The sequence below is a fragment of the Megachile rotundata genome, chromosome 2 (assembly GCF_050947335.1).
Source record: "Megachile rotundata isolate GNS110a chromosome 2, iyMegRotu1, whole genome shotgun sequence".
Taxonomy (NCBI): domain Eukaryota; kingdom Metazoa; phylum Arthropoda; class Insecta; order Hymenoptera; family Megachilidae; genus Megachile; species Megachile rotundata.
In genome coordinates this window covers 6,525,562-6,759,936 of record NC_134984.1, presented here as the reverse complement: position 1 = coordinate 6,759,936, position 234,375 = coordinate 6,525,562, and the positions used below count along the sequence as shown (strand labels likewise).

At 37.8% G+C, this 234,375-nt stretch overlaps 5 protein-coding genes and 2 long non-coding RNA genes across 19 annotated transcripts; 2 read left to right on the top strand and 5 right to left on the bottom strand.

The window, feature by feature from the left end:
• Positions 1–6,354: 6,354 nt before the first annotated feature.
• LOC143266616 (uncharacterized) lies at positions 6,355–9,379 on the bottom strand. Its single transcript, XR_013041561.1, has 3 exons — positions 9,087–9,379; positions 8,754–8,844; positions 6,355–7,201 (listed from the first exon to the last, which is right to left on the bottom strand). It is a non-coding gene; the product is annotated as an uncharacterized LOC143266616 (long non-coding RNA).
• A 12,722-nt stretch (positions 9,380–22,101) lies between these two features.
• On the bottom strand, positions 22,102–51,194 carry LOC143264018 (uncharacterized). 2 transcript variants are annotated; one of them, XM_076529171.1, is made up of 4 exons: positions 51,100–51,194; positions 24,369–24,418; positions 23,906–24,258; positions 22,102–22,270 (listed from the first exon to the last, which is right to left on the bottom strand). In XM_076529171.1, the coding sequence occupies exons 2-4, from the start codon at positions 24,388–24,390 to the stop codon at positions 22,106–22,108; spliced, it is 540 nt and encodes a 179-aa protein (XP_076385286.1). In that variant the 5' UTR covers positions 24,391–24,418; positions 51,100–51,194; the 3' UTR covers positions 22,102–22,105. The 2 variants fall into 2 exon arrangements, with proteins under 2 accessions (XP_076385286.1, XP_076385285.1); XM_076529170.1 differs by lacking the exon at positions 51,100–51,194 and adding an exon at positions 24,528–25,310.
• LOC105663393 (uncharacterized) lies at positions 45,674–164,872 on the top strand. Of its 10 annotated transcripts, none has more exons than XR_013037356.1 (8): positions 107,500–109,840; positions 109,928–110,166; positions 110,263–110,731; positions 110,787–110,884; positions 111,046–111,301; positions 161,444–161,592; positions 161,672–162,923; positions 163,748–163,865. XR_013037356.1 is itself a non-coding variant. In XM_076529168.1 (6 exons), the coding sequence occupies exon 6, from the start codon at positions 163,775–163,777 to the stop codon at positions 164,669–164,671; it is 897 nt and encodes a 298-aa protein (XP_076385283.1). In that variant the 5' UTR covers positions 107,500–109,840; positions 109,928–110,166; positions 110,245–110,731; positions 110,787–110,884; positions 111,046–111,301; positions 163,748–163,774; the 3' UTR covers positions 164,672–164,872. The 10 variants fall into 10 exon arrangements, 3 of the variants coding, with proteins under 3 accessions (XP_076385282.1, XP_076385283.1, XP_012147362.1); XR_013037355.1 differs by having other exon boundaries at positions 110,245–110,731; positions 161,666–162,923; XR_013037357.1 differs by having other exon boundaries at positions 110,245–110,731; positions 110,963–111,301.
• LOC143264017 (uncharacterized) lies at positions 131,534–134,371 on the bottom strand. Its single transcript, XM_076529169.1, has 2 exons — positions 132,369–134,371; positions 131,534–132,194 (listed from the first exon to the last, which is right to left on the bottom strand). The coding sequence occupies exons 1-2, from the start codon at positions 132,825–132,827 to the stop codon at positions 131,772–131,774; spliced, it is 882 nt and encodes a 293-aa protein (XP_076385284.1). The 5' UTR covers positions 132,828–134,371; the 3' UTR covers positions 131,534–131,771.
• On the bottom strand, positions 138,842–139,987 carry LOC143266607 (uncharacterized). Its single transcript, XM_076542023.1, has 2 exons — positions 139,660–139,987; positions 138,842–139,036 (listed from the first exon to the last, which is right to left on the bottom strand). The coding sequence occupies exons 1-2, from the start codon at positions 139,984–139,986 to the stop codon at positions 138,842–138,844; spliced, it is 522 nt and encodes a 173-aa protein (XP_076398138.1). The 5' UTR covers position 139,987.
• A 586-nt stretch (positions 164,873–165,458) lies between the features above and the next one.
• Positions 165,459–171,363, top strand: LOC105663394 (uncharacterized). Of its 3 annotated transcripts, none has more exons than XR_013040561.1 (3): positions 165,459–166,556; positions 169,511–170,831; positions 170,890–171,363. It is a non-coding gene; the product is annotated as an uncharacterized LOC105663394 (long non-coding RNA). The 3 variants fall into 3 exon arrangements; XR_013040559.1 differs by having other exon boundaries at positions 166,120–166,244; positions 166,319–170,831; XR_001096887.2 differs by lacking the exon at positions 165,459–166,556 and having other exon boundaries at positions 166,725–170,235; positions 170,640–170,831.
• Positions 171,364–211,765: 40,402 nt separating this feature from the next.
• On the bottom strand, positions 211,766–212,599 carry LOC105664119 (uncharacterized). Its single transcript, XM_012297300.2, has one exon. The coding sequence runs from the start codon at positions 212,597–212,599 to the stop codon at positions 211,766–211,768; it is 834 nt and encodes a 277-aa protein (XP_012152690.2).
• Between the last annotated feature and the right edge of the window lie 21,776 nt (positions 212,600–234,375).

The window sequence follows — 234,375 nt, the reverse complement described above, 5'->3', positions numbered from 1 at the left end:
TTGTTGTATGTTGTATATTTTATATATAGTTATGTACTTGGACATTTAAGAGAGAATTTGTATATATACTTATGGGCCAGCTGTGGCCCCACGTCTTTTGTAATTTTTTAATAAAAAAAAAAAAAAATAATAATAAATTGGTTGTACCCTCTATTTCTTTCTAGGAAGCTTCAAACACAAGAATTCGACTACCACCTGGCAAGGCTGCTAGCACCTTTTACTGGCATAGTGTAGAAAGCCCCTTATGCTAAATAGGTATCCCATAACTAGTATAAGAACCGAAAAGGGGTGGTAGATAGGACGATTATGAACAACTTTTTCTTTGCTTAAATAATATTTGGAGCTTCATTTTCGAGGTAACTAAAAACTGACCAATGACAGTGTGTATACCGGGCGCGCGACAGTGAGAACAACTTCGAGTGTGACGGCCGATCAAGTCGTGAGCAAGTTTGTCGTCGTGAACAAGTGTATCGATACTGCGTCGGTATAGCATCGGTATAGTAGAAAGTTGTTAGATGAAAACTAATTAAATAATAAATGCGAAAATTTGAATTATTGTTGAGTTATCATCCATTCATGAATAAGAAATAATGAAATTAGTTCTATATGTTTAGTTAATATTATATTCATTAAGCAAAAAAATACAAACTAATGAATTCTTCATCAATCAAAACTAAATCAATTAAAATTTTTCCGAGATGTACAGTTACTCACTTTAATATTCGGAAACTATAGTACTTTTAAATAAAATGTTTTATATCTTCCTCAATTATTAAACTATTTATTTGCAATTTTTTTACCATGTTAACTCATTTATTATAGACAACAGAAACATAAAAAATTATTTTGTTATTGCAACATATCATTACGTAATGAAGGATAAACAAAACGATGTCTATTTTACACATTACAAAAATATTCGGACACTACAAAAATCTACATTATGCACATACATTTTACCTAAGATTAAACAAAAATTCAGTATTTTGTTGGATATCCCTAACGATGAATAACTTGTCTTATACGTTTAGCCATGTTTGAAATGGTTTTCTCTAAATATTCACTAGTAATATTGTTCCGTTCTTCTTGTAGTCGAATTTTTAATTCATTTTTTGAGTGTATTGCAGTTTTCCTAATTCTTCGTTCTACTTCGTTCCACAAATTCTTGATGGGGTTAAGGTCTGGAGACTGGGGAGGTGGATGCAGCACTTTTGGACAATTATATAATAAGTACTCCTGCACAATTCGCGATTTGTGTTTAGGGTCATTGTCTTGATAAAACTTAAAACGATTGCGGATTCCCATTTTCTCAGCGCTTTTTAATAAATTGTTCTTCAGAATCTCTAAATATTTATTTTTATCTAGGATTTCGTCAATAAACACTAATTCACCAACTCCAACACTTGATATGCAGCCCCACACTATCACACTCCCTGCCCCGTGCTTTACAGTTGGTCTTAGATTTTTTGGTTTCCATTCTTCATTGATTTTTCTCCACACTATACCCCTTCCATCTGAACCAAACACATTATATTTACTCTCATCAGCAAAAATTACGTCTCGCCACCATTCTTTTTCCTTTGATAGATATTCTTTTGCATAGTTTTATCGCTTCTTTCTGTTTGTCTTATTTACGTATAGCTTTCTTCGTGCAACTCGGCCATTGTAACCACTTTCTTTAAGTGCCCGTCGAATAGTTTGTGGGTTTGCACTTTTTCCAGTTTCCTGGTATAATTCCGACGTTAATTGCGATGCATTTAATCATGGATTATCCTTAATTTTCCTTACAATAATTCTTCTATCTCTGGAATCGAGAAGGCGTGGACGTCATTTTTGAGATTTCAATTCAATCCGATCTTCTTTTTTATATCGTGTAACAATATCTGCTACAGTACTTTTCTTCATATCCAATAAATTTGTTATTTGACGATAGCTTTTGCCTTTTTCGTAATTAAATATCACGAGCTGCCGTTTATCGAAACTTGTGTTTCTTCTTCTTCGTGGCATTTTGAATATTTAATGTCTATTGCTCAATTTCTTTAGCTAAACTGACTTAGACTAACGTAGGGCGGTAACGCCACTGTTATGTTTACATTTTAGGCGTATACCACGGATTAGATCGCTTCTTAGAAATAATCGTTTATTGTGTCTGAATATTTTTGTAACGCGTAGGCATCGCACAGTGGCGAAAAACGGCGTAAACGTGTACAAAAGTCAAAAAATGAAAATCGCAATTCTTGAAATCCGTTTAATGGAATTAGTTTATAAGGAATCTGTGCATACTGTTTTCACAGTTTTAATGACTTTATTACTACCATTTCGAAGATACGAGCCTCCAAAGTTGAACATTTTTTAAAGTCAATTTTTCCGGGTAAAGTTTAACATAATGCTGTTCATTATTTTTTAAATATTATGTTCATCCACTATTATCGGCTGTTTATATGATACTTTAACATTATAATTATGTAAGTTGCACAACAAAATGTTTATTATTAACACTAATATGGAAAAACATATAAACCATAGTCACATTTAATGTTTGTGTAAGGTAAAAGTTGTGATCTTCACCTCGGTTCACCTACCAAATAGGCTTAAATGAAAGTTGGAAGCTTCCTGAACAAGGATCTATAACAATATCTTGCGGTAATTTGCGGTCTTATGAGTTATTCCCATTTTTGTCCATATGCGCACCCTATTAACGCGCGCGACAACAGCAGTTCCGGACGTTTCACAGTTAACAAAGTTTAACATAATACTACTTAATTATTATTTAACTTTTATTGGCATTTTTTATGGTACTTTAGTATAATAATTATGTAGGTTGCACATCAAAAGGTTTATTTTTAACACTGATACAAACTGAAAAAGGAGATATAAACCATAAACGTACTTAATGTTTATGTAAGGGAAAAGTTGTGAATTCCACCTCGGTTCACCTAACAAATAGGCTTAAATGAAAGCTTCCCGAACAAGAATCTGTAACGATATCTTGCGGTAATTTGCGGTTTTCTGAGTTATTCACATTTATGTTCACGCGCGCGCCCTATTATCATACGTGACAACAGCGGTTTCGAACGTTTTTCAAATATGTCGTCGCTGACCGTTGCAAAAAGTCTTGTTTTGTAGGTGAGATTTCAATATCGACACCCATATATATATATTACATATTAGATATTTAAACGTTATTAACAAATTTAAAAAATAAAAATTTATTTGCAATTTCTGATAATAAAACATGAATTTTCTAATGAAAAAAATATTATTATGATAGTTCAAACATTCAAGTTTAAAATGCAAAAAGATTTAATTAATTTCGATAAATAGTTTTCGAGATAAAAATTTATACGTACTAGTTAACTAACCGTATTAGTTAACTAACAAATCAAAATTCGATTTTTAACACAAAAAATTAATTTGTAACACTAATATAATCATTTTATCTAAAAACATTTAAATAATTTATCTCAGAATCGAAGATATTAGTTTTGTCCACATTTTCGCCGTTTTTCGCCACTGTGCATCGTTTGGTTTATCCATCAATATGTAATAACATGTGGCAGTTACAAAATAATTTTTTATGTTTCTGTTGTCTGTAATAAATAAGTTAATATGGTAAAAAAATAGGGAAAAAATATTTTAACAATTGAGGAAGATATAAAGCATTAAACATAAATTATTATAGTGTCCGAATATTAAAGTGAGTAACTGTATTTCCGAGACGTTACAAGAAAATTGAAAGAATTTCTAGTCCTGGATAGCAATCTGTAGGCGCGCTTCAGATATGTAGTTAAATTTAAGATAATGTCAATCCCTTTATATCTGTACATAGAGTCAGCTTGCTATTAATTTTATAACTTAAAATATCTTTTTATAACAAAATCGTTATTTTATTAATAGTTAGTTAAGAATGAGGCGTTATTGCGAAAGCATTAAGAATATTTCATTGAACTTTTCCATCAGTTAATTAATTTGTAATTAGAATTCAAAGTTTAATACTTACGAATTTAAAAAGTTAATGTTAGGAATAACGGATAAAACAAATGAACTGCGCTCTGCGTGTCCGAACACGCATTTCGATCCTTTGTTCGTTAGTTACAGTTATGTGTTCGTCCATGAAACACTGCGTAATCTTTGTCAAGCCACATACATGCTAAAGTATTTTTCCGTTCATCTCAGCACGCCGGTTTATTTTCTGAACCTAATTCTAACAGTTAATTTGACGAATTTAAATTATAAAAGGAAGATAAATTTTGTAAATAAAATTGTTAATTAAAATATACGCCCCAGATGAAGAAAAAGCAATTTTTTGAATAATTGGTGAGTGTCAATAAAACATATATACCTTATTGTACGGAAACTTAATTATTATGTTCCGATAGTTCCGTGCTTGACTGTTACATGGTACTAGCAATGCTGTTTTGAGACAATGCAAACAAAAATTAGAAATTTTAAAATGTGTCTGAGAATATAACTTCTAAAATACTTTCAATTTTTTAAATTAATTATTTCACAATGAATTACTGTTTTTATATGTTTCTTTTACGTACAATATTCTCCCCGTAAGCATGAGAAAGATCTTTACAATCAGTCAAGCATAAAACGCGATCGGTCAAATCGGCAAGGATCGAAAATCGATGAAACAAACTAGCAATGTTATCATTCCATGCCAAATCGATTACACTGTACAACAGCCAACTGATTTCGTAACGGCTACTATGAGATTCTTATAGATTTTTGCGAGCTGAATACGAATCTGAAATCCGTTTTTCGCTAGGACGTACAGTTTTGGAGAAAATTAATTTAAAAAAAAAATTGCATATTTTCAACTTTGGAAATTTGTTGTGCTTTTACCGTAGCAGCTATTCAGTGGCTTTTTACACGAGAAGAATCTGTGAATTATCCTGAATAAAACTATATAAATTGTTATTACATTGTAAATATTTAAATACGTTTGAATGATAATCAAAGTAAGAAAGACACCAAAAACGCATCAATTTTTTCTGATATTTTTAAATTTATTTAAGAAACTATGGGTCTAGGCCAGGGGTCGGCAACCTTTTTTGGCCGCGGGTCAAAATCAACCAAAACGCGAGTATTAAAGAGACGTTTGGGTCAGAGATATTTTCGTATTAAAACAGCATTCGCCACGCTTCCAGAACATTCGGGATCCTTCTCGATGTTTCTCGATGCACCATGCGACGGACACGCACACTCATACACACACACACATACAAAGCGCACAACAAATTACTGCTTACAATCTTATACTTTATTTTCGGAACTAAAGTGGGTCACTTGAAATTACCAAATGGGTCACTCGGTGATCCACGGGTCATAGGTTGCCGACTCCTGGTCTAGGCGAAAATCTAACCATCGCACATGACAGAGCAGACATTTCTGCAGAAGAAGGCATCAAGCGAAATTACAAAATCACCTTTGCTTTCTTTTTATAAAAAAAATAGTTCAGCAAAACACGCGCCGCTGTCAGTGATACTCAATGTTGGCGCGGCGCGGCAGCCGGCCCTGCCTATTGTCTTGGAGTAACGAAATAATTATTTCGCGACACCCGCGCCGCGCCAACATTGAGTACCACTGTCAGCGGTGCGTGTTTTGCTGAACTATTTTTTTTATAAAAAGAAAGCAAAGGCGATTTTGTAACTTTGCTTGATGCTTTCTTCTGCAGAAATGTCTACTCTGTCATATGCGATCGTTAGATTTTCGCCTAGACCCATAGTTTTTTAAATAAAATGAAAAATATCAGAAAAAATTGGTGCGTTTTTGGTGTCTTTCTTACTTTGATCATCATTTAAACGTATTTAAATATTTACAATGTAATAACAATTTATATAGTTTTATTCAGGATAATTCACAGATTCTTCTCTTGTAAAAAGCCACTGAATAGCTGCTACGGTAAAAGCACAACAAATTTCCAAAGTTGAAAATTTGCAATTTTTCTTAAAACTAATTTTCTCCAAAACTGTACGTCCTAGAGAAAAACGGATTTCAGATTCGTATTCAGCTCGCAAAAATCTATAAGAATTTCGTAGTAGCCGTTACGAAATCCAAAAAAAGTCAAAATTTGTTGTACAGTGTTATTTTTGAACCTTGTTGTGTGCTGAGAATCGTTGCCAACTTATTTCTGTATGAACATAAAAGAAGCGAAACATAATGTAAAAGCGGCTCCATTTAGCGACAAAATGTGTAACTTGTAAACGCGCAAAATTTAGATTGTAAAATGTTCAGTTGAAGAAGAACACAGGGTGTATTTGATAAATTGTAAATTGAAATCATAGACAACTTGTAAATACTCTTATCTAATAAGTGAAGGATGATAAGGCAGCCAATTAATGACTATTTAATTATAAATATTAGTTTAATTGGAGGAAATGAAACAAATTATAAAACAAATTCATAATTATCCTTGATTTTCAATTAGAAATCTGTTTTCGTCATGTAATTCAATTCAATTTTCAGAGCTAGAAAGTAACGCACGTATTCTTCACTTACAAAAGCCAAATATTAAAACTCGTTTTGTTAATTCAGTTTCATTATATTAGTTTAAAAGTTAATCCTTGTTAAAGTTTATTAAAGAAGTTCAAAAATTTGATTTAGTTGTTTAATTTATTTAATTTATTTCAAAATATTAATTAGTTTATTTATTTTTCCTTTTTGTTGTTTGATTAAGCCGCCAAATTAAACCAAGCGCCCATAGCGCTACTTGAGAATTGGATCTCGCCAACAAAATCCCTAAATTCAACGTGAAGAATCGCAACAAATTTTGGTGACAGCAGTGGGATTGTCAGACGGAAAGCAAAGAACGAGAATCATCATCGGACAAAGAACGAGAATCATCATCGGACAAAGAACGGGGATCATCATTGAGTAAAGGACCAGGATCATCATCGCAGAGGACCGGAGACCCAGGATCGTCATCGGGGCACCATCATTTTGAAGTGGAGCTGGACGAGGTGGACGAGTGACCTAGGCATCCGGATTGCTGAATCCAATGTACTTTGCACGCGTGGAGGAAGCAGATTGTGGATCGTCATCTTTGTAAATATTTTTTTTGTGCGATGCTCAGGCGATTGCGTGTTCCTTCTCCTAGGTTTTCCGCACGGTTTTCCTAGGAGCTTGGGTGAATACCAAGGGGTGTGGTGGCAGCGTCCGTGCAAAAGAATATTTGGACCATCAGACGCATCGCCTGAACGAATAGAGTTACGTAAATTAGAATAAGTAATATATTTAAATAAGGAATAGTTTTAAAATACAAAATGCCACCTTATAGAAAACAATTTAGTCGTAAAATTAAGAAAATGCGAAAATTCTCATTGCGAATAGGTAGGGGGTTCGAAGTTCAGGATGTACCTGAAGTAACCCAAGTACCAGTAGTACAGGAACTGAATATCGAGCAGACACATTCGAACACAAATTTCTGATTAAATTGTACCTCAGCACCAGCAACTTCCTCCTTGATAGAAAATTCAGCAATTTTAAATGACGAAAATTTCAGTAATAGTACTCAAAAAACGAATAATACCCAAGTTAGTAGTAATGAATCCAATCTAAACAATTCCTATTTAACATTAAATTTGGCCGTGGACTTGGTTCCGAAGTTTGATGGGCAGACTGCGTATACTATATTTAAATTTGCAAAGTAATGCCGTTTAGCAAACTCGTTAATCGAACCAAGCGAACAAGAAAAGTTTTTTTTGCATTGGTTAGGAACAAAATTGGAGGTTTAGCGGAGCAGATCATTAATAACAGAACTGAACTAAATAATATGGACGAACTAATCGAAATTTTAAAGTCTACATTGATAAAGAGATACGATTTGGATTCATTTGATGAACTGAAATTAATGCAGCAGGGGAAAGAGGAAATCGTGGACATATTTGGACCAAAAATCGCTAATAAATTTAACTTAGGAATTGAGGCAATTAAAGGAAATTATAATTCGGAGCAGAAAACGGGAATAATCACATTGTTAAATCAAACAGCAATTAATGGGTTTGTAAGGGGTTTACAGAATCAACTGATTAGTTTAATCATATCAAAAGATCAAACGGGAAATTTAGAGAATATAATTCCAAAAGCGGCTAAATTGGAGAAAGTGGTAAACAAGTTTATTAGGAACAATTAATAACTTTTTATTTCAGATTCATTTGCCAACAGATAATTCAAGTTCAACAAATTCAATATTTCATATTACTAATACAATAGATGAATTGCCTGTAAAAATTAAACAATATTGGTTTCCATAAATTCACAAAGCGGAGGTTCCAAAACAAGTAGATTCTCTTCTTAAGAATGGAATAATTAAGGAATCAGTTTTGTCTTACAATTAACCTGTTTGGGTAGTTCTTAAAAGACTGATTCTTCGGGAAAACTTCGGTGGAAGATGGTAATTGATTATAGGAAATTAAATGAAAAACTATCAGTGATGCATACCCACTTCCAAACATTACGGCAATCCTAGATCAGTTAGATGGTGCAAAATATTTCAGCATACTAGATTTAGCTTCTGGTTTTCATCAAATTCCAATTTATCTATATAGTAATGTTCAGAAAGGTTCAAATCAAAGATTCTGTCGCGCAACGGTAGCGCATCTGACTCTAGATCAGAAGGTTGCGTGTTCAGATCAAAGGAATGTTAAGCAATTTTTAGGTTTGATAGAATGCTGTGGATGTCTAGTTTAGAATATGGCCAAAATAGCAAAATCTCTTACCCAACTACTTAAGAAGGATGTACATACCATTCAATTGGGGAGAAAGGAACAAAATGCCTGCAGGGTCAAATAGGTCAAGACCTTCCAGTTGCGTTTGCATCATGAACACTAAATTCATCTGAAATCCATTATTCAACGATTGAGAAGGAAGTATTAGCGATCATATTATCAGTTCACTTTCTCAGACCACCACGATTTAAATTCCATCGAAATCTTTAGTTGATGAAAATTTAAAAGTAAATTCTTTCGAAAACTTTAGTTGATTAAAATTTAAAAGCAAATTCCTTTGAAAACTTTAATTGTTAGAAATTTAAAAATGCGTACATGTGAATAAATTTAAATTAATCCCAAAGGTCTTACCTTCTTTTAATTGAGGGGGAAGGTGAGTGTGCTGGGATTCGTTGCCAACTTAATTCTGTATGAACATAGAAGAAGCGAAACATAATGTAAAAGCGGCTCCATTTAGCGACAAAATGTGTAACTTGTAAACGCACAAAATTTAGATTGTAATGTAAGAAGACGGCGAAGAATGAATAGAAAACGGAACTGAAAATATAATAATTTAATGTTCAAAAATACAACCGTAATTCCTCAAATCTTAATAACGAATGAATAATTATTTATAACAACGGTCCTCGCAACCAGCTGAAGCGATTATCATATTCGCGCTCGCTCCAAAAACAAATGTATCAATGTCCAATCGATGTACAAAATCGATATACAATCATGCTCACGCATTGCATTCGTTGTGCAGTGTCGGGAATGAAGGGTGCGCAATCATGTTAATACAAAGAAATGTTTACAGTAAAAGGTTCAGTTGGAGAAGAACACAGGGTGTATTTGATAAATTGTAAATTGAAATCATAGACAACTTGTAAGTACTCTTATCTAATAAGTGAAGGATGATAAGGCAGCCAATTAATGACTATTTAATTATAAATATTAGTTTAATTGGAGGAAATTAAACAAATTCATAATTATCCTTGATTTTCAATTAGAAATCTGTTTTCGTCATGCAATTCAATTCAATTCTCAGAGCTAGAAAGTAACGCACGTATTAGTAGAACCAAATATTAAAATTCGTTTCGTTAATTCAGTTTCATTATATTAGTTTAAAAGTTAATCCTTGTTAAAGTTTATTAAAGAAGTTCAAAAGTTTGATTTAGTTGTTTAGTTTATTTAATTCATTTCAAAATATCAATTAGTTTATTTATTTTTCCTTTTTGTTGCTTGATTAAATCGCGAAATTAAACCAAGCGCCCATAGCGCTACTTGAGAATTGGACCTCGCCAACAAAATCCCTAAATTTAACGTGAAGAATTGCAACAACCTCACCATCTGCGATTTTCCTCTAATCAAAATATGTTGTAATCATATTCTCTGAAATTTCCCCTTTAAAATGAGCCCTTTAGAACCAAAGAGTAGGAATACAACAAAAAGCGACACTAGACAAAGAAACCTACTTCCTACAGAGAGACAGAGGATACAACCAATTTAAGTGCTCAAATCAAATGAATCGGTGGTGCGTATATGCACAATGTACAAGTATGACGGTCGAAAAAGAATAGTTTAAAGCTGCACATTCACCAATAATTTATTTATTTGTATTAAATATTTTGTCACATTTTTGTAACACATTCATCTGTAATTGCTTGTGATATATAGTTTTTCTTTTTCTTATAAGTTATTTATAATAATCATTTCCGTATTACATACTCTTCAAATATATTTTGTAGAGTAATCACTTTCATATATTTTTTTCTTTTTCAACTTTTCGCTGTAAAGTTGCTGTAAAGTAATGCCGTAAAATTGATAAAAAATACCTCAAAAGACAATAGTGGTAATATACAGAAAATTTATTACAAATATATTCCAAATTATTAAAGATTAACATGAAAGTAGATTTGTTTGATTTCAATTTCCCGCTCGTTTGTACAATCAATTTAATGAGACACCGTTTTCGAGAGATCAAAGGTGCCAATAGAGAGTGTCGCCTCCGGTTTACTCTATGTTCAGAACGATGGAGCCCCTAAAATTGACGTTACTATCGACTAATAAAGAATGCGGTGTATCTCCGTTTCAAGTGGGCAAGCTGTACGCTCTGAAGTGATATGAATGTGATCCATTTGTTCGGTCATGGTTTGAAAATATTAAAATCATGAAAGTTGTTAGGTTACAGAAAATATGTCTGTCAGGGCAGCTGCGCAATATAAAAGCAAAAGGAATTATATTAATTCAACTCATAAATTTAGCGATTTCGATGTTTCTGCAGAAAGATAATATTTCGCAACAACTCATGGCAGGGGATAGTATTGGACAGTATTAGAGCATTAAAAGACTTACAATGCACACAGCCTACAAAGACTGTTAAAAAATCAAAACCCTTAAAGATTTATTTGAATGGGCAGAATCATCTTTTTTAAACGTAACATTTAATTATGTAACATACAATGAATACATTAAACATTCTGATTATTTACAACCTCATTTTTTAACAATGTTATCAGTAACAGGCACTCGAAGTTTGAGCAATTTTGCACCATTATTAAATGAACAAATGCTATGTAAGACTTGCCCGTATGATAATGATACATCTGTGTTTAGTCTAATGAAATAGTTATCATTATATTTTTTGCCACAATTCTTAAGTTCACCCCACACAATTCTCACGGTTTCCATCGAACAATGACGCCTTTTTAAGGCGAATATAAACAATGAATGTAAATACTAACATCTGTAAATGAAGTTATGATTAAAAAATGTGTCAATGGTAAAGAATGGATAATAATATACTTTTCAAGGTAGGACCAGGATTATTATACGTATACGAAGTCTTGTCGTATTACTTTGTGCCCTGTGGTATAAAGCGACCGATTACACTGTCCAACAGCCAATTGGCGTTTCTATTTTCATTCAGTGTTTCTTATACCCTTTTTCGCGCTGATTACGAACCTGCAATCCGTTTTTCTCGAGCACGTACAGCTTTTGAGAAATTTGAGTTTGAAAAAAAAAACATTTTTAAAATTTGAACCAATTTTGTGAGGTAACTATAAAAGATACTAAGATACTGTTTACATCAAAAAATTCTATAGACTTTCCCAAATACAACGATACCTGCGTTTTATGCATTCTGAATGTTTAAACATGTTTAAATGGCCATTGAACGCCGAGAGACATGGATTTTGCACCAATTTTTGCATATATTTTTCAATTTATCTTAAAAAGTAAGGGTCTAGTGGAAAATTGAACTATACCACACGATAGAGCAGATTTTCACCTTTAAAATGCACCCCTAGAAAGTTGCAACGTCGTTTTTTTTACGATGCCAAAAAGCAAAATAGCAACGCACGACACGAGACGAGGCCAGTGGTGCTCTGCATCAGAGCGGCCATTCCGTATCGCGCCTATATTAATGTGATTACGCTCTGGCGTGGAGCACCACGGCCTTTGTTTCGTCTCGCGCGTTGCTATTTTGCTTTTTGGCATCGTAAAAAAAACGACGTTGCAACTTTCTAGGGGTGCATTTTAAAGGTGAAAATCTGCTCTATCGTGTGGTATAGTTCAATTTTCCGCAGATTCGTAATCAGCGCGAAAAAGGCTATACGAATCACTGGACAAAATTGGAAACGTCGAAAAAAAGTCAAAATTTGTTGGACAGTGTTATAATTGCGGAGGGCACGACTCACCTACCTGAAACGGAGGAACACCGCGTCCTTTTCCAATCGATAGTGACGTCAATTTTCGGAGCTTCGTCGTTTTGTGGGGCTCATTTTGAAATGTAAATTTCAACGAATATGACCATATTTTTTTTAACTTAAACGCTTTACGTCCCTCATTGAGAAAGACGCAAAAAAGGGATTTGTTAAAATTTGTCAATATTATAAAACAAACTGACGAAGTCGAAAAAATATTTTATAATCTTCTAATCCTTTAGGAGTAAAATAACAAAAATGTAGCTAAGTCGGATGAGTAGTTTCTAAGAAAAAAATTCGTAAGTGAAACCTATTTTCCCCAAGATGGGTGAAAATTGCAAATCTCCAAGGCTTGTTATCTCTTAACAACTTCGAGATCGGCAAAATGATGACTTAAATCCCCCCTAATTTCATATAGACTACAAAATATTTTGATTGGAGCAAAATCGCAGATAGTAAGGTCCAAAAGTGATAGATTTCGCGTGGAATAACCCAATAAAGAGATTTAAATTTTCTTATTTCATATTATTTTTTCAAGAAACTTCTATTATTGCATTTGTCGCGTTTTTCTGGCTGAAATGGCACCAAACAAGATATAATTATGATCGTAATTACTTATTTAGCACACCATGAAAGTTTCGGACTTTTATACTTATGGTAGACTTTATATTTACGGCAGAGATACAAATTCCTCCTAATGGCTTGCTATACAGGTAATTTTAATTGTAATTATATCGTGTTTGTTGACATTTTAATTAGAAAAACGAGACGAGTATGATGATAAAAGTTTCATTGACGAAAAACCAGAAACAAAGAACTTTGATTTCCGTTTGCTATTCCTGTCTACGTTTGACAGAGTGGAAAGAATGTAGCACCTCTTCTATACATGCGAAACTGCAGACCTGAAGTATCCACACATATGGAGATAATACTGAATTAAATTGTCGCAGTATTTCCGTCATGAGTGTAAATCTCAATATAAAATTCAATCATAAAAAAATGTTAGTTTACGTTCTCATCTAGTTCTTAGAATCGCTTTTTTGAAATTTAAAGTGCACAATAAAATAGCACAGGAAGCCTGATTTGCATTTTTATGTACGTTAAATTGAATGATATCTACATATTTACAGCTGTATATTAGTATTACAAGACGATTAATGAAACATATACCTGCATACAGAATATAAAAAATCTTTCAGTGCAATACTGAATTTATCATAATGTAATAAAAAAAGTGACAGACAGTTACGATTAAAAGTATGTATGTATTTTACTATAACCAATATTATCCTTATAATGATTTTTGTTCTATTAAAAATTTGTGCAATTTCTGCTGGTATTTAGATAATAGCTTCAAACTAATTACATATTTCACTAGCTTATTACTTTTTTTACCATTTATGTACTTATAATATATAATACAAATTTCAACCAAATAACGTAAAATGTATACCACATAATTTCTTATGCAAAAATAAATGGAAAATATAGACTAGATTTTTTATTCCCGGCTTAGTGTTGAAATAAATCGTTTGAAACTTTACTACAGTCCTCTATTGTTATGACATTTATAACTATACGAATATTTTCTATGCGACGATTTTTTACATTCAATTGTTCTTATTGTATATTTTTGTTAATCCTGAAGAAAATAAAATTTAGTTTTCACAAAATCTTTTCTACAAACACCCAAGAATATTTATTCATCATGTTTTCCCCTTAAGATTTGTAACTGACGTTTACACACAAAATTTTATTGAAAATTGGTCGCTCTACGAATACTTTCCACACCGACTGTATGTATTATACTTCACTACGCTTCGGCATAAAAGTCAGAAGTTTTCTAAGTGACAATTATAATTACTGGATAAAACGTGGAGGATGATTGGTTGGCTATCACGGTCCTCAAATATTACATTTATCTTTTATTTATGAAACTAAATTAATGAAAAAATATACAGTAAAGGTATCCAAAGTCAAAACCAATTAGTATAACCAATTAAATGCTAAACATCCGACAATGGACTATTTTGCAAAAGAAAAAGTACGACTTGTAGCGTGCGGTCACTGCGAGTCTCTTTGTCTCGGCTGTGGATTTTTCCACGCGTATCCGTTACCCATTACACGATGCTCTTTTGGCTAGTATATTTCCAAAAACGATTACGCCAGAGGTGATGTGCAATTGTCTCGTAGGGGTACGCATGGCGACAGGCGTGGACCCCGATGCATTCATTCGGCGTCTTGAGCGAACGTTCGCGTTATTACACGGCTAATTCTTATAAATAAATTATTATTTGTTCATAATTTCCAGAGACTTATTTCATCCTCACCTAAACCTAAAAACTCATCTGATTGGACATTTTTCTTGTGTTTTTCTTTGAAATCAATAGTATTTACGTGCTGTCTATGCATCGTTTACAATCACAATATATGTTTAAAACGCTCCACGGAAAATAACGCTATCGTAATATGAAAGGAATGGAGCGGTTCTTGAAATGTGATGTTCTCGAAAATTAGCCGGAATTCAAAAATTCCACATTTTTCCCTTATTTTCTCATAAAGAATTAAAATTTAAATTTGAATTGAAGAATTGAGATTCGACAACATTGATTGCTGTCTCTTTGGGAAAGCGCGAGTAAATATTATGCACATATTATTTTTTTTTAAGTTTTAGGTTCTCTAACAAATAGAATTTTATTCAATTCTCTCATGAAATAGAATTATATTAAACTTACTACAGTACTGATTCGTAACAAGCAACAGTTTTGTGATTCGTAACAAGCAAATTTCTATCCCCTCTTCTTTGTTTGAAGTCGGCCGCTGAGTGAGAGATCCGAGAAAGAGTGAGAGGTCCGCGAAACCGAAGAAGTCATAAATTTTCACGGTCGACCGAACAGTTTAGTGGAAAGAGGACAGAACATATATATTGTTTTCTCACTCTGATGCATAGCGATTCTGTCGTTCATTCATTTAATTCTACATTGATTCGTAATAAGCCACTCGCTCGGATCTGGCCAGTTGCTTGTTACGAATCCGGTACATTATATTGTTTTCTCATTCTGATACATAGCGATTCTGTCGTAATATGACATTTTTTTTTAAATCTAATGGTTGACAGTGAACAATAATTTGAGGTACATTTTTATCTATAATTCTAATTAATTTTTTTAACAAAAATAAAAAAAAGTTGAAGGGAAAATTATGTAAGTATAATACACTATATACAATATATAATACTATATGAACTATGTACAATGAAATGGTCATAAAACTAGCTGCTCGTTCAACCATAATTTTTTCCGAATTGCTTTATTGTCGCAGTAATGGCGATGACCTACTATTTTTTGACATCAATATTTCTTAAACTGCTATGTAGGTATATGTTTATATTCACATAATTGTAAAAAGATAAGGCAAAGTGTGACAAATTAGGAATTGCAACGTATTCGATTCATCTGATTCTACATCGATTCGAAATAAGCCACTGGCTTGGGTTTGGGCAGTTGCTTGTTACGAATCCGGTATATTTTTCCATTCATGAAATTTTACTACTATTAAAAAGGGAAAGCATGCTATGTTCTGTCCTTGTCTAAAGAATAACATCGCCGCGCGACCGATTACTTTATAGTATACCGCTACACCCAACCCCCTGTTTTTTCTACGCCGTCACCGTCCTCGCGCTCGGGAACAAATTGAAAATTTGTTAATATATATCTCCAAAAATATTGATTTTAGAGAAAAAAGTATTAAACAAAAAATAAAGCTCTTAAAAAAGCTCTATAAAAGGATGTTACATATATTTTTTTCGTAGAGTTATACTTTTTGCTGTTATGACTCAATTTAACTTTTTACAGGTATATGTATGCAAAATAGTCTACAATTGTATTTAGATTAAATCTGGGCTTCGATTTAGTATACATATATATAGTGGGATAGTTTGGAAGATAAGGATCACAAATATGGTCATTTCAAATGTCTTTTAAGGGGGTGGAGATATAGGGGTTGAAAGTTGCGATGAACTTGAATTTCACTTGAACGTACGAGTATACATCCGCGGTTGTGTGTCCGTCCGCAAGTGACTATCGCATTTCTGCTATTTTTGACCATATAACGACTACGTTTAAAACCAAAATTAATTAATATTAAGAATTTGGACATTTTCTGCATGGTATAAACTATCACAATATATACAAGTGTATTAAAACTATGTATTTTAGTGAATTATAGGGTTATAATTTATAAATTGCAGGTTTATGACGTGAAAAAGGTAAAGCATCGTATTCCTCATTATATGCTATAAATGTACCAGTCGTCTAATTATTAAATCCTTTTAACCATAGGATTAAAAATACAAAGCAGGTAAAGAACCATTTTCATCACCCTATGTCGTAAACGTAAGTCCTGCTTTAACACGTTCCGTGCCGGACCGTTTTTTCAAGACTTTCCGTTCAGGCCGCGTGGGGTGCATACGCCCCACGCTTTAGACTTGTGTTTTTTTGATTTGGCATATACTTTACTATGATTAAAATAGTGCAAAAATCATAATCATCAAGGGAAGGATATACATTTTAAGATGCATATTACACCAAAGCAATAAATTTATTTTTCTAGGAATTAGTTTAACAAATACCTGACTAAACATTACTCTATTAAGCGGCTTGCCCGGCCTGAACGGAAAGTTCAGCGTGGGGCGCATACGCACGGAACGTGTTAAGAATGGTGCCGACGGTGAAGAAAACGATTGTTCTCAATAAATTGAAAGTAAGTGAAAAAGAAACTCATTTAGTACCCCTTATAATTTCTTTAGACAGAAATGACGATTATACCTCGTCTTGTGGCCCATTTTTTTCATGCAACATACTGATTCTCAATATGGGAATCCATTGAATCAAAAGATACATGCTATTAAATTTTTGTAGTTTTTGAGCGGTGTATATCTTCAATAATGTAACTAGATGTACTTTATTATTCAATAAAACACATATTATATTTGAATCACGTCCATTAAACATTTCAAAATGTCGCTAGGTCGCAATATATTGCTAGATTTATTTATTAAATTTCATTAAAAAGTCATATTCTTTTAATTGAAAAGTCATAATCTAACTCAAATTGAAAGTAAATTATATTTGCCTAGGAATGCGTTATTGTGATTAACAGTCTTATAGAATATGTACATCACATTCTGCATTGAATCCTGTGTAATTTTTTAAATAATCGTCTTCTTTTGTAACGAGTGAATGTTTGAATGAGTGCGAGATGCATGCCGAATGAGTAAGAACAAATGGGATAAAGCGACAGGTGAAAAATGAGAAAAATTGTGTGGTAATATTAAAAATATAACTCAAGATGTTAAATATAAACTTTATTAGATTTTATAATTCGACTCGATTCATGCTATTTAGCATCGTTTGCTGGACTGAGAGTTCGCAACGTCGGACGCGGTCGGAAATCGCTTCGCGAACCAGAACTCGATGACACCAGCCGATTCGGCGGTCTTATTTCAAAATTTAATTGCTACAATTGGTTGTATGAAGAATGGGAGTCAAATAAAGGAATATTATATTTATAAAGAGATTGCGACACTTTGCTGACACGATTGTATTTTCTTTTACTTTTCGAATTAATGGTTAAATCGAAATTGTAAAATTTTGATCTAAATGGTCGATCTTTAAACATATATAAAAATATTAACTAGTTAAAAATTTGTCTAAATTGTTAGTAGGAAGTTTTGTAAGGTAAGTACTGAGAAATCTTCTCACCAGAAGTGGTTTCTTCACTCTGTACTCAATTCCTTCAGAAACAATATTTCTATTCATTTATCCTACTCGGCGACCGGATGTTTGCCTTTGCCAATGCCTCGTGTTCCAGCAGCAAACAGTCCAGCGACATCCGATTGCCATATGACTTCAAGTCACTGGCCATCGTTGACCTCTTCAATTGCCTGCTCACAATCAACCTTTTCTCTAGATCTCACAAGCTGCATCCCTGTCATAAATCGTTCGAAAGCACAATAGTGACTAATTGTCTTCGACAACTCTTAAAAATTCATTGACGCGAACAAACTGCTTTATGAAATTTTACTGCGACTGACCTGATCGATATTTATTCCATTACAGCTTGTATTTTTTTGGATTTAAATAAGTTATGTACCTGAACAACGATTGGACTACCAAACTTCGAAACGGGTCCTAATAAATTCCGTTACACAAAATTGTTGTACTAGTTCGTCTATATTTATCGAGCAATATTTCAAATAATTTTTAAACTCGCTAAAAGGTATGAGAGAAAAGGACAGTCAGTAATTTCGTTCAAAATATTTATTTATATTAGAACTTATAACTATCATACTGACATGATTCGGTCATAAGTTGGTTCTTTTTCTTTTACAAATTGTGGTACTTTGCAAAATTTCCGTATGCTGGGCACTAAAGCATATACCTGCCGTCAGTAAATATTTCACATATACAGTTAATAATTTCGGAAAATTTAGAACACCTTCCGTGTTTCATCACACAAGTAGATTGCATTTTCAATTGATTATATTACATTTCAGGTATCTATAAAAGTGAAAAATATATCATTCATTGTATCTGTATGTATACACATATATTTATGTACATCAGTGTACTAAAATTATGTAGAATATATCATGGTGTATATATGTATGTATACACGGATATGCATATAATATATAAACACATTATATAGTCACGTGTATGCTAGTATAAATATTAGGTCGAGTCACAAGTAACTTCCGTATTTTTTATCAGACATTTATTTCGTTCTCATTAAACAACAAAATTATATTATTTTATTATATATTCACCACTATTTTCTATAACCTTCTCCCATTTTCCTGGTAGTTTATCAATTTCTTCCTTGTAAAATGTGGTTGGTTTGGACTGGAAGAAGCTTTCAACAGCCTGCCTGACTTGCTCTTCAGAATTGAAGGTTTTTCCATTTAAAAAATTTTGTAAGGAACAGAAAAGGTGGTAGTCTGTCGGGGCAAGATCTGAGGAGTAAGGTGGATGTGGTAAAACAAACCATCCAAGCTCAAGAATTTTTTCTTGAGTCACCCTTGCTGTATGCGGTCGCGCGTTGTCGCGTAAAAGAATGACATTTCTGCGATTGACGAGTGCAGGGCGCTTTTCTAGGAGTTTCTCTTGCACTCTTTGCAATTGCTGAATGTATTTATCCGCAGTAATCGTTAAATTTGATTTCAACAACTCGTGGTGACTTATACCTTCATAATCTCACCATACACACAATAAAATCTATATAGCTGCATCGGAAGTTACTTATGACTCGACCTAATACATAGAAGCAATGCGTATGCGCATATAACATTCATGTATAATGGATGATTTATTTTATATTGTTACTGATATTAGAAATGTAATGTAATTAGTACAAAAATATGACTTAATTATATGAAGAAAAATGGAAAGTGATCTAAATTTTTCAAAATTAATTATACACGAATAATATATGGCAGAACTTGGAGTATGTAGTCCAAATTATAGAACTTCCTGTATGTAAAAAAATCGTATAGCTTTCTAATTTAAATTGTATTTTTATCTCCAAAATGATAAGGAAACGCAATATCTGTAGCTTAGTAAATACTCAATTTATTATTAATAAAAGATCCTAATAATGTAACAAGAATAACTAGATTAAAAATTCGAAAATCTTCGAAGATGTACATTTAAACGTAAATGTTACGGAGCAGACTGCCTTGATTTTCCAGTTTTCGTCTTTTAATGGCTTTTTATTAACAAAGAATAATACTAGAAATACAAAAAGAGACCAAGAGTAGAAAGTGGGAAATGGTAATACAACAGAAAATAGAATATTCTAGAATATTCCATTAACGATTAAGCGTCTAGAAATTCACTAGATTGAATGGTGTGAAGTTCGTCGAATGTTCTCTGTCTATTTACTGTGTTTTTGGTTAGGAGAGACAATGACGATAAATATGATGTTACGAAAAAACACGCATTACGCGAGCCAAAACGACTCTGCGAAGAAGTAATATTTCAACATGATTTCATTTGCTCTCAGAGGTTTAATCTAGGTCGGTCTCAGGGCCGATTTTGGAAAAATGGAACGTGAAAAATTTTCTTCTATGAGAAATGTTAGTTTTCAGTTCATAAAATTGTTTTGGACAAAATTGCAAAATCGGCCCGCGGACCGACCTAGATTAAACTTCTGACAATAGTATGCAAAAGAAATCATGTCGAAATATTACTTCTTCGCAGAGGCGTTTTGTCAAGCGTAATTCAATACATCCGAACCGTTTGAATAACAATATGGCCGCTGGGATATCGCGCTGCTTGGTGCTGACTGGGTTCAGGCCTGGCTATACATACATACATATGGCACCCCAGAGGGTACCGGTAGAAGGGCCTACCATTAAAAAACATTTTGCATCAAATCGATAGCAATCGTATCATGATATTCTCTTTTTAAATACATCGTGTGCAAACACAAAATATTAATTCCAGAAATAATATATAATAAATTAGTTATGTTTTATATTTTTTTAACAATTTTCCTGATCTTTTCTATGATATATCATTATTTCTTTTTAAACGAATAGGAAATTATAACGAACAATTAATGAAATTAACATACTAATAAGTTAACGAAGTGACACCATAAAAATAATAGTAAAAAATAAAGAACAATCTTTATGGAGCGCCAATCTATTTTATTAATTCACTTCTCTATCGATTATTGCGAAGTGGGCACGTTTAAAATATTATGCTTCTTTATTTTATTTTTTCATGGCAATACAACACATAAACAGTCATAATCTCCCTCAACTATTTCGATTTTTATTTTCATAATATGTAGTTAATATCTTACGTGATATAGGATCTCTATAACATGTATTCAATATTATTGTACTTGTATACTATTAATTGCAGATATTTTGTATCTTGTGAATATGGAAATGTACAACAATTATTTAAAAACACTGCATTTATTTCAATATTATTACAAAAGAAAAAAAAATGAAAAACGTAACATGGAGAAAACCAAGTCCAGCGGGCTTGAACCTGCGACAACGCAGATGCATAGATTAAAGATTACGATGCACTACTCCTAACCTACTAGCCAAATTTTTATTTGGTAAAGTGTCTTAGGTTTCGCCACATAACAGACTACGACGTAAAATTAATTAATAAATGAATTTTGCTACTTTAACTAATATATCATTTTTATTAATTCTGAATCTATTTAACATTACTTAATATTACTTAAATTCCGGTTAGGTTAGCTGTTGTACACCCGGAGAATAAAAATACTCGAAATTGAACAAATCTTCCTCTTATTATCAAAATTAAGTTTAACAAACCAAAATTGAACAGAAAACCACTCTTAACAGTAAATAAATGAATTAAATAAAGATAAGACGTATTAAAGATTAACGGAATGCTCTGTACGAATGCCAAGCTGCAACAGCGCGACAAAGGATCGAGGAGGTGCGGTATTCGTACATGAAAGGCACGCCTTATTTGTTTTTTTCCTGACGTAATTTCTAGAAGAAATAAGAGGCTATTTTTATGAATTTCGTACAAGTATCTGACATAGCCTATATTTTTCTATTTATTTTCTACTTATTTCTATCGACTTAATTCTAAGGAACGGTACACGTGCAAATAATGTAGACGTAATTATTTATATGAATTTATTAACAATTACATATTTTGTGTGGATATCGCCCACTATGGGGATGTCCTGTCCCCGGCCCCTACGCTGCCGGCGACTAGGGGGTGGCGGCGGCACCGGGTTCATCGCCCGCCGCAACGCGGCCGCCAGTTGCCTCCGTTGCCGCCGGTTCATCTGCAATAAGATAAAAATAATGAAGTGTAAAAATATTTTCGGGTCTGGAGTTTTACATTTATACAATAGGTAACACGTCACTCAATAAGTCCCCGGTCTGACACATATATGGCGATACTTGTGACAGACCCACGTTATTTTCGAATAATACTGACCTTCAAACAGTACGTGTCAAAATTTCAGGGTATCCTAACCAATAGTTTAGAAGTTACAGTCATTTTAGTACCCCCAGTTTCGTAATTTTGAAGACAATGCATAGAAAGGAATTTCGTGTGTTGATTAAACACTGTTTTTTAATCGGAAAAAATACTGTTGAAGCCAAAAAGTGACTTCATAAGCATTATAGGGACTCTGCACCAGGGAAATCAACTATCATTGACTGGTATGCTCAATTTAAACGCGGTCATACAAGCGCCGATGATGCTGAACGCTCTGGTTGCCCAAAATCAGCAGTCGTTCCGGAAAACATAAAAAATGTCCACAAAATAGTTTTAAAGGGCCGTAAACTTAAGTTGTGTGAGATAGCTGATGCCTTGAAGATATCAGAAGGTAGTGTCTTCACAATTTCGCATGAAAATTTGGGCATGTGCAAATTGCTTTCAAAGTGGGTGCCGCGTTTGCTGTTTCACGAAGGCAATGCGCCGTGTCACAAGTCGATGAACACGATGGTTCAATTGAATGAATTACGTTTTTATTTGTTTCCCCACACACCGTACTCCCCAGATTTGGACCCCAGCGACTCCTGGCTCTTTGCAGATATGAAAAAAATGCTCCAGGGAAAGAAATTTGGCTCAAATGAAGAAGTGATTGCGGAAACTGAAGCTTATTTTGGGGGCAAAGACAAATCGTTTAATATAAAGAGAATTGAAAAATTAGAGGTGCGTTGGAATCAATGTATCACACTGGAAGGAATGTATATTGATGATTAAAGTGGAATTTCTAAAAAAAAATTTGTTTTTCTTAATTAGACCGGAGACTTATTGAGTGACGTGTTACTACATGCTTTGTAATGAGCCGAACGTAGAAAAGGATAGCAACACAAAAACAAAGAGCGACTGAAGTTCGGAAAACATGAAAGACTCGTGCGTGATCTGTTTTTTAAGTTCAAAAATGAAGATTGTTTGTTTTTGGTTTTTCGTGAGTGAAACTGTTACAATCGTATTCATTTCGTTTTCCTGGTTAAAATGACACCAAGCATAATATGTCTACGACAATAATTACTTGTGTAGTAAACCATACAATTTTCGGATTTTCACAATTACGGCAAACTGTACATTTACTGCAGAGGTACGAATTCATTCTAACTTGACTTGCTACACAAATAATTATTCTTAATTATATCATGTTTGGTATCATTTTAATTAGAAGAACAAGACGAATGCGATGATTGACGTTTCATTCACGAAAAAACAAAAATAAGGAATTTTGATTTCTGAATTCAAAAAGCAAAACACGCACGAGTCTTTCTTGTATGCCGACCGATTCAATATTCTATCTGTCATTCTTTTCCATTTGCTGTTCTATTTCACGTTAAAAACTAATCACCCGAAACACAAGTAATTGTGATTGTAGTTATATCGTATTTGGTGTCATTTTTATGGGAAAAACGCGACGAGGAATTGTTATTCAACTTACGGTAGCAAGGGCAGCTGTTGTTTGTGCTTCCGGGGGCGGGGGCGGGGGTGGCAGTGCTGGTCGCTGCGTTGGTGGCAACTGCGGCACCGGCGGTGATGACGGCCTCGCCGGGGGCAGCTGCGGTAGTGGCAACTTCGCTGGGGGTAGTGGCAGCCTCGCTGGGGGCAGTGGCAGCCCCGCCGGGGGCAGTGGCAGCCCCGCCGGGGGCAGTGGCGGCCCCGCCGGAAGCGGCGGTTGTCCGTTGAGCTCTGCAGCTGGCGGCGGCGGCGGCATTGCCCACCACGGCCACATCGGCCACCACGCGACCTGATGCCACCATGCCGGTGGTGACCTTCCTATTTCTTCAGTGTCGTCTGCATGAAAAATACAATATAAATCTCACAAAATTATCGTCCAATCTACGCAACATAACTGTTGCGTAGCTTTTGGCCTCCTACAAATATATGCAAAAGAATGTTCTTACCATTTCCACAGAGTGGTTCCATTCTTTTTTTTTTTTTATTCTGTTCTTTTCTGGAAAAAGAGAAGGAGATTATTTTATTAATACGCAATGAAAAATACCGTGATAAAAATTAAATGAAATAAGTGGAAGAATAAATAGAAATGTCGGAGATGTACTTACCGTTAGGATGCTTTACGCAGAAATGATTTCTGTTTCGTGTCCCCACCCGGAAAATAAGCGACACGCGAAGAAATCATCCCCACCACCAAGAATAAAGGGAGGGAGCTTAAAAAGAGAGGGAAAGACCCATCGACATACGATAAACATTCGGGACACTACGCATGAAAGTGTAAAACTTTCCTGTTATTGACTTTTTTTACATATAACTTTCACAAACATATTTGTAACATTGTTCTGATTAAAATGGGACTAAACACGGTGTAATTTGAGTTATATTTACTGGTAATATCTTATTATAGTAAAGTCATCGATGTACGCTCAACATTTGAAATGACAAATAAATATGTGCCGAATTACGCCGTGTTTGGTCTCATTTTAATTTGAAAAATATCACAAATATATTGGCGAAAGTTTTATTTAAGAAAAATCAAAAATAAAAAAATTTCATTCTTCCATTAGGATTGTCCATCCGAGATGTTATTGTTTCTTTGTGCTTGGTGTCCTTCACTCGCTGTCCTTTTCTACGTTCGGCAAAACATCAATCAATGTAGGATCTGTACGATGTATGCAACACTTGACACCCAACAGATGTGTAGATATCGAGTATTTACAGTATACAACTTTTTTATTTTTTGTTTGTTTGTATTGTTTACTTTCGCTCATTGCTTTCGATCATGAGCTATTTCTTTCCGTGGCAACGTCAGTTTGTTACAGGCGAAGCTATCGGAAACATCGCGAGCCTTTAACAAACTGTTCACTTGTATTAACAATATAATATATCGTTTATTTTATTTATTTTTTTATTTTTTTTCCATTCAGTTTATATAGAGTCATTCCACGGCAAATCGATCACTTTTGGAAGTCACCATCTCCGATTTTGCTCTAATCGAAATATGTTGTAGTCCATGTGAAATTAGGGGGGGGGGGGGGGGGGGGGTTTAAATCATCATTTTGCCGGTTTCGAATTTGTTAATGAATGACAGGTCGTCAAAGTTTGCAATTTTTGCCCATTTTATCGAAAATGGGGTCCACTTGGGAATTTTTTTCTCAGAAACTACTGAACCGATTTAGCTAAATTTTTTTTTCGTTTTATTCGTAAAGGTTTGGGCTATTTTAAAATATTTTTTTAACTTTGTCAATTTGTTATAAAATGTTGAAAAATTTAAACAAATTCTTTTTTTGCGTTTTTCTCAATGAGGGGCGTAAAGGGTTAAAATTAAAAAAAAATATGGTCATATTCTTTGAAGCTTCCCCTTTAAAATGAGCCCTTCAGAACGATGGAGCCTCGAAAATTGACGTCTCTACAAGCTGGAAACGGACGCGGGGTACCCCCATTTCACATAGGCCAAGGGTCGGCAACCTTTTTCGGATGGCGGGCCATTTTCAAAATAAAATTTTTTATGCGGGCCGCACATTCAAATGTAACTTAAATAGTGCTTTTATATCATATGCGAGTATAAATAAATTAAAAATAACATGTATTTCTCATTACCTATTGTAGTGAAACGTCATACGGTTGTCAATATGAACGTGTTTACGTGCAAAATACACATATGAACATATAGTAGCAAACTGGCGAAATGAAAGAATGCTACACTTGTTAAGCGAACCGTCGTATTCGTTGGGGAGTGGGGACTAAACTTGCGCAGTAAAATAGGTTTCCCAATATGCTTCTGTTAGCGCGCATTTTTGTCGCCGGCCACATTTCGTCACACTCACGCTCTAAATTTGTTGATTTTTCCTAAAATTATATTAGTGCTTTGGCGGGCCGCACAAAAAGTTGCAAAGGGCCGCAGGTTGCCGACCCCTGACATAGGCGAATCGCGCGTTCAGCTATTATGATCGGTTGTTTTATATCACTGGCCTCAAAACTATACAAGAAGACTTCGTACGCGATTAAATGACTCTGTTGGTACCTTGAAAAGTCTATTGGTAATATGTTAAACTTAATTCTGAAGTAATATCATTGTGATCTGTTTGTTCGGTCATCAGTTTGAAAATGTTAAAATCGTAAAAGTTTTTGGATGAAAAGATCGTACCGCGGTGGCGGTTACGATTCTCCATCCGGGGCGGCTATTATCATGGGTTATCACACGAGAAAAGTTGTATTTGTGAGCGTGCGAAACAAATATTGTTGTATTTGCGCACGCGCTAGTAAATTAAATGTTACGGTCCGCGAACACGAATGTTACAAAAACTAGGGAACTAATCAGAGTTCCACCAGTATGGAAAGTGACATCATCCTCGAAGGCTTTCGTTGCAACTTAGAAATGCACGGGTTAATATATTACAAATATATTGGCGATGGCGACAGCAATGTACTTAAAAAATTAAGAGATTTCCCACCTTACCAAAATGTTGTTGTGCAGAGGATTGAATGCATCAATCATCTTTTCCGCAACCTTTGTAAAAAAATAGAAGAAATTAGTAAGAGTGGTTTATTGTCAATTTGAGCTTAGTTGGCCTAATGCCGCTCCGCCGCACAGTGGGCCAGAACGACGAATTAGCTGTTCACGGCCAATTGTAGCGTTATTTCAAGACTTGAAACTAAAGTATAGCGGCCGCTGCATCGTTCCAGCATTTAAAACAAGTATTATTATTACATTTAATCACACCGGATTATTTTCTTGCCGAAAAAATTAAAAATGAAACAAAAATAAGTGTTATATTTCAAAAAGTTAGTGAATATACTACACTCTCATTGCGGACGTTCGGTTTATAAGCATAATTTCTATTAACATAAACATAAGTTTAACATGAAAACAATTTTTATAAATAGAAATAGATACATTTTTCACTAGGTTTTTACAATATATTAATTTATTAATCTAAAATTTATTTATTATTATTTATGTATCATCGTCATCGTCTTGTGGGTCTTCTTGTAACATTAATTTTTCTATTTCATCCTTGAAAATATTAAAACGCGAACGTATATAATAAAGTCTGAAAAAGGTCCATCAATGTTTCTAATTGAGAAAATTTTCGTGCGTGGTCTCTTCTAATATTTCAGAAATCTTTGTTTCGTGCCTCCATTGCTTCTTCAGAAAACATTCCAATGGGCAAACCAGCACTTTGTATTGTATCTGCACCATGCAATAATATTTTGTGCAAACTTAATGACATATAAAACCAGTCGTACTCTGCTACATATAAGTTAAATGTTGCCATTGCATATTCTTGAAATAAAATCGAATTAATTAATTAATATACTTACAGAATATATAATAAAATATACTAATGTCTATTCGACTAAATTCACAATATGTACCTACGTGTTGCTGAAGCGTGTGTCACGCGACGCTTCAAACAATAATAACTTTTGCGGTGGGACGAGGGGGAACAGGATTCCTTCTGGATTAAAATAAGGAAATCCTGCTGAAAATTTTGCATTATGATAGAGCACGCAACTCTTTGAACTTTTAAAGATATCCCTTGCTAAAAATGAACAACTATGAAAATAATCTTTAGTTCATTGAGAATTATTTTGTAAATAAACTACAGATAATAATTTGTCATGGCATGTGCATTCTCAATATAAACATATGCTGTTTATTAAAGAAAAAAAAATTTTGCAAAAATGTTTAATACTTTTGTCAGGGCATCAATATGAAAAAGAGTAAGTTTTTCGGTGAAAAATAGCATTCATAAAAGTCTGATCTTTGAATGCTTGTTATGACTACAACTTTTAATGAATTTCATTAATTTCATCGGTTTTGAATTCGACAGGTATTTAGTAAGCAATATATGTTCGTTTCATATCGATCTAGGAAAATCAAATTTTTGACAAATGAACAGCTAATTCGTCGCTCTGGCCCATTGTGCACCGCGCTTGAGCTTGATAGATTATGATCGGCAGGTGTTCGAGATCATAGACCCACCACTGCACAAGAGTCGGAGCCCAGTCCAACTAACGAGGTCGGAAGACATCACCTGACTCCATTGCCTGCTGTAAGGAATTTACTCTAGGTTCCGTTACTGCTATTGGGCTATAAAGCACCCAACAGACTGGAGGCAACCCCGACTGGAGGGAACCCCTAGTAAGAGTGGTGGTCAAAGTTTCTTAAAATTAAGAAAACTTGTTGCGCAAAGCATTAAAGCCTTTCATAGAAATATTACAAAAGCTACAACGTTTTGCAGCAACAGCGATGCAACTTGGGAAAGTAAAATTGCTGGTTTAATCAAAGATTTAAGTAATATTCCTAGTCACATTTTTGGGGAACATAAAGATTGTTCCTCCCTTCCATACTTTTCCGATGAAGAAATAAAAGAAGGCGAGGAAAATCTTGTTCCCCAATTACAAATGGCAGGATTCTATGTAAAAATAGAATATTCAATGAAACGCATCGTTGATAACGCAGAAAGCGTGTTATACAATTATACCAGCAATTCTGTAGAAAATTGCAATTCTGTTATTGCTGAAATGATCGGTGGCAAGCGCATTAATTTTACTGCAAGAGATTCTTACCAAACACGTGTAAAAGCATCACTACTCTAATTTATCACTACTCAGTACACGCTGAGTACTGCTTGCTGTACGATTGGTAAAGTGCCTCCAATGCGAACAATAGACCTGGAAAAAATAAAAATAAGGCAGCGCGCAAAATATGCTCAGCGTGTTAAGAAAACGTTAGAATTGGGTGTACCTGTTCGTGGATCAAAATATGCGGCCAAAGCGTTTAGAGCCGATAAAGATTATGGCCCAAACGCGGAACGGCCGGATATTAATGATAACATCTACAAACAGTTGAAATCCAATTTGTATTAAACGCTATTGAATCAACAACGTAATACAGACGTGTTAAAATATGTAACGCGGGGTCAGCATGCAAACCGGCAGTGACATTATACACGTCGAACGCTGTTGACTGCATCCAATTTTTCCAGTTTGTTGCAGAAGGGATACCACGTCGTGCAAAAATCTTATAAAAAATATTCTTTACCCTCCCCAATTAACGAGTCTTGCAATTAAGTGGGGTAACGAAAAAGAGATTTTAGCACGACAAAAATTGGAGGAGATTTTGGGAATAAAAATCAATGAGTGCGGATTATTCATTGATTCTGAATTCCCATATTTTGGCGCGTCGCCTGATGGCATTGTTGGAGAGGATACAAACGTCGAAATTAAATGCCCTTATACAGCGCGGCAAATGTCTCCAACCGATGCAATAGTAAATAAAGTCGGACAAATTTATCGAATTTTTAATAAAAACGATGACACCCGCATGAATGAATAGCACGGGTATTATTATCAAATTCAAGGGCAACTGCATATTACGCAACGAAAATATTGTATCTTTGCGATATGGATGCTCTTCGGAATCAAGCACACAATTGTTGAGCGTGATGTCACATTTTGGCAAAATGTTATCACCGCTCAAACCATTCTATGAGGAGTGCTTGATTCCCGAACTAATTGATAGCAGAGCGGCAAGAAACATGCCAATTCGGGAGCCACAATTCTGTCTTAATGTACAGCAAGCGACTAAAAAAAGGAAATTGAACGAATAAGCGCGATAACTTGCATCTCAATTATATTGCGCTGGTTCGATAAATTTTCGAGTCGCTTGGGAAGAGGTGGTGGGCAAATTCTGCTTATTACTAGAATATTTTTGTAACATTGATTTAATCATTTTTTTACGATCATATTTTTTCTTGTATTTGTGATTAATAGTAATTACTCCTTAAAATTATTAATACATGAAGGAAATGCATTGTAATAAAGATCGCAGTTTGAACTGGCTTAATGATCGCGATATAAAAATATGACAAAACATAAAGGTACGTATAACAATATACAATACATAGGTACGTATAGCAATATACAGTACAAAGCATTTCTTACACTGCATGTTATATTTTCTTACTCCATTTTTTATAGTGCATGTTATATTTTCTTACTGCATTTTTTATACTGCGTGCTATATTTTTAGTAGTAGATGTTAAACCTTAATTTCTGTAGTAACAAAACATACAATGTTTTGAATTCTGTAAACTTAAAACGCTCTTATAAATTAAAATAATATTGTACTAATGCATCTATGCAATCAGCGTAATAGGTTTTATTTTTACAGATATTTAAAGAAATATACGGCTCCAATCAGTACATCTAAGAGAGCCATTATAACAGCTGCTTTGAAAAGAAGCAAAAGAGAAAGTGGACGAGGAAAGAGCGAGAGAATGAGACAGAAGAATGCGAATCGGTAGGCAAGGAAAACGCGGTGGGTGGATTACATTTAAAACGTTGAAAGGAACAATGTAAAAATTATCGATAATTGTAACATCAGTTTGTATTATGTTAAATTCCAAATTCTTTCTCTACTAAAATGTACAACATAATTAGTACAATTTTGAATGAATGTTTGAAAATCTATAATATTCTGTGGTAATATATTGTATAACTCGTTTCGATAAAATATAGCGCATACTTGATACCGAAATAAAGCGTGACTTTATAAATGTATATTACATACAACAAAATGTATTGTGATCGTCTCTTTTTGTGACTTCGTATTTCCTTGTAAAATATAAACGTAGATACTCAAACATAAAAGACAGACCGTTAGAAAACTCTAAAGAAAAAAATGTTCAGTTGGACACGTGTGCTTTGACAATGTACTTTCTCCTTATTAAAGTTTTTCGTTAACCCGAAGATTGAAGCGTTGCTTTTAAAAAGGCCAGGCCATGTGGTAAAACTTTGTCATCCGACTGATCCTTGACTAGAAGTGTCGTTTGGCGAAATAAACACAGTTCAACGTCTATATGGATTTTATTTCTTATATCTGACCTTCGAATATTTTTCTCTTGCAGGAATAGCATTAAAGTAATCACATAAATTATTTTTATAAGTACATAATATTTTTTATCACTACATCTAGTGATGTAGTACATATCGACGTTAATAAATATTTAGAGTTATTGCAATGATTACAAACAGTACATTTTATTAATAGTCTTTTTATTATGCATATGCTTTATTTATAAATTTATTTTTCTCCCATCTATTTTTCATATAACTAATTATTTCGTTTCTCAACGCGCAGCGGTGACGCGCTAAATGCTTATATTTCATGCGATACGGTATCTTCTTCGAACCAGTTTAGCATATATGATTTCAGACTAAATAACAAACAAATTATTCATAAATACTGCGCCAAACGTCCATCGCAGCCAAATTTATAATCAGTTGTACGTGAAAGAATAACTAATTTTCTGATAAAACAAACTAACAACTATTAACGATTATTAACAATATATTCCTTTATTTCCTTAAAATTACAACAAAAAATTACATGTGCATACATCCCCATATAAAAAATTTTTTAAAATCGATGCTGCGGGCGCCCGCCAGTCTTGCTACGGCACCATTGTTTCGCCGTAGCATGCCAGAAAACGAATTTTGCCTCGTTCCGTGAAAAGAAAGACGTTGGAGCGACAAGGATCTATCTATCCTTGTCTAGAGCTTCCCAGTTCGCCACCAGAGGCCCCCTGTCTCGATCTTGCGTTTCTTACAATTAGAAATAAATGTCTTTATTTTTTCAATTCGTTAATGTTTTCTTGAGTTTTGCCTTCATGTTCGGACCCTAACATACTACAATGCCTTGATGACGATGATTGTCGAGTGATAAGTGGTTATCACACAAGTCTCGGTGGTTTATTAAGTGAATTGATATTCACGAGAGATCCGTATCAAGATTGAATGAATTGTCTAAAAAGGAAGACCTGCGAGCATTGGAAGTGAAGTGGAGCCGTGGAAATGTCTACCGCAGAGGACTTATCAGAATCAGTCCGTAATTTACTAAAAACGCTATGGTTGTAAGTATTAATGATGGATGCAGATGACATTGCATCCATCTCGGCATTGGGGCATACTGCAAGGCTGTTGAATGATTGAGCATGAGCGCATCTGCCTGCCGGGTTGACATAGACTTTGTAGACACTGTACACCACAGGGGGTGCACAATTTAGGATACGGGAAATAAACTTCTTTAAGGAAGAATACACTGATGTTAGATGAATAGCGTGCGTTCTGGTTTGTTTCTTGGTTGACAATAGTTTAGAAATCCGAGTTGTGAAGACGTTCTTGAGAAATCATAAAATATCTATTCAATGTTAGGGGAATGATGCGTAGTTTGGAACTGGTGTTTAGCTTTCTTTAAAAGGACTGTTTCCTTTCTAAAGCGTTTCAGCTTGTTGTAAAGAAGTTTTCACAAACCCATGAGCGACCTTTCTGTTGTCTGGCAAATAACCATTTCGTACGGCTTAAGAAAGTTCTGACTGAATGATCATAAACACTGAGTTGGTATTATTTCCAGTTACGAGAGTCGTGCAACTCGAAACAATTAATGCTACACAATTTAAAAATGGTGAAGTTATTTTAAATTTATTAAATAATGGAGAACTCAAATTAATCTTATTTCTTATTCTTGTTTTTCTACTCATACGCGATAATATAATACTGACTAGTCATTAAATGCGTGTTAAAACATTGGCACAATTTCATGCGGAACCGAATTATTATATTTATTGTATTAAATTCAGCATGTTTTATATGCTATATATTTATTTCAATAACAACTATGCAAATACATAATTCTGCTTGTTCTTAAACTCGTCAGAATATTAACTAAAACAAAAACTTTATATTATACCTTCAATCATATTTTCATCTTATAAACGATTGCACATAAAATATTGTTAGCATTACCACGTTGATTTTAATTATTAAACAGTAAAAATAATTAAATAAAACTCATATTAAATATTTGGAACAATACTAATTTATAATCAGTACACGCCATGTTTATTGTTTATGTAGGTTCTTATTAATTTATCTGAAAATAGAAATTCTGCCAGTCGAATAAGCGTATTTAATTACAACTTTACATTGTATAAATATATAAGATATTATAATTATCTTAACTGCCTCTTTAATTGTTTGACGACGCAGCTGTTTACCTTATTCGGGAAACTCAGGCCGTAATGGGCAATTCTTGCCACATTTCTTACTCTTCGGATTTACCGTGCCGACCGTAGATCCGCGGCTATCGGTTTCAGCAAGCAGACTCAAAATGCTGAAAATCAGTAAATTTCTAATCGTTATATCTCGAAAACTAATAAAAATCAGGTAAATACATTAAACCTTAATGAATTTGTCTTGAAAAGCACTACCCTCTGATCGGAAAAAATATATAGTTCCGTTTAAAAAACGAAACTTCGCCATCATATCTTTTATATTAATAACATTAAACAAATTTTGTTTACGCCAAAACATAGAGCCCTTTTTACCATGAAATTTTCGTAACACTTTTTCGTGACATCAATAGTTCATGAAATGTCGCGCTGTCACACTTAGGCATGGACACCCTGTATGGGTACAATATTCTGCAATTTTACGAAAACTTTTTGCAACATCAAAAATTTGACAATATTTGATGACATAATAGTGACGTAGGTTATGTCGATTATAAAATTTCAGTTCAATGGAAATGACTAAATGGATATTTTACTAATATTTTGAATACAAAATATTTTATTAGTTAGAACGAACAATTTGAAAATTTCTAATGGCTAAAATAACTTCATGACGTATCAATATCCATTAAAATTGACCATACATAGACTACCATTAGTGTTCTTAGTACATATAAAATTGTCGATTGTTAGATAAATAATTTATTTGCGCGCTACACGGTGCAAACGATTAGGTTTACTTTGAAATCTTAAATTTTTCAGCTATCGAAATGGAAAGTTTTAATGCCATACCCCTCATATTTAGCTGTGAATGAAGTACTGAAAATTTTATTCAAGTGTTCAGTGTATACAGTAAAGTCTCGAACATAGGCGAAGAAATTATCCCCACTATTGTGCTCTTAAAGACGCAATAAACTTCATTCCCCGAGAAAAGCAACGTGATTAGCTTAAACTTTTATCTTTGATTTTGTTTCAAAAAAATTGTACCAATAGAATATTTCACATATTCCTGGATAAAATGAGATCGAACATGATATAATTTGAGCTATATTCATTAACTTAATTAATTGTAAAAAATCAGGAAAGAATTCTTGTGACCAGGAAAGCGCCCTCATAAAACGGACATGATCTGCTTTGGCTGTTCACATTTATGCAAACCTTAAATTTCCTAACATAATGATAATGAATTTCGCACACAGAGAAGGATAGCGAATGAAAAAGAAGATAATGCTGCTAGTGTAGCAATTGGACAAAAATTAAAAGCCTATTGCATTGTTTACAATAAAAATGCGTTACTAAGCTCTTTATTTTTAGTTCTTCTTATTCAACTTTTACTAACATATTCATGACGTTTTTGTGACTATTATGGCATTAAAATTCGCGTCAAGCGCGAATTGGCACGTGTGAGTGAGTATGATTGAATGTACGAATCTGGAAGCGTAATAGATTGAATACTTTGAAACTAATATAAGATTTAACTAAATTTCCGGTTTTAATTTCTCGTTTTTTCCACTATTGATGTGATTGGCAAGCATGCGTGCGAAGAGCGAAGGCGAATAAGTAGCAAAGATACAGAAAATGGACGAAGCAATGAGTGAATCGTGAGTGTAAACGTTAGAATGTGCGGTACAATGAGAGCGTGTGGAAGAATAATAAAGAATTTAAAGAAATTATACACCTATCTGATATTTCTACACTGCTCGATACATATTTATTCATTTAAGTGTTTATTCGTTTGTACCGTGCTACAAACTGCAATTTTAGGTCTTTTCTCTAGGAATTTTAAGGGTAGACTGGCGAGACACCCTAAATTTGCTGTACAGATTTGAATGGCAGTCTGACGACAAAAACCTGTCATCATTAATATCGATCCTCATGAAATTGACAAAAAACTATATTTTGGTATTGTTTTCGATCATTTTTGACACATAGAATCAACTGGAAGCACGATAAAAGTTCTATAACTCATTGTTGACAACAATACTTCATCATAATTGGTGTCTGTCGTCATCAAATTATGTTTGGTATTGTTTCTGATAGTTTCAGACACGTTTAATCGTTTGGAACGACTTTAAAATCAGTACATATTATTCTTGTTCTATTCTAATATTTCCAGCAGATGTTCGCACTCGAATGGTTGCAGATTTGAATGTTGATAAAGGAAGAGGAGAATTGACAATATTCAATACGAGTAGACTGTACTTTAATATATCGGAACGCGTGTCTATTAATGGATTGTCCGTTCTTAATACAAAAAGTAATGTATCCGACGATCGGAACATAACTTGGCAGTGACTCTCAATGCTTGCTGAGAGTCTTCTGTCTTTGCAACGAAGCCCGAAAAAACCAATGTCTGTAAGCTTTCCTTCTAAGTCTTCTAGTAGTTTTAAAAAAGTTGTAAAAATAGCTTCGAGGTTGAAAACTTTCTTTACTTTCCTACATACTAGCAACGGTGACCTTAACGGTTTGCGAATTTCAATTCTTGCCATATGTTTTATAACACCACTGACCTACGTTTCAAATTCAAACCTTGGATCAAGTGTCTGACCAACGGTCGTGTCATAAACTTGACCTCTCTAATGTATTCTTAACAGTAGGAACTCTAAAATTTAGAGTCTAAATTTTTCATATTCTTTATTTTTTGATATTTTATACCATAAAATATCAAAATAAAATCAATATAAATCAATATAAAATAACATAAATTTATTGAGAAAGTTATATAAATTGTATATCATAGACCCCGAAAAGAAATTAAATACAGATGAATCACATCCTGTATTAAAATCAAAGGAAGAACAACGCTCAATAACAGGCGAAATAATCAAAATTCAATTAATTACCCAAAATAATTAATTAAACTCAAAAAGTGATCAGGAATTTCTTAAAAGGTCTTGAAAAGTAGAGAAAAAAGAAGAGTTATAAACGACGGTAAAATTGAATACCTCGAGAAAAATGAGCAATCATACAGCAGCTTTAAATTCAGAACTGACTGCATGGCAAACCGCAGAAAATGTTGCATTAACAACTAATGTTAAAAGTATTTATCGTGTTTTAAAAAAGTAAGAACACCTATGTATCAGAACAATTCAATTTTTATGACGCTGAAAACGCACAATTTATATCGATTATCGTATAACAAACGTATTATAATTTAGTCCGATAGCGAGTGATAGACAAAGTAATTTGACGATTTACGATATCAAATCAAGCATCAGTATTACAATCAAGTAACGAAATATTTGATCAAGCAACGAAAGTTTTTGCACAATGTCAAAATATGAAGTCCGCAACGACAAATACGAAGTAAACGCGCAATGGCAAAATATAAAGTATAGTCCGTAATCACAAATACGAAGTAAATCCCGTAGTGACAAATTATAAAGTGAAGTCCGGGCCCCGGTGCCCTCGCTTATTTTACATGTTTCACTCCCTTACGACGTCTCTTAGCAACCACCCGATTTCTTCGAAATCTGCCACGTGCCCTCCGTTAACCTTGGCTTCGCGGTCATCCCTCTGCGACCGAACCACCGAACCTCGCGATGCCGCTCGCCCTTTGCGGCCGAACCGCCGGGCCGCGCGCCGATACCGATGTCGCGCCGGCACTTGCCGGTACCCGCCATCAAACGGAGCGGTCCGCACCTTTGTACGCGTTTCTGGAAAATTACGCATCAGGAGACGTCGCCGAGGAGTGTCTTTCTTTTCTGCCGAAGTGCGCACCAGGGTTCGCCGCCATTTCGCGGTGGATCAAATACTTATTACAGTGGATATTCTATATACGCAAATCTTTCGGGTCTGAGGTTTTGCGTATATCGTACAAGTCCTACATTGATTGATGTTTTGCCGAACGTAGAAAAGGATAGAAGAGAAAAATATCACGGTCACTGTTTGCGTATATCGTAAAGGTGCTACATTTCAATCGGAGACCGAACGTAAACAAACAGTGACCTACTAGAAGGACACTCCTAATGCAAGAATAAAACATTTTTATTTTCGATTTTTTTTTTAAATTTGTCCATCATATTTGTAACATTTTTCTCATTAAAATAAGACCAAACACGACATACTTCGGGACATATTTACTTGTAATTTCAAATGTTACGCGTACATCGATGATTTTACTCTAATAAGATATTGTAAGTAAATATAACTCAAATTACGTCGTGTTTGGTCTCATTTTAGTCAGAAAAATGTCACGAAAGTGATGAAGAAAGTTGTTTAAAAAATGGATGAAAAATAAAAAAGTTAGCATTGCTTAAGCATTGCAAACAATTGAACAGACTTTTGATCTTTGCCGACTGCCACGACCGCAGTGTCTCTTTCTTCTTCACTCGCGATCCTCCTCTGCGTTAAAAACTTTTATCGTCAATTAAACCAGTAAATATAGTTCAAATTATATCGTGTTTGGTCCCATTTTAATCGGAAAAATGTCAAGAATTAATTGGTAAAAGTTTGATAACGAAAAAGTCAAAAATAAAAACGTTTTATATTTGCATTGGTATTGTCTCAGGAATACACTAAGCCCCGGATCACGTTACATTTCCCGGCGAGCGAACCTCGGGCGTCTTAACATTGAAATAGCGTCGATAACATTGAAATGTTATCCCCCCAGTGGTGGGGATAACATTTTTGCTTATATCGGAAAGGACATTTTTGCGTATATAGAATGAACACTGTAATTGGCGTTTTACTTGGAATTTCAGAGCATGTGCCACGTGCCACTTTTGCCACGTACCATTTGCCACGTGCACCACGCACGTGTACATTTCTTAGAAAAATTAATTATTTATCGTCTTCGAGTGCGACCGATCCCGCAGACAGCTAGCCGGAGCGCGGGGCAAGCAAGCTCGCCCCCGCCCGGGTTCTCACCTCTCCCGAGCGGAGTGGTCCTTGGTGTTTTGGTAAATACCACCACTCCCGGGCGGATTGGTTACCCGCGGTGCTATGATAGTGTTTTTCATACTGAAACACTCATGGTGTTCGACGAATACGGTCACAAGTTTCCCCGTGCACGTAGGGCTTCGGGGCATGGAAACTCGCCCCCGAAAATCCCACTAAGTTCGTTAAATCTTCTGCATACTTTTAAATTCTCATTTTGTGCTCTGAAATGCCTCGTTCGACTAGTTCTATCTGTAACAACCTAATATGAAAGAAATTGCGACGAAAAGCTTAAAAGGAACAGCACTATAATTTCGAAAAGAGTATGTACGAATGAATAAAAAATGGCACACGATCATATTTATTATTGAGACATAATTTAATTTACACGAATTTGATAGCTTTCGCTATTATTACAATTGATTAATATTTTATTAATTGTATTATTATTTAATATTTTCGCTGTTATTACAATTTGAATTACAATTAATTATTATTTATAGAAATATGAAATGTATATATAATGTTGTAGTGAGTGAATGTTTAAATGAGTACTAGTTGCGCGCCGAATGAATGAGAATGAACAGGATCGAGCGACAGGTGAAAGATACGAAAAATTCGTTGCATGTAAAGTGAAAGAATGTTCGTGCGTGTTAATAAGTATGAGCACAAGGAAAAGTCGAGTGTTAGTTGAGCGGCGCACAGTGGCGAAAAACGGCGAAAATGTGGACAAAACTAATATCTTCGATTCTGAGATAAATTATTCAAATGTCTTTCGATAAGGTGATTATATTAGTGTTATAAATTAATTTTTTGTGTTAAAAATCGAATTTTTATTTTTTAGTTAACTAATACGGTTAGTTAACTAATACGTATGAATTTTTATCTCGGAAACTATTTATCGAAATTAATTAAATCTTTCTGCATTTTAATCTTGAATGTTTGAACTATCATAATAATATTTTTTTCATTAACAAATTCATTCTTTAATATAAAAAATTGTAAATAAAATTGTATTTTTTAAATTGTTGAATAAACTTTAAATATCTAATATGTAATATATATATGGATGAGGATATTGAAATCTTACCTACAAAACAATACCTTTTGCAAAGGTCAGCAACGACATATTTGAAAAACATCTGAAACCGCTGTTGTCGCACATGATACTAAGGCGCGCAAGTGAACAAAAATGTGAATAACTTAGAAGACCGCAAATTACCACAAGATATCGTTACAGATCCTTGTTCGGGAAGCTTCCAGCTTTCATTTAAGCCTATAGGTAGGTGAACCGAGGTGAAGATCACAACTTTTTCCTTCCATAAACATTAAGTATGTTTATGGTTTATATCTCTTTCCATCTCAGTGTTAAAAATAAACATTTTGTTGTGCAATTTGCATTATTATAATACTAAAGTATTATATAAAAAGCCGATAGTGAATAAACATAATATTTAAAAAATGATGAACAGCATTAAGTTAATCTTTACCCGGAGGAAATTGATTTTAAAAAATGTCCAACTTTGGTGGCTCATATCTTCGAAACGATAATAATAAAATCATTAAAACTGTGAGAACAGTATGCACAGATTCCTTATAAACTAGTTCCACTAAATGGATTTCAAGAATTGCGATTTTCATTTTTTGGCTTTTGTCCACGTTTTCGCCGTTTTTCGCCACTGTGCGGCGTCGGATGGAAGAACATAACGTTTACAAAGAGATTTCGACAATATGAAATAGTATGAATTAAGAATATTAAGTTGCATAATAGTATTGGATACGTACATGCAAAGACAGTGATAACACTCGACTTTGTGACGACAATTCCAAACTTTATTTAACACCACGGTTCAAATTGTACTGTAGTATAATATTTAATAATTAGAACGATTAATGAGATTTATTGACAAAATATAATTGGCTATAATTAATTAAACGCAACACAAAATGGAACTTCACGGATTAACAAATTTCTCACGTCTTTATCACACAATCTCTCGTGAAGCAATGCCTCTCAGTTTCTTCTCAAAACATTCAATCGCACCAAAAAGACAATCTTCTAGCAACCTTCATTACACGCAAACTTCAATCATACCATACGCAAGCTTCATTCATATTATGCACCCATGTCAAACACACACATACCATACAATTACAAAGTACACACACACACATACCACACACCACAGTACTTAACCGTAACGAACTCGCTCTCATCATTATACACCCAGACACATTCTCTCTCAAAATCATTTTCTCTTTTCCTAGACCCAATCGCTCTAACTCTTAATCAATCTTTCAATGATACACGTGTGTTTCTCAGACATTCCTCAAACTTCGAATCGAACTGATCATCTTAATAAACGACCATCTCTCACAAACGCTTCGCAGCAATCACTTGGATCCATTCACGCCATCAAGTTATTTACCTTTTTTTATTCTCACTCGCATTCTTAGTCTTAAACTAAATATAAACATAGTAGAGATGTGGCGACCGTTTATCGACGCCACAATAATAACATGAAAAAGAAATGTATCAACATTTAACAATTATATTAGAAAGGTATTTAAATATTAGCGGTATTCGGTAATCGACGAACATTATAAAAAGACAGTATGTTTGGCGGAAAATAGAAATGTTGTATTGAAGATACTACGTTTAATACGATTCACTATTACTGTATACAAACTAACTAAATCATTTTGGAATTCGCCATTTAAAACAACAGGCTTCAGAGATCAAGTCGCTCAAATAAATTATACGCATACAGCAGGCCCCGAGAGCTTGAAAGTTGATATACAGCTTTTGAGAAAGTCAAAGTCTTCTTTTTCTTTATAATGGGACAAATGCATAAGGAAAGAATTTCTATTGTTCCAGAAGCTTACCTATTCTATCTAAGTTGATTTAGTCTTCAAGTAATTCTGTCTGAATTAAATCGAAGATTAATCTGCTCATTCGATGCCTGATACATGCGTATTTATCCGAAGAATAAATACTTTTTAAATTTCACTTTTTAAATTGCTTTTTGTTTTTAAAGTCTACTTATATATACAAAAAGCAACATACGTTTTTTATAAAAATGCGCTGCATGTTGCTACTATAAAATGCATTGAGGGCAGTAATCGATAGTAAACGTAAATTTTTGCCTGATTTTGTATCCTACCCGTGTATTCGTATATATCCCTGCGACTGTTTGAAGACATAAGGATATATATTAGGGGTATATGCAATGTATAAGTAACGGTTGAATAATAAGAATGTGGATATCAAAAAATAAACTATTTAATAAGAAAACTCTTATGTGGTAGGTTACTAGTGAGATGATAAAGGTGAATTGTTACGTGTTATGACACGAGGAAAGGTATTATTTCTTCTAGCACTGAAGTATTGTAAAACTATTTTATGACTCACTTCCACTTGAATTTTTAAAATTACTGACTTCGCCTTATTTCGAGTATTCGAAACATGGTTTGTGCGAAGTAAGAGCTGTCAGTGAAGGTGGAAGCCATGAGAGTAGGAATTTAACTACGTGATGGAACTTCCGCGACACATGGGTCGCGATACCTGACAGGGTTTATGGGCCTCGGACCCGGTTTTAAAGCTCTTTAGAAACTTATATTCATAACAATTACAATTAACCAGACAGACTGAGGACAGACTCAAAAAAATACAAATTACAGGATTAAGAAATAAACTAACTTTCAAAAGCGACTTTCTTGAATTCCTCATGATAAACATGCTGGCAATTTGCATTTCAGGTGTTGTCCCTTTTGTAAGTACCTGGCCACTCATTAAAAACAAGGATATTACTAAGAATAGGTAGTCCTAATAAAAATGGCAAATAAGGGACTACGACTTTGAAATAAATGAAGGTAAATGTTAAGTTTAGGGTAAGCAACTTCGATGACCTTGACCTTGACTTACGTGTTTTAGCTGTCACTCGTTTTTTATTAAAAAATTATTAATAGAGATGTATTATTACTATTACACTACAATCTGTGTATACGTACACTCAATGTGACCTTGACGTTCGCACTATTTATGAAAATTATACTCCTGTGAATTCCTTAAAAAGTTGTGCTACCTCTCATTCTTTATTCATAAGTTATTAGCATATCAAAATTACCGGAGATGTCAGAGGTCTCTACCTGAGTATGTATATGGTATCCGATATTTTTCTGATATATAATACGAATATTATAATAGCTCAAACATTTCTAACTCTTTGAAATATCGGACTACAATATATTCAATATATTCAATATATTAATACATTGGTATTTTAAAATAATTATTTTCGCATTTTAGGACAAGGAAGATACTGCACCTCCATCCCGAAATTATACAGTCTAACCCATCCTAATTTGTATTTAAGATAGGTCACACTACCCAGCAATTAGATTTTATTATTTCGGGTTTGCGTTGCAAGGATACTGGATACAATCCCCTCCCTGGACATACCTCAAAATCAACGAAGCCAGTGCTTGAAATAATAGCGTACTCGACAACCTACCGGGTACTAATACTCACAGAAATCAAAACAAAACAGTAGGTTAGGGATTGCTATAACTGTTTGTATACGATAAGGCGTCCAATATATAACAGTACATCACATAGCTTTATATTTGTCGGTTACACCGTTTCAAAATTTTCTGTATTTCCAACATACATTTACATGAATTCGTCACTATGACATATAATTATAATTCCTCATAAATTTTTTTGTATGAGAAGGAAGTGGTTCGTAGCAAAATAGTAAGTCCAAGCTGTCGCAATGATTTAACATTAGCCAATGCTTTTGAAAACAGTTTATTATCTATATTTTGTTGCTGCAACCACCACGTCATAACTGTTTAATAAACGAATTAGAAATAAATAATAGAGATGTAGTCGATTGGACACAATTTTGTCAAGACGTAACATATAATATATAGTTAATATTTCACGCTACTTACTTATTTTTGCTTTGAAGTAATATTGTACATGTTTCTGCTAAAGTAAGAAAAAAGTGTAGTTACTTTAACAATGGGTAACGACTAAGCAAGATGTAATAGGTGGATCGGACAAAATTATTGAAATAGATGTGGCGGAAATAGGCAAAATAAAATATTTCAAAGAGCGTGTAATACAAGGACAATGAGTTTGCGGTGTTACTGAACGAGGTGGTAAAGTTTTTATTTTGCCTGTGCTAAATCGGAATATTGGAACACATCCATAATTCGAAAATACGTTGCCGCCGGTTCAATTACTCTTACCGACAAATGGCGTATATAGTACAATGCCTTGCGTAATAAAAATTATATACATCGAACAGTAAACCATTCGGATATAGTAGATTCTCAAACTGACGTTCACACACAAAATGTAGAAAGATTCAGGAGGGGTGTAAGAACAAATAATCCTTACTATGGAACTCGTGAATATCCTTATATAAATTACCTCGCAGAATATTTATCTAAAAGAATTTTTGTCGAGAAAAATTTTTAACACACGCATTGTGAGTTTCTTTACAGTAAGAGGTTCCACATATCCATTAGATTATTGTAATACTGATTAAATTTTTATTGTACATATTCATCAACTGTTTTTTATATTATACCATAGTAATCGTCTGTTCATTATCAATCTATTGTATGGCCTTTATATGCTAATAAGTTTTTAATAAAGAACAAGCAACGGCTAAAACCTCTTAGATGTTACTCATGAGGGTGATCTTGACAACAAACGTCAAGGCTCACATAAAACGTAAGGTTTACTTAAGGGGTAACACCTCTCTAGAACCCGAAAAAGAGGCCTAACTTTGACAATTTATTTTGGAAGAACGACAAACGGAAAAGAATTTGTTTCCAGAGGGTTTATTTAACACATATTGAACTACAAAAAAATATTTTTTTATTGTCATTTTCGTACAAAATGGTGGCGACAGAGCTCATCGTCGGAAACACATTTTGCAAAAACACCGCCACGGAAGGACGGATTTCTCGTTATGTATGAGTCGTGGGATAAAAAATCAAAAGAATTTATAATCTATATACAATTAGCTTTGGAAGTACGTAGGGGTTTTTTGATTAATCAATTTTTGTGGAAGTTATGCGTTTTTTAAGGAATGAATCGATTTTTTGCATGAAAAATGAGCACTAAATTGTTTATAAAAAAAAAGTTTACATTCAATCAAAAAACGGCTACGTACTTCCAAAGACAATATTGTTGTGCAGCTAATGTAAAAATTTCAATTCGATCCATGCAATAGTCACCGAGAAATCCGTCCTCCCAGTATGAAGAAACTGGTTTCGAGAAAAACGCATTTGAAGTTTTATGAACATTTTAATCCTCAAATTCTCTATTCACCGCTAATCTGCAATGCGTGTATCATACATTTAGCTATCCTGATCAGTGTTTGCTACCTTCTACAGCTTTCTGGGTGCTTCTGTTTGTTTTGTAGGTAATAAGTAAACTTATTATTTTAAATGATAATAATAATATGAAAGCGATGAATTGCAGCATACTGCGCGAGTACTCAGTGCGCGCTCTGAGGCGCTGCGGCAAAATTAATAATTGAACCATTTAAAATTTGTTTTCTACTATAAATCAACGGCATTCCGTTCTTAAGACCCTAAAGTATCGTTTTAGCAAAAAAAATTGTCTTTTTGAAAATCCTAGAGTGGTGTTACCTCTCAAACTGCACTGAAAATACAGAAATTTAAAAACATGCTATTTAATTAGGCCGTTCTTCGGAGAACTAAATGTTGATATTCATCACTGTAACGTGAGTGTACTGAAATCGATATAGAAAGCGATGTATTGATAAAGCGTAGGACCCCTCGAACACGCGGATCAAGGTTATATTTGTAGTCCATTCATTTCAGAAGGCACCGAAATAAAGAATTAGACAAAATACATTTTACTTTGGTGCTCTTCAATAAAGCTCATTTACCAAAAAAACGCAATATGATTTGGATCGAAAATAAATTGTTTTCTCTTATTTTAATTAGAAGAATGTCAAAAATCTATTGACATAGATTTCATAGTAAACAAATGAAAATTAAAACATTTACGCTTGCACTGGTATTGTCTCAAGGATATAACCCAACCCAAATCTTGAAGATCTTAACCCCCTAATGGTGGAGACAACTTTTTTGTTAATATCACGTAGTTCACTTCCGTTTATATCGAGATTTTACTGTAAAGGGAAATATAGAGTTAGTTATCCCCTTGTTCCGGGGTGTACTTACGTTGGCGAGGAACCGAGAACACTTGTAAGAAGGAGGAAAGAGTGGGGAAACTAGTGCGAGCTGCGACTCTTCGTCAGTTGTCCTATACATATCAGTTAGTACGCGTCGTGGTTTCGTCATGTTCTTTTCGTGTCTACAAACAGTGCGCGTTAACGGTAGTGAACGATGATTTGTAAAAGTAAATACAAGTTTATCGTGTGTCGATAGAAATATTTAACGATAATTACCTATAATATTAAATGTTACCGAAAAAAAAAAATATTACTTATTCTCGTGACTGTGTGACCATTAAATTTTTTCGATATGTATTTCATGATGCTGCATAACTCCGAATGGTGTTAGATCGTACCGAATTGGTGAGTCTTAAAAATATGTTGTTACTTTTTTCGCTGTAAAAATAACACTTGTTTAAATTTATTTGCATTTTTATTTTATTTTGTCACTATTTGATGCGTATTTTAAATGCTTCCGTATTTCGTATATACTGTTAATGTGGTTTTTATTTATCCCTCGTGAAAATTAATTTCGAACTTTTGACTATGCTTAGAATGGCAAAAAATTATGCAAAGTTTTAGCTCAATTGAATCTTCAAAAAATATAACAAGTTCGCGAAGATTGAAATAATTATTTAAAATCATACCAAGCTGATTTTGTTAAAATACCCGTTTAATTATTAATTAAGCCAAAAATGTAGGAATTGTAGAATTTTGTGAGAAACGTCTTTCATACTTTATCCATATTTTTTCCAATACCGAACTGTGTTTGAAATTGATTAAAAAAAAAAAAAAAAAATTTAAACTACTTTCACATAGACAAAATCTTATTTTTAAACTTCAAATATGTTTCGAACATTCTTCATTTACAAGAACTAGAAACTTACACGTTTTAATCTTTAAGAACTACTTTTTTAAATAAAACTTTATTGAACAGTCGGAAAAATACAGAATTTATTCAAACGGAAATCGACATATGTGTAACGACTCTGGAACCTAGATTCAGATAGTTACTAGCGCTAGTAAGGTAAAGAGCGGCTTTTACCAACTGAACGACTCGTTTTGGAAAATAACTAAATCTAAAGATTGTGGGATTCGTGTGGTGTGCGGTTAAGGAGTGAAATTCACAGGTCAATATCTTTCAACAATAAGGTTTATTCAATAAAATAACGAAGATGATGAATTTAACGAATAACAAGTAACAAATAACAACAAAATAAGAAAAGTATACTGGTTTGATCAAAAGAAACTAAATAGACTGATATAATATTGATAACAATAGAACTTGGTAAATTAAACAATATGTAATAGATAATTGTGAATCTAACTAAGTCTGATTCTCACTAGTTAATACTTTATATTATTTCGTACCTAAGTCTGACTTCGGATAAAGCTAACTTCACTTTTATATAATTACTGAATTTGATATTCTATATTATTTAATTCTTGTTCGAACGCTATCGCAATGACAAAGTTTATATTGATTAATACGTTTGTAGTTTATATAATGAATATTCTTTACGGAATTATTAATATGTAATATTAGCGCGTGATAGTCTACCGCAGCGAGGAACACGACCTAAGTGTGATTCTCTAAGTGTACCTAAATACGCTTTCGCAAAGTTAGACAGATTAACGATTTTATCTATTATCTAACGCGGTGTAGTCGACTACTGAGATTACGCTAATGACAGAACAATATTCTTGTACTAATTCAAGTTCAAAGTTTGTTTGAATCTAAATGAATTAATTACTCGGAACAGTTACTCTTTTAATTTGACTCGACAACTAATTGTTCATGACCCTTTGTGTCAAAACGAACACTGACAGCCAAAACCAGATCGCTTAATTGGGGAGCCTGCGTTAGCTAGCTACTAGAACGACCCAACGATACAGGAAAAGGGTGAACAGTATAAGTTCAACAGGGTAGCAAATCAATTGATTCTAATATAAAATCGTAATTGCTGAACTGCCACCCAAAAGACACGGGCTTCAGAGACCAAACCGCTCAAATGGGGAGCCTGCGTTAGCTAGCTACGAAACGACCCAGAGCGAGCTCCGAGAATTTGATGGCGCGTTAGCAATCCGATGTAAAATCAAATATGAGTAGCTGAGAGCTATCCTTTCGATATCTTAGCCTTTCTTGGCGCCAAGTATAGCACTCTCCTAGCGGAGTTTCAGATACGAGACCATTTGAATGGGGAGCCTGCGTTAGCTAGCTACTAGAACGACCCACGACCAAGTATCCAAATGGCGTATACCCGCTTTACCAGTCAAGTATTAAGAATCGTTGCGGCTCTTCACAGCGAAAACTGTTCCGGTTATACTTATCTGAAGACTTCTAGCTGGCTCGACTTCGAAAACTGTTCTGCGATTTTGGCGAGCTCCGCTCGGTCTTTTATACTCGCCAGCCTGGCTAATTCTCGGAAAACCCCCATAACGTCGAAATATATAATTGTCGTATAAATTCGCAATTAGACATTAATTGTGCAAACGAACGATTTAATTACATTATTAATATTGCATTCTACATAATGGTTTATATTCCTGTCATAAAAATAGTAATTTAATAGTGTTTTAATGAAAATTGCATTTTCTATCTCTTTCTATGTACTACGCACGACTTCTATACGGATCGGAGCTAAATGTATAAGCATACGATGCTTCTAGAACATTCCATTGAACAACATTATAATTTACAATATATACTGCAATAAATTAACGTTTGACTTTAATTCTGGATAACATAATATTAGTACGCTATATATATATTGACTGATTTGTTTAGCTAATGGTTTTTGATAATTAATAATATCGAAATTTAGGTATTACTGTTGAGGCTTTCGGGTGTAAGCCGTGTCCTAAAGGAAGCGAGTTCCCAACGTTTCGCCAGCATTGCAGCTAGCTTCATCAGGGGTTACACTGATACTGGTGCGACTGGTGTTATGTCGCACCTTATATTGCGGTGCGATGCTCACGTTCCGGATCGTTGACTGTTCTGGTTGATTGCTTGCGTCCAATCAGAAAGTGGGACTTTTTTGATTGTGCACACAATTAAAAAACTGGGAAGAGCGTGTGCCAGATTGGGTTAATGTGATATCCTGTTTCCCGGTTGATGTTGTTCGGGTGTTTCCGTATTTCTATTGCTTCCCTGTGCTTTCGGGGAAGATAGGCTGATGTTTTTGCCAATACTTCGGTTTTTTCAAACAGGATTTTGTGCCCAGTTGTAATCTGGTGTTCCACCACGGCTGATTGAATGTAGCCCAACCAGACGCAACGCTCATGTTCCTTGAGTCTGGTGTTCACGCTCCTCCCAGTTTCGCCGATGTATACTTGACCGCATGAGCATGGGATTTTGTATACCCCTGGTGTAGACAGCTGCGGCTGCGGGTCCTTGGGGGAGGTGAGGAGTTGTCCTATTTTGGTATGAGTTGTGAAAACAGTCCTAATGTTGTGTTTCCTGAGGATTCTGCCTATGCGGTCGGTCGTACCTTGAATGTATGGCAGGAAGGTAGTGGCGTGTTCTTTGTCGTGTGTGTCTGTCGTGTGGTTGTGTGTCGGTTTTGTTGTGTGGTTGGTCAGTCGGTCTATGGTGCGATTAATTTTGTGTTTGGAGTAACCGTTTTGTTGTAGCGTAGAACTGATGTGTTCCAGTTCATTGGCCAGGTTCTCTTGTTCGCTAATGCAGGTTGCTCTGTGGATGAGAGATGTGATTACGGAATTCTTTTGGGAAGGGTGGTGGTGGGATGTAGCATGTTGGTATCGGTTGGTATGTGTAGGTTTCCTGTATGACGCCGGGCCGTGAAAGCCTCAAGTCTCTTTTAATATCGAAATTGTAAAATGTATTTCTATCCTTCTCTAAGTAACGCTAGAATTCCAGGAAATTCGGGGCGAGCTTCGCGGCACGTAAACACATAGCATTGCAGAATTTTCCATACAAAACTATACATTTATTACAATGGCTATAAAATAATACATTAATTTTGTTTTTAAATATATTAACTTAGCTTTTGATTGATTTAATGAAAAATATTACTCCTTTTAAATTAGAAACATAAAATAATTATTAAAATTAAAAATATAAATACATTGGTTACCGACCGTCGAAATTAAATACATAAGTTCGATATATGTCGGTAATAGTTTAATACTGTCGGTTGCTTCACGGTATTTCGCGGCTAGCTCGGTAACGGCCCGCGACCCCGCTTCGCTCGCGAATTCTCGATCGGCCCCTCTCGACCGTGCCCGCGACGATGACCGCCGCGGCGCCTCCGCGGATTCGCGAGCGCGTAGCACTTCGGCGCCCGATCCGAACCCGTTCGATATCGCTTTATTTTATTTGATAATTGGGCGCCAGACGCTTCTCAGCGTCGCGATAAAGAACTTAGACGCGAAACGAGACTCTATAGCGGGAAGATGGGGAAATCGTTTATGTCGATCTCGGAAAACGCGGAAGATTCGAATCGGCGGCGGAACGGCTCGGTAGCTCAGTATCCGAACGCAATGGTAGAGTGGCGGGATTCTTTAAGGGTAAAGGAGCTAGACGCGGAGGCGGACGAGAGTACGTGATTCGGGATACTTCGCGAGAAACCTCAAGTTAGCGGTATTTGTTAACAGCGGTGTTTTATTTAATATCTAAGTAACCTAGGCGTACAGTGTGATCCAGTATCGGAATTTGATTTAACCGTAACGTTCTCGGCGGAAGGCCGAGATACGATCTCCGCGAGATTTTAACCACGGAAACGAAATATGCAAGTTCCTAAGCGGAATACAATCTTTGATATTTCCTCGATTCCCGGAACGGTACGCGACGCAACTAATTTAACGGAAACGCAACGCAAATACTTAACCAAACGCGACGCAATTATTCTAACGGAACGCAACGCGGCGAAACGCGACGAGACGCGACGGGACGCGACGAGACGCGACGTAACGCAATTATACTAAACGCAACGGAATCTAACGCACTTAGTTTTATACGAGACGCGATTTAATTCTACACGCGGAACGATTCTGTATCGGCGACCGTCTAGAGAGAGAAAGCGAGAAGTTACGCGACAAACACGAAATGTCCGGTACGACAAACATGCACTTTACGTTCTACTCCCGTACCAAGAGTTCGCGAAATCGAGACGTGGGAGGGTACAATATTGTCAAAGGCCTACTCGAGACGATACTTTAATTGTAGCTTACGCTGTACCATTCCCCGGTACAGGTTCGGTGATCCGGCCGAGTGGCGATTCGAGAGATCGAGAAGCGATCTCTCGACGACACGAAAAAGTCCGGACGTCGGGATCCGCGACCGTCCCGGACAGGGGCCCCCGGGTTTCTTTACCCTTCTAACTTAAGCTAATTTCCCTACGATACAAAGCCACTCCGGTCACACTTTGCACAACCTGCCCGTGAATGGCAAGCCAGGTGGTCTACAACCCACGATATGACGATCTCGATTTCGCGCTCTCTACAAATATATAGCGGTAATTGAGGGGGCTTACCAAGGTGTCCAAACACGTGGCGGCCGCTCGGGATGCGGGAAGTGGGTTTTTTCCTCACGGAACGCTATTGAACTTTTGTCGAAAAAACTAAGGCAAATGCCGAATACAGAATAAGGATCCGCGAGCCCTTGCGCCGGTATTAGGACACCTCGTAGCCTACCCCCACCCTCTGCCGGAGTTTCCGAATTCTGTCGAAATCTTCTTCGGCAGGGCTTCTTCCGTCTCCGCAGCCTCTCTTCTTCTATCGTAGGGCCGGAGCGGCGAAGCGGCAGGGAATCGGCACTTTCCTTCGGCGTACATCGGTATCGCGCTGGGTTCTCTCCTCTTACTCCGCTGCCTCTCTTCGTCAATCGGTGGATCCGAGCGGGGCAGCGGCAGAGCAACGGCGTTTTCCCTCGACGTACGTCGCTCCTTCGTTGACCGTGACGTCATTCTCCGGCGGTACATATGAAATAGTATAGCGGCAGAATTTGTTCTTACGATAGTATACGCGCTTCGTTCTCTCTCTAGACGGTATTTGACTGCGACCTATGACCCGTCCGGTCTCCCGAGGAGGATCCTTGTGACGGGTATAAAATACCACGTGACAAGGTAACGGTCCTAATATGTCTAATGAAACTTTATCGAATGCGTCCAATGGGGTGTCTGTAATAACCATTGGCTCTTTATTTTTAACGCGTACCAACTTATTCCTTTGGCAGTCAATACAAGTTTTAATAAAATCAGCTATGTTCTTTTTCATATTTTTCCAGTAGTAATTGTCTCTGACACGGTGGTAAGTCTTCCTAATTCCTTTATGTCCCCCAGTAGGTGTAGTATGATTTTCCTGGATAATGGAAATTCTCTCTTCGAATGACGGAGTCTTAATGTCTCCAGTACAAATTGTGATTCGAATAGGTATGTCAGCAAAGATTATGTATATTAATTTTCTAAGGTACTTATCATTCGGTCGGAACATTCGGTAAACTATAAAATTAGTTCGGTAAACTAATTTTATGTTTCTTAAGGAGCAACGCAAGTTTCCTAAGAATTTGTGGTAATTCCTTTTTTGATGTGACTGTTATGCCAAACAACCATTGTTTCCTTAATTTAATTTGGATTATTTCTTCCGTTATTCTTGATTTTCTTACTTTACTAACAGTAAGTTCTCCACCTTCCTTTTTGATTTTAATAGGAGTTACTGGACCGGATTTGTTTAATATTTCAGGTTTATAAGGAGGAGTTTCTTCTTTTGAGGATTCTGGAGAGGAAGAGTCGGCGTTAATTTTAGGAGGATCTTTAAATAGGTGTTTGGGAATTATGGCATCTTCATCTACCTCTTCTATTTCATCCCCAATTACTACAGGATCGTTTTTCCTTAAAATAAGTGGTGGCGGAGTTTTTACTTTAAATTCTGAGGGTGGTGGATGTATTTCTGCTTGTACTTCCATTTTAAAATCTTCATTTCCTTTTTAGCTAGTCATTTCCTCGTCCGAATCGTCTGTATCATAGTAGTTTGACTCGTCGGAGGTTTCTTCTTGTTTCATTTTTCTTCGTTTATTTGGTAATCGATCAGCACTCGTGTCTTCTAATGGACGCGTAGGGTATTGGTGAAACTTCTTTTTCTTCTTAACTTCTCGCGAACTGGTCGTTGATTCCCGTGGTCGGGTTTCATATTGATGCCATTCTTTCCTTCTTTTGATTTCTTTGGAGCTAGACGTAGCTGAATCTCGCGGACGAGTTTTATATTGATGCCACTGTTTCTTCTTTTTGATTTCCCTTTTAATATCAGTGCTTGTAGTTGATGATCGAGGCCTTTTGGAATTGACTGGTAGTACTTTTGTCTGAACGGGATTACGGGATAGTGCGTCGGTATTAGCGTTCAAACTTCCAGCTTTGTACTTGATTTCATAATCGTACTCGCTTAGTTTTATTCGCCATCGTAGTAACCTCGATGTTGGATCGGCGACACTGTTCAACCAGACCAAAGGTTTGTGGTCCGTGATAAGGAAGAATTTCCTTCCGTAGACGTATGGGCGGAAATGGTGTACTGCATAGACTATGGCAAGTAATTCTCGCTCCGTAGTCGAGTACCGTGTTTCAGCAGGGTTAAGAACTCTTGAAGCATATGCGATAGGCTGGTTCTTTCCAATTTCACCCTGGCTGGGGATAGCTCCAATTGCTATGCCTGACGCATCTGTGGTAATGTTAAATGGTTTGTTGAAATCCGGATGCGTTAGGATTGGCTCTTTACACAAGCTTTCCCTAAGGATGGTAAAGGCTTCTTGTTGGAGATGTGTCCATTCAAACTTCCGCTCCTTCTTTGTCAGGTCCGACAGTGGTTTAGCTAACTTCGAAAAATCCTTAATAAATCTTCTATAGTACCCGCAGAGTCCTAGGAACTGCCGTACGTTTTTTTATTGTTTCCGGCACTGGAAATTTTTCTACTGCCTCTATTTTCTTGGGGTCTAGTTTTACTCCGTTTTCATCGATGATATGGCCCAAGTACGTCACTTCTTTCTTCAGGAACTCACACTTGTCAGGCTGCAGGCTTAGGTTGGCATCTCTTAGTCTCTCCATTAATTTGTGGAACTTGATTTCGTGTTCCCTAAGTGAACTGGCGTAAATTACAATATCGTCTAGGTATACGAATATTTCTATTCCTTGAAGTCCGGATAGTACATTGTCCATTAGTCGTTGAAATGTGGCCGGTACGTTCTTCAGTCCGAACGGCATTCTATTGAATTCGTAATGGCCATAGGGGGTTGAAAATGCAGTTTTACTTTTATCGTCAGGATGCATAGGAATTTGGTGAAATCCTGATTTTAAATCAAAAATTGAAAAATATTTGGCACTTCCTAATTGGTCCAAGATGTCGGTGATGTTAGGAAGAGCATATGCATCACCAATTGTTTTTTCGTTTAATTTTCTAAAGTCGATTACCAATCTCCATTTCTTTTTACCTTGCGAATCTTCTTTTTTAGGTACAATCCACAGAGGTGAATTGTAAGGTGATGTTGACTGTTCTATTATACCCTTTTGGAGGAGATCATCGATTTGCCTATTAATCTCTTCTTTATGGTACTGTGGATATCTGTACTGTTTAACATTAATTGGTACGTCATCGGTAGTAATGATCCGGTGGTGTACTTTATTTGTTGCTGCTAAATCTTCCCCGGGCAAGTTAAATCTATCTGCATGTTTCCTAATTAGATTTTCAACACTAGATTTTTCTTCAGAATTCAGATGGTCTAAACGTAATAGGTTAAATAATTTTTGTACCCTAGGTGCATCTGGTGTAGGTAAATTTTCGATGGGTGATTCTTCAAATGGTTGTAATTCTACTTCTGGCATAGGAATTTTAATTTCTTCAGAGGAAACATTAATTGCGTAAATAAATGCTACTCCGTTTCTATTAGTGACAATAGCGTTACCGAGATGTAAATTTGAATTTATATTTAATTTAGGAATGTATCCAGTGCTGACATGAGTATTTAAGACTTTAATTGGAATCACGTCTCTTTCTCTCGGTTTTATATGAATAATCGGATCTTCGAATGGTATTGTGAAGTCCTTAGTAATTACAATAGATTTCGAGTAATTAATAACTGCTTCAGTGTTTTGGAAAAATTCATTCCCGAGAATTCCATCTTGTTCTATTGGCAAATTTTCAGCAATGTGTAATATTGTCTCGTGGTTAAATATCTTCATTTTGACGTATCCTGTTGTAGAAATTTTCCCTTTAGTAATACCACTTAATTGCAAACAGACATCTGTATGAATTTGAGTAGGGTGTGATAATGACGATTCTTTAATTAAATTTAAATCAGATCCCGTATCGATCATAAGTAAGGCTGACCCGTTTTGAAAAATTCTATTTTTGACTGTGATGCTAGGAGGTTTTTTAATAACTTTAATAGGTATTATGAAATTTGTTTTACTACGCACCTGCTCAGTCTTTTTATCCTGATATGCTTTTTTCCTGCATTGTTCTACCGTATGCCCAATATTTTTGCAAAATGAGCAAGTAGGAGGAGGAGGCTTAGCTTCTGGAGGCCTTCTAAGAATACTTTGGCTAGCTATCTGGACTGTTTGGACTTGGGGCTGTATGCTGTGGCCCTGGTTGTCCTTGGTTAGTTTCCGTCCATGGTCTTCTCGGTTGATTTACATTTCGACAGTCCTGCGTTCTATGCCCTAACCTTTGGCAGTGTTGATAGAATTTTTGCTGCCATTGTATCCTAGCCGTCTGCTGAGACCCTGGTATATAATTCGGACGCCTATAACTACTAGCGCGAGAGTAATCTTCTGCCATTTTTAAGCGAACTTGATTTTCCCTAAATTCTGCTTCGGCGAGAATCGTTGCGCTAATCGCGTCGTCTAAGAATATATATTCATGACTTCGTAGCCTATCATAAATCTCTGGCCTTAGACCTGTTAGAAATGCCCTAACTGCGTTTGTCTCGGCGGTTTTGTTATATTGCGGCGCTAACTGCGGTTGCTCTATTTCATTACAATTTTTCATTTGCAGTAAAAGACTCGAAACACGACTACTATAGTCTACTACTGCTTCATTCGGCATTTGTGCCACTTTAGAGAGATCGCCATATAATTGATATGAAGTATATAGCGGTGCAAAGCGTGATTTTAGGACAGTAAGTAATTCGTCAATAGTATTATAATCGCCACTGGAAATGACCCTAGACGCTTGCCCGAATAATTTATTCTTAATTAGCTGAACTAAACCGTACTCGGCGTGAGGTGAAATAATACTTTTTGCATTTAGACAATTTTTCGTGAATTGATTCAAAGGAATATTATGACCGTCGAATGCAGGTACAATATCTGCGGCATCCCGTATACTAATCTGAGGAACGGGGAGAGTAGTGCTCTCTGACTGAATTCCTAAACTTCCTTCCTGAGCTTCTAATTCGTTATCCATTTTGAGTAACAAAATCTAATTTACTATAATTAATTATTATATGTATTATTTATTATATATATATATTTTTTTTTCCTTTTATATTTTTCTCTCTATGTATATACTTTTCAAGTGCCTATTCTTTATTTTAGATATGAATGATCTTGACCTCCGCAGAGAAAAGTTCTCTTACCACACAGGAGATCAGTGACACGTATCTGCAGCTACGTTCAATGACCTATTCCTGAACTATCCCACCGCTGTCACCAAAAAAAAATTATTTTTTTCTCTATTTAAAACGTGTAACGACTCTGGAACCTAGATTCAGATAGTTACTAGCGCTAGTAAGGTAAAGAGCGGCTTTTACCAACTGAACGACTCGTTTTGGAAAATAACTAAATGTAAAGATTGTGGGATTCGTGTGGTGTGCGGTTAAGGAGTGAAATCCACAGGTCAATATCTTTCAACAATAAGGTTTATTCAATAAAACGATAAGAAATGAAACTAACAAATAACAATAACAACAAATAAAGAAAAGTATATAGATTATAAATGATTAATTAGAATAGAGAAACTAAATAGATCTTGATATAATGATAATAATAGAAATAATAGAATTTAACAAATATGTTGTGGCGGTTTCACTCCCACGCTCATCGCCACTAGACGGCGCATAGGATCGAGACCTAGACTTTCTCGCTAGTACTCAAAGAGCTTTCCTATTCATGTATATAGTTCCTGTCCATTCCTTCCTTACATCCCCGCGTCTAAGGCAAGGGCCTGCTAGAACGCCTTACTGATGAGTCCACTAGCGGGCCCCGGATGAAACGTTCTCCCTCTCCTTTCCTTTTCCTAGCTCCCTATTATAACTAGACGAACCGCCAAAATGTAATAGATAATCTTGATTTTACGATATAAAACTCGCTGGTTAATAATTTATATTGGACTGTATCTAATTCTGATCTCTGATAAAGTTAACTTCGCTTTTATACGTATTCGATTCTCGTGTTCGAAGTTATCGCAATGACAAAATTTATCTCTATTTGTACGATTGATTTGTATAAATGTTCTTTGACGATATTAATTAATATTAGCGCTTTATAATCTACCGCTGCGAGGAATTTGACCTAAGTGAGATTCTCGAAACGCACCTAAATACGCTTTCGCAAAAATTAGACAGATTTATCTACTATCTAACGCGGTGTAATCGATTACGGAAATGACGCTAAGTGAGAACAGTATTCTTTTATTAATTCAAATGACCAAAATTTACCTGAATCTGAGGAACTACTCTTCGGAACAATTACTCTTATGATTTGACTCGACAACTAAATGGTTCATGACCCTTTTAGCCAAAACGAATACTGACATCCGAAACGCTTAACATGTTGAGTGCCACGCGCTTTTGTAAGGAAATCCCAGTCAGGCCACGCACGCTGCCTAGAAGCGCGCTGGTATCGTGGTACAGCAATGCTTTTTATGCTTACCATGTTTTAATAAAATCCATTAATAATAGAATCCCGTATTAAATAAAAATTAAGTGGACTTTAAATAAATTTTAGGTAACAACTTAAAACAATGTAAATTTTTTAGTTTATGTCATATTTTACACTGTCAGTCACCGGTGACTGACGCGGCCTGAACGGAAAATTCAGTGTCAGTCACCAATGACTGACGTGGCACTCAACGTGTTAATTGGGGAGCTCTGCGTTAGCCAGCTACTAAAACGACCCACGACCAAGTACAAATGGCGTATACTCGCTTGACCAATCAAGTATCAAGATTCGTTGCGGCTCTTGACAGCGAAAATTGTTCTGAGTTCTTATTCTTATCAGAGAAAGTTGTGACTAGCTCGACTTCGAAAACTGTTCTGCTTTTAGACGGGTTTCGCTCGCCCTTTTATACTCGCAGGTTCGACGAATTCCTGGAATTTCTGTGACGTCAGAATATCTAAATGTTCATATAACTTCGTTATTATACATTAATTATAAAATCGAACGGTTTAATTATGATTTAAATGTCGCTCTTTAATTTCTGGCTAACAATTTGATATTAAAATAGTAGTATAACGGTGTTTTAGCGAAAAATACATTTTCTGTCCTTTTCTAATTAACTGCGCACGAATTCTACGAGAGTCGAATCTATTCCGATTTACAGCTTTTTAATTGAAGAAAATAATTGTGGTTCCGGGTATGAGTAGTTTAATACTGGTTGATTTTACGTATATAAATTGATTTAGCTAATTAATTAATTTAATGTTTGATAATGCCGTAAATAGAAATAGTATCGCTTTCTTTTTCTAGGATCAGCGCTTATCTCAAGGATTTCGGGCGAGTATCGCGGCACGTAGGCACATCATAGCGTAACAGAAATTTCTTATATGTACAAACTATTTATTAGAAAAATAAAATAAAATAATACATAATCTTGTTTTAATCGTTCTAACTTAATGTTCAATTATTTTTATGGAAGATATTACCTACTCTAAATCAAAATCATAAGTTAATTAATATAAATGAAAATATGTATATATATTGATTACCGACTGTCGAATTTGGTAGATCGATAATCGATACGTGACCCATCGTCGGTAATTTTGGCAATCACTGTCGGTAATTAACTATTCTAACCGGTGGGTACAAGATTGTCGCGACGTTGAAGGGAGCCAAAAAACTTCTCCAGGGACGCTACACCTTCCCCCTCATCGAAGTCTCTTGTCCTCAAGAGACTTTTTGTTGGTGGCTCGCTCAGTGGTGCATTTTTGGCACTTGCAGAATTCCGTGTTGTTCCGGGGTGACACTGCGCCTCGTCCAAATAACCACAGGATTTTCCAATTTTCACGTCGCGGGTCTCCGCGGTTGATGCTTTTGTATGTCTCGTATGGTGGGTTGGGTGTGTCAATTTTGACTATTTTCCATTCGTTGGTGGATTTTTTCTGATCGAATCGAATCTCAATTACGTATATGCGGAATATGTGTATGCGTAATTATTTTACCTGGCCTAGATTTTTCTGTATCTTTGACTTTAGATTTCTTGTCACGGCTTTCCTTCCTGCTCGGCGTGTCATGTTGCTTGTAATGTGCTTCGTTGTCTATTACTATGGGATTTATTGTGGCGTGATCAATCATGGCGCGATTAATTATGGCGTCGCTGATTGTCGCGATTACGTAACGGCGTGTGCTAATTACGGCGTAATTTAGAATTTATTATTATTTTTACTCGTTTTGCTTTCATAACTTAGCCTTATGGGTGGTGTTAGTTATTTAGCAGAAAAAAAGTGTTCAGTCATAACTTTATTTAATATGCACATATATGTATATATTTAATCAGTAGATTTTTATATTCAGAACTGGTGGAATCGGACATCTTCTAATTCTATTACGGGGTAGTTCCCGTCCGAGTTCAGGAGGACCCCTGTGTGGAATGCCTCCTCTTCGACGCTATCCATTTGTAAAATGCGATTTCGGCAGGTGGTACAGGCCATCGCGGGCAGCATGACAGAAAACCTCTGCTTACAACGCATACATCGGGCCTTCCGTGTTGCTGAGTCGTATTTTATGAAATGGTGGTTTCCTATATGCGAATATATGTACGAACATATTTTATTCTAGATATCATTATTAGGATATAATGAATATTTTTCTTTTTATGCTTTTCTGCGCTCCACCATTCCTTCTTGGCATCAGGGTGCGCAGTGCTTACGCAATTCCCGCACAATCGTCCCACGCTCTGGTTAAACTTGTAGGAGAAGGCGATTCTCCTATCTTTCATGCAGATCGCTGATTGCAGGTGGTTGTCTGCTGGAGTTTCCATTTTTCCACAGGTTTTGATTAATCTCTTCACTTTCTTTTTGTGACTGTTCCTTCGGATGGCACACTTACTAATGACTCCTTGTTCGTACGGCTACGCCCTTACGCACGTATTCATCTTTCTGTCGATTTCCAATTATTCAGTTGTAAATAGGCCCGCTTAACTCGATCCTTATGTACGATTCTCCTTTTGTTCCTACGGTCTATTTGTAACTCTACGTTATTGTCCCCTACGATACGTGTAATCTTGTAAGGGCCTGAGTATTCCTTCTTAAGTTTATTCTTCCGTGCCGGATTAAGGAGGAATACGTCCTCGCCTGTCTCATAATGAATCGGTCGGATCTTCTTGTCATAGTAATGTTTCTGTCGGTGTTTCGCCTGTTCGAGATTGTTTCGTGCAGTTTTCCGGAAATTGTTTTGTGATAAGATCGTCGACGTAGTCCGGATAAGTGCATATTGCATCTTCTGTTGGAAAATTCGGCGGTTGTTCTGCTTTCCTACCGAATACTAACTCGTGAGGAGTAAATCTTGTACCTTCGTGGAGACTGGTGTTGTAGAAAAACATCGCTTGCGGTAGCCATTCATCCCATTGTTTTTCTACTGTGAGAAAGTGTTTTAGATATTCTATTAATACTTGGTGGCTTCTTTCTAGGGATCCATTTGACTGCGGATGGAAAGACGACGTTCTGTATGCCCGTATGTGGAATATTTTAGCTAACTTCTTCATTAAAGCGCTCATGAAACATGCCCCTTGGTCAGTTAAAATCGCCTTTGGAGAGCCAAATGTGCAAATAAAGTGCTCAGTGAATGCTTTCGCTACGTCTTCTGCGGTCATTGAGGCGATTGGTGCTGCTACTGAATATTTAGTTAAATTATCTTGGATGGTCAATATATAGCTGTATCCTCTTGAGGTTAATGGTAAGGGTCCTAATATATCCATCGAGATTTTATCGAATGCATCTAGGGGAGTATCCGTAATTACCATGGGTTCTTTATTTTTTACACGAACTAATTTGTTTCTCTGACAGTCTATACAGGTTCTTACAAAATCGACTATCTCTCTCTTCATATTCTTCCAATAATAATTCTCTGACGCGATGGTAAGTTTTTCGTATTCCTTTATGCCCCCCGGTGGGTGTTATATAATTTTCTTGAATTATAGGGATTCTTTCCCCGAACAATGGAGTCTTAATATCCCCGGTGCAAATGGTGATACGTATAGGCATGTCAGCAAAAGTTAAGTGTATTAATTTTTTAAGATTTTTGTTATCTGGTAAGCTAAGGTCACTAATTTTATTTTTTCGGAGGAGTAACGCGAATTTCTTAAGGGTCTGAGGTAATTCCTTTTTTGATATGATGGTTACGCCGAATATCCATTGCTTCTTCAATTTAAATTGAGTTATTTCCTTTTCAGGTGCTGGTTTGATTTTCTTCCTCTTGGTGAATAACTCCGACTCGGAATCAAGAGGAATTCCTTGGGAGTCCCAAAATACTGCTATTGGTCCTTTTCTTGTCCAGAGATGATCTTTCATTTCGATTACAGAGCTTGTTACTTCTTCTGTTATCCTTGGTTTTCGCACTTTACTTACTATAAGTTTCTCGTTTTATTTTAATGGGAGTTATTGGACCCGATTTATTTAACTTTTTAGGCTCGTAAGGAGGTTCTTCTTCCTCTTCTCTCTCGGATTCTGAAGATGGAGGTGCAGCATTAATTTTCGGTGGATCTCTAAATAGATGTTTGGGAATTATTGTTTCTTCACTGAATTCTTCTATTTCATCTCCGATTACCAGAGGGTCGTTTTTCCTTAATACTAGTGGCGGTGGAGTTTTCGCCTTGAATGCGCAGGGTGGTTGATGAATTTGTGCTTGAACTTGCATTTGGTGTTCTTTATTTCTTCCGTAGTTAATAACTTCTTCATTTTCCCTCTCGTTAATGGTATCTTCTTCGGAACCGTCTGTATCGTAATAGTTCGATTCGTCGGAGCTTATTTCTTCTTCTTTTATCCCTTTCCTGCGTTTATGAGGAAGTGCGTCTGAATTTTTATCTTCCAATGGACGAGTAGGGTATTGATGATACCTCTTAGGCCTTTTGATTTCCCTTGAACTAGTTGCAGTCGATTCCCGTGGTCGGGTTTTGTACTGATGCCACTCCTTTTACTTTTTGATTTCTCGCGGACTGGATGTAGCTGACTCCCGTGGTCGAGTGTTGTATTAGTGGACCCCTTTTTTCCTTTTAATTTCCTTGGAACTGGATGTAGCTGATTCTCTTGGTCGAGTATTGTATTGATGAACTTCTTTTTTCCTTTTGATTTCTTTAGAACTGGACGTTGCTGATTCTCGCGGTCGAGTTTTATATTGGTGAAATTCCTTCTTCTTTTTTATTTCCCTTTGGGTGTCTGTACTTGTAGCTGATGGGCGAGACCTTTTCGCGTTAACCGGTAGCACTTTCGTTGGAACGGGGTTACGGGATAATGCGTCCGTATTGGTGTTCAGGCTTCCGGCTTTATATTTAATCTCGTAGTCATACTCACTTAACTTGATTCGCCAGCGCAGCAACCTCGATGTCGGGTCTGCGACGCTGTTTAGGGACGTTATAAATGTGTCCAAATTGCGTTGCGTTTGCTATCATTTTAATAAAAAAATGACATCAAAATAACGCCGGAGAAAGTTGTATAAAAAATATTTTAATTAAAAATAAAAATGTTCACAATGAGTTAGTATTGTAAACAGTTGAAGAGGGTTTCGATCTTTGCCGATTGCCGCAATCGCAGCGTCTCTTTCTTTTTAACTCACTATTCTTCTCTGCGTTCAAAACTCACTTTTGTCAATTAAACTAATAAGTATAATCCAAATTGTATTGTGTTTAGTCTCATTTTAATCGGAAAATATATTAAAAATCTATTGGTAAAAAATTTATAACAAGAAAAAAGAAAATATAAAAGTTTTACTCCTGCGTTGATATTGTCTCGCGGATTTATTTCAGCTCGGCTCGTGTTACATTTCTCGCGAAAAAAGTTTATAACGTTTCAAGCGATTCCCCCCTCCCCCAGTGATGGAGATAATTTTTTTTGTTTATATCGTATAGATCAACCTCGCTTATATCGAGGAGTTGCTTAGCAACGTCTGTGGCACCCGATATAACGTTTTATGCTCCGCCATGTTGTCGAAACCGTTGACGATTTTTCGGTTTCGCCAACGGTCGTCGTAACCATTAGCAACCAAGTATCGGTGGTGGTGGATTGGTGTGAACAAATAAAAGACGCTGTCGCACTCGGCAACGGCACAGTGTATTGCCGACAGTATAAGTGAGTGATTGTCTTATTTCTTTATTAATTTACTTTCCAAAAAGAGGTGGTTCTTCAAACGGATTGGCATCCCTTGTAAGTTAATATATTTAATTCCTTTATTTTATTAACTTAATTTCGATCGCGTTTATGTGCATATGTTATACAATAAGTTACAAAAATGTCTGTATACACGGACGTTATGAATGTTTAAGTTTTCACATATTTGTTTCAAATTATGAATACACATAATACAATACATAATTTTGAAATAATTTTTATGCTATAAAAGTTAATAATTTTATTGCAAATATCATTAATTGCTATTCCATCGGGCATCTCTTTTGTTTTGTTAGATTTGCTGATCTTTCTGGTCTTGATTATATATGTTTATAAAAATATGTTGCATCAACATCATTCCATTCTTTTATGGTTCCATATATATTTTTTTTTTAATGTATTTTATTGAAAATTGTATGTTATTTCATTTTATTATGAAATTTACCTTCACACCATCGGATTCGGTTAACTGACAACGAAATTGCATATATACATATATGCAGAAGTTATGGATAATTATACAACAATCATTCTTTAGTAACTTATGATTTGTATTTGTGGTTGCAGTTAGATAGTACTTATACTGTAAATGCCTAATTCTTGCCTAATACTTTAAAAATTAATTTTCGGTACATCTAAATACACCATATTTTTCAACACCATAGTAATTAATGTAATCACATTTTTTGAAGTTGCCGCCATTGCTTCAGTTTAGCAATAAGAGAGAACTGCATGTATATTTTTTTCCACTATAGTACTACGTTTAATGTATTCTTGTTTATTAAACTTCACAAACACGTTTTACGCTCTATTGACCGTTTCAATGTCTTCACACTAACCAGAGGACACTGTGACCTGTGGAACATCGATTTCACTCTTTTTTTACCATTTGTGAATTTCGTACATCGAAAGTAATAGTTTTGAATCACAGTATATTCTAATTTGGTCGAAAATTACTGGATTTGTTAAACCGAAAGCTAAGGTTGAGACGCATATTATTTTTTATTTGTTCTTCTTTTCTTTTCATTTTCTTAACTTTTTTTTTATTGGAACGGATTAAAAAATGAGTGTCCTGAAATTTTAATGAAATATATTAAATACACGAAATGTGTGTATTTGCTTAAATTTCGTATGAAATCAAAGAAAATTTTGTTGCATTTCATTATTTTTAAAAAATTTAAAACAGAAGCAAGGAGGTATTAGTATTTAATTTTTATTCTTGATATAATTACTATTTTTAAACAATTAGATATAAATGGTGCTAGTTTTTAACATTAATTACTTTCTCTTCTTTGAAAGTTGCCTAGTATGGAAATTATTATTAAGAAATTATTTCTTTTGATTCACTTTACGATTGTAGGTAGTATAATTGCAGTTGGTGGTCTCAAAATGGCATGGTTCACTTTAAGAATAAGTGATGTAGGAAATGGAAAGACTAAAACTGCGTTTTAATAAGTACAAAACATAATTTCACCATTTTCTTTATTTTAAATTTCTTCTTTATTTGATTAAACTTTACCTTGGGGCATTCGAAATTGTTAATCTTTTATTTTTTATTTTTATTTTATTTTTTTATTTGTTTTCTTTCTTCATTTAATAGCTTAGTATATAAAAATACAAGTTTTAATGTTAGGAATACAGCAATTAAATTATGTGTATGTAAAGCATTTTTACCTTTGTTAACCTGCTATGTTCACGAGCGTTAAAGTGATTTTATAATGTTGATCATTTATAACAATAAAATAAAGAAATAAATGAATAAATAAAACCAACGGAAAAATAGGTTTTACCATTCTAGTGTCATTCTTTACCTGGCCAACGAAGCATGGATAAAAGCACTCAAATTGACATACTATGTCTAACTTTTTTTAACCACTGTATTCCTGACGTAAAATCTTACATTCTGTATTCTAGATATATAAATTTAAAAATCCATATGTTTATTTGCGTACTTCGTCGGAACTCTTGGAATTGATATTCATGCAACTCTTATTTAATTTAATTTGTTTTTTAACTCGAATCTAATGGAGCATGATTCGGTTAACTTTAAATAGTTTTGTGATGTTAGAATATTGGGGTATTTAGGTAGTTGGACATACGGAAATTCACATGTAGTTATAGTGAATATTGTATATACGCAAATATTTCAGGTCTGGGGTTTTGCGTATATCGTACAGGTCCTACATTGATTGATGTTTTGCCGAACGTAGAAAAGGACAGAAGAGAAAAATAATACGGTCGCCGTTTGCGTATATCGTAAAGGTGCTACATTTCGAGCGAAGGAGACCGAACGTAAACAAACAGTGACCTACTAGAAGGACACTCCTAATGCAAGAATAAAACATTTTTATTTTCGAATTTTTTTTTGAAATTTGTCCATCATATTTGTAACATTCTTCTCATTAAAATGAGATCAAACACGACATACTTCGGGACATATTTACTTGTAATTTCAAATGTTACGCGTACATCGATGATTTTACTCTAATAAGATATTGTAAATAAATATAACTCAAATTACGTCGTGTTTGGTCTCATTTTAGTCAGAAAAAAGTCACGAATATGATGAAGAAAGTTGTTTAAAAAATGGATGAAAAATAAAAAAGTTAGCATTGCTTAAGCATTGCAAACAATTGAACAGACTTTTGATCTTTGCCGACTGCCACGACCGCAGTGTCTCTTTCTTCTTCACTCGCGATCCTCCTCTGCGTTAGAAACTTTTATCGTCAATTAAACCAGTAAATATAGTCCAAATTATATCGTGTTTGGTCCCATTTTAATCGGAAAAATGTCAAGAATTAATTGGTAAAAGTTTGATAACGAAAAAGTCAAAAATAAAAACGTTTTATATTTGCATTGGTTTGTCTCAGGGATACACTAAGCCCCGGATCACGTTACATTTCCCGGCGAGCGAACCTCTGGCATCTCGAGGGGTCTTCCTCCGAGTGATGGGGATAACATTTTTGCTTATATCGTAAAGAACATTTTTGCGTATATAGAATGAACACTGTAATATCTCTTGCACGTATGTAATTGTTACCGACGGGTTAAAATCAAATTTTTAAATAAAATTCCGAAAATCTCAAAAAATTTTAAACTTGAAATTAGTGATTTTATTTTGCAATAGAAGTCTTTTATTTTAAGAACTAATGTCGACAAAATTTTGCAAATTTACGAATCAAATTCTTTGTTCATTGTTATTATTAGTTTTCCTTATTTCGATTATTTTAAATCATGAAAGAAGTGTAAAGTTTGAAAACTTTAATCTTCCTTGTGTTTCGAGAGATTTTGATGTTCTAGGCGTTTCGAGAAACCTATTTCTAATACATGTATTTGATGTCTCCACGCCTTCTTTTGTTTCCGCTGGTCGGTAATGGCTACATTTAGGACAAGGAGGGAATAAGATTTCAACAAAATTGGGATCGGCACGCCAATGTTTCTTTCAATTGTTTGTTCTTTTATTTTCTTCTTATTTTTCAAGTTCGGCTACGACCCTTTGATTGCGACGCGCGACTTACATCGTGTTTGCCTTATAATAAATGTTTCCTTTTCTAATAACAATAGGAGTAATGCTAACGCTAATTAGATAGTATTTTTTCGCTGCATACTGTTGGAATATTGGGTGGTTACTTATTTAAATACAATAAAAGTGGAGTATTTTCAAAACAAATGAATTTATTTAAGCGATTCGGAAGGACCTCTTTGTAATTCAAGGATGAACTAAAAATGAAAAGGTTTTCTTAAAATAGTAAAACTGGGTCCCACTTCTTGAAAAAATATAACATTCTGAGTCTGTCACGTATTTGCTCAATTGTCCTTAGATATAAAAACGGCCTAGTACCCATTGATTGTGGAGATAGAGTTAAGGATTTTCTTTATTGCAGACTTAGTGTCTCTCAATGCATATACTTAATTTTGCTCATTAATTAAAATGATAATTGAACACATATTATAGTGAACAACAGGAGTATGGCATTTTTTTAAGTGATAACTTTAAATAACAGTGTTAATTCTAGTTTTCCATTGATACATTTATTTTAATTTTAATCGACGTCTTGATTTGAAATGTTTAGTTTTTTGAGAACTAAATAATATTCGAACCCGCAAATTTGCAGCCCTATGTAAGGTAATAAAGAAAGAAGCATTTATAAATAATTTTGAAGTTATAGTAAAAAGTTCATTTCATGTCGTTAAGAGTTATATTAATGTAACAATTGTTGGTTGTTTTTCTACTGATATCTACTCCTTGAACTAAATTATTAGGCATTCTTTTGTTTTGAATTCTTTTGTTTTGAATTCTTTTCCAACCGCCTTGATGGTCTCTTTGACCTATGTAGCGTAAATGCGTATGTACAGTGAGTAACAATAGTAGACGAATACTGGCAGTTCGCAGCAAAAAGTCGTTGTGTGGAAGGAGATATTTAATTTTATTTAAAATACACGAAAAGAATCTATATATTTATGTTGACAAAACCTTAATTAATTATTAATTTTCATAAAGAAGGTAAGACTTCTCGATACAGGACGAACGTGTGTTCTTAAAGGAAGCAAACGCGAGTTGTATTGTGCGATATCTTTCTAATGTTTCTTATTTTGTGGTGTTGCATATAATTCCACAATTTTTAATTTTAGCGTTTATAGAATGTCTTGATAGTTCTAATATTCACTGTTGGGGCAATATCGCTCTTGACGAAAATCGCGTAGAGTTGGATATTGTACCCGAGGAAATAAAAACGATAGTTTTTTGCCGGACTTCCGATGGAACAGTAAACTTATATTTTAAACAAAAAGGAACTGTACATTGGTCAAAATATTAAATATAATCGCACGACACACACACAAATCAAATGTCTTTTAACGTAATTAACTAACTTATTAAATACCAAAAGAAAAGGTGCCGAAGCAGTACGTTTTACTGTTCGTGGTCGTGAGAATATCTTAACCCTTAACGAACGAATGCCGCCATACTCGCGACATTGTAAATATTCTAAAAAAATCGAATGCCGCCATACACGCGGCATGACGTGATAACGCCGGGAGGAAGGCGGGAAACACGTAATTATTGCGATACTTGTAGTAAAAAACCTGGTATTCACATTGGGGACTGTTGGGAGAAGTACCACACACAAAAAAAATATAAGTAATTTTGTGTAAATATATCATTAAACTATAAAAAGTAAATTTATAAATGTATACAAATCTATACATTACATACACGCATCTATTTGTTTATTTCAATTCCTATTATTTTTCTGAAATTTTCACTTTAGTGATCTTTTGTATGGACATATCTGTTCATATACTACCTATTATTCCGGTAAGTTTTTATAAAATCCAATAAAGCGATATTAATTATGCACCTTCTCTCGCTCTGGAAATGAAACACTTAATTTCTTAAAAATCCGTCGACCTACTGGTCATAGTTTTAGAAAAATGCGCTCGTTCGTTAAGGGTTAATAGAGAAAAATAGAAAGAACGTTTCGTTTGCCGAAGTTGCTGGTAACAATTCGATACGATAAGTAAGTTAACCGTCGCGGAACAAAACATATGTATATCGTTGGAGGCTACCTCCGCCCCCCCGCGTCACCCTCGCCAAGAGGCTCAGCAGTCGCGCGAGTTGACGAGCGAGCGAGACAGAACGCTCGTTTGAAAACATTTCAACCGTTGCACAGTGGCGAAAAACGGCGAAAACGTGGACAAAACTAATATCTTCGATTCTGAGATAAATTATTTAAATGTTTTTAGATACAATGATTATATTAGTGTTACAAATTAATTTTTTGTGTTAAAAATCGAATTTTGATTTGTTAGTTAACTAATACGGTTAGTTAACTAGTACGTATGAATTTTTATCTCGAAAACTATTTATCGAAATTAATTAAATCTTTTTGCATTTTAAACTTGAATGTTTGAACTATCATAATAATATTTTTTTCATTAGCAAATTCATTTTTTATTATCAGAAATTGCAAATCAATTTTTAGTTTTTAAATTTTTTAATAATGTTTAAATATCTAATATGTAATATATATATATATATGGATGTGGATATTGAAATTTCACCTACAAAACAAGACTTTTTGCAACGGTCAGCGACGACATATTTGAAAAACGTTCGAAACCGCTGTTGTCACGTATGGTAATAGGGCGCGTGCGTGAACATAAATGTGAATAACTCATAAAACCGCAAATTACCGCAAGATATTGTTATAGATCCTTATTCGGGAAGCTTCCAGCTTTCATTTAAGCCTATTTGGTAGGTGAACCGAGGTGAAGATCACAACTTTTACCTTACACAAACATTAAATATGACTATGGTTTATATGTTTTTCCATATCAGTGTTAATAATAAACATTTTGTTGTGCAACTTACATAATCATAATGTTAAAGTATCATATAAACAGCCGATAATAGTGGATGAACATAATATTTAAAAAATAATGAACAGCATTATGTTAAACTTTACCCGGAAAAATTGACTTTAAAAAATGTTCAACTTTGGAGGCTCATATCTTCAAAATGGTAGTAATAAATTCATTAAAACTGTGAAAACAGTATGCACAGATTCCTTATAAACTAATTCCATTAAACGGATTTCAAGAATTGCGATTTTCATTTTTTGACTTTTGTCCACGTTTTCGCCGTTTTTCGCCACTGTGCGTTGTTCGAACATTCACTGATATTTCTGTATTGATTTTATTACATTTATTTTAGTGCTTTTCTTTGTCCTTGTTATTTCTTTCATATCTTATTTAGAGGCGAGGAGTAAACATCCTGCCTAATTAGAAATTCAACGAACTGCGTTGTCGAGGATAGTCCTTCTAACGTAAGCATGCTAACAAGGAAACATATCGAACCGCGACACATCGATTTTAATGAAACTTATGTGAAAAATAGTTCTCAACAAAATATTTGACACGTATTTTTTTTTATCGGCAATCGTTCACATGGAAGGGGTGAAAATAGCCCTCGAAGTTGGGGGTTGAAACCATGTTTTTGGGAATATCTCCGGAACGAAAGAAGATAATTGAATTCTTTTTTTTGTAAATTGTTCGTCTTTAGATAGAACGTCTTTAGTAAGAACGCAACGAAAAGAGAATACTTATTCATTTTTAAATTCTAAAGTTCAATTGTGTGTTATATTACGGTAGTACCTGCTTCTCATATCCCAATAGTCCTCTTTTTTTTTATGATGTCTGTTTTATTCCTCCATCAAACTTTTTATTTTTGACGAACATTTTATTAAGTGTGAAAATAACAAAAATGAAACTACTAATCCTTCTTATATAAGAAAATCAGGAAAATGAGCGGAATAGGTGAAATTACGAATTATATAATACACAATTTTACCAACGAATGGCTTGTTTATTCCTGTGACTTGTTGCCACGTTCAGTCAGCACAAGAATGCCTCCTAGGAAAAACCTTGGCCGTGAGGACACCAACGTCACCATGGCCCTTAAAAGTATTCATTTATACTCTAGCCTTATAAACTTTCCCTTGCAATCCGGACAGCTCTCTGACAAAGCGCACATGGCCTACTCACGTCCGATGCATCTAACTAAACTCTAAATTTCTAACACTTATATTGCACGTTGTCAAATTTTAAGCAAAGAAAAATAATGGAAATTCATTAAATTTTAAGGTGTATTTGAAATGGTTAGGAAAGTTATACTACCTGATATTTCTAGTTTAAAGGCTCAAATGAACATCTGTATTTTTTTAAAACTGAACTGAAAGTAAAATGCGTTCAAGTAATCAGAGAAAATCTAGCGCGAAAAATGCAACGGGTTTATTTTTCGGATGTATAGAACTATAGACAGTGAAGGGGCTCATTGATTTCATGGTGTCGTGAACATTTTTCATTCAGTTACTTATAAAGTGTTTCTCATTTTGATTTATTTGTACATCTAAATCTAGTACATTATTTTTTAAATAATTTTTGGTGTATATAGTTCTATAAAAAAACTAAATCAATAGAGATATTTTTCTAAAACATAATCCTATTTTTAGGTATTGTGATGAAAATTGAGAAAAACATATTTACATACATATTTTGTTCCAAACATATATTAGCTTTGTTGTAACATGCTTAATTATTCAGTAACTTGAATAATGACCGCTACTGAAAGAAATGAAAAATTACATTGTGATATAAATTTAATATTTATTTATAGGCTTTAATAGTTTTAACTGATAAAATTCGTTTAGACATAATTGCAACTAAACTTGTGCAGTTTTTCAGAAAAAGACTGCCACTATTTTCTTATAATTAATCATTAATAATATACAATGTTCTGCGTTATTTTCAACATTGCCTGTAGATTTTCAATAGGATTCTGATCTGGACTTTGAATTAATTTTTGTAGAATCAAAATTGTTGCGATTTCCCTAACTTGTACTTTTCACGTATATTTTGTATATTACTATTATGTTAAAAAGTATTACTTCTATTAAGGGGGGAGACCAGTATGACGCAACCTAAAACGGGCCTATCTTTAAAAGATCGTCAGAGTTTTGTCGCTTAAGAAAAATCAAATCTTTTGATGAGTTTGGTTAAAATGGACCTTTATTTAAATATTTAAAAAAAAAATCAGTACAAATAAGGACGGTATAGTTAAAAACAAAAAAAGATAGATTGTCTACACTTTTAGATAGATTGTACAGATCAAACGAGTCGTCAGAAATGCATAAAATAAAATTATAAATAAAGGAAATCGATGCTGTTTTCGGCCTAACCTCCGACCTGATTTGATTATTCAACCCAATAGCATATAAAAATTATCAAAGTAGCAAACCACGTAATTACGTAAATTTTTCCAACATTTTATTTTTTTTCATCCAAAATTAGATTTGTTTTCTGGGATGTTTTAGGTTAGGCCGATAGCCATTGATTTGAAATACTACCACAAAAAATGTCAAGGTGATCTGTGAACCTCCGTTTAGGCTGTAGGCTGGTTGCAAGGTCCAAAAATGGTGTTCCGAGAAAAACGAGGTTAAAGTTATATGTGCATACGCGGGATAGTGCTATGTGCGATACGGAAACAGGTCTAGCGACGAGAGTTTTTCGAATTTTTAACCCATTTGCATCATCGCTCTACCTAAGCTGCCGCGTCGAAACATCAGCGACGTTCAACTGACGATTGACTCGTATCACCGCGCGTGGGCGTCATGATCGTATGTGCAGTAACGGGAATTTATATTATTAATGGAGTTTATTAACGATGTACTGTTTAAAACGATTGATACACAGTAAAGGGTTCCAAAGAATATTTGGCAACTGGTTAAAAAAAGCAATCGTAGGTTCGCGGATTATTCCGCGCTCGGTGATAGAAGACAGCCGTGGCGCGCGGATTATTCCGCGCTTGGTGATAGAAGACAGTCGCTGCGCGCGGATTATTCCGCGCTTTGATGCAAATGGGTTAAACCCAGTTTTCGGCATTATACGTAGGAAAGAAGGGAGAATTTTTTAAGATGATAAAAAAAAATCGATTTTTTTAAGGTGTCATACTGGTCTCCCCCCTTAAAGTCCTAATACTGTATGTTTTTTTTTTTTGTATCAAAGTTTTCAGGGTAGAACTTTTTTGTAAATAAGTTAGTCAATTTTTCCATTGATACGACTTTATGTTTCTATAAAATATAATATCACACGCTTACAACAAAAATAACCTAACGCAAGAAGCACAATTTCCGAATTATTGCTATAAGAATGTTGCAATAACACTTACAATTAGTGAATTATGAAAATTTTATCTTTATCTCTGTTCATTTACTGGTAAGGGGTAGTTATTGCGTTCTTGATTTATATAATACTGCTGTATCGTATACACGCGTCTTACGATAATAATAATAATTTTATTAGTTGTGGTAATAACTGAAATTAAAATTTACGTACATATACAATATATGTGCATACATGTGTAACAACCCTGGAACCTAAGTTCAGCTAGTTACAAGCCGCTAAAAGGTAAAGAGCGGCTTTTACCTCTGAACGACTCGATTCTACAAATTAAGATTGTGGGATTCGTGTGGTGCGCGGTTAAGGATTGAAGTCCAAAGATCAATATCTTTCAACAATTAAATTTATTCAATAAGAAATTAAACTATCATCTACAATAACAACAAAATAAGAGAAATACATAAATTATAAAAGATTAATAAAGAACTAAATAAATCTCGATAATGATAATAGTAGAAATTATACATAAGACAGATAATGGTAGAAATAATAGAAATTGACAAATTAAACAATATGTGATAGATAACGATATGGGACTCGCTGGTTAATACTTTGTATCTGAATCGGGCCTCTGATATTCGTAATATTAAATTTGATATTCAATTTTCGTGTTTGACGCTATTGTTTATAGCATTGAATCCTATCTAAGTATAATTCGGTTTCTAGACGCAAATATATATATATATATATATATATATGAAAATTTTATAAAGTTAATAATGCTAAACGCTCTGTAATCTACCGCCGCGAGGAATTCAACCTAGGTTGAATTCTCTAAACGCACCTAAATACGTTTCGCAAAAATTAGACAGATTACTATCTAATGCGGTGTAGTCGACTACGGAAAACGCCAAAGTGAGAACTTTTTGCATTTGAGGCAGCGTATTTTTCCCAGGGCGTGATCTCTATTTATGTAAAAGTGCGATCCTGTGCGCAATGGTTTATTTGTTAATTATTTATTGAGTTATTTAATTAAAATTGAAATGAAACCTTGATCCTTGCCTGCGTTCCACCACTGCTTCTTCGCTTCAGGCTGGGCAAATGCTATACAGGGAAGGCACAACTTCCCCAAAGTTGGGTTGAATTTGAACGCAAAAACTATACTGAGGTCTTTTACACAAAGTGCCTCGGTTAGATGCTGGCTCTGTTTCGTAGTGTCCATTATTGCACGGTGTAATTCTTCGGTTACGTCCGATACGGTTGTGATACCTTTGCGTTCTGAGACCGTTCCTTTGACTACACCCTTACGCACGTACTCATCTCTCTATCGATTCGCGATCATTCATTTGTAAATAGGCCCGCTTAATTCGATTCTTTTGTACGATTCGCCTTTTGTTCCTTCGGTCTATTTGTAGTTCCACGTTATTGTCTCCTATGATACGTGTGATCTTGTATGGGCCCGAGTACTCCTTGTTAAGTTTATTCTTCCGTGCCGGATTAAGGAGGAACACATCTTCGCCTGTCTCGTAATGAATCGGTCGGATTCTCCTGTCATAGTAGTGCTTCTGTCGGTGCTTCGCCTGTTCAAGATGGTTTCGTGCGGTTTTCCGGAAATTGTGTAGTTTTGTGATAAGATCGTCGACGTAGTCCGGATAAGTGCATATTGCATCTTCTGTTGGAAAATTCGACGGTTGTCCTGCTTTCCTACCGAATACTAACTCGTGAGGAGTAAATCTTGTACCTTCGTGGAGACTGGTGTTGTAGGAAAACATCGCTTGCGGTAGCCATTCATCCCATTGTTTTTCTACTGTGAGAAAGTGTTTTAGATATTCTATTAATACTTGGTGGCTTCTTTCTAGGGATCCATTTGACTGCGGATGGAAAGACGACGTTCTGTATGCCCGTATGTGGAATATTTTAGCTAACTTCTTCATTAAAGCGCTCATGAAACATGCCCCTTGGTCGGTTAAAATCGCCTTTGGAGAGCCAAATGTGCAAATAAAGTGCTCAGTGAATGCTTTCGCTACGTCTTCTGCGGTCATTGAGGCGATTGGTGCTGCTACTGAATATTTAGTTAAATTATCTTGGATGGTCAATATATAGCTGTATCCTCTTGAGGTTAATGGTAAGGGTCCTAATATATCCATCGAGATTTTATCGAATGCATCTAGGGGAGTATCCGTAATTACCATGGGTTCTTTATTTTTTACACGAACTAATTTGTTTCTCTGACAGTCTATACAGGTTCTTACAAAATCGACTATCTCTCTCTTCATATTCTTCCAATAATAATTCTCTGACGCGATGGTAAGTTTTTCGTATTCCTTTATGCCCCCCGGTGGGTGTTATATGATTTTCTTGAATTATAGGGATTCTTTCCCCGAACAATGGAGTCTTAATATCCCCGGTGCAAATGGTGATATGTATAAGTATGTCAGCAAAAGTTAAATGTATTAATTTTTTAATAGTTTTGTCATCTGGTAAGCTAAGGTCACTAATTTTATGGTTACGGAGGAGCAACGCGAGTTTTTTAAGGATCTGAGGTAATTCCCTTTTTGATGTGATGGTTACCGTTGAAGTATGTTCAGAAATATTTTTTCGTTTTTTTTTGTCTTCGAAAAAAATATACTCTCTTAAAAAGGGAACAAACGTAACGAAGCCATTCTATAATATATGGAAGCCGCTGTTAAATTCTGTAAAAAAGCGTTAATTGTCGTGTGATCTTTTTTAAAAGATTCAGAAATTACGTAGTTTATTATTTCTTTATTAACCCCTTGTACTCGAAGATGTTTGAAGTTAGTATCTCTCTGCTATGAATACGTGCTGTGTTTACGGAACCCGCAAAAATGATACATTTTAGATTCCTTATTGTCAATTATAAAAATTATATTCAGATGTTTTTATAGAAAAGTATATATTTTTGTTGAGATACAGAATAATCGTATAAATTAATTTATGATTCATCTATTGTATATTTATCGCCGTATGTCATTTTTAATGTAAAAGTGATTGAACATCGAACGATCATAAACCGTATTAATTGCCGCTATTATTGTCCGTTTCACTATAACCGTACGTGCGAGTCATTCACATCAAAGTCAAAGTCAAGTTCGTAATTTTTGGCTGCTCTGGCGAAAACAGGCTTAACTTACGAATTTTTTGTCTCAGAAACTACTCATTCGATACAGCTAAATTTTTGTTGTTGTTTTATTGATAAAGGATTGGGTTACATTAAGATATTTTTTTAACTTCGTCAATATGTTATACAATATTGAAAAATTTAAACAAATTCTTTTTTTGCGTTTTTCTTGATGAGGACCGTAAAGGATTTAAATTAAAAAAAATATGTGGTCATTGAAATGGTTCGTTAAAATTTACCCTTTAAAATAAGTTCTTTTAGAAGTATGGAGCATCGAAAATTCACGTTACAGGGAACTGGAAAATGACTCTGTGTACTTCCGTCTCAGATATGCGAGTAGTGCGCATCGCTATTATGATCGGTTGTTTTATACCACTAGTCGCAAAGCAATACGAGACTTCGTACACAACTACACATGATTCAGTTCATACTTCGAAAAGTATATTAGTAGCTTCATAACTTCATTTATAGATATGAGCTTCTATATTTCTTAATAAATGTTATTTATTGTTTCTTATTTTTTAACAAAATCGAAATCAGCCTAGATGATTTACACCCCTCTAAATTTCAAATGCACTACAACATACTTTGGTTAAGGGCAAGACCCCGTTTTGGCTTATCTCCGAATCGATCGAAGCGACGATGTCTATGAGCGGAGAATACTAGAAATAAACAATCTGTAAACTAGACAACTCGCGTTGCGTCATCTATCGACTAGATCTACATATATATCTAAACTCTATTAGCCACCTATTCCTATTACCAACCAACTTTTGACAGACAAAGGACGCGAAGTCATCGTTGCCGGATTGTTACGCTGTTGCCATATCTATCAATCTATTTTTAGACGTCAAGCAAATTTTAGCACGAGATATATACGGGCTCGAGCCAAGTTTCCTAATCCTAGTGAGCGCGACTTGAGGAAAGAGGGAGGGGATGATCAAAAATGCACTTGAGCCAAATGAAATATCCAATACGACAGTCGATAGCATATCAAAAAAAGATATCTTACATCAAGTTTCAACCCCTCATCTCAACTATGGGGGCAGTAAAAAGGGAAAAACAAAATTTCGGTTTTTGGCTTATTTTGCCTATTTAATCTCGTACAAAAATTCCGAAAAAATTCTAAAACATTGAGATTTACATAGCACACATTACAGAATTTTTTCACATTTTTATATTGCAAACTGTAGTTGTAAAAAATGAAAAACTGCATTTATTAATTTTACGTCGTATCTAGTTATATTTAGAAACGTAAAAGAATACTGCAATAGCATTATTAGCGAAAGCGGTAGAACTCTTGCCTCGTAATTGGTGGATGTTTTCTAGGCGTGGGATCGAATCCCCGTTAGTTTATGGAACCTTTCAGTTTTTCATGTTATGTTTTTAATTTTCTTTTTTGTAATACTTTTAATATGGGTTGGGTTAGGTGATATTATCCATAATAGTTCCATTATTATATTAAATACTATTGCATATACTATTATATACAATTTCTTGATAATTATTCATAATTATTTCAAATATATTTTATAATAAGAAGACGAATTGACGGGTCAATAAAGAAAATATAAAAATTCAACGAAGGGCGTCATCGTTACGGTGACGCATCTTCTCCGTCGGAGATTTTGAGGCGGAGCACCCCACGAGGAGGTGGAAAGGACGAGCGAACTGACTTCTGAACCGCGAAGCGAACGAGTTGATTCTTTTTTCATTGTGTTTCGAGTTTACCTTTATTTTTAATTAAAAATACATTATAAAATTTTTTGTTATATATTGTAATCCTACAGAATTAACAGCCGGCAAGAGGTAATGTGTTATATTATTTTCTGTTATATAAATTCGGTGCAATGTGATTCGTTTATTACGACTATTAGAAAACAAAGCAAGAAATTACGTAGGTAAACGCGTAGGGTCGGCTGCGCTACGATTCTTGTAGTTCTGAGTTCGATTCCGGCAACCGAGGTATCGCAATTTTTCTCTCCAATTCCATAATATTATATCGTAAATGAGATCCGATGATTCTAATAATGAATTGTGAAGAATAAAAAATTCTCCAAAATCTAACGATTAACCCTTTCGCTACAGCAGGCCCGACCGCCGAAGTCACGGAACAGAACACTCATACCCAAAAGTCGTGGCGCTGATGCCGCGTATATGTATGTGGCGCTCGTACCTACAGGTCGTCAAGTGGATGCCGCATATATGCGGCGCTCGGCGCGAAAGGGTTAAACATTTTTATTCTTGCACCACAGTCTATTGTAAGATTTTATTTTGCTTTGGTATATACACTATATGATATAAACTTATATTTAGTCTAGCCGTAAGAATTTCGGTGTGTATGAAATGAGATAATTAGTTGTTCGCCTGAGTCCGATTGAATGCTGCGTAGCGTTTGCGAGAGGATGTTTAGATGATAGGATCGAGTGTCGCGTTGGGTGTCCGAGTTCGAGGAATGATTCCGGGTGAGAATGCGTCAGCGTGCGTGGAGACGCACAAAAATTGATTAATCAAAAAACCCCTATGTACTTCCAAAGTCAATTGTGTATAGATTCTAAATTTTTTTATTTTTCATTCCACAACTTACTCATGGCGAGAGATCCGTCCACCTGTGGCGGTATTTTTACAAAAGCTGTTTCAAACATAATTTATTCAAATTAACAAGGAAATACATTTAATGGTAAAATTCCATGGAAACATTAATTTTTACTAAATTTTTATAGAATATATTTTTGCAAGAGTTTCTCCATTCTTGTATAAATCAATAGCGTTTATATTCGATGACGGAGTGCTGCTTCTAAATAATGTGTGCTGATAATATGCATCTTCTAATGTTGTGCTTTGGATCAAGTATATAGTTCTTTTTTATTCCTAATTTCTCGGTACATCGAAGTAAGTGATCCTTTAATAGATTCAAATACACCCAACAATCTATGGTATCATCAATAATATGATAATTATAAATTGTAACCGCTGACATACAAATTGCTATTTACATATTTTCCTACTTTTACTTACAAGTATCAAGTATACTGGGTGTATAGGTGAACGAATATTTTTATAGCGGATAGTGTGTATAGCTGAGTTTCCAGTAATAGCAGTCCACGATGATGGAAACAGTGAGAAGACTTGTAAATCTTAAAAAGTTATTTCGGCGTTGACGTTATTGCATGATTTTAAATTCACAATTTTTAAGTTTCGAGTTATAATTTCTGAGAAAAGTATATTTTCAATTGCGTACATCTGTTAACAGAAATTAAATACTTAAATATTCTTTTGATCGAAATTGCAGTAAAAATGTATAGAAAGAGCATGAAATATTCAATAATTAGTTGAATAACATAGTTATTAATTTGCCAATTGAATAAATATTAAAAAAATGTTAGCAATAATTGTCCTGAAATTTTTAACTTCTCAAATTTGTTAATAATATATCTGTTTATAATGTTAATGTTGAATCTTGTAAATCAAAATTCAGTTAAATTTGTTTCTGTTTGGCGTATCTTTTGGGTAATTTTATTGTAGCGTGCGATTTACTTTGATCAAAATCTATGTCAGAAGGAAGGGTATGATAAAGCGATAGCTCATTATTTGGCGAACAGAATTCAATTACTTCATCTTCAAATCTTACTTAAATCTTAAAAACCTTGAAAGTTCTGAAGTATCTTGAAGTATTCTGAAGGTTCAAAAAGTCTTGGAAATATGAAAATCTTGAAAGCCTTTAACCTCTTGATAAGCTTGAAACAGTTATAATAAAACCGTTCATGAGTTTGGCCTCGTGGAAGTCGGAAAGCGGAGATTCTTCTACTCATGTTACCATTTCTGTCAGCCCTGCCTTGATCAGCCTTATCTTCTCAACAAGCCAGCAGTATCCCAAACGTTAACGGAATCTCGACGATCCTTGAAACACTTAATTAGTAATTAATTCTGAAACTCAACACATCACTTCTAATCTTCTGATTACTTCGAATATATCTAATTCGATGCATATAAGACTCGGAACACACGTGTAGTGGATTGGAATGGTTCTCTAAACTGTACTTTAGAGATTTCTATAAAAATTGCATTTTCCATCTTCTTCTATATACTACGCACGAATTCTACAAGGATTTGATCGAAATGTATAAGCATACGATGCTTCTAGAACATTCCATTGAATAATATTATAATTTACAATATGTACTGCAATAAACTAACATTTGACTCTAGTTTTGGATAACATAATATTAGTGGCCTCGATATGTATTGATTGATTTGTTTAACTAATAGGTTTTAATAACTAATAATGTCCTAGTTGTAAAATATATTCCTATCCTTCTCTAAGATTACGCGAGAATACTAGGAAATTCGGGGCGAGCATCGCGGCACGTAGGCATATAGCATTACGGAATTTTCCATATAGAACTATACATTTATTAGAGTAACAATAGAATAATACATTAATTTTGGTTTAAATGAATTAACTTAACGTTTGATTGATACTTACAGTTCGGCCCTTCTGACAATATTAACCGTCCCGGCTAATCCAAACGCAACTATTTCCTTTAACATAAATTAATTATTAGGGGTACTGAAAAGTAATCAAAATTTCGTTTACTTTCGAAAAACATTTATTTATTAAAGAAATCTTAAATGCTAATCAACAAAATAATTTCCATTATTTTCTAACGCTTTTTGTTAACGTAAAGGCATTTGTTCGATTCCCTTTTTAGAAAAGGGTTAAGTTCAAGAAAATGGGGTACCCTCTGATTTAACTGATTTATTGTATCAAAAGAAAGCTCTAGAAGCCAAAAACTGAAACGGCCCAAAAAGTGATTTTGCCCGCGGTCTGTAGCGGGCAGATACGTGCAACCTCAAAGAAGGTGCTTTCGTGGGCGGATTTTTTAGGACACTTCTTTGAAACATACTGCCATCTGAACCCAATAGACCGCTTGGTATCGGCTAGTGGACGCATGTTCTTTCCGCAGCGGCATGTTCGTTTATGGGGAATAATCCCCCACGCCAGCTAAGCATCCCACGCTTGTTCGGTATTCGTAATCGTAATTGTAAAACTCCACACACTTAGATCTTCCTTCAGGAGATCTCGGTACCGCTTTCCGAAGCGCACGAAATTCTCAGACAGCATAATCCGCAATGGAATTCAAAAAAAGTAATAGCATAAACACTGCTTACTTTGTATATGGGCCAACGCGAGCGCAATCCAAGCATGTACACTCACCAGGCAAGAAATATAAATACAGTTCAAAATCTAAACGTATTGGCGAGGCAGGAGCTAAGCCCCTCCCCCAGCACCCCCACCCCATACAATATAACCTAACCAAATCTGATTATCAAAAAAAAAAAAGGGATGGAAATGATAAACTCGCTGAGATATGTGGAAAAATCACTTTTTGGACCGTTTCAGTTTTTGGCTTCTAGGGGGCAGAGGGATGGGATGACCACCGTTGAAATCGCCAAGTCAAGAGCTTTCTTTTGATATTTATATCAGATGAATCGGAGGGTACCCCATTTTCTTGAACCCAACCTGAAAAAGTCTTTCAATTTTTCATTGAAAAACTTAGAAGTTATCGAAGAAATTTTTATTACTTTTCGGTACCCCTAATAGTTAAATTTTCTTTCACATCTTTAACACACTACAAACTCTTTACTTCATAATTCAGTTATAATACTCAATTAACGAATACATAAATATAAAATTAACGCACTTAACTCTTAACAAATGTTTTAAAAATTAAATAACTAAACTGCTTTATAAGGTCTCATATTATAGTACTTGTCATTTGAAACTCTTCAGTATTACTAATTACATATCGAACACAATCTAGGACCTTTTTCTCCGCATACGGTCCCTTGAATTTACGTATCAACTGTTTATTCGTACCCGCTTGTTAGCGTCAACGTATTTTGGAGGGTCGTCGAGGGCAATTAGCCTGTGCAATTTTGCCTTTGAATGATTTATGATGGGAATTGTTGAATTTCCATAGTAAAGTGGCAAAAATAAATTTAATAAGAAGTCGATAACGTTTACTGATGTCGGTAATAAGACGTCGATAATAATGTATGTTACATTATCGATTATTTATATGATGCCACTCGTTTAAATTTTTGATTCGCAAATGTTAAATAAAATAATTCTGATATTCTCTTTCGTGTTTGTTTCTCTTTATAAAAATTCTGATTTCGCACGGATATAATAGAACGAGTTATTTAAGTAGTTCTTCCTTAGTTTTCTTCATTTAAATATATAAAGTTTGTTTCAAAAAGTTATAAGTGTTCTGTTTAATTATTTAGTATTTCTTTATTTGTTTAACACTCATAACCATATTCCATTAGGAATAAACTGCGTGAGGTTTAAGCGATAGGTTGCTTATGAGAGTCCAACTGAGGCGACAGACGATGGCTATTGACTTGGAGTCGCGTGGTCATTAGGTGTCGCAGGACTGTGTGTTTTGTCAGTTTGCGAGATTGTAGAAAAGGGCAGGCAGTTTGTTATTGCATTGCTTAGTCGAATAGGGACGGTGTAGATTAACTCTTTCGCTTCGGCTGTCCAGTCCGCCGAAGTACTGTAACTGAACGGAAGTGCGCGCCATGAATACGTGCAGTACGCGTTGTTGCTGTCTATACGTTTTCCTGAGTCTTAAATGACTATTTTGCTGAATAAAGCAATCTTTGCTACAATATAATGAGTTTAATTTAGATCTTTGATATGACAACATTTATAACGTACAATTATAACATTTATAACTTACAAAGCTACAGTATTTTACAATATTTACTATATTTACAATATTTTAATTATGAATTAATTATGATGCGCAAACAAGTTAATATATTAATGTGAAATGATTAATAGTATAAGCACGTATGATTAATTTTGTTAAGCGACACTCGTACCCACAAGTCATATTGTGCGCGCCGCTTATAAGCGGCGCTCGAAGCGAATTGGGAACGTTTCGCTTTTTCAAAAATATTTAACACGCTAATGTGTCAATATTTCTAATCATGATAAAGCCCCAACATTATATACTAATATATCTCTACATTTACTATTGTAGGAATAATTATTCAAGAGTGGTAATGCACTGTTTTTATTTGATCTGTGCAAGTTCTTATTTATTAATTTACACAAATCTTTAACACTTTTTATACCTTGAAACACTAACAATAACTTTTAAAGAAACTTTCCTTAAACATTATTTAAAACTAAACATTTACAACGACTTTTTTAAACTTTTATGACCTAATTTCTAAACGCATCGTTACGCCGTGGTTTTACCTATCAACAACTATCTTTTATTTCGCTAACCTTTTTAGAGAAGAACGAATAAACGTCCGCTCGCTCTTGTGTCACGTAATAATTACAAGGCAAATACAAAGAAAAGTTATTTTATTCACCAACAATTTGTTCACGCGAGGAAATTCCAGAAGACTGACGCCTCCTACATTCTCAGGCGGTATTTTTATGTTTCGATGCGATTTTCACATGTTTTTTTGGGGAAGGGTCATTTCTGGACCTCGGATGGGGCGTTGCTCCATTTTTTTAGTCATCACACTTGCAACGTCGGCAATTTTTGTAAAAATAACAAATAGTTTAATAACATTCATTACCGACTTAATAATATTCTTTACCGCCATTTGATCACTGACGGCTGTTTTGCCGCTTTTCATTCCCACACTATGATAATATTTTTCATTTGCTTGTATTTTTAACCGACTTCGAAAAAGGAGGAGGTTACTCAATTCGATCAGTATATTTTTTTTTTTTTTTTTTTTTTTTTTTATTATTATTTTTATTTTCTATGTGTGCCCGCCTATTACGCCTAGCTGGATGCACCGATCGGAACGAAACCTTTTGCATCTGGTAGGTTCTGACTCCCCATTGGTACCATTATCAAAAAATTTTTCATTTTTCAATTGCAAAGTGTTGTTATTGCAAAAAAACCGGCAACTTTTGAAATAAACTTTTCTCGATTTTAGTGCGCTTTTAATATCTTATCACGGACATGATTCTGAACAATTTTGTTCATATAAAAATTTCGCGGAAAGCTTTAGTTTTCGAGATATTAGCGAAAAATTGTTGAAAAGTTTTGAAATCAACTTTGGACGATTTTAATGTCCTTTTAATATGTTATCAGGGGCACGATTCTGAACAACTTTTTCCTTATCCGCAATTAAGGGGAAGCTTTAGTTTTCGAGTTATTAGCGAAAAACTATTGTTACTAATACAGTATTCACTCCGTAAATGTTACTTTTGCCGGTCTCGATTGTACATTTACGGTAGAGGTCCTACATTCTTTGTAGTGTGCCGAACGTAGAAAGAGACAGCCATACAAAAGACAAAGAGGGATAGAGTTTCGAGCGTTCGGCAAACATGAAAGACTGCGTGTTGTGTCTTTTAAATTTAAAAATTAAAATTCTTTATTTTTGGTTTTTCGTCAATGGAACTTTTACCATCGTATTTGTCTCGTTTTTCTGATTAAAATGACACCAATCACGATATGATTACGATCGTAATTACTTATGTAACAAGCCATAAAAGTTTGGGATGTAACATTTACGGTAGAGGTGCGAATTCCTTCTAAAGGCTTGCTATACAAGTAATTATGATTTTAATTATACCGTGTTTGGTACCATTTTAATCTTAATCAGAAAAAACAAGACGAATACGATAATCAAAGCTTCATTGATGAAACCCCAAAAATAAAGAATTTTTATTTTTTAATTTAAAAGACAGAAGACGCACGAGTGTTTCACGTTTGCCGAACGCGTCAACCTTCTGCTTCTCTTTCTTTCCTATTCGCCGTCCTCTTTTATGTTAAAAACTTTAATCACTCGTTACACACACAATTGTTAACGTAATTATATCATGTTTGGTGTCATTTTAATCAGGAAATCTAGACAAATACAACAGTAAAAGTTTCATGAAAAAATAGTAAGAAATAAGAAAGTTACAATCTTTTCCTTTGCTTGCATTAGTTGTGTCTCACCGATATTCGATCCTCGTCGTTTCGGCGACCGATCGTGTTTCATTCTTGACTGATTTCGAGGGGGATCCCCCAGTAGTGGGGATACAATTTTAACATTTACGGTAGAGATCTTTTTAACATTTACGGAGTGAATACTGTATATTGAATTCTACGTATGCCTCCGTGCCTCTGGTGGTGTATGAGTCAACATGCAATCGCCGATTTTATTTACCAATTTTACAACAATTAATAAAAAAAAAAAATTGAAAAACGAATATCCATGTTGTCTTTTACTTAATTATGTTCATGGCATTTACGCGGACAAAAAAAAAGCCCGGAAGAACTGTCTCACAGTATCCTATAAAATTCTCCCCATTCCACTAAAAAGCGTGAAATAAAATAATTTTAAGAAAAAAAATACACCGACTTCGAAATGCACTAAAAAGTATAAAATAATTTCTATTTCATTCAATCATACAATTACGTCACAGATATGAATGAAACCTATTTACTCGTTAGGTAGTGTATTAAATACATTTCAACCTTTTCGGAGGCGGCGCAAAATTAAAAATACCTCAGTAAACGTTGCTGCCAATAATCAGTTGATTGTGGTATGGCGTATTGGAAATTAATAAATCCCGAGAAAGAATACGAACCATTATAGATATACCTGGTAATATACGTAAATGTAATGTCTGCATCTTCATTTCGTAACGTTTCTGATATAAATGAAATTGAATCTACTTCTTTCGCGTGTGGAAGCCATGGATCTAAGAACCTATAAACGGAGCCCACGACGCGGGAATTACCAAATTTGCGGCAGATCGGCTCTATCTTTATAGAATATGCGGCGATCGAGTCTTTCCGTCGCATACTCTATGAATCTAGATAGACCATAGTTCCATTCTATACGCACTAACACCTACTTCGCGGCGTGCTGTCGAGTTATATATATAGAAAAAAAATAGCTATACAAGCTTTGCCTATGTTCGGCTGTCTAAAGGTTGACATGTTCAAGAAAATCTTTTAATTTTGCGCCGCCTCCGAAAAGGTTGAAATGTATTTAATACACTACCTAACGAGTAAATAGGTTTCATTCATATCTGTGACGTAATTGTATGATTGAATGAAATAGAAATTATTTTATACTTTTTAGTGCATTTCGAAGTCGGTGTATTTTTTTTCTTAAAATTATTTTTTATCAATATTCCCTGCCGCTTTTCACGCATTACTTCTAAATTTCTATCTTCACTCAAACTCGATTCTAACTATAAACGTAAAGAACCATTCCGTTCTCGTAACTATTTGAGTCCAAATATTAAACAACTTGGAGTATCTTCTGTCGCTCGACAAACCATGCTATTTAAAATAAATGCTACCTGTTCTAAAAATCCATCCCATTTATTTAGTCTTTCACATAATTTCGCAATCGTCGGAGTAATAACTCTATTAAACCGTTCTATTTGACCATTCGCCCGAGAGGTACCAACTGCAATAAGTACATACTGTAGAATAATTTTAAAAGATAAGATGATTATTGTAATTTATTTAATGAAATATTGGGTACGACGAAATTTTTCGTTAGACATGCATAGGACGCCTATCGGCGCCAACAGAACCGGGAAGCGAACATGTTTCGGACGCCAATAGGCGCCAACAGTAGTCAGAGAGTTAAATTAAAATAACAATGAGACACAAATAGAATTTCAATAACGCGCAATTACAAGTGTCGCTGTCATATTTTCTCAGTTTCTCGCAACACAATGCGTACTTTGTTTTGACTTCGTCTGTTGACTTGTTGGCGGGTTGAAATTACAAATATAATAAATGTTGCAACGATCCTGCGTCAGATTTCGCTGCAAAGTGCAGTCACAGACGCCGGCCCGCACGCCCTTGGTTGGCGTGCGCCTGTTGACTTGTTCGCGGGGCGAAATTACAAATATAATAAATATTGCAACCATGCGACGTCGGATTGCGCGGTAAAGTGCAGTCGCACACGCCGGCCCGCACGCCCTTGGTTGGCGTGCGCCTGTTGACTTGTTCGCGGGGCGAAATTACAAATATAATAAATATTGCAACCATGCGACGTCGGATTGCGCGGTAAAGTGCAGTCGCACACGCCGGGCCGCACGCCCTTGGTTGGCGTGCGCTTGTTGACTTGTTCGCGGGTTGAAATTACAAATATAATAAATATTGCAACCATGCGACGTCGGGTTGCGCGGTAAAGTGTAGTCGCACACGCCGGCCCGCACGCCCTTGGTTGGCGTGCGCCTGTTGACTTGTTCGCGGGTCGAAATTACAAATATGATAAATGTAGCAACCATGCGACGTCGGATTGCGCGGTAAAGTGCACTCGCGGACGCCGTCCCGCACGCCCTTGGTTGGCGTGCGCCTGTTGACTTGTTGGCGGGTTGAAATTGCAAATATAATAAATGTTGCAACGATCCGGCGTCAGATTTCGCTGCAAAGTGCAGTCACAGACGCCGGCCCGCACGCCCTTGGTTGGCGTGCGCCTGTTGACTTGTTCGCGGGGCGAAATTACAAATATGATAAATGTTGCAACCATGCGACGTCGGATTGCGCGGTAAAGTGCAGTCGCGGACGCCGCACAGTGCGCCAGAACGACGAATTAGCTGTTCACGGCCAATTGTAGCGCTATTTGAAGACTTGAAACGAAAGTATAGCGGCCGCTGTGTCGTTCCAGCATTTAAAACAAGTATTATTACATTACATTAAATCACACCGGATTATTTTACTATTAAAAAAATTAAAAATAAAACAAAAATAAGTGTTATATTTCAAAAAATTAGTGAATATACTATACTCTCAATGTGGACGTTTGGTTTATATGCATAATTTTTATTAACGTAAACATAATTTTAACATGGAAACAATTTTTATTAATAGAAATAGATTCATTTTTTGCTAAGTTTGTACAATAATTTGTTAATCTAAAATTTATTTGTTATTAGTTATGTATCATCGTCGTCATCGTCTTGCAGGTCTTCTTGTAACATTAACTTTTGTATCTCATCTTTGAAAATATTAAAACGGGAACGCGTTTTATAAATTTTTCTATTGTCTGCCGAAATGGAATATATTAAAATATCGGATGTATATAGTAAGGTTTGGAAAAGGTCCGTTTATGCTTCTAATTGCGAAAATTTTCGTGTGTGGTCTCTTCTAATATTTCAGAAATCTTTGTTTCGTGCCTCCATTGCTTCTTCAGAAAACATTCCAATGGGCAAACCAGCACTTTGTATTACATCTGCAACATGCAATAATATTTTGTGTAAACTTAATGGCATATAAAACCAGTCGTACTCTGCTACACTGCTACACGGTATTTTGCGGATAGCTCGGTAATTGCCCGCGTACAGCGTGATCCAGTATCGGGATGCAATTTAATCGTAACGCTCTCGGCGCAAGGCCGAGATACGATCTCCGCGAGATTTTAGCCACGGACACGAAATATGCCAGTTCCTAAGCGGAATACAATCTTTAATATATCCTCGATTCCCGGAACGGTACGCGACGCGACTAATCTAACGGAAACGCAACGCAAATATTTAACAAAACGCGACGCAATTATTTTTAACGGAATGCAACGCGACGAAACGCGACGAGACGCGACGAAACGCAATTATACTAAACGCAACGGAATCTAACGCACTTAAATTTATACGAGACGCGATTTAATTCTACACGCGGAACGATTCTGTATCGGCGACCGCCTAGAGAGGGAAAGCGAGAAGTTACGCGACAAACACGAAATGTCCGGTACGACAAACATGCACTTTACGTTCTACTCCTGTACCAAGAGTTCGCGAAATCGAGACGTGGGAGGGTACAATATTGGCAAAGGCCTACTCGAGACGATACTTTGATTGTAGCTTATGCTGTACCATTCCCCGGTACAGGTTCGGTGATCCGGCCGAGTGGCGATTCGAGAGATCGAGAAGCGATCTCTCGACGACGCGAAAAAGTCCGGACGTCGGGATCCGCGACCGTCCGGGACAGGGGCCCCCGAGTTTTTACCCTTCTAATTTAAACTAATTTCCCTACGGTACAAAGCCACTCCGGTCACACTTTGCAGAACCTGCCCGTGCAGGCAAGTCAGGTGGTCTACAACCCACGATATGACAATCTCGATTTCGCGCTCTTTTACAAGTATATATCGGTAATTGAGGGGCTTACCAAGGTGTCCAGGCACAGGTCGCAGCGGACTCGGGAATACGATACGTTTTCCTCACGGAACGATAATACTGATTTTACGAAAACGAACTAAGGCAGATGCCGAATACAGAATAAGGATCCGCGAGCCCTTGCGCCGGTATTAGGACACCTCGTAGCCTACCCCCACCCTCTGCCGGAGTTTCCGAATTCTATCGAAGTCTTCTTCGGCAGGACCTCTTCCGTCTCCGCAGCCTCTCTTCTTCTATCGTAGGGCCGTAGCGGGGAAACGGCAGGGAATCGGCACTTTCCTTCGGCGTACGTCGGTTTCTCGCTGGGTTCTCTCCTCTTACTCCGCTGCCTCTCTTCGTCTATCGGAGGATCCGAGCGGGGTAGCGGCAGAGCAGCGGCGTTTTCCCTCGACGTACGTCGCTCCTTCGTTGACAGTGACATCATTCTCCGGCGGTACATATAAAATAGTATAGCGGCAGAATTTGTTCTTACGATATTATACGCGCTTCGTTCTCTCTCTAGACGGTATCTGACGGCGACCTATGACCCGTCCGGTCTCCCGAGGAGGCTCCTTGTGACGGGTATAAAATACCACGTCACACTACGAAATGTCCGATACGACAAAACATGCACCTTCCGATCTGCTCCCGCGTAAATGAGGATTCGAAATCGAGGCGTGGGTGGGCACAAAATTTTGCAACGCTTTTGCGAGACTAAAAGACGCTAAATCGTGGCTATCGCGATACCAATCCCCCGGTCCGTTTCAGTGACCCGCCGAGTGTGGCTTATAGGAAGATCGCTTCTCGATCTTCCTATCTCACGATACTTCCGGATTTTTCCACAACTACTTAACCTAATTATTAGCTAAAGCTCAAGGCCGACACCCCGGCCACATTTTGCAGAATCGGCCGATGATTGGCACACTCGATGATCGTCAACCCACGGTACGTTAATCTCGATTTCGAATCCTTTACAACGATAAAAGGTGAGGGGCTTACCGAGATGCCCTTTACGGCACTCACAGCAGGCGGCAGCGGTCCTTAGCGTTCTTTAAGCTGGTGCGAAAAAGAAAAGCGACTTTGGCTGACTATGCACGTGGCAAATGCCGGATACAGAATGCTAAAACCGCGTGCCCTTATGCCGGTATTCGGACACCTCGTGATCACCCCCATCCCAGGCCGAAGTTTCCGTCATCTCGCGAAGGCATATTCGGCAGGACACCTCCTCTTGCTCCGCGACCTCTCTTCCTCTATCGCTGGTCCTTAGCGGGGAAGCGGCAGGGTAGCGGAACCTTCCTTAAGGCGAGTGTCCCGCGGCGGCCATCTTGTTTGCATAGATCAGCGTCTGTTTCACTCATGCACCTTCGAAAATTCGACTTTATTCTGTACAGAGTATTTATTACTATCTAAAACGACCAGAGCGGCCTGTAGGGAAGTCCACTGATGGCCGCTGTACTCGTAAAAACTTCATTTTCGCAATATTCAAGCGTTAAAGTCGAATTTCAGAAAATCGAGTCGTTTCTCTCACACCAATGCGATGTGCGAAGAAGACGAGGCGATTTCCGAAATTCGACTTTAACGCTTGAATATTGCGAAAATGAAGTTTTTACGAGTACAGCGGCCATCAGTGGACTTCCCTACAGGCCGCTCTTGTCGTTTTAGATAGTAATAAATACTCTGTACAGAATAAAGTCGAATTTTCGAAGGTGCATGAGTGAGACAGACGCTGATCTAGGCAAGCCAGATGGCCGTAAGCCGTGAAATATAGTTCAACGATTATCCGATAGCAGCGCTCGTAGTATTTTTCGCCTATTTTGACATTTTTGGCCAAGTTACCTAGAGCGTCGATAAAAATACGAAACGGTCGATAACTGTTCATAGTTTTCAGAACTGTGCTCGTCATATATTTCATTGCATTATTCATTTGATAACGAATTAAAAATACCCAAATATTTTCAATCGCATCATGTTCTGTTTATATTTCGTATACTTTATCGCAATAACCAGTATTGTTATAAGTGTGGGGTGCGAGATAAGAATGTTTGTGCGGTATAGATCAAAGCGATGTGCGAATGAAGAGTGTTTGGATCGATTACAACGTGAATGAAGAGTGTTTGGATCGGGTGACAATTCGTCGTAATAGGAATGCGTGTGTGATTGAATTTGGGGGAGGAAGTGTATCGTGGAGTCAGAATGAATTGAGGAGTCGAGCGTAAGAGTCGAGCGTGAGAGATTGAAAAGTAAAGTCGTGCGCGAATTGTATCTTGTTGTTTTTCCTATATTAAATACTTTTGTCTTCTAAAACGACATATTTTAGAACGACGCGTAATATATTTTTCATTCCTTCAAATAAAAATTTTCTGAATTGTATTTGAGAAACCTTGTAATAATTTTTGACGTGTTTTGCTCAAACGCATCCAACGGAATTTTTTATTTTTAACAATTTATTAGAATCGTCAGATCTCATTTACGATACAATAGTATGAAATCGGAGAGAAAAAAGTTCGTATCGGTTGCCGGGAATCGAACTCTGAACCACAAGAATCGTAGTCACCGATTCTACGCATTTATCCACACAATTTTTTGAAATTTTAGTTTCTAATAGTCGTAATAACGAAATCACATTGCACCGAATTTTAATAACAGAAAATAATATAACACATTATCGCCGAATCAAAATATTTGGGCCAATTCTGCATTGAGCGAATCAAAATATTCGGGCCAATTCTGCTTTCAGCGAATCAAAAGCAACGGTCCAATTCTGCTTTGAGCGAATCAAAATATTCGGGCCAATTCTGCATTGACCGAATCAAAATATTCGGGCCAATTCTGCTTTGAGCGAATCATAATATTCGGGCCAATTCTGCTTTCAGCGAATCAAAAGAAACGGGCAAATTCTGCTTTGAGCGAATCAAAATATTCGGGCTAATTCTGCTTTGAGCGAATCAAAATATTCGGGCTAATTCTGCTTTGAGCGAATCAAATATTCGGGCCAATTCTGCTTTGAGCGAATCAAAATATTCGGGCTAATTCTGCTTTGAGCGAATCAAATATTCGGGCCAATTCTGCTTTGAGCGAATCAAAATATTCGGGCTAATTCTGCTTTGAGCGAATCAAAATATTCGGGCTAATTCTGCTTTGAGCGAATCAAAATATTCGGGCCAATTCTGTTTTCAGCGAATCAAAATATTCGGGCCAATTCTGCTTTCAGCGAATCAAAATATTCGGGCCAATTCTGCTTTCTGCGAATCAAAATATTCGGGCTAATTCTGCTTTGAGCGAATCAACATATTTGAGCCAATTCTGCTTTGAGCGAATCAAAAGAAACGGTCCAATTCTGCTTTGAGCGAATCAAAATATTTGGGCCAATTCTGCTTTGAGCGAATCAAAATATTCGGGCCAATTCTGCATTGAGCGAATCAAAATATTCGGGCCAATTCTGCTTTCAGCGAATCAAAAGCAACGGTCCAATTCTGCTTTGAGCGAATCAAAATATTCGGACCAATTCTGCTTTCAGCGAATCAAAAGCAACGGTCCAATTCTGCTTTGAGCGAATCAAAATATTCGGGCCAATTCTGCTTTGAGCGAATCATAATATTCGGGCCAATTCTGCTTTCAGCGAATCAAAAGAAACGGGCAAATTCTGCTTTGAGCGAATCAAAATATTCGGGCTAATTCTGCTTTGAGCGAATCAAAATATTCGGGCTAATTCTGCTTTGAGCGAATCAAATATTCGGGCCAATTCTGCTTTGAGCGAATCAAAATATTCGGGCTAATTCTGCTTTGAGCGAATCAAAATATTCGGGCTAATTCTGCTTTGAGCGAATCAAATATTCGGGCCAATTCTGCTTTGAGCGAATCAAAATATTCGGGCTAATTCTGCTTTGAGCGAATCAAAATATTCGGGCCAATTCTGTTTTCAGCGAATCAAAATATTCGGGCCAATTCTGCTTTCAGCGAATCAAAATATTCGGGCCAATTCTGCTTTCAGCGAATCAAAATATTTGAGCCAATTCTGCTTTGAGCGAATCAAAAGAAACGGTCCAATTCTGCTTTGAGCGAATCAAAATATTTGGGCCAATTCTGCTTTGAGCGAATCAAAATATTCGGGCTAATTCTGCTTTGAGCGAATCAAAATATTCGGGCTAATTCTGCTTTGAGCGAATCAAAATATTCGGGCCAATTCTGTTTTCAGCGAATCAAAATATTCGGGCCAATTCTGCTTTCAGCGAATCAAAATATTCGGGCCAATTCTGCTTTCAGCGAATCAAAATATTCGGGCCAATTCTGCTTTCTGCGAATCAAAATATTCGGGCTAATTCTGCTTTGAGCGAATCAAAATATTTGAGCCAATTCTGCTTTGAGCGAATCAAAAGAAACGGTCCAATTCTGCTTTGAGCGAATCAAAATATTTGGGCCAATTCTGCTTTGAGCGAATCAAAATATTTGGGCCAATTCTGCTTTGAGCGAATCAAAATATTCGGGCCAATTCTGCTTTCAGCGAATCAAAAGCAACGGTCCAATTCTGCTTTGAGCGAATCAAAATATTCGGACCAATTCTGCTTTCAGCGAATCAAAAGCAACGGTCCAATTCTGCTTTGAGCGAATCAAAATATTCGGGCCAATTCTGCTTTGAGCGAATCATAATATTCGGGCCAATTCTGCTTTCAGCGAATCAAAAGAAACGGGCAAATTCTGCTTTGAGCGAATCAAAATATTCGGGCTAATTCTGCTTTGAGCGAATCAAAATATTCGGGCTAATTCTGCTTTGAGCGAATCAAATATTCGGGCCAATTCTGCTTTGAGCGAATCAAAAGAAACGGTCCAATTCTGCTTTGAGCGAATCAAAATATTTGGGCCAATTCTGCTTTGAGCGAATCAAAATATTCGGGCTAATTCTGCTTTGAGCGAATCAAAATATTCGGGCCAATTCTGCTTTCAGCGAATCAAAATATTCGGGCCAATTCTGCTTTCTGCGAATCAAAATATTCGGGCTAATTCTGCTTTGAGCGAATCAACATATTTGAGCCAATTCTGCTTTGAGCGAATCAAAAGAAACGGTCCAATTCTGCTTTGAGCGAATCAAAATATTCGGGCCAATTCTGCTTTGAGCGAATCATAATATTCGGGCCAATTCTGCTTTCAGCGAATCAAAAGAAACGGGCCAATTCTGCTTTGAGCGAATCAAAATATTCGGGCTAATTCTGCTTTGAGCGAATCAAAATATTCGGGCTAATTCTGCTTTGAGCGAATCAAATATTCGGGCCAATTCTGCTTTGAGCGAATCAAAATATTCGGGCTAATTCTGCTTTGAGCGAATCAAAATATTCGGGCCAATTCTGTTTTCAGCGAATCAAAATATTCGGGCCAATTCTGCTTTCAGCGAATCAAAATATTCGGGCCAATTCTGCTTTCAGCGAATCAAAATATTCGGGCCAATTCTGCTTTCTGCGAATCAAAATATTCGGGCTAATTCTGCTTTGAGCGAATCAAAATATTTGAGCCAATTCTGCTTTGAGCGAATCAAAAGAAACGGTCCAATTCTGCTTTGAGCGAATCAAAATATTTGGGCCAATTCTGCTTTGAGCGAATCAAAATATTTGGGCCAATTCTGCTTTGAGCGAATCAAAATATTCGGGCCAATTCTGCTTTCAGCGAATCAAAAGCAACGGTCCAATTCTGCTTTGAGCGAATCAAAATATTCGGACCAATTCTGCTTTCAGCGAATCAAAAGCAACGGTCCAATTCTGCTTTGAGCGAATCAAAATATTCGGGCCAATTCTGCTTTGAGCGAATCATAATATTCGGGCCAATTCTGCTTTCAGCGAATCAAAAGAAACGGGCAAATTCTGCTTTGAGCGAATCAAAATATTCGGGCTAATTCTGCTTTGAGCGAATCAAAATATTCGGGCTAATTCTGCTTTGAGCGAATCAAATATTCGGGCCAATTCTGCTTTGAGCGAATCAAAAGAAACGGTCCAATTCTGCTTTGAGCGAATCAAAATATTTGGGCCAATTCTGCTTTGAGCGAATCAAAATATTCGGGCTAATTCTGCTTTGAGCGAATCAAAATATTCGGGCCAATTCTGCTTTCAGCGAATCAAAATATTCGGGCCAATTCTGCTTTCTGCGAATCAAAATATTCGGGCTAATTCTGCTTTGAGCGAATCAACATATTTGAGCCAATTCTGCTTTGAGCGAATCAAAAGAAACGGTCCAATTCTGCTTTGAGCGAATCAAAATATTCGGGCCAATTCTGCTTTGAGCGAATCATAATATTCGGGCCAATTCTGCTTTCAGCGAATCAAAAGAAACGGGCCAATTCTGCTTTGAGCGAATCAAAATATTCGGGCTAATTCTGCTTTGAGCGAATCAAAATATTCGGGCTAATTCTGCTTTGAGCGAATCAAATATTCGGGCCAATTCTGCTTTGAGCGAATCAAAATATTCGGGCTAATTCTGCTTTGAGCGAATCAAAATATTCGGGCCAATTCTGTTTTCAGCGAATCAAAATATTCGGGCCAATTCTGCTTTCAGCGAATCAAAATATTCGGGCCAATTCTGCTTTCAGCGAATCAAAATATTCGGGCCAATTCTGCTTTCTGCGAATCAAAATATTCGGGCTAATTCTGCTTTGAGCGAATCAAAATATTTGAGCCAATTCTGCTTTGAGCGAATCAAAAGAAACGGTCCAATTCTGCTTTGAGCGAATCAAAATATTTGGGCCAATTCTGCTTTGAGCGAATCAAAATATTTGGGCCAATTCTGCTTTGAGCGAATCAAAATATTCGGGCCAATTCTGCTTTCAGCGAATCAAAAGCAACGGTCCAATTCTGCTTTGAGCGAATCAAAATATTCGGACCAATTCTGCTTTCAGCGAATCAAAAGCAACGGTCCAATTCTGCTTTGAGCGAATCAAAATATTCGGGCCAATTCTGCTTTGAGCGAATCATAATATTCGGGCCAATTCTGCTTTCAGCGAATCAAAAGAAACGGGCAAATTCTGCTTTGAGCGAATCAAAATATTCGGGCCAATTCTGCTTTCAGCGAATCAAAATATTCGGGCTAATTCTGCTTTGAGCGAATCAAAATATTCGGGCTAATTCTGCTTTGAGCGAATCAAAATATTCGGGCCAATTCTGCTTTCAGCGAATCAAAATATTCGGGCCAATTCTGCTTTCTGCGAATCAAAATATTCGGGCTAATTCTGCTTTGAGCGAATCAAAATATTTGAGCCAATTCTGCTTTGAGCGAATCAAAATATTTGGGCCAATTCTGCTTTGAGCGAATCAAAATATTCGGGCCAATTCTGCTTTCAGCGAATCAAAAGCAACGGTCCAATTCTGCTTTGAGCGAATCAAAATATTCGGACCAATTCTGCTTTCAGCGAATCAAAAGCAACGGTCCAATTCTGCTTTGAGCGAATCAAAATATTCGGGCCAATTCTGCTTTCAGCGAATCAAAAGCAACGGTCCAATTCTGCTTTGAGCGAATCAAAATATTCGGACCAATTCTGCTTTCAGCGAATCAAAATATTCGGGCCAATTCTGCTTTCAGCGAATCAAAATATTCGGGCTAATTCTGCTTTGAGCGAATCAAAATATTCGGGCTAATTCTGCTTTGAGCGAATCAAAATATTTGAGCCAATTCTGCTTTGAGCGAATCAAAAGAAACGGTCCAATTCTGCTTTGAGCGAATCAAAATATTTGGGCCAATTCTGCTTTGAGCGAATCAAAATATTCGGGCTAATTCTGCTTTGAGCGAATCAAAATATTCGGGCTAATTCTGCTTTGAGCGAATCAAAATATTCGGGCCAATTCTGTTTTCAGCGAATCAAAATATTCGGGCCAATTCTGCTTTCAGCGAATCAAAATATTCGGGCCAATTCTGCTTTCAGCGAATCAAAATATTCGGGCCAATTCTGCTTTCTGCGAATCAAAATATTCGGGCTAATTCTGCTTTGAGCGAATCAAAATATTTGAGCCAATTCTGCTTTGAGCGAATCAAAAGAAACGGTCCAATTCTGCTTTGAGCGAATCAAAATATTTGGGCCAATTCTGCTTTGAGCGAATCAAAATATTCGGGCTAATTCTGCTTTGAGCGAATCAAAATATTCGGGCTAATTCTGCTTTGAGCGAATCAAAATATTCGGGCCAATTCTGTTTTCAGCGAATCAAAATATTCGGGCCAATTCTGCTTTCTGCGAATCAAAATATTCGGGCTAATTCTGCTTTGAGCGAATCAAAATATTTGAGCCAATTCTGCTTTGAGCGAATCAAAAGAAACGGTCCAATTCTGCTTTGAGCGAATCAAAATATTTGGGCCAATTCTGCTTTGAGCGAATCAAAATATTCGGGCCAATTCTGCTTTCAGCGAATCAAAAGCAACGGTCCAATTCTGCTTTGAGCGAATCAAAATATTCGGACCAATTCTGCTTTCAGCGAATCAAAAGCAACGGTCCAATTCTGCTTTGAGCGAATCAAAATATTCGGGCTAATTCTGCTTTGAGCGAATCAAATATTCGGGCCAATTCTGCTTTGAGCGAATCAAAATATTCGGGCTAATTCTGCTTTGAGCGAATCAAAATATTCGGGCCAATTCTGCTTTCAGCGAATCAAAATATTCGGGCCAATTCTGCTTTCTGCGAATCAAAATATTCGGGCTAATTCTGCTTTGAGCGAATCAAAATATTTGAGCCAATTCTGCTTTGAGCGAATCAAAATATTTGGGCCAATTCTGCTTTGAGCGAATCAAAATATTCGGGCCAATTCTGCTTACAGCGAATCAAAAGCAACGGTCCAATTCTGCTTTGAGCGAATCAAAATATTCGGACCAATTCTGCTTTCAGCGAATCAAAAGCAACGGTCCAATTCTGCTTTCAGCGAATCAAAATATTCGGGCCAATTCTGCTTTCAGCGAATCAGAATATTCGGGCTAATTCTGCTTTGAGCGAATCAAAATATTCGGGCTAATTCTGCTTTGAGCGAATCAAAATATTTGAGCCAATTCTGCTTTGAGCGAATCAAAAGAAACGGTCCAATTCTGCTTTGAGCGAATCAAAATATTTGGGCCAATTCTGCTTTGAGCGAATCAAAATATTCGGGCTAATTCTGCTTTGAGCGAATCAAAATATTCGGGCTAATTCTGCTTTGAGCGAATCAAAATATTCGGGCCAATTCTGTTTTCAGCGAATCAAAATATTCGGGCCAATTCTGCTTTCAGCGAATCAAAATATTCGGGCCAATTCTGTTTTCAGCGAATCAAAATATTCGGGCCAATTCTGCTTTCTGCGAATCAAAATATTCGGGCTAATTCTGCTTTGAGCGAATCAAAATATTTGAGCCAATTCTGCTTTGAGCGAATCAAAAGAAACGGTCCAATTCTGCTTTGAGCGAATCAAAATATTTGGGCCAATTCTGCTTTGAGCGAATCAAAATATTTGGGCCAATTCTGCTTTGAGCGAATCAAAATATTCGGGCCAATTCTGCTTTCAGCGAATCAAAAGAAACGGGCAAATTCTGCTTTGAGCGAATCAAAATATTCGGACCAATTCTGCTTTCAGCGAATCAAAAGCAACGGTCCAATTCTGCTTTGAGCGAATCAAAATATTCGGGCCAATTCTGCTTTGAGCGAATCATAATATTCGGGCCAATTCTGCTTTCAGCGAATCAAAAGAAACGGGCAAATTCTGCTTTGAGCGAATCAAAATATTCGGGCTAATTCTGCTTTGAGCGAATCAAAATATTCGGGCTAATTCTGCTTTGAGCGAATCAAATATTCGGGCCAATTCTGCTTTGAGCGAATCAAAATATTCGGGCTAATTATGCTTTGAGCGAATCAAAATATTCGGGCTAATTCTGCTTTGAGCGAATCAAAATATTCGGGCCAATTCTGCTTTCTGCGAATCAAAATATTCGGGCTAATTCTGCTTTGAGCGAATCAAAATATTTGAGCCAATTCTGCTTTGAGCGAATCAAAAGAAACGGTCCAATTCTGCTTTGAGCGAATCAAAATATTTGGGCCAATTCTGCTTTGAGCGAATCAAAATATTCGGGCCAATTCTGCTTTCAGCGAATCAAAAGCAACGGTCCAATTCTGCTTTGAGCGAATCAAAATATTCGGGCCAATTCTGCATTGACCGAATCAAAATATTCGGGCCAATTCTGCTTTGAGCGAATTATAATATTCGGGCCAATTCTGCTTTCAGCGAATCAAAAGAAACGGGCAAATTCTGCTTTGAGCGAATCAAAATATTCGGGCTAATTCTGCTTTGAGCGAATCAAAATATTCGGGCCAATTCTGTTTTCAGCGAATCAAAATATTCGGGCCAATTCTGCTTTCAGCGAATCAAAAGCAACGGTCCAATTCTGCTTTGAGAGAATCAAAATATTCGGGCCAATTCTGCTTTCAGCGAATCAAAAGCAACGGTCCAATTCTGCTTTGAGCGAATCAAAATATTCGGACCAATTCTGCTTTCAGCGAATCAAAAGCAACGGTCCAATTCTGCTTTGAGCGAATCAAAATATTCGGGCTAATTCTGCTTTGAGCGAATCAAAATATTCGGGCCAATTCTGTTTTCAGCGAATCAAAATATTCGGGCCAATTCTGCTTTCAGCGAATCAAAAGCAACGGTCCAATTCTGCTTTGAGCGAATCAAAATATTCGGGCCAATTCTGCTTTCAGCGAATCAAAAGCAACGGTCCAATTCTGCTTTGAGCGAATCAAAATATTCGGACCAATTCTGCTTTCAGCGAATCAAAAGCAACGGTCCAATTCTGCTTTGAGCGAATCAAAATATTCGGGCTAATTCTGCTTTGAGCGAATCAAAATATTCGGGCCAATTCTGTTTTCAGCGAATCAAAATATTCGGGCCAATTCTGCTTTCAGCGAATCAAAAGCAACGGTCCAATTCTGCTTTGAGCGAATCAAAATATTCGGGCCAATTCTGCTTTCAGCGAATCAAAAGCAACGGTCCAATTCTGCTTTGAGCGAATCAAAATATTCGGACCAATTCTGCTTTCAGCGAATCAAAAGCAACGGTCCAATTCTGCTTTGAGCGAATCAAAATATTCGGGCCAATTCTGCATTGACCGAATCAAAATATTCGGGCCAATTCTGCTTTGAGCGAATCATAATATTCGGGCCAATTCTGCTTTCAGCGAATCAAAAGAAACGGGCAAATTCTGCTTTGAGCGAATCGAAATATTCGGGCTAATTCTGCTTTGAGCGAATCAAAATATTCGGGCTAATTCTGCTTTGAGCGAATCAAATATTCGGGCCAATTCTGCTTTGAGCGAATCAAAATATTCGGGCTAATTCTGCTTTGAGCGAAGCAAATATTCGGGCCAATTCTGCTTTGAGCGAATCAAAATATTCGGGCCAATTCTGCTTTGAGCGAATCAAAATATTCGGGCTAATTCTGCTTTGAGCGAATCAAAATATTCGGGCCAATTCTGTTTTCAGCGAATCAAAATATTCGGGCCAATTCTGCTTTCAGCGAATCAAAAGCAACGGTCCAATTCTGCTTTGAGCGAATCAAAATATTCGGGCCAATTCTGCATTGACCGAATCAAAATATTCGGGCCAATTCTGCTTTGAGCGAATCATAATATTCGGGCCAATTCTGCTTTCAGCGAATCAAAAGAAACGGGCAAATTCTGCTTTGAGCGAATCGAAATATTCGGGCTAATTCTGCTTTGAGCGAATCAAAATATTCGGGCTAATTCTGCTTTGAGCGAATCAAATATTCGGGCCAATTCTGCTTTGAGCGAATCAAAATATTCGGGCTAATTCTGCTTTGAGCGAAGCAAATATTCGGGCCAATTCTGCTTTGAGCGAATCAAAATATTCGGGCCAATTCTGCTTTGAGCGAATCAAAATATTCGGGCTAATTCTGCTTTGAGCGAATCAAATATTCGGGCCAATTCTGCTTTGAGCGAATCAAAATATTCGGGCTAATTCTGCTTTGAGCGAATCAAAATATTCGGGCTAATTCTGCTTTGAGCGAATCAAAATATTCGGGCCAATTCTGTTTTCAGCGAATCAAAATATTCGGGCCAATTCTGCTTTCAGCGAATCAAAATATTCGGGCCAATTCTGCTTTCTGCGAATCAAAATATTCGGGCTAATTCTGCTTTGAGCGAATCAACATATTTGAGCCAATTCTGCTTTGAGCGAATCAAAAGAAACGGTCCAATTCTGCTTTGAGCGAATCAAAATATTTGGGCCAATTCTGCTTTGAGCGAATCAAAATATTCGGGCCAATTCTGCTTTGAGCGAATCAAAATATTCGGACCAATTCTGCTTTGAGCGAATCAAAAGCAACGGTCCAATTCTGCTTTGAGCGAATCAAAATATTCGGGCCAATTCTGCATTGACCGAATCAAAATATTCGGGCCAATTCTGCTTTGAGCGAATCATAATATTCGGGCCAATTCTGCTTTCAGCGAATCAAAAGAAACGGGCAAATTCTGCTTTGAGCGAATCAAAATATTCGGGCTAATTCTGCTTTGAGCGAATCAAAATATTCGGGCTAATTCTGCTTTGAGCGAATCAAATATTCGGGCCAATTCTGCTTTGAGCGAATCAAAATATTCGGGCTAATTCTGCTTTGAGCGAATCAAAATATTCGGGCCAATTCTGTTTTCAGCGTATCAAAATATTCGGGCTAATTCTGCTTTGAGCGAATCAAAATATTCGGGCTAATTCTGCTTTGAGCGAATCAAAATATTCGGGCCAATTCTGCTTTGAGCGAATCAAATATTCGGGCCAATTCTGCTTTGAGCGAATCAAAATATTCGGGCTAATTCTGCTTTGAGCGAATTAATATATTCGGGCCAATTCTGTTTTCAGCGAATCAAAATTTTCGGGCCAATTCTGCTTTCTGCGAATCAAAATATTCGGGCTAATTCTGCTTTGAGCGAATCAAAATATTCGGGCCAATTCTGCTTTGAGCGAATCAAAATATTCGGACCAATTCTGCTTTCAGCGAATCAAAAGAAACGGGCAAATTCTGCTTTGAGCGAATCAAAATATTCGGGCCAATTCTGCTTTCAGCGAATCAAAATATTCGGACCAATTCTGCTTTCAGCGAATCAAAAGAAACGGGCAAATTCTGCTTTGAGCGAATCAAAATATTCGGGCCAATTCTGCTTTCAGCGAATCAAAATATTCGGGCCAATTCTGCTTTCAGCGAATCAAAATATTCGGGCCAATTCTGCTTTCAGCGAATCAAAAGAAACGGTCCAATTCTGCTTTGAGCGAATCAAAATATTCGGGCTAATTCTGCTTTGAGCGAATCAAAATATTCGAGCCAGTTCTGCTTTGAGCGAATCAAAATATTCGGGCCAATTCTGCTTTCAGCGAATCAAAATATTCGGGCCAATTCTGCTTTCAGCGAATCAAAAGAAACGGTCTAATTCTGCTTTGAGCGAATCAAAATATTCGGGCTAATTCTGCTTTGAGCGAATCAAAATATTCGGGCCTATTCTGCTTTGAGCGAATCAAAGTATTCGGGCCAATTCTGCTTTCAGCGAATCAAAATATTCGGGCCAATTCTGCTTTCAGCGAATCAAAAGAAACGGGCCAATTCTGCTGTGAACGAATCAAAAGAAACGGGGCAATTCTGCTTTGAGCGAATCAAAAGAAACGGGCCAATTTTCCTTTGAGCGAATCAAAATATTGCAGATGGGAAAAATTGTTTCGGAGAGCACCGAGATATCTCAATAACACCACTGGATTACTTCCATACGCGTATTCTGAGCAATAACAAACGATTTCATCGAACAGATTATTTGTTCCTCGCATTATCTGTTGTTGAATATTACCGCGTAAAAGCTAGTGTTTCAGTATCATGTAGAATGCGCCAAGGAGAACATACTCCAGAGCGATTAGTAGATAATATACACTTCTCGATGAGAAATATAAGAGGATCGGTATCATACTGGAAACGTTGCTGTTCGGAATTAGTCGCCATGGTTGGAAGTCTTGGACCGCCCACATGGTCTGCTACCTTCTCTTGCAATGATCTAAACTGGCCAGATATGTTGAAAGCGTTACTCTTATCCGATGGTCGTCCCATTACCGAATTTGAAAACCTAACTTTTGCGGATCGACTAAAGTTGGTTCAGAAATATCCAGTAGTTATAGCAAGACAATTTACGGGGACTTGTAAACGCGTTGATGCAGTATTTAAAAAACTCTCATTGCTTAGGTGGCGTTGTTATCGATTTTTGGTATAGAATTGAATATCAGAATAGGGGAAGTCCACATTTACACATGCTGATTTGGTGTGAAAATGTACCCGATTTCCTTACCAACGAAGGCCGCAACGTTATTGAGAAAGTTGTATCTTGTTCATTGGAAGCAGAAAACCAAGATATGAGCGACATAGTACAAAGAGTCCAAATTCATACACATTCTGATACATGTTACAAAGATCGTAATAATCGTTGTTGTCGTTTCGGATTCCCGAGACCGATAAGTGAAACAACGATATGCTTGGGTCCAAATGACACACTTGTCAACAATGGACGTTTCTGTGTACTTAAGAGAACCATAAATGAAGTTACGGTAAGTAATTACAATCCAACTGTTTTAAAGCTTTGGGAAGCAAACATAGATATTCAACCATGCGGAAATGTTACAGCAGTTGCATATTATATTGCTAAATACGCAAGTAAGTGCGAGCCGCAGGATACAGGAGACGTTGTTAAAGAAGCCGTTTCCCGTGCGAAATGCCGCGGCGGTACCGTCTGGAATCAATTATTTTCGGTATCTATGGCAATTGTGTCCCAACGTATGGTCAGTGCTGCAGAATGTGCTTATCGATTATGCCATCTGCCTCTTAAAATGAGCTCGCGAAAAGCTGTATTTATAAACAGCTGTCGGCCTGAGCAGAGACACAAAATTTTGCGTTTCGAAGGACATGAAACATCATTTTTCAATAATATATTCGATCGTTACGCAAAAGGACCGGACAGTCTAGAGAATTTGAGCTTAGCTGAATTTGCTGTCCGATATGAAACAGTTTCAAGTGGAATGTGGACCGAAGAAGATGGAGACGTAGAACTTAGAAATGACGATGAAGAAATATCGAGGTTGAGGTTTATAATTTTGTAGGGCAATACTCGAATTCAATTTTGAGATAAATTATTCAAATGTTTTTTGATAAGATGATCGTATTAATGTTGCAAATTAATTTTTTGTGTTAAAAATCGAATTTTGATCTGTCAGCTAACTAATACGGATACTTAACTAGTACGTATGAATTTTTATCTTGGAAACTATTTATCGAAATCAGTTAAGTTAAATCTTTTTTCATTTTAATTTTGAATGCTTGGACTATCATAATAATATTTTTTTTCATTGACAAATTAATTTTTTAATATCAGAAATTGTAAATAAATTTGTATTTTTTAAATTTTCGTATAAAATTTAAATACCTAATATCTAATACATATAAATTATGGTGTTGAACGTCGAAAGAGAAATGCATACATTAACAATTCAGTTACATCGTTTATTCGAGTTTTATTTTCTCATTTTACAATTGTTGTAAAATTCTTTCATTACAATTTAAATTATTTACATTTACAATTCTTTCTTTTGAAAATTTCTATTACATTTCCCGAAAAGAATATTACTAATGTCAGTATGGGTAAGACGACTACGCAGTGTACTTAACACATTGTACGCCGGTGGCATCTGAGACATTCAAAGTCTGAGCGCCGGCCCCGTGTCAACCGTCTAAAGCCTGGGCGCCGGCATGATTCGCTTGTTGATGATTAATGAATATGTGAAGAAAATATGTAAAATTTTTATACATTATCGTAAAATACTAAATTTGGTTTGCATATTCATTATATGCAATTTAAGGATAACGAAAAATAGAAGCAAAATAAAAAAAATTTAATTTATTATAAAAAAAATACACCTGTTTTATTTGATGATTGATTATTACATATATATAATATAAACTCAAAGAAAAATATTAGTATTTAATGGATGTATGGTATTTTTTGAAACACTTTCCAAGATGTAAAGGTACTTGGCAAAGAGAACACATAAAACATAGCAAACAAATCACCAAACAAAACAATGTTGCATTACCACAGAGCCGGCGCTGAAACGACAGACCTCGAAACCCGCGTTTTCGCGGAGCCGGCGCTCAAGCGATACACTTTGAATCCCGCGTTTTCGCGGGGCCGGCGTACAATGTGTTAAAATAAATCGCAGTTGCGAAAATGTTCTTTCAACGCTGACTTGCGTCATGGGTACCGCTAGGACAGTACTTGCATGTCGGTATAGCTCCTGATTTGTGTTTTTCATGGTTTCCCAAAACCATAGAATATTTGTTTCAGGAGGTAATCGGGGACGCAGAGAAAAATCGCGGAGAAGTTTCCGAATATCTCCATTCCTTGGTGCTTTAGGTTTGCCTTCAGCGACAGCTTTTTCCTTGTGCCGCAGCAATTGTTCCAGTGGATCTTCGTCTCCATCATCTTCAGAACTGTCAGCCTGTTGTGAAGATATCAAGCTGCCAGGTGAACTGTTGCTACTTTAGATACTATTTCCATCTCGTAATTGGTTTAATTTAATCCACAGGGCGGCTAAGTGGTCTTCGGCTCGCTTCCGTTGATTTTCTGCTAAATAAATATTAAATCGAGGTTCCAGGTACAGAGCGGCGGACACACATATTGAGTTTAAAAGTATTTCTTCCCTACTCTCCATGGCAGCATGGATAGTTACGGCAAGGGCAGATTTTACCTTTCTTGTGTCTAATTTGCAGCGCAACCATGCTGCTAAAAAGTCGCCAACTGTTAGTTGCTCTGATTGCAGTGTTTTAGTCGTAACTTTGGCCGGATGGAGAGCAGCAACTATATCCTTCATTGCTGTCCAGTCGCTCTCCGTTAGAACGACATTTTCGCCTCTATTGTTTTTATTCGCTTCCATCAATACTTGCGTCCTGCAGAGATATTAGACTTTTTATCATGTCGTGTGTGGAGTGTCATCGAGTCTCCACGTCTAACAAGGGTTTGGTGCGTCCTAACCCTGCAAGGACACCAACAGCTATTGGGCTGCGCAGCTTCTTCACATTTCGCATTTTGTGAATTGGCTCTTGGAATTTGCCAAGAGCATCCCACACGGCAAGCTGCAATGTGTGCGCTGCACACCGCTGACTGATAATTCCTGCGGATGGCTCTATTTCTGGCACGTTATCGATAATTTGTGGCCATTCCTCCGCAAGCGCCAAAAGAGTATGGTCCACCGTTTCTTCGTTGGCATCGTTTGATTCCAGGATGTCTTCGATGTCCTCTTCCTTCGATTCTTCACAATCCCCAACTGATACATCTTCACCAAGGAGAGCAACAGATCTTACCATGTTGCGGCCATTGTCAGTAGTAATACTATATACTTGTTCTGAATTTATACGAAAATCTGAGAGTACAGTGAATACTTCGCTCTTCAGATTTTCTGCAATTTGCCGTAAAAAAAGTTCTTTTACAGCAAGATTTTGAAGGCAGATTCTACCATTCTTGCAAAATTGAATGTTGATTCCCAGAAGAGAACGATCCAATCGTGTTGCGGAATCGAGCTTCAAACACAACATTCTGCCTTCGATTTCATTTTTTACTTTTTCTTTTAACTGCACAGCTTCATAGTGCACAAAGTCCCGAATGTTGTGCCGATTAATACTCGTGTTAATGCCATGCTGTGTACGAAGGGCGTAAAGGATAGGGTTGAGGATTTTCCTTAAACCGGAGTCCTCTACTGCAGAATAAGGACGGCCATTAACGGTCGTCATTTCCACCAATGCGTCTATGACGCGGTCTTTATCCATGGCGATGGCGATGACCGGCTCCTTGCTGGTTTTCCTTTTTCTACTTATACGACCTTGATTTTCAGCTGCTGCATGTGAGGTTTCCACGAAGGAACTTGATGCGCTTAAACTAGATCCGAGTGTTGAAATTAATAAACTTTCCGTTTCTTCAATATTTGCCACTGAATTAGATTTTTTATTTTTTAGCATGTCGATACGCTTCATGGTAGTAATACCATGTTGTACCGGATGTTTGGCGTATATGTGTTTTTGGAGATTCGTGGTGTGTTGAGACTGTAACGGATAATAATTTATGTCATTTTATATGTTACGTATACACAGACATGGTTAGCATACAGAGATACAGCTTTTAGAACAGGAGATAAAAAGAAAATGGTACTTACTTTGTTACGCGGGAAAGCGATCAGTTTATGTTTTTAAAAAACTTTATTTCTTAATCACTACACTACTTTACAATGAATACACTTGTCGCAATAGAATGATCTCACAATACGACTCGTCCGAAACCTGAGCTCTGAGTATCTCGAATGTTTCGCTTCTGAGGATCTGCGTTTATAATATTGTCGCGCGCGCCGGCCTGCTTCTCCTTTTATACTTTTCTTATCTCTTGATTGCGTTGCCGTTTTTGGCTTATCTTGTTTGCGACGTCTGGACCACGCGTTATCTTGTTTATGCCGTTTGACCGGTGAGAACTTTAATAGCACTTCCACAACCATCAATGTTACAAATTGAAATGTTGTTGTCCTTATTATAATTACAATAAATTCGTACAAATTCATGTGGCCTAATGGCCCGTTTCTTTGCAGGAGGTTCTCGTGTGACTCTTTCTATATCACTACCCGAATCAGACATTTTTAATAAATACGAATATGTCGACTGTACGATCGCGAACTCGCTGTTAACTTGTTCTGTCTGTGCTTATGTTTTTCTCGAAAAAGGAAAACTTGTAGAGTAAGCATTTATGGTGGGATGATAGGAAAAGTAGGAAGGCACTATGCAAAAAAGAGGGAAATTTTAAGTTGTGATTGGATTAAGAGACCTGGGAATTAGCAAGGGTGGAAGCAAGAAGTGGAGGAAGAAATCTGGCAGTAGGGAAACGGTATTTTTTTGGTTTTTCCAGAAATTTTATTGTGGGTCTGTAACGGGCCGCGGACTTGGATTAGGATTCCTAATTAGGAACGATGATTTCGGTCTTGATTTATGGTGGGATGGTAAAGTATATTTTTATATTGCCTTTTGTGAGTCGCAATGTTTATGAAGTCACACTGTGACCATCACAGGTATCGTGACCCTATGTTGTACTATGTGCTGTGCCATCGTACAACGACAACAATACGAAAGCGAAAGCAAATAGATTTTTAATAGGTCTAAAGTGAACTTGTTGAATGTTAGATCGATTCTGATATTTTTCATTTGTTTGCTTTTTGCGCCAGATAAGAACTCACTGGGTCATTCCACACCAAATCGATCACTTTTGGAAGTCATCATCTCCGATTTTGCTCTAATCAAAATATGTTATAGTCCATGTGAAATTAAGAGGGGTTTAGGTCATCATTTCGCCGGAATGACAAGCCTTCAAAGTTTGCAACTTTTGCCCATTTTGGCGAAAATAGGGTCCACTTAGGAATTTTTTTCTCAGAAACTACTCAACCGATTGAGCTAAATTTTTTTTTTGTTTTATTCTATTTTAAAATAATTTTTCTAATTCCGCCAGTTTGTTATAAAATGTCGGAAAATTTAAACAAATTCTTTTTTTGCGTTTTTTTCAATGAGGGGCGTAAAGGGTTAACCATAAAAAATATGGTTAAATTTTTTGAAGCTTCCACTTTAAAATGAGCTCTTCAGAACGATGGAGCCACAAAAATTGACGCCTCAACAAGCTGGAACAGGACGCGGGATACCCCAGTTTCAGCTAAGTGAGGCCATGCGCTCCGCTATCGACTTCGAAAAAGGAGAAGGTTACTCAATTCGATCAGTATATTTTTTTTCTTTCTTTCTATGTATGTTCGCCGATTACGCCTAGCTGGGTGGGCCGATCGGAACGAAACCTTTTGCATCTGGTAGGTTCTGACTCCCCATTGGTATCATTATAAAAAAATTTTTCATTTTTTAATTGCAAAGTATTGTTATTGCAAAACAACCGGCAACTTTTGAAATAAACTTTTCTCGATATTAGTGTGCTTTTAATATCTTATCACGGACATGATTCTGAACAATTTTGTTCATATAAAAATTTCGCGGGAAGCTTTAGTTTTCGAGATATTTGCGAAAGATTGTTGTTAACTTTTGAAATCAACTTAAAACGATTTTAATGTCCTTTTATTATGTTGTCAGGGGCACGATTCTGAACAACTTTTTCCTTATCCGCAATTAACGGAAAGCTTTAGTTTTCGAGTTATTAGTGAAAAACTATTGTTACTAATGTATTGAATTCTACGTATGCCTACGTGTCTCTGGTGGTGTATGAGTCAACATGCGGTAGCCGATTTTCTACTATTTCTACAAACACGTCTTGTCGGCCGAAAATCAGTGTACATGTATAATAACTATTATTATTGCAAAATCCTATTCTTTGGTATTATTATGTAAGAAATGCACCGATCGCGATGAAACTTTTAGAATCTCGAAGGTCTTTCCAAGATGATCTCATTTGTAACAGACATTTATGGGACTCGTTAATTGTTAATAACTACTGATATTGCAAAAGATTTATTCTTACCCTGCAAGAAATATGGTGACCGTGATTTTTCAAAGACTCCCCCTCTGGCAACGCGAAGATATACCGCAGCAGCATAGGCACGTTGAGATGCGTCGCAGAAGCCGTGTAATTCAAGCTGGTCTCCAGAGGAGCATTGGACCCAGCGCGGTATCACCACTTGGTCAAGGTAAGGAAGAGCATTGCGAAACTCAGCCCAGCGATGCTGAATGTTGAGGGGAAGCTCCTCATCCCAATCTACGCCCAACATCCACAGATCCTGCATAAGAAGCTTCGCGTTGATTAAGACTGGAGCGGCCCATCCAAGGGGGTCGAACAAGCTGGCGACTTCTGATAGAATGGTTCGTTTCGAGCACGTTCGGGAAACTTCCACAGGGCCGGAAACCCGAAGTGACAAGGTGTCATCCTGTGGATTCCACTTGATTCCCAAGGTTGTTAATGATTCTGAATCTTGAAAGAGAAGGGAATCGACAGCGTCCGGGTCCTGAAGCTCCGGTAGGTTGGATGCCCATTTACTTAACTCGAAGGCTCCTGATTGAAGAATGGCAATCACCTGATGTCGTAACTCTTTAGCGTCCTTGATATTATCAGCACCAGCTAGGATGTCATCGACGTAGCGGTGATTCCTCAGGGCCATTGCTGCAAGAGGAAAACGAGCTTCCTCATCGATGGCAAGCTGCTCCATCACGCGAAGTGCCAGGAATAGGGCGGAAGCGGTGCCATAGGTGACAGTGGTTAAGTTGTAATCCTGCACCGGCTCCTCTGGATAGGGGCGCCAAAGAATCCTTTGCCACTGCACATCAGAGGGATGGATCCAAATTTGTCGTATATCTTGACGATGTCAGTGATAAAGACGATGCGAAAGAGTCGCCAACGAGTCAAAACCATCCAAAGGTCAGCCTGCAGCTTGGGCCCCACGCAGAGATAGTCGTTGAGAGACACACCGGAAGAGGACGGCAACGACGCATTAGACACGATCTCAATTTAGCTGAGGGATCGTGCTGTTTAACGACCGCATGGTGTGAGATGTAGTAGCCATTGTCGAAATCCGTCCTATCAGGTACAACCTACAAAGATAAATATTCGGACATGAATGTAGCGTAATCGTTCTTTAGAGACGTGTTGGACGAGAGCTTCCGCTCGCAGTTGAGGAGAAGCTTTAGCGCAAGTGGCCTCGAGGTACCCAGAGCGGCGGCAGGATCTTGGCGAAAAGGTAAGCGAACCATGTATCGCTAGGTAGCATCCCTCTGATAAGTCTCCTGAAAGTGCTGTTCCGCCTTTTCTTCGTCAGGAGAGAGGGGAACCTTCTTTGGGACTTCCTCCAGCTCCCACAAACGCTGTAGTAGTTGCGTGACATGATCTTCTGCCTGACAGTGGTACGAGCGAACGGTGGCGGTTGATGTGAAAGATGTTAAGTCTGTTGGTCCTATCACTACCCAGCCGAGTCAGTTTGGCGATGGGCGATCCTGGAGGACCAGCTCCCGAAGCATCCTGGAAGAGGGTACCACAGACGTCGGCTCCGAGGATGAGGTCGACTCGGGCGGGCACCCCAAAGTCGGGGTCTGCCATTGTAATGCCCTGAAGATGCGGCCAGGACTCCGACAAAACTTGATGGGCCGGCAGGAATGAGGTAAGCTTTTTTAAGATTAAAGCTCGTACTGGTAGCCGAAACGTGGATTTACTTCGAGGGCGGAGTACCAAATCCACTTCGCCCGTTGCAACTCCACTCCCTTGACCTTGCACGCCGGAAATAGAAACCTTCACCGCCCGCCGTGGCAAACGCAGCGCCTGAGCCACCCACTCAGTTACTAGAGATGCGTCCGATCCGGTGTCGAGTAGCGCTCGGACCTCCACCTTTTGTCCTGATGGAGCTTCTAGAAGGACTCGAGCGGTGGCTAGAAGAACGGTTGTCCTGGGGTGTGAAGAGAGCGATAGCGAGGTGGCTGACTGTCTAGGGTCCTCCGCGCATGAACTGGTACTGGTTGAAGCAAAATGAGTGGGGCCAGCGCGTGTTGTCGAAGGTACCAGCTCTCCAACAAAGGCCTCGTGCAACAGCGTGTGATGGAGTTTGCTGCAAGCTAGACAACTTTACTTAGAATTGCACTTACTCAACTCATGACCAGTACCCAGGCAGTTTAAGCAGACTCGAAGCGAACACGTGCGATCCTTCCGTTTAAGAGGTGGAAGAGCCTTAAACTTGGCGCAATAACCCGCATTAGACCCGTGACCGTTTTCTAACGTTCGCCGCGTTCGGCATTCCGTCACACTCACACACGCACTCATACACGTGCGCATACCCGGGTCGACGCACTCGCTGGTAACAACTTCGTTCGGACAGCTGTTTCACGTATTTTTGCGGCGTGACCGTTGCCGCTGTCCTCCTACATTATTTTAACTAATAGTACTACATAGTACTTACAATTAAACGATTTAAATTTAATATACCGAGAAGTTTACTGAACGTGACCATGAGGTCGAACATAACCTACGCGACTTAGAAACTAACATGTACAATTAATCTTCGGCGTTTATCGAAATAGGAAGAAAATAGATTTTTGTTAAGGGCCGCTTGTACCGCGATTATGCGGTTTTAATTGTCACGACCCGAACCAGTCCATCGTCCTCTGGGTGACACTCTACAATTCGTTCACGGTCCCATTGACCGGAAGGTAGATTCGGATTGTAAATTAGTACAAGTTGTCCTACCTTGTCGAGGTTTTGCACAGTTTACCATTTCGCGGTCGTTGGTGCAGCGTATATGAAGGTAAACATTTTACCATGCTTTTTCAAAATGATTTAGTCAGCCTTTGCAATAGTTACCAACGCGATAAACGATTTCCATTAATGTCTAGGCTACTTGATTCCGAACTGGCTATCAAAGGAGTGTCAATTAGAAAATGACCTGGGCTTAAAATTGACATATTGTGCTATACGGTATTTCGCGGCTAGCTCGGTAACGGCCCGCGACCCCGCTTCGCCCGCGAATTCTCGATCGGCCCTTCCTGACCGTGCCCGCGACGATGACCGTCGCGGCGCCTCCGCAGATTCGCGCGCGCGTAGCACTTCGGCGCCCGATCCGAATCCGTTCGATATCGCTTTATTTAATTTGATAATTGGGCGCCAGACGCTTCTCAGCGTCGCGATAAAGAACTTAGACGCGAGACGAGACTCTAGAGTGGAAAGATGGGAAAATCGTTTATGTCAATCTCGGAAAAACGCGGAAGATTCGAATCGGCGGCGGAACGGCTCGGTAGTTCAGTATCCGTACACAATGGTAGAGTGGCGGGGTTCTTACAGGGTAAGGAGGCTAGACGTGAAAGCGGATTTGAGGGAATTTCCCCGGGATAATTCGTAAGAGACCTCGACTCAGCAGGATTTAGTAAAAGCAGCGCTGTTTATTGTAAATCTAATTAATCTAGGTGATGAACAGTATGATTCCGTATCCCGACCATCAACTCGTTCCTTAATGCTTAGCAAATGACCGATGTCCGAGATTCTAGTCCCGAGAACGGGAAATGCGCGATACAGTCGTCGATTTAGTGTCGATTTTCGGAATGATACGCGACGCAATTATCTATAACGCAACTCTAGTAACTAAACGAAACGCGACACAATTATCCTAACACAATATAACGCGACGAAACGCAAATATTCTAAACGCACGGAATCTAGCGCAATTAAACTAAACGCGGCGCGACTTATTCTTACGCACGAATCGATTCTGTATCGACGACCGTCTAGAAAGAGAAGGCGAGAACTAGCGCGACAAACCACGAAATGTCCGATACGACAAAACATGCACTTTCCGATCTGTTCCCGCGACAATGAGAATACGAAATGGAGACGTGGGAGGGCATAATATTGGCAACGGCTTTTGCGAGACTAAGAAACTAAATTGTGGCTGACGCGGTACCAATCCCTTGATCGCTTCTCGATCTTCCTAAAAGCCACACTCGGCAGGTCACTGAATCGGACCTGGGGGATTGGTACCGCGTCAGCCACAATTTATCCTATTTCACGATACTTCCGAAATTTCCCGAATTACTTAACCTAATTACTAACTAACGATCAATGCCGACACTCCGGCCATATTTTGCAGAACCGGCCGGTGATTGGCACGCCCGGTGGTCGACAACCCACGGTACGTTATTCTCGATTTCGTATCCTTTACAACGATATAAGGTGAGGGGCTTACCGAGATGTCCGGTACTGGCGGTTATTCGTTAAGCGGCAGCGGTAGGTCGTGATTGGAAGCTTAGACTATTTTCGAAAACACCGTAATAGGGCAAATGCCGAATACAGAATGCTGAACGCGTGCCCTTATGCTGGTATTCGGACACCTCGTGATCACCCCCACCCTAGGCCGAAGTCTCCGTCTTCTCGCGAAGGCATATTCGGCAGGACCTCCTCTTGCTCCGCGACCTCTCTTCCTTTATCGCAGATTCTCAGCGGGGTAGCGGCAGGCCAGCGGAACCTTCCTTAGGCGTACGTCGGTCTCTCGCAGGCCTTCCTCCCGTTACTCCGCTGCCTCTCTTGGTCTATTGCCCGATCCGAGCGGGGCAGCGGCAGGGTAGCGGTGCGTTCCCTCGGCGTACGTTGTTCCTTCGCTGGTGATGACGTCGTTACCCGGTGTTACATACAAAATAAAGCAGCGACAGATTCTGTTCGTACGATATATTACGTGCGCTTTGTTCTTTCTCTAGACGGTTTTTGCCCCTTATGTATTGACTGTCCGGTTCTCCGAGGAGGTTCTTTGTGACGGGTATAAAATACCACGTCACACAGGAAGTTATTTTATTTTTGAGTTGTTTAAATTTTTCTGTACTCAAAGGTTTCGTTAATATGTCAGCCATTTGTTCGTCAGTAGGACAGTATTCTAAACCTATTACACCTTCAGTATATTTTTCACTTATAAAGTGAAACCTAACGTCTATGTGTTGCTTCTTCTGTTTTAATTAAATAATTCCACACACACCAGAATGTGAATAAAGACGGTTATATATTTGACAAAAGACGATATACAATAAATATAAGATTTGAAAAGCCGATGGAATGCTCACGAAAACAATGCTAATACATGCGACAGTGCGAGACTAACTACTTTTAAAATACGGACGGTTTCAAAAGGTGACCCGTCGTTTGCTTCGTGCAAACCGTTACCTCACGACCTTCGCTATCCTCAACACTTCCCCTAGAAGTCATGAGTCAGCTCTCACTTCATGTAACGATTGTTCCCATATTCCATAAGCATTCCAGATGTTTTGGCCCACTCAGACCTTTCGTAAATACATCCGCGGGCATTCTTTCAGTATACAAATATTTCAACCCTTTGCGGACGGAGCTGTTCGACGGGCGAGCGTCGCTGTGGACGAGAGGTAGTGGAGTGCAGAGTAAAGAAAATAAATACGTTGAACGTTATAAAAACTAAGGCTTTATTTAACACAAAAAAATTGTTCATAAAATTCAAAAAAAGTTGTAAATAAATAAATTAAAAAAAAAACAAAAGAAGTTTGGTTGTGTTTATATATACGTTTTACATTCCGGCATTGTGTGGTATCGGGCAAAACAGTCACCTATGTGTAAGGCCAGTTGAGCCGTACAAGTTGCACAATAATATCTCGACTCTCTCCTTCCATGCCTTTTCGATTAGTACACACTACACAGTCTTTACTCCTTCCTGTATCATCTCATCGAATAATGTGTAAAAGACCGTTCAGCCTTTCTGCTGTTGCAAAAGTCGGAGGATTATTAGGTTCAGAATCCCGAAAATCTCCAACCAATTGGCCCACCAAACAACGTACAAATTGTAGATGTGTTAACTTTCTTATATTGTGCTTCTTCTCATGTTCCCGATATAATAGGTACGAATTTATGATTGAGACTTCCAAGCCCCAAAAAAATTATTTCCTCCACCATTTTTGGGACTTCCGCATGAAGCAGTACGTGCCTGTATACTGGTCAGCTTTGTCTACCCCGCCCATATATTTATTATAATTTATGACCACATCTGGCTTCACAATATTAGTTCTTCCTTCATTGCGTGACCTTTTCGTGACTGTTTGTGAAGATGAGGTGGCACAGGTACTGAGCATTGTCACAACACGCTTGTCCCTCCAAGCCAGTAATAATGTGTTTTTTCGTCTGTAGGCAACGATTTCATTTTTTGCAATTTTTGGATTTTTTATTTCGGGTAGAATAAATTTCCTATTCGTTTGGATTGCTCCCGTTATATAGCATTTCATTTTAAGTAATGCATCGGACAATGGAATGCTTGTAAAGTATCGGTCGTTGTAAATGTGGTATCCCGAAGCGTCAGGGGTCGATTGTAAATAAATGGTGGTACAGTTGCAAAACTATTCTTGTACTTATTGGGAGATCAGGTCTAACTAATTTCTCAGTGGTAAAACTGCCATAATATGGTAAAATGGTTTGTACGTAACCAACATTGGCGTCCGCAAGCACATAAATGCGGATACCCCACTTGGTTGGTTTTTGCGGGTTGTATGTAATGAAACTTACTCTCCCCTTAAATTTTACAATTGATTCATCTACAGATAACTCCGGCCCGGTACAAAATTTTCACATCTGCTATTAATATAATCTAAAAAATTACTAATTTTTTGCGTCCGTTGTAACACCGGTAGGCTCGCGGTGAGCCCGCGCTAGCCGGGAGTCGCACAGTCGGCTGTGTCCGGGTTCGCTCGCTTACAATATTTGCGGGGTGGAGATGGGAAATTGGGAAGCGGAGTTCACGCTTTGCCGATGAGAGGTCGGACCGGCTGCAGATAACACACGCCGTCCTTCCCTGCGGGAGACCATGAGCCCAAGGACACCCTGCAGATAACACAAGAGTGATTCCTTGGCGGTCGGGATGTCCCCGCTTTGTAGCGTAGCTATGACGGCAGGACCGGGAAATATAGGGGGTATCGGCGGGTACTAGGCTGCAGATATCACACTCCATACTGTATCCGCCTCCTGTCGGAGGAAGAAAAGGAATACCAAAAATCGTTGGAGAGCGGTAAACACGGTGACAGTTCGCTCGCTGCGATTCGGTTGTACGGATCGGTTCGCTCGCTATAACGGTACTGGACGCTCTCCGCCGGTTCGGTCTTTCGCGCCGTCTTATATACGCGATCGGTAGCGGATTACGTTGCGAGAAACCGCGATTCGCGGTTCTCACCATCTGTCGGCGGCGCTAGTAGTTCGCGCCTCAGTTATCGCGTTACATCACCCCCACTCCTTATCAGACGCGAACTACGCGGTAACGGGAAGGCTAGTCCCTATGGGCGGTTGGTTGGGGAGGGAAATACAGTTTTTGGTTTATACAGCCCTATCTGGGCGGTGTATCTTCTCGCCGCCGTCCCCTAATCTACGTTTTGCCCGATGGGCAGCAGATTTTCGTCAAGCGGGTAGGAAAACACAAGCTGCGAATCAGAATCCGACGCGGCTTCGCAGGTTTTCAACACGGTGGGTTCTTACAAACTAACGCGGTGTAGGGTGGACAATGTTTTTAACATGGTGGGATCTTACAAACTAACGCAATGTTTTTAACACGGTGGACAATGTTTTTAACGGAGGGCAATGTTCTCAGGGAGGGAAATGTTTTCACGGAGGGCAATGTTTTCACACGGAGTGTTCTTAAACTAATGCGCACGCAATGTCGCAAGGTTTCGCAATATGTTCGCGGTTTTCACCGTCTTTTCGCGGATTGCACTGTTTTACGCGCGGAGGGTGTTTTCACTTATACACTGTCACTCGAGTCGCTAAGGTCCAATGTGCGGTGGAACACCCGCAAATCCACCGGGTCCTCTTCGGGGTGGGCTAGTATGGACGATGATCCTCCGGCTGCGGCGGGGGCTGGTCCTGGGACTGGTTCCGGTGTCTTGGCCCGAATGCAGATACGCCGGGCATTGACCCTTTTTATTGAGAGGGTAACGCCGTTTGGGAGCGTTTGCTTCACGGGTCGGCGTTCCGTCAGGCGAGGCAGGTCTAGGAAGATTTCCTCCCCGGCGTTGTTGCCTTCCCTGGGCGCGACTTCGGCTGGCGGTCGAGGCACCTTCCGGGCTGCGTCGGTCTGAACGGCTCGGTCCTCCACCGGTTGGTCCTCCATTTGTACGGCCTGGATGGTCTGCCGTTGTTCTTCCGTTTGGTCGCCTCGGTTGAGGCGGAGGGGCCGGTGTGCCACCTCTGTTGTGGCTGGAGCGCGCTGCGTGGGCTGCCGTTTCGCGGCTGGCAGCCGTTTTTCGCTGGGTTGGTCTTCTGCCGTGGCTGGACGCTTCCTGGCTGGCGGCTTTCTCCTCGGCTGACTCATGCTGGGAGTTCCCGGAGGTAGACACGGCACCCCTAGTGTGCCGACTACTTCGCCTTGGCCGAGGTCTGGTAGACCCGTGGTGGGTTCGAGGACGGCTGGCTGTCGTGGCGAGCGCACGTGTTCGGGGGTCGCTCCGCGATGAAGTTAAATTTTGGTGGGAAAAAGTGGTTAAAGTGTGATAAATAGTGTTGTGAAGTGAAGGGGCGACCGTGGGGGAAGTGAGCGGTAAAGTTTTGTAAAAATCGGAGGTGAAATAATGAATTTATAAATAATTTATTAATAAAAAAACGAAATTTCGGTAATGGCGACCTCCACACGACGCGAGGGAAAGCATGGGGTGCAAACCCATGAGTAATCATGGGAAAGCGAGGAAACGAGTGTTCGGGCCAAAGCAATTTTGAAACCAAAGCAACATTGCGAGATTAGTATAGAATCAGCATAGAAATAGTCGAACGTATCATGACACTTAAGTGCGAAATGGTGGGGAGAGGTCGCGGTTTTGCCGTATGTTCGAGCCCACCGGGAGGCGGTGCTGAGGGAGCGTTACAAGGTCAGCTGGAGGTCAGCGCATTTTGCCCGGGAGCTTCCCCTAGATCTTGACGCAGCCTCTCGGGCCAAGACCCTTTGGTTGAGAGCATCCATTCCCCACACATGGTACACATACGCGCGGGGTTTGGGGGGGGGGGGGGGCAGTCTTTCTTCCACAACAGCGAGCGATGGCCTAGCGCAGGTGGACTATGCCTAACCGGTAGGGAAGCCTGACGGGTTGCCGCCACCCTCCGTAGGGGCGCCGGAAGCGTGAGTTTTTCCACACCACCTGGGCTATCCGTAATACGATTTCTATCTTACTCAAACAACAACAAAAAAAAAAAAAAAAAAAAGAAAGAAAAAAAAAAGATAAAGGGTGAACTTGAGGACCTAGGAGTAAAGGAATGTGGAACTTATGCTATCTTATTTATAACGCACGTGGGACAGTGTCTTATAACTAATTATGTCAGAAACGCAATATATATATATATACATATGTGCTTACTAATAGTAATAATCCTTAGACAAATAGTCCTTAATAAAGCAGATGTCATCAAATTTTTTACAGCCACGTGTAATTCAAAACATTAATATAGACACAATTAACGTAACCAATTTTTTGCTGTTAATTTCAGTATATCTTGGCCCATTATGTGAATCGTTCATAAAATTACAATATCCGGAATTTATTGAAGAAATTATTGCTTTAGCCTATGAATGGAGAATGTTGCCTTATGCATTTAATAACGCAGAAAAAATTCGTTTGTCTAAATTAGAAATTGATGATATGTGGAAGAATATTTTGCAAAAAATAAAATTAATGGCGAACCGTTTTTTCCAAATTTAAAGAATTTAGTATACATTGTTTTGCCTCTTCCACATTCTAATGCCAAAGCAGAGAGAATATTCTCCATCGTTACAGACGTGTAGAATAAGAAGAGATATCGACTAGATATTGCATGTGTAACGACTCTGGAACCTAGATTCAGATAGTTACTAGCGCTTGTATGGTAAAAAGCGGCTTTTACCAACTGAACGACTCGTTTTGAAAAATAACTAAATGTAAAGATTGTGGGATTCGTGTGGTGTGCGGTTAAGGAGTGAAATCCACAGGTCAATATCTTTCAACAATAAGGTTTATTCGATAAAATAACGAAGATGATGAATTTAACAAATAACAAGTAACAAATAACAACAAAATATGAAAAGTATATTGGTTTGATCAAAAGAAACTAAATAGACTTTGATATAATATTGATAATAAAAATAATAGAACTTGGTAAATTAAACAATATGTAATAGATCAGGGGTGGCCAAGTTCCTTGATAGTCCAAGCCATTTTTCAAAGTTTGAAATGTTTCGCGAGCCGCAATTTTCGATGGCGCAGTTTTCGATGTCATATTATTCTTAACTTGGACGGAAATGAAATTTGTTTCAACGTTGCACTTAGTCTTTCATATCTGTCGTCAGTAATTTTGAAACACATATGGAACGATAATAATTTTTTAAAATATAATAGCACAAAAATGAAAAGGGAACTTGGGTACATTTATCGAGAGCCACAAATAATCCTTCAAAGAGCCGCATGTGGCTCGCGAGCCGCAGGTTGGCCACCCCTGTAATAGATAATTGTGAATCTAACTAAATCTGATTCTCGCTAGTTAATACTTTATATTATTTCGTACCTAAGTCTGATTTCGGATAAAGCTAACTTCGCTTTTATATGATTAACTGAATTCGGTATTCTATATTATTTGATTCTTGTTTCAACGCTATCGCAATGACAAAGTTTATCTTGATTAATACATTTGTAGTTTATGTAATGAATTATTCTTTCATGGAATTAATAATATTAGCGCGTTATAGTCTACCGCAGCGAGGAACACGACCTAAGTGTGATTCTCTAAGTGTACCTAAATACGCTTTCGCAAAGTTAGACAGATTAACGATTTTATCTATTATCTAACGCGGTGTAGTCGACTACTGAGATTACGCTAATGACAGAACAATATTCTTTTACTAATTCAAGTTCAAAATTTGTTTGAATCTAAATGAATTATTTCCTCGGAACAGTTACTCTTTTAATCTGACTCGACAACTAATTGTCCATGACCCTTTTTGTCAAAACGAACACTGACAGCCAAAATCAGATCGCTTAATTGGGGAGCCTGCGTTAGCTAGCTACGAAACGACCCAGAGCGAGCTCCGAGAATCTGATGGCGCGTTAGCAATCCGATGTAAAATCAAATATGAGTAGCTGAGAGCTATCCTTTCGATATCTTAGCCTTTCTTGACGCCAAGTATAGCACTCTCCTAGCGGAGTTTCAGATACGAGACCGTTTGAATGGGAAGCCTGCGTTAGCTAGCTACTAGAACGACCCACGATCAAGTATCCAAATGGCGTATACCCGCTTTACCAGTCAAGTATTAAGAATCGTTGCGGCTCTTGACAGCGAAAACTGTTCCGGTTATACTTATCTGAAGACTTCTAGCTGGCTCGACTTCGAAAACTGTTCTGCGAATTTAAAGTTGTCAAAGTTTTTCAAGTTAAAAAAAAACAAACCTTGAAATATTTCTGAAGTGCGTTAGAAATGTTTTTAAATAAGTAATATCCATTGTTCTATAATTAGAATTAAAAAAATTAACAATTTAAAGAAAAAAAAAATATAAGTTCAGGTGGGATCGAACTCGCGCCAAAAAGAGTATGCAGCAGTTTACGAGTCAGACGCCTTAACCGCTGCGCCACCGACACCGGTGAAAAACCTTCAAACATTTAGGTATATACCGAGCGTACCATAAAACTAATTAATTAAGTTAATTGCATTGTTGGAATCCATAGATCAATTGTGTGAACGTGAATCCTCTTAAAATTACTTAATGCATCTTTTATGGGAAAATGGCATAAAAATTCAAAGCAGAAGTTAGTTTTTCGCGCGAAAAAATCGGTTTTTGATTTTTTTAACTACGGCGCACCTCACCGAAAAATCTGAAAAAATTAGAGAATAATAGTTGTGCTAATACCTAACTACCACATTAATATAAAAGTAGTGCTCCGACATCTTCACTAAAAAATCGCATTTTTTCGGATTTTTTTTCGGTTTTTGATTTTTCACGACTACAGTTTGCGATCAAAAAATCTGAAAAAATTCTGTAAGATGCGCTATCTAGACCTCAATGTTTCAGAATTTTTTCAGAATTTTTGTACGAAATTAAATAGGCAAAAAGGGCCAAAAACCGGAATTGCGTTTTATCCCTTTTACTACCCCCACGGATGAGATAGGGGGTTAAAACTTGGTGTGAGATGTTTTTTTGGGATATGCTACCGACTGACGAGTTGGGTCTCAAATTCGACTCAAGGGCACATTTGACCACCTTATCCGGCTATACCCTTTGATGACTTCTTTCTAGAGAACCGTTTGACTGAGGATGGAAGGATGAAGTTCTGTATGTTTGGATATGAAATATTTTTGCCAGCTTTTTCATCAAGCAACTCATAAAGCATGTCCCTTGATCTGTCAAGATTGCTTTGGGGCAACCAAATTTACAAATGAAATGTTCGGTAAATGCTTTGGCAACATCCTCTGCGGTTATTGAGACAATTGGTGCTGCTATGGAATACTTAGTTAAATTATCCTGAATTGTCAGTATGTAACTGTGCCCTTTTGAAGTTAATGGTAGTGGTCCTAGTATGTCTAATGAAACTTTGTCAAATGTGTCAAATGGGGTGTCTGTAATAACCATTGGTTCTTTATTTTTGACACGAACTAACTTATTCCTTTGGCAGTCAATACAAGTTTTAATAAAATCAGCTATGTCCTTTTTCATATTTTTCCAGTAGTAATTGTTTCTAACACGGTGATAAGTCTTTCTTATTCCTTTATGTCCCCCAGTGGGTGTAGTATGATTTTCTTGGATAATAGGAATTCTTTCTTCGAATGACGGAGTCTTAATGTCGCCTGTACAGATTGTGATTCGAATAGATATGTCAGCAAAGATTATGTATACTAATTTTCTAAGATATTTATCATTTGGTAAGCTAATGTCACTAATTTTATGTTTCTTAAGGAGCAACGCAAATTTCTTAAGAATTTGTGGTAATTCCGTTTTTGATGTAACTGTTATGCCAAACAACCATTGTTTCTTTAATTTAATTTGGATTATTCCTTTCCTAGGTGCTGGTCTGATCTTTCTTCTTTTAATGAACAACTTTGATTCAGGATCAAGAGGATTTCCTTGAGAGTTCCAGAATACTGCTATCAGTCCCTCCCTAGTCCATAGATGATCTTTAACTTCAGCTATAGAACTCACTACTTCTTCTGTTATTTTTGGTTTCCTTGCTTTACTAACAGTAAGTTCACCACCTAACTTTTTGATTTTAATTGGGGTTACTGGACTGGATTTATTTAATCCTTTCGCTTCGAGCGCCGGATATATCCGGCATCCGCGCGGCGACTTGTGCGTACGAGCGCCGGATATATCCGGCATCCACACGGCGACCTGTGCGTACGAGCGCCGGATATATCCGGCATCCACAAGATGTGTTGCTACGCGGTATTTCGCGGCTAGCTCGGTGGTGGCCCGCGATCCCGCCCCGCCCGCGAATTCTCGAAACGGCCCTTTCGACCTGATCCGCGACTACGACCGTCGCGGCGCCTCCGCGGATTCACGGACGAGTAGCACTTCGGCGCCCGATTCGAATCTGTTCAATACCGCTTTGATTTATTAATTAATTGGGCGCCAGACGCGTTTCCGCGTCGCGAGCTAGCCGGTGGGACAACTCGATAACCCCTCTCGGGAGAGAACGAAAGTGCGATAGTAATAGTTCCACAAAACAATACATATAAAAACTGGTATACATTCTCTTTTTAGTAGTGACATTGGTCTATTACTTACCGAGTTTGTGCGCTTTCTCTGTTCCTTCTCTGCTCCGATATCTCACCCTTCCGATATCTCTATGTACGTTACAATCGTCTAATACTCGGGAGTACGGATCGCCGGTCGTTTTAGTTGGTACCATAAAGAAAAATTAATAAAAAAAGTGTGGGTGTGGTTTCAACAGTACCTAAATACTGAAAGATCTGTAATGCCGTTTACTGTATTATATGTGTTAAATTTTATTTTTTTTTTTTTTTTTTACAATTATTTGTATTGGTCCTCTATATAATGAACGTTAACAGGAAAGAAAAAAAAAAGAAAAGACGAAAGGAAAACAAAAGAAAATATATACTTAAACTGTGTCCGGTAACATAAAAAAACGAATATTAACTGAGATACGATTTGGTGAAACGGAATTGCGGCAACGAGCCCGGTAATTCCTTCTTCCTCCTCCTCCCGTTTTTGCCTCATTCCCGGGCCCTCTTGCTAGGGCCGGGATTATCAGTTGTTTGGACGCGTTGCGACGGTAGGGCAGTTACTTCTTCGCGCCATTCCGGCGCACATTTGTGGCACGTCGCTAGCGACACGCCCCGTCTCCCGCACCGATAGCAGTATTTCTCTGTTTTTGGTTTTGGGCATCGGGAGTAACGGTGGCCCAAGCCCCCACAGTTCCAGCAGTCCACCGGGGGTGGACCTGCTTTCCCCACCATTGTTTTGGCTTGGCTCGGCGGCGGTATTGGCGTGTTGATGTGGCCTGCGGGACGTAGGGTGGGGATTACCACCCTTTCATCTTCCTCCGTCTGCGTGGTACGGTCGATAGTTGGGGGGGGGGGGGGGGGGGGGCTAGCGGTGTGTGTGTGCCCCGTGAGTGGGCCGGTTCCCAATTCCGCGTTTGCACTGCGCGGGTGGTCGTGGTAATCGTGGGCCCCTGGGGTGTTTGTGCCTCGTTAGCTCTGTTTGGCGGTATTTGTGGCTCTTCTGCTTCTCTAGTGGTTCGGTCTTTTTCCACGGCTTCCTCCATTGTTCGTCTCAGAGCTGCCCAAAACCCGGGCTCGTGCTGGATGATCCAGTTGACCACTTGGTGATACGGACGCAAATGCCTCCATGGGTCGGGCGATCCTTCCCTGTTCAGCTTGCGGTATCTGGTACGGGCTTCTTGCTTCTGGTCTTACGGCTCGTTACCGCGGTATTGTAACGGTACGATAGTGCTGAAACGTTATTATATCATGCATTAAATTTCTTTAAATCCTCTATATGTACTTTAACCGGTTGGCGATCCGTTGCTCCCTGTATCTCGTAAACTAGCGGTGAGATTTTCCGAACTATTCGATACGGGCCTAGGAATTTTGGCATTAGCTTAGCGGCGATATTCTTTTCCGCTGACGATAGTGTATGGTTACGACGTAATACTAAGTCTCCTATCTGATACTGTTCATCCCTACGCCTTAAATTATAACGAGATGCTTGGTTACATACTGCTTTATCGAGGTTCCTTATTACCCAATCCTGAATTAATTTTAATTGTTGCAAGCGCTTTTCCCAGTTATTGGTTGTTGCCGGAACTATTTCCTGATCTTTCGCAACTACCTCGCGATAGCAATTAACCGGTTTGGGTTCTCGACCAAAATTCAGAAAAGCGGGGGAAAATTTCGTAGAAGTCTGATGCGCGGTATTGTATGCGAATCGGAAGTCGGATAAGTGGAGATCCCAATCGCGATGATCTTTTTCTATATACGATACTATCATTGTTTTTAATATTTTATTTACTCTTTCGACCGGGTTCGACTGCGGATGGTACGGTGGAGTGGTCGAGTGGAAAATGCCGAACTGTTTCGCGAGATCGGTAATTTCTCGGTTTTTAAATTCCGTTCCGTTATCTGTGACTAACACGCGTGGCGTTCCCATCGACACAAAATTAGATCTTTTAATGCTTCTTTCACTTTTTTCCCTGTTGCCTTTCGCAACGGGCAACATTCTACCCATTTCGTAAATAAATCTTGGACTACCAGTAAGTACGTAAAACCTGATCGACTTCGCGGAAGCGGTCCCATAATATCCGCGGCGATAATATCCCACGGCTCTTCCACGACACGGTATCCCATTAACCCTGCAGGCGCCAGCTGTTCTACTTTCGCGCGCTGACAAACGGCACAGCGTCTTACATATTCCGCGATATCTTTATACATGCCGGGCCAATAATACCGTATCGCCACGCGATCGTACGTTTCATCTATCCCTAAATGTCCCGCTTGAGGCTGGTCGTGTGCCTCTTGATAGATTGTAGCTCGTTGTTCTTTCGGCACGACTAATTTCCATTCGTTAAGATCTTCCGTTATGTCCGAAATATCGGTATTAGGTTTCTTTACGTACAACTGATTGTCCATAATTTTATAATCCGGGAAGCGAGATGGGTATTTTTCGACGTCTGTATATTTTCGCGAATACCATTCTGGGGCTTCGATAGCGGTGCTAACAGTTTCGGTTTCTTCCCCCGAATCCTCGTAAATTCTAGAGAGGGCATCGGGTACGCGATGCAATGCGCCCTGACGATATACTATTTGAAAATCGTATTCTAGAAGTGACAAGGCCCAACGAGCTAATCGACCATTCGGATTTTTTAATGACCTTAGCCACCGGAGGCTGCTATGGTCGGTGATGACCGTGAAACGATAACCTTCGAGGTAATGACGGAATTTCTCGATCGACCATACGATGGCTAAGCACTCTAATTCGGTGGTAATGTATTTCTTTTCGGCATTCGAGAGTGTACGGCTCGCGTATGCTATGACATGCTCTTTTCCTTCTATTTCTTGTGTTAAAACCGCGCCGATCCCTACGGTACTCGCGTCTGTGGCTATCGAAAATGGTTTTGAAAAATTCGGACAAGATAGTATGGGCGCGGTGGTTAAGTACGAACGAACAGAATCGAATGCTTTTTGCTGCTGTTCCCCCCATTTCCAACATGCGTCTTTACGTAATAATTGCGTTAAGGGTTCCGTTATGGTAGCGAATTGCGGAATAAAACGACGATACCACGAGCCCATTCCCAAGAATCTCCGCAATTGTTTGAGATTTTTCGAAACGGGATATTCCACTACCGGTGCTACTTTTTCGGGGTCTATCCGGAGACCTTCTTTACTGACGATAAAACCTAGATAACGCACTTCGGCACGGCAAAATTCGCATTTGTCCGGGTTAATTGTTAAACCAGCGGTCGTAATTTTTCGTAGTAGGTACTATTCTTAACCACGACAGGTGTTCTTCAAACGTTTCCGTAACTATAATAATGTCATCTAAATAAGCAAACGCGTGGGGTTCCATTTCCGGACCGATCAGTTTATCTAGTAAGCGCTGAAAAGTGGCGGAGGCTCCCGTTAAACCGTACGGCATACGAACGAAATGAAAGAGTCCCTTACCCGGTACCGTAAAAGCAGTGATTTCTCTACTATCCTTTTCTAACGGAATCTGAAAGTAGGCTTGACTCAAATCTAAGGTGGACAAAGAATGCGCGGCTCTTAATTTATCTAATATTCTAGTCATATTCGGCAGGGGATACGCGTCTTTTTTCGAGACTTCATTTACTTTCCGGAAATCTAAACAAAACCGATATTTCCCCGTCGATTTCTTGACCATTACGATAGGACTGGACCATTCGCTATGTGACGGTTCGATAATTCCGTCTTCTAACATTTTATCTACTTCCGCGTAAATAGCTTGTTGTACTACTGGTGACACGAGATAATTACGCTGCTTAATTGGCCTGCTGTTTCCTACATCGATTCTGTGCTCCGTTAGGGTGGTACACGAAGGTCGGAGAGGTGGTGGGGGCAATTCGGTCTTTAGAAATCGATCTAGTTCCTTTCGTTGTTCGGGAGTGATTTCGAGTATTCCTAAACATGGTGGATCTGCATCGGGATGTTGCACGTTGTTTTCTATATCAAATGAGAAATCGATCTCAGGCTTGGAGGAAAAATACCACGCGGCGCGGGAAAAATCAACTATGATAGCAAATAAGTGTAAGAAATCCATTCCGACGATACATGGAACGGCAAGATCGTCCAAAATCGCGCCGTAATTGGCGCGATAATACCCGTGTTCGTCTTCTCCACCTGACCCGTGGCGGTCATGATTCTGCATGTTCGAGATGTTCGACTTGGGAGGTTGACCCTCGATATCTCGGTATTCCTCAAAAAGGTTCGACTCGAGCCAGAATCCACTAACGCGTGAAGGATATTTCGATGGATTTGTAGTTCGATAAAATACAAAAATTTTGCATTAGTATGCGCGAAAGCATTATAAAAGTATTCTGAGGGTTCGGACGCGGAAGCCGGGGCTCGATGGATGTTCTCGGGTGGAGCCGCGTGGGCCCCTAACGGCGACTCCGTCTCGGGTTTCCTGCGCACCTATCACACGTTTCTACTGTCTCATTTCTTTTCCCGCACCGATAACAATAGCGCCGTTGTGGGTGTGGGCAGTTGGCTGCTCGATGTCCCGTTTTATCGCAATTCCGACATTTTCCAATCTCTCCATTTGCGGTATTATCGAGTGAGGCGCTCGCTTTATTACCTCCGGTATTTATTTTCCGGGCGGTGTCTCGCGACGGTCCCGGAACCTCCCTTCCAGTACCCTCGCCGGTTCTTTTTAGCAAGCGGGAACTATTTTGCTCAGCGCGTCTACTCAGGTTCCGGTACGGAGTCTCCCGATATTCAGGATGATTTATATAAGAATCGGCGTACGCGCCGGAAGTCGGTGGCACGAGGTCTTCCTCCCACGCGGCATACACGGGTTGATAACGCGTCGCGGTGCGAGAGCTTAGACAAGTTCATGCACTGCTGCCTGGTGCATCAATGATTGACCTCAGTGCTGTTTCTTGCTCCATTCTTTTGAGTTTTAGAGTTGCATATGTTTTTTGTTCTGAATTTATCAATTCAGTAATGCTTTCATAAGAAAAGTCAGATGGTACACCGCCAGTGGCATATCTTCATATAATCCTAATTCTTTCTTTGTCTGGTTGTTGGCCTTGTGTCATGTATTGTTTAATCATCTTCACTACAATACTCTTTTTCAAATTATCGTCTTTTACATTCTTAGTTGCCGCATGAGCTGCACATATAGCAATATCGACATCGCTATTAGATTAATAATGACCTCCCCCCTTGAGTACTTTGATTTATTTTTACTAAAAGGTCACTATGATCCATGTTTAGATCATCAGCTAATTTTGATAAGTCTTCCTTGCAGAAGCATGCTCCTGCTAAAGGTGTGAGCAATATTTTATTCTTATTAAACGCAAATTTGACTAATCTAGCTAATGTTTTGTGAACTAATAAGGCTGCCTGTTTTAAAGATAAAATCATAGTATTTTTAGTATTATCAGGCTTAAATTCAGCGTTTTCTTGTTTGTACGTGACTATGAATACAAAATGTTTGACATTATTTACAGTGAATATGAATTTCCAGACTTTGTCACCAGTACCTCTCTTTACCTTTCTAGATTCTGGCCCTATCTCGTATATCATCTTTGAGCAAAATTCCACTGCTTTTGATTTGACATCATCTACTAGGTCTTCCATGTAATCATCGCAGTGAGGTTTGAACACTTTCCTAAGTTCAGTAAGGTTGAAATCCATTCCAGTGTGTTTTTCTAAAAATTCTTTAGTGGTAATGCCAACTATTTGGTACTCTTTAGCTACAGTATGAGCCATGAGTACAGCAGGTTTGTTACCGCTGACACTATAGCTGGTCGTAGCTGCAGGAGTAGTCATAATACTTATTAATGTTATAAAAAGAGGTGTAATTAAATAACGAATATTCAAAGATATGTTGCAACTCTATATAGTTGCGTTCAAATTGCTGTAGTGCTAACAAAACTTGTCCACTAACATTTACAGGACCGAATTCAAATTGGACCTTGGAAGGTAGTCTGATATAGTGATTTAAAAGTAACTGAAGTGCCTTCTCTAACTATAATAGGAACTTCAAATATAAAACCGCAATGGCAAATGGAACGTATATTAACAAATTCTGCTACTGTACCCTTCTCTATTAAAATCTCAAGTATGCTATCTTTATGGTGTAATTTGATCGTAATCGGATAATACATCTATGTCGCTGCGTGCTGCTGCTACCGTGGTCCAATTCTCGTCCCGAAATCTAGCCCATTCAGCTGCGATACCGGATAAAACAAGCGGAATACATCTTAATAGCTCGTCGTCAGGGGTTGCTACGTAGGCGTGACATTCCTCTATCTGTGTTAAAAACATTTCGGGGTTCTCCCCCATAGCTCCGGAAAATCGAATATTACATTTTCCCAATAAATCCAATACAGCGGTATTCAGAACTGTACTATGTCCCACGGGTATCGGTATTCGTTCTCTGACCCCCGAGGTGGCACGAGCAACGCTGTCTTGCATGACGACATCCGATCTCGGAATCCCTTCGGATCGGGATTGCTGGGAAGCCCTTACCCACGGTGGTTCGTAATGAGCAATATTCGGTATCGAGTCATTCGGTGATGTCTCGGTACGTTGCGAGTGCTTCTCTATCGGTAACTCGGCCGGCGGCACGCGAGAGTCGGTGTTGGTAGCGGTTCCCCCTCCCTCGTTACGTTCGAGTGAGCCGTTGGTCGGTAAGGTAGTTGCCTGTTCTAACCGAGTCGCGCCTAAGACGTCGCTTCGGAAGTGGGGGTCACTCGCGCGTCGCGGAATTGCTCCCGTCGAGAACCGAAGGGGAAAACGGCCGGTCTGAGCGGAACGCGGGGGATCGGGGAGAAGGTCCCTCGGCGGCAGGGTGCCTGCTCGCAAGGGCAGTTCACCCGTAGCCCCGAATGCCCCCTCCCCACCCGTCGTCGCCCGCTCTTCTCCTAAGTGTTGTTCGAGTCTCGTTCTTAATACTGGTAATATCCCCTTTGTCGGTAAACCCCGAATCGCTAATTGTTCGATCAATTCCTCTACTGTTAAGGATCGTACCTAATCCTTCCCTGGGGGTGTTCGAAGCATCTCGATCGATATCAAATGTAACGGTTTGTGATAACCCCAACTCAGTTACACGCGAAACAAACGGAGAATCGATAAGCTTTTTTTTTTCTCAACGTTCGCGATCGGTACTACACGGTTACCCATTTCAACGGTACGAACACGTGGTAAACAAACTTGGCCTGACTACGATGCGCTTGCTAGTGGCCTTGACGCCCCTTCGACAGTTTCTTTGTCCGTTAACGAAAATAAGCCGGACTATCTGACTCGAGTGTTGGATACAGTTTCAACCTACGGTTCGAAATCTAACCGTTTCAAGGAAACGGTACAGTACGAGAAGGCGTGTTTATTACACTTAAACAATTTACGACGTTATTGTCCCGACACTTTTCCTATACCGTAATTTTGTCTGTCCTTCAACTTGGTCGAGAACCGAAGACGGTTAACTCTAGTGGTTATAAAAAAAAAAACGTGTGTGGAATTCTCGAAAAACTTTTGTACAAAACCCAACGAAATGCGTGGCTAATGATATTTATGCTGACAGTATCTAGGGAAAGACTCCTAGCGAAATTTTTCGATACTTCCGCGCGATCGTTACTCGGCAATTAAATTCGATAATAATTATTCTAGCGTCCTTTACTATGAGTTTACCCGTTCAGGGCCCCACGTTGGGCGCGATTTTGCTACGCGGATTTTCGCGTCTAGCTCGTTCGTTGCCCGCGAACCCACTTCGCCCGCGAATTCTAGGAAGGCCCTTCCTGACCTTGCTCGCGACCACGACCGTCGCACAGTGGTCCAAATCGAGAAATTCAGTGACATTTTGGTGTAACTTTTAAACCGTACGAGATATCATCACACAATTTGAACCAGATAATGTAGAGATACTAAGCTATCAATAGGTAAAAAAAAAACTGTATCATAATTGTCGTTGTTATTGTTGTTATTATTATTATTATTATTAAATAGTTTAGATCAATTGTATACTAATTCCAGTGCTTCAGTATCCAAATTTTTAATTTTTTTACAATGTGATTGTTTCGTGATCACTTTTTCCGACGAGTTTTCTCGAGTCGGTTGATCGATTCTCGGATCGCTAATTCTATCCTAGCGAGGATACGGAGCACAGGATGTTTAGGCAGAGTCACGTGAAGTTGTTAAAATAAAATAAAATATATAACTTTAAACGTTCTCAAAATGGTTTATTAAACACTTCACACGCACGCTCACCTCGGGACAATGGACGAATTATAACGATAATACAAACTGGTTGAAATACTCGGAAAAGCGGTTGAAATTTAGGTTGAGAATTGCTAACACGTTTGCTTTCGTGAAAGGTTTACAAGGATCTGAATTTTAAAATCGGAACGGCAATCGTTTGAACCATCGATCCGATCGATGGCGTTGCGATAGGGCTAATCCCGTGCGGGAGGGATTAGTGCCTGTACGCAGCGACGTAATATGGCACAGAAGTGCCTCGGTCTATTATTATTATCTTTATTTCGGAACAGTGATTTAAGTCTTAAGTTAGATATATACGGGTCGGATGTTAAAAGGAGTCGATGTAATGTATCCCCGTTTCTAGACACCCTCGAACTTTTTCGTGTATTTTTACATCGTATACGTTTAAAATCCTTGTGTCTTGTTTCCTGGGCCTCTTCTGAAATTTGACCAATTGGCAACAACGCATTTTGTATTATTTCCGTTCCATGAATTAGTATTTTGTGGACTGATGTTGGCATATAATACCATCCATAGTTTTGCACGTAATATTTTACAGTGTCTTGCGTATAGATGTGAAATTTTGTAGTATTTATTTTATATGGCGATGAAATTACCTATAATATAGTGTAAAATTATTTTAAACAATGTTACATTAGTTCTTATTAATTTGTTTTTAAATATATTATACATAATTATAATAGAATTGTAATATTTGTAGAAAATTTACGATAATTTCTATATGCTATTAAAATCTGATAAATATCAATTTTATGTACAGAATAAATTACCTGAAGTATAATGTGGAACCTTTTAATTAAATTTAGTTCAACTCCAGTTATTTCTGCAGAAACTTCTGCATTGCTAAAAAATCTCCGTGCTGTGTTACCATCATTTGATGATCCCCATCCTTGTTGAACGTAATCAATATACAATACTAATTTGTCTCTAAATTCTTGTTGGATCCGCTTTTTTGTTTCCTTTCTGAGTGTTTTTAGTTCTGGCGTATTCGCAGTCCATTTTTTAAATTGCAAGTTGTAGGAGATGTGCAATAGACACTCCATGCATCTAATCCATGCGTGGAGCGACGAAATTCCAAATTCCAAATTTACAGAATCTTTAGCCTTCGAATCTATTAAGTCTAAATTATTCATATCTGTTGGTGTAGCTCCGCAAATATAACACGGCATCGCGGATGACGTGTTAGTTATGGAATTACATATTTTATTGTCGATCATCGTCAAAATCATTTTATAATCTATTGCAATATTGTTTATATTGTGCTACACGGTATTTCGCGGCTAGCTCGGTAATGGCCCGCGACCCCGCTTTGCCCGCGAATTCTCGATCGACCCTTCCTGACCGTGCCCGCGACGATGACCGTCTCGGCGCCTCCGCGGATTCGCGCGCGCGTAGCACTTCGGCGCCCGATCCGAATCCGTTCGATATCGCTTTATTTAATTTGATAATTGGGCGCCAGACGCTTCTCAGCGTTGCGATAAAGAACTTAGACGCGAGACGAGAATCTAGAGCGGGAAGAAGGGAAAATCGTTTATGTCAACCTCGGGAAAACGCTGAAGACTCGAATCGGCGGCGGAACGGCTCAGTAGCTCAGTATCCGTACACAATGGTAGAGTGGCGGGGTTCTTACAGGGTAAGGAGGCTAGACGTGAAAGCGGATTTGAGGGAATTTCCCCGGGATAATTCGTAAGAGACCTCGACTCAGCAGAATTTAGTAAAAGCAGCGCTGTTTATTGTAAATCTAATTAATCTAGGTGATGAACAGTATGATTCCGTATCCCGACCATCAACTCGTTCCTTAATGCTTAGCAAATGACCGATGTCCGAGATTCTAGTCCCGAGAACGGGAAATGCGAATTCCTAAGCACGATACAGTCGTCGATTTAGTGTCGATTTTCGGAATGATACGCGACGCAATTATCTATAACGCAACTCTAGTAACTAAACGAAACGCGACGCAATTATCCTAACGCAATATAACGCGACGAAACGCAAATATTCTAAACGCACGGAATCTAGCGCAATTAAACTAAACGCGGCGCGACTTATTCTTACGCACGAATCGATTCTGTATCGACGACCGTCTAGAGAGAGAAGGCGAGAACTAGCGCGACAAACCACGAAATGTCCGATACGACAAAACATGCACTTTCCGATCTGCTCCCGCGAAAATGAGAATTCGAAATCGAGACGTGGGAGGGCACAAGATTTGCAACGCTTTCGCGAAACTAAGAAACTAAATTGTGGCTAACGCGGTATCAATCCCCCAGGTCCGATTCAGTGACCTGCCGAGTGTGGCTTATAGGAAGACCGAGAAGCGATTTTCCTATTTCACGATACTTCCGAAATTTCCCCAATTACTTAACCTAATTACTAACTAACGATCAATGCCGACACTCCGGCCACATTTTGCAGAACCGGCCCGTGATTGGCACGCCCGGTGGTCGACAACCCACGGTACGTTATTCTCGATTTTGAATTCTTTACAATGATATAAGATGAGGGGCTCACCGAGATGTCCGGAACTGGGCGACTAAAGGCCGGCGGCAGCGATAGATATAACACCCGAAATGCTTAACGGTTGCGAAAAAGAGAAACTCTTGATGAGGCAAAGGCCGAATACAGAATACTAAACCGCGTGCCCTTATGCCGGTATTCGGACACCTCGTGATCACCCCCACCCTAGGCCGAAGTCTTCGTCTTCTCGCGAAGGCATCTTCGGCAGGACCTTCTCTTGCTCCGTGACCTCTCTTCCTCTATTGCAGATCCTTAGCAGGGAGGATTGGCGTTGGCTGTCGTGGCGAGCGCACGTGTTCGGGGGTCGCTCCGCGATAAATTACAATTTTGGTGGGAAAAAGTGGTTTAAGTGTGATAAATAATGTTGTGAAGTGAGGGGAGACCGTGGGGGAAGTGGGCGGTGAAATTTTGTGAAAATCGAAAGTGGAATAGTGAAGTTATAAATAAAAAACGAAATTTCGGTAATGGCGACCTCCACGCGACGCGAGGAAAAGCATGGGGTGCAAACCCATGAGTAATCGAAAACGAGGAAGCGAGTGTTCGGTTCGGAGTGTTCGGATCGACCGCGGAATAAATACATAAATATGTGCGCGACTTAAATACGATTATTTTTATATATCGCGAGTGAAATAGTGCAATTTAAGGGTGAAAGCTGCCCTCGAAGAAGGACTTGCGTGAACACGTGGTCGTGCGGCATGTAGAAGTTGCGAGAGAAAGTCGTAGAAATTAGATTAATTAATTATAAAGCAAATGTCATTAGGGATTTAGAGTGCGGGAAGGGGCGAATGAGGCATACTGAATGCACGCGGTGATTGGTTTTGGCTATTTTTGTATTTTCTTGATAGTAAATAAATAATGGCGTCGGTCAAGCATGCTTCGATATATCGTACGAACACGTGGGCATCTCCGCGCGAGGGAAAGCGTAGAGCGTAAAGGCCGGTTCACAAACATTCAACATGGCCGGGGAAGAGTCGCTGCAGGCGCATGGAGAGCGGCCCTTAAGGACGAAGCCTAAAGGCAAAGCGAAGGCATGCGGCAACAAGTAAGATGGCGGAGGAAGGATCGCCGCAAGCGCTTGGAGAGCTGCCTTCAGGGACGAAGCCTATGGGCGAAGCGGAGGCACGCGGCAACAAGCAAGATGGCGGAGACATGGCGCGTTTTTCAAATGGTAAGCGGATTGGTTGAAGCAAGAAGACAGGGAGGAGGAAAAGAGGAAGAGGCGAAACGACACGGAACGAAGTGAAGGAAGGAAGAAATAAATAAATAAATTAATTAATTAATTAATTAAGTGAAGTGAATGAGATTAATAATAATAATAATAATAATAATAATAATAATATTAATTAGTTCATAATTAACAAATAAATAATTATAAATAGTGAAGTGATTAGTAGGTTAATAAATTAATAAATAATAAATAATAAATAATTAACAGATAGGCAACTAACTCGGTGTAGTGTTAGGAAAGTGTTGTGAGAGTGCAGTGAAGTGCTAAGAGTGTTGCGGGTACAGGGGAATATACGTAACCACGTGCGCGAGTGCAGAAGAACAGTGCAAAGCGGGAAAATGACGGAAAAGTGCTGGAAGAACTGTGGAAACGCTCCAGCACTTTGGAAACTCCGAAGACACAACGATGGTGGAGAAAAGGGGCCGCACTGAGAATAACCAGAATATCCAGCATGGCGAGGGAAGGAACGCTGCGAACACTTGGAGAGCGGCCCTAAAGGGTGAAGCAAAAGGATGCAGCAACAAGCAAGACGGCGGAGGCACGGCGCGCTTTTCAAACGGCAAGAGGAGGGGAAGAAGTAAGAGGACAGCGAGAGGGAGAAGAGGTAACGGCAAGAGGAGGGAAAGAAGCAAGAGGACAGCGAGAGGGAGAAGAGGAAGAGCAGGAGCAGAAGAAGCGGCGAAACAAAAATAGAAACGACCGATCAAACGACTCAAACCCGCAAGGGAGGAAACCGGTGTCAGCCTGGTCATAGCACCATTAGGGGGCACAAAACGGGGACCGACTGAGCGGGGGAGAGGAGGGAGAGAGGTCAATTGAGCAAAGCACCCTTCTGATCAACTGTTGATTCAACTAGGGACCCAGTCGTCAGCCTGGTCATGGCACCATTAGGGGGCGACAACGGGGACCGAGTGGGATCGGTGGAAGAGAAGAAGGAGAAAACAAGACACGATCGATCGAACGACTCAAACCTGCAAAGGAGGAAACCGGTGTCAGCCTGGTCATAGCACCATTAGGGGGCACAAAACGGCGACCGACTCAGCGGGGGAGAGGAGGGAGAGAGATTAAACTGAGCAGAGGATCCTTCTGATCAACTGCTGATTCAATTAGGGACCCAGTCGTCAGCCTGGTCATAGCACCATTAGGGGGCGACAATGGGGACCGAGTGGGATCGGCGGGAGAGAAGAAGGAGAAAACAAGACATGGTCGATCGAACGACTCAAACTTGCAAAGGAGGAAACCGGTGTCAGCCTGGTCATAGCACCATTAGGGGGCACAAAACGGGGACCGTCTGAGCGGGGGAGAGGAGGGAGAGAGATTAAACTGAGCAGAGGATCCTTCTGATCAACTGCTGATTCAATTAGGGACCCAGTCGTCAGCCTGGTCATAGCACCATTAGGGGGCGACAATGGGGACCGAGGGGATCGGCGGGAGAGAAGAAGGAGGAAACATAAGGAAATTTGGCTGGCGCCTAAACGGCGGCAACAAATGAAAGCAGCAACAATGGCGGGCAACGCTATGAGCGACCCGAAGGCTTGGCAGACTTTTTGATCGGAAAGTACTGGAACGAGGAACTTGAACGTCAGCCTGGTCACAGCACCATTAGGGGACGGATTGAGAACCGAGGGAAAGTGCTGGAAGAGAGAAAAGAAATAAATACCGAGAGCAATGGGCTCATGTAGCGTTGTGGAGAAAGACTGGGGCGAAGTAGGAACAAAAGGGGAAAAGCGGGCAGCGAAAAGGGGAAAAGAGATAAGCGGAGTCCTAAGCGAGAAGCGGAAGTCGAAATTAGGCGCGGGGCGGAAACGCAATCATGCGAGCAAATATCAACGAATTTGCGCAGGGGGCGGGGATGAGAGGAATATTAGAATACGTTACACATATATTATGTCATACTATATATTTATACTCTATATGTATATCTATCTGCTGTTATTTACATACTTATTCATTATATTACTTCATTAGGTCTAACAGCGACGGTATTAGTATTGATTACGCGCACAGGGAATCGCATATGAACAAATAGGGGGAGCAGGAAAGAAACAGCGCGGGGGGGGGGGGGACCGAAACAGAGGCAAGGGTAGAAACGAATAGCGTTAATTAGGCATAGGGAAGGAAAGATTGTAAAGCGCGGAGATATCTACCTATTAATCGACGATCGAGGGGGCGGGGGCGGAAATACGGAAACGAAATATGAGCGACAGGCAACACGCAGGGGATAGGCAGTAGAAAATAGACTACAGATCGGCACTTAAGTGCGAAATGGTGGGGAGAGGTCGCGGTTTTGCCGTATGTTCGAGCCCACCGGGAGGCGGTGCTGAGGGGGCGTTACAAGGTCAGCTGGAGGTCAGCGCATTTTGCCCGGGAGCTTCCCCTGGATCTTGACGCAGCCTCTCGGGCCAAGACCCTTTGGTTGAGAGCATCCATTCCCCACACATGGAACACATACGCGCGGGGTTTGGGGGGGGGGGGGGGCGCAGTCTTTCTTCCACAACAGCGAGCGATGGCCTAGCGCAGGTGGACTATGCCTAACCGGTAGGGAAGCCTGATGGGTTGCCGCCACCCTCCGTCCTTGCGGCGGGGGCGGGAGACAGTTTTAGTGAGTAGGCCGTGGAAACCGCCCCTCTTCTAGGGGCGCCGGAAGCGGGAGTCTCACACTATCTGGGCTATCTTCCCAGGTGTCCGTTACTGGATTTCTGTCTTCCTTAAACAAAAAAAAAAAAAAAAAGTATGCAGTAAACATAAAATTCGTCGAGAAAGTAGGTATGAATGCAAAGAATGTGATCTAGCTTTGCTACATTTTTATAAAAGGCTACTTAAAATAAATCAATAATAGGTATATTTAATTCATTTTTGATGGAAACGGGAGTACACATTTATAATATAATATTGAAAACTATTAAATATAAGACAACACAATTAATACAATTTCAATACTAAATGAATTTATTTGAAAACAAGAAACCACAAAGAAGGAACTTTAAATGAAACACAAGATCTTTTAATATACGTGTACGATATCGTAATTGCAGAGAGGCCAGTAAAGAATAATTATATAGATATTATTTTAACATTTAAGGATCTAAATGAAACGAGCGGTATCATATAGATAGTATATAAATATACATACTTCATTACCGACATATTGGCAAATTACCGACATATTTCTGTATTTATTTTTGCTATTTTCAACAATTTGCAATGATTGTTTTTTAAGTTCTACGAATAGTATTAAATTTCCGGATACTGTTATGGTCTGCACGGCGCAGCGACCGACATGCGTCTACCACGTCGTCCCTATTGATGAATTACTTCAAAATTGCGCCGCAGTGAAACGGTTAATTTCTACTTATTTATTTACAGTCAACCCTCCCATAACGCGGTACTCTCAGAACGCGGTTTCCATATAACGCGGTACGCACTCACCGCGTTATAGGAGGGTTGACTGTACTTAATTCTAAGATAAGGTTACACATGCAAATAACGTAGACGTAATTAATTGCAATTGTTTATTATGAAATACTTAGAATTTAATTTGTTATTATTTTGATTGTGGGCCCTGCCCCGGCCCCGGCCCCGGCCCCGGCCCCGGCCCCGGCCCCGGCCTCTCGCGGTTGCTACGGCCGCCTGTTGCAACGCAGCCGCTTGCCGCAACGCGGCCGCCAAACGCTTTCGTTGCCGCCGGTTACACTGCAATGAGATAAAAATAGTGAGATGTACAAATATTTTCGGGTCTGGAGTTTTACATTTATATAATAGGTATTACAGTATTCTCTCCGTAAATGTTACATCGCAAACTTTTATGGTTTGTTACAGAAGTAATTACGATCGTAATCATATCGTGTTTGATGTCGTTTTAATGTTTACCGAATGTTCGAAACTCTATTCCTCCTTGTCTTTTGTATCGCTGTCCCTTTCTACGTTCGGCACACTACAAAGAATGTATGTAGTACCTATTCCGTACATGTTACAATCAACACCCGCAGAAGTAACATTTACGGAGACAATACTGTACATGCTTTGTAATGAGCCGAACGTAGAAAAAGATAGCAACACAAAAACTGTTACAATCGTATTCGTTTCGTTTTCCTGATTAAAATGACACCAAGCACAATATATTTACAACGATAATTACTTGTGTAGTAAACCATACATTTTCGGATTTTCACACTTGCGGCAAAGTGTACATTTACTGCAAAGGTACGAATTTATCCTAACTTAACTTGCTACACAAATAATTATGATCTTAATTGTGTCATGTTTGGTGGCATTGTAATGAGAAAAATACGACGAGGAATTGTTATTCAACTTACACGAGCAGGTGGTGTTTCACTTGCTGGCGGTCGCGGCTGCGATGGCGGCGGTGGTGGCGGCTGCGATGACGGCGGTGGTGGCGGCTGCAATGGCGGCAGTGGTGGCGGCTGCGATGGCGGCGGTGGTGGCGGCGGTGGTTGTTGCGGCCGCAGCGGCGGTTGCTGCGGCATCGGTGGTTGGGGCAGCAGCGGTGGTTGGGGCAGCAGCGGTGGTTGGGCCAGCAGCGGTGGTTGGGGCAGCAGCGGTGGTTGGGGCAGCAGCGGCAGCGGCGGTTGCGGCATCCACCACGGCTGCATGCCCCACGGCTGCATGCCCCACGGCGGCATGGCCCACCAATTTTCTCACAATCTCTTCAACTTCATCTGCATGAAAAATGTAATATAAGTCGTACAATATTTTTTGTATATTATACGCAACATAACTGTTGCGTAGCTTTTGGCCTCCTACAAATATATGCAAAATAATAATCTTACCATTGTCATGAAGAGGCTCCATGTCCGGATGTTAATTTTTTTCTTTTGCTTCTTTTCTGAAAAAGGAGAAAGAGATTATTTAATTAATACGCAATAGAAAATACCGCAATAAAGATTAAATGAAATAAATGGAAGAATAAATAGAAATGTCGGAGATGTACTTACTGCTGTCACTAAGACGTTTCAAGAAGAAATGATTTTTCTTTCGTGCCTACACCCGAAAAATGAGCGACAAGAGAAGTCATCCCCACCACCAGGAATAAAGGGAGGGACCCTAAAGGGAAAGGGAAAGACCCATCGACATACAACAAACATTCGGGACACTAAGCATGAAAGTTTAAAACTTTCTTATTATTCACTTTTTGTACATATAACTTTCACCAACATATTTCTAACATTGTTCTGATTAAAATGAGACTAAACACGGTGTAATTTGAGTTATATTTAGTGGCAATATCTTATTGTAGTAAAGTCATCGATGTACGCTCAACATTTGAAATTACAAAGAAATATGTGCCGAATTACGCCGTGTTTGGTCTCATTTTAATTTGAAAAATATAACAAATATATTGGTGAAAGTTTTATTTCAGAAGAATCAAAAATAAAAAAAATTCATTTTTTCATAAGGATTGTCCAACCGAAATGTTATTGTTTCTTTGCGTTTCTTCTCTCGCTGTCCTTTTCTACGTTCGGCAAAACATCAATCAATTTAGGATCTATACGATGTATGCAATACTGCACACCCGAGGGATTTGTAGATATCGAGTATTTACAGTATAAAACATTTTTATTTTTTACTATTTAAATGAGATATTAATATTTTCCTGATTAAAATGACACCCAACACGATGAAATTCGAGTCATGTACTTAGTACTTGTAATAATTTATGTAATAATTTACTTATTACAGTTATGCACTTGTAATAATTTATTGCAGTAATGTTGACGATGTAAGCATAATGTTTGAAATTACAAATAAATATGTTCCGAATGATATTTCATTCAAGAAAACGTGAAAAATGTATTAGTAAAATTTCACAATCGAAAGAATATTCGGATACAGAATTGTACCCTTGCGTTAGGATTGTTTCGTCGAGAGTGTATTGTTTATTTTCGCTCTTTGCTTTCGATCATCGTAGCAACGTTTGTTTGTTACAGGCGAGGTTATCGAGAGTATCTCGAGCACAGCCTGCAACAAATTTTTTACTTCGGAACGTTTCGTTATTCGGCACGTTACGTTTATTTTATTTATTTATTTATTTATTTATTTATTTTTTTTTTAATTTTTTTTTTGCTTTATTTCAAATATTTTTAAACATTTTTATTAACCGACTTCGAAAAAGGAGAAGGTTTTTCAATTCAATCAGTATATTTTTTTTATATACACGAAAATTAGTGCACGGTGAAAATGAACAGAGCAAAATATAAGAATAAGAAGAGACAACGATCAACTCGAAGGACATCGTTACGGAACAGAATTCGATCGGTGCATCGAATGGGCAACGCATCGGAATCCCAAGTAAGTATATCAGAATCACAAATTATATCAGGTGCATTAAATAATGATTCCAATGTGTCGTCCGAATTCTCCGACGACAAATGTATGAATAATATGAATTCAATAAATAATAATAATAATAATAATAATAATAATAATGCAGTACAAATAAACGAAATTGAAAATTTATTCGAAAACATTTGTCCGGACGAAATTGACGTTCGAAATAACGATACATTGACATTGGAATCAGCACCTGATACATCTAATCGAGAATATGTAGATGCTTGCAAAACGCAAAACGACATCGACGAAGAAATCGAAAATGTCGTTTTGCATGTAGATAGTAATATTGATGTAGATCGTTTGTGTTCTGCCGAGATTAGTGGACGAAGTATCGTAAACTTTGGGCACGTTTTTTCGGAGTTGCAAAGATTATCAGCCCATTGGCAGAATTCATGCCAGTTCACTGATCTCGTCATAACAAAAACGATGCGTTCCGGTCTTAAAACAAAATATTTCGTTGAATGTCGAATGTGTCACTTCAAAGGTGATTTTTGGAGTGAACCGACATCTGACGAAATATTGGATGTCAATCAAGGTGCCGTAATGGGTACCATATTGACGGGGACTGGATATACGCAACTAGAAGAATTATTAGCTGCAGTAGATATAAAATGCATGAACAAAAATACGTTTGCCAAATGCCACGACGAAATGTCCGAAGCTTTAGCCGCCGCTGCAGAGAAAGAAATGCAGGAGGCTGCTAAAGTGGAAAGACAATTAGCAATTGCAAGGGGTGATGTCACTGACGGTATTGCATATATACCTGTGATAACAGACGGTTCCTGGATGAAAAGATCGTACCGCAGTGGCGGTTACGATTCTCCATCCGGGGCGGCTATTATCATGGGTTATTATACGCGAAAAGTTTTATTTGTCAGCGTGCGAAACAAATATTGTTGTATTTGCGCACGCGCTAGTCAATTAAATGTTCCAGTCCGCGAGCACAAATGTTATAAAAACTGGGGAACTAATCAGAGTTCCACCAGTATGGAAAGTGACATCATCCTCGAAGGCTTTCGTTGCAGCTTAGAAATGTACGGATTAATATATTACAAATATATTGGCGATGGCGACAGTAATGTTCTTAAAAAATTAAGAGATTTCCCACCGTACAAAAATGTTGTTGCGGAGAAGATTGAATGCATCAATCATCTTCTCCGCAACCTTTGTAAAAAAATAGAGGAAATTAGTAAGAGTGGTGGTCGAAGTCTCTTAAAATTAAGAAAAATTGTTGCCCAAAGTAGTAAAGCATTTCGTACGAATATTACAAAAGCTGCAACGTTTCGCCGCAACAGCGATGCAACTTGGGAAAATAAAATTGCTGGTTTGATTAAAGATTTAATTAATATTCCTAGCCACATTTTTGGGGAACATAAAGATTGTTCCTCCCTTCCATACTTTTCCAATGAAGAAATAAAAGAAGGCGAGGAAAATCTGGTTCCCCAATTACAAATGGCAGGATTATATGCAAAAATAGAATATGCGATGAAACGCATTGTGGATAACGCAGAAAGCGTATTATATAATTATACCAGCAATTCTGTAGAAAGTTGCAATGCTGTTATTGCTAAAATGATCGGTGGCAAACGTATTAATTTTGCTAAAAGAGGTTCTTACCAAGCGCGTGTAAAAGCATCAGTACTTCATTATAACACTTCGAAAGCGCTGAGTACTGCTTGCTGCGCGATTGGTAAAGTGCCTCCAATTCGAACAATAGACCTTGAAAAAAGGAAAATGAGACAGCGCGCACAATATGCGCAACGTGTTAAGGCAGCGTTGGAATTCGGTATACCTATTCGTAGATCAAAATATGCGGCCAAAGCGTTTAGAGCCGATAAAGATTATGGGCCAAACGCCGAACGGCCGGATATTGATGATAACATGTACGAACAGTTGAAAGCCAATTTTTACGAAACGCTATTCAATCAACAGCGTAATAGAGACGTGTTAGAATATGTAACGCGGGGTCAGCATGCAAACCCGCAGTGGCATTATACACGTCGAACGCTGTTGACTGCATCAAATTTTTCGAAAGTTTGTTGCAGAAGAGATACCACGTCGTGCAAAAATCTCATAAAAAATATTCTTTACCCTCCTAAATTAACGAGTCTTGCAATTAAGTGGGGTAAAGAAAAAGAGATTTTAGCACGACAAGAATTGGAGGAGATTCTGGGAATCAAAATCAATGAGTGCGGATTATTCATTGATTCTGAATTCCCATATTTTGGTGCGTCGCCTGATGGCATTGTTGGAGAGAATACAATTGTCGAAATTAAATGTCCCTATGCAGCGCGACAAATGTCTCCAACCGATGCAATAATAAATAAAGTTGGAGAAATGTATCGAATTTTTAATAAAAACGATGACACCCGCATGAATGAAAAGCACGGGTATTATTATCAAATTCAGGGGCAACTGCACATTACGCAACGAAAGTATTGTATCTTCGCGATATGGACGCCTTTCGGAATCAAGCACACAATTGTTGAGCGCGATGACACATTTTGGCAAATGAAAATGTTATCACCACTCAAACAATTCTATGAGTGCTTGGTTCCCGAACTAATTGATAGCAGAGCGGCAAGAAACATGCCAATTCGGGAGCCGCAATTTTTTTTGAATGTACAGCAAGCGACTAAAAAAAGGGAATTGAACGAATAAGCGCGATAACTTGCATTTCAATTGTATTGCGCTAGTTCGATAAATTTTCGAGTCGCTTGGGAAGAGGTGGTGGGCACATTCTGCTTATTACTGTAATATTTTTGTAACATTGATTTAATCATTCTTTTACGATCATATTTTTTCTGATATTTGTGATTAATAATAATTACTTCAAAAAGTTATTAATACATGAAGGAAATGCATTGTAATAAAGATCGCAGTTTGAAGTGGCTTAATGATCGTGTAGCAAAGTTCTTCTAATATATATACAAACTGCAATGTATTATTTTCACGTACATACAGTAATAAGCAGATATAAAGATATACAGTACAAAGGTACGTATAGCAATATACAGTACAAAGGTACGTATATCAATGTACAGTACAAAGGTACGTATAGAAATATACAGTACAAAGGTACGTACAACAATATTATACAGTACAAAGGTACGTATGGAAATATACAGTACAAAGGTACGTACAACAATATTATACAGTACAAAGGTACGTATGGAAATATACAGTACAAAGGTACGTACAACAATATTATACAGTACAAAGGTACGTATGGAAATATACAGTACAAAGGTACGTACAACAATATTATACAGTACAAAGGTACGTATAGAAATATACAGTACAAAGGTACGTACAACAATATTATACAGTACAAAGGTACGTATGGAAATATACAGTACAAAGGTACGTACAACAATATTATACAGTACAAAGGTACGTATAGAAATATACAGTACAAAGGTACGTACAACAATATTATACAGTACAAAGGTACGTATAACAATATTATATAGTACAAAGGTACATACAACAATATTATACAGTACATAGGTACGTATAGCAACCATGGCCGCAGGTGTCATGGGCGGGGGCCCGTGGCACCATTGCACGCGGCTAGGTGTGTGGAGCCGACGGCGGGCGTGATTACGTCGTCGGCTCTGATAAGGGGTGGGGTGGGAGAAAGTTTGACGGGGAGGCTTCTCCTCCCCGCGAGAAGGGTGTCCCCTTCAGGGTCACATGGCGGCATTCTGGCGGGAATCACCGAGGGGTTTTAGTGGGTACAAATCCCACACTACCCCCACTCCTCCCCCGGGGAGTGGGGGTGTCTTTTGGAAGATTTCCCCTCGTTAAAAAAAAAAAAAAGCAATATACAGTACAAAGCATTTCTTACACTACATGTTATATTTTCTTACTGCATTTTTTATACTGCGTGCTATATTTTTAGTAGTACGCGTTATACCTTAATTTCTGTAGTAATAAAACATACAATGTTTTGAATTCTGTAAATTTAAAACGCTCTTTAAAATAATATTGTACTAATGCATCTGTACAATCTGCGTAGTAGGTTTTATTTTTACAGATATTTAAAGAAATATACGGCTACAATCAGCACATCTAAGAGGGCCATTGTAACAGCTGCTTTGAAAAGAAGCAACAGAGAAAGTGGACGAGGAAAGAGCAAGAGAATAAGACAGAAGAATGCGAATCGGTGGGCAAGGAAAACGCGGTGGGCGGGTTAGATTTAAAACGTTGGACGGAACAATGTAAAAATTATCGATAATTTTTAAATCTGTTTATATTGTATTACATTACAAATTCTTTCTCTATTAAAATGTACAACATAAGTATTACAATTTTGAATTAATTGTCAAAAACTAAATAGTATTATATAACTAAATAACTAAATACTATAACTATTAAAGGGTCTATCCAAAACGATCGTGGCGCCCTCATAGAGTGCAAGCGAATGGTGTGAAGTTCGTCGAATGTTCTCTGTCTATTTACTGTGTTTTTGGTTAGAGAGACAAGGACGGTAAATATGATGTTACGAAAAAATACGCATTACGCTTGCCAAAACGCCTCTGCGAAGAAGTAATATTTCGACATAATTTCTTTTGCATACTACTCGCAGAAGTTTAATCTAGGTCCGCGGGCCGATTTTGGAAAAATGGGACGTGAAAAATTTTCTTCTATGAGAAATATTAGTTTTCAGTGCATAAAATTGTTTTGGACAAAATTGCAAAATCGGCCCGCGGACCGACCTAGATTAAACTTCTGAGAGTAGTATGCAAAAGAAATTATGTCGAAATATTACTTCTTCGCAGAGGCGTTTTGGCAAGCGTAATTCAATACATCCGAACCGTTTGAATAACAACATGGCCGCTGGGATATCGCGCTGCTTGGTGCTGACTGGGTTCAGGACTGGCTATACGTACATACATATGGCACCCCAGAGGGTACCGCTAAAAGGGCCCACCATTAAAAAATAGTTTGCATCAAAACTAATAACAATCGTATCATGATATTTTCTTTTCAAATGTATCATGTGCAAACACAAAATATTAATTCCAGAAATAATATATAATAAATTAGTTATGTTTTATGTTTTTTTAACAATTTTCCCGATCTTTTCTACGATATATAATTATTTCTTTTTAAACGAATAGGAAATTATAACGAACAAATAATGAAATTAACACACTGATAAGTTAACGAAGAGATACCATAAAAATAATAGTAAAAAGTAAAGAGCAATCTTGATGGAGCGCCAACCTACGACAAAGTTTGAAAATCATATATGACACTCGGTTACACCTTGCTCTTCATTCATTTTTCTATCGATTATTGCAAAGTGAGCACGTTTAAAATATTATACTTCTTTATTTTATTCTTTCGTAGCAATAGCCGATACAGAACTGTCGTCAACGACACAATTCATCCTGATGACACACTCATTCTTTACTGCGAAGAAACGTCTCTTTGGAAGGGGAATTGCATTTGTACACAACACATAAACAGTCATAACCTGCCTCACTATTTCGATTTTTATTTTCATAATACGTAGTTCATATTGTACGTGATAAAGGATCTCTATTACATGTATTAAATATTATTGTACATGTATACTATTAATTGCAGATGTTTTACTTCTTGTAAATAACAATTACTTAAAAACACTTTAAATTTATTTTAATATTGTTACTGTTAAATAATCAGGATCGGAGAAAATCAAAAACTAATAACACACTATGGGATGAGGACGCGACAGGGAAAAAATAGTAACTCTACTTTTCACCTTTAACTTTCCGTTTTATTTTACAAGAGTGGCCCACGACCGAACTCTAAGACTCGCAGTGATCAACTGACTAACTTTCGTACTTAAAACACGCACCCCCACACGCCCTGATGCATTCTCATTCGGAATCATTCTTTCCTCTTCATTCATTCTCCACTCTAAACCAATCATTCAACGATACACGCGTATTTCTCAGGCATTCCTCGAACTCGGACACCCAACGCGACACTCGACTCGATGATCCAAACATCCTCTCGCAAACGCTATGCAGCATCCACTCGAACTCAGGCAAACCATTCGTTAACGCATCTCATTCACACCTAAAATCTTTAAGCCTAGACTAAATATAATAAATTGGGCAAGGATGTGGCGGCCGCTAAATCGACGCCACAACGCTTCCAATTACAAATTAATTATTTAATGTTAAACATAAAGAATACACATATTAATTTTAAAATTAATTAATAACGATGAAATAACTTTCTCATACACCAATTTACACCGCGCGCATTTTCATTTCACGAACAAGAAGAAGGAAGTGCATTTTTCAATTATTTTTTATTCTAACATCGTGCATTGCTTGCACTGCAAAATGACACCACATGCTAAATTTTTTAATTTTTTTTTTTGAGCGTCTCTTTTTGACTCGCTACCCTCTTCGACGTGAGAAACTTTTATCGTCAATTAAACCAATAAATATAGTCCAAATTATGTCGTGTTTGGTCTTCTTTTAATCAGAAAAATGTAAAGAATCTATTGATAAAAGTTGGATCTCGAAAAAATCAAAAATAAAAAGTTTTATATTTGTATATGTTTTGTTTTACGGATATACCGACCCTGGATCATGTTACATTTCTCGGCGATCGAGCTTCATGGCATCTGAAGGGGTCTTCCCCCCAGTGGTGGGGATAACTTTGGTGCACATATCGTACAGATCATTTGTGCACCTATCGAATATTTACTGTACTCCAAAATTGCGCCGCAGTGAAGCGGTTAATTTCTACTATTTATTTACAGTCAACCCTCCCATAACGCGGTACTCTCAGAACGCGGTTTCCATATAACGCGGTACGCACTCACCGCGTTATAGGAGGGTTGACTGTACTTAATTCTAAGATAAGGTTACACATGAAAAAAAACGTAGACGTGATTAATAAAACTGATTTATTAAAATATATTTTGATTCCGGGATTCCCCGGCCTCGGCCCCGGCCCCGGCCCCGTACTGGTTGTGGTATTATATGCGCCACCTGCCGCAACGCGGCCGCCGACCTCTTCCGTTGCCGGCGGCTCATCTGCAATGAGATAAAAATAGTGAGGTGTAAAAATATTTTCGGGTCTGGAGTTTTACATTTATATAATAGGTACTACAGTATTCTCTCCGTAAATGTTAAAAAGATCTCTACCGTAAATGTTACAATTCTATCCCCACTACTGGGGGGATCCCCCTCGAAATCTGTCAAAAATGAAACACGATCGGTCGCCGAAACGATGATGATCGAATATCGGTGAGACACATACTAATGCAAGCAAAGGAAAAAATTGTAACTTTCTTATTTCTTACTATTTTTTCATGAAACTTTTACTGTTGCATTTGTCTAGATTTCCTGATTAAAATGACACCAAGCACAATATATTTACAACAATAATTACATACTTGTGTAGTAAACCATACAATTTTCGGATTTTCACACTTACGGCAAACTGTACATTTAGTGCAGAGATACGAATTCATTCTAACTTGACTTGCTATACAAATAATTATGATCTGCATTATATCATGTTTGGTGGCACTTTAATGAGAAAAACGCGACGAGGAATTGTTATTCAACTTACACGAGTAGGTGCTGCTGGGCACAGGGGCGGGGGTGGCAGCGCTTGTGGCCACGCGGGGAGCGGCGCCGGCGGCCACGCGGGAAGCAGCGCTGGCGGTCTTGCCGGACGCGGTGGCGGCCCCGCCGGGGGCAGCGCCAACGGACCCGCCGGGGGCAGCGCCAGCGGACGCGCCGGACGTGGTGGCTGCGGTGGCGGCAGCGGCGGTTGCGGCTGCGGCGGTTGCGGCAGCGGCGGTTGCGGCTGCGGCGGTTGCGGCTGCGGCAGCGGCTGCATGGGCCACGGCTGTGGCGGCTGTATGGGCTGCGGCTGCGGCAGCGGCGGTTGCGGCTGCATGGGCTGCGGCTGCGGCAGCAGCGGTTGCGGCTGCATGGGCTGCGGCTGCGGCAGCGGCGGTTGCGGCTGCATGGGCCACGGTTGCGGCTGCATGGGCCACGGTTGCGGCTGCATGGGCCACGGCTGCGGCGGCTGTATGGGCCACAGCATTTGAGGCGGTGGCCTCATTACAATTTCTTCGATCTGATCTGCATGAAAAATGTAATATAAATCTTACATTTTTTGTATATTCTACGCAACATAACTGTTGCGTAGCTTTTGGCCTCCTACAACTATATGCAAAATAATATTCTTACCATCTTCACGCAGAGGTTCCATTTCTTTTGTTCTTCTCTGAAAAAGGAGAAAGAGATTATTTAATTAATATGCTATGGAAAATGCCGTGATAAAGATTAAATGAAATAAGTGGAAGAATAAATAGAAATGTCGGAGACGTACTTACCGCTCGCACGCTTTACGTAGAAATGATTTTTGTTTCGTGCCCCTACCCGCAAAATAAGCGACACGCGAAAAAATCATCCCCACCACCAGGAATAAGGGGAGGGACTCCAAAAGGAGAGGGAAAGACCCATCGACATACGATAAACATTGGGGACACTACACATGAAATTGTAAAACTTTTCTATTATTGACTTGGTTTACATATAACTTTCACCAACATATCTGTAACATTGTTCTGATTAAAATGCGACTAAACACGGTGTAATTTGAATTATATTTACTGGCAATATCTTATTGTGGTAAAGTCATCGATGTACGCTCAACATTTGAAATGACAAATAAATATCTGCTGAATTACACCGTGTTTGGTCTCATTTTAATTTAAAAAATATTACAAATATATTGGCGAAAGTTTTATTTAAGAAAACTCAAAAAATAATTTTAAGAAAAAAAATACGCCGACTTCGAAATGCACTAAAAAGTGTAAAATAATTTCTGTTTCCTAATGAAGTAATTTCTATTTCATTCAATCATACAATTACGTAACAGATATGAATGAAACCTATTTACTCGTTAGGTAGTATGTTCAATACATTTCAACCCTTTCGGAGGTGGCGCAAAATTAAAAGATTTTCTTGAACATGTCAACCTTTGGACAGCCGAACATAGGCAAAGCTTGTATAGCTATTTTTTTTTTATACATATAACTCGACAGCACGCCGCGAAGTAGGTGTTAGTGCGTATAGAATGTAACTATGGTCTATCTAGATTCATAGAGTATGCGACGGAAAGACTCGATCGCCGCATATACTATAAAAATAGAGCCCATCTGCCGCAAATTTGGTAATTCCCGCGTCGTGGGCTCCGTTTATAGGTTCTTAGATCCATGGCTTCCACATGCGAACGAAGTCGATTCAATTTCATTTATATCAGAAACGTTGCGAAATGAAGATGCAATCGTTACATTTACGTATATTACCAGATATATCTATAATGGTTCGTATTCTTTCTCAGGATTTCTTAATTTCCAATACGCCATACCACAATCAACTGGTTATTGGCAGCAACGTTTACTGAGGTATTTTTAATTTTGCGCCGCCTCTGAAAAGGTTGAAATGTATTTAATATACTACCTAACGAGTAAATAGGTTTCATTCATATCTGTGACGTAATTGTATGATTGAATGAAATAGAAATTATTTTATACTTTTTAGTGCATTTCGAAGTCGGTGTATTTTTTTTCTTAAAATTATTTTATTTCGCGCTTTTTAGTGGAATGAGGAGAATTATATAGGATACTTTTTATTAATTACAATAAAATTGATTATTACTTATTAAAAAATTGATAGATATGATTGGGACCGCCTATCCCCCCCTCCATCGCCTCTCCTTCCGCCGTGTTGTCTGCCGCGATACAGCTTCCGCCGGGAACCTGCGGCTATTCCTCTCGCTGCAATATAAAATTTGAACTGTTACATAGGTTATACATTTTTGGAATTAATTCTTTATTATATACGACACGGATTGGTTAACACTAGAACTACCAGCGTTCAATGTACATGACTTTTAAATCGGAAATAAAATAATAAAACAAAAGATGAAATATAAACATACCGTTGCACATACCATAGTTCTTTATCTTAACACTAGGATCAACGTATATTCGAAGAAGAAACAATTTTACAAGTTTTATAATTTAAAAATAAGAAACTTTAAACAATTAATTTTGACCCCTTCGGTAGTTGTAGTGTTAATCATTTGTGTGATAGAATCTGTGATGCTTACCACGCGACGGCTTGGCGCCTCCTTCCCCTTTTTCTTGGAGTGGCGGTTGTTGCTGCATTTGCTGTATAAATTGTTGCATCTGCAGCATCTGTTGCTGTAACTGCTGCTATTGCAGCTGCATTTGCTGCAACGTATTCATAACTGATTGTTCTGAAAGAGAGAAAAGGGAAATATATATCTTACGTACATTTTCTTGAATCATGCATTATATTAATTTTCCATTGAAATTTTAATTATACTTACGACTATTTTCTTGATCTTGATCCATAATTCTTAAAAAAAAAATTTGTATTATTTAAAAAGTAATTTATTTGCATTTGTGAATAAAGTTCCGAAAACCACTCATCCCCTATTTTTATTTGAAGCATAATATTCTTGTTTTTGTATCCTGATTACGAATATCATAATGAAATTTAGTGACTGCTTGATTTTTTCACAGCAAAAGGAACCGTAACAGGAACGTATAACTGTGGTTCAATAATTCAAGACAATCGGGAGTGAGCGGTTTTCAGAAGTATATTCAATCAAACCACCAACCGTTTAAAGACTAAATTAATGTATATTACATATAACATATATACAAATGAAATAGTACTTACCACTTGACAGCACTGTGATTAAACTGAAACTGAACAAAAATCTGCGGTATGTGACTTCCAAAGGAAGAGGATTGGTGGGGCAAATTCCATACTTTGTTTATACGTTTCGTTGTCAGGTTATTTAGATTGTAAATATAGAATACACAACAAGAGTGCGATACGCTTTGGAACAAGTCGTTGCACTCTTCATCAGCTCCTACATTCTTTCAAGTTTGCCGACCGCTTCGAACGTAAAGGACAGCGAGTGAAAAAGAAGACAGCATAAAAAAATCGGTATACGTCGGCGAAACAATACCAATGCAATAATGAAACTTTTGTATTTTTATTTTTTTTATGATGAAACGTTCATCGACAAATTTGTGATACTTTTCTGATTATAATAAGCCTAAACACGATATAACACTGCTCCTACTGCAACGTCCGATGCGTCTGTGCGCAGCGCCAACGCTGCATTCTCCTTCGGGTAATGCAGAAGGGAAGCGTTAGCTAGGTGTTTCTTTGCCTCCTCGAACGCCTTTTCAGATCCATCGTCCCAACAAACTGGCCTCCTGTCCCTTTTCTTAGCTCCTTTCAGAAGCTTGTGCAGTGGGTCCAGCCATTCCGCGGCGTGAGGAAGGAACCTGCGATAAATGCCAATTACGCCAATGTATCTACGGAGATCTGCTAGCGTCTCCGGCTTCGGGTAGTTTTTAATCGCTTGGATTCGCTCGTCCAGCGGAGCGATTCCCTTATCACTAATCTTACATCCTAAATACTCCAAACTAATCGTGAATTGGCCAAAAAAATGAACTGTGACCACAAAACGATTCTCAATTATCTCCATTCAGTGATATTTGCCGAAAAATTGAGAACCCGGGTGCCTCACGAGCTTAACGAAAACAATAAAGAAAATCGCCTTTAAATTGCTTCCTAATATTTCGCCCGCCATCGAGCAACACACGGTCATAAACAACGATTTTTGTATCGAATCGTCACGGGAGATGAGAAATAGAGCTTGTACATAAATATGAAGCAAAGAAAGGAATGGGTGGCTCCAGGAGATACGCTAAAGCTGAGAGTAAAGCCTTACCTCCATCCAAAGATAACCATGATCTGCGTTTGGTAGAACTGAGAGGGCGTACAATGGGAAATGCTCAAAAGGGAATTACAAGGTGCTCTACATAGCTCAGCTACACCGCGTGGAAGAAACTATTGGACAGAAAAGACCCCATCGACAAGGCCAAACTATACTCCTGCACGACAACGCCAGGCCCCATGTTGCACAAGTCGTCAAAGCCGCAATCCAAGAGCTCCAATGGGAGGTCCTTCAGCATCCACCGTATTCTCCGAAATACGGACGACCGACGTATTACCATCTTTTCCGCACCCCGTCGATCCATATGAAAGGCGTTACCTCCGACAATAAAGAGGACCTCCATATTTGGCTCAACAACTTGTTCGATACCAGATCGAGCAATTTTTGGCGGAAAGGCATCGACAAATTGGTGGAGAGGTGGAAGGGGGTCGTAAACAGCAACGGCGAATACATAATTGACTAATTTATTGTTATAACTTGTGATGAACCGCGCACCGTCAGCCGCGCACCGCGAGGTGAGGACCCCTCGCCGAAATCCGATACTATCTGGATAGCGATCGATCAAAGGAACTAATATCTTCAATTCTGAGATAAATTATTCAAATGTTTTCCGATAAGGTGATTATATTAGTGTTATAAATTAATTTTTTGTGTTAAAAATCGAATTTTTATTTGTTAGTTAACTAATACGGTTAGTTAACTAGTACGTATGAATTTTTATCTCGGAAACTATTTATCGAAATTAATTAAATCTTTCTGCATTTTAATCTTGAATGTTTGAACTATCATAATAATATTTTTTTCATTAACAAATTCATTTTTTAATATCAGAAATTGTAAATAAATTTTTATTTTTTAAATTGTTGAATAAACTTTAAATATCTAATATGTTATATACATATGAATGAGGATATTGAAATCTTACCTACAAAACAAGACCTTTTGCAAAGGTCAGCAACGACATATTTGAAAAACATCTGAAACCGCTGTTGTCGCACATGATACTAAGACGCACAAGTGAACAAAAAATGTGAATAACTTAGAAGACCGCAAATTACCACAAGATATCGTTACAGATCCTTGTTCGAGAAGCTTCCAGCTTTCATTTAAACTTATAGGTAGGTGAACCGAGGTGAAGATCACAACTTTTTCCTTCCATAAACATTAAGTATGTTTATGGTTTATATCTCTTTCCATATCAGTGTTAAAAATAAACATTTTGTTGTGCAATTTGCATTATTATAATACTAAAGTATATTGTAGGATTGGAATTAAATCGAACAAATGTTTTAAATAATTTTAATATAATACAGTCTATCTCGCTATTTCACGGTAATCTCGCTATTTTACAGTTTCACAAATCTCGCCAAAAATTACTTTTACTCTCTATTTTCGCTATGTACTGACTTTGTCCTCATGCATCCTTCGCAAATATACTCCTCGTTCACCCACATTCTCACATACACAGATTGTCAGGTTATCGCACTCAATATCTCTTTCTCACTTTTATTATCATCCGCACTCTCTTTCACTCTCTCTATAGGTCATTCACCTGTCGCTTGTTTACGTATTTCGAAAGTTCATCGGTGGCCCTAACGACAGCTGATGTTTGCATTTCTTATTGACGTTCTTTACATGCTCCTAACTGTCGCTGGTTCGAATGGTAACGGCTTATACTCCTACTATATAAAAAGCCGATAATAGTGAATAAACATAATATTTTAAAAATGATGAACAACATTAAGTTAAACTTTACCCGGAGAAAATTGATTTTACAAAATGTTCAACTTTGGTGGCTCATATCTTCGAAACGATAATAATAAAATCATTAAAACTGTGAGAACAGTATGCACAGATTCCTTATAAACTAGTTCCACTAAATGGATTTTAAGAATTGCGATTTTCATTTTTTGACTTTTGTCCACGTTTTCGCCGTTTTTCGCCACTGTGCTATGAGGTGACTCGGAGCTGCGGCCCCGACAGGACCTCTCCGGAGGTCCTCTCCGAGGCACCATAGCTTCCTAATCTGCGGATAGCTCCGGGCTGGGCGAGCTGGAGGCGGGCGTCGATGCAACGGATAGACCTCGCATCGGAGCTGGTCGCGCCAACCCTCGGCGACCCCACACCGACCGCGGAACGATGGATAGCCCTCGCTCCGGCCATTTCAACCATTCCGAAATGGTTTCCAAAATTCAATAAAATAATTTTCAGAAAAAAAATACACCGACTTCGAAATGCACTAAAAAGTATAAAATAATTTCTATTTCCTAATGAAGTAATTTCTATTTCATTCAATCATGCAATTACGTAACAGATATGAATGAAACCTATTTACTCGTTAGGTAGTATATTAAATACATTTCAACCTTCTCAGAGGCGGCGCAAAATTAAAAGCTTTTCTTGAACATGTCAACCTTTGGACAGCCGAACATAGGCAACGCTTGTATAGCTATTTCTTTTTCTATACATATAACTCGGCAGCACGCCGCGAAGTAGGTGTTAGTGTATATAGAATGTAACTATGGTCTATCCAGCCCTTTGCGAACGGGACGGTTCGAAGTGAACCGTACCGTGGGGCCGAGCTCCTGCCGCGATAGTCATTAAAAATTGCCAGCGCATATTTCCGCTTAAACGCGGTTTTTGTTCATAGCATTTCAAGTCAAATTCTGGACATATTATATGTACATGCACAGATTTACGTGCATGCACACATGTACGCGTTTCTCGGCTCTATCAGTTGTTTTCGCAGAACGCATAGTTAAGTTTCTCGGCCATAGCCACGCATTTACGTGGGACACATACATATATGCGTTTCTCGGCTCAATCAACTGTTTTCGCCAAACGCATATATGAGTTCTTCGGCCAATTTGATTATTTACGCAGAACGCATATATGCGGCGGTAGTCCGCAAAGGGCTAGATTCATAGAGTATGCGACGGAAAGACTCGATCGACGGAAGATAGAGCCCATCTGCCGCAAATTTGGTAATTCCCGCGTCGTGGGCTCAGTTTATAGATTCTTAGATCCATGGCTTCCACATGCGAATGAAGTCAATTCAATTTCATTTATATCATAGACGTTGCGAAATGAAGATGCAGTCGTTACATTTACGTATATTACCAGATATATCTATAATGGTACGTATTCTTTCTCAGGATTTATTAATTTCCAATACGCCATACCACAATTACTGGTTATTGGCAGCAACGTTTACTGAAGTATTTTTAATTTTGCGCCGCCTCCGAAAAAGTTGAAATGTATTTAATATACTACCTAACGAGTAAATAGGTTTCATTCATATCTGTTACGTAATTGCATGATTGAATGAAATAGAAATTACTTCATTAGGAAATAGAAATTATTTTATACTTTTTAGTGCATTTCGAAGTCGGTGTATTTTTTTTCTGAAAATTATTTTATTTCACGCTTTTTAGTGGAATGGGGAGAATTGTATGGGATACTGTGAGACAGTTCTTCTGGGCTTTTTTTTTTGTCTGCGTAAATGCCATGAGCATAATTAAGTAAAAGACAACATGGATGTTCGTTTTTCAATTTTTTTTGCAACAATAATCCTTTTCAACTAAAAAATGAAAAAATTTTTGTAACGGTACCAATGAGGAGTCAGACTCTACAAGATGCGAAAGGCTTTGTTCCGATCGGACCACCCACCTAGGAAAAACCGCCGAACATGCATAGAAAAAATAATCCTTTGCAACTAAAAAATAAAAAAAATGTTTATTAGAACGGTAGGGAGACTGTACCAAGCAATGGGAATAATACACCAACGTCAACGTGAACTCATCTTGCTGCATAAGTTGCGTGTCAAAGCGGCAAAGCTTAGTTAGTGTTTTGGTACTGTGCATTGTAATTGCCCTTTCTTGTCTTTCCCGTGCATAGCACGGGGCGTTCCACTAATAATAATAACAATAGCTATTCGCTACTATCACGAAAACTAAAGTTTTCCGTCAATTATGCATAAGGAAAAACTCGTTTAGAATCATGCTACTAATAACGTATTAGAATGACATAAAAATCGTTCGAAGTTGGCTTCAAAAGTTAACAACAATTTCTGTAATATCTCGAAAACAAAAGCTTTCCGTCAATTTTGCAAGAGGAAAAAGTTGTCCAGAACCACGCCCCTAACAACATATTCAAAGGACATTAAAATCGTTCGAAGTTGATTTCAAAAGTTAACAACAATTTTTGCTAAAATCTCGAAAACTAAACATTTCCGCGAAATTTGTATATGAACAAAATTGTTCAGAACCATGCCCCTGACAACATATTAAAAGGACATTAAAATCGTTCGAAATTGATTTCAAAAATTAATAACAATTTTTTTCGCTAATATCTCGAAAACTAAACATTTCCGCGAAATTTGTATATGAACAAAATTGTACAGAATCATGTCCGCGATAAGATATTGAAAGCGCACTAAAATCGAGAAAAGTTTATTTTAAAAGTTGCCGGTTTTTCTGCAATAACAACACTTTGCAATTAAAAAATGAAAAACTTTTTATTATGGTACCAATGGGGAGTCTGAACCCACCAGATGCAAAAGGCTTCGTTCCGATCGGTTAACCCAGTTAGGCGAAATCGGCGAACATACATAGAAAAAGAAAAAAGTTGCCGGTTGTTTTGCAATAACAACACTTTGCAATTAAAAAATGAAAAATTTTTTGATAATGGTACCAATGGGGGGTCAGCACCTACCATATGCAAAAGGTTTCATTCCGATCGGTCCATCCAGCTAGGCGCAATGCGCGAACATACATAGAAAAAAGAAAAAAGTTGCCGGTTTTTTTGCAATAACAACACTTTGCAATTAAAAAATGAAAAATTTTTTGATAATGGTACCAATGGGGAGTCAGCACCTACCATATGCAAAAGGTTTCATTCCGATCGGTCCATCCAGCTAGGCGCAATGCGCGAACATACATAGAAAAAAGAAAAAAGTTGCCGGTTTTTTTGCAATAACAACACTTTGCAATTAAAAAATGAAAAACTTTTTATTATGGTACCAATGGGGAGTCTGAACCCACCAGATGCAAAAGGCTTCGTTCCGATCGGTCAACCCAGTTAGGCGAAATCGGCGAACATACATAGAAAAAGAAAAAAGTTGCCGGTTGTTTTGCAATAACAACACTTTGCAATTAAAAAATGAAAAATTTTTTGATAATGGTACCAATGGGGGGTCAGCACCTACCATATGCAAAAGGTTTCATTCCGATCGGTCCATCCAGCTAGGCGCAATGCGCGAACATACATAGAAAAAAGAAAAAAGTTGCCGGTTTTTTTGCAATAACAACACTTTGCAATTAAAAAATGAAAAATTTTTTGATAATGGTACCAATGGGGAGTCAGCACCTACCATATGCAAAAGGTTTCATTCCGATCGGTCCATCCAGCTAGGCGCAATGCGCGAACATACATAGAAAAAAGAAAAAAGTTGCCGGTTTTTTTGCAATAACAACACTTTGCAATTAAAAAATGAAAAACTTTTTATTATGGTACCAATGGGGAGTCTGAACCCACCAGATGCAAAAGGCTTCGTTCCGATCGGTCAACCCAGTTAGGCGAAATCGGCGAACATACATAGAAAAAGAAAAAAGTTGCCGGTTGTTTTGCAATAACAACACTTTGCAATTAAAAAATGAAAAATTTTTTGATAATGGTACCAATGGGGGGTCAGCACCTACCATATGCAAAAGGTTTCATTCCGATCGGTCCATCCAGCTAGGCGCAATGCGCGAACATACATAGAAAAAAGAAAAAAGTTGCCGGTTTTTTTGCAATAACAACACTTTGCAATTAAAAAATGAAAAATTTTTTGATAATGGTACCAATGGGGAGTCAGCACCTACCATATGCAAAAGGTTTCATTCCGATCGGTCCATCCAGCTAGGCGCAATGCGCGAACATACATAGAAAAAAGAAAAAAGTTGCCGGTTTTTTTGCAATAACAACACTTTGCAATTAAAAAATGAAAAACTTTTTATTATGGTACCAATGGGGAGTCTGAACCCACCAGATGCAAAAGGCTTCGTTCCGATCGGTCAACCCAGTTAGGCGAAATCGGCGAACATACATAGAAAAAGAAAAAAGTTGCCGGTTGTTTTGCAATAACAACACTTTGCAATTAAAAAATGAAAAATTTTTTGATAATGGTACCAATGGGGGGTCAGCACCTACCATATGCAAAAGGTTTCATTCCGATCGGTCCATCCAGCTAGGCGCAATGCGCGAACATACATAGAAAAAAGAAAAAAGTTGCCGGTTTTTTTGCAATAACAACACTTTGCAATTAAAAAATGAAAAATTTTTTGATAATGGTACCAATGGGGAGTCAGCACCTACCATATGCAAAAGGTTTCATTCCGATCGGTGTACCCAGTTAGGCGTAATCGGCGAACATACATAGAAAAAAAAAAAAAAAAAAAAAAAAAAAAAAAAAAAATATACTTATCGAATTGAGTAACCTCCTCCTTTTTCGAAGTCGGTTAAAAATGGCGATTTAACGTCGAAAACCCGCCCCGCAGCGGAAGACCTTCTGAGTTCGACGAACAGCGTCTCCAAGCACGTGTGAAGCAGCATGGTCCTCAAATTAGTCGTGAATTAGTCGAAAAAATGAACTGTGGCCACAAAACTATTCTCAATCATCTTCATTCAATGGGATTTGTCGAAAAATTGGGAGCCTGGGTGCTTCACGAAGTGAACGCTACGAACTTATTACCCAATCTTAGGTTGAATTTTGCAAACCATTTCCGTGCTATCGACTCACCTATGACACCTTCTCCGTATACATTGCAAATATCCCGGCCTATTTCAGCAATTTTTCACAACTTTTCACAACTTTTTGGCTGCGATGGAAAGCGAAGAAGAGCAGGTGTCGAAAATGCTGCTTTTTACCTTCTTGATATTCCATTTCTAAGCCTCAATAGTAATGACGAATGAATCTACTGAAAAAAACGATTAACACAGTTTTGTAGAGCAGAAAGAGCTCTGTCGAATGAATATTACAACTTCTTGCAAATTGCAAAATGTCGCTGTAAAAAAAAGAAAATGTCAAAACACCACGAACTTATTCCCCAACCTAATATAATATAATCTATGGTATGACTGTCTACGCACCGTTTACGCAATGCATTTATTATTAAAACTATAGAAACGCAGTCAAAAGTTTTTACAAGGTCTATTGAAAGTATAATAAATGGCTTACCGGCAATTCTCATTGTTCGTACTACTGTTTGGATTGTTGTGCTATTTGTAACGTCCCTGGTATTAAGCTCAGGTATTCAAAGCGCTTATGAAGCAAAGAGCGGCTTTTGTCTATTAAGTGACTCGTTTTACTATAACTAATCCTAAAAGAATGTGGGATCGTGGTGGCGTGTGTTTAAAGAGTGAAATCTACATGTTAATACCTTTCATTAATTAAGTTTATTCAAGTAATAATGAAAAAGAGAGTTATATTTAACAATTTCTTTAGCAAATATAGAAATATATGTGCATCTGAATTCTATAAGCAAGATGGAGTATACTAGACCTATTGATATCGTAAATCGCAAGACGGTAGCTAGCTACTTCGGTTACGCGATTTTATAACGAAGTACGCAATGCAAGAAAATAACGCAATTTTATAATGGATCTAGATCGCAACAGAACTGACAGAACAATATTTGGTTTATTGCAAAAATTCTAAAATTTGTATTAGACGTGGAACAGTTACTCCTTATTTGACTCTAAACTAATTAGTTCATGGCCCCATTTTTTCAGAGCACAAATCGACACCCAAAACCTGATCGCTTAATTGGGGAGCCTGCGTTAGCTAGCTGCTAGAATTACCCAACGATGCAAGAATCAGATGAATGATGTGTGACCAACAGGATTGCAAATTAAAATGACTCGATTTTATTTATTTATTAGAGTTACCCAAACGCCGCCCAAAAGACACGGACTTCAGAGACCACGCCGCTATGTAATGGGGAGCCTGCGTTAGCTGGCTACTGAACTACCCAGAGCGAACTCTAAGAATCTGACGGCGAGTTTGTAACTCAGAAAAATAAGAAATACTTGTAAGTGACTAGAGAGCTCTTATTTGATGTTTTAGTTCTTTCTGGGGCTGAGCATAGCATTCTCCTTTCGGAGTTTCAGATACAAGACCGTTTGAACGGGGAGCCTGCGTTAGCTGGCTACTAGAACTACCCAATAATCGAGTATCCAAATGGCTGAACCCCCGCTGTCCAGTCAAAACTAAGAATCTTGTAGGATCTTACCAGCTACAACTGCTCCAATTCGTCGCTTTATATTTCTCCTAAGAGGGCCGGCACGTACTACTTCAAAAATTGTTCTGATCTCGCAGCCTTTGCTACACGCCTTTTTATACCGAGAGAATCATGGGTTTTTTCTCGCTTGAAAATTATCATTATTTTATTACGCTTTATTTACTACCAAATATATATTAATTCGATTAATAAACATATACTTTGATTTATTATTAATTAGTTTTTCACAAGTTTTCCTGTTAAATCGTAGTTTTAAAAGGTTTTAAATGCACGAGTTATAAGTGTTTCATTAGAAGAAATAATTAATTACAAACAATACATAAAATAATAACTAAAAATACAATGCAATTCATAATGAGCTAATAATTAATAATATTGTAGAAATAATGATACAAGAAGTGGTATTGCACTGTATAAATTTGATTTGTGCAAGGCTCTTCTTTATTATTTAATAAAATCTTTAACACTTTTGAAAAAACTAATACTAACTGTAGGCATTTATTGGTTTAATATTATTTGTAAGACCCGTTATATGTTTATTATAATTCTCTGAAGTGTGAATGGAGTGAATGAAGGTGTTGCAAGTGGAGACGAATGATCGTTGGAAACGTATGAATGCCGTTAATGTTCAATTGATTTGTTACCAGTCCTTTGCCAACCTTGAATTGTAAAAGACGTGTTTAAAAGATTAAATAAAATATTTTACAAATTGTCCCATTAAATAAATGTTTAAAGTAGTAAAGTAGTTGAAAGTGCTATAATACTAACAATAACTACTAAAGAAACAGATTTTACTTAACCCCTTAACTTGTACGCTCGAGTTAAGTATAGGTTTATACATGATCTTATAAAAAATGATAAAGTTAAAGTTAAGTATTGTCCTACTAACGATCAAATTGCAGATGTTCTAACTAAACCATTAAACAAACAAAGGTTTATAAATTGTAGAAGAAACTTGATAAGTGAGCTCGCGTAAGATTAAGAGATAGTGTTAAAAATAATAATCATCACGCAGCTCACGTTTTGAAAAGAGCGCGCAGGAGTGTGAGAGGTCGTTGCGAACATAGGCCGTGAAGTGGGTACACGTTGCCCGTGGCTCGCTCTCTTGTCTTGGCAGATAGGTAAGCGTGCGGACGTTATTATAAGATAAAATTTGCTTTTGAGTTTTTTATTGCGATTACAAATTATATTTACTGAATAATTTTTTGTTATTGTTAAAGACCTTTCCTTTTGTATAAATAAAGTATTCATAGTATTAAATAGAATAAAGCACGTATCAATTCTTTCTACGTAACCGTAACCATAACCTCCTTACTGAATTTTGACACATGCTGCAGGGGTGAAAATGACCCCCAAAGTTGGGGTTGCAAAACATATTTTCTCGAACATCTCAGGAACTATTAGGCCTATACAAAAAATTAAAAGTGCAAATTTTTCTGTTTTAAAAGGCCAATAATATGGCGTAAGTGGGTTTTTCAAAAATTTATTTGTTTAAAAAATATGTTAAAAATTAACATTATTTTGCACATTTTTTTTATAAAACTTTGTACTATTTTGATCAAATTTCGCATAAGTAAACTATAGGTCCAAAAACAAAATACGGATAAATTGGAATTTTTAATTTCGCTTCTGGAAAAAATATTACTGTCGTTGAAGTTATACGTACGTTTTATACCTTTCATTCGACGCACGACTGATTTCTATACGTAATTTTCTGGAAATTATATTATATTACATTTTTTACACTAACTTATTTAAAACACACAACTGAACCTAACCGTGAAATAGCAAGCTCGTACTCTAACACTACTTCAACAACACCTTGTATCTAAATCCTAAACTCCAACCCACAAACACCTAACAAATCACACTCTATTCTATTGGATCTATCGAATCTGTAAACGTCAAACGTAAAGAGAAAATGACAAATGTGCACTGTCAACAGGAACACCAGCCAGCGACCCCAACGGAAATGTCCACAAAGAATAACAAAGGAGGCAGCATCACGTCGGGGGCCACAGCTAGGATGATGCAAGAAGCGAGGAAGAAGATAAAGAAAAGAGAGCAGAAGAAGAAAGAGGAGGAAGAGAGAAGCAGGGAAGAAACGGCAGATAGGAAGAACAGAACAAGAAAAGCAAGTGGAGAGATAGGAGCGCTAAAGGCACCGAAGAGAGCAAGGCAGAAAGAACCGGTGGAAAGATCAACGAACAGTAATCGGAGAAACTGGGCTCCGGAGAATGAAAGAGAGGAGGGCCTTCTACTCATGGAGGTAGCGGAAAATGTAGAGAAAATGGAGAGAAATAAAAACGAATGTAGGAAACAGAAAAAGGGAGGAAAAGAAGGGATAAGGGAAGAAGCGTTAGTCAAATATCCAAAGGGAGAATTTACGTACGAACAGGCGTTAATATGGATTAAGAATAAAGTCGCTAAACTTACAGCATTAATCAACGAGGTAAGAGAGACTAAGGCAAAAGACATTTATTTCGTGTTCGGAAACGAACGAGGGGGGCTACGGATCGAAGAATTTGCGGAAATTATAAATCGAGAGGGTAACGGGAAATGGGAAGTCCATATACATACAAACAGAAAACTCGTATATATTAAACTTTGGGACCCCAACGTTAACGAAGAGGAGATATTAGAAGCACTTAGTAGCTCCGATATAGGGACTTTTGTAGAACAAGGGGAAATAAGAATTAGGGAAATACAAGGGGAGAGAAACTCGGCGATGAGGACCGCGATCTTGAAGTGCACGAGACGTGCAGCCAAACTGCTCCTACAACAAAATATAAGAGTAAAATCGCAGGAGCTCAAACCCTTCATTCCAAGAGTGAGAGGAAAGAAAATTAAAAAAGCAAGAAGACATTAAGGATAAGACACATAGACACATAAAGAATGTAATAATCGAATGTAGGATTAATTAGCATGTAAGTAGAAACTAAACCAAATGTGTAGATGTAAGAAAGCGACAAATAAGATAGGCCATAAGTAAATCAGCCGCATGCTCTGTATAACATATAACACGTAGATAGAACACAAGCAAATAAATAAAAGAAATGCATACCGCAAATTATATCAACCTTACCAACCCAAATAACGCGAAAGACTAAACGCAAACACGCACATCAAACGAACAAACAATTAATAAACAAGGCAGTCGAAGCTTAACTTTAGCCTAAAACCGAACCCGGACAAATACTAAAACCCAAAATCCTGAAATCAGAAACCAAAGATCAAGTTTAGAATAAATATAAATAATCCTAAAAGCAAAACCCAAATCACATAAAATAATTTTCAGAAAAAAAATACGCCGACTTTGAAATGCACCAAAAAGTATAAAATAATTTCTATTTCCTAATGAAGTAATTTCTATTTCATTCAATCATACAATTACGTAATAGATATGAATGAAACCTATTTACTCGTTAGGTAGTATATTAAATACATTTCAACCTTTTCGGAGGCGGCGCATCATTAAATAATAATTAAGGTATTTTTAATTATGCGTCGCCTTTGAAATGTATTTAATATACTACCTAACGAGTAAATAGGTTTCATTCATATCTGTTACGTAATTGTATGATTGAATGAAATAGAAATTACTTCATTAGGAAATAGAAATTATTTTATACTTTTTAGTGCATTTCGAAGTCGGCGTATTTTTTTTCTTAAAATTATTTTATATACTTTTTAGTGCATTTCGAAGTCGGTGTATTTTTTTTCTTAAAATTATTTTATTTTTGATATGCTATCGACTAACGTATTGGATGATTAATTTGCTGCAAGTGCATTTTTGATCATCCCCTCTCTCTTTCCTCCTGTCGCGTTCGCTGTGATTAGGAAACTTGGTTCGAGCCCGTATTCCTACAAGTTGCTTGATGTCGAGAAATAGATTGATAGATATGGCAACAGCGTAACAATCCGGCAACGATGCCTTCGCGTCATTTCTCTGCCAAGAATTGGCGGGTAATAGGAATAGGAATAGGAATAGGTAAGCAATAGAGTTTAGGTATATTTCTATATCTAGTCGATAGATGACGCGACGCGAGTTGTCTAGTTTATTTCCAGTATTTTCCGCTCATAGACATCGTCGCTTCGAACGATTCGGAGGCAAAACAGAAACGGGACATAGAGTCTCAAATATTAAAATTCAGTTTGTAAAATCCAATGTAATTTAATTAGTTTAAAAGTTGATTTTATCTAAACTCAATTAAAGAAGTTATAAAGTTTAATTTAATTGTTCACGTTTATTAAATTTATTTTTAAATATTAATTCTTTTGTTTAATTTAATTAAAACGGAGAATGATTCAAGCGCTTGTGGCACTTCTTGAGAATTGAACAACGCTGAAAACTCCCTAAATACATCGTGAAGAAATACAACAAAAGGGACAACGTTTTCGAGAGACAAAAGATGCCGATAGGGAGTGTCACCTTTGGTTCAGTATGTAGTCTGTGTTCCCGCCAAACTTGTCCCGGTAAAATAGACACGGTCACTCTTGTATATATCTTTGGCAGGTTAGTCAATTTATGAATTCCTATAAACACAAGTTTTAACCGGTGTGTCGAAAGCACTGATGGATGTCACTTAAAATGTATTCAATATACACTGCTATTGAGCTAGTATCCTTTCTAAAAGTGCATCTCAATTCGAGTAACACGGTTGGAAGAATTGTAACCCAATTGCCTTTTTATGGTACATTATTGACGCTATCTGTATTATCTTTCTACTACACCATTTGAATGATATGCTGTGGTATGTATACGTTTGTATTCTATTAAATTGGTAAGAGTCTTGAACCTGCTCCTTCAGATTATGAGCATAGTTATTGTGGTTAGGGCTTCCAATTTTGTTATCCAAAAGGCACAGAAATTTGCAGCCACTGTGTTAGTTGATATGTTCTGAATTGGGATTATCTGAGGCCACCTACAAAAGTTATCGATCAATGTCAAGCAATACTCGTAGCTATCTATCAATGATAAAGCACTTAATAATGTCAATGTACATATATTTAAATCTTTCTTTTGAAACAACCATACAGTGGTTAGGATTTATTACATACTTGGTGATTTTACTGTGTTGTCAAGAAATGCAGGTCCTAGTACATTGTACGATATTCTTATTTATTTTGAGCCACGCAAGTTTGTCGATGGTTAGATTGTTATTGTGACTTGTCCAACTACTGGGGTATAAAGAGTAATATTATACATACTCTTAAACATTTGTTTTGTCAATGTTGCTGATACATATGGTTAATGTTGTTCATTCAAGACTCCACAATAAATAGTTTCTTCTGTATCGTTTAGTCTTAATTGTTTTAGGTGTAGCAATATATTACCCTGCAGTAATTGTATCAATTCTGAGTCAGTTTTTTGTTCATTGGATGGTTGCTGGGTGTTCAACACAACTGATATCTTGATCATATCCAATTACAACAAAGCATCAGCAACTTCATTGGAAGATTCTGGAATATGTGTAATGTCTATAGTAAACTGTCCAATATAGTGAATTCGTCATAGTTGTCTCAATGCTGCTTTGTCAAATCTTTGAAGGAAATTGTACATAAGTGGTTTGTAGTCTGTCTAAATAGTGAAGTAGCATCCTTTGATAAAATGTTTGAAATTTTTTATTGGCTTAAAAATGTTAGTAAGCTTCCTGTTGTAGGTGCTATACTATTGTTCTTTGGATGAGAATTGAGGGGTTTTCATGTTCCATTAACTTTTTGATGGAGCACAGCTCCACTTGTTAATCCAGAAGCATCTGTAATAAAAAGTAGTGGTATATTAATTTTGGGATGTGCCAGCAAAGGTGCATTTACTAATTTTCCATATCAATTATCCATTTAATAGACTGTTTAGCTGATAGAGGTCTGTTTCTGTGCAGCATTTCTTGTTGTCAATAAATTTTTAAAAGGACTGTGCAGCATTTCTTAGGCCAAAAGTTATTACATTATATTTGAAAATACCAAATGCAGTTATTATGGTTGCTTTTTTTCAGTCTTTTAATGCAACCTGAATGTGGTGATATATTTTTTTTAAATCCAGGGTTGTGAATATTGTCATTTTGTCTAGTCTATAAATGAAGTCTTGGATGTGGAGTATTGAATGCTTGTCTAGTAATGTGAGGCTAATAAATCAATCATTGTTCCTCTTGGTCATGAAGATCTACAAAAGTGACAATAAATCCTTTGAGCAAGGAAATGATTAATTTTTGTTTGTACTGCTTACACTTTTTTCCAAAAGGATCCTACGAGTTTGTTACAATATAATACTATACTTTAGTGACAATGTGGTGTTTTATGCTTTGATCCATTTTTTTGTGATATTGGTCATGTGATCCTAATGTATTGTTTTAAAGGACTTTGATACGAATTGAAATTGCAAAGCGTGTAAGAGAATTTAGTTTCATCAGTTCATGAATTTTTCATTGCGTGTCTAGCATAAGTATTATGTTGGTACAATCTTTGGTATATTAAAAAGTCTAGTTGAATTAGGTAGTCAAATGTGCCCTCAAGCCAAAAACATCCTACACCAAGTTTCAACCTCCTATCTCATTTGTAGAGATAGTAAAAGGAAAAAAACAAGATTCCAGTTTTTGGCCTATTTTTCCTATTTAATTTCGCATAAAAATTCTGAAACATTGAGGTCTACATAGCGTATATTACAGAATCTTTTCAAATTTTTTAGTCGCAAATTGTGGTGGTGAAAAATCAAAAATCGAAAAGTATGCTATTTTTTATTGAAGATTACGGAGCACTACTTTTGCATTAATGTGGTAGTTAGATATTGGTAACTTAGGTGTGCCGTACTTAAAAAAAATTAAAAGCCGATATATTCCTTTAAAAAACTACGTTCAGCTCCGAATTTGCATGTTTTCTTTTCTTACTATATTCATTAAGTAATCTTAAATAGATTTACATTCATAATTGATAGAAATGATACATTAGTTAAGGAAATAAAATTCATTTATTAATTAATTCTACTACGTAATTGGTTGTATTCTGAAATGTAAGGCGTTACTTTAACTAAAATATTGGCAAAGAGGTTAAGAGTCTTACTTCGTAATATGTATGTACATATGTTTTGATCGCAGGTTCTAGCTCCGCTGGACTTCGTTTTTTTCCATGTTATGTTTTTCATATTTTTTTTACTTTTGTAATAATATTAGTATTTGATTCAAAGTGCTTTTTAATATAATTTATAGGGTAAAAAGTAATAGTATTATATATACTATTATATTAAATATTATTCTGTATGAATAGTATTAAATGTAGGTTTTTTGTACCCTGTGAAAATAGAAATGTATAACAATTATTGAAAAACATTTACAAGCGATTCAAAAAATGAAGAACATAACATGAAAAAATCAAATCACTTCAAAATTAAGGGCACATTTGACTACTATATTCGGTTAGAACCATTCCATAGAAATGGATGCCGTAATTCGAGGTGTCAATTTGGTTGTCTCAAACATTTCTATGTCCGTACCGTTAGCTGTGTAGATCTTAAAATCAGTACGAGTTAATTCTCTTGTTTAGTCTCAAATCTAGTGATAAAAAACCTGAACAACCTTTGTCTAACTTATGTTTTTACTATTTAGAAGTGACAAAAACAGTAAATATCTAGTTATCAGAAATATAGAAAATACCATTTTCCGTCGCCAGTGGAATTTTGAGAAAAAGTAATATTTTTTCATAATTTTCTTCGCAGATTATTTTCAGAACTCGAATCTATTTCGGTATAGAGCCCGATTTTGCTAAAATAATCCGTGGCAAATTTTCTTCTATTTAAAACTTTAGTTTCTTGTTCGTGAAATTTTAAGAATAAAATAATAAGCTCGTGCTCTGTATCGACATAAATTAACGTTCATGGCGAATTTCATGGAATTTCAAAGAAATCATGGAGAAATATTACTTTTTCGCAATATGCCAATAGCAAGGAGACTTCAGTACAGGACGCTGTATCCCGAACTACTGATAGTAACGCGATTAACGTCCTTGAAGGAAAAACATATGCAAGTTTCTACGCCTTCTTGTAACAGTCCCTTGGGAAACAATGTTTGTCACTGTGAAGAGAAAAAGAAAGATGAATCGAAGGAATCCGATTGTGTTACGAACACCAGTTTAGGGTAAAACGTTCAAAGCACAACATTAAAGAGAATGAAAGAATCATTCAAGTTATTTTTGCATAATAATCTTTTACGCGTTTTCGCTTGTTTATCCATGGTTATTATAGTAGGAAGTTACTTAAAAGTGACAAAAAAATATTGTAGTGAAAAGTGGTAATGAAAAGTGTTAGCGAAGCAAAGTTCACTCATCCGGCTGTGACATCAGCTGTTATATAATGAGTACCTGTTTTACGGTAGGTTAAGACCAGCGAAACAATCCAGTCACGAAGATATATTTTCACCGGAGGTAGAATTTTTTAAACAGTAGGTAAGTCTGATTTAAATTATTTTTACATTTTTTGAGAACTTAAGGTACACAAGTGTTAATACATTTACTAATTATTAGATTTTAATTTTTCCTGATGAGTAGAAAAGTTATTTTTCATTCAAAATGTGCGCATTTTTTTGCATCTTTGTAGAAAAATTTCTTTTTCCTTTCGAATAACAAATGTAAGTATTCAACAAATTTGATTTACTTGATTTAAATTAATAACAAATAATTAGTTTATCCCCTCTCTGTAAATAAGGCATAACCGAATTTCTTATTTCTTTTATTAGTTATTTGATATGACTGATGTAGCGATTTTCTGTTAGCAATTACACTGTTACGGCGCAAACATGCCGTATTACATGTACAATTTTCTCCTACTTTTTACGGAGAAATAATTTCAGATTTGTTTTCGAAGAGAGTCAGCCCTTTTCATGCGATAATCTGTGACGTTTTTAACAATTGAACAATATCAGATGTTTATTGTTTCATCGGTAGCCAGGGAAGGTCCAGCAAACAGATATAAATCCGCCGCGGTACCTGTCGTTGCTATACGGAGCATGGGTTTCTATGGCCAATGAAACTTTTAGCCGAAGGTATAAGTTCATTTATTTGACTTTTAATAATTTGAACTGAAATGTTCTTCGTTTAAAGGATTTGGTATTTCTGAAAAGCTGATTTTGGTAGTCCTGTAAAGAGCTGAGAATTTGAACAGTGTGCTGCTGTTGTTTCTTGGTTTTTTATACGTTGCTAAAGTGGAACTGGGAAATTTCAGAAATTTGTATTGGTCGTCGTAATCCGAACAAGGGTAAGTAAGTAAATTATTCCAAAATATACTGTTGCAGGAAAGTAAGTATAAATAAGTATATGGTAAGTGTATTATTGTTTCCCTTTTTGAACATTTGTAAAATTTATTTTTTATAAGTATGAATGTTAATCCTATTAATGTTATAAACATTTTAATGAAAATATTTATCTGTAATAAGCAGGAAGAACACATAAATCGAAACATTATATACATATTTCCATACTTGAGAAGCAGATGAAAAGGAAGGGTACTAAAATAACTGTAAGCAAAATATATAATATAAAAATAAAATATTTTATTGGACAGAATCAATAAAAGAATACCAACATTTGTTGCTAGGATCAAAAACCTTATCAGTATTCATAAAACAAAAATTATATTCATAATATTCAACATTAATAAAACTAAAAAACAATTTATAATAGAATATATAAAATAACTTAAAATATCACAATTTATATTTGGCACAATGTTTCTCTTAGCATTATAAAATAATAAACAACAAAATAATAAGAGTAAAAGGAATCAAAAGAATATTGCACAAATAATACAAAATAGAAGCTATAAGTAAACATATAAGTGAAAATTGCAAAAATAATATTGAATAAAATAAATAGAAGCTGAAAGTAAACATAACGTAAGCAACGTTTACTGAGGTATTTTTAATTATGCGCCGCCTCCGAAAAGGTTGAAATGTATTTAATATACTATCTAACGAGTAAATAGGTTTCATTCATACCTGTGACGTAATTGTATGATTGAATGAAATAGAAATTACTTCATTAGGAAATAGAAATTATTTTATACTTTTTAGTGCATTTCGAAGTCGGCGTATTTGTTTTTCTTAAAATTATTTTATTAACGCATCAATTTTGATAAAATTTTGCCCTATTTGGTGAACAAATTTTATGCTATTTTCAAATAATTTATGTATTAAAATACTGCAGGCCTGAAACAGGCCATTGAAATTATTAAAAAATATAAAGAATGTTTAAGGAAAAGTATGTAGGCTTTAATCGTGGGGTTGTTGAAATAATCTAAAATACTTTCCGCGAAACTAGATTTTTCCTCTATTGCTGCTAAAATGAAGTAACTTTTTAAAACATCCCAATTATCTAATAATCTAATAATACATTTATGTAGGCAAAGCCATCTAATATTTGATAATTTTTAAATTTTTAATCGTTGAACTTAGAAAAAAGCTTGGAATTCAACCAAAATTGCACATCTCTTTGCACTGCCCGAAATATAAGTGGCATCTCCTCTAATTAAATTTTCACATGCTGAAAGCAATTGATCACAAGAGTGACCAGCTATAAGAGCGGCAGAATGGCAAATACAATTTATTTTAATTAATTCTGGAACTTCTACTTTCAAATGCGGCATAAATGAATTATTACGGCTGATCATAACTGGCGCATTATCATACGTCATTCCAATAATATTTTTAATAGGAATTACTTTTTCCTCTAAAGAATTTTTGAAAATTTGGAAAATTTTACTCGCGGAATAATCAGTAGCATCTAATTGTAATAATTCTAATAACTGAGTTATAATGCTACCATTTAGTGGTGATACTATCTCACCAGCACGCACATTAATTTTGTGTCGGAAATATCTGTACTTTCATCAATTAAAATAAAAAATCTGCACATTTTTAGACAATCAATTATGTTTTCAATTTCGCGTTTGGCAATTACATTTTTTACAATTTTTACACATTCGGGTTCAATACAAATAGCTTTTATCAACGGTATTAAATGATCTACGGTACAAAATGCTACATTATGTTCAGCGAAAAATGTGTATAATTTAATTTCAGCTCGTTTCACTGTGTCTGTATGCAATAAACTACTCGCACTGACATTATTGTTGCTATCATTTGTATCAAGTGAATTTACATTTCTACGATGTGAATTTGTTTTTTCGTGATTGCCTACATCGGTTTTGCAGCATCTAATAGTTTTATTACAAGCGATACAAAGCGCTCTATTTTTATCTACAAAACTGTTCTGGAATATGTTCTTGGGAGGTTAGGAGTATCTTTTTCAATGAACGCTGGGTTCAACCGTTTTATCGAAAGTACAACTTCGAAAATGGTATCCGTGATACGTTTTATAACTGTATGCGGCCCTTCGTATGGCTGCTCCAGAGGTTTTTTTACAGTGTCGATTCTAATAAAAACATGCGTGCAATCATGTAAATTTTTAGGAATAAAATATTTTCGTCTACCGTGATGTGCTTTCTGTCTAGGTCTAATCTGTCGCATATGTACATATAACACGTCACTCAATAAGTCTCCGGTCTAACTAAGAAAAACAAATTTTTTTTTAGAAATTCCACTTTAATCATCAATATACATTCCTTCCAGTGTGATACATTGATTCCAACGCTCCTCTAACTTTTCAATTTCCTTTATATTAAACGATTTGTCGTTGCCCCCAAAATAAGCTTCAGTTTCTGCAATCACTTCATCATTGGAGGCAAATTTCTTTCCCTGGAGCATTTTTTTCATATCTGCAAGGAGGCAGTAGTCGCTGGGGTCCAAATCTGGGGAGTACGGTGTGTGGGAAAACAATTCAAAACGTAATTCATTCAATTGACTTGTGACACGGCGCATTGCCTTCGTAAAACAGGAAACATTTTTTAAGCAATTTGCACATGCCTAAATTTTCATGCAAAATTGTGAAGACACTATCTTCTGATATCTTCAAGGCATCAGCTATCTCACACAAGTTAAGTTTGCGGCTCTTTAAAACTATTTTGTGGACATTTTTTATGTTTTCCGGAACGACTGCTGATTTTGGGCAACCAGAGCGTTCAGCATCATCGGCGCTTGTATGACCGCGTTTAAATTGAGCATACCAGTCAATGATAGTTGATTTCCCTGGTGCAGAGTCCCTATAATGCTTATGAAGTCACTTTTTGGCTTCAACAGTATTTTTTCCGATTAAAAAACAGTATTTAATCAGCACACGAAATTCCTTTCTATCCATTGTCTTCAAAATTACGAAACTGGGGGTACTAAAATGACTGTAACTTCTAAACTATTGGTCAGAATACCCTGAAATTTTGACACGTACTGTTTGAAGGTTAGTATTATTCGAAAATAACGTGGGTCTGTCACCAGTATCGCCATATATGTGTCAGACCGGGGACTTATTGAGTGACGTGATATATAAAGACGTACCCCTTGTCCTGTACGCAAATACCATTCAAAGTATTGTATTACTGGCCTGGTCGTTTCTGTCCATTTTGCGGTGTTATTTTCCCTTTTTAACAATTTCTTGAATGCTACGATGTGGCTTCTTAGCGTTCGCTTTGCTCTTTGACGCATCGTACTTTTGCAATTGCGAAATTCTCGATCTCTCATTGATAGATGGGCCCGCTTGATGGAGTCCGTATGAACGATTCTTCTTTTGTTTTTGCCACCCTCTTGCAATTCTACGTTATTCTGTTCTATGGTCCTTGTAATTTTGTAGAGGCCTGAGTATTCCTTCTCTAATTTATTCTTCCGTGACGGGTTGAGAAGAAATACGTCTTCACCTGTTTCGTATTGCGACTCAGAACGCCTTCCCGAAGGGGTAATTTGAGTTTCGGAAATAAAAAGAAGTTACACGGGGCCATATCTGGTGAATACGGCGCTTGTTCGATCATATTTGTTGAGTTTTTGGCTAAAAATTCGTGCACCAAGCTCGATATGCGCGGCAGAGCATTATCGTGGTGCAGGATCCAAGAATTGTTTTTCCACACATCTGGCTATTTCCTACGAATATTTTCACGTAAGCATCTCATGACGCTCAAATAATATTCTTTGTTTACTGTTTGTCCGTGTGGAAGGAATTCCCAATGAACAACATCACGATAATCGAAGAAAACAGTGAATATGTCCTTAATTTTAGAGCGATTTTGACGTGGTTTTTTAGGGTTTGGTTCCTTTTCAAAGCAATATTCCGAAAATTGTTGGCTTGTTTGCATATTGTACTCATAAACCCATGTTTCGTCACTGGTTATGATGCATTTCATGAAGATAAAGTCACTAGAAGCTCGTGTAATCACATCTTAGCAAATGCTTCTCGATGTTCTTTTTATTTGAAAATTCAGCTCCTTCGGAACAAGTCGTGTAGCGACGCGTCTTATCCCCAAAACATCGGTTAAAATGTTATGCACGGACATGTGAAACATTTCCACTTTATGAGTTACCTCTCTAACACTCAGGCGACGATTATCGAAACCACTGACAGTCGGCCGGCACGCGAAAAATCTTGTACTTCTTCTCGGCCCTCTTTAAATGCTTTGTATCATTCGCACGTTTGCGTTTTTGATAGGCACGATTTACTATAGCCTTCTATAACATTTTTAATGCTTCTTGAATGTGTTCAATGGAAGAACAAATGGAAAGGAATTTTATTTACTGACGAAAAAAAGTTTAATATGGATGGTCTAGATAGATTTTCATTCTACTACCACGATTTAAGGAAATGAAAGATTACTAAAAAAACGAAAGCAAATGGATGGGGGTGGTGTGATGATCTGGGCTGGAATTGGATATAAAGGCAAAACAGATGTACAATTTCTTGAAAGAAAAATGAATTCTCGAAAATATATAAATTTAATCTCCAAACAAATTAGTGAACACGCACTGCGAAGGGTGTATTATTGCTCCACAGTATAGCCCAAAATAAGGTTCCCAATGATTTTTTACAATGAAAAACATATTTATTGACATTGAATAATATATTTTTGGAAAGCTTAGACCTTCCCCTATTTTTTCGACGTAATCGCTGTTGAGATCAATGCATTTTTGCATGCGGTGTACTATCTTCTTTATGCCTGAATCGTAGAACTCTCCCGCTGCGCCGCGAAGGTAGCGTAAAACCTCTTCTTCCAGCTCCTCTCCGGTTCTGAAATGTGTCCCACCCAAGTGTTTTTTCAATTCAGGGAAGAGATGATAGTCACTCGGGGCTGTAGGGCGGGTGTGTTACAGTATTCCATCCAAATGTGTTGATGAGGTCGATTGTTACACGGGCGATGTGTGGACGAGCGTTGTCCTGATGGAAACGGACACCCTTCGTGAGCATACCTCTCCTCTTGTTTTGAATCGCACGGCGAAGGTTCTTCAACGTCTTACAGTAGCGGTCCGCATTGATTGTTGTACCGGTAGTCATGAATTCGCACAACAATAACCCCTTCCTGTCCCAAAAGACGCTCGCCATCACTTTGCCGGCAGACTGTGTTTGTTTGAACTTTCGCGACTTCGGCGACTCTGGATGTTTCCACTGACAGGATTGTTGTTTCGTTTCCGGTGTCGTGTAGTAGACCCAGGTCTCGTCCACAGTGACAATAGAGTCAAATAATTTTTCGCCATCGGTTTCATAGACCTGAAGAAATTCGCGGGCCGCTTCAACACGTTGCCGTTTGTGGCCTGCCGTAAGCATTCTCAGGATCCACCTTGCACAAATCTTGGCATACCCTAAATGGTCTGTCAAAACTTTTAACAAGTAATGTTACAAAATGATTTCTCTTCATAATTTTACCATTAACATATACATTTAATTCAACTTAATTCCTATTCTCTATTTCAACTACAAATATTTTTACATTACACAACAAAATAATATCTATAATTACAACGTAATATACAATCATTTCTTAATAATTAAATTCTGTATGATATTTCGCAAAACACGGATACACACTTAATCCAACATCACAGTCCTTACATTGATATCGCGCGTGACTAATTTTGTCGTTCTTTTTACATACCACACATTTTCATAATGGATTTCTTCGTTTTGTTTTGTCGTTTATATAAATTGTTGGAAAATGCCTTACAATAAGACGTATTGGATTAATATGTCCAAATTTATTAAAATTGTTCGTGGCTTTCGATGAATGATAGCGTCTTAAAATCTGCCGAATTAGTACGAGGTGGAATTTTAGTATCGATATTTGCTTCCCAGTTTTCAATTTATATAAACAGTAGGCGTTCCATATGCATATATCGAATAAATGGAAAAAATACTTTTTGTACCATTTCAAATTTTTTCTTTGGGAATTAACGGTGCTTATTATCATGTCAGTTTTATCCATGGCTCCCATTGAACGATTGTAATCCACGACACACTTTGATTTCATGATTATTTCCTTCATGCGATAATGAATTTTTGTTTCAACAAATTGTTCAGTGTGGAAAGTCGATAGCATGTACACCTCCCTTTTGTCATATCATTTCATGGTTAGCAAATATTCCGACGACCAGAAACTCACCTTGCCTTTTTTCAATTTGTTGTCCGTTCTTGGCAGACCTATGCGTCTTTTTCTCACTACGCCACAGGTGTTAGTACCATTTTTTTGTAAAAAAGTAAACAGTGCTGGACTTGTATACCAATTATCAACATATAGTGTGTAACCTTTGTGTAAACATGGTCTGAGTAGCTGAACGACAATATTCCCAGATTTTCCAATATTTGCACTTGTGTTGGCAATATTGGAAAGACACACATCATAAATTATAAAATCCTGAATAAATCCAGATTTTTTGTCGCATAAAACAAAGGATTTAATACCAAATCTATTCATTTTTGATGGAATATATTGTTTAAAGGACAGTCTGCCTTTATACAACAACAAACTTTCGTCGACACATATATCTTGGAATGGATATAACGCATTTTTAAAGATTTCTCTAAGCATATCACAGATTTCCCGAATTTGATATAATTTGTCACCATTTGCTTGGACAGCATTGGTATTGAAATGCAATACTTTCAATAAATGGAAAAATCGGTCCCTAGACATTATTTCGCAAAGAATTCTACTTCTCAGAAGCTCATCATTTGACATTTGAGAATGTCGTCGATAAAAACTAATTCGCCTACTCTATGAGCTGAAAAACAGCCCCACACTATCACAAAATCACCACCGTTCAACAGTCGGCTGCAAATGCCTCGGATTTAATTCTTCTTTCGATTTCTGCCCTACTCTAATTCTTCCATCGCTTCCATAAATATTAAATTTGGACTCGCCCTCGAAAATTACATCTTCCCACCACTGACTTTCTTTTGAAATATAGTTTTTTGCAAAATTCAGGCTCTTCTTTCTGTTGTTCGCGTTAATATACGGCTTTTTTCGAGCTATTCTTCCATTATAGCCCTCTGATCTTAATACTCTTCTTATGTTTTCTGGATGCACTAATATTCCACGATCATTATTTAATTCAGCTGCTAACTTTAGAGCACTTATTCGAGGATCACGTTTGATTCTTCTAATTATCGAGCGTTTATTCCGAATATTAAGGAACAATTTGCGTCCGCTTTGAGGGATAGATTCAATTCTATGTTCAATATTATACCGTCGCACAATATCCCATACCGTGCTTTTACTAATGTTTAATAAATCAGCAATTTTCCGAATTGATTTCCCCTTTTCTCGATGAAAAATTACTAATTGTCGCACATTAAACGACGTATTCACACTTTTACCTCCCATTTCGCATAAATTTTGTACAAAACTGACAAATATTCGATCTATAATATATTTACCATTTTTGCTTAATTATTTTTGTAAACACTGATCGTAAATAAATTTCTCTTATATTTTTATTAACTACACACTGCATAGTGACATATGTAAACCCTTTTTTGTTCCTATTGTATATGTTACCGTGAAAGACCGAAATTGGAGAAACATACACCAAATACGTCGGTGAAAGACCGAATATTTTATTACATTCTTGTACATTCGGACCTTCACCGGTGTATGTCGACAATCAAAGATATGCTTTGGTGGAGGTCCAGAAAAGAGGAGCCGACAAAGAAGCGACTGGCTCTCTCCCGCCAAATCCTGTGTTCTGCTGGGAGTCAGTCAGCTTTGTCAATCTTATGCAAGCTTTGATAATGCGAGCAACGTTTTCTTAATTTTTTTTCCAATACCGTAATTTATACTGAATGGATACTGCAGTAAATCGTGATCTTTTTCTTGAAAAGTTAAATGCATTAATTGCAGGTAAACGAGAAGACAATTGTTTTTATTTTTCTCAAGAAAAGTACTCTAAAATACTTTCTGAAGTGGTTTCTCCTAAAACTAAGTGCAACACACTTTTGGATTACAGACGATTAAAACGTTTTGACATTTCAAATCAGGGGAAACGAATATACAGTATTATGTTACCAATGAAAAATTGTTCAGTATACTATATGAAACTCACGCCAGAATAGGCCACGGGGGAAGAACACGTATGCTTATAATGTACTATGTGTTTTAAATTCTTGGTCTCTCCTCTCAGAAAGAGAGGTGAAAAAGTTACATCACCCTTGTGACGTTTTATAGCGAGTGAATTATGGAGAAGAAAATATAAATCTCCGACTTGTTCAACATTCACCATTAGTGCATGGTGAATGTCGACATTTACCAGTGTAAGTCAGAAATAAGGGTATTTAGCAAATATTTCAGACATACACCAAGCGACTATGCGAATGTCGACATTCACCAGATTTCGGTCTTTCACGGTAACATATACATTTCTGAAGTACGGACTATAATAGTCAAAACTATAGTAGTGTCGGAATATTTTCGTGACCTGTATATTCCAGAACTTATCAAAAATGTCTATACGTTGTGTTTCGTTAATACGTTCTATACATTTTTTCGAGCAATTACAATTTTTGGATTCAAATTTTTTTTGCTGGAATGAATTTTCCTCTTTTTGTGTAGTACTTTTGTCCAGTATTTCGTTGAATTTTGTTTATTTGTTGCATATATTTTCCTTTATTTTGTTCTGCGGAATCTAAGTTCTCAGTAACAATATCCTCATCTGATGAAAATTCTACCTCTATTATTCTTCTTCTCTTTTTACGATTCGTTAATTTGTTCATAGCGGAATTATCATCCTCTGAATCTAAGATTATTCTTCTGTTTATATTCATGGGCTTTATTTCTGTGTGAATTTATTTAAAATTAAATAAAATAAATATTTTCAATTGTCATAAAATAATATTGATTTGTTCTTACCTATATTACTATTTGATGTTAATATGAAGTTATCGATTTTAGGAAAAAAATAGAATAAGTATCCTAAACTAGTAACTCTTGACACGCAATATGACACGTAATATAAAACAAACGTGAAATAACAGGCTACTGATCGGCAACCATATACTAAGCCACCTACCTCTGTCAATTAGATTTACACCACATTCATAATCGATGATTGTGCAATTTCATTTATCGATCAATTTTAAATTGTACAAAACATGCTAATTTTTTAAGAAATTAAACACGGACTAGTTATACATAACAATTTTACATTAAATTAAGCATGAATTATGTGATATCTCAGTTTTTCTCAAAAATGAACTTACACCACTTTCAAAATAAACGGTCCATATCTCGGATATCTTTATGCCGTATATTTTTGATAACTGAAAAATATGAATTTGGAGTAGGATTTGAGGAGACTGTGAGAAGGATATTAAATGTATGTTAGCATTTTCCAATGCATTTTGGAGAATCGTTGGAGTCAATTAGCCGTCGCTATTTTGTCTTCCAACGATTTATGAATGGGAACGATGTTCATTATGGATCTGGCCACGAAGTGGGGAAGGCGAGGATGCTGAAAGAGTGAATGAAGTTCGCGGTATAATTGCTATGAATTGAGCGTAAAAGAAATGAATGATGCCGTGTCGTTGACATTTATGTCCGATTCGGTGATTAATAAATCGAGACATTTCTTGATTTCAAATATTTTATTTTATTAATATTTTATTTTATTGATATATAATTATACAAATATTACTATAATTATGTGTTTTGATTTATTATAAAATAATTTTTATTCATCCGCCTCTGTTCCGGCCTCCGCGGCCGCCTCTGTGCCACCTTCCGTGACCTCCTCCGCGGCTGCCTCTGTGCCACCTTCCGTGGCCTCCTCCACGGCTTCCTGCGCGGCCACGTACCCAGCCGCCATGACTTCGCCACTCGTTTCGTAGTAGGTGTTTCACCGCCTTTTTCTAATTTGTAAAATTTTCTAATCTGAAAATTCTATAAATTTTTGATAATTTTTCTAATCTGAAATAGAAAAATGAAAATTTCAAATATTTTTTTTATACATTTTGTGTGAACAACTTCATTTCTTTACGAATTCATTCTGCAAGCAACATGGACGCCATTCATACACTTCACAATTCAATGTGCTAGTTATAATAATTTATTGCCAATACATAATTTATCTGAACACATTACTTACTTTGTTATTGGAAATTATATTTCTTTCTCCTTTTTCTTCCTTTCTTTCTTTTCTGATTTCTTTATTTTCTGATGAAAGCTCCTTCTTCTCCGCTTCTTTCTTTTTTTTATTTCCATCTAGAAATAAATAATTTATATATTGTAAAGTTGTAATTAACACTGGTAAGACACCGTACGCGTGTTATTATACGCAAACTACTTACTTTTTCAATAGCTTTTCTTATACGCGTCACGCTGTCTATGATCGATTTGCAATTGCTGGATCGACGATCGATGCCGCGATTCGGAGCTATGCATCCCACCACTGTCCCTCAGTTCCACTGAGTATACTGCCTTCGTAAAGATTGCGCGTTGTGTGGTCCTTTTTCTGTTGATTCTATTCATCCTGCCGTAAATTCACACTCACATTTCTATCACGTTTACCCAACACTACACTTCACTGAAAGTCCTGTCATGGTCGCCAAATGTTCTCCTAATAGGGAACGGGTTCAGATAAAAATAATACAGTCAAGGGGTAACGCAGAGTGAGGTGTAGCTAAATAAATATATTTTAATAACCAAAGTCAACCACTCGAAAAAATGTTAACAATACACGATATGTCTCTCCCAAGGGTCGATTGCCTACTGCTCCACGAAAAAAGAAACACGTTGCATCGACCAACGATTTTCAACAGTCAAAAACAAAAACCGCTCGGTACCATGTCGAGACACGTTCGTGTCGTCAAAAAATCGTTAAAATTTTCCATGAATGATAGATGGCCATAATCTTGCCAGCCGATTTTTGTGTTTTTGGTCGCTTTGGACGACTTCACCGGCTGTTGTTCACTCAGCTGACGATCTTTTTGATTCCGGCGTGTAATACTGGATCCATGTTTCATCCATTGTCACATACCGACGCAAAAAATTCTTTTTATTTCGCTTGAGAAACTCCAAACAGCGCACAATGTGTCGTTTGGCCAATCTAGCGGGACAAAAATCCTGCTTCAACGAAATGTTGATTATTTTTCGTTTTATTGTTTTTTTAATAATCAAAAACATGACATTTTATTAAACATTAATGATTATATATATTTACTAAATTATTTAACAGTTAAATAAACATATAAAATCATTATACAAATTTTTCCATTATATTATACATTATTTATTCGATAAAACTAATATACAAAATCTTTATTATATTTTTTGAAACATGTACATATTGTTTAATCAGAGTCGCTTTCATGGGATACATCTTCCGAGAAACTGGGATCAATTAATTGTTCTTCTAAGAATTATTGTATTTCTATTGCATTTTTGCGGATCGTTTCGGAGAAGTACGTAAATCTGAAATAAGCGGGTCTGAAGAAATTAGTAATTTATTTAATGAACCTCTATTAGTGTCTATTCTTGAGGTTTTCCTAGTAAACAATTCTCTATATTTTTTGTTGTCCTTATTTCAAGCTTCTTGAGCTTCTTCCGAAAACTGTCCTATCGGAAGAATAGCGGTGGTAATTATATCTTTTGCATGAAATAATATTTTGTGTACTGTAACTGGCATTATATACCATGAATAATGTTTAAGATATAATTCACGCGTTTCTATAATATATTCATTAAATCTGTAAACATTTATTTTATGGTTGAAATTTAAACGTTCTAATATAATGTGGAAATGTTTAATTAAATCAATATTGACGCCAGTTATTTCGGCTGATTTACCAGAATTTCTAAAAAATTTGCGTGCCGTATTACCATTATTTGTATTGCCAGTTTGTTACATTGGTACGTCTACTAATAATCCTAATTCGTTCCTGAATCGGTCTTGAACTATTTTCTTTTTCTAGGCAAATACGTTTTTATTGTCAGCATCGCGTACTTGCCACGATTTTATTTCGAGCCTGTACGAAATGTGCAGTATGCACTCGAAAAATCGGATCCACGCATGTAAAGGTGATAATCCAAATGAAAGAAAATTTGGATCCACCGATTTCTATGCTATGATATCTGTGTTATTCATTTTGCTGGGTTTCTCTCCGCATAGATAACATGTTTGTGTTGATGCACATGACGATATAACATTGCATACTTTACCATCTATCATGCACAACACTAGTATTGCCTTTACAAAAGTTTGTGTATTATTAATAATTAATTTTGTGGATAAAAGTGACTCTATTTGATTTTCAATTTTTTTAATCTCAGTAATTATAGTATTTGTAGTTTCTTTCGTAAAAATTAATTTTATGCGTCGGCACTACCTAGTCGATGAAGGCACTGGATTAAACTAAATAATTTCCTTACGTTCATTAATACTATCGTAAATTTGTAACGGTACCATCGAAATACTGAATAAACTTTCATCCGTATTGTGTGGATTCTCAAATGTTTGTCGGTACCGTTTTTGTTCTGCATCATCGCAACTCCACTTTATAATTACATTTAAATTATTACTTTCGTGAAAAGCTTCTATTCCCTTTTTTAACGATTCACATAGTCGTGTAACTGTGTGATCAATAATAGATTGTAATGGTATTTCGGTTGAAATTTCGCTAATCTTAATTCCCATAGGATAACACAATTGTTTTGCTGCCTTAATTTGATAATACGATGGATATAATTTACAGTTCATAATTTTAGCCTGCTAACGTATTATTTTATATTGATGCGTCGACAAATTAGCATCAACCATCAATGCCAGCACTTGATTGGCAAATAATTGTTCTATCTTTTCAAAAAATAAAGTACGTGCTTTCTTTATAACTGTACCTCTTTTAGGAGATGCTGTAAAAGTTCTGTAACTATACTCGCAGAGTCTTTCTTCCCTGCTTTCCGAAGACGTACCTCGCTGGCCATAAACAATTCTTCTTTATTTGTTGATTCAACTAACAAGGGGACATCAGGGTCGATGGGAAACGGATTTTCCTGAAACTTGCACTGTTTAAAGATCACGTATCTAAACTTAATTAGGTAAAGTAGTAGCGCACGCTTCTCAAGATTTTCCGAGAAAATCGCATTGGAAAGTTGTCCTACTCGTTCATAAAGAGTTCGCGTTAACGGATAGTGGAATAGAATGGCTCAAAGCGTAACGCCAAAGACTAATGATCGGTTGGTTGGTGGATCGAAACTCGTTGTAGAAGACGTCAATTTTTTTTTTCTTTGAATTTATACCTACTTTAATTTTAAGCATAGCATTTATAAAATCTGCACTAATAGACAATTATTTTTATTTTTTAAATAGAAAATACATATTCTTTTATTTGTAGGAATTGAGAAAAAGGTTGAGCATAAAAATGACATTAAATGTTGTATGTGCTGTATCATTACATATTCCCTTTATTAATTATTCGCTACCATGACATGAGCCAGGATGATATTCATCATAAAAACACTGAAAACAATAATTCATACGGCACCTTGCACAGGCTATGAACGAAGCGTTTGTACAGGCACACGTTTTTTTTAAGAACGTCTTTTGGGAAACAAACTTCATTGTGCGAGGTACCATGAGCGACTTCGATAACGGTTCACGATGTAATGTGTCGCGGCACGCATCCTCGCGTCTTTTATTATTTTTTCTATACCGAAGGTTCTGGAAGCCCTAGTTCTCAATTGTTTATTCCATTTTCCCGGTGGCTACGCTTCCAGAACATTCGGGATCCCTCTCGATGCCTCTCGATGCACCATGCGACGACCATGCACACTCACACACACACACATACAAAGCGCACAACAAATTAACGCTTACAATTGATATTCATAAATACTTCTCTGGTGTCGCAGAGTTTTGACGCAAACCACGCATATTGTAACATGTTTTTAAATATTGCAGGGGATAACAGGTGGTGTACAATTGAATGAATTTTGATACAGTCTTCCTTTGTATTTATTTCCCGTTTTTGTTGCAACTAAATGTGAACAATTCTGCAACCGTTTTATTAAATTTTTTACCTGTCTATAAAAATAGACATCACACGGTTGTACAAGGGGAGTACATTTTGGCGGTATGACTTTTATGGTACATGTTGTCATACCTTCGTTATCTTGAAATACTTCGTCATACATTGACGGGTTAGTTCGTCCCTCCCAAGAGTCTGTTAATAAGAGAAATTTTTCATTTTGCACATATGGTTTTAAACAATTATTTAAAAAGTCCTGATATATGGTGGTAGTTAATTTTCCGGATTTTGAACATCTCACAATCACATTCTGAAATTTCGATGAATATTCGTTAACTATTTTGAATACGCGGGCCAAAAACGCCAGTTACCTCTTGCAGACAGACAAAAATGTAAGGCACTAATTTTCCTGATAACGTTAGGGCGTACTGCGCTGTGTACGTATGTGAGACTTTGTTCATATTTTGTCTCTGCAGAATAACTGTTTTCGATCCTCGGTTAGCGAGGGTTCTGTCAAACGTGGACTGATACTGACAACCTATCTGGTCCGTGTTTATAATAAAATCAAATTTATATTTAGGTATGATTGCACGCACTTGTTTCCGAAAGTTTTCTGCTGAAGCCACTATTTCTTCCATTGTCGCACTTTCATTTTGCGAAACATATTTTGTGATTCTTCGTTGCCGGATACCATGTTTCTTTTTAAACGAAATCACCCATGAATCGGACGCTTTGAAATCAAAATTATCAAATTGACTTGCAGCAGCTAAAGCCCACTGCTGCAAGTTTCTGGCAGTTGTTCCGCGCTTCTTCAAAACGATCATATGTCCACGAATCAATCACGGCATATTTGTCGTACGTAGTCCCACCATTTTTAATATGCGATTCCCAATTTGACAAATCTTCCATGCGTTTTAAGCGGGAGCACCCTTTTTTATGGAGGTTTTTTAAGGTCCAATTTGGATAGGTTTTTGTAATATTTACTACTTTAATTTTGACAATACTCTTCATCAGATGAACTGGATCAAACTTCAAGCACGTCCTCCTCGTCGAGTTCATCCTTGATGAAGAGTTCGTTACATTCTATAATTTTCATCTCATCTAGCATTTGGCAGATGCGACGATAAATTTCTTCACCCATGATAATGGCCTCGTGGTTGATAACTCCTGAAGAATTAGCTGCTACCATGTCGTTTTCAGCGAGGAGATGCTCATAGTACGTTACAGCATCCTTTAATTGGGATTTTGCCACATCATGGTACACATTTTTTTCAGTACACCCCGAGTCTTCTGCCGTCGAAGGGCCTTGCACATCAACAAAATCTGCGCCTGACATTGTAATTTCACTTCGAAAATGATGCTACGATAGTATAGAATTTTAAATGTAAACAAATATATTTGTGAAAATACAATGGCTCCTTTCACAAACGCTTTCTTCGGAACAACGCTATGACTCTGCTCCAATTTTTTAAACAAAACAAAACGCGGGGGAGAAGGCGCGCCCGCGTGGCGTGAATCCTCATGTGTTTTGTTTAAAAAATTGGAGCAGAGTCATAGTGTTGTTGCAAAGAAAGCATTTGTAAAAGGAGCAATTATATTTTCACAAATATATTTTATTACATTTAAAATCCTACACTATCGTAGCATCATTTTCAAAGTGAAATTACAATGTCAGGTGTAGATTACGTAGATGCGCAAGGCCCTTTGACGACAGAAGACTCGGGGTGTTCTGAAAAAAACGTGTGTCTGTACAAACGCTTCGTTCATAGTCTGCGCAAGGTGCTATATGAATTATTGTTTTCAGTGTTTTTATGATGAATATCATCCTGACTCATGCCATGGTAGCGAATAATTAATAAAGGGAATATGTAATGATACAGCACATACAACATTTAATGTTATTTTTATGCTCAACCTTTTTCTCAATTCCTACAAATAAAAGAATATGTATTTTCTATTTAAAAAATAAAAATAACTGTTCATTAGTGCAGATTTTATAAATGCTATGCTTAAAATTAAAGTAGGTATAAATTCAAAGAAAAATAAAATAATTTTAAGAAAAAAAATACGCCGACTTCGAAATGCACTAAAAAGTATAAAATAATTTCTATTTCCTAATGAAGTAATTTCTATTTCATTCAATCATACAATTACGTAACAAATATGAATGAAACCTATTTACTTGTTAGGTATATTAAATACATTTCAACCCTTTCGGAGGTTTAAATCCATCGGCGGGTTTAAATGTCCTTTGTCTGTTATCTATTTCAACCAGTGCTGGTGTCCTTGTAGCCAATACCTCGTGGAGGCATCTGGTCATGACTGATGGGACGGTGATCGGCCTGAAGTCACCTGGTTCCGCAGCGTTCCTAACTTTTGGTAGGAATATAGTTCTTGCAGCACGCAAATTTTCTGGTAATCGTTGACAGAACAGGATCATGTTAAATATCCATAAGTAATTTGGATATTTGGCAATTGCAGCTTTACCATAAATAATTTATGGTTTTTAGGATTTGTTCGTTATTAAAGGCATTTTAAATATCCGGATAGCGGTCTTCTAAATACGACCAGAGATGCCGCTAATAGTATCAAGACAATATGAATGTTGAGATTCTTCTGGACGAATAGAAAGAACTATACAAACGGCCCTTTTCAGGGCCACATGGTGTGCAAAATCCTATTTAAATCTAATGGAAGGTTGCGAGAATTATCCATGACAAAGTCTTTAGCAGGTAGAAGATGGGTTGCAATTTCATTTACAGATGTTCGCGTGTCTGACTGATTTTTGGGTTTCTTAACGGTTTTCGTGAGTCAAATTACTTTTTTTGATATTTCCCGCCGGACGTGTGTCCTCGCTGGAGTTCGTCAATGATTCAGAATGAACTCTTTTAGCTCGTACAGGAGGTGGCATTAAGAGATTTGACTCTTGAGTGTGAGAACTATTTTCTTGTATATCGATAAGTTGGTATTGGAATCGGTCGAGTTGTTAAGGGGATTTGCCGTTGTAGCTTCTGCACTCTTACAAAACTTTGCTAGATGATCTTCTTTGCATAAGAAGCAAGTCAGTTTTTCTTTGTATAGGTATATCCAATACCCAATATCTTCAAAAATAATTGGTATGGATTCCGGTAATTTGTCTGTGTTTTCTGGATTAATGTACAGTTGTGTGCGAAAACTTAATATGTGGGAAAAACTCGGTCCGTTGATGCCAGCTCTACTAAAAATGATTGGAGATAACAGTTGAATATTTATTTTACTAACAAGGAAACATATCAGTTTCACATAATGAAACTTATGTGAAAGATAGTTCTCAAGAAAATATTTGACACGTATTTTTTTTTATCGGCCATCGTTCACATTGAAGGGGTGAAAATAGCCCTCGAAGTTGGTGGTTGAAATCATATTTTTGGGAATATTTTCGGAATTAAAGAAGATAATTGGATTCTTTATTTTGTAAATTGTTGGTCTTTAATTAAGGAATTTTCGTGCAAAAACAAATTGCAATAAACTTTATTTGTATAAATAATATTTTGAAAATTTCTAATTTTTGTTTAAATTTTTGCACTAAATATTGAGCTATTTTTTTGCAACTTCGTACATGTAAACTATGGACAAAAGTAGAGGATACGTGTTTTTCGAATTTTAACGAAGGAGTTATTTAGGACCTGGATAACGTCAATATTTTTCCCATACGTTTCAGAAAATACAATTTTACTTTTAGATTCATGGAATGGCTACGATAAAGAAATTATCGAAAACAGAACACTGGATGGAAAACAATTGGAAGTGCTGCAAATCCCAAAAAACACTACACCTCTCGTTTAACCGCTGGATGTATACGAATTCCGTGTTTGAAAAAACTTCGCTCGAAAAATTTCTGACACAGCAATTACTCTACAGATTAATATTACAATAATTTATATGCAAGGGACAACGACTTGAAATTACAATCAATAATCCACAACCAATTATCAGCACCACGGTATAAATATTTATTTCAATATTCTTGGTATGGTTCTGACTATATAAACAACCAACCGGAGGAATTCGTAAATCCAGTGATGTTTTGTTGTACAAAATTATATACTATAATATGCAATCGTTGTGAGAATGTGATAGCATTTACATTTGTGATAGCAAATGTTCTTGGTACAAAGAACATTTATGTTTTAAACACTTTTTAATAGAATTTCACTATTGCGAAAATTATATAGATTAATCATTACAAATTACGATCCCTCTTATTTTTGATAAATATATTTTCTAGCAGGATTTTACAACACAATCAGCTCTTTTCAAAGCTATCAAAGGATTAAAACAAGGAATGGTCTCCTTTCAATTTCTTAAAAATCTCAAAGGTTCTACAAGTTCCAAATAATGTATTTGGACTGAAGATTTTATAGTCGTAAAAATACAAAAACAATATAAGCCATAAAAGCCAGTGTTCCTTGCAGCGGTGATTAGAACCGCGTCACCACTCATACCTGCCGCGCTTCCAAGGCAGTTTATTGAGGCATCGATCACCGGCATATAGCGAGGTATGTAATACCTCTATAGAACGTTCTTAAAGTTCAGAAAAGTCCAGAATTTTCTAAAACATTGTAGAAATTATTATATTTTTAACAAATCAAGCCCTATTGTCTTTCATCACAGGAGATCATTTAAAATTATATACATATATGTATAATAATCATCGCTAAAAACAAAAAATTCGAAAAACATGTATCCTCTATTTTTGTCCATAGTTTACGTACACGAAGTTGCAAAGAAATAGATTAACATTTAGTGAAAAAATTTAAACAAAGATTATAAATATCTGTGTCGGAAATATCTGTACTTTCATCAATTAAAATCGAAAATCTGCACGTTTTTAGACAATCAATTATGTTTTCAATTTCGCGTTTGGCAATTACATTTTTTACAATTTTTACACACTTATGTCGAGTAAGTGAAAGATCCTGTACAACTTCCTGTATTAAGATTAATATTTTGTAAAACAAAGATCCTGTATTAAATGATCTACGGTACAAAATGCTACATTATGTTCAGCGAAAAATGTGTATAATTTAATTTCAGCTCGTTTCACTTTGTCTGTATGCAATAAACTACTCGCGCTGACATTATTGTTGCTATCATTTGTATCAAGTGAATTTACATTTCTACGGTGTGAATTTGTTTTTTCGTGATTGCCTACATCGGTTTTGCAGCATCTAATAGTTTTATTACAAGCGATACAAAGCGCTCTATTTTTATGTACAGTAAGTCTTAACCATACTTTAAAGCTCTCATTATCTAACCATGCATGATTAAATCTAAGCATCCTACGCTTTTTAAGGGCACCTTCACCAATATGTAATACCATTATAATTAAATATAACACACCTCGTAACGACTGCTTCTTCGCTGCTTTCTCGCCAACGACACTACGCCATCTAGTGGCGCCGCTAAATTGATACGCTGCATACGCTCCTGCATTTCTCGCGCATGTGCGAAAAGACTCGGCCAATATCTCATCACTGCGCCTGGCTTTCCTTCTTGGACATGGCTTTTGAAGTGTTTAAGCCCTGTTCTTGCCTTTGCTAGTTGGTAAGGGCTATACGTCCAAAAGGTAAACCTCAAAATTCTGCAGGACAGTGCCAACGGATCAGTTTGCCAAATTGTCGCAGAACCGCTGCAAATCCTGGCCTCCATATTTATCATCCCTGAGGGGAGGGAGCTCGGACAGAAGTTTGATTATTTCAGTCTTGTAGGACTCGTCCTCCAATGTGGTCTCTTCCGAATGGACAGGTGCTTGATCGTGAGATACAACAACCAACATAACGAAGTTGTTCACAGTGTCAAGGTGCTTTTTGTACAATCCGGACTTAACCCACTGATTGCCAAATTTTCTTTTTGAAATTTTTGGCCGGATAAGTTATATATATGCACAAAGGTTGTGTAGCAATATAATTACAGTGACCGGCATAATAAAGTGACCATTCTATATCGTATACAGAATAGCTCAAAACTAGTGTTCTTAATGAAAATGGTTCGTAATATTGGGGTTTTTTGAAAAGTTTACTGTCATACCAAAGGTTTAGTACAAAATTTAAAAGACTATTTGCAATAACAAGAACTTACAACTTTATTTTAGCGAAAGAAACATTTTTATATATGACAAAAAAAAGAGACCACATTGCAAACTTTAATTTATATATAAAAGAAAATTAAATTTAATATTTGGTACGACCTCCTTCGGCCTTAATGACTGCCGCCAATCGCCTGGGCATGCTTTCCACCAGATTATGTAGATGATTCAGATCGAGGCTTCCTCAAGCTTGCAGCAGCGCATGGAAATAATTATTTTTGTTTGTGACTCCAGTTTTGTTCACATTTCTGTCCAAAATCGACCATAAATTTTCGATTGGATTTAAGTCTGGGGACTGTGGAGGCCAATCAAGCAGTTTTATGTGATGGGAAGTAAAAGATTTCTTCGTGTTTTTGTCAGAATGCTTCGAGTCTTTATCTTGTTGTAAGATAAAGTTATTCTCTAAGCTTAATTGTAGTAAAGAAATTTCCAAATTCTCGCGTGAAATATCGATATAAGTATCAGCAGTTATGATTCCGTCAATTTTTATCAATTAACCCATGCCACCCAAAAAAAAAACAGCCCCAGACCATGATATTACCTCCGCCGTGTTTTATCGTATTTTGAATATGACGATCTTCAAGCTCTTCGCCCCCCTTTTTCCGCCACACACGAAGTCGCTGGTTAAGTCCAAAAAGCTCGAATTTATTCTTGTCCGTCCACAGAACCGTCCACAGAACCTGCCAGATTGTGGCAGGTTGCAGGAAAGAAAACTAATAAAAAGCTATTTCTTTTATTATATGCATTTTTTCATACTGTTGCGCCGAGGTGTTTCCTCACGAGTTACCATTATAGATTAAAACACACAAACTTATTAAAATAACAAGAACTCAAACGATTTATTGAACATCGCGGTTGCTTCCAGCTACCAGAAATCCTGGCCACTCGATCCGCTCATCCTGCCTGACGACTTCCGCGGACCTCTTCAATTCGTAGCCAGGACTAGCTTCACTGCATCAATCGCGAACTAGTTTCACGTCGCAACAATACATACAAGAATAGCTGTTATTTATGCCATTTTTCCATACAGTCCACATGTAACTCGACGTTGTATTAGGTTGGTACATATGAAATGTCGGTTTTTCTTTAGGTGCGAAAAGTTGTCTCCCTGCTTTCATTATGCGTTTTTGTTTTACATAACCTTGTTTATAGTCGTATTATCCATTCTCAGAACCACATTTCAACGAAGAAGATTTTGTCAAAAGTGCTTCCTTTCGTTATTTATATTCGTGTAATTTTTTTGTACGAGTACAAACTTGGTCATAATGCTGCAGAAGCTGCACGCAATATAAACCAGGCATTTGGGGAGAATACCCTTTAATCCTTTCGCTACGGACGAATTCTACGGCGCACTGCTCCGGCGGTACGGGCCATCGCGACACGGGTGTGCACTTGCGGAAGAACTGAAATCGCCCGCTGTACGTTCAATACCGCTGCATCTTATGCAGAGTAACTGTAGTCACTCGTAAAAAGGAAAGAGTTAACAAATTATCACATAATACAATTAGAAGATATAACTTAATAATATAATTTTGTATGAAATGTTTCAAAACATGGGCACACACAAAGCCCTACATCGCATATTTTACATTGATAATGTGTTTGTCTTTGTACGCCATTTTTAGAACATACTACACATTTTCTCAAGTTGCTTTTCCGTTTTGTGTTTCTACCGGTATAAATCGCCGGGAAGTGTCTGTCAGTTAGTCTAAAGGGATATTTATCCGCAGATCTCGGACAGCTTTGTCTCAAATTCTCTTTATGATATTTGCTTAAAAGTTGTCAGATTAATTCAAGATGAAACGTAGCAATAGAAATATTTTTGTGTGTTTTGTGTTTATACAAACAATATGCATTCCACACGGCAATATCTAATAGATGAAAAAAATACTTTTTGTACCATTTCATTGATTTGGAATGAAATAGAACTATTTTTATAGAACTAATGACCATGTCGCATTTGTCAACAGCACCCATTGAATGATTATAATCTACTATACATTTAGGTTTGTTTATAAATTCCTGGGTTTTATAATCTTTCTTCCCCGTACTTACAAATTCATTATTGTGAAAAGTGGATAGCATAAAAACGTCTTTTTTGTCTCCCCATTTCAGAGCCAGCAAATTACTAGATGTTCGAAACTCAATCTCACCTCGGTTCGATATTTTATTTAAAATCGGCATGTTTTTTCGTCTTTGTTTTACAGTGCCGCAAGCATTTGTTGCATTTGTATGTAATAAATTAAAAAGTGCAGGACTGCTGTAATAACTGTCGACATATAACGTGTGGCCTTTTCCCAAATAAGATTTTATAAGCATTAAAACGATATTTCCTGTTTTTCCAATTTCTGATGTGTTCTCCGTTATGCGTGTTTCACTACCTGCATATATATTTGCATCCAGTACATAGCCTGTTTTGAAGTCGCATAGTACGTATGACTTAATGCCAAATCGGCTCCTTTTGGCTGGTATGTATTGTTTGAATAAGAGTCTACCTTTAAATAATAACAAGTTTTCATCCACGCATAAGTTTTGATACGGAGAAAATGAATCTTTAAATAATTTTACAAGTTTACTGAAAACACTGCTGATCTTATGTAAACGGTCAAAAGATTGTGTATTATGGTCTACAAAATACAGCATTTTCAATAATGTTAAATACTTATCCCTAGACATAATCTCGGTAAAAATATTTGTTCTTAAAAGTTTATCGCAAGACCAATAATCGCTTAGTCGTAATTTTTTATTTCGCGACATTAGCAATGTGCATGCAAGAAAACAGTATAATTCGTCAACAGTTGTCCCAATATTGTGATTATACATGTTATCATTTACTCTATGTGCCCGTTAAATAAAAAAACAACAATAATTTTGGGTGTAAACCCCGAGGAAAAAGACCTTGCGGTCAAAAAACCTCGTGAAAAATCGTGTATTTAACTCCTTCATGTGAGTGTGAGATGTGTGCATGTAACTGGGGTGATTGCGCAAGGCGCAAACCCGAAACGGGTCATAAATATGACCGCGTACGTAGTCAGAGAGAGCACGATTGACGCACCCCTCTACGGGCCTTGCGGCCGCGTGTGTGTACTCAGAGAGTACGATGTACGTACCCCTCTACGGGTCTTACGACCGCGTGTTTGTTATGGGAATAACCCAGGGGTATGATAACTTACATACCTGATAACTAAACGATGTTGGGATTCGTTGCAAACTATCGCTGACTTTGAATTGAATTTAAGAAAGGAGAACCACTAGGGCGTAACGTACAAAAAATACTGACTCGCGAGCATCTCGCGTAGCTAAGCCTCGGTCCCTTTTCCCCTTCTCTTAGGCGTTGGCGTTGCATCGCCCAGGAAGTGGCGCTAATATATATTTTCTATGCGTTCATCTAAAGAAGCTCAGGAGCGGCTAGCATAGCCGCGCGGGTTTCAAATATTTCTATGTAACATACTCCCCCCGTTGCGAGGGAAGCGAGCAAGAAAAAATGTGAAAGCTGTTGTGTGTATGTGTGTGATGGTACAATCAGAATACAATATCTTATATAATTGTGTGATGTTTCGTTTAATGGCTCCTTGGGTTGTCTTCACGGTGGCGACTCGAGTGTTCTCGTCACTTCCGGGATAAACCTCGTGAACTACTCCCAGTAGCCACCTCATGCATGGCTGATTCTTGTCGATGACGAGGACGACGGATCCTAGTTCAAGATTGCTATTTTCGCTAAACCATTTTTGCTGTTTCTGCAGTTCACTCAAATACTCCAGTTGCCATCTCTTCCAAAAATTCTGGCGTGCCTTGGTAATAAATCTCCATACTGTGAGACGATTTGCTGGAACAGATGACAAATTCTCCTCGGGAAGCATAGTGAGAGGGCGGCCTGCTAATAAATGGGCAAGTGTTAAAGCCACTGGGTCATTGGGGTCAGTGCTAAGGGAACACAGTGGACGAGAGTTCAAAATTGCCTCTACTTCGATTGCGAAGGTATTAATCTCTTCGAAGGTAAGCAATTGCTCGCCTATGACGCGTTTAAAATGATGCTTAAAGGATTTCACGGCGGCCTTCCATATACCACCGAAATGCGGAGATAATGGCGGATTGAAATGCCAATTAATATTTTTCCGCACTGCAAAATTGCCTACGTCATCCTGGAATTGTTCGGAACCGAACAGAGCATACAGCTCGCGAAGTTTATTGTTCGCGCCTACGAAGTTTGTTCCATTATCGGAGTAAACATGGGATGGTATGGCTCTACGACCGATGAAACGTCGAAATGCGCCTAAAAAACCTTCAGTTGTTAGATCGCTTACGATCTCGATATGTACCGCCTTTGTCGCCATATATATGAAGACACAACCGTAAGACTTGACTCGCGCCCGATTACGATGCCTTTTTTCCTTGATAAAGATTGGCCCGAAGAAATCCACACCGGTATGGTCGAAAACCGGAGCCCTTTCGACACGGGATTTAGGTAAATTTCCCATATGGATTTGTAATGGAGATGGACGATGACGAATACACGTGACGCAATGACGCACGATCTTTCGCACCTGATTCTTTCCGTCAAGTAGCCAATACCGATGTCCCGTATGCAAGGTATTCTGTATACCGGCGTGATAGGCCCTTTCATGTACTTCCCGAATAATCGAGTCCGTGACGTGGTGGTGCGACGGCAGCAAAATAGGATGTTTTCGATCGGTAGGAATTTTGGCATTGAGCAATCGACCACCAGCTCCCAACAAACCATACTCGTCGAGGAATGGGTCGAGCGCGGCGAGCCTGTTATCTTTGACTCGATTCGATTTTGACAAGCGCTCGATTTCGTCGCTGTAACGTTCCCTTTGGATAATATAAATGACCCTTCTCTCGGTCTCTAATCGTTCTTGCACGCTAACGGAACTTCCCTTATAATGATTAGCGCGTCGAAATCGGTAAACGTACGAAGTAACATTCAAGAGCCGGGAATAAGATGAGAAACGATTGAAAAATTCATTGACAACGGGAACCGTTGCTAAACATGTTTTTTCTCAGTCCCGGAAACTCGGAAACGGGAAGATCAGCACCAACAGGCCACTGACCTTCGGGTTGGCTAAGCCAGATGGGCCCTTTAAACCAGCTGTTATTCCGCAAAAAATCCGAAGGACTTTGTCCTCGCGACAGTGCGTCTGCCGGATTATTGCAAGACTGTACGTGTCGTCATTCGACCGAATTGTCAAGCGTTTGTGTTTCTGCGACCCGATTTCCCTCGAACGTCTTTAGCAAGCGTGGAGATTCCTTGAGCCATTGTAATATAATGGTTGAATCTAACCAGAATATCGTTCGGACGATCGAGAAATGAAAAGTTGGGCGCGCTTCTTTGTACAGTCGAACGAGGATCTGCGCGCTGCATAATTCGAGGTGCGGAATCTTAATTTCTTTAATACGCGCAACTCGAGACTTAGAACACGCCAGCCGGACGAGGACGGATCCGTTCGGATCGGTTGACCGTATGTAAATGCACGCACCGTAACCATGCTTACTGGCGTCGCAGAACCCGTGTATCTCGATCTGATTGGGATTTTCGCCTAAAATTCGGCGGTCTATGCTTAAATCGCGAATGAAATGGAGCTGCTCGGCGTATGAACTCCATCGAACACACAACTCCTGCGGCACTGATTCGTTCCAGCCAATTTTTAACGTCCAGCAATCTTGCATGATCAGTTTTGCAACTAAAATAATGGGACCCAGTAAGCCCAATGGGTCGAAGATTTTTGCAATGTTTCCTAGGATGCTCCGCTTCGTGATTTTACCAGCCAAATCGATCGCGTTCACAGTGTAAGTAAATTTATCCAATTGTGAATTCCATACAACCCCTAGCGTCTTTAAGATCGGATTTTCTTCCATCGCGTGTTTCAAATCGAAAATCTTTTCCGTTATATTATCGAGCGCGTGGTGATAATTGGAAGCCCACTGGCGCATATTGAAACCGCCGTTTTTAAGAAGCTCGATTATCTCGTCACGAATTTGTAGAATTTCTTCTAGGGAGTTTGCACCTGTCAATAAATTATCGACGTACAAATCCCGATTGATTATACGGGAGACTAACGGAAACCTTTCTTTTTCATCGTCTGCGAGTTGTGAAACAGTTCGAATTGCTAAAAACGCGGCGGAAGACACGCCGAAGGTTACTGTGCGAAGCTCCCAAACTGTGATTTCACCGTTATGATACCAAAAAATACGTTGATATCGACGGTCATCAGGATGAATCAAAACCTGCCGATACATCTTTTCGATGTCGGCTGTTAAAACATAAATATGAGATCGGAAATGTAAAAGCTGCTCAAACAGAGTGGGTTGAATCGTGGGACCTATCATAAGGATATCGTTTTGTTACATCCGAGGAATATTCCTTTTCCGTCGGTATTCGGGTCGCGACCGAATTGACTCGCAGGAATGAATTAACGCGACATTCTGCGAAAGCGATCGCGTAACTCCAAAATGTGCATGAGTGACAAATGAGAACTCGATTTGGCACACTTTCGGGTACAAAAACCGCCGACAAGCGCGAGTGAAGAGTTGATTGTTCGTGACTTTACACTTCGAGGTTTCCTTCGCGCTCGGCCAGCGGTCATTCGCGTATCGTATCTCCGGGTCTGATAATACAAGACCCGTAAACAGTTAATTCCGGGAGTGCGTGCGCCATCGCGTAGGTCCACCGCGAAGGATAAGACTATCATCGACGTCTAGAGGGGCGAAGCAATACCCGAAACCAAGCCACCATCAGTCACGAGTGTAAGTGCGTGTGAGGGAGAGAGATCATCATTGTAAGTAAGGAACATATGCAATAAAATCCAGTATAATCAGCAAAAGGCTTAGTCAGTTCGAAAATAGCTTCCATCGAATTCCCCTGATTAGCCTAGAAATCGGAAACCGGCTAAGGTCAAGGTGTGCGTCAGCACTTTAAGGTTAAAGAACCGCAGAATAGAGCGCGACGTAACAGAATCCATCTGGACCATCTAACAAGGAAAGGCACGCAAGTGTCCCCCTTCGATTTTGATGAAACTTCGTAGGTTTGTTAAGCAGGCAAAAATAAGGGACACATATTTTTTTTTATCGGCTGAGACGCGGGTTTAAGGGGTGAAACGAGCCCTTAAAGTTTCGACCCCTTTTGGCTATCTCGAAAACCATACGAGATACATTAAAACTTCTAATAGAAAAGTTGTATGGTTTCTTGCGTATAATAACAGGATGTTAACCAATTTTGCAAAATACAATTTGTTTATAACAAAAAGATTTTTCATAACCTTATTTTACAATTTATTCAAATTTGTATAATGACAAAAAGTGTAGAGAATTTTATTACAAATCCATTAGTATATATATATACAATATTGCCTCCTACAATTCCTCAGATTTTTATCATAAAGGTTCGCGCGCGCGCCCGCATGATACTAAACCGAATCATATCGGACGATATTACACTACCAGTCAACGTCATTTTTGAGCATAAATAAAAAACAATTATATTTGCGTTATACATAACTGTTAATTTTATTAAATTTGTATTACGAAACATTTATTGTTAAAGTACATAGGTATTCTATGTATATGTAAATTGTAAAAGAATACTGTATTGCGCATTAGATCGTTACATTGTATGTAATGTATGTTGTGCATTGTATACGAGGTGTGACACAAAAGTAACGAGACTGGTCCAATAAATCATTGTACCTGTAGAATCAGTTCTCCGTGACATTATCACCTTCAAAGTAGTCCCCTTCAGCATTCACACACTTATGCATTCGACGCTGCCATTGCTGGTAACAATTCTGAAACGAGGTTTTTGAAAGTCCTTTCGGGAGATTCTCCGTTTTTGCCTGAACCTCTTCAACTGAGGTGAAATGGGTTCCCTTTAAGCAAAATTTAACTTTAGGAAATAAAAAAAAGTCGCATGGATCCAAATCAGGTGAATAAGGAGGATGCCCCATCACAGTAATATTTTTGCTGGTCAGAAACTGCTTGACAGACAGTGCCGTGTGAGCGGGTGCATCGTCCTGCTGCAACAGCCATCCATCGCTCCACAACTGTGGCCTTTTTTTCCTAATTTTTTCACTAAATCTTTTTAGTACTTCAATGTAATAGTGTTGGTTAACAGTCTGATCACTGGGAAACCACTCAATCATTACAATTCCATTAATGTCGAATTTTGATTTTGACATGCCTGTTTTTTTGGGTTTTGGGGATCCTGAAGATTTCCACTGCATCGACTGGCACTTACTTTGTGGGTCATAGGTAAAACTCCATGTCTCATCACATGTTACAACAAATTTCAACAAATTTTACAAGAAACTTGATGTTTATTCGCTGTTCGGTTTTTACGTTAGACATTTTTCCGGCAAAATGCAGTTGCACGTGTTCACTAAATAACGTAATACTTCCAAATGGTATGACCGATTCAATCGAAATTTGCAACATGGATAAAGGAGGTATGTGGGATGATGCCACAAAAATAATTGCTGTCAATTCCATTGTTTTTTCAAGTTACAGACCTAGTCTCGTTACTTTTGTGTCACACCTCGTATGTTGTGTTATGGCGTGATCGGTGGCGGGCATCGAGGCCAACCGAAATTCCGAGCGACGATCGGCAGTTGTCATCGACGTTGTCAGTGGCAATAACGGTGAGAAAAAAGACATTCGATAAAAACGTGTTACGACGTGCACATCGTGCACATTGCATTCCGTTACTTTTTATTTATTAAAATATATATACAGTTTATTAACCGTCTATAACGAGTAACGCCTTTTTTATTCATCCTGACAAGACTATTACAAAATTTTATAGGTAACTAATAGTTTGAATAAGTTAGGGAGCATAATCGTGGCAATAATGGTATTCTTCGAAAAAATGTTTCAAACACAACGGTTTCCGACATTAAGTATATGTAATAATAGGTACGTCACGGCATATGTACATATGTGGCATAGTGGTTCATTATGTGATGCATAGAAAAATTCTACTGTATTTGGAAAATGAGGTGGTTTTGACGATATGAATCCACTTTTATATCATAAAATGAAATTTTCAAATCGTGGTGAAGAAAACTGATTATGAACAAGTCATTGTAGTTGTAGAATGCTATCTCGTGTGTGGAGATTAATGTCATATTGCAATATAACAACTATGTCCGAAAAGCGACAAACAAAATATTTCCATACGCGAAATCCGTACACGTATAATAGTTGTAAATATTTTGTAGTTCCAGTTAGAATCATAAATAACATTATTTCTTTATTTATCGGAATAGCTTCGTCAATCCTACGACAACAATGCGCGCTCCAAGAATCTAATAATAGAGCTGTTTTGTTGTTTGTATTTGGAGAATAAACTTCTGTTAACCAGGTTTTAAAATTTTCTTTTGTAAGTTTTCGGGATGTCGATGCCATAACAAAAATATTTATCGCCTTGAACATGGTCTGCTGTAATCGAGGTTCAAATACGCCATGGTATAAAGTAGATACATATCGTCAAGACCTCATTTTCAAAATCCCGTATTTTGCTATGCATCACATAATGAACCACTATGCCACATATATAGTGACGCAGCAATTATTTTATGTGCACGGTGCATCGAAAACCGTTTGAATCATTTCTTCGAGCAATACTACCATTGCCGTGATTATGTTCCTTAACGTATTTGAACTACATATTCATTACCTAATAAAATTAACATATAGAATACCTCTGTACTTTAACGAAAAATATTAATTACAACGCAAATGTAATTGTTTCTTATTTATGCTTATAAATAATGTTGACTGACAGTGTAATATCGTCCGACTTCATCCGATTTAGTATAGTGCGGAGCGTCAGCGGGCGCGCGCGCGAACTTTTATGATAAAAATCTGAGGAATTGTAGGAGGCAATATTGTATATATATATATACCAATGGATTTGTAATAAAATTCTTTACACTTTTTGTTATTATACAAATTTGAATAAATTGTAAAATAAGGTTATGACAAATTTTTTTGTTATAAACAAATTGTATTTTGCAAAATTGGTTAACATCCTGTTATTATACGCAAGAAACCATACAACTTTTCTATTAAAAGTTTTAATGTATCTCGTATGGTTTTCGAGATAGCCAAAAGGGGTCGAAACTTTAAGGGCTCGTTTCACCTCTTAAACCCGCGTCTCAGCCGATAAAAAAAAATACGTGTCCCTTATTTTTGCCTGCTTAACAAACCTACGAAGTTTCATCAAAATCGAAGGGGGACACTTGCGTGCCTTTCCTTGTAAGTTAAATCTTTTTTCATCTGTAAATATAACTTTCCTCCACTTCTTGTTCCACCGTATATGTTCTTTTGCAAAATGTAATCGATGCTCCTTGTGAATCTGGTTTAGAGCTGGTCTTCGTTTTAATTTCATCCGCTTTATGTGCGCGTATTGTTGTAGTACACGCCTGACATTCCGAGGATTAGTTTTTACGTCAACTTTTTCTGCAGTTTGACGTGACGTGAGAAGCGAATTTGACGCAGCACGTAAAATTGCACGTTTTGCACGAGTACTAATCGTGGAAGGTCTTCCACTGCTTTTTTTTGTTCCATAATTATTTACATTTTTCAGTAAATTATAAATGACTTCCCGACTTCTACTGAGAACTTTCGCAATTTTAGAAATAGTAAAATTTTCTTTCTTTAATTTTAAAACTGTTTGAATCTCTTCACTTTTTAGCTGTTTTCCACGACCCATTGTTTGAATCGAAATTTGTAAGGTTTCTAATGAAATTCTTCTACTTTTCACTACGTCTACACCACTCAGAATACACAGAAATACTAAGGAATGGAAACAAAATGCTTGGTGTGCTATCGTTTCGCCGACCGGATTTCACAATCATTGTTGATAAATACAAGAGGAATAGCGAAGATACCGTTTCAAGATAATATATCTTATTACTACAAGGTACTGTCCAGGGATGTATATCTTACGTACATTTTCTTGAATCATGCATTATATTAATTTTCCATTGAAATTTTAATTATACTTACGACTATTTTCGTGATCTTGATCCATATTTCTTAAAAAAAAAAATTTTATTATTTACCACCAACCGTTAAAGACTAAATTAATGTATATTATATATAATATGTGGGATCGTATGATGAGTCGTAAGCCGAATTTTTGATACGGAGCGGTACTATTTCCTATTTCGTCGCAATCTATTCGTCACACACGGGTTTTCCATCGCCGGCTCAAGCAAGACTCGACTTTCTCCGGATATTCGCACATAATTCTAATATTGTAGATTACCACGTGACCTCTATTCTCTCTTTCACTCTCTCTCACGCTTTCTTTCTAATTCTCTCTCACTCTCTCTCTCATACTTTCTTTCTCATTTTCTCTCACACTCTCTCATACTCTCTGTCTCACTCTCTCTCATGCCCAAACACATAATTACTAATCCCACATAATATATATAAAAATGAAATAGTACTTACCACTTAACAACACTGCGATTGAATTGAAACTGAACAAAAATCTGCGGTATGTGACTTCTAAAGGAAGAGGATTGATGGGGCAAATTCCAGGATTCCATACTTTGTTTATCCGTTTCGTTGTAAGGTCATTTAGATTGTAAATATAGAATACACAACAAGAGTGCGATACGGTTTGGGACAAGCCGTTCCACTCTTCATCAGCTTCTACATTCTTTCAAGTTTGCCGACCGCTTCGAACGTAAAGAAGGACAGCGAGTGAAAAAGAAGACATAGCATAAACAAATCGGTATACGTCGGCGAAACAATACCAATGCAATAATGAAACTTTTGTATTTTTATTTTTTTTGTGATGAAACGTTCATCGACAAATTTGTGATACTTTTCGGATTAAAATAAGCCTAAACACGATATAATTCGAACCGTATGTACCGTGTACATTTTTTATTCAGTTACTGCCACGATATAAGTTCTTGCAAATAAATATATTCCGAATTACATCGTGTTTGGTATCATTTTAAACAGAAAAATATCAGTAATATCGTGGTAAAAGTTTTTTTTAAAGAAAATGACAAATAACAAAGTTAAGTCGTTGCAATAATGTTGCCTCACCGATATACATATCTGATCCCAGATCATGTTACACTACTCGGTAAGCGAGGTTCTCGTCGTTTAGAGGGGTGTACCCACCGTGCTGGTAATGGGCCCGTCGCACTCATCCTACGCATACTTTTCACAATACAATATAATAAAATAATTTTAAGAAAAAAAATACACCGACTTCGAAATGCACTAAAAAGTATAAAATAATTTCTATTTCATTCAATCATACAATTACGTAACAGATATGAATGAAACCTATTTACTCGTTAGTATATTAAATACATTTCAACCTTTTCGGAGGCGGCGCAAAATTAAAAGATTTTCTTGAACATGTCAACCTTTGGACAGCTGAACATAGGCAAAGCTTGTATAGCTATTTTTTTTCTATACATATAATTCGACAGCACGCCGCGAAGTAGGTGTTAGCGCGTATAGAATGTAACTATGGTACATCTAGATTCATAGAGTATGCGACGGAAAGACTCGATCGCCGCATATTCTATAAAGATAGAGCCTATCTGCCGCAAATTTGGTAATTCCCGCGTCGTGGGCTCCGTTTATAGGTTCTTAGATCCATGGCTTCCACATGCGAACGAAGTCGATTCAATTTCATTTATATCAGAAACATTGCGAAATGAAGATGCAGTCGTTACATTTACGTATATTACCAGATATATCTATAATGGTTCGTATTCTTTCTCAGGATTTATTAATTTACAATACGCCATACCACAATCAACTGGTTATTGGTAGCAACGTTTACTGAGGTATTTTTAATTTTGCGCCGCTTCCGAAAAGGTTGAAATGTATTTAATATACTACCTAACGAGTAAATAGGTTTCATTCATATCTGTGACGTAATTGTATGATTGAATGAAATAGAAATTATTTTATACTTTTTAGTGCATTTCGAAGTCGGTGTATTTTTTTTCTTAAAATTATTTTATTTTACGCTTTTTAGTGGAATGGGGAGAATTATATGGGATACTTTGAGGCAGTTCTTCCAGGCTTTTTTTTGTCCGCGTAAATGCCATGAACATAATTAAGTAAAAGACAACATGGATATTCGTTTTTCAATTTTTTTTTATTAATTACAATAAAACTGATTATTACTTATTAAAAAATTGATAGATATGATTGGGGCCGCCTATCCTCCCGCGGCCGCCTCCCCCCCACCCTCCACCGCCTCTCCTTCCGCCGCGCCGTCTGCCGCGAAACGGCTTCCGCCGCGAACCTGCGGCTATCCCTCTCGCTGCAATGTAAAATTTGAACTGTTACATAGGTTATACATTTTTGGAATTAATTCTTTATTATGTACGACACGGATTGGTTAACACTGGAACTACCAGCGTTCAATGTACATGACTTTTAAGTGGGAAATAAAATAATAAAACAAAAGATGAAATATAAACATACCGTTGCACATACCGTAGTTCTTTATCTCAAAACTAGGATCAACGTATATTCGAAGAAGAAACAATTTTACAAGTTTTATAATTTAAAAATAAGAAACTTTAAACAATTAATTTTGACCCCTTCGGTAGTTGTAGTGTTAATCATTTGTGTGATAGAATCTATGATGCTTACCACGCGACGGCTTGGCGCCTCCTTCCCCTTTTTCTTCTTGTTGCTGCCGCACTTGTTGATGCATAAACTGCTGCATTTGCAGCATCTGTTGCTGCAGCTGCTGCTGTTGCAGCTGCATCTGCTGCAACGTCTGCATTACAGATTGTTCTAAAAGAGAGAAAAGGAAAATACATATCTTTCGTACATTTTCTTAAATCATGCAATATATTAATTTTCCATTGAAATTTTAATTATACTTACGACTATTTTCGTGCTCTTGATCCATATTTCTTAAAAAAAAATTTGTATTATTTACCACCAACCGTTAAAGACTAAATTAATGTATATTATATACAGGGTGCGACGCCAAAATCCGGACAAATGAAAGATTGTTTTGAAACATAATTTTTTTTGTGAAAACGGAAATATTTTTACAACTTTTTTTTTACTACATTGTTAATAAGGCTATAAAGAACCCTTTTATTCAATATATCCTTCCTCTGCTTGAATGACTGCTTCCAATCTTGATCTGAAGCGCTTGTGGGCCCGTTTTAGTGCCTCACGGTCCATATCGGCGAATATTGCCTTGATAACGGCTTTCAATGATTCTGTGTATGGATGTATGGATTTGTTGGTAACCCTTTCAACAACGCTCCATACATAATAATCTGAAGGATTTAAACCGGGCTATTAGGAGGTCAGAATTCTTGAGCACATTGAACGATGTCGGGTGTTCTGACAGTACGCTCCTTTGAGTCAGTCTTCCTCGATGGTGTTGCAAAACCGTCGTTTCATTTTTCCGACACGTATTTCTTCATGACATCGAATACAGTCGATTTCGGGTACCCGAAGTAACGAATAATTTCTGTCGCAGTGCGGCCTGCGCAAATGCTTTCAATAACCGCGGCTCTTCGGTTATATTCTGCCCTTGGTTTGGACATTGCGACTATTATGAGGGTTAGACTGTTTAATACATATTTCAAGTTATTTGGTTGCCAATCGCGAACTTTGCAATAAGTATATGACGGCGAGAAAATTAAATTAAATTTTGTCCGGATTTTGGCGCTGCACCCTGTATAATATATATAAAAATGAAATAGTACTTATCACTTGACAGCACTGCGATTCAACTGAAACTGAACAAAAAATGTACGGTATGTGACTTCGAATATGTCGTACGGTCACGATGAAGTCGTTTTGCTGCGGTGCGCGTTATCGGCGTTTATAATAATAATCCTGATTAATAATTAAATAAGGTTATATTATTTTGTTCATTAAGTATATTAAAAGTGTACAAGTGTATTTATTTTTATTAGAAAAAGAACCATTCGTTTAACAGATGTATTGATATGTTTGCGCGTACGTCTATAATTACATTGTTGTTGGAAAGATTAAACTTGTTTAAAATATAGTTTAATATAATATTTATATTTATATTTCAGTTTCCGAAGAAATTACTCTATCAAAGAAACAAATATTCATTGCACAGAAAAGTAATTTGAATGAAACAGAAAGTAATTTAATAAACGTAATTAATTATTTTTTTCGTAATTTTGTCTTTAATTTGTAATCTCGAAAACCACTTTGTACAAACTTTCAGTTAAATAGAAGAATTCTTTCATATTTTGGTCAGCTTTTTGTTTTTTTGTTTAATACTGAGCGTCCATATTGAATTCGCCATTTTGTTTTTCGTAATTTTGACTTTTGATTTGTAATGACTGACCTCGAAAACCCCTAGATACGAAGTTTCATTAAAATTGAAATACGCCTTCATATTTTGGCCAGCTTTTTGCGATTTGGGACCACTGTGCGGTATTATGCCTTCATCCAGTAACAATTCTTGCTTTGGCGTATATACATTTTGGAATTTGTTCTGTACATAATTTAAAACTTCTCTAATTTTGAATAATTTGTCGGTCTTGTCATACAGTAGATCATTATTGCAAAAATACCACATTCTCCATATTTGCATAAATCTATTGCGATTCATTATTTTTGAAAAAATTCGGGTTTCTAAATATGAAAGAGTTGACCAATAGTCATATACAGGGTGTCCCGCAATTAGTGTAGGTCCCGAAAAGGGGTGGTAGGTGGGGCGATTCTGAACAACTTTTTCCTTTGCCAAAATATTGGTTGAGGCTCCATTTTCGAGTTATTAGCAAAAAACACTGACCAATGAGAGCGCGCATAGACCGGGCGCGCGAAAGCGTGAGCGACAGCTTCGAATATGACGGCCGATCGTCGTCATGAACAAACGTATCGATACCGTCGGTATAACGTCGGTATTTTGTCGGTATAACAGGAAGCTATTAGGTGAAAGTTAAATCGAATAATGAATTAAGAAGTTAAGAATAATATTAAGTTCTTCGTAAATCGTGAATGGGAGATAAACCAATTAGTTGTTGTTTACCCAGACCAAGTATCTTATATTTATTTTACGCCGTTAGAATCCGGACAAAAGAAGTTTTATGCAGAAAGTTATTTATTTAAGTCAATATACAAAAATACAAAAAAATGCTGTTATATCTCATTTAAAGGGTCCTTGCTGAGAACTTTTATTCTATATAGTCACCCTCTGCCTCTATGACCTGCTCTATTCTTGCTCTAAAGCGCGAGCACGCTGACTTCAACTAGTCACGTTTAATTGTTGCGAATTCTGACTCGATAGCAGCTCGTAGGGAGTTGACGTTGGGGTGCCTGCATTTGTTAGTTTGTCTCTCGATAACGCCCCACACGTAATAGTCCAGTGGGTTTAGGTCGGGACTGTTAGGAGGCCAGAAATCTTTCGACCAGAACATGTCCACATTGTCAGAGAGCCAATTTTGAACAAGATGACTTGTGTGAGCAGGTGCGTCATCTTGTTGAAATAAATACGGCCTTCCAGAAGCCGTAGTCTCCATCCACGGCTTTATTACTGTCTTCAGGACCTCCAAATAAACCTCCTTTGTGATTCTTTCGCCTTTTTGGAAGAAGTGCGGAGGCATGACGTCGCCCTCACTTGAGACGACACTTAAAACGTGAACACTTGCTGGAAATTTGGTTTTGCCCACAACAGGAACATCTTCGAGATTGTGGACCAGCCAACAGTCGTTCCTCCGGTTCACTTTGGCATCCACAATAAAAATTGTCATCGGAAAAAAACCTAATGCGGCCAGCAGCTTCGTGTTTTAATGAACACAGAATCAAATGACAACGGGCAAATCGTTTAAGCTTGGCGGCCTCGGAGAGCATCTGACGGACTTTGAGAACGTAGGAGGCATATCTAACAAGGAAACATATCGAACCGCGACACACCGATTTTAATGAAAGTTATGTGAAAGATAGTTCTCAAAAAAATATTTGACATGTATTTTTTTTTATCGGCCATCGTTCACATGGAAGGGGTGAAAATAACCCTCGAAGTTGGGGGTTGAAACCATGTTTTTGGGAATATCTCCGGAACTAAAGAAGATAATTGAATTCTTTTTTTTTTGTAAATTGTTGGTCTTTAGATAGGAAATTTTTGTGCGTAAAAAAATTTCAAGAAACTTTATTTGTTTAAATAATATTTAAAAAATTTATCATTTTTGTTTAAATTTTTGCACTAAATGTTGATGTATTTTTTTGCAACTTCGTGTACGTAAACCATGGACAAAAATAGAGGATACGTGTTTTTGGAATTTTTTGTTTGTTGCAATGTTTCTAGATATATAAGTTAACGTCACCTCCTGTGAAGAGGGGCAATCAGCATTTTCATTACAAATATCATTATTTTTACAATCTTTTACAATATTTTAGACATTTTATACTTCTTCATATGCCCTTAATTGATTTCTGAATATTTATTATAAGCGTCGCAGGTATGAGCGTGACGCGGTTATGATTAACGCCGCGCCGTAAGGAACATTGGCTTTTATGGCCAATACTGCTTTTATACTTTTACAGGCGTAAAGACTTCATTCTAAATAAAATATTTAGAACTTTTGAAAACATTGGGATTTTTTAAGAAACTCAGAAAATAAAAATAAATTAAATTATTTTTTAACAATATTGGCCATAGAAGCCTATGTTCCTTATGGCGTTGATTATAACCGCTTCACGCTCATACCTGCGAGGCTTACAATAATTATTGAGAAATCAATTAATTCCATATGAAGAGGTATGAAATCGCTAAAATAATGTAAAAGATTGTAAAAATAATGATATTTTTAATAAAACTGCTGATTGCCCCTCTTCACGGGAGGTGATGTTAAATTATATATCTAATAAACATTGCAACAAACAAAAAATTCCAAAAACACGTATCCTCTATTTTTGTCCATAGTTTACGTACACGAAGTTGCAAAAAAATACATCAACATTTAGTGCAAAAATTTAAACAAAAATGATAAATTTTTTAAATATTATTTAAACAAATAAAGTTTCTTGAAATTTTTTTACGCACAAAAATTTCCTATCTAAAGACCACCAATTTATAAAAAAAAGAATTCAATTATCTTCTTTAGTTCCGGAGATATTCCCAAAAACATGGTTTCACCCCTTCAATGTGAACGATGGCCGATAAAAAAAAATACGTGTCAAATATTTTTTTGAGAACTATCTTTGACATAAGTTTCATTAAAATCGGTGTGTCGCGGTTCGATATGTTTCCTTGTAAGATCCTCTTAAGCGATTCGACGGATGATCGTTTCACTCAACCCCAAGACGGAGACCAATTTTCGAAGTGAAGTTCCCGGATCTTCCAAAATCATGTCTTGGACCCTTTGAATAATTTCTGGTGTCCTTGTTGATTTTTCCCTAACCTGAACTTTTCTCGCCTGAGAAGGAGAACCCTTCTCGAACCACTCTGAGGCTACGTATCTCTCAGCAACGTCGTATACCGTCGATCTCGGGTAGCTAAAGAATTTTACAATTTCGACCGGCGTTCTCCCGGCGCGAAGACTTTCTATAATCGCCGCTCTTCTATCGTATTCCGGGTTTTGCTTAACGAGTTCTGTCATTTTGAGGTTATAGAACACTTATTGACATATTTAACTAACTTCAGAGTCAATCAGCACAAATATCTGAATTCTAATATGGTGGGAACTTCAAATTCAATTCTGTCCGAATTCTAACGGCGCACTCTGTATACTGTGCTTTATACGAACAATAATATACATATAACAATTCGAGATCAAGCGAACAACTCCAACGTAACAATGTAGATAAATAAACGAAAACAAAAAAACGCGTTGCTGAGGTCAATATGGGAGATCTCCCCGATCGGTTGGGCACCGATCTACATTGAAACGGGGAGATCTCCGCGATCGGTCGGCTAACAAGGGACATTACCCAATCGACGATCGCCGATTTTGATGCCCTGTGAGTATGATATAGAACGCAAAAAAATATTTGACATGTATTTTTTTTTATCGGCCATCGTCCATGTTGAAGGGGTGAAAATAGCCCCCAAAGTTGGTGCTGCGAAACATATTTTCTCGAATATCTCAGGAACTATTAGGCTTAGACAAAAAGTTCAAAATGCAAATTTTTCTGCTTCCGACGGCCAATAATATGGCGTAAGTGGATTTTTGAAAAATTTATTTGTTTAAAAAATATATTGAAAAATAGTACATTTTTGTAATTTTTTTTTGGTAAAATGTTGATCAATTTAAATAAAAATTGGTACAAATAAACTATATATCTTGGTGAAGAATACGGATAAATTGGAATTTTTAAATTCGCCGTTGTAACAGATATTATTAACACTAGGTTTATGGGCGTTTCTTATATACCTATCTCTACGAGCACCCGTCAAATTGACGGGTGGATAAAAATACGTGTTTACTTTAAAAACATCAATTTATTTAAACTAAGTTTGAGTTGAACAATATAAGGCTTCACGTAAAAATAAAATATTTATAAGTCAAAGTCTTTTTTTTAAGTTATTATGGAAATGATAACAATAATATAAACAGGGTAATCATTTTTATTGAGCACATATTTCGCTTGTGCATTTTCCGCATACGATCTTTTTACAATACATACAGCAATTAGTGCTTTTATTTTGATTACAGTAGCCCACTTGGCAAGTTTTTCGGACTCCTGATGTTGAAGGTGACTGAACTGAAACGTTTAAACTTTGACGAACGTTTTCCTTGTTTTCTCCGGCTAATTCATCGGCTAAAGAAAATATAAATTCCTTTCCGGATATTGTCGATCCGGTACATTATTTATACAATATCCACGCGTTTATCGCTACCAAATCTAAAATATTATAAAAAACTTGAAGAGGCCATCGAAAACACCCCGCTTTCACACTATATTTGCGTGCCATCTGGTACGCGACATCGACACCAAATTTTGTTTTATTATAAAAAGTAATGGTTTCTGGAACACATTTTTTATTGTCTTCTATTTATATACTTCTATGTTTGCTGCTTAGAAGAAGGACTTTTACTTTGGGTTTACTTTTATATACAGTAAGCGTGCAGTCTTCTGATTTATATAAAACTGAGGAAAATAACGGCATCTTGTCCTTTGTTTCTTTTGCTGGTTTTGACAGTTCCCTTTTGTTCGCGCGGATGGTCTCAACCAAGGTTGTCTTTAGTGCAAGCAATTTTTTAGCTAGCGGGATGCTTGTAAAAAAATTGTCTGTCGTGATATTTCTACCTTGTTGTAAATATGGTTCGGTTAATTTTAATGTTACAAACTGGCCCAACGAACCTGAGCATCGAGTTTCATCTTTTCCCATGTAAGGGAAACCATTCAAAATATATTTTGATACAACGTCAACCGCCAACCAAAACTTAATGCCAAATTTATGCGGCTTATTTGGCATATATTGGGTAAACCTGCAACGGGCTTTTGTTGGAATTAGCTGTTCATCCACTGTGATATTTTGGTGTGGTTTATACAAGCCTGGCTGTTACTTATAAATCTGTTCCATGGTTCAGAAATCAGTGCAAATTTATCGGTTTGTAACCTTTCGGATCGTTCGCTTCTTTTGTCAAAGCGTATAAATCTCAGAATTTCTATAAATCTATCTCTGGGCATTGTGTCTCGGAAAAAAGAAAGTCCCCATTTTTTTGACCATAGATAAGATAGTTTCAATGCTCTTACTTCATACGCGTCCCGGGCATGTAGTATTGCTAAAAAACTACATAATTTGGAAACTGTAATTGTCCAGTCGTTCTTCAAAACTTGACGTGCCTCGGTTTCGGTGCAGTCTTTTATGTGTTTCATAATGTGAGCGTCAATTATCAATTCAGAAGCACTAGTTACACAACCCGACATAATATTTCTTTTTGCGTAACCTGTAGGCCCTGCGATATCCTTGAATATAGTATGAACGGACGGCCTACCACTAGATTTTCCTGCTTTTAGTTTCACCCACTGTGTCCCGTCAGCTGCAATTTCAATTTCTTCCATTACATCTCGGGATGTACTTGGAATACTCGTCCTCTCATCCTCGGTGTCAGAACTAGAAATAATTCGTGTCCTTTTCTTGTTACGACGCGTATTGAAGTTTTCCTCTTCACTATCCGAAGATCCTTCCATTTCTCCAGTTTCAATGGATTCAGAATATTCACTGTAATCTTCACTTTCACCTAATTCATATTGATCTTCTTCGGAGGTACCCTCAGAACAATCCTCATTGATGTTGGTAACTTTGGCCAATTTCTTATTACATCTCCTGTTTCTACTCATGATTGCTAGAAAAGGGTGATCGGTAAAAGTAAAAAATACTGTGGCCAAATTTAATAACTCTATTGTAAATACCTACAATAAGCGGAGACTCTCTACAAGAACCGAAACTTTTTCACACTGTCTTTTTGAAACGTATATACACTGTGAATGTAGAATTCATATTGAAGATCTTCTCTTGCTCTTTAGCTCTTTTCGGAGATAGGAAAAAACAGTTGGGTAGCAGACCAACGTAAACACTCAGGTAATACGATCCGCTTTTATTTACATTATCGAGGCGCGATGAACATAACGAATTGCAAACGGAGCACATAAAAACATTGCTTTCGCTCTTGTATTTCCTACTGGATGAATACTGTGGCGAACGAAGCAAAAATATAAGGATTATACCATATATGAATCTCAAAAAGTAGAAGGCTTAGGAAAAAAAAACAGCGTGTATAAATTCTTTGGAAGAAATGATGGTAAAACTGTAGAATTACTCCGTCACCTCAAAAAAAATATTCGGGACATGTTTTCGATGTATTTTTGCCTCCTGAATACGAATATGATCATAAAAATCGGCGGTCGGACATATCTGAGCTGCTATTTTGGAAAAACAGCAGAAAATCGTGATTTCTTAGAGTTTTTTGTATTTATTTTGAAAAATTCTCATCTGATGAAAAAATGTTTCCAACAAAAAATGTAGAATGGAAAATTCTCTACAAGAAAGTTCTGATACATTTTTTTTGTAATTCTAACAGTAAGGCTGCAAATGAACGACGAAAGTGTCAAAAATTACCTTTCGTAATTTTTTATGATCGCCAATTTTTATGATCATATTCGTATTCAGGAGACAAAAATACATCGAAAACATGTCCCGAATATTTTTTTTGAGGTGACGGAGTAATTGTACAGTTTTACCGAAATGATGAATTTACGATGCAAAACGGTTGAAATCGATTAAACGGTTTTCGAGATATTTAATTGCAAAGTTTGAATTCCGTCAAATTGACGGGTCCCGTAGACCTAGTGTTAACACTAGATTTACGGAACCCGTCAAAATGACAGATACAGTGGATATTCTATATAAGCAAATCTTTCGGGAGTGAGGTTTTGCGTATATCGTACAGGTCCTACATTGATTGATGTCTTGCCGAACGTAGAAAAGGACAGAAGAGAAAAATATCACGGTCGCCGTTTGCGTATATCGTAAAGGTGCTACATTTCGAGCGAAGGAGACTGAACGTAAACAAACAGTGACCTACTAGAAGGACACTCCTAATACAAGAATAAAACTTTTTTATTTTTGACTTTTTCGTTACCAAACTTTTACCAATTAATTCTTGACATTTTTCCGATTAAAATGAGACCAAACACGACATACTTCGGGACATATTTACTTGTAATTTGAAGTGTTGCGCGTACATCGATGATTTTACTCTAATAAGATATTGTAAGTAAATATAACTCAAATTACGTCGTGTATGGTCTCATTTTAATCAGGAAAACGTTGCGAATATGATGGAAAAAGTTATATAAAAAAATGGATGAAAAATAAAAAAATTAGCAATGCTCAAGTATTGCAAACAATCGAACAGACTTTTGATCTTTGCCGACTGCCACGATCGCAGCGTCTCTTTCTTTTCGACTCGCTATCCTCCTCTGCGTTAGAAACTTTTATCGTCAATTAAACCAGTAAATAAAGTCCAAATTATACCGTGTTTGGTCTCATTTTAATCGGAAAAATGTCAAGAATTAATTGGTAAAAGTTTGATAACGAAAAAGTCAAAAATAAAAAAGTTTTATATTTGCATTGGTATTGTCTCACGGATACACTAATACCCGGGTCACGTTACATTTCCCGGCGAGCGAACCTCGGGCGTCTCGAGGGGTCTTCCCCCCAGTGGTGGGGATAACATTTTTGCTTATATCGGAAAGGACATTTTTGCTTATATGGAATGAACACTGTATTAGGCGCCGTGAACATTGATCGTTGTACACGAGGACCAATTCGGCCACTTGCTTCCTTCAGTACTATACATATACAGTGGAGACAAGAGCTGTCCATCTGCTGATATTGTTGGCTGTATTGTATAACTGTGCGTTATAGCTGACGATGACTGTATAATTGATTCAGTATGTTTTTCTCCTTTGCAAGAAAGTGTACGGCTACTATGCATTTCTAATTGAAACCCGCTCTGATCAGAGTTAAATATGTTTTCTTCCCCGCAATTTTGAAAATATTGACGAACAAGAGATACGAATTCATTAGCGTTTTCGCGTATGTCAGCTAAATGTTCACTATAATTTCTCGTAATGAATTTTGTTGTTTTCCTAGAAACAAGATATTATTAGACTGCTTAAATTTCCATAACCATTTTTGAGACGCTTTAAATCCAACTACGTTAAGTTTTTGTTGTTCTTGTAATGCCCAACGTTTTAAGTCGATGTCATGAATTACAATTTTTCTATTTCGCGCTAAAATAAATTTTTGTTGTTGTTGTATAAACTAAATATATTTATTAATAATGGTTAATAATACATACTCTTACATACTACGATCCGTCATCGAACGGTAACACAAAAAGAAGAACGAAAAAACGGCGTGCGTATAACTTCGCGTCTATCGATCGTCGATAAGCCGAAGATCACCTATCCGGCCAATCGCGCGTGATTCAAATGCGTTACAAACATCCATCATTTTTAATACTTTTCCCGTAATTAACTGTAATTTATCTAATCGCGATCCCCCAGAGCCAATTTGTTCTTCCCATTGATATAATTGTTTATGACTCTTTAATTTCTTATACCTCTTCTGTACTGTCGCGAAAGATAATTTCCTTTTTTTTTCCGCCTTTCCAAAAGTCCACAGCACTTTTCTCATATTCAATATGAGTAGATTCGTGTTCTGACTCATTTAGAGTTGTGTCAGGTGAACTGGATGGACTACCATTGATTTGCAATGGACTTGATGGCAGGTCGTGTATCGACGATGAAAATTGGTCCTCGTGTATATGATCTTCGAATAATAATTCTTGTTGAGTTTCAATTTCTGTGTAGCCTACCTGCATATACATATCTGTCAATCAAGTCAATAATAGTTTCAGCTAACTCAACTTCCTTTGCGTTTACCGGCGTGTGTGCACTACTACTTTTATAATTAAATGAATCCATTAGAATTTTAATAACATTTATAGGATTTACTTTCATTTTAATGCAATTGATTTTTTGAGCAAGGAATTGTTAGTTTAAAAAATTACGTAAATAAAGATAGTTTTATACGAGCAAAATTTAAATTTACCTTTTTTCCTTGGCTTTCCCAGGTTCATCCTTCGCTTACTGTTTCCTTTTACCTTGCCCTTTGTATGGGTTTGGGGGTTTCCCTCCATATACCGCCCTCCCCTGTATCCCAGTGTAATTCTTGTCCACTTTGCTTTTTTCCAAGAGATTTTCTCACAATCTCTGCTTATATGATCTTCGTCCCCATACAGGTAGCAGACGCCTTTCTCATGTTTGCAGGACCAGGAGAGGTGCGTCCTTGCACCGCTCTTAAAACATCTGTTGTCTTTATATTCGCTAATTCTGCAAGACGTCCATCCTAACCTAATCCTCTTTTTCCTTAACAAATCCTCAGCCGTTTCATAGGAGAATTCTATTACAAGCATTATTACTTCCTCGCAACAACCTCCTGTAAAAAGTTATTCTATAATCCTCGAATTGATAAGTATTTTTAAGAATATTTTCCATGTCTTCTTCCTCTTTATCGGCGTCAATACCGGTAATCATTATTTTTTTCCTCTTACCTACGACGGCTTCTGTTTTGAAGCCCGCGTCGCTAAGTTTCTTTTTCAGGTTCTGTAAACCAGTCAGATTTTCTGCATAAAAAAGGATATCCTTACCTCCGCGTGTTTGCCTTATCCATCTCATAATTGTTTCCCCTATGTCTATTTTGTTTTTAATTTCCTTCAGAGTGTTCTGAAAATCTTTCCCCTCCTTGCATTTCACCTTTACAAAACCTATCTGTGCCTCTTGTAAATTCTCCTCCGTTAACAGTTGTTTAGCTATTTCTTGAAGATGCTGGGAAGGGCTGAAAGGAACTACTGCGTAACATAAAGGGAGTTGTTAGCCATTATAAAATTTATAAAGCACTTCCATCACTACCCCTATGGACGAAAATTCCTAGCGAGGACGGAGCATGCCTCACTAAGGTGGTTACTTTCATTTAAGAGACCGGAAGGACAGATCGCAAGATGGATTGAGAGACTCCAAGAGTACGACTTTGAAATCAAGCATCGTATTGGAAAGAATCATGGAAACGTGAACAGTCTCTCTAGAAGACCTTGTGAAACTACGTAATGTAAGCGTTGGATCCGTCTTGAGAAAAAGGACCACGAAGAAGAAGAACAGATTTTCAGAACAGTATGCCGTCCTGTCGAGATAGAAGAATGGGTAAACGCATAGGAAGAGAATGAAGACCTTCAAGTTATTAGAAAATATTTGAAAGATGGAAATAAACCCACTTGGCAGGAAGTTTCGGCTCTTTCCTCTGGAGCGAAATATTACTGGACCATTTGGGATTTATTGGACATAGAGCAGGATTTGCTGGTCGGAAGATAGGAATCTGTGGACGGAAACCAGATCACGAAATTACTAATCGTGCCTAGAAAGAAGGTTACGGAGGTGTTGCAAGAATACCATGACGCACCTACTGGAGGACATTTTGGAGTCAGGAAGACGCTGGTTAAGGTTCGTCAGAGGTACTGTCCAGAGTACGAGAGAAAAGTAGCGGAACGGGAACGGGGCTAGAGGGACGAAAAGAGCATCGCAGTGGTCGGATTGTAACGTTGCCGCCTATTGTCACACGCATTTTCGGCAACAAGACGCTATTTGTCGAGGCGCACAAATACACTAATCGGTCGCATGACGCGGAGAGTGGGTCAGATATATGTAGAACAAGCGAGACAGAACGAGCGATACGTTGAGCGGCATTCCATTGTCGTAGTGTCCAAAAGTTTTACGCATCGCATAAGAGGAAAAAGATAGAGTTTTTTAACATATAGTAGTAATATCTGTTTCTATACCTATGTAAAACCACACCATTACGGATGAACGGTGGAAGCTACGCGTGAGTCGAAAAGTGGGGATTAGGTGGTCCTAGCGGCCTACCCTCTTTGCCCCGTTCCCGTCCCGCTACTTTTCTCTCGTACTCTGGACAGTACTTTTGGCTGGATCACCGAAGAGACGTAAAAGATTGATGTCGTAGATGCCATCGATGTTCCGCGAAGAAGGGCCCTATTGAGAAGAGAAAATGGACCCTGAAGATTTATAACGTCGGAGTTCCCTTTGAAAGGATAGCACTCGACGTAGTGGGTCCTTTGTCGAAGTCTTCGTCCGGGAACAGATTTGCGCTGGCTGTGGTTGATTATTTCTCGAAATGGCCAGGAATATTCACTTTGCCAAACCAGCAATCTACAACGATTGCGGAAAGAGGTGATCAGGTGATCAGTCAACATGGTGTACCGCTGGAGTTGCACTTTGATCGGGGTCGGAGTTTTGAGTCCAACATTTTCAAGGAGCTAATGAAAATGCTGGGAATCAAGAAGACGAGGACGACCATTCTTCACGTCATGAAGACACTAAAAATTCTCCGTCCATGATTCTTATGGGAAAAGAGCTCCATTTACCCATGGATCCTCTAAGAGGACTAGCACCTAATACACCAAAAGAGGAAAATGAATTCATCGAGAAAACCCGAAGAAGAATCATGGAAGTGCATCGCTTCGTTCGACAACGAATACAGATCTGTGCAGAGAAGACGAAGACTTGGTACGATTCTACTTCGAAACCAATTTCTTTTATGCCTGGAGAGAAAGTTTGGTTTTACAATCCTCGAAGAACAAAAGGAAAATGTCCGAAAGTGCAATCTGATTGGAAAGGACCCTATGTGGTTAAGGATCGGTTGAACGAATTGATTTATCGAATAGTTCGTCTTCCGAAATCCAAGCCTAGGGTCGTACATGTTGTGAGGAAGGAGAGTTACTACACACGCTGTTCTGTACGAGATCTTTATTCTGACTGAAACTCAATAGCGTCTCCCGCCATTGGCATCGTGCCAACCTACGAGAGTCGTGAGAACAAGCCCTAAGGTTTAGGCTTGCGACGTCAGCGCCAAACTAGAAACTATGTGTCCCCTACACCACCTCCCTCACCAAAGCGGCGTTACATACAAAAATCTTTGGTACATTTATTTAATGATGCTTTATACGCTTAAATTGAAACGCACAGTCTTTTTAGGCTTTTTCTTACATTGTAACTTACATTGTAACTTATTTCCTAACTTATCTTCTAACTTATCTCCTAATTCAGAATTAACTTTTGCCAGAACAAATGCTGGTTTTAGCCTGTCTATTGATATGGTAACATCTCGACCGCAACTTCGCACAACGAATGTTTTATCTCCGCGACTAATTACGGAGTATGGTCCGTCGTACGGAGGTTGTAAAGGTTTCTTAACTGCATCGCATCGCACCATTACGTGCAATGCCGTATTTAAATTTTTAAAAATAAACACATTCTTCCTCTCATGTTCTCCGACCTTGACCCGCCGAAGAGATTTCATGTGATTTCGGAAAAATTCTACAAAACGTGAATGTTCCTGTGTATCATCTCCTTGGATCATGTCTCCCGGCAAACGCAAAGGTTCGCCGTAGATCATGTCCACTACGGATGTCTCAGCATCTTCCTTAACCACTGCTCGCATTCCAAGCAATACGATGGGTAGAACATCTACCCAATCGCTGTCGGCATGATAGCTGATAGCTGCTTTTAATTGTCGATGGAAACGTTCCACCGCTCCGTTGGCCTGCAGATGCTACGCCGTTGTCCGATGGTGTTCCATCCCAAGCGCCCGCGCCAACGATTTAAACAGATAGGATTCAAATTGACGTCCCTGATCAGTCGTTATCCTCAGTGGTACCCCAAATCTTGCTATCCAGCCTTCTAGCAACGTCCGCGCCACGGTCTTCGCGCTGACGTCGTTTACTGGATATGCCTCTGGCCATCTTGAATACCTATCGACGACCGTCATGCAATAAGTATAGCCGCGTGACATTGGCAGAGGTCCTGTGATGTCCACGTGAATATGTCCGAAATGCGCCGTGGGGGTTACAAAACTCCCAACCGGCGTTATTACATGTCCTTCTTTACCCACGGCCAAACATAACACTCCGTTATTAACTTAGTTGATGCCCTTGGCCCCGGATGCGATAAATCGTACAATCGACGAAACAAGCCCTTCCTGAATTGTTGACATACGAACGGGTGAGCGCGCTCGGTCGATACGTCACAATAAATTTCGAGATATGTGTATTAACCTCACCTTGCGTAACAATAAACTACCTGGATTCTTTAATAAATTTCTTAACTCGTCGTCGTTTTGCTGCACTGCCGCTAAGGCCTCATAATCAAGAGGCGAGACAACTTCCTCGATCCGCGACAACGCGTCTGCCACAACGTTGTCTTTTCCGGACACATGTTGGATGTCCGTTGAGTATTGGGCAATTAAACTTAGATGTCTAAATTGCATCGGGATACACCTCTCGGGCTTCTGCTGCATGGCGAACGTTAGCGGCTTGTGGTCCGTGTTGTGACGGATCGGTGGGGGAAAGCCCGAAGGGGGTTCCCTAGAGTGGGCGCAGTTAGGGAAAACGGCCCTCCACGCACCGATGCTCACACCCACGGCCGATTTATTTAACGGGGCGCCAGTGCTAATGCACTCGTCCGTAGTAATCGCCCTTCCGGCTGCTCTGTCGGGAGCGGGAATCAGAGGGGGTCAGAAAAAAAACTAGTAAAAGACCCGCGAGTTCGTATCCAATAGAAAATGCTTTTATTCGGGCCTCCAAGTAGGCCACGTAAGCAGAACAGAACAATGAATTCGCGTGGGCCCCACGCGTTACAGGTAACGGTCGAGGAAAAAGGGGGCGACTCGCCAGTTGCGAGGGAGGCTTTCGCGGCGCGGGGGCCAACGGTACGCGCGAGTACAAAGATAGAAAGATAAGAAAAACGCTGGGGTATTCGCCCGCGAAGGAACACGCCCTCTTAGGGGTCGTGGACAGTAAGGGGACGTTGGTCCTAAATACCCAAACACAGCGAAAAGAGAAAAAACTAGATTAGAGGGGACGGTGTCGTGTAAACCGTCCGCGGCCTCTAGGGTCCTCGTCACTGGGGCCAGGGGTCCTATCGCCCTCGCCCACGCGCAAATGAATAACAAAAGAAATGGGTAAAGAGGTAACTCCTACCTTTTTGGCGCGGGTGTATCCAAAATACTCCACACTGGGGCGGCGGCGACAAGTCCACACGCAGACACACACACACAGTATACAACCACGCAATACCGGAAAAAAAAAACAATGAAAACGGAATGCACTACTAATTAACAGAAAAAGAAACGGAACAGAACTGGACGCAACGCGCAAAAGAAAAAGAAAAGAACAATTCGGGCTGAAGCGGGGCTTTGGCGAAAACGGTGACTTTTAGTCGCGGCGGCTCGCTTGCTTCTCTTGAACCATCCTCTTCTTCCCCGGTTCGCGGTATTCCCCCACCCCGAGGATTTCGGCGTCGAGGATGGGCCATTCCACGGTGGTGTCTGGTGGCCAGGTCCTGGGGCCCTCTCGAGGTGGCAGTTGAGGGTGGCTTGTCCCCAGGCCTGGCGTTTCCCGGTGGTCGGCTGCCGGTCGCCCCCGCGGAGGATGACGGGGTGGCGCCGCGACCGGACAGCCGGTATCCTCTTCGGCGGACCCATCCCGCGCCTCCGTCGCTCAGGGAGAGGTTCCTCCGCGACCAGGGACAACGGTGGCTCCTTCTTGGTGTTGGAGGGGGGGGGGGGGGGGGGGGGGGGAGAAAAACGTAGCGTCCGAAATAATTAAAAAATAAAAAAGAAAAACACACGCTCGCTCATTCATACCTGACCCAGCGGCGAGGGGGTCCGCTTGGGCGGAGGAGTGGGGCTGGCAATTCGGGAGGATCCTCGTAACGAGGCATAACCAAAAAAAAAAAAAAAAGGTAATCAACCAAATGAAAATATGCCTCGTTACAGTGTATATTGTGAACTGCCTACCTTCTAACGCATGCCTACAATACTTAATAGCAGAATATACAGCCAGCAGCTCCCGGTCATACACGCTATACTTCTTCTGGGTTGTGTTCATCTTCCTAGAAAAGAAAGCTAGCGGTTGCCAGTTACCCTGAACGTGCTGCTGTAGTGCTGCGCCCGTCGCCGTGTCCGATGCATCTACTATAATGCTTAACCTAGCTCGCGCCTCCGGTTGCGCTAAATACGTCGCGTTGGCCAGAGCTTCTTTTGTTTGACGGAACGTAGTTTCCGCTTCCTCAGACCAGACAACTAACCGCTTTCCACTACCCCCTTCCTGGCACCTTACCAGCGGGGCTTGAACAGTCGCTGCTCCTGACATGAATCGTCTATAAAAATTAGCCATCCCCAGAAACCGACTTAACTCCGATTGAGTCTCTGGCTTAGGAAAGTCTACTATGGCCTTGACCTTCTCTGGTAAAGGTTTTACGCCGTTTCTATCAACTAGGTACCCTAAAAACTTAACGCTATTTACATTAAATACGGATTTCGCACTATTTATAACAATATTGTAATCTGCAAGTCGCTTAAACAATAGATCTAAATGTCTTAGATGCTCAGTCTTATCCTTAGATGCGATTAAAATACCGTCTATATATACATATACGAAGTCTAACCCGCGTACCACTTCGTCCATAAACCTTTGGAAGGTCTGGGCCGCGTTCCTTAAACCAAAAGTCATTACCGGAAACTCAAATAGTCCAAACGGAGTCGTGATTGCCGTTTTCGGCACGCCCTCCGCGACTACCGGTATTTGATAGTACGCGCGCACCAGCTCCACTGTCGAAAGCACTTCGCACTGTAGATTTGTTGTGCGGTCTAACAATCGCCTATTTCTAATATCCACTAGCAAAGAATGATGCTTTAGAAAATCAGCTCCTAAAATTGGGTTTTTTACCTGCGCCACAATGAATCCCCATTTGAAAGAGCGCTTCAGTCCCAGATCCAGCGTCAGTATTTTTGTCCCATATGTGTTTATCTCTGTACCATTGGCTGCAAATAATCTGAAATCGGATGCCTTACGGTTATCTGAAAAGGTTTTGGGCAGAACTGAAATGTCTGCTCCTGTATCAATCAGGAATCGCAAAGCACTTCTCTTGTCTGTGACTAACAAGCGGCTCCTACACGTCGGCCTTCGATGCTGGCACGACTTAAATTACAATTGGACCCTTCCAGGATGGGAATAGGGAATTTGAAGAAAAAGTGAGACGTTCGGCCACCTGGCAAGAGAAGGGCCGCGATTCCGGTCCAAGCTGATGGGACGACAACGTGACCGTTACTCCTAAAGTATTTAATTAGTGCCTTATATAAAAACGTTTTGCCCGTCCCGCCTGGGCCATCCAGGAAAAAGCATGTTGGACCTGTGTACAATGTCTGTAGGGTTCGAATGATTATATTAAACGCGTGTTGTTGTCCTTGATTCAATTGATCGTAGTTGTAATTGTCGTTGGGAACAATGTATTCATTGAATTGAAGTAATTGGGCGCAAAAGGAGGCGGGCGGTTGCGGGAAATCCAAGTGTGTCCAATCTACATTATTGGCCTCAGCGATCGATCTTATATGACGGATGTGCAAAACGAAGTTCGTCATTGTTGCCGTAAACGCGTATTAGATCGTGGGTGAGGTTGTCCTTATGTTGTTCCCACATTGCAGAGCCATTTGGTGGACGGGTAATAGCGAGCAGTTGTCCGAATAGTATGCGAAAAGCTTGCGAATGCTGGCATTCTGAGGTTTCACGAAGTGTCTCCTCGAATGCTGTACCGGTATTAATTAAACAACGGGCATGGCAAGTTTGTATGGCGGAAGCGTACACTGTACCCTCGTACGTGAAAAGCTCATCCCAGGAACGTGGACCTTTAACATGGTGCAGCAAAAGACGGGTAGCAACTAATTCCAGATTATTCGGCGATACTTGAAAAATGCGTCCAATTCTATTGGTTTTACGAATACTTGGGGTCCAGGTTTTTCTATTTTGATTCCAAGCGAAATGTTGCGGAATAATTGCTCTATGCGGAATTGGTCGGCTCCTGCCGCTATGCAGGTTGAGGAGTTTAGTTTTCCGGTTGTTTGTTGAGCTCGCCTTTCCATCAACATGGCGATTGAGATTTCCATGACTTAGCTCTAAATCTCTCATGATAATAGCATAAGTTGTGTGATCTTTCCTTAAATCTTGATCTAGACCTGTCTCTAAACCTCCGTTGAAAATGGGTTCGCTGTATTCTTTGATTCCTAGCTATCGCTTCTACCATAGCGTGTGTTGACCTCTGCGTTTGTAATGATAATTCGGCCGTTTGCTTTACCAAGGACAGAATTGCATCGACTGCCGATTGAAGCGAGTTATGTGTTGTTCGATCGCGGACGCGTAAATTGGTTCGCTTTTTTCGACGGTTTTATCAGCCAAATCCGCGAGCTTACCCAACTCCGTACCGCTCTCTACCACCGAAAGAAGCTCCTGTACACGATGTGGTAGTCTCTGTAGCCATAAAATCTGTAACAACCTCTCTGCTACGCCACTCCCGGCCAAAATTCTCATCTCTCTGAGAAGCTCGGAGGGTTTTTTAGTTCCAAGTTCTATGCCGGTTAACAATTTTCGTAGCTGCCGCTCCTCTGAATCAGTGAATCTGTTTATCAGTGCGTTTTTAAGCGTATTATACTTATCTTTTTCGGGCGGGGGTTCGATAACATCCGCCACCATCTTCATAGTTTGCTGGTTCAAATGCCGCAGCACTGCACTATATTTTACATCATCGGAACGGATTCGATGTAGCTGGAATTCCCCTTCTAAGTGCCGAAACCATAGCTTAGGTGTTTCTGTCCAGAAGGTGGACATTCTAATGTCTTCCTACTCCCATATGCGACAGTCGATTCAAAAGAATATCAGGCAAGATATTATCAAATGCCCCCCTAACATCCAAAAAGGCAGCTATTGTACATTTACCAGATCTTAGACTTTCCTCAGCCTGCAAAACCACGCTGCCAATGTTATCCATGCAAGAACGACCCCTCTTGAATCCAGACTGAGTAGGATGCAGCAAGCCAAAATGCTCACACCACCAAAGAAGTCTATTATTGATTAATCTTTCAAAAAGCTTACAAAGACACGAGGAAAGGGTAATAGGCCTAAAGCTTCCACCATCTGCTTTGGGAATGAATAAAACTTGAACTATTTTCCAATCTTCAGGAATAATATGCTCAATAAAGAACTCATTAAATATATCCAGAAGAATAAGTCTATTCCGAATAGGGAGATGCATGATCATATAGTTATCAATACCATCCGGACCGGGAGCAGATCCGCCGTTAACCTCTTCTATAGCATGATTAAATTCCAAAACACTAAAACAATCATTAAGAAACAAATCATTATTGTCTAAAGAAACTTTGTACCCATCCTCAGACACCCAAGAGGGAAATAACATGTTGACTGCCTCTTGAAACATTTTCTTTCGATCTTTGGAGAAAGTACCCCTATTAGAAGTTTTAGTCCATTTTGATTTAAAAATTGTAATCTTATTCCATAAGTATCCGATGTTGGTTTGAGCATTCAAGGATGCAGCAAATTTAATAAATCCTTCACGTTTCTTTCCACGAAGAATTTTACTTGTAAGTGCACATTGCTTCTTATATGAAATCCAGTCCTTCATAGCACCTGAATGTTTAAACTTAAGGAGAGATGCTTTCCTAAGCCTTATAGCTTTAGAACATTCAGCATCCCACCATGGCGCAGGATTGGAATGAACAGTCAAGTGATTATGTCCCCTATAATGGGGACATTATATAATACAAAATAGCCTCCTTCATTTCATCAACAAACATAATATACTGATCCACAGGAGATTTAGGAACAAAATCAGCATCAATGAAAAACTCTCAATTATTGTCCATAGTGGTAGAATATCCAATCCAGTCAGTTCCACGAGTAGAAATACGGTTTGTTTTACGTCTATGTAAATACTTATTTGTCTGAAACCGTATAGAAATAGGATAATGATCTGATCCAAAAGGATCATCCAACTGATCAGCTTGAATAAGGTGAGCAATGCCTGCTGAAGAAAATACTAAATCCAGATTATTATTAGTCTGGAAACAATTGCCAATTGTGGAACATGTATCTGCATTATGAAGGAAAAGATTCTGTCTTTTCATTATCTTGTGCAAATTAGCTCCTACATCATCAGAAACAACACAATTCCAGCTATGATGCAAAGCATTGAAATCTTCCAACAAGATACAGTCACCCTCCATCAAAAGACCTTCAATTGCCTTCTCCCAGCTATTTAAACGAAGAATATAACCAGGTGGTCTATAACAAACTATAATATTAATAGGATAGTTCAAATTTTCTACCCGAATGGAACACATATCAGTGAATTCATCAAGACTGATAACATTACTCAAAAGTTTGGCGGACAGACCTCTTTTAACAAAAAAAGCCACACCACCTCTCCTCTATGGTCTGTTCTGTCTTCTCTTAGACAATAAAATCCAGGAATATTAAACCTAATATCAGGCTTGAGCCATGTCTCAGTATAAATGATAATATCATATTGTACTGAAAAGACTTCTAATTCAGCATTTTTGTTTTTAATACTTCTACAATTCCATAAAAAAATGTTAAGATCCTGGTCCATTACTATTTCTTCTTAAGAAAATTAGGTTTATATTGCTTAATATCTGCTTTCTTGTTACTGGAGGATGCAATAGATGAAGATGAACGATTAGATACTGTATCTGAAGTTTCATGCAGCACTTTAACTGCAACTTTAGGAACTGACTTAGCTAAGTAATTATCCTTGCAAATTTTATCTGAACTTAGATGAGACACTTTAATATCAGATTTATCACTAATATTAACAGGTGAATTTCTTGAAGAGTGAGTAAGATTCTTAGAGAAAGAAGGAGTATTCTTCCATGATGATGATGCTGGAGAGGAAGGGATTTCCTGTCCTCCAAAAGATTTAATAGTAATAATATTCTCTGGTGACGGCTTCTTCAACTCAGGGAAGTTTTCTGACGTGACTGCAGGAAAATGAGAAACAGCATTACCTTGAACTAGACCAAGGCACCCCATAGCCATCTTTTTGGCTTCCAAATGAGGGACATTCTTGAAGGCCTTAATTTTACTAATTTCCTTCTCAGGAGCAAGTACCCTACAGGAAGAATCTAACGTAACATGGTCACCTTTACAATGAAGACAAGTTTTAATGTCTTGCCTACAAACCTCTTCTGTGTGCTCCTCCGATGACCCACAGAATCTACATCTAGGTAGACTTTTACAAAACTTAGATGTCCAAATCAAAAACATTTATAGCAGACCTTAATAGGTTCAATATAAACCTCAATTTTCATGTTATACAGACCATAAACTTTAATGAAATCAGGCAATATACCACCCTCAAAAGTGATAAGGACAGATTCACTGGGAACCCATTCTACTTTGCCATTTTCACCATATTTTCTTCTATTCAACCTCATGACCTTCAAAATCTTACATGGGGATGAAGAATTGGAAATAATATCCTCTACGTTTAGATCCAAATCAAAGTTTTTGAAAATACCTCTTCTCTGGGTCCTGAAATAGGGAATAAAAACCCTAATTCCTTCCTGCTTACAAACAGGATTTAACACAAAACTGTTTGCTGCCTCCCCAATTTTAAATTTAACTTCAGCCTTACCCCTACCTGAGGGGATAACCTCCTCGGTACTAGCCTTTAAGGAATGGGTGGTTTTAGCCAAATATAATAAATTCTGACTCGTTGTTCGTTTACGAAAATCTGGTTCAATTATGACAGAAACAAATGCAGGGCCAATATGCGTCTTTGGATAGACACTAATCTCATTATTGCTCTTAGAGATGACAGGTTGCTTCTTCTTTAAAATAACTTCAATTTCCTGAGTTTTTGGCAACGATTCAGAAGACTCAACATTTTTCTTCCTTGTTAAGTTAATTTTACTATTCTTCCTCGGTGTAACAGACTCCCATTTCTCAGAAGAATCTTGAGAACAATTCATTGCGATTTCCCTGATGCCATTGGCCACGTGGCCTGCGGTAAACAGGTTAGAAACTATAGGTACCTCCCACTGAATTTTCTTAAAATTTTACACAAAATGTAAATTTCAAATGAAACTATGCTCTCAATTTTGAGGAGAAGAATTAATGCACACGCAACTTAACGCAAAATCCAACTTAATTTTAAAAAAAACCAGACACTACTCTCACAAGCCCGTACTTGCTTCTTGCGGGTTGAATGTGGGGTCGCCACAGGGGTACGCAATGTAGAGTTCTGCTTCAGCAAATAGGGAACTCTACTTTACCGACGTGAGAAAAGGGGTAAATAAGTCCACTGAATTCAAATTGGATAACTATATTTTACAGATATATTTAACAACAATTAATTACAACAAAACTTCTATGAAAATCGCAAGGTTTACGTAAAACTCAATAATTATAAAACACGTCACGTCGCCTGAGCGTTTCACGAGAGAATGTGACTACGCGCGGAAATGCACTCTCCGCTGCGCTTTTACGCCGGAAGTAGGTGTCGCCACAGCAACGGTGCGCCCTCTCGCGAAACTTCGAATGGAAATAACACAACCCATTACGGCGGTCCTTTCGACCTCGGTCGGTAAGAACGGTCGCCGCTTCAGGAACGCGAACGCCCTCTGCCGTCCTGCTTTTGTAACTCGGCTGTAACCAAGGCTGCAATCTGTTTTACCAATTGATCGACGTCGGAAATGGACGCTACGGCTGATGGCGCCCTAGCTTGAGGCGTGATTTCGCCTATTTTATGGGCCAGGGCAGCTAATTTCTCCATCTCCATCCCATCCTGAGCTGCTAGAACCGACTGAATGGTAGTAGGCAGCCTACTTGCCTACAACATTTTCAGTAACTCCTCCAGTACATCTGAGCCCGCCAAAGTACGAAGATGGCGGAGAAATTGAGAAGGCACCCTGTTCCACATTTCCTCGTGTTCGAGGAGCCTTAGGATTCTCTTCTTCTTACAAAAGACCATTATGTATGGTTAAAAGAGTATCAGGATGAGCACCCCACCAAGTTCCCCTAAGGAATTTTATAATGTTTATAAGCTTCCGGGTGTGGGCGCACAATTCGTTAATATGATGCTTAAAAGTTAATTTTTGATCCAGATTGATTCCTAGAAATTTTACTGTATCTGTATTGAATATGGTAGTCTCACCAATCCTGATAGCAACGGAACCAGAAAGGTTACTTTTACCATTGAAAATTAGAAACTTAGTTTTTTGTGCCAAAATTCCAAGGTCAATTGTTTCAAGATTCTTTTTAACAGTATAAATGGCGTTTTCTAGCAAAGCAGTAGCACTACTTATATCCACACCTGTAGCACATATAAGAATGTCATCTGTATAAAAATATACATTGATATTTTGTGCGAAAATTCCCTCAATGCCAGCAATGTATAAAATAAAAAGCAGTGGACTGAGAACACCACCTTGTGGAACTCCTATATTCATTTTCCGGATAACTTCCTGGGGACATCCTTTCTCATCACGTATTTGGAAACGAGCCCTTCTATTGGTAAATAAGTTTACAATGAAATGTAGTGGTTTCCCAGAAAGTCCAAATGATTCCAATTTGGAAATAAGTAGATCAGGTAATACTTTATCAAATGCAGATTCCATATCAATGAAAGCTGTAGCTGTTGTAAAGTGCTTTAATCGATTTGTATGCACCAGAGTAGTAAGAGCCAAAATATTGTCTGCAGTAGACCTCCCTTTACGGAAGCCAGATTGGAAAGCCGGGAGAAGATTCTGAGATTCTATCCACCATATCAATCTCTGAGAGATTAACCATTCAAGCAGCTTACACATGTTAGAAGAAAGGGTGATGGGTCTGAGACCTTTTTGATTTGGCTTTGGAATGAAAAAGACGGAGCTATCCTGCCATTGCTCCGGAAACAGATTATCTTCATAAATGCTATTTATAATATCAAGTAGAGATAATTTCCAAATAAGAGGAAGATGTACAATCATGTTGTAGTCAATTTGGTCCGGTCCAGGTGCAGAATTAGTATTAATATTCTTCAATGCAGAATTAAGTTCAAATAAAGTAAAACCTTTATCAAAGAACGGATTGGCGTTGCAGGAGCTAACATGAATAGAGCAAGGAGCCCAAGGTGGAGTTATCTTATCAATATGCTTATGGAATTCTGCAGGACTAGTCTGTTGTGAAGGACAAGAGGTGTTTGTCCATTTATCCTTGAAAACTTTGATACGTTTCCAAAAAAGACCAACATCCGAGTTGCGATTCAGCTCACTAGCCATTCTGTGAAAGCTCTCTCTCTTCTTCTTACGGAGAGTTCTCCTAGTTATAGCACACTGCCTGCTGTAAGAGTTCCAGTCCTGAAAGGAGCCAGTGTGACGCCACTTAAGTAAACATGCCTTCCTTCGACGAGTCTCTCTACTACACTCCTGGTCCCTCCACGGGACAGGATTCTTGTGATTGAAAGTAAAGCTACCATTTGAAGATGGAGTCGCATGTTCAGCTGCACATTTCAATATTTTAGAGAAATGAAAGTACTGGTCCAGGGTGGATTGGTCAAGGAACTCTTTAGAAGTAAGAATTGATGAGAATGAATCCAGATAATTATAATAAGCCTGCCAATCAGTACGTTTAGGAGTAATTCTATTCCTTAGCTGCTTATATACAAAACGAGTAGCCTGGATACATATATTCAGCGGAAAATGATCTGAACCCCAGGGGTCATTAAGTTGTGAGGTAAAAATCTTGTGCGAAAAACTACAAGGTGAAATGACAAGATCTATATTGTAACCGTACAAAGTACGCTCACATATTAGCGATTCATAGTTCGCGGATTGCGGGGTGGGGTAGAGAGCAATTAGGCAGACTATTTCGTCACGCGCCCTAATAGCACATGCGTGTTATCCCCTCCAGGTAACAGGTGAGCGATCGACCCGCAAGCCATGAAATCGATCGTCACTCTGATCTCTACCGGCTTCTAGATCACTCGTAATTCTAACAAGGGGGTCCGCCTAACGAAAAACGGAACATAGCTTGAGTCAAACTGACTATCGAACACGCAGTGAAACGGCTGGTGCTCGCGGTTATTGTTCGCGCCTCAAACTGAGGAGTCGTTGATCCAAACTGTATCACGGCACGGTTACGCGTTATTCCCGCGATTTGGAAAATCGGAGATTTTGCAACCGGGGGATCAGAGTCAATTAGGAAACCACTCCAGATTTACGTACATTCGAAGATCCGAGAACCGAGACTCACTTATTTCTAAAAAGTGCCTCTCCCATCTTGAGTACTCGCGAATGTCGTACGAGTGAAGCCAATGGTGATAACGTGTTTGAGGCCCTAGATCCCAAAAACTCGTTTTTCATCCATTCCTGAGCTCAGGCATTTTAATGCAGTTTGGAGTGCGAAGTAGGTGACGTGATAAATCTAATAGACAGAAAACTTCCAAGTTATTGTTAATTTGAAAATCGGAGAAACGAGACCCGCTCGCTCAGACGAGTGCCTCTCCCATCTCACGTATAGACGAATTACAAACGAGCAAAGCCAGGGGTGATAACGAAGCCTTCAGGCCCCAGAAACCCTCAGGTTCGTTATTCACTCTCTCCTGAGCTCGGGCAGTTTACTGCAATTTGGAAGTTCTTTTTGGCGTGACTCGGAACCAGAATTGAGGATTTGGAGCTATCGTTACCCTTGTGTGTCGTGAGTTACAGAGGGGCCGGAACCCACACGATTCTCGAGTGTGCATTCCTTCTCTTACTGTTAGCTCATAGCCACAGTGGCGTGGCCAATGTCAAATGTGATTGAGTGGCTCACAAACCCACTGATCATATTTTGAACATTCCTGTGTCACACGCTCTAAAGAGCGTAGTCTAACGATAGTGCGCCGCGAGTTGAGCACCAGCATCCTAGCTAGAATAACTTCCAAACAATGTATTAAAGTCAAAGGGGTTTTTGTCGCACGTGTCACTTGCCGCGGCCTTGTCAAGGCCGAATATATATTTACCACGCTAGGTGACGAACGCTCATCTGGGTATAAACATCAGTAGCTAGCGAATTCCAAATCGTTTTTGTAAACTCTCCGGAGTATAAGAACAGAAATCTAGTCTAAAGCGGATATCACAATCTCCCATCAGCGGATTTGCTTTTCAAAGAATTTTGCCATTAATATCGCGGGGCCACGTTCAAGCGCTCGGGGTATAAGAACAAAGAATTTATAAACTATCCATATTAAATACTAAAGTTTAATAAATTTCGTGTCTACCAGATTTTAACGAGTGTGTCATTGGCTGAATTACTGTCCTTCCTCTTGCCTTGAAATCTTTAAACGCGAACCCTATTCTAAAAAGGTCCGTACTCTCCTCTCGCAACATCTCCTTTCGCTCGGCTAATCAGGGAAGGAAGGAGTGTTACAATATTACTCCCTTGTTGATCAAAGCGACCAAGGTATGACAAGGTGTCAGTGTTATTAACCATGCAATCGGCCTTTTCGATGGCTTGAAGAAAATTTTCACCTGCACGAGAGGTGCTCCTACAATTCCAAGCCTCATGGTGACAGTTAAAATCACCAACCAATACAAATGGACCATGAAAACGTAGCTGTTGTAAAAGAAGAGACCACTTGTCCTGTACAAGGTCAGCAGATGGAGGTCTGTAACAGGCACAGATGGTAAGATTCAGCTCTTCCAACGTGACCTTAATGGCTAAAAATTCAGCAGAGTTGTCCCCAATTGTTACTGAATTTAACATGGACCACTGGATACCCTTCTTGAGGAGGATGGCAATACCACCACCCTTCCGTTGAGATCTGTCCTTTCTAATTATATTAAATCCTGGCAACGTAAAAGTCTTATCAGTGTTGAGCCATGTCTCAACACATACAATAATGTCGTATGAAAAAGATATTTTTTCGAGTTCAGTTTTCTTGCTAGTTATATTACGACAATTCCAATACAGCAATTTGATATTTTCAATGACAGAACCATCCATCATTGTTTCTCCTTTTTGTTGATTGAAGAAAAGATCGGTTTTTTTGACTGAGATTTACTAGTGATAAGCTTATTTTTGTTGTAATTGCTGGCTGAATGAAGAGAATCTCTACTTGAACTTTTTGTTGTTAAACTATTAACAGGCTGGGAAATAGTGATTTTGGAGGAAAGATTATTTTTGGAAATTTGACCTGTACTAGTAGAGGCACCTTGATTTACTTTTATAGCCTCAACAGAGTTTCCCGTAATGACGTTTGACTTAGAATATGTTTTCAAATTATTAAAACCCCATTTATTACCATCATTAACTTGGTGAATACCTCCAATGGTCCTTAGGACATACGAGGTGTGACACAAAAGTAACGAGACTAGTCCAATAAATCATTCTACCTGCAGAATCAGTTCTCCGTGACATTATCACCTTCAAAGTAGTCCCCTTCAGCATTCACACACTTATGCATTCGGCGCTGCTATTGCTGGTAACAATTCTGGAACGAGGTTTTTGGAAGTCCTTTCGGACGATTCTCCGTTTTTGCCTGAACCTCTTCAACTGAGGTGAAATGGGTTCCCTTTAAGCAAAATTTAACTTTACGAAATAAAAAAAAGTCGCATGAAGCCAAATCAGGCGAATAAGGAGGATTCCCTATCACAATAATAATTTTGCTGGTCAGAAACTGCTTGACAAATAGTGCCGTGTGAGCGGGTGCTTTGTCCCGGAGCAATAGCCATCCATCGCTTCACAACTGTGGCCTTTTTTTCCTAATTTTTTCACGAAGTCTTTTTAGTATTTCAATGTAGTAGTGTTAGTTAACAGTCTGACCACTGGGAAACCACTCAATCATTACAATTCCATTAATGTCGAATTTTGATTTTGACATGCGTTCTTTTTTGGATTTTGGGGATCCTGAAGACTTCCATTGCATCGACTGGCGCTTACTTTGTGAGTCATAGGTAAAAATACATGTCTCATCACATGTTATAAAAGATTTCAACAAATTTTACAAGAAACTTGATGTTTATTCGCTGTTCGGTTTTTACGTTAGACATTTTTCCGGCAGAATGCAGTTGCACGTGTTCACTAAATAACGCAATATTTCCAAATGGTATGACTGATTCAATCGAAATTGGCAACATGGATAGAGGAGGTATGTGGGATGATGCCACAAAAACAATTGCTGCTAATTCCATTGTTTTTTCAAGTTACAGACCTAGTCTCGTTACTTTTGTGTCACACCTCGTATTCTTTCTTGGGGGTACTTGCAGGCAACGATGGAAAATTAATAGAACTCAATTCAGTGGAGGATGTGTTTTTCTTCTTTGTATGATTATTCATTCCAAGATTTAACTTGGCCTGGGAAAGAGCCTCATAAATACTAACATCCCTATGGACTAAAATATGATTAACCTCCACATTAAATTTCATTTCCTGACATTCAGGATGAAATGTTTGATGTTCACCCTTGAAATGAAGGCATTGTCTAGTAGGGGAACAGTTAACGTGGTCTTCATCCTTACTCTGCCCACATGCAAAACAAACAGCTGGACGTCTACACTTGATGGCTGTATGATCGTAACCTCCACAGTTTAAATACGTTCTGACTCTCTCAATATAAGGCTGAACTGTTTTGTTGAGCAAACCAAAGAG

What these genes read in the sequence shown, in the direction of transcription:
- LOC143264018 (XM_076529171.1), bottom strand. Translation starts at nt 24,390, where the DNA reads ATGGAACCACTCTGTGGAAATG. An exon ending in GGAACCACTCTGTGGAAATG is followed by an intron (nt 24,259 to 24,368) that starts GTAAGAACATTC and finishes TTTTTCATGCAG; the next exon opens with ACGACACTGAAGAAATAGGA. An exon ending in CAACAGCTGCCCTTGCTACC is followed by an intron (nt 22,271 to 23,905) that starts GTAAGTTGAATA and finishes ATCTTATTGCAG; the next exon opens with ATGAACCGGCGGCAACGGAG.
- LOC105663393 (XM_076529167.1), top strand. Translation starts at nt 45,944, where the DNA reads ATGGTGTTAGATCGTACCGAATTG. An exon ending in TGTTAGATCGTACCGAATTG is followed by an intron (nt 45,968 to 163,747) that starts GTGAGTCTTAAA and finishes CACTGTCAACAG; the next exon opens with GAACACCAGCCAGCGACCCC.
- LOC143264017 (XM_076529169.1), bottom strand. Translation starts at nt 132,827, where the DNA reads ATGATTTTGACGATGATCGACAATAAAATATGTAATTCCATAACTAAC. An exon ending in GGTTCCACATTATACTTCAG is followed by an intron (nt 132,195 to 132,368) that starts GTAATTTATTCT and finishes ACTATATTATAG; the next exon opens with GTAATTTCATCGCCATATAA.
- LOC143266607 (XM_076542023.1), bottom strand. Translation starts at nt 139,986, where the DNA reads ATGCCGCCGTGGGGCATGCAGCCGTGGGGCATGCAGCCGTGGTGGATG. An exon ending in GTGAAACACCACCTGCTCGT is followed by an intron (nt 139,037 to 139,659) that starts GTAAGTTGAATA and finishes ATCTCATTGCAG; the next exon opens with TGTAACCGGCGGCAACGAAA.
- LOC105664119 (XM_012297300.2), bottom strand. Translation starts at nt 212,599, where the DNA reads ATGAGTAGAAACAGGAGATGTAATAAGAAATTGGCCAAAGTTACCAAC.